Below are 288,358 nucleotides of genomic sequence, written 5' to 3' on the forward strand. Positions count from 1 at the left end.
TTCATTGATGTTTCGATTCAATAGGATTGACAATAATCATGCCTGCATGTGACAAGTGACAATTACTTTTTTACATATGGCCAAGTAGGGATAGATAGCTTTTTCCTTCTATACATGAAATCATTATTTAAAAATTCAATTTTGTGTTTACTCAGCTTATTATTAAAAGTAGTTGGATGATCTGAAACATTTAAGCATGACAAATATGCAAAAATTGAGAAGGGGCAAATACTTTTTCAGAACCTCACAGTGTTCTACAGCCCTAAAGGTCGCGGGAAGAAGAAATGTAATTTATTTACAATTTAATGTATAAATACGTTATTCTAAATGCCATGATTAATCGCTCCAATAGGTCGAAAAAAGTCTTAATGGAGCGCCGCCCCCCCCACAAGTGGCGCGTTCTGAAAACTTGGGAAATATGGAATAGTTGAGCTGTCACTATTTTAAAAAAGAGGGGATATGAAAGCTATACATACCTGTGATTCTTCCCTGACTAGATTGTAAAGTCGCAAGAGCAGGACCCACTTCTCAGTTGTATCAGTTTGTTATTGTGTGTGACTTTATATTATTTTACTGACTCTGATTGTAACAGCACTATGGAACCTGCCGGTGTTATATAAGTTAATGTAATGCTTTAACAGTAGTCTTACCGCCATGAAAGCCAACAGAATACATCCTAGATTGGACCCTTACATCCGTTGCTACTGAGATAAGAACATTTGTGAATTGTTGCCCCAGGAGTACGTTTCTGGTGGCAGCTTCACTGCTCTCCTTTAAAAGATTAGCTTTTCTCTGCTTTTATAATCGCATTCCTCTCTCAGTAACCCCCAAAGTTTCCCTTTGTTTTACTAGCAGTGGCCTGATGGAGGAAGGAGTATCGGTATCACATGCCGTCATGGCGTACACAGCATGGCCTCTGAATAAACATCACTAACAATACGTCGTTGCCTGTTACTCAGCATCAGTAGCCGGCATGCATTGCGAAGGAGATTTAGAAGGAAGTTACTCCTTAACACTTCCTCGTGGTTTTTTCAGGACAAATAGCGGGTAATTTCTCCTCTACCCAAATGGTCCTGCTCACAGCAGCCAACTCCAGCGGGGGACTTCTGTCTGTGATGAGCGGTAGTTGTTGCTTCACCTTCTGCCCCTCCACAAGGCATCCGACAGCACTACCTAAGGTCACCTCTATGGTCACCTCTATGGTTGGGTCACCCTTAGTCTTATGTAAAGGTACAAAGGTGAGTGCTTTTTAATGCTGATCATCTGCTGATATCTAATTAGGTTAAAAACAACTATTTGGGTGCGACCATGTGTAGCTTGTCAAAAGTTTTAATTTGGGGGGAAGGAATATGAAAACTGGTAAAATAATAACAAATACTAACAAAAAAACAACCAGTGAGTTATTTGCATATTTTATTTTTCTTTTTTTTATTTCCAACTGAACACATCTGGCATATATTACATCTTTGCAATAAAACATGGTTACAATAGCTTAAGGAATTGATATATCCAAAATATCTCACCATGAATTTAAGATGAAACTTGTGTTCCAGGTGTTCAATATTCTCCTATTCTAAGCTACAACTCAAAATATTGCTTACAGACTGGTGATGAATAACTTAATATTTACGGCGATTCCTCAAAAACATTTTTTCAGAATCTTTTCTTTCATTTTTTTTTTCAAATTTTAATACAAACAGCAATGTAGAAGAAACTCAGTGGTAAAATGTACTAATACAAGGTGGAGACAAATAATTAACCACATCAATAAATAATGATATGTTTTCCGGTGCAAAGTGCCAATACAAATAATCCGTTATTTCGTTTGATTTTTTTTTTTTTCCTTTATAAATAAAATGACTGCAAGTGAGTGTAAATTCTGAGAAAATTACATTCCTGTTACATGCCTCAGAGCCCTACCGACACAATATGTACATCTATGACAATTACAGTCACCAAATATACAGAGAAGAAACAAAGAATTTACCCCTGGGAGTGGCAATTGAACAGTAGAATGTGCGGGACAATATTCTGACACGGCAGTGTTAGGCCGGCAACGTGGCTGTAGGTGAGGCAGCCACAATCTCTTGATGGATTTCAAACCAATTATTTTATACTAATGCCTAAGATCAAAAAAGCAAAAGAAATAATTATTAAAATAATGAAATGTGAGCCTCTTCACCCGGTTACCTGTCTAAGGTAGAAGGGTTAGTGCCGCTCGCACAATGAAATGTAAGATTCTTCCTCTGAAAATCCAAGGGTATGTTGTCCGCACTCCATCACAGTTATAAATAAAGAGAAGCACTATAGCAAACATGTCTCTTCTGAAAGATATATGGCAAACCATGGCTTTGTATCCCTAAGTTTAGAACATTTAAGGGATTTTGCTAAGAAGGGAGATGAAAGAAAAAAGTGCAAAGCGTATTTTGGTGTAAAATGTTAAAATTATCAGCTAAACCCAAATTCAACCTTTGCAATACAAGCTGCGCCCTTCTCTTTCCCGTGATATACCTGTTCCATCACGATCTCGGGTATACAGTACGAGCACATTGTAGCCTCACAATAAAACTTAGAAACATTTTTTGTTTTTGTTCATTATACAAGGTTTTACTTTTACAAAAGTATCCCTTTTAAAGTTAAGATGTGCATCTGATGTACAAAGTATCAAACATATTTTTTTCTATTTTGTTTATTTTTTTTTCACAGCTTGAAAAGAGACTGGAAATGGGATGTAAGATTTGTGGATTAAACACCGTAACAGCTGGACACAAGGATTTGTAAAGTTAACAAGTCTATTGTTTCTTTGTAACGCATCCTTCCACCTTCTTCATAAAATAAATAATGTTGAAATAAGGTTACCAAACATCTCCAATCTCTCCTATTTTACATGGTACAAGCTTGCTTGTTAGAAGCTGGTGTTCAGTTGTGGAAAAGACACAGAAAGGAAAGTGGTTGCTGACTACAATGTACAGCTATTGCTGAGTGTAATGGAATGTACAACGGAGGTCAATGTAGGCTCTCTTCTCCATCAGAGATGACAATGCCTGTCCTCAGCACCTCTTGTGCTCTGAGCTCCAACTTGGCTTTCAGCACTTCTGTCCGCTTCAGTATCTGTTCTGGTGCTCGTAATGCCATCTGTTAAAATCTATATTGAAAGCTACAATGCTACCAGATGCCATGCCAGTAATCAGTGTCCTGAAAATACAAAAAATAGACCATGGTTAGTTCGATATATTCAAAGTTATGATCCGCAGGTACAGGAGAGTCAGAAGTTGAGCAGGTACACACTAACAATAGGGCACGTGGTTCCATATATGTTCCTCTTATGTATCAGATAAGTGTAAACATAACCTTTAAATAAATGATTTTAATTCATATACGCTTAAAGGGTATGTACACTCATGGTTACATAACATTCACAGATACCCAACTGAGATCAATAGCGGGCTGAACTGTCAACAACTTGCTGATGCCGAGAAACAGTAACCGTGTGATGACTTCACTCCTACTACTTCCCAGAAGCCACTATGTCAGCTACTATATGCATAAAGATATATCATTTCAGTCAGCATCAAGTGCTTTTCTCACAAAAGCCGCTGTTTGGTCAATAAAGGGATAGTTATCAGGAGTGGTTGAGAGAGGGTTGTGTTTTGGCTCCTTCTCTCAATTATATATTATACACATCCAACCCAAGTGAGCTTCTATTGTGGGAAGAGCATGGCTGGTTCGGGATAATGTATAGTTAAACTTTATGGTCCAGATCAGCCTTTCATAGAGAAGAAAGTTGTTAGTGTCGGTCCTTCTTAGTGATTAGTAAAGTGAGTTAAAATCTCAAACCTCCTTCAGAGCTCTACTGATTCAGGGGCACCCAACAGCCAAGTATCTGTTTTACAGAAATCATAAGACTTGAAAACAGGGGTCTATCTGAAGTAATTGGCACCCGGGGCAGGTCCTATATATGGCACCCCCTATTCCACGTTCTATTTTTCAGATTCACACTATAGCCTTGTTTATATAATAAGGCTGAATTAAATATTTGTATTGTTTGTTGGTTTATATCATTCAAAGAAGATTATCTGTATTTTTTAACTTGGCAATAAATGTTAACACCAAGAATGATTACCATCCTTAATGTGCAATAACAATATATTTCCTTATTGTCGGCCTTACCTCTGATCATGTGACAAATCCATTGCTCTAATCCCTGCGTCGCATCCAGGATATATATAGAGCTGCTTGAAATCACAGGCCTGCCATACCTCTACAACTCCATTATCTCCTCCGGTCACCAGATTCTGCCCATCGCTGCTCAGTAGGATAGCCTTCATAAAGCAAAACATATCGATCTTAATGACTTTATTAGACAAGCATGATTGTTACACTGCGCTTCACACATCTATGTACATATATATATTCATACAGCCCACAGACTACATCTGAAGTTTAATGAATGCAATAGAAGTTATTTTATGGTAAACAAGAACCCTTTGGTCCATTTTCCTGCTTAAAGGACTCAAAACGTAATTGTTCCTCAGTCTTGTCTTATATTCAGCATAGCCATATGCCTATCCCATGCACATTTAACCATTATTATGTATGGCATGTTTTATCACCCAAAGTGGACAAAATATGGTCTATTTACCTGTGGGAAGAAGTTAACATAAATATTTATTAAGATCCAACCCCATGGTTTCCTCTCACAGCTGCGTGTGATGTATTTTGTGCGCGGGTAAACCTCTATAGTAAGATCTATCATGATCACACATACCCTGGTAGAGTCGTTGATTTCCATCTGGCCCAAAAGTTTGCCATTAATGCTGAAGTTGCAAAAGCGGCCTCTCTCGTAGTATATAATACAGTGACCCTCACTGGAAACCGAAATTAGACGTGGATACAAGCAGTTGTCTGGTCCCTCCAATGCTCTGAGTAAATCTCCGGTGATCGTATGAACCAAACATGGACCTTCTGCAGAACAGAAGAATTTATGTGTTTAAATACATTGGTGAATAAGCAGGTTTGGCTCTCTTGTAGCACCTATAACCCACGTGCCACCTCACGGGCACTCTGCCCTCATTACTACATTTTTTCATCAGCAAGAATTATGAAACATAATCATAAAAAAAAAATCACATCTACTCAAGTCATGTTAACTGAAGCCAGTTTTTTTGATCCTTAGTCAACCAATCAAAGAAGCCAACCATTCACCATTTTGGTAGCCGTTCTCTGAACATCCTCCAATATCCTTCTGGGGATGGAGTCTCCAGAACTGTACACGGTAGTCTAGATGAGCTCTGACCAGAGATCTGTAAAGTGGAGCCGCCATCTTCCTGATACCAATGCCTCCATACAACCCAGCCATACAACCCAGCACCCCGCGGCACTTTTTGATGCTTTATTGCTTTGCCTGGCTGCTTTAAGATCTCCCAAGTCCCTCTCTTAGCAGTGCCCCCAATGCTATATTCTGCCTTGGGATTTTTATGTACAAAGTGCATTAATTTACATTTATCAAAATTAAACTGCATCTGCCACACTCTAAACCATTCCCCTAATTTACTTCAATCACTTGCCATTTGGCTTGTTCCACCAGGAATATTTACCCTGATGCAGACCTTGAAGACCTAGTGTAATATCACTAATAAAAATATTAAAGCGTATGCTGATCCTGAGGTACCCCACTGGTAAATATTCACAATTACCTTTTATTACAGCCTTACTGCTCTGTAGTCTTCCCTGCTATCTTTTTTTGTGAGGTCGGACCACAATTACAAACCTCCAATTTTCTGGAACTTCCCCTGCCAATGGTGATTGGTTAAATAAGTGTGCTAACTTTGAGCTCGGACGCCAATGATGAACAATCCATGGATCATACCTATTCGCCAACTACACTTTCTACTGACTTAAGACACAATGGCAAAAGTATCACTACAACTCGGGATAATAGCACATATAAATGAAAGAGCTAGCCAACCCCATACTAGAGTCTTCTTTTCAAGACCTGCATTGATTTTATGACTTCTGTTGCCACCAAATCATTATCTTCATCAAATTAGCTATTGACAAATGGCAGTGATGAGTAGAGAAGTTCCTAATTTCTTCTGTTTCCAATGAAATGAATCTGGCCCATATGTTTAGCCACAGGAGTCAATATAGTCACCGTGGCACTTGTCAGAGGCATCTTGGACACAACAAAGAGCTAAATTATTCAAAGCAAATTGTACAATATTCAGACAAGGTCACCGGCTGCACGGGACGATGTCCTACACATATTTACTACAAGAGCCGTGGACATCGCTCAGCAGCACTCCGCCTCGGCCTTTCAAAACCAAGAACACAGATGTAAAAAGGAAAAAAAACAGGGTTTAGGCTTGATTGGCTCTTTTGTTATTTCAATGAAATGTGGATTATTCACACACGGCTGCACGTAAATGAAAGTAATTTGGCATTTTAAGGAGTCACAAGGAGGGCTGTAATTTTGTCTATAGAACATCTCACATAATAATTGTTTTCAACAACAGAGTGTTCAAGATCACAATATTGAGTTCATTTTGTGTGTTACTTTTTTGATGCGCTTTCAACGTACGTACACGCACACTAACATATTACCTGCTGTTACAATTGCTCCTTCCATCATATCTTAAAATCATTCTGCGTGTTTAAAAATGTAATGTTCTATTTTGTAGAAATAGTTAATTTGAACAAAACTGTTATATTTGATAAAATAATCACAAGTACGGAAAATGTAACATTCATCCCAGGAACAAATCAGGGGAACAGAGGGGACTACAAATTGATTGACTCCATTCTCAGCATTAACGATGTATTACGAAGGGCAGTTCGTGTCCGTTTCAGTAATTAGGGCGCATTTACCTGGCGTGTCCAATGGCCAGCCTGTGTCTCACTTATATACAGAATCCTTCACTATAAAGCATTTGCTGATTATACTGATGAAGTCACGCGAAGAAACGTGTTAGAAATGCTGTGAATATTCTATATTATATACGAGTATACGAATGCTTTAAACCAAACTATTTAACAATATGAGTGAATGTCTCTTTGTTGGAACGTAACATAAAGGCGCCTTTCTCGTTATAGATTGAAAGGACATCTCAATAAGTGAATAATAATGAAGTATCCTTTTTAAATATACATTGTTAATGCCATTACACGTGAGAGCTATGCCAAACCAAAAAGAAAAGAGAAAGGTCATAACAAATGGTATCATCAAATACTGAAATATTGATAAATATATATATATATATATATATATATATATATATATATATATAACTATAAACAGGGGTGATCCCCCAACACAGACACATATACTAAAACGCAAACTCCCTCTAACACCCATTAACCTAAACAGCATACATTAAAACCCACACACGCACTCTCTTCCCTTCTCACAGGCACCACTAACTATAGACTCATCCAACACTAACACGATACAAAGACATGCACACTCACAACACCACACTCATGTAAACATATGGTGGCGCACACACTCATGCTAATATGCTGAATGAACATGCATAATCACACTACCATCATACACATGGACGTATGCTGGCACTAACACCACACAACAACATTCACAGTCATGCTAACACCACACGTAGACATGCGCACTCATGCTAACACCATAACACTGACATACATAGTCACACTAACATCTGCTGACACAAACACATAAACACTCATGCTAACACCATGCGCTGACACACACACTCATGTTAACACTTTACTGTAACACTCACCGCCATGCTAACACCATATACTAACACACACTGAAACACCATATGTTGAGAACAAGCAAATGGCAAAATCAGTCTGCTGCGGAGTCTGTTGGTCGGCACCTCGTGGAGCCGCAAAGGTCTTATAAGCAGACTAGACGTAGTAGGAATATGATGCATTGTAGAACACATATTGTAGCCCACAAACCCAAGATATTTAAAACAAACAAGATACAGTTAAACAACACAAACCTTTAGCTCCACTGATAACAAGACCCAGCTCGGCACACACGGATACGCAAACAACTTCATGGTCGTGCCCGGTGAGGACAGCTCTTGGAGCTGGGTAATCACCTAGAAAACAGATCAAAACAAATCCCTACGTTAAAATGATTCACACGCAAACATTTAATTGCCTAAAATTTGGCAAAGTGAAAAATAATGAACTTCCAGAATCTGGCCCAATATCCTTGCTATAACCATCAGTATTAGATGTATACGCACATATTAGAACAAGATTTACCATTGGTTCACTGTCTGATGTTGATACCAAACAGGCACACTAACAAAATAAGTCTGAGACTGTAAATCATCTGGATAGAACCAAAAATAACCACGTACTGCAAATACTAAATTGCAAACTAAGTCATTTCTGTGGAATAAATGGAAGAGTCAACGAGTTAAGTGTATGCTGAAAAGAAGGACAAGTGCTTTACCCCTTTCAGGGAACAGATGCCAAACACAGTAATCATTCAACATTCAGCAAGGCGCACTGTCACATTTTAAATGATAGATGTAGCAAAGGGTTAAAGGCTAAGAACAAAGACAGATTCAGGTGAGGATGTCCTATAGGGGGACAAACCTTATTGTGCAAAGCTCAGCCGATTCAGCAAAACGCTGCACAACGAAACACAGCAAAAGTTGTATGGGGACATTATTGGCGTAATAATAAATGATATTTCATAAGAGGGAGGCTGCATTTGTAGCTACAACAATGCATTCAAACTCTACAGAAAAGCAATCAAACGGTGGAGAAACAGCAAGCTATATTCTAATGGAAAAACACAAGCTTGCATTTATTTCAACAAAATAAAAAGATTTTTATTCAAGAAGTATATATATATACACATATACAGGAAACCCACACATATACACATATCTTGGAGTTCAGTAATCTGAAGCTAGAAGATAAGACCCACACCTTTGGCGGCTATCCTGTTGGAAGCGCCGTAATAAGAAATGTCAGGAGAAGTCCCCCCGATCAATGAGATTTCAGACTCTGGGGAGACAACATGAATAGCATTGATCCTTTAAAAGAACACCAGTCAAAGCTTGAACGTAATATATTGCGGAGAAAGGCCCGGGAGGATAAGCGGCGAGTCCAGCATATACTTACCTGACAAAAAATTCAATCAGCCTTCAGCACGTGCCGGAGGCGCTGCTCGTCTCTCCTTACGGCAGCTGACTGGTTCCAATTAAACTGCGCAAATTAATTTTTAGCACTTTCAAATTAGTTTCTGGAATTGTGAAAGTGTTTTTCAGACGCTTCTTTTGTTCCGTCTTCCCTTCTGCTCTACTGTGGTATCATCTGCCTGCGACGTGTAGACTCGATCATAGTCCGTGGTTTTAGCTTTCTTACCGTTTATCTTCCTTTCAACTGGAAAAATTCCTTGTGAATTAACTAACAGTAAAACGTTCATTGAAAAAAATGTTATGTGTAAGTGTGCGTCTATAGAGATATATTATATATATATATATATACTGTATATATCATTCAGTTACTTTCATTGGAGCTCCTTCCATTTAAAAATTATCATTTATGGAAGAGGATGAGATAAGTTATGTATGTAGAAATAAATGAGATATAAGGCATGTTGTTATTATTTCTTGGCAAGTCATTCCTTTGACTTTTTCTCCATCCATGCTGGATCAGGGAAACTTCCTTCAAGTAGAATTCCCTCTTTGGTTTCTGGACCGGAGACTATGTTCATGGTCTTCAGCTTCAGTATGCACCTAGTGTATTCCTTATTGCTTTCATTGCGGTCTTCTGCCTTCCCAGAATGTTGAAGGATTCCCCATGCATTTTCTGCCCCTTTACAGAGGAGATTGTAATTTTCTTATAATTTGCGTTCTCCTTTTATTAACATTGCAGGTGTTATGGGGCACATACCCACACAACTAGCAGCCGAAGGCATTCTAGTCTGGCAATATATTGTGACTGCTTGGCCGGCAGTCAGGCTCTAGGCAGCTACCAAGCTGATTCCGGCTCATTCTAATAAATACTGGATTATAAACCACCGAGGACTCGTGAGGCCAGGGCTCAGATATGATACAAGTCAACACTAAAATAAACCACAGACAAAAATAACCGGGAATGGCTGTGCAAAGGATATTTTAAGATCAAAGTGGACCTAATGTAGCCAGATTATTAAGTTCTAAACCCAAAGCAGAAAAAAGTTTTAAAGGCTAATGCATTTCATAATATTTTTTAAATCAATGTTTTTCCCGACTCCCCCGTCCTAGTGTCTCTATGTTAAGCACTGTTAATTGTGCAAATAAAACCAATCCTGCCAGTGGAGGGATCGTGGGTTATTTTGTGGACAGTGGTCTACTCTAATGTCTAAGAGAGAAGAGAGCCACCTGAAACGCAACATCTGGACCACAATCATCATAAGATCTCAACTAAGCTCCAAGCCTTCAGGTTTCCGTGTTTCCCATCAAAAAATTGCCGCCAGATCTTTAATCGGGAAAACAGGTCTGAGTGAAAGACACTGAAGGAGGCTAATCACATGCAGACACGGGGTCAGAGCAAAGAACCCGCGCTCTCAACTAAGCTTCTTACAAGACAAGTTACATTTACAGTCAATCGTTATTGATGTTGGCTTTATCTACCAAGGCCACTTAGCAGCAGCAATCCTATTAGAAAACAATTTATCTACATGTACAATTAACACGATTTCAGTCCATTTAAGAGGACAAATTGCAGCAGTCTGGCAAGAAGAAAAATAGAGCAATAGAAGACTTGCTCTTTTATGTCAATTACACAAATAATGAGCACTGTTTTTAGTGATATGATGTACTTTACAGGGGATCAGTCTATGTTAAATAGCGCTTTCTGAAGAGCTGCGCTCCCATGTTTTATGTCGATACTGGTTTGCATAATTATATGTGAAATACATTAAAATACATGTCCATGTATGTGACTGTGCGCCGATACTGATTTAACGTCACTGGGTGGGGGTTATTGCGTAGCAATAGTTGGAAACCTTCTGTTTTGGTAAATGTGCGCTCAGCCATAGACAGACAGAAGACGGGAGGAATGATTGTTATCTGCTCTTGAGTTCAGTATCTAAATAAAGAGTGGAAACTGCTCATCGAGTAGAGGTTTGCATGATAGATAATGCATATATAATTCTCTATAGGTTCAGAATTGTATTTTTATTAAATATTTATAACACATATAGGTAGCCAAGACCATCATGATGCCAATGTGTACGCAGCGCTGCATAGTTGTAGGGGGGCTTTATATAATTAAGTGCACAGGGTCATTCTCTAGCCTCAGACTCAGACTAATGGCCCCTGGTTCAATTAAATGATCCAATGGATGGTCCAAATATATTGTTATTGTTCGCACACCTTATATAGGGAAGAGTCATTTGTATTTATACTCAATCTACATATTGTGTTGTTCTGATTTCATTTTTCTTATTTCCTTATTCTTACTGTTTTATTCATTTTCTGCACAGATAGCTATAGTGAGCGACATAAAAAACATGCAACCCTCTTTTATCTGATTTTACATAGTTGCTAATTGGAGGTAGTGAAGCTGAAATGGATAATTAACTGTCTTAAAAAATATCACCTTGCCCAGTTAATTAAAGCAGCCTATATTTTTTGTTCACTTACATATACCGCATAGGATATGTTAAGACAGGTTTTGAAATCTAATCCTCTACCGAGCTTATCACGAGCATCTATTTTTATAGTCGCCCTAACGATGCTAACTAATTGGATTTAACTTACATTGTGAAACTTGCTATCATTTTTGTTTCAAGTAACATGTCCTAATTTGCTTCTGGAAGCGTTGATTCGCAGAGCCGGCGTGCCGATTGTGCAAACTAATGTTCGGTCAGCCTCACATCCACAAACCATTTGTCAAGCGCTGTCATTTCCCGGCCTAGCTAATTGAAAATGAATTATTTCCTTTTAATTCTATACAGACCAAGGGGAACGTTACACACAAATGTATACAAAGCACACGTAACATTTGTAATGCATTGTTTAACCCCTTGATGCTCAAAGAGTAACTATAGGTGAGAGTGCATTATGCGCACAGGGAACATGAAAGTGAATAGCAGATACATTATAAATAAGCCACCAACCTCTCAAATACTACCAAAGCTCTCATTACTGATGAAAGGTGCATTTATTTGCAAGGTATCCCTTTTTACTCATACACGTCTTCATCAATGCGACTTTCTGGTCAACAGAAAATGTACACATGATGCCATTATACAATATGGATTATTACATCACCAAACCTTACTACACTAGAAAAACTCACAATGTATACATTTACTAGGACATGTATTAAGACAAGCTTAGTGGAATGGGCCATTTTTCAAGCACTGTGGAATAGGATGCCACAACGATCAGTGATAATTACAATAACCGGTACTTACTGTTATTTGGGTTGTCTCCAATGATGTGGTGTCTCCCGCTCCAATACCACAGTAGTAGTGTAGCATCACGAGAGCCTGACACAATATAGCAGTCTCCACCTATGTACGACTCGGACCTTGCAAGACAGGTGACCACATCCCAGTGTCCAAAGACAATCTGGGTTAACTTTCCTACGAAAATGAACCAGAAAAGACATTTCACTACATATTATTATTATTACTACCTTTTATTTGTTAAGTCTTATCTTTTTAGAATAAACTAGATTAACATATATCTTCTATTAAACATATAGCATGGCCTGTAGCTTCACCTGTTTCTGTTGAATATACCCTGAAGCTCTTGTCCCAGAAGCCACAAATGAGAATGTAGCGGTTATCAGCGGTGACCACGAAACAATGCGCATTGATCTGAATGCTCTGATCCACAAGGTCTGTGATTTGGCGCTTGTTAACTCCAGAGTTGTTGGCTGTAGAGAAAGAACAGAAAGTGTAATATGTAATCACCTACTATACACATGATTCTACATATTACGGATATCTCTAAATATATGTTATATATACACGCGCACAAATCTGCATGTGAAAGGAATAAATCTATTTATTGACATGTGGTAGGGAAGGTCAGCTAAGGGTGCATAGCTGACAATCAACCACCATCTGCCAAACACGCCATAATCACATGCTGGGACATGTGACACTCAGTGGGCGTATGACAGGTTTAAGCGTATAGATCTCACACATGATAAAGTTATCCATAACATGTGCGACGCTGCTCAGGTTCATCCTCATTTATGTACTAAATCCCACAGAGGCCAAGCTCCTTCATATACTCATAAGTGGCGCCCCCCATTCTTTTACAGTATTTTTAAAGGATCTAGCTTTGAAGAAGCTATACAGAAGGGTGCAGAGTAATTATTCTCTCTCTCTCCCCTCTCTCACTATCATTGCTCTCCTCCTGTTTTCTCAACATCATCTCTCTCCTTACCTTTTTTCCTTCTCTGTCCTTTGATTCCCCTGGAAGGGGCGCAAGGTCAGTTCTTACAGCGTTCCGTTTCAGTGCTCCCTTGCGCATGGCTTCCGTGCTGAGCGGCAGGATATGACATCATACCCCGCTCGTTGGCATAAATCAGAAGGCATGCGGTGTGAAGGAGTACTGAAGCAGAGGTCCGTATGAACAGACCTCACACTCCCTTTATTTCGGGACAGTTAGAGGGAGAGCTACTATTTCCCCAACCTCCCTGATCCTCCAGCCACAGAAGACCCCTGATTAAGGTGCCGCCGGCACATGGCAGGATGAGGGGGTAATTCAGGAAGAAATCCATTAACACAAAATTAAAACTAATGACTAGAAGGCAATTAATAACAATAAGATACAATGTATGTGTGTTAAGTCACAGAGTCACTTTTTTATCATACGATCTACAAAACACTTCATATGCAAATGAATTACAATGTACTTTAACATGCATTCTCATAGATGGGGCTGTATCGGACGTCGTGGTGTCCTTTTAAATCAGGAACAGGAACAGGAAAGACATTTGAATTTCTGTCACAATATCCCTGAATCTGACATCTCCCCCGAGGAGTAAAAATTAAAAACAGAAATATATATAAGAATGCTTTTTAAATGTAGTTAGAAAACGATTTGTTTGCAATGTTACCGTTGAGATTAATACGCAATGATTACTGATGTATAGGACGTTATTAATACATACCAATCAATGAATCCATTTCGATGGGCAGATGGTGGGCTTGATCCAGTGAGTAACCTGGGGCTCCCCTCAGGCCTAAATACCAGGAGAGATTGTCAGAAACATTTTTCTTGGATAGAACACGTATTGCCGTATTCTCAACAGACAAGGAAACTTGCTTCATGTTATTACACATCGCTTCCTCCGTCAAAGATCATTTTGGTTTACTCATTCAAAAGTTCAACAGGATTCTTCGTCTTCAAATCTAACATTACCTCTGAATGTTTTTTCGTTACAGAAAACGTATCTTATTGCTAGTAATCTCTAGAAGTAATCGCCCGTTTACCCCAAACCTCTGGCAACTGCATGGGAATGTTACATCGGTTCAATGTACCATGATGGGGATCCGAAAAGTGAATCATAATCCTGATATTCGATTTACTACCTGGTTAAATTATTTTGGCATTGTTTCAAATGTAAATATATTCTACACAGAAGCACTGATCGCAGATAGCAAACATTCAGCTTTTCTAGTCTGCTTAGTAGACGACATAGTAGGTCCAAAGCTTTAGCTTTTTGCTCCATTTTCTTTCTGAACCCATGTTGAGGGACCTTGCCCCCGCACATGTATGTTTTAATCAAACACAGTTCAACCAACTACACAGTAAACTAGACACTAAATTCTTCTAGAAGCAACCTCCTAAATCTATTACTACGTCGTCTATGTTGTGAGAAAAAGATGGACCAAGCATTGTGAGGCGGGTGATTGAGGATCTCTTAATGAAAGTACATGTTAACAAGAAAGATGCATACCGACGTATTAGCCAAAGAGAAAATTGAGTTTTTAGCTGAAGTAGATACTTTCCATTGGGCCAACATAGAAAACACATGTAAAGTTACACAAGTTTCGATCACTTCAGAGCTCAACCTGAAGAGGCCTCAGAGGTCCTGAAAGCAAATGTACCTTTACATCTTTTTATATGTTGAAAGTACATGTAAGGATTTGTATTGACCGTAGGAGCACACTGACAAAATCTGATCGGATCTGCTCCGGCCACTGGTGGAAAGGATTCTAACTGGAATGAAAAGTTCTTCAACATAAAAACAGCAAATTGTCAGTTCTCACACGCTATGTGCACGCATGATGCTTTGTTCTAGCGATGAACCCACTTGCCTGATCTCTGTTAATTTCTTGCCTGCCTTCTGCACATAAATGTGTTTATCGCTGGATATGTATCAATATATCTCGTTTAGCACTGAGTCTGGCATACATGAGACTACAGTTTACGTAGCAACATTTATGACACGGGGACCTTGCCAACCGGTAACACGGGAGAAGCGGTTAATACATACCGACGGTATTGTGCCATCTATTTACGGCAAACAGTCTGCTGCAGGTCACAGTCACCACCGCTGGGATGGTGAGATGGGGCAGTGTGTTGGCGGCGACATGTGTAACTGGTGAATTGGATGGAAATTTCAGCACCATTATAACATCCTGCTGCATCTGATCTTTAAACATGAGCGGACTCTGCGGAAGGAAACACTGTTGAATAAAAGGAGAGGAAAAGGGGAGAAAAAGGGATACCATCGTTAGTGAACGGGTCTAAGGGAAAAGCAGGTTAGGAGCAGAGGAACGGTATAGTGCACTAGTATAACAATACTATAGCCGGGCCGGTAACCCATGGACATCTAGCTGTGCCGGAGATGACTGCAGATGATAGGAGTTATAGGTTGAAATAACTAAGACAAAGTCATCTACCCGTACTTTTTTTTTACCTTTAATACCCACAATACTGAACATTTCATTAGTAAATACCCATCCCCTGACAACTGTTCTCTTAGATACATTAACTCTAAGTTCAGAGGTAAGCCTGCAACAGACTCTCTACAACGATACCACGACCAAGTCAAATGGTAAGAGGAGAACTAGAGGTTCAGAGACACCAGCTGGAAAAAAACGGTTAACGGGACAGGGAAGAAAGCAATAAAACAAGGACTACAATTCTACCTAAAACAGGGGAAACAGAGCAGGCAACACAATCAACAAAGTTTGTACCATGGAGGAAATGACAGATTCAAAGGGCCGACGGTAGTTTTATCATTGTAAAGTCAATCTGTTTGACGAGGATTTTTTTTTTAAAAATAACAATGTTGTTCATAAAAGTTATGTATATAAACCTTAAAACTGCTGCCTTCAAAGTAGTATATACTACACACATCGTATGTGCACTGGATAGCACGTAAAAGAAATGGCAGCAGAAATTTAATATAAAAAGGTATAAAGATTGAGATTTCTTTGATGCAGAAGCCTTGAAGATTGCCAGAACCTGCTTGGCTGGGATGAGCGTAGACCACCACACATGACATTTTGACATCTACAATGATGATGATGGTGGCAGGGTGCTTTCAAATAAGGGCTTATGTTGTTCATTTTATAATAATATGTAGAATCATATCAACAAAAAGACAAAACAAAAAAAACAAAACTTTGTCGTCTTGTTGCGATGACTATTGTAGTATAGGATATTATTTTTCGGGTCACTGTCATTTGACAGGGTATCGTAAATAGAGGGTGATTGGATTTAATTTCATATTAAATATATTTGTGAAGGTTGGGCACCATTGAGGATGACAAAATACTATATAACCTGGCAGTGGGAGCATTAATTCATCCATAAACTAGAATTAACCACTGAAAATCGCTTTCCATCATAACACAAAATCATTGAAAACAGCCTATGGGGAAACCCATAGGGCACGGTATAAGAGTGAAGAACAGATCCTTTCTTCTATAAGAAATACATTTCCCAACAAGCCATTATATCTCACCAGGTGCATGGCAGAGCTTCGAGGCGGATGTGGTTCGATAAGCAACTGAGATGGCGTCTGTCCAAAAGTCTGTATCTGTGCCTCCATGGCCTGCAGGGAGAGACGAGTGATTGTCATAATCAATATGCATCAAAGAGATAGGTCAACACCACTATTTGACAAAGCAAGCGCATCCCAATTCAGCCATGAAAAACAAAAAAAAAATACTAAAAACTATAAAATAAAAAATAAAAATAAATCACGGGTGCTGTCCTCTTGGGCTGCAGACTCATCCAAGTGTTAGTATGTCTCTAGACAAGCTTTGCTCTCTCTCAAGCATGCTTCAGTTAACCGAATAACCATTGCGAGAGCCGGGTTATATGTGATTGTTAACCTGCGGTGACATGCAGTTTAAGGCTCAGATTTCTCGGCCTCTCACGGAACACACGTGTGCAGGTTAATATGTGTCCCACACACAGATACCTTCACAAAATCCCCAGTAAGAAGGAAAGTGTAGGGATCTCTTATAAAATATGCTTCAGGAATCTTGAAAATTAGAAAAATAATATTGTTAACATGATGATATACATATATATATATATATATATATATATATATATATATATGACAACTGATGAAAATAAAAATTGTTTTACAACCGAGCTCGCAACTGCATGTCGATAAATGTGTTTTTCCCCCCAAAACAATTAGCTGTTAGATCTCTTCATCATCCTGAATGTAAGTTTTAACTAGAAAAATGGCCAAAAGCAAAAAGTCAAAATAATTGGCGCACAAAATGTGAAGGAATTACCAAGGTAGAAGAGGGAAGGGGAGAAACGTTAGGACAAAAGGTCATGATCTAGAACCAGAAGGTCAGAGGTAATGTTTTACTTTACTGAGAGAAGCTAGATAAATGGAACAGCCTCTCGGAAAAGGGGATATAGACAAGACCAAATACTGACAGAGTCTCTTCATCAGGAAAATGGGCAGACTAGATGGGCCGAACTAAAAGATAGCTTGCTCTCCCTGGAGAATAACTTCCAAATATTATCTACAGAGGACCCTACAGTGCACAGGCAGGGCAGTCGCTGGCCGTCCAAGAGCTCAACAGCTTAGCCTTCAATTAATGCTAATTAAAAGATATGTCCGCTGGAGAAGTGACTTGACACAGACGTATGACCTGAAATATTTCAGAAGGGGTCTGGGAAAGGAGAGGAGGGGAAGGTATTTGAGGACAAAACCCCATCCTTCACATGAAATTAGGTTTGCCTTCAACAGAATCTTCTCAAGCAGACCAGGCAAAGAAAAAGAAACCCAACCTCATAGCATTTTTCATTCTACTGCTAGTTTCCTATCCGCCTCGAAAATATGTTAAAAGCATAAAATACACTATGTAATAACACTACCATGTTAATTTGGTGTTTACAGTGTCATTATTTTTCATGTAAACATAGGGCAGAAAATACATCACGTCGAGGAAAAAAAAATCATATTAATTGCAAAATTGAAATTATTTCTGTCAACCAGGAATAAACGTTTTTAAACAAACTATTTTGACTATTAATCAAAAGCACATTAACAGTGACCTTGCTTCTGCTATGTATAAACTTGAAACTTTTAATACACGCTTATTTTTACTTTATCTCTTCATTGCTGAGTGCTGAGTCTACAGAGAGCAGTCAATATATTTTCAATGAATATACGTTGGTATATATATATATATATATATATATATATATATATTAAACGGTTTATTATTCTTAGATAACGCACGCTACTTATAGCTGCTCACACCTTTACAACTACCTGTAAACTGAGGTTTATCAAGAGATATGCTGAAGTGCTTGACTGAAGAATACACCGGAAAGCCCTAACGGCTTGGATGTTAATCAATAAAATGAATATGGCTGCAATAATGTGACAGGATTATGATGTCCTTTCACAGCGAAGACAATTCCAAATGGTATCTAATACCCGACATAATTGATGTTTACATATTAGGGAGCGATACAGGCCTTTGTATCGAGAGTGTCCTGTCATGTTTCACGGCAGGAGAAGACAGTCATTGTAAAGTTCATTATAAAGCATGGCTCTACAAGTGCAATATGAGTTAAGCCGTCATCGTTCTCTCAGCCAGAGAGGCCGTGCTGTCAAAGTGTCAATTTTTAATCTGACGTCGGGAAGAATATTATCTGTTCCTCTGACCTCCTGATATTTTAATGCTATAATTGCTGTGCTTAGTGCTGCAGCCGCGATTCCACCTGTCAACTAGGAATGAATCAATAGCCTCCAGCGGCTCTTCACATTTTAGCATTCGCTTTGGCGTGTATGTTTCATTAAACACGGGACCGATGCTCCCTACACCTGCGCATGAAGACGTCACGGACAGGAAACGTGTCGCACAAAAATCTAGAAGATTGCATCAATTTAACAATATGTGTACTTTGGGGTGAACCGTGTACTGTATACGTGCGACAAAACAATACAATTAGGCATCTGACCCCCCCACCCCGGATATTAGTAATACTGTATTGATTTCATGTAGGACTTAACCCATCATGTTCAGTGGAAGCTTCATGTCACTCATACAATAAGACAACAGCGTGTGTCTAATACAAAACAGGTATATTATTGTATATTATTTGGATTTATTTGTGTGTGTGTGGGGTTATCATTGTTGTGATAATATCAGTAGATAGCATGTTTAATAAGTCATTGATTTATTCTGTATGCATGTGGTTTGTAAATAATATTGTTTCAGATAACCATATCTTCAGGATTGGGCTATATCTACACACAAACACGAAGGGGCAAATAAAAAGGAAATGAGTAAAACACGAGGGCAGCCAGTTTTGGGGATATGGACGCTTATGGGTGCGTGTGCCGGGAGTAAGGAGGCCGCGGCCTGGCGATGTCTGAATGACTGCTTTACATGCAGCAGATGGCAGATATCTCGGGGAATGGAGGATGCGGAGGGCTCCGCGTCTCGGCAGAACTCATCTCGCAGCTGTTGCACTTTTTTGCTTCTCACATGAGATTTAAATATTCAGCTCGCTAGTTATATGAAGACTTTGGTATATATGCTCAAAAATCAACCGAAGATAAAGAAATACGAACATTGCAAGACAAAATATAGTAACAATGTATTCACACATATACACATTTACATACATACATATTATATATATATATATATATATATATATATATACATACACACACACACACACATATATGAATATAAATAATTTATAATATTTTATCGTTTCTGCCAATTTCCCCAGTATAAATTGGTAAGACCCAAAAAGTAATTCTGTGATCCAAAGCCTGGACATTTCTTCATTCAGATCTTTACAGTTTAGAGCCAAATATGTCAGGACACTCCTATACATCCCGGAGCCTTCGGAGGTCCCTTTGGACATTTGAGGGTCTCTCCCAGAAAGTACTAGTAGAACTAGACAGAACAGCTCGGTTCAGAAATGATGCCCCTCTGATAGAATGTGTTCTTCATAACATAACCTTGCTATCTTCTGATGATGGTGAAATGTAGTGGAATTACATAGACTTGTATGAAATTGACTTGTGGATAAGCCACCCGGATTTTAGAAGTAACGGAATAAACCCTTGGTTAGCGAATGGGGGAATATGTATTTACAATGGAGTCAAACTCTATATTACTTATGAAACGTGTAAACGTGTGAAACGCAGGGGGTAACGCCATGAAATGATTCTTACCTCTCGTAACCCAGGATCAGTGACACTGTCTAAGTTCACGGAGCCTTCATACGTTAGATAGTGAAAGACATTTAGCGCGCGCACAGCTTCCGGGCCCCGCTGCTTGTAACCAAAGATGAGATCTATCCACTGATGCAGCTGACATGACACAAATTCACTTTCCAGAGCCTGAAAAGAGTGAAAAGAATAAAAATATTCACATACAGGCCATTAATCATGTGGGTTCCAGTGAGAAACATGTCTTTGGTACTAAGAAAACGGTTAATATCTGCCCAGATCTAAGCTTCTTTAAGTTAACCCTCGCATCCATCACATTTAGATTGTTACAGATAATAAAAAAAAAATCAATACATATAAATCACTCTTAATGTATTCATGGTGATATGATATACAAGAATAACAAAAACGGTGTTGATGTCGGCACAGAGATGTGGATTTAATGTATTCAGAGATTTTTTTAGTCTTTATCTAGTGGAATTTTAAAGATTCATACATGCCGGGGAAAATCGCCTGCGTTATCTAATTACGTGAAGTAGAGAGCAGGGGTCTGGGTGGCTAGAGGGGGTGGTAATTCATATTTCTTTTTTCCTGCATCAGCTTTGTATCATATATTTTTTATTTATTGATTTTTTAACACTTTGCGAACTCCACAGGCGGAGATGTTGTCTTTGAGAAGCCATAGCCAATCGTGCCTTGCTACACATACATTATTTTGTACCTAGTAAAGAATTGATTATGTGCATAGAACAAATTGGACAGTAGGGAATACATATGTATTCTACCAGAACATCAAATAATATGCACATTAAAAAGTACACACGATGTCTCCTGCTCCATACATTTAGTTTATCACATCAATCTAATGAGCACTTCAAAAGGAGGAAATGTTCGCAACCAGCGGTCATAGTCTTAGGGTCTTTGATGTCTCTACAACCATTTTCTTTGCTACGGTAGCGTTTCCTAAATTATTGGGCCCACCCCAAAGTACAGCGCTATATAAATCAATATATATATATATATATATATATATATACACACACACATGTAATACATACAAGTACTGCAGATATCTCTAGCACAGTTAATGACACCACAGAGCTGGTCGAGGTCAAGCCAGAATATAATGATTGTCAAGGACTTCTCCAAAGCTATGAAAAGTCTTTTCACTGACAAAATACCGACAAAGTCTGTCCGATTTTGTCCCTGTGATAGCAGAGCGTGAAAGATGTGGATCATGTAGCTATTTATTAGTAGTTTTAGACAAGTGCCCATCACTTAATATATTTGCTATGACAATACAGAACCCCTCACCTACCAGTCCCGATGTACATTTTATACATATGTATCTTTCAAATGTTTGGGGTCACTTAATGGGAAAACAAGGTTAGCTTTGTAGCATAATTGCAAAATGACTTTCTAATAATCAATTAGTCTTTTAAACTTAAACTTGGATCAGCGAACACAACGTGCCATCGGAACACAGGAGTGATGGTTGCTGATGGGCCTCTGTACGCCTATGAAAATATTACATTGAAAATCACCTACAATAGTGATTTACAACATTAACAACGTCCACACTGTAATTCTGATCCACTTCATGTTATTTTATTGGACAACATTTGTGTTTCTTTAAAAAAAGAAAAGGACATTTCTAAGTGACCCCAAACTTTTGAACGGTAGTGTATATTCTCATTTATATACACACACTTTTGCCTAACGTTTATATAAACATCCATTAATTGCATGTGTGCAATGTGTATCCCATTAATTACAGATAACGGAATTGTTTAATAAATTACCCATCGGCATTCTATTTCTGGCACTCCGCGCCCGTCCGCAGGGACCGAGAGGCTGAGCCAGGCTGTGGATGCACATCTGTGAGCCTCTGTTCAACTGGTAGATTATGATTGATGAACCCGGCATTAAGGTAATGTTATCAGGCACTACTTAATGCTTGTGTCCTTTGCGCGATCACTGGGGTCAGACCGTAACCACGTTAGCATTGAGGACGCGAGCTTATTAATGTTTCATGAGACGGTCTGCAGTAATCACACTGCCTTTCTATGGGTGATAAAACTGGCACAACAGTATACCCCCCCCCAATGTATAAAGTGAATGCCATATCTTACAGGCCATCAGGCTGCCGGGCTTTGCCAGAACAATTTAGTTTCAGAAATCAGACCTGCTTGAAATCATCTGAAAGTGAACATCCATATTAGTTTTCCTCCTAGCATTGGATGCCCCAAGTTATACCAAATACATCATTCAACGTTCAGTCCACATGATATTTGCTGGCATAACACTTTACCATTCTGTTGATGCGGACAAAGTCTTCAGGATTTTTTGCCCATGCGGGAAGGTCGACATCATTGACGACAACATTGTCTTCCCTCACGCCAAAATTATATCCATTGTTGTTGACGAACATCTCTGGCAGGTAGTAGAACTCAGGAATCAGCTCCTGCAACAAAACCACAAATTATCACAGAAAACGATTATTTGAAATGAAAAGTATTAAAAAATTCATTTAAAATCAGCAAATAACTGCCTTAAAAAAAAAGAAAAACATCAAAACCAGCTGTCTTGCTGTCTTGATAAGGATCAATTTTGCTGAATCAGGCTGCTATACGCGTTATATTTTACTTCTATAGTAACGAGATCCAAGCTGATGTCCCTGATCTGGTGATCTGAATCTCAGTTTATAAAAATAGAATTGGAATATGAGTGTAACGCTCCCACATTCCTTACATGGGATCTAATATGTAGCAACCCGGGGGAGCGGGATGGACTGGACATGGAGACAAAACCCATTGCTCTGCAAGAAAACTACAATCAAGCTTATGGCCGTCCCCACTATACACTGCTGTCTCTGTAAGTCAAATTGTTATGTTACATACTACTTGTTACGTCCTGTCTACCCATTGTACAGCGCTATGGAATTTGATGGCGCTATATAAACAATAAATTATATATACCGTATTGGCCCGAATATAGGCCACACTTTTTTCCCCCACTTTAAGTCTTTAAAGTGGGGGTGCGGCCTATATTCGGGGTCTAGCGCCCGACGGGCAGGCAGCGGGGTTAGGATACAGATCCCCCGCAGCGGTGCAGGGGACCTGCATCCTACTCCCCGATACGCTCAGACAGCCTCCCCTGCCGGCACTTTCCACGGGGGGGAGTACCGGCACGGGAGGTTGTCTAAGCGCATCGCACGGACGTTCACCGGCAGCGGCGATGCGCCGTTGCCGGTGAACGTGCGCACGATGCATTCTAACCCCCCCGACTTACCAGGGCAGACTCCCGGGTGTCTTGCAGGGCCGGCGGAAGACATCTACGCAATACGCGTATACAACTTCCGGTGCCGGCACTTCCGCTCAGTGCCGGTACCGGGAGTTGTATACACGATGTGCATAGATGTCCCCCTCCGGCCCCGTAAGACACCCGGGAGTCTGCTCTGGTAAGTCCAGGGGGGGGGGGACAGAGTGGCAGCATATCGCGGGGAGGACAGAGTGGCAGCGTATCTCGAGGGGGGGGGACAGAGTGGCAGCGTATCTCGGAGGGGGAGGACAGAGTGGCAGCATATCTCGGGGGGGGGGACAGTGGCAGCATGTTTTTTGGTTCTTTTTTAAAGAAAAAAACTTTTTCTTTAAAAAAGCACCAAACTTTTAGGGTGCGGCCTATATACGGGGGCGGCCTATATCCGAGCCAATACGGTATATATATATATATATATATATATATATATATATATCACCCTGGCCTTTACATTCTGGTTGGTTAGTGGAGGTGGGAACTGTAGTTTAACAATAACATGGCAAAAGGTTGCCGTCCCCCGTACAGTTAATAGCCCGGTATGTGCTGTAGGAGACAGATCGCCATAACACGTTTCTAATTTACAGGCTTGTGACAGGCCCAAGCTGTTGAGATATTAAAGCGACTTTCAAGAATGTCTCGGAGTGATAAAAGGCGACCATTAACACTATCAAAACTGTATACCTCCTGAATCAAACCTGACGTTTCATTTTAATACGTTTTGCTACAAAAGCCTACTGTTTTTATGGCGGCCATAGGAACACGAAAGCCAATGAAGGCATTTTTCATTCTCCAAACAATTTATCACGCAGGGTTTTATGGCCACCATATTTCTTTTCTTCTAAAGTTGATCCCATGGCATCTATTAACTTTGAATGAGCCTTACTATGGGTCAGTAAGTCAGCGCTGGTCATCTCTATTAACTGTATTAATTTACACTATGTCAACCTAATGACATCTTGTCACAACTACCCTTTCAAAAGACAACAAATTATATCCAGAAAGTAATATAACAATTCTGAGAGGCGTTGGGCCAGATTATGCCTCAGCAGTCGGACCTTTAAATGGAATTTTCTCTCTCTCTCTCTCTCTCTCGCTTTTTTTTTTTTTTTTTTTTTTTAAAAAGCGGGGAGCGGAGGGAAGAGAAAACCCGCAATATGACTGAACACGTTAAGGTCATTTCCGGGTGACTTGCTTCCAGAAAGGTCATTTTACTAGCAATAATTCTTTTCCTAAGCACTTCTTCTTACCAACAAAGAATTAGAATGTATTTCCACCATCTGACGTACTGTCAAGATAATTCAGGAATAAACAAGGTTTTAAAGGCTGGACTGCAACTCCCACATTTCTCAGGCAGCAGTTGCATTCATCTATGCTGGGATTTATAGCCCAAAAAGCAGCTGCTTTGTATCTTAGGGACAAATAGTACATGCGCTAAAGGAAAAGATCACTTTAAAAGTATATACACACAGGGTCTGTGAAGAGGCCTGTGGAAGCCAAGGGTCACTATAGGGCATTTACTGGTTATGCGGTTCTAGCGGCGGGCAGTTTAATGTATGAGAGAGCTAGACTGCACAAAACAGAAACATGTCAAACCCGGAGCGGCGCAAGTTCACTTCTGATTTGTTTAAATAAAAAAACATCTGAAATGACCTGGGGAAATCCGGAGGCATTTGCAGGGTTTGGCGACTGTTTCTTCATCTAAGATCTCAGCGCTAAAAAAGGTATATGGGTCAGCGTACGGCTATGCAGACAACGTAATTGTTTTTATTAAAATTCTGAATTGCCGTCGAGGCTCCTTTTCACACCGTCCCAGCGACAACAATTAAAGAAGGTCCTCCCTGTCAGCCGGCCAACTTTTAATTAACCCGCAGCTCAGTCGGACAGTATTTCCTTCTCCTTCCATATTTGCCGGTGTTCTATTTTTTATATCTTCCCATAAATGTAACTGCTCCCCTTTCTCACATTTGCATCTCTTATTCAAGCAAACTCAGCTGAGTGGGCACACTGACACCACAGGGGGTATAACCCCCACGGTCTTGCCCGCCATCCATTGGTTTCCATTGATGAGGTTACAATATATTGTGATCCTGGTGAAAGGGTAAGAAGTGGATTACTTTTGATTGGGCCATTGATTGCTATGGCGTTAAGTCTAATTTAAGAATAATCTGTACTACGATCATATTTATAATAAAAAGCAGCAATGCGTTGTTTGTCGCTATCCCTCCAATGGTTAAACCTGGCTTGCCGAGCAGCACTACTCTCTGTAATGTGCGTTCCCGCATTATATCCCCAGGCACAGCGGAGCAAAAGGCTGAAACTGGAGAGAAAAGCCCACATTTTAAATGGATCTTGTCATTAATGCTTTATTAATTGCCCCAGGCAAGGCAAGCTCGGTGCTGGGTGAGCTGTAACAATATGACACTTTAAGGTCAAATTCAATTCCTGCTGCTTTTTATGGAGTAGACCAAATATTGAGTTAACGGCAGGAAAGCACAATTTATTGGACTATTCTCCGTCACACAAACATTTGATCTAAATTAAAACAGAAATTTTAATAGAAGCAGAAAGCCTCTATCACTCAACATCAAGCATCAATTGTTTTCAGCAGCTTCCGTGATTCTTGCTGGAGTAAAAATGAATTGTGCAGATGTGACACCTCCGCCTTGGCCGGTCATCTGAATGGGTTAAATAGCAGGACAGGAGATATTGTTGTGTAAAGAATTCTCAGGGCACAAACAATAAAGCAAACCTTATATTAAAAGTTTACCTTATAGACGAGATAAAGCAAACCCTACTCAATTAACAGTAAGATGTGCACAGTAGTGATCTGAAGGGGTTTGATATCAAGTGCAGAGAACCTCGCCATTCAATGCTTAACTTGTCTTCATTGTGTCCCGTTGGGCAGAGTTGGTCGCCGACAGTGCCAATAGCGTGCTGTTGGGTCCTAACACTGGAGGAAGCAAGCGATGAGCCACAAGTTCCTGTGTATTTTGTTATTGAGTCCCTTAGGATAAGCATTGTGCGGATCTTACTATTAATGACGCTTGGCTTTATCTTGTCTATAAGGTTGATAGCTCTACTGGTACTTTGATGTCATCACAGTGGTTTGAAAGCACAAAGCATACGTTAGTACAATTTCTCCACATGCGTAGTAGCTCTACTATTGAAGACAATGGGGGGATTTGAACCAGTTTCTCGGAAGATCTTGTTATTTTGTACTTGTATATAAATACTTTTCATTCTTTCGGATTTAACGCAAGGGAAAAGTCATTATACGGGAGATTTGTTGGACTGACATTATATGTTTCAAATATTTCAAAACGAGTACACAATCTATACAACAATTTAAACAGAAATATAACAAATGAACCATTTTAAGGAGGTGGATATCAAAGAGAAAAGGAATCCTAATACATGTGCCGGACATCATGTGGTGTAAAAGTTACTTGATTTACCTGAAATCTGTGTTCTTTGGAATATACATAGAAATTATAAACTATAGACATTACATAAGTTATGGTGGGTAAAAGGTGATGGAAAACCAAAAAATAAAGGGGTACTTTCAAGGGATCCATGTATAAAGAGGATATAGAGGCAAAAGGTGATCATTGTTGACCTTATTTGCATGCGCCTACCCAGAATCCCTTGTGGTTGTGGTAGCACCATGAGATTTCTGAGGGAAAACAAGCCTTCTGGCTTGTCTGGTGTCTGTAGATGAGTCTTTAATAATACTTCTACTGCCAAACTATAGATAAATAGTATATATTACCTTCACATCTGACGTGTCTCTTTGGCAATTTCTCCATGATCTGGCAACAGCAGAAAACGTTCGGTCTGAATGGTCAAACTTGCCTTCATTGGCATTTAGGAAAAACGTGGTGAAAGGCTCCTGGAAATAACGAGCAAAAGGAGATGTAAGAAGAGGTCACAGGACAAAAATAATCACCGTAGTGTGCTGATCGTAATGTTTATTGGTTTATTAATCTTCACCATGAACGGTACAAACTCTTAATATGAATATGAGCCCCGATACCACTCGGTGAATGCTGCTCTGCAAAGAATGCACGCAGCAGCAATTCTTTTACTGTGAACACTATTGTCAGGGGGTGTCTGAGGGTAATGGGAGTTGTAGAGGTAATCCATTGATATATATATATATATATATATATATACATATATATATATACATATATCAGCTCTGTATTCAAAAACTGCAAACACACCTAAATTATTTTAAATCTGCTGTGTGCAGACACAGCGTGGATTCAGCAACAGTGGGTGGTAGATTACCGCCGGCATGGGGCCGAGATGATCTGCTTACACGTCTGTTAAATAATAAATCATATTTACTTAAACATGAACCGCCAAGACATAATTTAGATGAGATTTCCATATACTTGCAATTAAGAGTCATATGGGGAACAGGGAAAGAAAAAAAAAAAAGACGTGGTCGCTATGAGGGGGTACAGAGTCTGCATTGTACTGTTACAATGAAGCAGATCCTTCATATTCTACCAAACCTTAATGATCAAACTTCATGATGACCAGAGCCCGCCAGCATATTTTATGTATGTATATATATATATATACATAACACACACACACATATACATACACACATTAGCACCCTACTGGTAGCCACGGCTAATGACTGACTTTTTGCTAATTTGCTATTCAAAGCCCCCATAATGTTATCGAATCCTCAGTTTAAATGTATGTCCATGTTTTGAGTTCTGTATAGATTTGCACATACATATAAAGGCATTATAGTCAGCGAGCCGCAGCAGCAGTAAGGAGAGCTCTGTGTTCAAGGTGAAAACAGTTTTAATACTTATTTTTGCTAGGAAATATGCTTTATTGTAATCCCTTATAGATTTGTGTCTTTTCCTTTTTTTTTTCAATAAGAACACAAAGAACATGTAATGGCTTAAGGTTTTTTTTTTTTTTTATAAACCGGGCCTTAAGGACCTAATTACTGCAGCACACAACAAGTATATATATTACAGACTTCAAGGGGCAGGTAAAGATGGCTGCTTGATATCACAACTCCTAAGGGAAAGAACGGTAATCCTGATCTACATACGGGAAAGACACAGTTTAGATTTTTCAGCCGTCACATATTTTAGGGCAGGACATTGACATATTATTTTCTGATGTATTCCTCCTGGAAGCAGCTCCTTAATATTCTACATTGATGTGGTCATACTTAAGGTTGGAAGGTTTCTTGCGCAAATGGCATACGTGAAAGGTCCCTTCAATAAAAATGTCTCAATAAGGATTATCTTTAAGCGCTGACAAGTTAGGGTTCCCATGGTGACTGCTTAACCCCTTCAGGACCGGGATTTTGATACTAACGTGTCGCTAAAGGACCGGAGCCGTTTTTGTGTTTTTGCCATGTTTTATACATACAAATTGTACACACATTGAACCAATGGGAAAAAATTATCCCAAATATATTCATTAAGTTGTCCTGATTTGGGAACCACCCAACATGGCCAGGATTTTCATCTATTTTGACCAGTATAGGGCAAATATTGCTAGGCATGCATCGTGTTTTTGAAATGTAATTTTTTGCAAATTTGGCATGGTAGTCTAATAACTGCAATAGTTGTCACAGATACTGATTATCCCCCCAAAATTATATGTTTATGAAAAGTAGATAAGTCAAGGTGTACAACTAGGGTCATTTTGACACTTTTCAAACAGGGATTTTATCGCCAGTTGCTGCCAAATTTTGAGGTATTTTTATATTTTTTTGTTTTTTTTTGCATATGTTGCATTGTTGCTTTAGATTTTATATTATATTTTGTATAGAATATGTGCAACTGCAGAAAAAAACACCAAATTGTGTTCACCAACATCCCCCGGTTCCAACAAGGCCTCACATGCATGGTTCATGCATTTTTTGAGGAAGCTATGAGGGCAAAACTGGAACATGTGCATTTTCGTTTTCATATTTGGAATTTTCAGAAATTGGTTTCCTGGGCCCATATCCCATTTGGGACATTTTGGAAGCCCCCCACTGTAAATTACCCCATAAAAGTATATATTTATGAACAGTAGACAAGTCAAGGTGTTCAACTAGGGTAGTTTTGACAGTTTTCAGCTAGCCATTTCTTCACTGATGTCTGCCAAACTTCACAGGGAAATTATTTTACTGCTTTTTTAACGCATACATTTCAATGTTGCACTGAATTTCTTGCACACCATAAGTGCAACAGTGGAAGAAAACACCACATTTTGTTCACCAAGATCCCCTGATTCCAACAAGACCTCACATGCATGGTTCATGCATTTTTTGAGGAAGCTATGAGGGCAAAACTGGAACATGTGCATTTACATTTTTTTAAATATTTTTTTTATCAGATTACTTGTAAGTGACAGGTTTAGGCCGCTGACATCAATCAGGGAGACCGATCAATAATCAGCGACTTAAAATGTCACCGACAAGTGATCAGGTAATAATTATGATTATTTCATTTATTAATAATTTGTGTTTTTTCATAATTACCCTAGATGACCCCTCTCTCTTTGTAGAGCAGGGTCATCCGTGGGCTGCCATAATGATCCGATCACTCCTATTGGCCAGGAGCGATCTGATCAGCCCAGCCCAGCATTTGACCTGGAAGCACCCTGGACTTTCAGGTCAGTGCTGTTATTTTTTTTATTATTATTATTATTTTATTAATTTTTTTAAATTTATTTTTTAATTTTTTTTTATTATTATTATTATTATTATTATTTTTTACATTTTTTTTTTACTCTTTCAATGCTGATGCTCCATTGAAGCACAGCATTGACTGATATTTAGTCCCCACAAGCTTGTGGGGACTAATATTAACCCCTGCAATGCTGCGATGGGGGTCATACACAATCGCAGCATTGAAGGGGTTAATTGAGGAAGAGGGGGGGTAGGGGTTAACTGAGGAAGGGTGGGGGGGGTCTGGTTTCCACACTCATGTGGAGACCAAAGAACCCTGTCTCCCTGTCCCTGAAGCTGCCTCTGGCAGCTGGGACACAATCTCCAATAGACTGGAGATTGTAGGGGAGGAGTCTCTCTGATCAGTCCTACAGGACTGATCAGAGGACTTCTGGGGGGTCGTTTTTGCTGTTGCTGGTCTGCCTGGGCTTTCAGGCAGACCACCAGCAGCAGAGCCCCCTACAAAACGGGAATTAACCCCTTCAATGCCGCGATCGCGGCATTCAATGCCGCGATCGCGGTATTGAAGGGGTTAACGCTGCACTGACGCTCTCATGGAGCGATCAGGCAGCAGGGGGGTGTTGGATCAGGTCCCCACACTTGTGTGGGGACCCATTCAACACCCCCCCCCTTCCCTGAAGCTGCCTGTGGCAGCTGAAACCGCGATTGCAGATCTTTCTGCAATCGCTGTTTCTGCCTACAAAATCACTCCGTGGGAGTGATCGTAGGCTTGGGGGCGGGCTTAGACAGGCTGTGCTGTCTGCCCGGGAGTCCTGGGCAGACAGCAGCAGCAGTGCCCCCGCGATCACCGCGATTGTGGTGATGTGGGGGCGTTTTTTGGAGGAGACGTACCTGGTACGTCCCGGTCTACCGGTGACTGTTAACCAGGAAGTACCAGGTACGTCCCGGTACGGAAGGGGTTAAAAGTAAATATATATAAAAGTAATATAAACTGATCATGTATCGGGCCCTTGAGAACGATCATTTCTATTGAAACAACCAATTTGATTTTCTAGACATAATTTATGTCATTGTCACATTCTTCAGTTACAGGAGAAGGTGCCTATTCCTGACTCGCCGGATGAACACTAGAGATGAGAAGCTTATCTTGAGAATGCTTGTTTAATATTAATATAAATAACAAAGACATACTGATCCATGTTAATATGATGAACATAAATCCCTATGTGCTTTCTAATACTGATACATATCTACAGGAACCAGAGGAACATAATGGAAGGTCAAGGAACTGCATTCTTTGAGGTGTTTCAGTTGACCACTAACGGAAGAAGAAAGAATGTTACCTTCTTACATCTGTCATACGGGTTCCTGCCTCCAAGTTCATGTTCTTAAAAATGGCTTCCATATCCAAACAATTAGCATAGACATACTTTAGACACCAGTAGCTATTTGTTAATATTTTAGTGGATTCTGATGACTGGATCAGTGGCATGATAGTAATGTCAAAGATCAGGCCTTATTTTATGCAGGGCACCTTCCTATCATGCCACTGGCTATATACGAAGTCAGGAAGAGGTGTTTAATGTGCATTCTGGTAAATAATTATATTCTTAGCACAAGAACTGTAAATTACTCAAAAAAAAAGAAATCAAGGCTTTATAATTAAGCTAAACTATTTCTAATTTATTATTTTCTTCACGTGCCCTTTCAGATATCACGGCAAATGTCTTTTCCACATTGTCAGATTTTACAAGAGCCATCCCAGGCAGAGACTTGCAACCTCGCACAGCCTTGCAGTAAATTACATGCCATCACTTTTCCCGTGAATTCTTATTTATTCTGAAAATCTTTTCACACATAATTTGGAACCGTCATGCTTGGCTTGAATAAAATCTTCCCACATTTCTTCTTTCTACTCGATGTGAGCCTTTCTTAAATGTTACATTTTTATTGATTCCAACGAGCACGTTCCTGTGCATTCTTATATCCGTGTTAATATTGTGAGACGGGGACATTTCAGAGCGCACAAGAAACTGTGAACTGTAAATATATTTTTGTGGCAACAAACCTGAGACTACTTTGTTAAGACACTGCAATTTTATTTCCATACCCATAACTATATAACCGGGTAATTGAAAGGGCTAGATCTTAAGATTCTTAGGGGACTTGTACGTAGGGACTTGGAATTTTGCCTAAGGACACTTGGCTTCTAAACCTGACCCTTGTGTGCGGCTGGTTTACAATTTATGGTTCTTGTGGCAAAATATTCCAAGTGGCAGGAAAGTACACACATAACTTTTCTTAAATCAAAATGTTACCCGAAAACAAATATATCCATGTTATGGCGGGCATCGTAAATGGACAGATAAGCCGGGACTTGTTATTAGAGGTAGCAGTGATGTGGCTCCGTGATATGCTGTTTTTGGCTTATACACGGCATCAGAAATGAGTTTCACGTCTAACAGAATTTCCCCAGTGGCCCTAACAACCTATATCCCAAACAAATAAACTTTTATTATAGCACAGGGCTGTATTTTCTTAGCGAGGGTTTGGGTAAAGTTACAGGAGAATGTGAAAAGACTAGGAGCCGTGTATCTGCTCACCTTGTCAAGTAACAGGCCGGCTCATTCCACGCAAAGTTTATGTTCCGTCGCTGGGAAATGGATCCTCTTTCCCGAAATCACCGCGGCATAGCCTAGACCGTTTGAGTGACAGGTGACCTAAGGCAAGCTATATTTCCCGATGCAATCTGTTCCAATTCAAGTACGTGCGTTATACTACTCGTTTGCACATAGCTAGTCAAACTAGGAAGCTTGTAATCATTTGCTAGGGTTAATCTGTTGGTCCAGCTCTAAGATTTATTTGTCTGTTTATACGTCAATAAAGAAGATACTTATCTACTGCTAAATTCACGCCAAGGCACTCGATCCTAGTGTTTTTCCTTGAGGTCTGAGGTATGGGCTTTAAACAATGTTTTGGTGATGGTCCTCAAATACTGGTTTCATGAATGCAAGTAGACCAACTGCCTTGAGAGTGCTTCATTTTTTCCATATAATTCTACTAATGGAGTGTGAGAACGCCATTGCCAAAAGAGATCAAAACAAGGATTCTGTGATGCTCAACAGTGTTTGCAGCTCTAAAAAGCTATATAACAATATATATATATATATATATATAAAACTATATAGTGAAGCGGTCGTGCCACTCCATCTGTGGAACCTGATCGAATTTTGGGATTGGATTGATCACTAAGAATCACATTTTCATGTTCTTTTTCCCCGAACATGGCGCCAACAATTTACACATTTCGTGTAATACATAAATTGAAAGCCTATTGCAAAGATAGAACTGACATATTAGGTAAATGATCCCTTACATAGTATAATGACTTAAAAATAATGCATTTTGCTGATTTGTTGTCATTTGTTACATGTATTTATTACAATTAAACATATGATTTTAAAAGAAATTAGGACCAGTCCCCATTAGAGGGCATATTTTTGGTAATCTAATGGAATTTTACTCAAAGCACTTGAGTATATACGTTATGTATAAACGAGGATACATATAATATATAGAAAATGGCAAATTACATCTTAAATTATTCGTCAATAAGTCCATTTCAGAATGGTTTTAAGGGTATATGAAAGGGGCGTTCAGTTTAGAATATGAGAAGATGTATATTATTTCTTATTGGCTGCTATTGGACAGCACTGGCTTCAGATTACGTGGAATAAGTAAACGGGGTGGGACAAACAGCATAAAGAACAATGCGTAGTATTTATTAAAAAAGATTTTATACTTACAAGAAAGTAAACATTTGGCAAGGATCTGAAGGTTAATACAGTGTGTGTGTGTGTGTGTGTGTGTGTATGTGTGTGTGCGTGTGTGCGTGCATGTGTGTGTGCGTGTGCGTGTGTGTACAAAAATTCAACCCAGGATGAAAAGCAGAAGATGCACAATAGCTGCCTCTGCCTTAATGAATATTCTCTCAACATCCATCTAAATGGATTAATGTCAAAGCTGTATTGCATGTCCTCGCTCTGAGAAAGTTATAAAGGATTTGAGGCAACAATGCCTGGGGCAGGATAATACCGAGCGAGTCACAGCGGCAGAATGCCTAACATTAACCAAATGAGTAATAACGGCAGCCTTTCTCTGGGCTCCGGCTCGGATTTGCTGTGGGTTTTCTACATCTGAGACCTGAATACTTTGTGAAGGCTGAGAAATGCATTAAAGGATGCTATTCACTTATATATAATACTGTTACCTACGGTAAAGAAAACTATTCTGCAATTGTGCTTTCTCTGTAAATGAGTCAAATTTTGTGACGACCTCTTAAAATGGGCAGAATCATGGCTGATTGAGCAGGGCTTTGTTGTATTTTTATAACGCATACACATTTTCGTATCATTTTTGGATTTGTGCACCTGCGTTCTCATGGCTGTGAAATAAAATGACATAGGAAGCTTCATTTTAGCAGAATTGGATGTGAGAATTCTGTTTTTAAAATCACCACATTCACTAATATGTATTCATATTTGATACACACACACACACATATATATATATATATATATATATATATATATATATACATGCACCTACTCATAAGTAGTTATAACTGCACATATGTTAAAGCAGACACTATACATTTTTATAGGTAATATGCCAAATGTATAGTTTACATGTGACTGATGGCTATAGAGGAGAACATTAACATACTATTAGAATAAAGAGTCTATAGGGTCTCATGTTCTCACCACAACATGCAATGGAATGTTCCTGCCTAAGGGGTCATTCCATTGGTAACTATGGTGATAAGATCACTTTTTCAAATTTTGCACTACAATTACTGTCTATATTTTTTATTTTTGTATGTTCACGAAAAATCAACGTGGTATAAGGGAATTGTTAAAAATGGTGATGTTTGCTAGCGCAGAGGATTGTGGGAATTGTAGTTCATCATCAGCTGTAGAGCCTCAGGCTGCTTACCTGTCACAAGGAATAAGCTCAAAATGAATTTCTCACTTGTGATATTTATGCACCGGTGAGCACTGCTTAAAAAACGGTTGGCTGCTCCTGTTGTGTTTAATCGATTTTGCTAACCAATATTAGATTACAAATGCACCCGTCCAAAACAACAGTGGTTGCAGAGCATGCCTTTCTTAAAGATTATTTTAAGGTAAATAAAACATACTTATACAGTGTAACTACCCTTTAAACCGTCTTTCTACTAAAGACAGCGTTAAGATGCTATATAAATGTTCATTAAATGTTTTTGGAGCGATTGTTTATTAACTGACATTGAGCTTCCACTGAGATTTCATATAATAGCGCCATCATATTCTGCAGCGCTGCACTGTGGTAAACGGGACATAACAACCCGGGCTTACATAAAGGTGGGAAGGACCCTTCTCAAACCCGCTTATAATCCAGTAGAAGGTGGGGGTACAATACATGTGAGGGGAACGTGGAAATGTTTGAGACGGACCAGCCCCCAAATACTGTAAATATCCATAAATACTACCAGACATACTTCCAGACTGACTGAAGAGTAAGAGGGTAAGGGTGTGATGCACCAGACAGCAGGTGTGAAGATAGTCAAGGTGAGGCGGCGGTAGAGGGACATTAACCTGCCAGCGGAAGAAGTAACCAAAGGGGAAAATGGGCTCTAAGCCAAGGTAGAGATATATTGAATATTGAGAGATATTGTACATGAGCATGAGGTAAAGCACTGGACAATTCTGAGGTGGTTTAATGATGTAAGTCACGATATCAAAATAAATCCTAAATATCAATATAAACCCTATAGTGGGTTCCTCTGAAGTCCATGAAAGCTATACTATATTTGAGGGCCTCATCCTATTAAATCAGTGAAAACGTATTACAAAAACCTATGAGGTTTACAAGCATGCTGTATATATAGTGTACATTATATATATATATATATATATATATATATATATGCTGGTTGGCACTGACTATTCGGGTCTGCATGTTGTGAATGTTTTAAATGAATTTATTTATGCTGAGCTGAAAGCTGTAATACGAGGTTTGGCAGAAATTTGAAGCATTTCATATCAATTCTGCAATCGCAAAAACGTGTCGAGGGAAAGCAATGAAATTTAGTGACCAAGTTAAGGAGCTATTTCAGTCCTTTAGGAATACACCTCAAGGGTTTTTGAAATAACCAAATAATATCTCCTTAAACAATGATGTGACATATTTTACTAAATACTGACATTTTTCATTCAAAACCTTCGATGACCCGAGATAAGAGCAGGAAATCTACAACATACAACACTTCATTCTAGAACTGTATCAAATAGAGGCTTTAAAAGTCACTTAAAAATAAAATGTCCAATTCAAATAAGGGAAATCCAAAACGGCAAGCGATAAATCTGAAAATACTCACGATCCGAACAAGCCAGGAAAGCGTAAAGGTGCAGGTGGAGTAATGGGTGTTGTAGTGGTACGGGGGAGCTTGGTCATCTTCCCAAGTCTCATAGCGCTCAGCGTAAAACACGGCTCTCTTTGGATTCAATGCACCAATAGGCTGGGGAGAGACAGACATATATTCCTTCAATGTGTACACGTACATACAGCATGGACGTACATTGCCAGGATGATCAGTATCGCAGGTACAAAGTTACTAATGCTGACAAGTCCACATCAGGGTCCCATAAATTATATAATAAGCTAAAAGTACGACAGCGTGGGTATTAATTTGCAGAATATGACCGTATAGTAATTATGAAAAATTATACACAACTGCAAAATAAGACGTGTTCTGTACAAACATACAAAATATTATATATATATATATATATATATATATATATATATTATACGTATATACACTCACACACACACATATATTCTCTTCCAAAGTTCTTGCACCAAACAGTTCTCCAGCCCACATATATCTCTGTAAGCCGTGAATTATTATTTCTATTTAGGTAATGCACGCTAATCACCAGGGAGAGCCGTAACTTTCAGAAATGGTTCATTGCCACGACGAGGTCAGTGTGAGAAATAAATAAATAAAAATACAAAAAATGCGAGGCTGGGAAATAGGAGCCTCTGACTGCGCTGGTTGCTGCAGGCGTCAAATTCTCACAGCTGCCTTGGGAGAAGGTGCACCGAGACTGCCTTCAAACCAGATCAATATGTCTGCTGAAGTCTATCGCTGTAATAACACATCTAATGGAAAGTGACTTTGGCTCACACAGGATATTTTGTAAAGCGCATTTAATGATGAAAACAGCTCATGCAGAACTGCTGATGGTGTTTGGTGACACTAAGCAGCCACGCTAAACAGAGAGATTTGGAAATTTACATTTTGTGAACAAAATTAAAGCCTTCTAAAGAGTATATTCCCACACAGAAAGTCACGAGTGTGAAATTCAGGGTTATATAATAAAAAAAAGAACCAGATTCAACAAATCTAAACCAAGGCAATGCCAAGATCAAGAAGGGATCATTCTTCCTTACAGGTTCTGCCAATATAGTTAGCCAGGCTAATAAGTTATGATATAAAAATTAAACCAAAACCAACCATTTAAATACCCCACAGGAGATCAATGAGAGTCGGAGACAACATTCTGGTGGAGTTTCAGAAAAAGTTTAACAAACTCATATGGGCGTGCAGACACCCAAGTTGCCTTTAATACTTTATCTAGAAGATAAACACACCCTTTTATGGTTTAAAAAACATAGTATAAAATAAAATAAAAAAAACTTTTATTTTACTATCTGGAAGGCAGGCCGCTTCCAAATTATTAGCAACTCCATAGTTCAAGGCCCATATGTGGGGGAAAGTTAAATGCCTTTAAGACAGTATTCAAAACATTACAGAAAAGGGGATAAACCAGCTCCTTTCCACTAACAAAGTTGTGCCATTCTCAGATTTGACTGCTTGTTATAACCTTATAATCAAGCAAAGAAAGTTTCTAATTATTTGCAAATGAAAAACTTTATAGTAATAAGGATAAATAATGATAATCCCGAAATAGATTTTTTTGTCCAGGGGAATGGAAAAATACATTCGGGAAAAGAGTTTCCCGAAAGAGAAAAGTTGTAAATGTACAACCTACAATTCAAAGACAGGAGAGACAGCTCTCTGTGAATAAAGAACTGCAATGGCTTAACGCTATAAAAACAACTATATCTACTGTGCATTATAAATGTATATCTAGGTGGTACATGACACCTAGCAGAATTAAAAAGATATACTCTAATAGTGATGGAAGCATAATAAACCGATATGGACTTACAGTAACATGCAGTGGGAAAGTGTCTTTATTATGCTATCTAATCTAATAGATCAAGCTCTCCAACCAAATCCAGGATAGGTGCGTTTTCATTTAGGGTTATCTAAATATACCGTAGGTAATTGACATCGTATCCATATTCGCCTCCATCAAGGAACTGGAAGAGCAAAGAACCTCTTTGCACAGGTAGAGTTTCAAGCCTCTATGGAGAAAGGACAATACCTGGACAATATTAATAGTTTAGATTTATATTATAAAGAACGGCTGCCATGGCCTGAAAGACAAAAAATAGATACTTCTTTAATATCTGCCGAGGGAGGAGGGGAAACATTTCGGAATGGTGCGTGAATGTAAGGGCATCATTTTTTTTAATACTTTCTTTTAATTTATTATATTGAAATGTATATATTGAATGTTATCTATTTATAAGAAGCTTTATATGATCATAACTTGTAATTTAGTTTAGAAAAATAAATAAATAAATTGATACCCCACAAGAGTGAAATCTTCTCTTTCTAGCTCTCACGTATGAGGTGAGATGTTACTGCAATGGGCACAAAACACCATGTAACTACTGTAAGAAAACAAAATACTTAGTGTCCTGGCCACAAATTTCTAAAATGCTAAAACATGACAACAAACAGCCACGAGACGGCTCGCTACCGTTAGTACACTGATCAATAGAAGTAAACTGCTCCGGAGTCCCGTTCTTTTATCATAGCCTACACATCTCATGCATAGGGGTCATAGCAAATGCTTAGCACCCGCAACAAACACGATCACTTCCCCCCAAGCTCCCTTTTCTTGGATTTCAGGTAATTAGATCTTATTGCCATGGAAAAGGAGTTAGTGTCATTCCTGTCTGTCCCGATATCCCCAGGCACGACTTAAAATTCCATTATGATGGTCCCAGGAGCATTGAGAGCCGGGCAGTCTGTAAAGCTTAAACTAAAGAGGCATGGAGCCTTGCTAAGGCCATCACATACCTATGGAGAGGTAAAGCCTGTCTGAAAGATCCTTAACCGAAGCCTTAGCAGGAAGTGAGGTCATTATCCTTAACATCCTTTGTGCAGAGCAGTTATATCACAGCCAGTGAAGCATTTAGTTGCCCTGTATATCAATCCTCTCTCAGTAAACAGTGTAAGGGAAAATAAAAGCAACTGCAGATCAGATGTGCCCTCAACTGGGCAACCTACATTTCTCATGGCTCAACTGCGAATCCTATCACATGTTTCTCCTACCCTTAGAAGCACTGGTAGAGAGCGATGAACGCTTAAAACGTCTTACAAATCTTACTTCAGAAACAGACTGTCTACATTTCCATCCCCGTGACAAAGAATCTGTATTATGAGCATGAAATGAAAGCATTTTTGGCAGCGTTACATTGGTTTTGCCAGAAGTGGTCACACTCCAATTCACTCATTTGCATTATTACAGTAATAGGCCTGCAGGCGTTATCACTTCCCGTGCTTCCAGCAGAACAGTCATTTGGAACAAAATTATTCTGCTTATCTTCTGCCAATCAAACACCTCAAGTATGAGCAAATTTCATCTGTTCAGCGAGAGGGTGTGTGATGTATCATACGCCCGTCACCACGAGACTATGAACCGCAATGAACCCGTCTGCAGTCTCCTACGAAGTATAAACAACAGGAGGGCCAATATCACACCAATTCTCTTACCAGCTTTCAGACAAGTATTTGCGCTGAATTATCCATGACAAATAGCGAAGATTCTTAGAAGCTGGTGAGACTCATGCAAGTCATACAGTGGCTGAGGGCCTGGTGGCTTTTCCTGTCCATGAGGACATCTCTATCAAATTGTCTGGAGTCGGCACTCAAATTCTTTGCAAATATATTTTGTGACTTGTGCTACGTGTATCCTTCAGGTCATTATTGAGAGGACCAAGAGTATTTCATTAATTTATTAATGTGGTAGGTAACAGGTTATGTTAAGATCTTTTTCAATAGAGGAACAACTGTTCTTTGGGGGTTAAAGTCCATAAGAATCTGTTATTAGGTTTAATTGATAGTCAAAGCAACATCGCAAATGCATTAGGAGACAAATATAGTAAACATATATACATATTACACAGACATCTATTGATTATATTGTTTATAGAATTACCGTGTTAAAATACTGTTGTGAAGGTTTTTCTGTATGAAACATGCCTTTGTATCTAGATGTCTAATTAAAATAGTTTCGATAAATCTGTAATCTGGAACAAAATGTTATACTGATGAACTTTGGTCTTTTCTCAGTATATAACAAAGTTTAGGGGGTATGTGGCAGTTTGCACCCTCCACCCATGGGACGTGCGAGTTGAAGTCTGCAGGTTGTAACACTGTAATGAGGTGTAGCTAATGACTGCATGTACAATTAAACCTATCTGGCATTGCTACAGTCAGAGAAATGTAAAGTTCGGTCTTAGTTTTACTTCCATAGATCAGAAATATGTTAAATAATTTCAATAAAAAAACGAAACATCTGAAAAGCTAATAAGCCAAAGTATCTAGTCTAATCTGTTGTAGAATCCCTAACCCATTGTTTAATTTCCACCAAAGAGTGTGGTAGACCTTAAAGTCCATAAAGCATGTTCTAATAGGGGTAAGAAGACCTGCTGCTCAGGTTGGATGGCCCTGTAGAAAGCATTTTCAAATAACACCGGTTCAACTTTACATTATGCAGGGCCAGCTCAGTCCCCCTTTTGGAGGAATTGGCCAGGTATGGTCCTTCATAGTGTACAGTGAATGCGGGGAGTTGGACCCACAACTCTCCAGCCAACTCCCACTTTGGTGAATAAACCCCATAGATACCCTCTATATGAGGTATAGCCAAAGATGTGTAAAGTCTAATCTATTTGCCAGAATCACTTTTTCCGCAGCCTATGGCAGTAAGAGGCTCACGATGATCCCAGATGCCTGACCTGAGAACGCGGACTCATCTTTAACATAAGCTGTCTGTGCCAAATCTCACGGAGCGCGGATGGTCGGGTCAATTAACACATCACAAAAATTAACAGATGGGCAGCATACTTCATTCAGATGAAATACCACAGAGCTGCAATGGAGTGAGCCATGACGATTTATTAAATAAATTAAAACAGCATTTGTAACGCAGAATTTCCAAGCAGGCGTTTAGAGCCTGTATAATTAGAAACAGCATTAAACATGTATTTTCTGGTCTTATTTTCTTGCAGACATGCAAAGGTTAGCAAAATCCGAGCACATACATGTATGGTACTAGTGCTTGGTGACATGAAAAGCGTTGGAATATTAAATACGTTTGTACCAATATGCTAACAATTACCTTTGAAAGATCCCTGAAGTTTCCTGGCAGAGTTAAATCCAGCTCTTCAGATTCGTAATTTGTTAACACCCATGGAAACACCGGATACTGGTTCAAGTCATTGTAAGTTCGCCCTGAGAAATATGTATTGCACATGTTAATGAAACCAAGCACACCACATGGCATTTGATTCGTATCAAGCTTTACATATGGAAGCGTTAGCATTCAGATAAACAGCGGAGAGAAAAGAATACAATAATCAGTAAAGTGTCATATGTTATAGTTGTGCTACATATAATAGCATTCCAATTATACATTTCACATATTAATGACCAGCACAGGAAAGTGCTGCCTTGCAGTATGTAGAATGTATAAATAAGAGATTCTCTTCTGTGAGTTTCTACATCACACATACTGCAGGACAGAGCTTCACACAAGCCCATCATACACATGTGAAACATGTATGTAGGTACAGGGGGGAAAAAGGTTAATGTGATCAGTTAAATCAAGTGGCCCTGAGAGATAGAAAAGCTCGTTGTATGTCATGTGACCTTAAGCAGCCATTCCTTGGAAGCTGGTGAGCAAGATCCTGCAAGCCATACCCGTGGGGGATTTCAATAAGCGGCATTACAACGACCAAGGGCTGGACACACACTGCCCCACGTGAAGTTCACCAACGCAACGCCACCTTGGTTGTCAGTTCATCACCCACAAAATCTTTTAAAGTAGGTTCCCCCGTACAATGAATACATGCTTTACTTAGCATGAATGTAACATGTTTATATGCACTGAAGCCTAAAAGATATATATACATAATACATTGTTCTAAAATGGTTCAGCAGGTCAGACCTTTTAATCTTGCGTGTGGCATAGCTGGCATGCTAGTGAAAGGCACAGAAGATGTTTTGATGCCTGTAAAGCCATGCCCCCCCCCCTTATGTAGCCTGTCATGGATTGGAGACACCTCACTGTTATTAATTAAAACCACTGTGTGTTCCTTCGGCCAGCCAAACACACTTGTGGTATTTTCTTTTTACAGCTCTTGAGTGGAGTACACAGTGGACCCACAACCGCAATGTGCTGAAGGGCATGCAGCCACAAATGGAATGAAATGGCCCCCCATGGAGCCGAGGAAGCCGCTATGGCTCTTAGTGAATCGTATAACACCCAGTATTAATGATCTGGTTGGGGTGTTTCCTCTCTACTAGCTAAAATAAAAATCTATCCCTACAGAACGTTATCAGTCCCCAGACTGGGAGTAGATTTACAGGGCCGTCATCCAGGAGCCCCCTTCCAGATTTTTATGAGTGCTGATATGCAGCGCCCAGAACAGCAAACAGAGCTCTCCTTGTTCTACAGACCCTTAACTAAGAACAAATCATTAGCGTTAAACACAAGAATGTGAAGGTTACACAGAAAATACCCTTAAAAACAGATATCTACAATAAAATAAAGCTAAAGACTTATCGGTAGTGCTAGCCTATCAATGGCTACATGACCCTGGAAAAACGAATGCCAAGAGTCATGAATCAAAGTAGTAAGAGGGGCTTTTTACCCCACTAAACAAAGATGTGGCAGGTTCCACTGAAACAAATAGGATCAAGAACACAGGGGTCTTAATAGACCACCCACAGGGTTTGTCGAGCCAGTGCTAGCGGTCAGTATATTACATGCAAGGAGATGTGTTCAGCCAAACATCTCTAGCACGCAAAATACCTGGCGGCCAGCAAAGGGGCAAATGAATTTGGGGTATAAGACAGACAACACACCGCTATCACATGCAATAACAAAGCGGTCGTGATGGATGATCCATATGGAGTGGTATGATATACAAAATTTTAACGGAAGTAAGAATTTAAATTTAAGAAATATTTTTAGCGGATAATGGGAAATTCACTTTGCATAATTTTCCAAAACCAAATAAACGTAAATAAACATTCTTACATAAGTGGATGTGATGTAACCATAGTTATTACATAGAATATAAAACAGTAACGTTTAGGGACTACATATTACGCCAGGGATAAAGCAGGTGAGTCTCAACAGAGGTATTAACCCACATCTACCCAATCAGTGAAAAGATCATTTTTTCGCTGGGGTATTTGAGCGGGTCTTAGGTTTAAGTCACTTTAGGGGTATTAAGAGCGTCTGTAACAGACTTTTTCCTGGATTAAAACGTGAAGCTGAATATTAAATGGCAGAAGGTCGTATAACGAGCATGCAGAATGTAATGAATGTGTATGTCCAGACAATGGATGCATTGATTTTTACAAAATAAAAGGTTCCAATTCGCACACAGCTTAAAGGGGTGATTTGGTTTAAAAAAATAAAACAAATAAAAAAAAAAAAAGTTTTTAAAAAGGTGGTGTAGCTCCAGTGAACTGCCAAAAAACGCAACTGCAATTCCATGGTGATAATGTTAATGACAGGCAAATATTGTTTAATTAGATGATTGCGGCATCTGGATTAACACTCTCGGGGAGATATTCCTATGCTTGTCTGCGTCTTCACACTTTACAGACATTTTGTCATCTCTAGGTCATTAGGAAAGAATTTTTAATGATTTTTTTTTCTTTTAGACGTGAGGAGTTCTAGTTACATCTAATTACACGACAATAATAAGCCCAACGCAGACTGCAGCTAAATATACACATAATTAGAGCTCACACATCACGAGGCTCAAAAAGTGGAGAATACTAAACAGAAGATCACTTATGAACTCGCCATACAATTTATACCCAGTGCTCCGATAGAAATAACCACTGTCCCCAGGTTCTTACGGTGGAGTTCTTACGTAGCCACGTAGTTACCTTGAGTGCTTCCCTGGGACAGTACCCCCCGCCATACCCGCTCTGTGGGTATAATGAGTCTTGTAATGCCTCCTATGGAGCCTGTGCCCACCCGATGCAGCCCCCCATAGTGTAAACAGGCCAGCTGGGGACATCAGAGCAACAGGTTTTGCGGCAGAGGGACTGTCACTCCCCTGGACTTGCTACCCTAGGCTTAGTTGGTCTAGGGCAGAATACGTTGCTGCGCTTATGGAAGCATCTACCGGGGTCCTGCCTTAACTGGTTCACCAACTCCAACCTCTCTTGGTTTTGTTTGCTCAGTGGAAGCCATTATCACCGCCATGACATTGCAATGACACGCTAAGACAAACAGGAGAGTTATGTGATCTCGCGCTCCACCTTGTTAAAGCCAGGACACGGGGTGTGCAGAGGGCCGATCGTCACGGCACGTCTCGATCCCTCTAGTTATGCCGTTAGCTCTGTCTGTGCAGCGGCTGAAGAGCACCCGTCAGAACGTGTCCCGTTACAACAAGGCCACAAGGGTATACAAAACATGAGAGATGTATAGGTACAAGTGTATAATGTATAGCCATGTTCTAAAGCATTTTACACATGAACTATTTTTTTTTATCCGTGTGGAAAATAGGCAAACTTAGTTGTAAATTTAGAATGTGTTTTTGCTCAGTGAACATTTCTATAATAAACAGATCATTGATTGTTTTCCCGAGGATATTTTTATAGCAATTGTGCTATTTTTTGCTTTTTTGGTTTGATCCTAAAAAACACAACGTTCAAGTGGAGTTGCTAAACATCCGACATCTTCCACTATAATAAAAAGTTATAATTCATGACTGCAATAACCAATTCCCTCATCAGTTCAACATATTATTTCACAACACATGATAAATATTTATGAATAGACATACTGAGTCAACTTTATGTTGCAACGAGAGTTCCTTTGTCTTATTGACAACGATCAGATTTCAATCTGTAAAGGGCTGTCGCCGACGCAGCTGAAGATGATGAGGAAGGAGCTGGAACATGGTTACCTGATCACGCCAAGCTTCGGGTGACATGTGTACTAGGCAGGGATAGTGTTGTTATTCTGCTGTCTGGTTGCTGTTGTTGAGAATGACGAAGTAGTAAAATTACATTTTCCCATTATTATTTCCAGACAGCCTTCTGCCAATGGTTTGTTGCCTCTAATAAAGCTTCAGACAAAGCTGTCAGCAGAGGGAATGGCAGGAGAGTGAGGAGCGGCCTCTGCAGCACTGAGCGCAAGGCTCTGCGATGGGCCGCGCGCTCCCTTATCAAATTTAACGCCTCCGAATCTATCACAGAGCTGCAGCGGCTCCCGGAGGGATACGTGTGCTTCATCAAGTCACCCAACTCGAGATTCTGACAAGCGTAAACATATTAGAAAGGAGTCTGAAGAGCCAGAAGCCTCACCTGCTATGGTATTAAGGAACATCAGGTATTCAAAGTTGGAGATCTCGCGGCGCTGCCAGCGCTGCGTCATGTTGGAAGATTTAAACAGCTGCCTCGGCGTGGCCAGAGATATTCTCCTATACAGGATTAAATATTAAATATTATTTACGGGACGTATAAAATACAAAGCAAAAATCACATGAGGATCGTTCTTCAGATACCAATAAAATAAGGCAATCGAGGGCAGCTCATATTTGAACTTATTAAAAATGTTTTACACACCAAAATATTGCACCTTGCTGATAATCTAATTAGCAAAATTATACAATAGACAAGACATTCTATAAGATCACTACATGATACATGCCAGCGCCGCTAATGACATCACTAGCCCCTGTGAATAAATGGCTGATTGACTGCTAGCCCTTCCGCTATCTGAACCGAATCCATAAATTACTAGCTGCTTGTCACGAACGTCTTTACATAGAAACCAGATTTATCAGACAGGCAGTCTTACAGAGATACGCGCTGCCGAAATTAATGGCGACTCTCCGTTAAAAATAAACAGAAGCGACTTTAATGATCGTGGCCGATCTACCTCCTTGTGCTATAAAGTCAGAAAATGCCTCTTTCCGGTGAATTATTAGACAAGCCTTTTGCGGCTAATTCTGATCAGACTAGCATATTACCTTACTAAGGGGCTGTCACTACTTTCACCTTTAACGGAATTGACTATGACTATCCATAGCTGTGCATTCTGCCTGTCAGTCTGAACCAAGCGACAACAATCAGACACCTAACGTTACTAAAGGAAAGATTAACAGTAACATTAAAAAATATTACCGATATAGAAGGAGAAGATGCCGCCTGTCAATTTACTATCTATAAGTCACAGATAAGTTAATAGGGAAGAATAATCATGTAGAGTCATCTAGAAATATATAGATGTTGAGATATATATATATATATATATATATATATATATATGTATTACATATACATACACAGACAGACAGAGGGAAGTAGATTCTTATAACATATGATCTGGAAAGGACATTCCCCAAAGAGCAGACGGAGTGACAGTGAAAAGCCGACTTGCTGCAGAGCACATCTTCCTTGGGAACACGGAATACATGGAGGATTAGGATAGCACAAAAAGCATACCTTGCTTGCGGCAAGCCATAACTGGTACCAACTCCAACCCGAGGCAAGCTGTAGACTACCTTTTTGACCGTGGCTTGGTCAGGAAAATTGAACATAACCGAGGCTGTGGCAAAAAAAGAGGAAAAAGAGCATTAAACCAATGCCATAAACTCATAAAGTCTTTACACCTGTTAAATATGCCATCCGGCACGGATAAACATACAACCGGCATGTTTACTGAAATGAGTACACTAGTGTCGATCACAGCGTGTCCTACTGTAAAGGGTACCCACACATACCACACTGGGAGACTAGTTCACAGGAGCATTTGGGTACTGATATTAAGAGTGAAGTCTCTAAATATTGAGTACTACATTGTATAGATCAAATGTAAAGGCTTAAAGAACACTTATGTCACCAACATAAAAGAGAAGGATAAAAGGACCAAATCTGGACACGTAAGGACCAGATGAGTGAAGTCTCTTTGCAGTTGCACGTCTACTTTTAGAGTCACTAGAAAAATGCATTCTGGGTCCTTAATTTTAATGACGACCCAATGTCCATTTTTCCCCCCATTCATCCCAGTAATTAAAAAACAGGTGTTCTAGACTGCAGAGTCTGGAACAGTAACAAGTTCCCAGCATAAAATCATCAGGTGATAAATAATCAAATACATAAATAATATTAAAATAGCTGAATTGACACTCACTGCGATTCGCCATAAACACCTCCAAAGCGGTATTTTGCAAGAGATAGCGTCTGGAGAAGACAGCGCGAATCTCGCTGAACATCCATTTTCCATGTAGGCCTTCTGAGTACGCGAGTACCTAAGTAAAAAAGAAAAATAGAGAGAGCGAGAGATTTAGACTGTGTACGGTTCTTATAAAAGCATTAATGCGGGAGGAAAAAAACCCAAAACACGTGGCTGAATTCATTATGTTCACTTAATATAGGAGATTAATTAGAAAAGGTTAGATCTGAGGATCAGCTGCTTCAGACTACACAAGGAACCTATGGGAAATACAAAACGAAGACAATCTGTATGATTGAATGGCCCCCGAGGACGACGCTTGTCAGGCGTGTTTGAATAAAGTTTTTTAAAATCATTCCGGCCATTGTACCTTTTCCTGTCGCTTTCTGCAGACATTAATTAAAAACCAATGCCTCACACGCTGGGAAATTAAAAGACGGGTATAGATCGAGATTCTATAACGTTCAAAATAAAGGAGCTTTAACCACAACTCTTAAGCTTCCTCACACCCAGGGTTAGAACATCGGCTTTGGGATGTGTTCTGATCATTCAGTTGTGGTATTCATATTACGCTGTATAGGCGACAATGTAGTGTTATATTCTATAATGTAATGTTTGTAAGGCAAACACCAAGGCTGATTTACTAAATGTACCAAGTCCCTGGATTTTCGGTTGGATTATATTCCCATCTTGCTCACTAATATTCCATGGGTGGAAAGGTCTGACGAGTTGGCATGCACCCGTCAATCTCTAGCTGGGTTGGAGGATATCTGATATCAGCACTGGGAAAAGGCATTGAGTATCGAAGAAAGCGGTCTGTGTAAGGTGTTCGTAGTACGTTCTATTAAAAACTATAATCTAAAAGGAAATGCCACATAGCCGTATCCAAATAATTACCACCTTATAGAAATCCCACCCCATTTATTGGGCCCTCAACAAACATTGTTACAATGAGGAAAGCCTGGTTTATGCCTGAAGAAAGCAACAGTAGACTGTTCCCACCGCACGTAACTAGCATGTAGGAACCCAGGCAGGTGACCAGAAAATTATCTATGAAACAAATAGAAAATGTGTCCTCCTCCTCTCCAACGCCATAAAGGAACTCCCAAGGCGATCTCTACACCGAGCTCCAGGTAAGCAGCTGACGGCAGTCCTCTCAGGGAGAATAGAGAGATCACCTCTACTACATCCACCGATGGCTGGCAGCGGGAATACAGTATTAAAGTAACGAGGTGTAACAAAGGTATTAAGCATCCTTTAACTATGATGTTTAACAGTTGATGAGGAGATGGGATATGTCCATCAAACACTCTCGCTAAGAAACACGATGCAAATAAACCACCAGGTTCTACAGTTTTATGGGTTGTTTTTTTTTACTTTTAAAGCTGTGTTTCAGAGCTGTGTGTTTAGCAGAGGCAGAATCATTGATATCCAGGATCTCCTTTTCCCAAGGAATATATAAATGTCAATGTTTCTGGTGCTCCTAGGTCTGTTTGGGGTGCAGGGCTAACACGCAAAGCCACCAGTCCCTGCGTGAAGAAAGTGGCGTGTAATGAGGCCATAGTCCCGTGTTTGTCGAGGTGCACTAACAGAAAGCAGATGGTAATTTCATGGCGCGTGTTACGCTTTATTAAGGCAAAGGCAAGAAATTTGGTGGCTGATGAGGCTGCATAGTCAATCAAGTTCAACCTAAACAAACAATATCACAAAGACACAGACAGATGCCTTACAAAGTGACCTTCTTATACCTATCCAAACAATATATATCCACAATATACACACATTATCTATATATATATAACCAGGAAAAGTTCATTTTTTGGCAAAAGCATTAAAGTATCCTACATTTATTAGGAAAAACACGATGGTATCTTAGTCCTTGTTGGAAAATCCAATTTAATATAAGAGCCATAATGTGACCCTTGGTTTATATTCAAAGTCTTTTCTCTCATGTTACACCAAATATTAAATCGTATCCCTAAATGCACACAATGAGGGGTTTTCATGGATCTTAATTGTACGTTTACATAGTTACATGTTTTTATTTTCTAGGATCAGTAATGCAAACTAAAACTAAGGACATAATCCGTATTAAAAACGAACAAATAAATCGCAAAACACCTTCAGGGGCTATTAGCCACACAATCCGTTAAGAGAACTGGTTAAACCCCATTCCATGTTGTAAATTACCACGGAGAGAGAGCAGAATTCTCAGCTGTTATGGTTCTGCTGACTGTAAGACAGGAGAAAGAAATCTGTACGCCGAGAACTCGTTAGAAAACAATTTAAAGCCAGAGTTTCCCCGGGCTATCGACGGCTGTTTCCCCCCAGAAATCATACGGTGGTCTTCCATTCTGAAATGAAAAACTTTATATTCACCAGAAAATTGCACAGCTCATAACTCAATGCCCTGCGCCTGCCTCCTAGACAGTAATGAAAGGGGTATGTTTAATCACCTATGCCCTTTCGTAATTAAACTGCAATTATCTCTCGGAGGACTCAAACAGACGCAGCGGCGGCTTTCAGGCAGCAGAGCCGGCCAATTCAAAATGCATTAACCACAAAAATCTGTATTAAGTGCTTTTCAGGAACCAGAACACAGGAATATTACCCATTTTATAACTTCACAGCTTTGGTTTTATTGTTAGTTTTAAATGACTATAGCAGGGCTTTAATTATTGGCTCTAACAAAAGACACGTGAAGCAGGGCAGCCGTGACAATATGTACCCAACGGTCAGATTCAGCCTCTCCATAAAATAAAAAGCCTTAGAAATGGTGTTTCGTGATGGTTTGGTTTATTCAATTAAAGAGGGCTTTGCCGAGGCTGAATTACAAAAACGTATGTGATAACCCAACACCTGTAGCTGTAAGGGGTTTATTCACTACACAGTAAAGGGTTTATTCACTAAAGGCAGAGTTGGGGTTTTGGCTCCTGCGTCCATTATTCGGGGCCTACACTGTGTTGAGGATATTAATGAGATAAAATAGGCCAAACATCTGACAACTGGTAGGTCGTCCAAGAAAAGAAGGGCTGAAATGGGCCCTGCGTTATGTAGACTTCAATGTGTAAAGAAACTTTAAAGAAATCTCACTGATTTCAGTATACATTATACAGGGCTGGACAAGTTTTTCATGCGGCAGAAGCCCGTTGGGGTTGGACCATCAAACTGTATAGGAGCTGAAACACAAGCATTTTAGCGATATGAATCAAGTACACATTACATTGGGCCGACCTCGGTGAGTTTCTCCTGCTATAAGTGCCGAGCTGCACCAATCAATATAATTGATGGAAAAAAAATTACGTTTTTCTACTCTAAACCACCCAAGTTTCTTTAGAATTGTGTCGCACGGCTAGTCTGCAGCGTCCCGGGTATATGTGAAATTAAAAATAAACTTTTTGGCTGTAACTCATCGCAGAATAAAACTGGTCTTCTGAAATAATTTGCATGACGGCTCTAGGAACACATCAGAGAAAAGCGGATGCCTGGAAAAAGAAAACGTAGTGTAAAGGGATGAGCAAAACGTACTTCGGGGAGGGCTGAGCCTGATGCTCAGGCTTATTTAAAGCAGTAGAGAGGCAGGGAGCGGTTCCTCTAATTTCTCTCTGGAATCGCGCTCCTCCAGCCTTCTGCAGTACATCAAAGTCTCTAGAGTTCAATTAAAATTGGATTACATTGAAATGCTCCAACCATGGGACCGGGATTCGCTAACACTTTCCCCCAGTAATGCTCCAGATGACAGGTACCCATCCCAACTTAAACCGTTGCCATGGAGACCATGGTCTAACGCAGAGGCATCTAATAACACAAAGGCAAGGTACAGAGGATTTCTGTGAATGAAGGAATTAACGTCACCATCATGCATGACCAGGGTTCCTTTAAAAAATAATAATAATAATACAAATAAAGTACTCCTTTTTACTGTTATTATTGAAGAAGTTACAGAAGAACATTCTTAATGAATATTCTAGTCCCGCCTGCCGTAGGATCTCCGAACGCTGCGGGTAATAGGGAGTAATTAGAAACAACAAGGATATGTATCAGTATCCGTCACAGTATTTTACTGTATATTTTTAGTTTAAGTAAAAGGTTGGCCAGTCCTGACAATATAGACCACGGCCGCCAGGGAATTGCTCCTCATATCCGACGTAGCATCGGTACGATATATATATATATATATCTATATATATATAGCATATCCCTGTATAATACGGCACGTAAAAGGATTTACGGGATTTAAATGAATGATTCTAATGATATATAAATAGTTTCCGGCACTACAAATACACACACAAAACACCGGCAAATTATGATTGAGTCAATAAGTCGGTGACAGAACGCACAATGCTTTGTATCCATCATGGCTATTTAACATTACCGTCGTTAACAAACGCGGACGAGCATCGTGCTTAACGCGCGCTGCTGTAACGCGAAGACTCCATTTACACAACGCCGAAGACCTTTTAATTGCGTAAATGATGTGGAAAGGATTCCTCCGAGGTACACTGCTATTAGCATTAATGGCCGAGGATTTACTTTCACTGCTGTTTATGAATAGAACGGTTTGAACCGCGGCTATCAGATTACCTTTAAAAAGCAACGGCTTGGCACCTGTAACAGCCGAGAAGCTGGGGATCGTTTCAGTGAATACGCGCTTATATTAATAATGCATTTCCACAATCTTTTTAGTTACAGTATTTGGTATTTAAAAATCACAGGGGAGCCGTCCCAAGAGGATGCCGCACTCCTTAACCCTTTCAGCGCAGGTGTCAAAACGTGCATCGCACTTCAATAACGACGATAGAACGTGAACAACGGGAAATATTAATTGGCGGAAACACGGCCATTATGCTATTACAATGATACCCAAGTACAAAAAGGATTGGGATGGTAATATAATGTGCCGGGTACAAATACGCCACTGCTCCTATCGCCATACTTGACAAGCGCATAGTTGAGTTTGTGCCCCAGGAAGATCATACCCCTATACCCAAATAATGACTCAGACACTTTACTTGGGTGCAAAATATTTTGTCCACAGCTTTATTAACATATATACAATATTTAGAGGTCATTGTCAACCCAGCCACCCCGGTTAACATTATTAACAGTTTACATCTTATTAACACTGACAATGACCTCACATAACCAATAAATTAACCATATAATGGCACCAACACATACCAGGTGCCTCCACATTAACATATTAACATATTGACCACAATAGGGATGTACCGAGACACCCCTACCAGACCGTTTAACCAAATTATAATTATGTAGGGGCATACCGAGACACCCCTACACCACCGATTTAACCAAATTACCACTGCAGGGGCATACCGAGATACCCCCACACCACCAATTTAACCACACACCAATGCAGGGGCATACCGAGACACCCCTACACCACCCCAGGTTCTGAGCCACAGGCCAGCTCGAAACCTACACCAATAACTTGAACCAAGTCAAATTATTAACCAAAAACATAACAAAACGCCGTATTAGGCAATAATCCCCAACTAACCCCGCCGCTGTGACAAAACGGGGTAATCACCCCCCACAACCCACCTCAAAGGGAGGGAGGGTGGGACAACCAGGATTTGGATAAGCAGTTAAGTGACAGTTACAAAATGGTTGCCACTTATATACCCTCTTAATAACCCCACCCATAACAACTCTAAGCCAATTAAATTAAAATCCTTCCTTTTTGCACACCACCTAGCTCTGTCAAGGCCCACTCCGCCTAAGCTGCGCTGCTCCATGGGCTTCAATACTAATTATCTTCTAGAAAGGGACAGACCGGTTACTGGAACATAGATCTGGGGTTGGCTGGATATAAACTCCTCAATGGGGGGGGGAGTTGGTGCTCTGCAGACCAGAGGCCGGATCCAGACCCTCCATGCTAATCCACGCAGGTAAGGGGCACTTACGATAACTCCCATCACTCCTGTATACAATTTCACCTAATCATAAAGCCTTAAGAACAAGGTGGAAAATAGCAGCTTCCAACACGAGCTGTCCGCGTGACGGTAACAGAAGCAGATTGAAATGAATTTGTAACCGTGCAGATGCTGGTTATTAAAGCTGTACGTTCTCTGGGTAAATGTCACCCAATTAAAGCATGTAGGACTGTGGCTCGCATCTATTCACTAAGTGCATTATTTCAGAAGTATAGAAGAAGTATATAGAATATCTGGAGCCATTGTAATTACGTAGGCATATATCTCTTCTATAAGCACAAAATACCCCGGTTTCTTTATAGTATGGAAAGCGGAACTAGTTTTAATCACGGATGGCTAAACCAGATAGATATGGAGCTGTGTAAAGGTCACCAGCATAAAGCAAGGTTATCAGAATGCGCGTGATTTGAGCGCAGAGGTACGCAGCTTGCGGCGAGCGCGTCTTTCCGCTCTCTAAAGCAGAGACACCTCGTGGATTGTGACTGCAACCTGACAAAGCGCGCCAAACGGGAGGAAAAAGCACGTGCAGGAGAGAGGAAAACAAAGAGGTAAACGAGTGCACCGATCACAATTTGTCAAACAAGGGCCTTTCTCAAAAAAATAAATAAAAACACACACAAAAAAAACCCAAGAAGGGCTCGGTGCAGCTGCACAGAATTATGGGCTTCATTTTTTAAGCGATATATATATATTTTTAGCCCAGCTGTAGAAAAGCTATCTAATGAACCTGTCTGTGGCTGCTGTCCTCATCCTGTCAGAAGTGTCACGAAATGACAAGCGCAGGGGACAGGCTGCCGCCAGTCACAGACAGGCCTGCCAGCTGGGGAGTTCAACCCCAATCTAATCACGCCACCAGAAAAGAACTTTCACGCTTCCACAATGACAGCACGGGCTCGAGGCAGAGCGGGGAGGAAAAAAAAAAAGAGAAAAGATGGGAACAATGCTTTTTGTTTCAATTACATACCTATTCACACAGTAATTAAATGGCATCGCTGCCGCGGATAAATGCGGCTTTCTAATGATATCAGCAGGGAAGTAGAAAAACATAGTATTGTGTTAACTCCTAGGAGAATAATAATAATAATAAAACTAGCTATACAAAAAGAAAATTAATGTAATGTAAAATAAACATTGTGATGAAATGATAATATCTTCATAAGAAAGTAAAAAGTAGACTTGTGCATTCGTCTTCGGGCGAACATGAAAACGAGCACGAAGAGGCCGTTTTTTTGTTCGTTCCGAAGGAACGTAGAACAGAATACAGTGCCGGCAAACCGTAGGCGAAGACGAAGACTCACAATCACGAAGAATCGAAGATTCTTCGTGATCGTCTTCGTTTTTGCCGCGCAACCGCCAAAATTTCAAACAGGAGTGAGCTGATCCTCGTCTGTCCAATCAGCTCACTCTTGTGACGTAACGCTAAGGGTCTCGTCCAATGCCTGTGCTGCTGTTTTTTGAATTCTGAAGGCGCCTTTATAAGACCAGAGCTTGCCTGAGAGATCCATTCATTTTTCGCTGTGACTGCTTTGGCAACACTGCTGTGCTGCATCCGAGCGTTACAGAGAGAGATTGTTCTGTTCTGTGTGAGACTGGTAAGCCTTTCTCACAGTGTACTTCATCCTCACTTCAGTGCTACTTAATATAATTAATTTAATAATAATAATTTGATTAATTTAATTTTTTTAAAATTAATTTGTCATCAACTTTAGTGTAAGTGCTGTTGAGTTGACAGTGCACCCAGTGCCTCAGTGGCACTGGGGTGCCCTTGCCCTGGGCTGGCACTAGTGCCTATTGCCTGTCCTGCTTAAATAAATTAAATAGAATTTATAAATTACAATTTAATAGAATCTATAATTTAATAGTTCATTATAATATTATATATATATATATATTTGTCAGTCATATATATATATATACTATAGTATACTAGTGTAGAGTGTACTGTAGACATTCATCTACTAGTGTCTAATTTAAAATCAGTAATATTAATTAATATAATTAATAATTGAATTCATTATAAAATATATATATTTGTCAGTTATAGTTAGTAATAGTATACTAGTGTAGAGTGTACTGTAGACATTCAGAACATCTACTAGTGTCTAATCTAAAATCAGTAATATCAATAATTCTCTAATTCTTTCTTATCTTAATAGTTAATTAAATTAGCTATAAATAAAAGTAATAATATTAATTAATTACTACTAGCGTATAGTTCAGCTAATCTTATTAGTACTGGTGCTGCAGCTCTATAGTTTGTGCTTTGTTTTAGCAACAGTAAGAGACCAAGTCAATTTTTCTTAATTAATCTTTCATTTTATTTCATTTGTTTTGCTCACCTCAGTCCATCAGTGAAGTGAACTTGTTGGGCTAGTGAGTGCAGCCGCATAAGTGCTGTGTTTTTTTTTGATCAGCAAGCAGTGACGTTAACTGTTTTGCAAAGATTTTCTCATTTATTTTACATTTTATTTCAATTTTATTAAAAGTACCCTTAGTGTTTTGCTCACCTCAGTCCATCAGTGAAGTGAACTTGTTGGGCTAGTGAGTGCAGCAAGCAGTGAAGATAACTGTTTTGCTGTGACATTTTATTTTATTTCTAATTCTTTTCAAGAAAAATTGACTGTGACGAGCTGTACTAAGCAAAGCTTCAAGCTACTAGCTGTAGTACTAAAATAATTCTAATCTTCTTTAATCTTAATCTATAATATATTATAAATAATAATATTCTAATTCATAATCTATAATATAAGTAATTCTAATTCTAAATTCTAATTCATAATCTATATTCTTCTATCTATAATACATAATATATAAGTAAATTAGTTCTAATCTATTAATATTATATAACTTAATATTAATTAATAAATCATATACTGAATCTGATTTAACCTCACTTTAGCTTAGTGGGTTTGAGAGCGTCTGCCTAGAGGTAGACTTATAGTAAGGAAATATAGCTTTAGGCTAGCATAGTAGTAGGCTAAGCTCTTAGGCCCGTGTAAATTCAAATTAAAAATAAAATACTGCTAGTTATTAAATAGTTAATCTTGAGTTAATAATTTAAATAGCTTTAGGATTTTGGCAGATTGCACACAGCACAGTGCAGTAGTGCATAGTTTTACTTTTTAAGCAGTAGCACTGAAGAGAACTTCCTCTAATTTTTTTGTCTTTAATTCGTTTTTCCTTTTTTTTATTTTTATTTTTTTATTTTTTTTTTTATAGTTTTTTAAACACTACACTACACTACACTACACTACACTACACTACACACACAACACAAAATTTGAAATGGATCCTCCTTTTGGGACTAAGGAGGGACAAGCTCCATCTACCACCACCACCACCAGCACCACCACCAGCACCACCACCAGTTCTAAGATGCAGCCTTTGCGTCAGTCTAGTCGGCCAAGTAGGCCAAGCTCTCGCTTATCATTTGGGGAAGCATTGCTTGAAGGATCATCAAGTAAAGGAAAGGCACCAAAAGCAGGCAGTAGTAGTGCGGCTAGGCCCACAAGCTCTATGGTTTTTTACGGAAAGCCTAAAGCACCAGAAGCACGTTCAAAGTTAAAGGGTAGCACAAGTAGTACCAGCCCAGTGACTAAAAAGAAGTGCCTTTTGCCCCAAGCAGCATCTTCCCCATCCACCAGCAGCATGCAAGGTACCAAGCAGAGCCAAATTAGCAGCAAGACTCAGAGGGGTCCCAAACCAAAGCGATCTCATTCCTTTGTAGGGAAAACCACCACCACCACCCCCACCTCTACCGCCTCTACCACCACTAGTGCTGCGCCTACTGTTCCCACTGGTACCGCCACGCCATGTCCTCCTAGTACCTCTAGCAAGCCACCAAGTCCTTACAAAATTTTTGTAAAGACAGTTAGAGAGAGGGCTACACATAGTGGAACTCCACCTAGCGAGGTAGCAGAGGAGCCTGAGACTGAGAGGCCAAGTGCAGAGTCTATTCTTCCTGCTCGCACTACTACTAGTCACGAGTCTCACGACGATATCAGTCTTAGCTCCAGCCTAGCAGGAATTCCATTCGATCTGGCTAATGAAGAGCTAGACTATGAGCCAGAGGAAGTAGAGGAGATGAGTGGTCAGGAATCAGATTCCTCAGGGAGCAGTGTCCAAATGACTAGTGCACAATTTTCCCCTGAGCCTCCACCTTCTCCGCTACGATCATCACCATCACCACCACCAGCAGCAGCAGCAAAACCTAGCAAATCTAAAGCAATTAGCAGTCCCACTATGGCCAGTACTGTTACCACCAGTCCCACCACCACTAGTTCTGCCTCTGTTGATCCACCCCGAGCAGTAAGAGCAGCACCCAAGGCACACTCCAAGGCTATGCGCGCCCCAATTTGGGAGCACTTTGAAAATGTTGAAGAAGGGCGCTATGGAAAGTGCAAACATTGTGGGAAGCTAATAAGCAGAGGGAAAGTGTCTGGCCATTTTACCAGTGCTAGCATGAAGCATCACCTCAGCACTCAACACAACGCTGTGCTATTGGGGAAAGATGCAGAGGTAAAACTTAGTGCAGGCAGCATAGCTGGTGGCCGTGGAAAAACCCCAACAGCTTCTTCTTCTGAGCCAATAGCAGCAGCAGCAGCAGCAGCAACTAGTGCTGGCAGCCAGAGACCAAGGCAGGTTGGAGCACTGCATGTCCAGCCCACCCTGGAACAATTTGTGGCATTCCAATCCAAAAGGTCAATGCCCAAACAGCAGGCCAATAAAGTAACGCGACTGATTGGTCAGTTCATTGCTGTTGGAGGGGCATCCTTCTCTATGATCGAAGGGGAGCCTTTCAAACAATTGATGGCGGCTGTGGCTCCACAATATACAGTTCCGTCACGTTCCACTTTCAGCAGGAACATTGTCCCCTCATTGTATCGGTCCTGTGTTGCAGCAGTGAAAGAGGAGCTTTCCAAGGCTGCTGGTCAGTCTGTTCATTTCACTACAGATTTGTGGAGTGCACCTAGCGGCCAGCATGCCTTTCTTTCTTTGACAGCACACTGGTGGCAGCCCGGTGTGTCTAAGGAAGCTGCTGCAGCAGGCTACCGATCTTTCCTTCTCCATGCAGAAGTGATGGATGAAAAGCACACTTCCCAAAACATTCTGCATGCGATGAGGAAAATGTTTAGCCTTTGGGTGGGAGCAGAGGCGGGCACCAATGTTGAAGTTGGTTTTGTGGTAACTGACGGAGGTGCCAATATGGTGAAAGCGCTGCGAGATGGTCATATTGTTGGTGTGCGCTGTGCAGCCCACATCATCCATCTTGTAGTGAAGGCAGCAATGTCAGAAGGAACTAATGTGGCAGCAGTAGTTCTGTCCCGCTGCAGAAAGATCGCTGGGCACTTTCACCATAGTGTTAAGGCTAGCCAACTTTTGAGGGAAGAGCAAGAGAGGTCAGGTCTTCCCGTACACTGCCTACGTCAGGATGTCAGTACACGGTGGAACTCCACGTTAGACATGCTAGAGAGGATTTTGGAGCAGCAGAGGGCAATCCATAATCTTGCCTCAGAGCACAATATTGGGATTACCTCTCCATTGAATAGGGAGGATTGGACAGTGATCGCCCAGCTAGTGGCAGTCCTTAAACCATTCAGGGATGCCACAGAAAATTTAAGCTCAAACACTGCCAGTCTGGCCCAGGTAATCCCAGTGTTCTCCCATCTAGGCAGCAAGATGGATGTGTTCCTTGGAAACCGTGAGGCTGTTCAAGGTGGCACTCTACATCCTGACGTAGCAGCCATAGTCAGGAAGCTGAAGGATCTGCTAAAAGTACACCTTCGCAAGCGAATGGAAGAGAGTCCCGAAATGATGCTAGCGTGCCTTTGTGATCCAAGAATTAAGGGAAAGCTAGCTTTGAAATTCAATGTTCTCAGTAGCTACCGGGAGCAATTGGTCAACAAGGTGCGTGACTGGCAGCGTAAAATGGGAATGCTGTCCGAGGAGGGTGAGGTGCAGGAGGAGGAAGAGATGATGTGGTCTGCTACCCCTAGCAGCAGCATCAGCAGCAGTGCCACAAGCAGCACAACACAGCTGAGTGGAGCAGCTGCGTTTTGGGAAGAGGCACTTGGCAGTATAGTTGGACCATCTGACAGAGCTAGCAGCAGAAAGGAGAGTAGTGCTGCTGAAATGGTCAAACTTTACCTCTGTGAAGTTCCTTCTGCTCCTAATGTTGATCCTCTTAGCTACTGGGATGAAAAGAAGAGTGTGTGGCCTGCACTCTCATGGGTTGCGCAGCAGCTTCTATCATGTCCGCCAACCACTGTTCAAAGTGAGCGCGTGTTTTCTATGACTGGAAACATACTGAGTCCACAGCGCTCACGCATGGCACCTCATCTGATGGAGCAGATTGCCTTTCTTAAATTCAATCTGCCCAAATTGGGTTACCCAGCTCTTAGCTTGGAAAGTTAAATTTTTTCTCTCTAATGTTTAAGGTAGTTTCTCCCCCTGGTTGCACTTGCTGCGGTGTGGCAATGCCTGCTACCTCCGCTGGTGTAGCCAATTTACGCTAGGGCCTAGTGTCTGAGCTCTGTAAGTCCGCTCCCAAACGCCTAGGACTGACAGTCTTTGGATGCTTTGCCCTGGGGTGAAACAGGTGAGTGGGTCGTCAATTGCCCACTCATTCACCTTTTTCCGTTTCCAACGCTGCTGCTGGTGGTGGTGCCAGTATCTTTTGCCAGTTCGCTTCCTGGCTGAAATCATGCCTCAGATGTCCCTAATGGAAAGGGTAGTTTCTCCCCCCTGGTTGCACTTGCTGCGGTGTGGCAACGCCTGCTACCTCCGCCGGTGTAGCTAGCTTATGCTAGGGCCTTGTGTCTGAGTTCTGTAGGTCTGCTCCCAAACGCCAAGGACTGACAGTGCTTGGATGCTTTGCCCTGGGGTGAAACAGGTGAGCGGGTCGTCAATTGCCCACTCATTCGCCTTTCCCAATTCTGCTGCTGCTGGTGGTGGTGCCAGTGTCTCTCTTCAATGCCAGTTCGCTTCCTGGCTAGTGTCATGCCTCGAATGTCCCTGATGGTAAGGGTAGTTTCTCCCCCCTGGTTGCACTTGCTGCGGTGTGGCAACGCCTGCTACCTCCGCCGGTGTAGCCAGCTTACGCTAGGGCCTTGTGTCTGAGTTCTGTAGGTCTGCTCCCAAACGCCAAGGACTGACAGTGCTTGGATGCTTTGCCCTGGGGTGAAACAGGTGAGCGGGTCGTCAATTGCCCACTCATTTGCCTTTCCCAATTCTGCTGCTGCTGGTGGTGGTGCCAGTGTCTCTCTTCAATGCCAGTTCGCTTCCTGGCTAGTGTCATGCCTCGAATGTCCCTGATGGTGAGGGTAGTTTCTCCCCCCTGGTTGCACTTGCTGCGGTGTGGCAACGCCTGCTACCTCCGCCAATGTAGCCAGCTTACGCTAGGGCCTTGTGTCTGAGCTCTGGAAGTCCGCTCCCAAACGCCAAGGACTGACAGTGTTTGGATGCTTTGCCCTGGGGTGAAACAGGTGAGCGGGTCGTCAATTGCCCACTCATTTGCCTTTTCCAATGCTGCTGCTGCTGCTGCTGCTGCTGCTGCTGCTGCTGGTGGTGCCAGCATCTCTTCTCTGCCAGTTCGCTTCCTGGCTAGTGTCATGCCTTAATTGTCCCTTATGGTAAGGGCAGTTTCTCCCCCCTGGTTGCACTTGCTGCGGTGTGGCAACGCCTGCTACCTCCGCCAATGTAGCCAGCTTACGCTAGGGCCTTGTGTCTGAGCTCTGGAAGTCCGCTCCCAAACGCCAAGGACTGACAGTGTTTGGATGCTTTGCCCTGGGGTGAAACAGGTGAGTGGGTCGCCAATTGCCCACTCATTTGCCTTTTCCAATGCTGCTGCTGCTGCTGCTGCTGCTGGTGGTGCCAGCATCTCTTCTCTGCCAGTTCGCTTCCTGGCTAGTGTCATGCCTTAATTGTCCCTTATGGTAAGGGCAGTTTCTCCCCCCTGGTTGCACTTGCTGCGGTGTGGCAACGCCTGCTACCTCCGCCAATGTAGCCAGCTTACGCTAGGGCCTTGTGTCTGAGCTCTGGAAGTCCGCTCCCAAACGCCAAGGACTGACAGTGTTTGGATGCTTTGCCCTGGGGTGAAACAGGTGAGTGGGTCGCCAATTGCCCACTCATTTGCCTTTTCCAATGCTGCTGCTGCTGCTGCTGCTGCTGGTGGTGCCAGCATCTCTTCTCTGCCAGTTCGCTTCCTGGCTAGTGTCATGCCTTAATTGTCCCTTATGGTAAGGGCAGTTTCTCCCCCCTGGTTGCACTTGCTGCGGTGTGGCAACGCCTGCTACCTCCGCCAATGTAGCCAGCTTACGCTAGGGCCTTGTGTCTGAGCTCTGGAAGTCCGCTCCCAAACGCCAAGGACTGACAGTGTTTGGATGCTTTGCCCTGGGGTGAAACAGGTGAGTGGGTCGCCAATTGCCCACTCATTCGCCTTTTCAATGCTGCTGCTGGTGGTGGTGCCAGCATCTCTTCTCTGCCAGTTCGCTTCCTGGCTAGAGTCATGCCCAAAATGTCCCTAATTGTAAGGGCAGTTTCTCCCCCCTGGCTGCCTCTGTCTGCGGTGTGGCAACGCCTGCTACCTCCGCCGGAGTGGCCAGCTTACGCTAGGGCCTTGTGTCTGAGCTCTGGAAGTCTGCTGCCAAACGTCTAAGACTGACAGTGTTTGGGTGCTTTGCCCTGGGGTGAAACAGGTGAGTGGGTCGCCAATTGCCCACTCATTCGCCTTTCCCATTTTTCAATGCTGCTGCTGGTGGTGGTGGTGGTGCCAGCATCTCTTCTCTGCCAGTTCGCTTCCTGGCTAGAGTCATGCCCAAAATGTCCCTAGTGGTAAGGGCAGTTTCTCCCCTCTGGCTGCGTCTGTTTGCGGTGTGGCAACGCCTGCTACCTCCGCCGGAGTGGCCAGCTTACGCTAGGGCCTTGTGTCTGAGCTCTGGAAGTCTGCTGCCAAACGTCTAAGACTGACAGTGTTTGGGTGCTTTGCCCTGGGGTGAAACAGGTGAGTGGGTCGCCAATTGCCCACTCATTCGCCTTTCCCAATTCTGCTGCTGCTGCTGCTGCTGGTGGTGCCAGTGTCTCTTCGATGCCAGTTCGCTTCCTGGCTAGTGTCATGAATCAAATGTCCCTAATGGTAAGGGCAGTTTCTCCCCCCTGGCTGCCTCTGTCTGCGGTGTGGCAACGCCTGCTACCTCCGCCGGAGTGGCCAGCTTACGCTAGGGCCTAGTGTCTGAGCTCTGGAAGTCTGCTGCCAAACGTCTAAGACTGACAGTGTTTGGGTGCTTTGCCCTGGGGTGAAACAGGTGAGTGGGTCGCCAATTGCCCACTCATTCGCCTTTCCAATTTTTCAATGCTGCTGGTGGTGGTGGTGGTGGTGGTGGTGGTGCCAGCATCTCTTCTCTGCCAGTTCGCTTCCTGGCTAGAGTCATGCCCAAAATGTCCCTAATTGTAAGGGCAGTTTCTCCCCCCTGGCTGCCTCTGTCTGCGGTGTGGCAACGCCTGCTACCTCCGCCGGAGTGGCCAGCTTACGCTAGGGCCTTGTGTCTGAGCTCTGGAAGTCTGCTGCCAAACGTCTAAGACTGACAGTGTTTGGGTGCTTTGCCCTGGGGTGAAACAGGTGAGTGGGTCGCCAATTGCCCACTCATTCGCCTTTCCCAATTCTGCTGCTGGTGGTGGTGCCAGTGTCTCTTCTCTGCCAGTTCGCTTCCTGGCTAGTGTCATGAATCAAATGTCCCTAATGGTAAGGGCAGTTTCTCCCCCCTGGCTGCCTCTGTCTGCGGTGTGGCAACGCCTGCTACCTCCGCCGGAGTGGCCAGCTTACGCTAGGGCCTTGTGTCTGAGCTCTGGAAGTCTGCTGCCAAACGTTTAAGACTGACAGTGTTTGGGTGCTTTGCCCTGGGGTGAAACAGGTGAGTGGGTCGCCAATTGCCCACTCATTCGCCTTTCCCAATTCTGCTGCTGCTGCTGCTGCTGGTGGTGCCAGTGTCTCTTCTCTGCCAGTTCGCTTCCTGGCTAGTGTCATGAATCAAATGTCCCTAATGGTAAGGGCAGTTTCTCCCCCCTGGCTGCCTCTGTCTGCGGTGTGGCAACGCCTGCTACCTCCGCCGGAGTGGCCAGCTTACGCTAGGGCCTTGTGTCTGAGCTCTGGAAGTCTGCTGCCAAACGTTTAAGACTGACAGTGTTTGGGTGCTTTGCCCTGGGGTGAAACAGGTGAGTGGGTCGCCAATTGCCCACTCATTCGCCTTTCCCAATTCTGCTGCTGCTGCTGCTGCTGGTGGTGCCAGTGTCTCTTCGATGCCAGTTCGCTTCCTGGCTAGTGTCATGAATCAAATGTCCCTAATGGTAAGGGCAGTTTCTCCCCCCTGGCTGCCTCTGTCTGCGGTGTGGCAACGCCTGCTACCTCCGCCGGAGTGGCCAGCTTACGCTAGGGCCTTGTGTCTGAGCTCTGGAAGTCTGCTGCCAAACGTTTAAGACTGACAGTGTTTGGGTGCTTTGCCCTGGGGTGAAACAGGTGAGTGGGTCGCCAATTGCCCACTCATTCGCCTTTCCCAATTCTGCTGCTGCTGCTGCTGCTGGTGGTGCCAGTGTCTCTTCGATGCCAGTTCGCTTCCTGGCTAGTGTCATGAATCAAATGTCCCTAATGGTAAGGGCAGTTTCTCCCCCCTGGCTGCCTCTGTCTGCGGTGTGGCAACGCCTGCTACCTCCGCCGGAGTGGCCAGCTTACGCTAGGGCCTTGTGTCTGAGCTCTGGAAGTCTGCTGCCAAACGTCTAAGACTGACAGTGTTTGGGTGCTTTGCCCTGGGGTGAAACAGGTGAGCGGGTCGCCAATTGCCCACTCATTCGCCTTTCCCAATTCTGCTGCTGGTGGTGGTGCCAGTGTCTCTTCGATGCCAGTTCGCTTCCTGGCTAGTGTCATGAATCAAATGTCCCTAATGGTAAGGGCAGTTTCTCCCCCCTGGCTGCCTCTGTCTGCGGTGTGGCAACGCCTGCTACCTCCGCCGGAGTGGCCAGCTTACGCTAGGGCCTTGTGTCTGAGCTCTGGAAGTCTGCTGCCAAACGTCTAAGACTGACAGTGTTTGGGTGCTTTGCCCTGGGGTGAAACAGGTGAGTGGGTCGCCAATTGCCCACTCATTCGCCTTTTCAATGCTGCTGCTGGTGGTGGTGCCAGCATCTCTTCTCTGCCAGTTCGCTTCCTGGCTAGAGTCATGCCCAAAATGTCCCTAATGGTAAGGGCAGTTTCTCCCCCCTGGCTGCCTCTGTTTGCGGTGTGGCAACGCCTGCTACCTCCGCCGGAGTGGCCAGCTTACGCTAGGGCCTTGTGTCTGAGCTCTGGAAGTCTGCTGCCAAACGTCTAAGACTGACAGTGTTTGGGTGCTTTGCCCTGGGGTGAAACAGGTGAGCGGGTCGCCAATTGCCCACTCATTTGCCTTTCCCATTTCCTTTTCCATTTCATTATTTTCCTTCTGATACACAACCAACCAAACATAACACACACAATAACACATATAACACATATAACACACAGTGACATCACACATAACACACATACACACACACTTACAATGCACAAAACACAAGGACCTTTTCCTTGTTATTTGCCCTGGCCTTCACTCACTAATAGCATTACATTAACACTATAACTCACACTTCACCCTATAACATTTTTCCATCCACATACCTGCCAACAGACCCAACTTTTTCAGGGACAGTCCTGCTTTTTTCCAGTCCTGTCCCATCTAATTTAGCTAAACTAGGTATGCAAAATGCAAATACACATAGGTAGGTATAGCTCGGTAGGTAACGCTACTATAAACATTTAATAAATATAATCAAGTACTAAATAATAAATCTAACTTTAAAATACATTTAAATAAACCCCTATTTTTTTTTAAAAAAAAACATTAAAATTAAATTATTATTATTTAGACATAATCCATCTTTAACCAAACCAGTGCACTGCTACTAATCTTAAACATAACCGTACATTAACCCTAAGCTATTTTTTAGTTCTTGTCCAACATTTTTCCATCAGCATACCTGCCAACACACCCAAGATTTTGGTGGACAGTCCTGCTATTTTCCAGTCCTGTCCAATAAGTAAGTTGGGTTGTTGCAAAGTATGCCATTGTAAATAGGTAGCAAATGTTAGGCATGTAAAGTGGTCCAAAATCAATTTAAAAATGTAAAATATTCCCTATTCTTTTATTAAACATCTATGGACAGTACACCTCGGTATGTGTGTGCAACTCTATTGGTCGTTTCGGCAGGGGGCTCGCCTGCCATCAACGAATGAAGTGCATTCTGCAGTTCTGCAATTCACTCGTTGATGCCAGACCAGCCCCCTGCCGAAACGACCAATAGAGCTGCACACACGTACCTTCACGGCAGCTGCTGCTGCTGTGATGTGTTATTAACCCCGTATTAACCCCTGCTAGGCAACCAGGAGGAAAACGAAGATTAAACGAGCACGAAGAATGTCCGCGAATATTCGCCCGAAGAGAAGACAGGAACGGGCGAATATTCGCGGAATACGAAGATTTTTTTTCCCCCGAAGACGAGCACGAAGACGAACACGAAGAGCCCCCTGGTGCCCAAGTCTAGTAAAAAGAACATGATGATTTATCAGAGCGAAGATTGTGTCCAAGAACAAAACGCGGCATAGTTTTGTCGAGTTAGAAGATAATGGGAAGCGCAGAACAAAGGAGCATTTTTTCTCCATTGATTCCCAGGAAATGAACTGCAGGGAAAAGAGCAATTAGCCCGTCCGGGGTGGGTGTTTAAACAGCCCAATTAGCGGGGTATGTTCGACCCGAGATAAAAACTGCTACAAGCCAAGACTCCTCAGATTAAGTTCTGTTACACACGAGGAAGGACCTGTAAAACTCGTGGTCGTCAGTCTGATGGAAGGCGGTATATAACAAGCTACCAACCTTACAGTGCGAGCTTGTTTTCATATTTGTCAGCTGCTTTACATTGAGATGTGCTTCCCGCCAACACAGCATTTCTTTATTATTATTATTATCTTTTATTTATATAGCGCCAACAGTTTATGCAGCGTTTAATACAATACATATATTCAAGGGGTATGACAAGAGGAGAATTGACAGACTAAGACAAACCGATACATTAGGTGGAGGGAGCCCGGCTTGCAAGCTTACAATCTTCCGGGTTAGATATGAGAATGAAGGCATCCCATCGCTTGACTTGGGGCTGTAATCAAGCACTGCATAGATGTAGGTTCCATGCTCATATCGGCTGAGGAGGACACTTGGATCTCTGGTGGAGTGGCTGAGGAGCACACTTGGATCTCTGGTGGAGTGGCAGAGGAGGACACTGATGAGGCCTCTACAAGGAGCAGAGCTACCCATTGTGAACCTACTTACAACCCAGATTACTTTAGGATAGGCAGCCCTACATAACAGAGGTAACCAGATGCAGGGAAAGGAAGCATTTGCAGTACATAGAAAGTGATATTTATTCTCCATACTAAAGAGACAGCAGCACATTCAGTAACAAACAGCTCCGGCATCATTTCAGTTGTTTCATTTACCCAGAACGCAAACAAAGCACTAGCCCCGTGATCTCAATTTTCACTTTGTCGAGACTTTTCTCCTCTTTGTCAGCCGTGTGACCTTGCTTCAGCTACAGCCTGGTCTGGTAATGAAGCATGTTCCATGCACCCATCGTGTACAATTTGCTTCATCGCATGCTAGCAATAATTTACAAGATGACTCCGGTCTGACAGATTGGACTCTAGTTCTGAACAAGCTTTACAGTTATTGCTGTCTTTCATACATTGCAAGCTGAATAAAATAGGAAGAAGGATCCCCGGCTGGCATCCCTCTGGGAGATTAAACATAAGGTAGGTAAACGTAAGGACAATGTTAGATGTTAAACACCGAGTCCAACGTATGGTGTAAAAATAAAGGTAAAGCCTATCCTTGGTTTGATTGCTCTGCAGGACTCGACAAAGGTAAATACCAGTAGGTTTATGTCCATAGGTGTTGGGAACTCAATTAATGTTACCTAGGTGTCAGTGAGCAATGTAGCAGAACCCGGGTAAATGTAAGAAATAATATTTATTTGGTGGTCACAGGGTCTGAGGGATAGATAGATAGATAGATAGATAGATAGATAGATAGATAGATAGATAGATAGATAGATAGATAGATAGATAGATAGATAGAAGTTCAATTGGGTTTACCTTTCACTCATGGTTTTATGATAACAGAACAGCAGTATTTTACGCATTTTCTACTCATTTTTAAAACCTCTGATAAGCCAGAGTAGCCTCTGCTCCATGTAACACATGCTTCCTCCTGTTTCTAGGAAATCATCTGCTCTACAGTATTTAGCAATTAATCTGCCTTAGATCAGTATTTAATGGACGACGGGTGAAGTATCTTTTCAGACATAATGGAAGGAAAACAGACCCCACTCAAGTAATATTGGATTATCAGATAAACACACAACCATATTTCAAGGGCTTAGACAGAAGCTCTCAAGTGCTCTCTGGTAAGTATGGCTAATGGCTGGTTTTACAGTGTTTAACGGCAGAAACAGACACTACGAGAACACTGATTTATCAGAAACACTGATTTATCAGAAACGTGAATCCTACCACTACAGCCTAAAATGAATGATGAGTGTAAATTGCACGCACAAGCCTAATGCCGAGGGTTTTGAGATGGAATTGGGGTAATGGATATGTGTCTTCATAGCTCCACTAAACTTAAACATAGTTGGCAAAAAGAAGCCAACATTAGGTTTTCAAGGCTCCATACACCGAGTCCTTTAGTTAGAAGTTACGAACTGCCTGCTTGCAGACAACTCCGATTGCATAGATTACATCCGATGGCTGCAGGGTCCCTTTTGAGATGTCATCGGCCACTTTAATGCATGGTCAGCTTAAGCAGCCAATCAGCGGCAAGAACGGTCTTATCGTGGAGGAGCACAGCTGCCGGTACAAGACAATCTCTTGTGTCGGGTAAGAACTTTTAAATTTAATTTTGTAAGAATACATGTTAAAGTACTCACAGGGGGAGTATATTAATCTGCATTCTTCTATATTAAGGGAATCAGGGGCATTAGACTGTCCCTTTAGCTAGATCCACTCTACTTTCTGTGGACCAGAAGAAGCGATCCTCACTGCTGGAGCAACGAGACCCATTTGCCCCATCGGCCCCTGGTCTCGCACACTGACCTCAGGACAGCTGCAGAAAAGGAGGTGATCGCTTTGTTTTCCTCAACAGGTAACAACGTTAACTTTGGCTTCTATCGGAGATCTAAAGGTTATTTTAAAAGTTTGCTGGTTCCTTAATAACTGTGCAATTTCTGAAACTTAATTACTTAATTACAGAGCTGAGACAAAAGCTTTCCGACGCACTGAATCCAAACGTTAGAGTTAAATTTTACTTAAAGCGACACTCCGGCCATCATATGCACTTTAACACAGATGAGATAAGCCGACTTCCTGGTGTGTGTGTCTTTTTGTAGCGTCCGCGTTGTCTCGTCATACGCCGTGCTCTCCCTGGAGCAGAGAGCATTCAGTGATGCAACAATGTCATTAGTAAAGCCATAAACCAAATTATCCTGCTTTAATACAGATGGCATCTCTGAATGGAGCATATTCAATCTGTCTCTAAAATTAGATCAAAAAGGAAGTACAATGTACACTGTCAGCCTGGTCCAGCATACGGCTAATCTAGCGCCAAGTGATTTCATGTATGGGGGTTGTGAAGGACAAGGAGTGTTCTGATACATGGTGACATCTAACTGCCTGACTACAACCCCAAAAGTATTGCCCTGTCTCCCAGGGAAGAGGGGATGATGGGAATTGTAGCTGCTCCAGTTCCACTATCTGTTTGAAGCATTTCCAAAGTCCCATGATAAGCACATAATCAGGCGTCTATATAATCATATATATAAAGCCACATATAGTAATGAATGTTAAACGTCAGCGACAAAGAACATGACAGATAAAAGCCCTGTAAAGCTTATCTAATTTGCCCATTTTTCTACTTTTCTAAACTTGGTTCTTTGCTGTGCTTTGTGTTCAGAACAGCGGCATACTTTAACCATATCAAACCCTACCACCTCTGGTGGAAGGCTATTCCACTTAGCCACTACTTTCTAACCTAAAGATTTTATAGCCTGATTTGGTGTTAAATTCCTCACCCTACAGAATATCGCATCCAGGTTGCTATTTTAGCGCAGGAGTGTCATTTGGAACCAGTTATTATAGAAAGGGCATTAGGAGTACTTGGGAAAGATGATGAACTGCTTCTTTGTACAGGTTCTGACGCAATCAAGTCTTCATTGAGCCATTTCGGGGTAATATATTAAAAGGGGATGATACGTGCCCTCTTGTTTTATTGCCCTTCTTCCCTGGTGAATTAAAATGCAGAAGTGGAGCGATTTTGTTTTGACGGAAAGGGACAGGGGAATTTCAGGACCCCGTCTTACAAAAAGCTGATGAGGGATGAGCGGTGCAGCCGTCCCTCAATTAATCTTGTCTTCCTACCGTTGCCTCTGCCTTCCTTCCACACCAAGGTAATAATGACACCCTCATCCATTATCCTTTTATCCCTGTTATTCACGTGAAATTGCTTAATAATATGTTACAGATTTGTCTTCTTGCGCATAATTCTTCCTGTCATTTGCACTATATCATCCGGCAAACATACAGCCCACTTTTGCTGGCCACGCTTTGAAGATTATTGTCGGTGACATCTTGAGGATGCGTCTGGAATCCGAAGCATCATTTTCCTTGCGAAGGGGAATTACACTGACTTATCTGTCATTGCCAAAAGCACAACAAGCAATCCGGTGTTAAAGCACAGGTAAAACGGGCTTTATCAGGCAGCCAGAACACAGCGCTCTTGTAAATGTATGCTAATGTGTAATAACCCACTTAAAAAGAAAGTCATTCACACTTCGGTGGCTTGGTAATCAGAATTACACCATGGTAGGTAATTTGTAGCTGCTTGTAATCACTCCACTTCTTTCTTATAAGGACTAATCGAGCTTAAGTACCTTGTAACAGGTTTTATGTTTGAGTATGTGTGGATCAAAGTTAAGTAAAAAGGGGTTTGTTGAGGTTTTGTGTTTGGTCTCGTGCCATATGGCATTCGGAACGATGATGTAGGACAAAAACAACCCTTGTTACTGGGATGGGCCAGTATAACAATCCTTCGGGTCCAACATCTGGGCCGCAGCCCCAGCTGGGAGGAAGACAATGTTCTAGATCAAAAAATACATCTTATGAACTACTACATGCTGGATATTGCTATTGTCCGGCCAAATGTACCATATATGAAAAGCGATCAAGCTGGCGGATTATAAATGCAGGGTATAGTCCAGCAATAACCAGCGGGTTTCATGTCAAAAAAGAAAAATAATGTAAAAAGGCAGCTAGTTCCTCGCATTTATTTTCCTGTTACTACTATCCCTCCAGGCACTAAAACTACCGCTATGAGAAACGTGATTATTAGCGCTCATGCCATAATCCACACAACACATAATGACTGTCAACGTTCATGCGCAGTGTGCTCTATTGCAATCAGACGTCACTAAGGCTGTTCCTGTGCCAGCCGAGTCAGCTTGAGCTCGGCTCATTAAAAGATGCACTATGGCCACCAGACCCCTCGCCCCGATCGGGGTGGCATTCCGGAGGGACCCTGGCTATCCAGCTTGCATGCCAGATCTGACAGCACATGACAAGCCGGTCGGCGTGCAGTAATTTGACTAATTATACAGGATTAGAGCATATTAATGCAAGCTGTTTTCTCCGGAGTTAATGACCTGCTGACTGGGTTCTGTAGGCCCCGCTTGGTCTGTAGACAGAGGGGAAGGATGGGGGGGGGGGGAAAAGTGCTTTCTAAGCTCTCGTCGTTTCACATCAGCAAATGAGTATATCAAACTAGCGAGCAGCAAAATCCAAGCGACATTTCGTCTGCTCTAAAGCAACGCAGACGGCTTTAACTTTCCACCTCAAGGGTTCCTTTGATGAAAAATTAAAATACCTACAGTGTTATCAGCACAAAAACGAGAAGAAGCAGCGTTCCCCAACATACACTTATTTAGAGGCTAAAGGAATAAGGCTGCATATTACCTGGACATTAAAGTAGACGGACGATTAAATGTAAATATTACTCTATACTTTGTTCTGATGTATAAACTAAAAAATGTATAAGAATGTGTAAGGGTGACAGGAGTAGTACTTTTTTGTGAACGGTGTCTGCCCGTGCTGCCGAATGTGCTGAATTTTCGTCAAGACTCCTCATTACAAGGGTGGGTGACCCTATTTTAATAGAAAATGTGTTGTATTTTGTCATTTGCTGCACAGAGGGACAGGTGAAACACGAGCGAGAATATTTAATATAGTTCAAAAGATTAAGGAATTAAGCAAAAACCTAAAAATTAATCTACATCGTTAATTTATTATTATCCCAATGCAGCTTCATACACAAGACCAGGCTTTCTACAGCTGAGGTCAAATGTGTCATTATCTGGAATATTTCCAGTCGCTGAATATTATAATTATAAATGTGGATTTATATTAAAATAATATATATATATATATATATATTTAAAGTCATGCTAAGTCTAGTAGTTTATGTTTTTAATTGGACTTCCACATTTCAGCCTTTTTTTTTAGGCTATTCTGGCAACATTCTGCCAATATGCAATAAAGCAACGGTACAATTTGGAAGACCGGGGAGATTTCTACTACTACAGTATTCTTCAGAACTCCAGGAGAAGAATGAGGAGATGTCCTACATGTGCCAGCCCGTTACATACACTACGCGTGTTCTCACTTTTTGTACGCTAACCCTAAACATTAAAACTGCTTTGAAAACCCTAGAATACGTGGCTCTTTCATTACCGTCTTCTTAACAGGAACTTTACAAGCATTCAAATAAAACAAAAAGTGAATATAGAAATAAAATGAATTAGCTAAATGTGTTCTTATCTTCTGATGAGCAAACCAATGGCTTTTTTTACTTTTAGCATTGAAGAAATAATAAAAAAAATGCTTTCATTAATGCTTGAAAAACAGTAAAACCCTGATCTGGCATAACTATAGGGGGTAATGATTAAGAAGAAGAGGTAACAGAAAAATGAAGCACAATAACCAGCTTATAGTACTGACTCCATTAAACATTTAGCTGATCGCTCGAGTGAAAGGACACAAGCTGAAAAAAAACGTGCGTCTAAGAGTTTCAAACAATCTGCAGAAGTCACATCAAATTAATACTGAGGACCATTTAGAGCCTTTATACTGAAAAGCTTTTGAAAAAAAGGATTAAACTATGAAAACTCGCATGACGCTAAAGTACGCATTATGGGGTTTACAAAGGGTAAGGAACAATGAACGCGTTATTTAAAAAAAATAAATCTACTTTATCTGGAGTAGCACAAAGCCGCTGCAGACGATGCGTTACAGGCTCATAACCATTATTACACCTACATGAGAAACGTTACAGCAACCAACATAACCCTAAAGAACATGATCATTATCATATACAAATGATGGATTCATTTCCTGACGGATACAACGCATAGATGTCCAGATGTGATGTCATAGCCTACGTACCTTTCTCTGACACAGGAAAGACTTATTGAGCTAAAGAATTAGCGTTGTTTATCTTAATAAGAAAAGCAGATACTGTCTTATTCAGCTAACAGAAAATGGAATCTGTAGTTGAGGTTTTTAATGGGCCAGCATAAAAGTTACAGAATTAGATGGAAGACAACTGTGCCTTCAAGGACCAAAGCAAAGTATCCATGTAATGTTAAATGTCGTGCTTATGAGACGTAGTAAGAGAATGACTGAATTCTGTCATATAAGGGTAACAGCCATCAAGATTTTGACCACTGATGTCTTATCCAAAACATGAAGGTGGTATCTGCACGGGCAAGGACGAGCCGAGGATAGACCATCCAGACAATCACAATATCACAAGAGAACGGCAGCGACACAATAGCGACATATCCACATTACAATTAGAATAAGTCATTAAAGCAGACTGAAAATCTCTGTGCATTTTGGTGGGGGTGAATATTGTACGAACACAGAGTATAGTAGGTGAGTTTTTGGCAGGGGGTGGGGGCAAATCTATTTCTATGGTAAGACTAAAAGGTTCTAGGTACGTTTCTTTTATTTTCAGAACGCATAATTCTATAACAGCAAATAATGTGGAAGGTGTAAGCTATAGAAACGGTTTTCTTTCTCGTAGCATGGGGCAGCTTCCATCAGCACATACATATAAAGGAAGATATAGCTGTATAGGCTGTATACCCGTTTACCGAGTGAAGATTTAACAAGCCCAATTTTTGTGTGAAAGTTGAAGCAGTGTGAACAATAATTGCATGAACCTAACCAGTTGTCATCTCATCAAAAATAATGAATGCTCAGGAGGCTCCTCACGGTATATATTCTGAGCTGTATGGTTTGGAATTAGAAGACTAAGGGTGGAGAAATGTTAGTTGCGGCTAATGCCTGTAAAAGCAAACCATGATCAAGCAGCTGATTGTATAAGACAACACGCCAAAGAGTGCACACGCAATAGCCCTGTTGGGCTTCTAAACATCCAGAGCTGGTTCCGTAAAACATAACCAGATTTTAGCAGTGGTTCCTGCCAAAGTAATCTAGTTTAAACAATGTACTTTCGATCAAGAGGAATCCCGGGTATCCGAACGCCAGTCTTTTGTGATAACATTATACAGAAAGAAATAAACCACTACAATTTGCCATTAGAACATTCAAACTGCATAGCTCTATATCAACACACCAAACTGAGTGCGTCAGACTGCTTTAGATCAACAAAGGCCTACCTTCTCTCTATCAGAAGGATAACATAGATGTGTACAAACCTCTGGGTGGGCAGATACTAAATAAATGCTAAAAAATACATATTTTCCTGACCATAAAAGATGGTTCCTGTGCACAATATAAATTAATTCAAAATGGCGGACAATGGAAACATTGGATTTGACAGCATATAGGAGCCATTTTCAGCGTTTACCTATGGTAGGACCTCAAAGCATACCTGGTTCTTGACCTATGGCTAAGTCATACATCATAGATTACTTGCTATATCAACCTGATCACTTATCTCACTCTCTTACTAAGCTAGCACTTTAATTATATCTAAACATCCCCAACCTACCAACAGCAAACATCAACATTCCTAACCAAAGCTTTATACCTAAAAGGGAAACTATAGCATAAACAGAAAATACATTAAAACTACAAAAAAAATCATATTACTATATTGTATTTGTACACTCTATAAAGAAAAATTATAGATGTTATTTAAAAATCCACTACAGAAGCACATAAAAAAATCATTTTTTTATTATTTAAATCGCGTATGTTAGTAACTCTTGAGTGTTGGGTATATGGGAGAAACAAAAATCAGAATTTCTAGTTTATATGTGGGATTCATTTACATTACAATGGTAAGTGTGTATATACCACATATATATTTATATCACGCATACATTATATCACACCATGACACAGATAGAAGTGCAAAAATCTCATTAAAAGTGATTTTCAGAAGTTCTAATTGGCAGCGGAAATCTAGAATACACAGATCACATTGAGGATGAGGGGTGGCTCATAAAAGCAGACAGGTGTAAAACACACTGTAATTACAGAGGCTCAAATTAGTTCGTAGCCCCGAGGCTAGAAAGAGATCAGCACCCAGACAAAAGAGAATCGCAAATAAGGAGAGCAAACAAAAAATGACCTGAATGTGTAAATTAGCAAGAAAAATAAGAGAGAAAAGCCTCTTTCCTATTATTCCCCGCATGCGAGCACAGCAGCTGAGCATGATCAAGAGGGCTTGGAGGACAGGCGATGCATCGCGGTCCTGAAGCAGAGTGGCAGCCTCACTCTCTCCAGTCACTCACTCATTATGCGCTGAAGTGCTCCTGTGAAGTGCCTCTTACACTTGACCTATCATATTACTTCTTCTGTAAACACATAATCCCTTCTTGTTAGGTGGTGTCAACACTGGCATTCATTCAGGATTGTAGTCCTTTTTGTGCTTAGACACTTTAGAAACGCTGCCAAAACACTGTCACTTCAATGGAGCAACGTGAATTTCACGCAGGTAAATAGATCTGATGATTCTGCACACAAAAGGCTGCATGTATAACACAAGCGTATCTGGAGAATATCCGCATCCACGTAAAGTTCCATCCCAAATAACTTCAGGGATGAAATGAATGTTCCGGACCAGTGTTGGGTAAAACTTGGTCCCCCTGACCCAGTGTCTGCCTTCGCATGCTGAAACAAGCGAGTACCACGAGGCAGGGATCACAATTTGTACTTAAAAGAACCCTTTTTTAGATGGCACAAAGACAAGAACATTACTTAAAGCAGTAACCTAATCTAATAACTCGCTATTTAACACAATTATTATTCTTAAACCTGAACAAAAGGTAGTAACAGTATTTGCTGGGTGGGGGGGGATTTAGTGGGTCAACCTTACTGAACAACAGCCTTCAGTTTTAGCCTCAGATGCCTACTATGTTGTGCCCTCAACAAACGCCCATCCTCTGTTATTCTTAATTCTTCTGTCAAGAACCGCTGCTCTGGTTTATGGAACCAGGTCCCTCAAACGATGGGCGCTTCACATCCCCATTTATATTACACGATGCTCGTTACCTGCTGAATTGTATGCCGGCTGCTTTTAGTTACTATATAATACTAGCGGAAGGCATTAAAAAGGAACCATATTTAGTAAAAGACATGTGCTAATGCTACGGGGCACGTCCATCGGAAGCTCCGGCTATTCTCTGATATCCCGAGACACTTGGGAGATGTTCACAAGTTCAGTCCTCCACTTGATTGTGTACAGCCTTTCGCCTCCAGCTGGGCTTAGAGCCGCCAGAAGCCAACAAGTGTCCATTTCTTCTCTCCATACGAGGTGCGGATCATATATACAACAATAAAGAGGCACTAAGCTCCATTACCTAGCGCTTTAAAGACACAATGTGGCCGGGATTTAACAGCCTGTACAAAAAAACTCTCGACAAGGATTTCTGTATCCAATTTCTTCTTGTTTCATTAGATTAGTTAAGTATATATACCCTTCCATCATCACAGCATTTAGACAGATTTAAGGGATTTCATTAACTATACGGGGGACGTTTATATAAAAGGAGGAGAGTTGTTAGAACAAGAGGTCATGATCTAAAACTAGCTTGTAAGGAACTTCGATATAATTTAAGGATGTTTTACTTTAGCAAGAGGGTGGTAGATAAAAGGAACAGCCTCCAAGCAGAAGTGGTAGTGGCTAATACAGTAAGCAAACGTAAACACGCACGGGATAGACATATCTAGTGTGAGTCTAAGATGAGATCAAGGAATTATTTGAGTATTTACATGAGGAAAAATGGGACATCAAAAATGTATATTTTGTCACTGATCTTAGAATGCGTGACATAAAAACCCCAGAAAATATGCTCTTATTCGGTAAAGTAAATGAAATAAGTTCTTATAATTTTGTTGGAAGGAGGTGAGTGTTTTCAGTTTCTGTAATTTATAGTGGCATTTATATAAATTAATTCCAGGTGAAATGGTATTACTACACATTCACATGGAGCAGACGACTAGGCGATATATATATATATATATATATATATATAGCTAAGGAAAGTAGAGAAATGAGCTTGATATGTCCAAAGTGGTTATCTTCAAGAACTGTTGAGATAACAATCCTCCCCCTTCTTAGAATAAAAACAATTACAATCGTGGTCAATAAAAATATAAAAATAAAAAACGAATATATATAAAAATGCAATAAGAATATTAAAAAAATATCTACTCCAATTTCAGCTATATCTGGATTTCCCAGCATTCTAATTAAAATGTCTTAAGCGCTGCCCATGTGTAGAGATGCTTACACAGATTTATTTCTTAAAGCTAGCCAATTTTACAAATAACTAAAAAGAATAATATTTCTAATGGCACGCTGCAATTCATAATAAATAAAATATGTACTAAGTAATGCATTATGCTTTGGATTCACTATTTTTAAAGCAAATAAAGAAAAGCTGGAATAATCTAAATCCTATTTTTTTTAAATAAAATAAAACATTATTAGAATCAAGGATTTTTTTTATTTTATCTAGTTTAAACATACGTAGAGAAAAAATTAATTAGGAAAGCTGAAAAAGGGAAAACCGTTTAGGCGTGTGTTAAGTGGTCGGCGTCAAATGATAACGGGGAGCATGTTTAAAAGAAATCTCTAATGTCCCAGGCTTCATTAGTTATTATTATCCAGGAAATATGCTTAACAGAATGTACACATGTCAGCTGGAAGTGACAGACAATGGTCTGGACAACTTATAAACTCCTCTGTACTCAGACCGAGTCCATAAAACGAGTGCCTAGCACATTTGGATTCATACGGTAACACCTCCCTAATGCATAAATCACCAGATGACACAGATGGGGCGACACTGAACATGAAAAGGGATTCTTTTGTGCACGTTCTGGACTTAATTTGATAGCCGTAAAGGCAAAATGCAGAATATTCTATAGAAAGCACAGGCAAACTGCAGAGCCTGGAAATATAGGTTTCTTAAATTAACCTTTTGTATTATTATGCGCAGTTTAAGGCAACTTTCAAATGTATAGAAATTACCAATAATTCATTTCGGTCTGTAAATGCCAAAATAAACGAATATACCCTTAGTATAGTATAGTACAGACATTTCTACAAATACACAGAATTTCCTTTGATCTAACTTGCTAATATCTGGGAATAGTAAATATTTGTATAGAAAATACTATAAAATAAAAATACTATAAAATAATACTATAAAAATATGTATTAAGCTGTAAGCAGAATTATTCAATGCTTAAAAGTAGCAAAAAAATTGATCTTTTTATTGAACGAGTGCTGGTGTGTTGAAACCATCCAGGTTGATAATTTCATTGTGACATGAGTTTAAAAAGGTTAAATTACTATCTGAAGGAAGGTAATCTGGCAGACTTTGCCAGCAGCCTGCAAGCACTACGATTTGCATCCAGAGGGACATTTGTCATCATTAGCCGAGCGCTGACAGCTGCAACCACTGTGTCCCGTCCTAAAAAGTAGCAACCGAACGGCTTCTGCATTTAGGTCCCTATTGTTGCAACGGTGCAGCGAAAATAGTGTTTCATATTAGGATGCGGGAGCGAGGAATTAACCCCTGCACGGCTGAGAATAACCGTAAGCTTGTGAGCAGCCTCCTCTTTTTCCCGGATGTACCAGCTTGTCTTAGTCTGTAAATTTTGTTTTTTTTCACACTTTTTAAATGTACGGACTGTAAGAAGCGCTGCGTAAATTGCTGTAGTTATATAAATAAAAGTTAATAACAGTAACGTTTGCATAACCCTGTCTACTAAGAAAAAAGGTTAGAAATTCAGTTTATTCAGGATAATATAATAATTGACATATAATGCTAAAGCTGCTTCAAAGAGGCTTTCAAAAAATAAGATAGTATAAAATATTTTTTTAAGATAAATAATAAATAATAATAATAATAATGATAATAAAACAGAAAAGTGGTAAATGTTTTCTGTATCCATCAATTTATTTTTTCCTGTTTTTTTTTTCTAAAAAAACTAAACATTTTGTTTTCCTTACTATAAAACACAGATTACCCATTTCTTCTTGATGAAAACACTAGTTGTGATGTGTAATTTTGGCCGGATTGTAAAATAAAACTAATTGTTGTGTTAATGTGCAATCTATGTAAATGAAGCGGGCTCGTTTATCAGAAATGCTGACAAGCATTCCATATTGCACGAGAAAAATGAAAATGCCGCAAGAAAAGGAGCAATTCATTATTTTTAGGTGTTTTATTTCACAATCTTGGGGCAACGCAAAATTAACCATCCCAGACTAAAATAAATAAAAATGGATTTCGTTTTCTGGTAAACACATATGGCTTTTCACTGCTAAGCTGAGCAGCACGAGCTCTACAGATGCCTGTGGCTAAACTGTGCTCCGGCAGATGCATGCCGGGGAGAACCGTGCTAATGCGTGTAGTGAGCAGAAACAAAATCTCAGGAAACATGGATGTAGTCATAGATTGAAATACACACACAAACGTTTTATATTTACATATATATATATACATACACACATCCATCCTCTAGAGTGTAAAAGCTGATGAGCAGGGCCTTCTTTATCTAATCGTCTGTTAATTCTTTTTTTATGACACCCTTCCACTGTGTCTATTGTAAAGTGTATATAATAATAATAATAATAATAGATATTATATATATTTAAAATATGAAATATATTAAATAATAATTAAAGATAATGGGAACTCATGGGTTTTGTAGAACAGATATTTTTTGGTGGGTTTCAGTGTAATACGCGCACGCACGCACGCACGCACGCACGCAGCAGGTAGTTGGTTGTAATTTGCAAACGCTGGGGTGACTTTTTCCTTCCACGTTCTTTAAATAATTTTATATATTTTTGCAATAAGTTAAAAAATACGTGAAAGATACAAGTCCCTTAAAAGCCAGATTAGAGCCAAACTAGTAAATGTATAAAAATTTACAAATTGCTCAGATTATCGAAAGAAACTCAAACGGGATTAAACTAGACTCTTGCATTGGATTTAGGAGTATGATTACTTAGTAGATAATAGATCCAATCTGCTTTCATTGAGGGCTTGTGTTTCCCTACAAACATTTTACAGTTTACTTTCCCGAGCGTTTCCACGTGTTACATACACTTGTCATAGGAAGAATAATGTTTAAAGGAGAACAAACGCTTGCCACATTCCCAAATTTGCCATGTGCACCAACGAAATCCATGATACAGTAACAGATGTGGGCATATTCCGCATGTATAGTGCTCTTTATGGAAAAACAGAACGTAAAAATGCTTTAATCTTCCCATTATTACAATGCAATGGCAGTGATAAAAAACTAATTTCACAATACGGTTATAGCTAACATACATTTTTAAAGTGAATTTATGTAAAATAGCATTAAAAGGCACACGTCATTTATTGTAACATAACATGGGCCATACTAAGCTAAACGGATTGCAGCTCTCACTCTTCAGCATTTCTCCAAACTCCCCCCCATGCTAAAATCCTCTTTCCTCATTGTTTTCGTGATGGTGGAAATTGACCTTTTCTGCCCCCATCTCCGAAAATTGTTTCCTTTCCTAGCTGGTGAATGCAGTTCCCCTCAATATGAACACTGCTGCCATTACTGGCTTTTACTAGAAATGTTTAGCAGCAACTTACCAGTTAACCTCATAGATCACAGCAATCCATAACACACACACACACACACACACACACACACATTTATATATATATATATATATATATATATATATATATATATATATATATATATATAAACAGCTCATAAATATAGGTATAAAGCAATACATTATATAAAAATGGGGATTGTTTTATATTAATCATTAAAAAAATAATATTTTTTAAAATATATAATTTTTAAATATATACTGATCAAGTATGGCAAGGATTCCTCCACAGGTCTATAACCAGCTAATTACAGCAATTCATTTTTCAATCTGGAAAAGGCAATAGGTTCCATAGTTTGTTTTTTGTATGATTTTATTATTAAAATGAGGACGGATCAGCTCCTATCATTTCATTTTAGTTTTGTGTCCTATAAGATTCGCACTGAGTGTATCTGCTACACAAACACAATATGCAAAAGGGCCCGGGAGCCATTCCTTGCCATTTGTTTTCTATTTTATAAAATGACTTCCGATGACATTTGTGGAGCTATAATGGAGGAGTTGCCAGGCAACAAAGGAAAATCGGCTCCAGGCGTTTGAATTACGGAGTTTAAATTTTGCAGGCAACTTCTCACGATGACAAACACTTAAAAAAAAAATTACAAAAAAACCAAAACTATAGAAAGTGGAGAGACCCCTGACAAAAAAAATGTGAGAATGCAATATGCTATACCCTCTAAAACTCTCTCTCTCTCTCTCTCTATAGATTATATACACATTTCTAATATTTTAGGGTTATATAAAAAGGAAAACAAAATAGGTATCCTTATGTAAATATGTGTTTCTTATATTACCAAATGTACAACAATTGTGCCTGTTTATATATATATATATATATATATATATATATATATATATATATATATATTAGCTTACAAATATTTAGCTTACAAATACACGTCTCTATATATTATAAATCCATAGAGCATCGTTAGTAGGACAGGGTGCCGTGTGTGGAGGTTAAGTGTAAAGTGTTAGCATTAGCATGGAGACTTTGTAACATTATTTCCAGCGACACGTTACACACAAACACACAAACACACACAGCAGCGACGACACGTTACACACAGCAGTGATATGGTTAGTGTATACAGGGGAGGGTATTCAGGAATTCTTTACACATAAAGATAATGGTTGGCAGATGCTTTTTTCAGAAATGAAGGGGGGGGCAGGAAAGTTAGAAGATTCTGAGGAAACGTTAACAGGCAGTAAAGGATTTCTCTGGATCTTAATAAATGAGGCTTAAATGTAACAGTTTTGTTATCTGTGGCATAATATAAATGACAAAGTTAAGGGCCGACAGTGACGCGCAGGCGGCTAACAGACGAGTCTAAACCGCGCAGCCTGTCACACTTCCCGGAAACAGCCTATAGGACCAGGTCTGGGATGACACGATTGACAGAGGCGGGAGCGCGCAATGCTCGGGCGCGGCGACGCATGGGTTAAGAGTTGCTAGGATACGCAGTGTAGGGTGCCGTGCGGGCGGCCGGGAAGCAGGTGTGTTGGAGGTTAGCCGGGTACCGCTATGGCTGCATCACCCCATGGCTGGCCACGCACCGGGTTTCCTCCCTCCCAGTGAGGGCAGACAAGCGGGTGTACAGGGCCTCCTTCATCCCGGTCTAGCACAATGCCGATTACAGTACGAATGCCAGCCATGTAATACGATTAGCGGGAGCGCGCAAACCAAGTACCCCGGCTGCAGCAGCGCGTACCAGTCGCCGTTCGGCTGGATGCCGGGGAGTCTGGTGTCGGTCTAGCTAGAGCCCCCGGGTCCCCACACAAGGACACCGCTCAGTCTGTCCCCGCCTCGCAGCAACATATTTAGGGCACGAAACTGACAGTCTGGCGGTTCCACCAAAACAACCATCACACAGCAGCGGTGCAACGGCATTACCGACAGGGCCCGGCCGCAACACAGTAGGGTGCAGACCGATAGACATATATTATATAAACATTATATATAAGCGGCGGAGTGTAAATCGGGAACTCGGCGTCTGTATATATAAATACAATTATAAATATAAGCGTCACTATACATTTATTTATATATAAATATATCTAAGCCGCGAAACCTCCGCCTATTACATTAAAGCAAAATACCGAACACAACGAAATTCACACAAAGCCCCGGGGTGACCCGGACGCGCCACCGAAGGTGAAAGAAGTCGGCTGATGCTCCACAGACTGTCCCGGATAAACGGCAGGTGTGACGGCGGGCAGTGTCTCTGGAGACGGTGGACAGATTGCCGGTGATGTAAACCCCGCAATCCGCATATCACAACAATACCCACGCGCGTCCCGATCCCGCTAACAAACAGCAGCTGTCGGAAGTGCCATCCTGTGAGACTGCCGCACTATCACCCGATACACCTGACTCACTCGCCTTCCACTCAACTACAGCTTTAAACCGCGCGTGGAAATGACACACAACGGGACGCGGGGATTATGACTGCTTACTGCATAACACGCACGGAGAAGCGCAAAAGTCTCTTTATTCCATTACTCTATGCCCAGTAGGCACCAAATACTACAACATATCGAATGTGTAATAATATAATATATACCTACATGCAGCATCTATACATATCTATTTACACACACAGTATATAACTACATATATCTACATACACACACAGTATATAACTACATATATCTACATACACACAGTATATAATTACATATATCTACACACACACACAGTATATAACTACATATATCTATATACACACAGTATATAACATATATATCTATATACACACACAGTATTATATATATACACTCAAACATATCTCTATATAAATATACACACAGTATATAATTACATATATCTGCACACACACAGTATATAACTACATATATCTATATACACACAGTATATAACACATATATCTATATACACACACAGTATTATATATATACACTCAAACATATCTCTATATAAATATACACACAGTATATAATTACATAAATCTGCACACACACAGTATATAACTACATATATCTATATACACACAGTATATAACACATATATCTATATACACACACAGTATTATATATATACACTCAAACATATCTCTATATAAATATACACACAGTATATAATTACATAAATCTGCACACACACAGTATATAACTACATATATCTATATACACACACAGTATATAATTACATATATCTACACACACAGTATAAACCTACATATATCTATATACACACAGTATATAACTACACATATCTATATACACACAGTATATAACACATATATCTATATACACACACAGTACTATATATATATATATATACATATATACAAACATATTTCTCTCTCTATTTATATACACGGTATATAATTGCATATCTATATATATAAATATATACACACATCTATACGTACATAAACACACACAGTATATAACTACATATAGCCAATAATAATTACACACTATATAACTACTACTGTGTGTGTGTGTGTGTATATATATATATATATATATTTATATATATATATGTATATGTATGTGTGTATATATATCTGTGCACGTTTTATGTGGGTAATAGATTCGCGGTGACCGGCCCCGGGCAGTGTTCTATAGAACGCAGTCTGTGCTGACGGGTGACAGGCGGTGACGGGTGTCTCTCTCACACTTTCTGTGCGTTTAAATCCCCCGCGCCTCCGTACTGTCCCTGCCCCGAGAGCAGCACCCACAGGGTTAAAGGGGTTCAGGCCACGCTCTTGTCTCGGTGCCCCAGCCGTCACCTTCACCGGGTGCCCCCGCTCGGAGGGGGGGGGGTGATGTGGCTCGCACAAGAAGGCGGAGACTCGCCTAGTGGCGATTGGCCGCCTGGCTGGCCCTCCCTTTATAATTCCCACTCGTGAGCATGTATGGGGCTTTAGTACACAGTCTCAGCAGCCTCCACGCACACGGTGCGCAGTGATGAGCCATCCCAAGGCCGGGGCGCACACCAAGCGGCACAATTAGCGGCACAGCGCAGGGACTGTGACAGGCCTGCCCCTTAACCCCTGTGGCGGCCCCCATCCTCATGCCATCCGCAGGGTCAGTGTGAGGACGGGCATCCCCGGCTCCACCAAGCCCTCCGCCCGCTTCATTCTCCCCGGGAGTCCCTTCCTTCTCTTTAAAGTTGGCTCCTCTCCCAGCAGCCGCCTTGGATCCCTCGGCTTATTGCGAGACTCCGGTGTACAACCCGGATCTCTGCCCCAACATGATCGCGGCCCAGGCCAAGCTGGTCTACCACCTCAACAAGTACTACAACGAGAAGTGCCAGGCCAGGAAGGCGGCCATCGCCAAGACCATCCGCGAGGTGTGCAAAGTGGTGTCCGATGTGCTCAAGGAGGTGGAGGTGCAGGAGCCCCGCTTCATCAGCTCCCTCAACGAGATGGATAACCGCTACGAGGGGCTGGAGGTCATCTCGCCCACCGAGTTCGAGGTGGTCCTCTATCTCAACCAGATGGGGGTCTTTAACTTTGTGGATGACGGCTCCCTGCCGGGCTGCGCGGTGCTGAAGCTGAGTGACGGCCGGAAGAGGAGCATGTCCCTCTGGGTGGAGTTTATCACCGCCTCGGGCTACCTGTCAGCCCGCAAGATCAGGTCCAGGTTCCAGACCCTGGTGGCCCAGGCCGTGGACAAGTGCAGTTACCGGGACGTGGTGAAGATGGTGGCCGACACCAGCGAGGTGAAGCTGAGGATCAGGGACCGGTACGTGGTGCAGATCACTCCAGCCTTCAAGTGCACCGGCATCTGGCCCCGCAGCGCTGCCCACTGGCCCCTGCCGCACATCCCCTGGCCGGGGCCCAACAGGGTGGCAGAGGTCAAGGCCGAGGGCTTCAACCTGCTGTCCAAGGAGTGTCACACCCTGGCCGGGAAGCAGAGCTCGGCGGAGAGCGACGCCTGGGTGCTGCAGTTTGCGGAGGCCGAGAACAGGCTGCAGCTCGGCGGGTGCAGGAAGAAGTGCCTCTCCCTCCTCAAAACGCTGCGGGACCGACACCTGGAGCTGCCCGGCCAGCCCCTCAACAACTACCACATGAAGACCCTGGTGTCCTACGAGTGCGAAAAACACCCCCGGGAGTCTGACTGGGACGAGTCCTGCCTGGGAGACCGGCTCAACGGCATCCTGCTGCAGCTCATCTCCTGCCTCCAGTGCCGCCGGTGCCCGCACTACTTCCTGCCCAACCTGGACCTCTTCCAGGGCAAGCCCCACTCCGCCCTGGAGAACGCGGCCAAGCAGACCTGGAGGCTGGCACGGGAGATCCTCACCAACCCCAAGAGCCTGGAGAAGCTCTAAAGCCCCGCCGCTCACGGACACTCACCTGCTCGCCCGGAGCACCTGGATACAATGCCGCCGCCACATACCGACAAGGAGTACAAGCCGCGCGTTATGGCAGTGACACTTAACCCCTTCGCGGACAGGCAGGCATACACAAGCTACTTAACAAGCGCTAAGCCTTGTAAGGCCCAGCTGGCGGCGAATGGGTTAAAACAATGATCGCCAATACGAATAATAATAATAACGAGGCTTACGAACTGGATCCGAACAAATGGGACTAACGGAGCCGAGAGAGACAATTCACAATTAAAACGGCAACTTTGGAGGATACAATTTACTGAAGTTGCTTTCGATTATTTACAATCGAAAACAAAATGAAGGCTGAATAGGATTTTTCTATTCTGAATTTAAATTAGGAAAAACACCCACAAGCTTTGCTACCCTCGGTCTTTAACGGAGGACACCGTTTTTTTTTATCGGTAACGAGTTAGTTATTCGTTCACCGAATCCTATAAAAAAAATAAAGGAAAATGAATCCAATTTGCATTTTTTTCCTCCTTATTTGCGGATCTTCGAGTTGTCCGGTTGGGGATTATCGCATCAGTATTTATTCCGGTTTATAACCGGGATCCGAACAAATAATGTACATTTCATGTATGAGAATATTGTGACTCGGTGTGTTTGAAATAAATTGTGGATCTTAATGTTTTGTGATTTCCATTTCCTTCTCGGATCGACAGGACACTTTCTGCTATGAAGACATTTCGTTCTCTGTTATTATTTTCGGGACCGAACTGCGAAGTTTACATTTTATTTTGACCAGAATGCTTGTTTTATTCGTAACATTCCAGAAATATACTTGAAATGTTATTTAAATATATTCAAATGAAATTTGAATTTCGCTTATACTATGGCGCTTCGATATTCGAATTCTATATTTGAAAAGAAATGCACTTGAAATACACTGGATAATTACTTTTGTGATTTAGAATTGTTGCTGATTTAATTTAAAAAATCCAAAATAATAAATGCCATGAAAATATTCTTCCTCTACGTGTTTGATTTTTGAGGACATTTCCCTAAATTATTGGAACATTTATCCTTTCTATTTTGCTGTGTAATTCTGCTTACTTTATTTATTATTATTAACCCCAAAATGATGGGAAATCTATACTACAATTTACTGGTTAAAGACCCTCAACAACTGTCAGTCTTTGAAATGGTAATTCATGGGATCTAACAGCACCTTCAAGAGAAATTTGCTTTTAAAGATTTAGGATTAGAATAGCCTCTAGAAATCAACAAATTTAGCACACCTAATTTATTTCAGATTAATCTAAAGTGCAATAAACTGTGTTTATATTATAAAATGGATTCTAGAATACATATAAATATATATATATCTCGAATTCAGTCATTATTTAGGACTAGGAAGAATAATCCCCCCAAATTATTATAAACATATAAATATATTTTACAGTATTGTTTTTTTTTGACCCATCACAAATTGATGGGAGTATACTGATTATATTATTATTATAATTATTGTATTAACTAATTTATTTCGAGGGTAATACAACATGCAATAAAATTATAATAAATAAATATATATAACAATTATTCATTCATGATTGAGGACTATATATTTTATATATATAGTAATTAAATTAAATTAAATTAAATTAACCATTTACTTGATAGGCATGGATTTTTATTTTTCATGATCTTTTTGTTTTCAAATAAATAAATGTAATTTATGTATTAAATTTAGTAAACCCAAATTAATCGGCAGAGAAATTACACAAGAAAACGGAAAGTGAAGAGTAATTCCCAGTAAGAAAATCTGTAATGAAAAATAAAACTACTTCCTAGTCTTTCAAGGAAACTAAAATTAAGATTCTGTAATCATTTTTAAAAACTCGACTGAAATAATTTATTTTATATTCGTATTTTTCTTTTTTCCGGTCTATTAAATAAATTAGATCAATCATATAAAAACAAAAAAAAAACTAAAATATAAATCCGCATGAAATCTTTCAAAACGGATATTTTTTGCCCACATTTTGTAATAAAAACAAGCTAATCCTGTTCTTGTTTAAATTATGTTTAATATAATAAGGCGCAGGAGACCAACCGGAGTAGAAGAAATGAAAGAGTCGGTCAACTAACATAAACCGGTTAACGTTATAGACACGGCTGCATTTACCGGAGCATCAGAGATCGGATTATGACATTCATGTAACGATCTAATTAATACAATATTATACATGTATCTATCTATATATGTATATATTTCTCTCTCTCTCTTTCTCTATATATACATATCTATATAATAACTCTGCTTCTGCTCACTGCCTGCGATGTCCCCTATAGGTTTATGTATAGATCCCGTTAGTAATACATGTGTTTGCGATCTGGGAACTCATTAGCGGACCTTTTGCCGGTCCGTCTGATCTTTCAATCAATGCGGATCGTTACCCGACACCCACCCAGCGCTCCACCGGTTACTCACTTTGGGGTCGATCTTTTTGAAGCCGGGGTCGTCCTCGTCCACCTCAAAGTAGATCTCGGTGGTGGTGATGGACAGGGTGCCTTTAGCCACCACAATCGGCGCGATGAGCTGAGCGGGGGTGCTGAGGACAACCGGACCTGGAACACAGAGAGAGACATCCAGTGACCAGAGAGACAGCAGGGGGTCCGGAGGGCCGCCAGTGACAGACAGCGTACCCGGGGAGACCCCAAACAAACACACACCGACAGCACTCCCTCTCTCACCGCCACAAACGGCTTTATTACAGCAGAAAGCGACTCAAAACCTTAATCGGCTGCATCGTTCTGTGTGTACCCGACCGGGCTGCAACCGCACACGGTCCCGGTATACGCGGCTCGCACGGCAACGGGCTTTCACTCCCACGTTATCATATGCCTGTAACCCCGGTACTGCAGAATACGGATCACGCAGCTGTGCGGCCGTTTCCCGGCACACCGGATCCCGTGTGCAAATAAACGGCGAATACACTATATAACCAGATAGCATACAACGTATATTACACAGGTAAAATATATCGCGTGATTTTATTTATATTTTTTTGTATATAATAACGTTATATGATATACCGGGACCTCAGCGGTTCCAGATTACATGTAAGAGGGCCAATAAATAGGGGACTCGGGCACTCAGAACCACTATAGCGAACGGCTGGGAACTCATTCTAACACCTCGAAACAGCGCGCATTAGAGAAGATTGGCAGGCAGAGAAAGGGTTAAGAGGAACGGGGCTGCTGCGCCCCCCCCCGTGACCCCAGTCAGCTGATGCTAATCACGTGCGCACCCAGACTGAGCTGCCGCCGAGCCGGGCCAGCGGGGGCCGTGGGCAGCTCCTCACCAGCGCCGGCTCTTTAACGCCTTCGGGGCTGGCAGATCCTTCACTGTACTGTCTGACCATTAGGAGAGATCATAGGATAAACAATCAGAGCATGTAACGCCCTGCATGCTACCCATCCATGAACACTGTATAATATAAATATACATACATATATATATATATACACATAGGCATGTATATAACACACACTCACACAGATTGTGCGTAGGGCCCTCGTCCTTCTTTGTACCAGTTTGCTATAATGGTGATTTTAAATTATTTTACTGATTCTGTTGTAACAGCTCTACTGAATCTACTGGTGCTATAAAAGTAAATGTAATACACACACATGTACAATAAATGTATATATATAATTATATACACATACATATAGTGTACTAACTTACTATTTCTAATGAAGGCAAACCAAATAACTTGTCGTTCCTTTACATTAAGCATGAAATAGTAACATATATAACACACATTATTGAATTATGCTTGTTTTGGAAGCTTCCAAAACAGACTGGATGGGAGGGAAATTCTATTCCCACCGGCACTCAGCAGGTTAATTTCTTTAACATAAGGGAGCTTTTTATTATTATTATTATTATTATTATTTCTTTAGGTATAATGTAACGCACGGGGGCCCTAGGCCCAGGTGTGATGTCAGATGGCATTGTCATTCCCCCTCCACGGCGCGTCTGGGGAGGGAAGTCTCTTTGTTGCGAAGGAAAAAGGAGCAGCAGAAGCCCCAGAGAGAATGTGAAGCTAATCCACTCCAGCCATAGAGAGCGGATTATGCTGTAATCCCCTGCGGGAGACGCTCCGCGCCGCTCACAGCACATATTAAAATGTTTACATAAAGTCCAATCCAAATACTGAGCGTTTTCCATGTTACCAACTTAAATGATTTCCTCTTAACGGGAAGCCGCGGCACATCGTGTTTTCCTTAGTGATACGGGGCAGCGGGCGCGGGGAAACGTATAAGCAGAAATCATGTTTAAGGAGCGTTAGCCACCCGGCTCATGTCACAACATAAAGAGGCAAACTAAGAAGTATCCCGGGCGAGGAAAGCATATGATGGATGTAAAGGCGTTGGAACAAAGATAAGGGCTGGAAGCAGGTAATAAACCGGTCCGATTACCCGACTTAAACGGCAACCACCACACCAGCACGTGACATCGAAACAGACAGGCCTCGCAGAATAAATGATCCCCGGTGGATTATCAGGGCGTCTCGTTGGGATGAATAAGAAATAAAATTCCGTTACCTGATCCTGATTAAGACAGCGGTGGCCAAATCGATCTTACATTTGTGTTTGAAGACCACTTGGCAATATGGGTGCCAATAATCCAAGACCAACAATAGAGGGTGGTCATTCTGTATATCATTTAATATTAAAAGGGGCTCATCTACACATTCCATAAGAGTTATCCAATCAAATGCAGGCACGAGGTGAACCAGAGTCACAAATAACTGAACTTCACAGGGACCAATACATTAGGAGAGAGACTGTGTATAGAGGAGCATCCTTCGTATTGTGTTTCTATATGAAGAGGCTGTTCATTATATGTTAAAGAGAAACTATTAGCAGAAGACCTCCAATAGCTGCTTTTAGTAAGATGGAAACCAATGAGCTCGACCTCCAACGTTAACATGTACAAAACGCTTTTCCTGCCCATTTCCAGATGTAAATCAAATTCAGATATAAGCGTGTTATTTCTATGAAAATACTTACCTCTTGGGTTCGTTCTGTAATCTAGCGATTGATAAGAAATCATACATCATTTCCGAAGCACAGAATAAAACACCCCATTTATGATGGTTTTAGGTGAAGGCTTTCTTACGATACATCATGTTTCTTCTCCATGATACATAATGTTTAAATGTTGCAGGCCAACAAGTAAATGTATCTGCACAATAACGAAATCCCATCTTCCTGTATGTTGGGGGGGAACTACTCAAAAGAAAGGGCATGGAGCTGAGGGGAGACAAACCGCTCTTCCATATAATGTAGGAGAGCATGTCATAAAATGCTGGTGATGGGGAAGTATTGGAGCATCTTAAATGAGTCAACTGCTGCCCATTAACATTCTGCCACCATTCACACTTGGTTTTGCACGAGACTATCACGCTGGTTGATTTTGAGGTACATAACATTATATCAATGATGTGAAACCCACACAGGACTTCCAAGACGCGCCATAATATCGTTTATCATTATTTAGGAAAAGCTCCCACACGAGCCGCCAACCAGGTCACAATAAAGGTATATTTAGCGGTCACTTCTGCAACTGTGTCAGGCTGTCCTGTCAGCTCTTTAAAACTTTCACCTTTAGTTTGTTATTGATCTATACAGCACCCTGGTCCTCCCCAGTTTCATTTGAAGTTGGGAATTTACTGCTGGGCTCTGCTTGTCATAGACAGTGCTGCACCGCGCAGAAGTCCTCTACGCCGAGTCCCAACTCCTTACTGTCAACCCCGGCTACTGGAGAGCCAACGCTTCATATAATATCCAACCCTACTAGCTTCAAACAGGGAGCAGATCTTACATGTGGTTCTTGCCCCAAAACCGCCACTGTTTTAGGGGAAAGGGATGAGAAAAAGTGTGTGTGTGTGTGTGTGTGTGTGTGTGTGTGTGTGTGTGTGTGTGTCGGGGGGGGCTGTTCATGCCTCGGGTTCCATTTGTTCTAAGCCATGGAAAAATAGCTCAACTTGCTAATTAACAAATACAATGCTATGTAAACATTAAGGAGACAACTGTTTAAGCAAAAATATAGTTTCCCAATGGGAATCATCGCGCTCTTATGGTTAGCGCTATACAAGGATTATTAAACTGATTAAAACACTCAGTGGGAATGAGCTATTAGTACAAAAAGTTAAGACATAAATAGGAAAAAATACTAAAGTCTGGGTAATTATATTTCCCGCTGGGAGTGAAATCCTCATTGTGCTACCAACAAATTTTGTTTAAAAATAGAAATGGATTAACCTTAAGACTTCCTCGATTGGGATTTAGCGACGCTCCTTCTGCTTAGTGATATTCCTAATCGATAACACTTTAAAGGGTACAAGTTTGTGCGTTAATTCTGAAACACATCTTACAGTGACGCTCCTTTACATTTCTATGTTCTTATTGCTTTTAATATAAGAAATAAGCCGACCGTCCTGCTGCACGCCGCTCGGAACGCTCCCGGTTATATAACGCCGAGGCTTTCTGAGCTTGCTCATATCTTCCGCTCCAGATATCATGGCGTGCTTTGTGTCTAATGCTCTTAAGGGTCAGCGTAACTAGCACATAATAAATCATGCGGTGTCCTTTCCAATGCCTATTTTATTTATTACAATCCAGCGCATCTCTGAGCCTAAACATCTAGTGAGGGAAATGGGTGCAGAATATAACAAGTACATTAAAAAATCATTATTTAAAGGGTATTATTATGAACTTACTGGATATCTGAAAGAAAGCTTCAGTAAATGCCCAAGAGTCTTTATCAATGACTGGAAAGATAGCGGTTGCATGTGCACCGTGTTAAATGGTATGGTCCATGGGGACCGCTGTGCACTTCTCCTCATGTACCATTACTGTCCTACGTAAAGCACACAAATGCAGTTCCCATGTTCCTTGAAATAACAATAACTGGAAAGGCCGCTAAGAAGCGGGAAACCTGTGCCCAGCATTAGTCTTTAGCATCTATAGAAAGATATTTTATGAGAGTGTTTGCCTAAAGTGCAAAATGAGTCTGCTTCTCATCAGATCCAATGTTTTACAGTAAAGGCCGTTATAATACACCCCTAGCGAAGCAAATTAGTTAATACTTGTGATATTCAGAGGGATATTAAGCTGGGCCTTGGTCAAGAAACCAGTCCCCATTGCCTGCCATTAATTGACAGGGGACGTTGTTCTAAGTGCAGGGAAAGGGTGACCACCAGAAGGAATTGTTTTGTGTGCTTGCATTGGCCCACAAGACACTTTAGGCTCCATTGAGGTTAGTCCTCCCCACGTTGAAATCTCTCCTGTCAGAGTGATCCATTCCCCAGTCAGCCCTTGCCTGGGAGAGCCGAACCTTCAAAGCGACTATAAGCTGATATTCATGTGAGACTATGAGGAAAGGTTTCGGACCCTCTGGAAACACAGCAAATGGTGACATCACTAGGGGGCAGACTAGTTCTTAATCCATAGACTATTGTGAAGTGAGCGCTAGGATTTATGATTTATGCTGGATTCGCATAAAACATTCCAAAGTCTGAACGTTTTCACAAAAAAAAACAGACAGGACACACAAAATATTTGATGACATAATTTTGAGTAAAGCATGTTATGTTGAGCTAAAATAAGAATGATTTGGTAAATCTGGGAAATTCTAGGTATCAAAAATAAACGTTAGTGAATTTTACCTGAGGTATTAGGTTGAAAACAGGGTTAAAAGCCAAACTAAACAAAATATACAAATGTACAGCTAACTATGTGATTGGAGGTTTCAGAGTTTAAATACTAATATCGGGGACAACATTGTGAAACTTGCCTCTTGATGTGAATAGCCTTGGAACCCAAGGGACTAAAACTGAAATAGAAATATTTAACAATTAAATGATTTCATTGAAAAAAAACACCCACATATTTTTGCATCAAAAAGGAACTGTTACATCCAAAATAAAAAGGTGACTAACTGGCACTGAAGCCACTCGTCTCGTGTCATTTGTATTAAATGGTTAATTTATTTGGAGTCCTACAGCTCTGGGACAAAACCAGGACATTTCATGAAGATTTCTCTCACTTTCTATGACCCCTCAATGGAGACTGCCATCCTAGTAGGACGTCCTACCTCATATCATGAAGAGATCGAGTACATTGTATTATAATCTGTCTCCCTTCTTTCAAAGCAGTAGATATGAGGATGGCCAATCTTTAGTATGCACGTTTATTAACCTACAGATATAGGATTTGTATGCATTTCACTGAACTCATTAGTTATTGGGCTCTATCCCGAGCAGGAGTCTGAGCAAAGAATGCTTATTAAAGTACTTTATTAAAGTTAAAGGAAAAAAAAATATCTTCAAGAGAAGCTGGAGGTCTAGAGCTGCAGAGAAACACCAGTTCCATGGTCTGACTTTTCATGCCACTGATCAGAGGCAAGCAAACGCAGGACTAGAGAGTCTGGAAAGAGGTTAGACCAAGTCCACTAACAAAAGAATGGATGCAACAAACCGCATGTTCAAAATACACCCTGCAGAAACACCCCCCTCATGTAATCGTCAAGCTGTGGAGGACTTCTTCTCCTGGTCACCCAGGCCCTGATGGAGAATCTTTAATGTCTGTCTCCTGAAAAGTGCTTATAGCGTAACAGTAGAATACTATACATTGTGGTTTAATACGTAAGATGTGTTATGGAATCACTTGGCTGTTTCTGTATACCGCATTGTTTAATCAGTGAGCTTTCTTCTCATCTCATGTACTTAACTATGCATTATGCAGGGCTAGCTCACCTTTTAACTTTTGGCCTTTTACAGTTTGCAAGCTAAACCGGCACCTCTTGCAAACTTACACTTTATTGAAACATACTATATATATACACAATGCTGTAGATGGCTGGCGAGGAAAACGTGTCCGTTAAGAACTTTCTGCAGTAATCCACTGTAATAGTCAATGTGCGGAATGCATCTTTTCTCAGACTGTTCTCTCTGTAAAAGCCGTTTTTGGCCCAATCTGGATGTGCATGCAGGTAATAGCAGAGCAGGGATCCTTTAGGCTTAGCTGATTATATACAATAGACATGTGTGCGATGATTCTGATGGGAAATACAGAGGTTTGAGGGGGTGGGGCTGCTACTAGTCACCTAGGTCCTAATGGTTATAAACAGTTATGCTCTTGGTGGTCTTACAGAAGGTTTGGACACAAACACATTTCTCGCCTTGGCTACATTCTAGATTCTCCTTGTAAAACCTCTGTCCTGATGCACACTGAACACCCGTTAGTACAATATTTTACCTTTATGCTGTCTTTGGTAACGATCATTGGTTTGTCTGTTCTGATATGTTTCGTCACAAGGGACTATTTTATAAAGCGGATTGACTCCATGGACCACCATGTAACTCTCTGCCATTTTTAATGGCCATAAAACAAAACATACTTATTTAATAAAAAGCTAAAAGTTCTAGTTGTCAAAGCCTTCTTGATCACACTTATGTATGTATGTATGTAAACACAACTTCACTTCACTCTAAAACCACATGTCCATGTATGACACCAAGATAAACCTCTGATGTCACATCAGCTCACAGTTTAGTAGATAAACCCTTTAGGTCTGAAGACATTGTAAAATTGTCTAGAACCCATATGATTAGCATTCTAACATGCGTGAATATGCTTTTAACAAAAATAAGCATGATCCATGTGTTTAGTGTAACCCTTAGTGTAAGGTTAAGCGCTTGGCATACTCTTGCTCTACTATACATGAATATACAACTGAATCCAGCCCTGTGTACAAATGTCTCAAATGTATCTTATTCCGGGGTTACGGGTTATAACGACTCTCAGCATCCAGTAGATAAGTTTCATTTTCGGCCACATAAACATTGTCCATTCCATTTAATCTACTTGTCAACACATTTAAACAAACAAACAAGATATACCTGCAAGGTTGTCTATTTCCTTTTCTTGCAGCAGACTCACGGCATCATCATCTCCTTCCAACATTAGCTCAGTCTCCGCGTTCTGATTCACGGAAGCCTGGCTTCGGAAAGTCTTCTTTGATTTCATGACATCTTCATCTGTGCCTGATACAAACAAGAAGAAGCCCGCTGAGTGTTAGTGTGCATGTCACAAAACACACACTTACCGCAGTGCATACGACTAATCGCGGTATTCTCCATCACCCGGTGACGCACACACACCCTCTCTCTAATCTGGCATCTCACCCGGTGTATAATGTCATTCTGTATACATGTTTTTGGACCTCTTGAGATGGTAACGTATAATAGCTCTTGATTTTACGTATGAATTTTTCAATTTAAGCTTGTCATACATGTAAATAAATTCTGATCGTGATTTAGTATGTCATCCCATTCACATCACATACATGACGTATGAGTGACTGCAGACATGCCAGATCATACTACGATGTTGTTGTTTTGGCAGCAGTCCACACTGGCTTTAATTGGTTTAATATGCGCGAGGTTTTGTCATGTTACAGGATTATGATGGCCAATCGATGATGTACGGATAATGTTGACCTCCCAGGCTAGCCGTTTACACCCGCAATAAACCGCGCAGAGGGTCAGCCTCGTTTACACCGAGGGCGACCCAGTAACCGGGGAAGGCAACGAGCAGCTTTGTGACGGACACTTCAGTAAACGCACAACAAATCTGTGCAAGAACACAGTATCATGATACAGACGCGTTGCCTGTCTGCTTAGTAACGTGTACGTGATGATACTATTCAAGCAGCTGCTTGGCTTCCATGAGATGATGGAAGGGAGACACCGATCCAAGTCTGAAGCAGGTTTATTGTATTACTGCATCCCTATACTGTATATCTGAGACAGATGTACAAATATTATAGCATGTTTATTAACATGTGTATGAGGAATACATTTCTCCAGCCCTGTTGTGGATTCAATGACGTGTGTGATTATATTATATATATATATATATATATATATATATATATATATATATATATATATATATAACCTCGTTTGAGCAGGGCCCTCTTCACCTGTCTAATTGTCATGTCCTGTTTACCCACTGTACAGCACTATGGAATATGATGGCGCTATATAACTCAAATAATAATAAATGATAGTATGACACATACATACACAAGGAGTATGTATATGAAATAAGGACATGACAGTATACAAATATCTAGCTATTTCCCCCTACTGCCTGGTGCTTGGGAGTCAGTAACGGCCTCCCTTTTCCGGTGTCGTTGTCCACGTTACGTCCATTCGTTGGATCACACGCAGTCTCTCTCTGTGACAGTCATTTAGACAGCAAACACTCACACAAAGAAGCCGGCTGTGTTGTTGAGAAATGAAACAAACATTTATCTAACTAAACGTTTTGAATGGAGGATGTTTTATGAATGAACGCTGCATTAATCAATATAACAAGCAGGGGGAGGGGAGCCAGGTCTCCCACGGCTGTCTCATTAAATGGCTGGTAAATACTGCCCTTCCACAAAACGACTAACACTCCACAAATCAAAACGCCGGAGCGGAGGGAGCCTTCAGAGAGCTTCGGTTATGATACAAACTGATCCTAAACGTAAAGCACATTACGCCACACGTTAACCTTGGCTTCATTCATAAATAATAGTATCGCGTTATATAATGTAACAATGAAAGATAGAAAAGAACAGGATCCCTACACACCGCCCCAATAAATACAAAAACTTGCATCTATGTACGTGTGTGTATAACTCTATATATATATATATATCTATATATAGATATATATATATATATATATATATATATCTATCTATATATAGATATATATATATATATAGATATAGATATATATATATATAGATATATATAGGTCTGGAACATACAGATTTTTACATTTTTTTTCTCAATCATTCTTCTCTTCAAACTGTGTATAAAGAAGATCTGACATCTTGGATTTAGGGAGTGGGGTTTATTAGCATGGGCTGCAGGCACTGGTGGGATACTTATTTATACCTTAAACGCCTTCAAAGCAAAAAACATTTGACATAAACATAAGTAACTCTATACAATGGTTGAGTAGGGTTTTTTTCCTTTCAATGTTCTCGCACAGGAAAAAGATAATTCTTCAGCAAAGCAGATTTCGAATTCTGTCCGGTGCTATTATTGCTAATGAGTCTGCAGAAAAAGACAGTGATTTCATAGACGTCAACTTTGGTAACAGTGGAGAAACAAGGTCCTGTTTTGTCCGTGGAAGTCTAACATGAGTCATCCATCTTCATTAATTCATATTACGCCGTATGAACTTCTTGGCAGGGAAACCATCGCGTATCCCAACCTAAAGAAACTATTTCAAACAGTGCAGACATAATTTGAGCAAGCTGCAAGTTAATCACCACATAATGTCATAGCATAGTCCCGCAGCAGCAGATGGAGGGGACAGGAGACCTTCTGATGGGGGGGGGGAAAGACTAAAATTAGCCGGTTATTTTTCTTGAAATTTTTTGTTCATTTAACCCTTTTTCCCTACTAGGCCAATTTAGTAACGGTCATAATAATATGAAATTCAAAGAGATCCAGTGTCCTTATGCTAGCAGAATTCCGTGGGACTGCATATAAGGAATGGGAAGCTAATATTCTAAGAAAAAAATAATATATATATATATATAGTTATTGATTCCAAAGAAGTCTATACAAGCTCACGGACTGCTTCTGGCAGCTAGCTTTATCTTCTCTGTGCCTGGCTAAAGTAATTGTAATGCATTCAGGGAAAGAAGCGACATACCCCAGTAAGAATTTCCTTAAGAAATTCAGGTCAATTAAGATGGCACCCGGATTCTATAACGTCAAAACAGATGAAAGGAAAAGCATAACGTGTCATTATTTACACTCCGAGCATCCTTCCCTACCAGCTAAAATATTTGTTTTGTAGTGCGTATTTATAAAATGCCTTTATGAGCCGTGCTAAAGGCAGGCTAGATGCCTTCAAAACCCTGAGCAAACCAGCTCCCTACCACTGAATGGGTAAAACAAAAGCATAAAACAACAAGATCGCCCAAACGAGAATGACAGAACGCGTCCCACTTGACAAATGGAAGCCATTGAGGTTTGATTTGATTCTGCGTCTTGCTGAATAACAGATAAGGCAATTTATGCCGAGCGCCTGCTGGCTTTCATCTTTGGAAGAGGCTGGCAGAATGGAAAGTGAACCTCATCAGAGTGTTACCTAAATGTACTGACAGGAAATCCCAATGTTTCCAAACATCTGGAAATCTATTTCCAGGAGCCTTTTTTATTTTTCACGATATGGCGGGTGTGTTTCATGTTGTGTATTGAAGGTTTCGCCATGGAATACGGTATCGCCGACCACTTAAAAAATAAGAGCCAATAATTCACTCGAGGCACAAGGATGTTCTTTATGACACAAGTTCATAAAAAAGACACCTCTGCCCGGAGCTTTCAGTGATGTGTTTGTTCATACTCCACTCTTTGAGAAGCATTTTAGCATAATCTATAAAACACAACTGAATCTGTTATAATGGTTTTGACGACATGCTCTGCAGGATAAGATCTCCTTGATGACATTAATGTACAATAATCTTATAAACACAGCTCTGCGAGCGTGCAACGGACACAGGTTCAACCAGGTCACATTTCATGTATCTCCAAAATGGCAATGTGGTGGTTCAGATCTCCGTCTGCTTTAATCTACTCCATATGTAACGAGTATATCGCAAATCAGACGGTGGTTAGTCATGCACTAGGTCATGGGATATCAGAGTTTGCAGAAATTCATAAACAAGACCGGCTCCTAGACACATCAACAGGAATATTTTTTATAGAAAACCTTGGGCAGACTAAAAAAGGGGTATCTGCTTTCAAAAATATTTCTGTCTATCTTACAAGCAGCTGACAGCAAAGAAATAAATCTTTAGCAATAGGGTAATTTTTCTTACAAGCATCCTGAAAGGCCTGCTCCTCCTAGAAATACGACTTCAGAATGATTAATCGCCTATATACATTTCAATGGATAAATTATGTTTATATTATAAAATAAGAATACACAAGAAGTTCAGAAAACTCCAGTGGTGTTCATGCTGGGGAAGGGGGCAACCGCTGCCTGTGCCACTCATCATGGGGGTGCCAACACCGGCACACAGAGGTCCCAAGTCTCCCAGAAATCCCCTCTCTCTAAAAGTCTCCCTAAATTCTCCGCCAACCATTTCTCTGCCCATGTCTCCTTTCCTGCAGTTCTGCTTCTTTTGTCTTCTTTCGTCATCCACTTCTCTCCAGTATCAGCTCCACTGACCTTCCGCAAAAGGGCAGAGCCATGGGGTGCACCACATGGACAGCCTCTCCTACGCGTCTCCAATTTGTGTGCAGAGCCCCTGCCCTTTTGAGGAAGCGCTTCATGAGGCCTGGTCAACAGAGTGGATACCAGGGAGAAGTGGACGAAGAAAGAAGACAGAAGAATAAGAAAAAAAAAAGAAGCGGAGCAGCAGGAAAGGGTACAGGGATACAGAAGTGGTTGGTGGAGAAGGTAGGGAGACATTGAGCGACTGAGAAAGTGAAAGCGTGAATGTGTGTATGAGAGCATGAGTGAGAGAGAGTGTTCTTACATTTTAAAGTGTGAGGCAGGGGGTGCCAAATACTCTAAGTACAACACTGATTACTTAAACAAGGAAGCCATATTCTTAACTGTTCTTAAAATAAATAATTATTGATTCTACAAAACAAGCGTAGAATCACATAATGCGTTTATCATATTTTTACAGATTACACAGAGAAAGTGCGGCAGGTAACGTGGGACTGTAAAGGATTTATTAGCAAAATGTTCAATTGTAGATTTTTACTTATAAATCATTTTCTGGAATAATATAATTTGAAAAATACTAGTGTACATTTTTTAGTGTAAAAAATGTTTAATAACGTAATGTTCATTCATTTATTTAAATGCAAGCTTTTCTTTAAATGCATGTCTTTATAACACAATAATCTAAAGGGCCGCTAGGCTCTACTAGTAGTACATTTTGTTTAGCTTTGTTTGTTACATACAAGCTGCAGTGGAAAAGCTAAACTGTATTTGGCCAAACAATCCCAGAAGACATTGCTAGTGATCTCAGCAACCACGACTGATTATGCTTTTGCTTGCACATTTGAGTCTAACTGCTGTAAGGGAATCGGTAATACTTCATGGTCTTACTAGTGTGCGATACGATTAGGACCAGCAAGAATAAAGCACTCGTTAATAAAAATATGGACAAACAAAATCAAGAGCCATCGCAGGAAAGGACGTGAAGGACACATCCAAGATACATCAAAACCGAATCAATAGAAACAAGTTTTTCATTTCATGCTTGCCTAGCTCAGGAGGACAGGCGATATAGTTTGATTATCAGCACAGGGGCCGAGTATATAAAGCACTTTAAAATGTTGCATGTCTGCAGCTTTCAGTTCTGGGTGGGACATGGACGTTATTTTGGGTAACAAGCTATGTATAGCAAACCAAACAGCACGCAGTTAAATCTGCTTTGACCCCCAAATCAATATATATGTATGTATGTATATGTGTGTGTGTGTGTGTGTGTGCACGCACACATATACACACAAGCCACCTTTTTGTGCTTCAGATAATGTAGTGTAACGTTCATGTTACTGATACCGTCTGTGTTTGCAATGTGACATGTAAGTATAGTGCTAAGTATATTTTTGGGTTTTTTGGGGGTGTATAATGCATTGTTAGGGATACTCCTGGCAATGCCTGTACCCCATACTATACCAACAGGATGCCTATAAACATCCATACTGATGCAGGGGCAGACTGGCTGTGCGTAGGAGGATTTATTCTCCAAGGTCATATAGCAATAAGCAGGGATCTATCCACGCGGTGAGGCTTTGCTCTCCCTCCAGCTGATTAGCTCTGTCATTCTTGCACTGTGTTTCTGTTAGGCTGAAGCTGCCCGCATCACCACACCGACTTCAACTAATGCCTTTAATCGCAGACGAAGAGGAGACTGCTGGGGCTTCCAGCATTCACATTCCTTTATTCACAGGCTAAGTGATATCCGACAATCGAGTAGGAAAACAAACGGATAAAATGCTTTATTGGTCACCCAACAGGGTTTTGCATGAAATGAAATATAATAACTCCACACATGGGCACTTTATGTTTTGTTTTTATGTTGTGTATCTTACTGTAAGACGATCTGTAATAACTTCCCACCATCTGGAAAGGCACTGTGTGGGATAGGTTAGCTGCTTTGGAAAAGTGAATTTAATAATAATAATGTAAAAAATAGGTCTTGGATTTTAAAAGAAGCCCACTGCAAAAATAATACAATTGTGTGTATGTACATATACACAGACAGACACACACAGTTGCGTGTGTACTTTATGCATGCTAAAAGAAATGTGTTTGAAATTAATAAGAATTAATCACCACGTTGCAAAAAACTCTTTGCCGCTAGCGCTTTTATTAATCACATTCCAGCACCAGCCGCTGAAAGTGCATCAAACTGCACCAAATCCTTTTCACATGACGAGCTCATAAATTATTCAACTCATTAGTATCACCAGGAGGAACAGAAATCGCATCCGCGCAAAAGGACAGATTTAAACACGGACTTCAAGTTTCACAAAGTGAACTCCGTGCCCAGGACAGGGCAAACATGCGCCCAATACTAACTTTTTATAAAGTGGCAAACATTTAATAATAATAACAATAGTAATAAAAATAGTAATAATAGTAATAATAATAAAAAAAATGGTGACCTACACTAAAAATAACATATCCTTTTCTTTTATAACCAGCATTTTATAGGCCGTTAAAATTAACCTCTTATAAGTGAAAGGCTCGATTAACTAAATTAAAGCACACAACTTGGGGACAAACAGGACAAGACTACTAACCGTATTCAATGGCGGATTTTAGCCGAGCGTCTGAATGAGTCGATCCAAATGCATTCCGCACAAAACGCCTGCGCCTTCGGAGGTCGTCCTCCCAGTAATCTAACCTCCAGAAGTCATGGAGTTGGCTGCAAAAAAAGAATAAATAAAAAAAGAATGGTTAGGATTCACCTATCTGTTACCATAATGTCACTTAAGCATCATGTATGTACGATACATGACAGGTGTGTTTCCGGGTGTTTCCCAGCCACATATCTTTATCAGAGAGATCTGACGGCAGCGCTTTGGGCAGCGAGTCCTCCATATTGAGGCGTTAAAGTGCATTAAGTCTCATGCTGTTAAAAGCACATTTACTAACGTAGCATCAAATTCCAAGTAGTAATGGCGGAGCTGGGCCTCTGTTACGGTGGCTTTAACAAGGCCTGTAAATCAACATGCCAACCTTACTATGAACACTTCGCCTTTTAATGACACCCCGCCTGAATTTAAAAACATAACATACGACGTACTTGAATATGGATGAAGGTCTATTGAAATAACACACTGAAATATTCATTGGCGTGATTCCTTTCTGCCCCCCAGCATCCCAGGGAAATTGCTATTTTATTATTAATAAGACTGAACTAGATTGGCAAAACACTCCGGCATGTGGTAATGGTCACGGTGAATTATTAGCCCGGCTCCGGTGCCCGTACCGTTACCATGCCGCGATTAGCAGGTTACAAAGCTTTTGTTTCCATTGGCGGATCAGATATTAAACACTATGTGACCAGCTTGCAGATCGCATTATGTGCCCATTAACACGAAAGAAAAACGCGTGCGAGGCCTGCAGCTTTTATCGTGGATTAAATTCTAATGAGAAATCAAAGCCATGTTATACAGGAGCATCCAGAACAAACGATATGAAAAAGCCCAACGATATTTTCCCTATAAATACTGCTATATGAATAATGAAGTCATCATGATGGCACAAGGCATACATAAACATAACTTACAAGGATGCACTTGATTTTAGGAGTAGTAAAAACGTATTTGAAACAATGTTTTCTTCCATTTACATCACAAAAAAAATAAAATATATATTTTTCTCTGTTTCATTTTTTTCATTTAGTAAATAGAAGAAAACATTGTTTAAAATAATTATATATATATATTATATATATAAATGTTAATTCATGTAAACTATGTGAACAATTGTTTGTTAATAAAAGCTATGATTAAGAAAAATATTTTGTTTTTATTTCCTTTTTTTTCAACCTGCACCCCCAGTTATGCACATCTGCCCCCAGGCTTGCCACTCTGCCCCAGAAATGCCTTATACCCCCTATATGCCACTGTGCCCCATGATATGCCTTTTAACCCTCTAAATGCCACTGTGCCCCATGATACACCTTTTAACCCTCTAAATACCACTGTGCCCCATGATATGCCTTTTTGCCCCCCTATGTGCCACCCTGCCTCCAGAATTGCCTTATACCCCTATATGCCACTCTGGCAGTTAGGGGGTTAAAAGGCATATTATGGGGCAGAGTGGCATATAGGGAGGTATAAGGCATTTCTGGAGGCAGAGTGGCTTATAGAGGGTTAAAAGGCATTTCTGGAGGTAGAGTGGCATTAAGGGGGTTTAAAGGCATTTCACAGAGCACTCTGCCTCCAGAAATGCCTTATGCCCGGACTAAGCACCGGGGACTCAGAAGCACCGGTAAGTTGGGGGGGGGGGAGGGCATAACACAGGAGGATCCAGGTCACCTGCATCGCTGCGGGGGATCTGGATCTTAGTCTCATAGACCTAGTTGAGGTCTGATTATAAAACGACCCCGATTATAAGACGAGGGATATTTTTCAGAGCTGGAAAAAACCTTGTCTTATATTCGAGCAAATACAATATATATATAGATATATATATATATAGATATATATATATATATATCTATATCTATATCTACATATACACACACACATATATATGTCTCTTATTTACATGTTGCTTTTTACAATAGCAAAAGATATATAACAAAAGTAGAATAGACAGACTAAGACAAACTGACCCGTTGGGTAAAGAGGACCATGCTCGGAGGCTTACAATCTAGAGGGGACAGGGTGTAGAACAACAAAGCATTGAGTAAAAGGCAGCGGTAGTGGCACAAGGCGAGTGTGGGATGTGCAGTACGTTGAGGTTTTGCCCTTAATGCACATTTCTGGCACAGAAACGGTTAACAACAACCCCGTTCTATACTGAAAGCACTAATGGTGCCATAAAGCAGGATGGCGAATCTTGGCTCTAACGTTACCGGGTCATTAGCAGGCAGCGTCCGTCATGGCAAGGCACTATATCAAAGCCCGGCGCAGACGGTGTGGTCTCATTGTGTCTGCGTCTCTCCGGTAACACTTCGAGAGTAATCTACATCACCAATCATCCCACCGCCAGCCCCTAGTACTGTATTAATCCCCCTCATCAGTTAGACTCTGGTTTCTCCAACATTAGTGGAAACCCCTGCGGAATGAAACGCTTTACTCGCAGCTGACAGATAAAAGAGCCGCGATACTTAAAGTGCATTTCGAAAATAGATCTAATTGCAATTCCCAAAATGTACAGTTTAAACCCGAGACGCTGCTGCTATCATCACAGGTGCTGATACGGCAAATGTGTTCCCACGGAACGGAGCTCCACTCATTATTCAGGCTTCTTCGTTTCGTGGTAAGAGAGTTCTAGTTTTCAGAAAGGTCGGTTTTGGGTCTGTGTTGTATTTCATCGAGAAACCAGAACCATCTGCACAGAATATGGGGCGGAATCCCTAACGGTTTGAACCCAGGCAGACCTTAGGCCAGTATTTATGTGTTGGCCTATCATTTCAGGAAACGTCAGCTAGTCAAAGGCCGCCAGATCCAGAGGAGAGCGCCCAACGCATTCATTATTCCGAAGGATCGCTCTTCACACAGCGAGTATAACATCGGACCGGTAATGGACAGTACACAACCCCAATATATACACTGACAACTATTCCAGCTATTCCACGGACAGACCCAGTCACATAATATAGCGATCAAATCCACACGAGACAGGCACAGCTACAAACAGTCCTGAATCTGCTAGGACAGTCTCAACAGCCAGACTTGTGTCCGCTGCTGTTAAAAATGTAATGTAACTGTGCATGTTTGAAAAGAGAAGGCACATTTTGTGTGCCATGAGATAACGCTCATGTTTCATATGCACCTATGTCATGGAATAGGCAGGAACTCTATTGCTACGAGTATTCCTTACCGGAAACTTTAGAAAGAACTATTTTCTCTTCAATTAACAGCCGCAACATGGAAATTCAGAGAGACGGCTAGAATTGTGTGTGTGTGTGTGTGTGTGTATACATACATATACACTCTCTCGCTAAATGTTTTTTGGTAATTTACAAAACATATCCCTACCAGCCAGATACTAAACATAAATATAATTTTTTCCTTGTTCAGAATGGTATGCATGAACCTCTTGGCTATTAATATTTTCCATAGCTGAATATTTTCAAAATATCAGGCTCATATATATTAAAAATAAGACGGAATGCCTTGCATGGTTTCTGAAAGTCTGCTCAGTAAAGAAATACCAAGTCTAAACAACATCACATTGGTTCATATCAGAAAAACATTCAGGTCTATAAACAGCATGCGTTGAGCCATATAAACCAGGACCCCTGGAAGACCAATTACACAGATTTATAGCCAACGCTAGACTCCCAGCCCCATATACCAAGAGCTTAATCAACTTCATATTTCCTGTGTGAAGCTGGATATTTTTAACTATTATAACCATCGACACAGGAACATGAGAGACATCAGAGGTCATGGCTCATAATTCAGCCATCCTAATTTCTGGGTCTCGACCTTAAACAGAAGTTCTTTTTAATCCAGTATAATTTTTCACTTTGCAACAATTTATAACAAAAAAAAAAACTCCTTGACTTCGAACACATCTAAAAATAAATGGAGTCATATTAATTGCAGGTGGTGAGACAATCCGAACGCTGCGCAGACACCCAGAGATGTTCGAGGCACACTAGCCATTACCGCAGAGCGGGCTCTCAAAGGACGGGCGGAGGAACAAAGGGTGGCCAGGTCAGATAAAGTACAGTTTTGTGAACAGTATCTGTGTTCATTACCAGAAGTTAGCAGGCTGTAACACGGAATTTAATCTGAGATCTCCACGTGTCCCATCATGACATTTTATAGTCTCATTGTTATGGGGTAACCGGTTTCATAAATCAGGTAACTGCATATTTACATCAGGCAACCAACTGGTGGAAGAAGAAAGAGTCCAATGTTTTGTAAAGTGAAAGTAGCTTTTCTCGTATGCCTACAAGAAGTGATGTTCTGACGTTACTTTGGCAGATTTATTATGTCATGGGGTATTCCACTGATGGAACATGAAGTGTCCTCCTCTCTCTCTCTGCATGCATGGTGTCTGATCTTAGAAAGGGACACTCCAGCCATATTACGCACTATAAAGCAAGTGTTAGCTGTGTGGTCAATTTACATTTTGGGTTATCCCTCTTGCAAATGCATGGGGGGCCTACAGAATCCTCCAAAATTTGTCTTGTTCTCCACCCCCAGTTATATTCCATGCAGGAGATGCGTTTGACATCGGCTGAAGCAGAGGTGCGGATGTGTTGGCCGTCCTAGAGACCGAGGACTTTTAAAGAAGGCAGAATCCACATCTTTAACTCTTTAGCAGCGGTTAGCACTTGCGCTGCACATGTTCCATGGTGGTAACCAGAATGTAAACAGGAAGTCCTGCAGTTACAATCTGTTCCTACAGGTCAACCACCCTTTCATCTGAACAGAATGGGATCAAGCCTGCCAGCAATATTTGGCCTGGAGGAGGGCGATATGTTTATAGAAGAGGCAGAAATAAGCAGCGGGTATAATTTTACACACATTAGTGAACACAGAAGACTCTCCAACGCAGGTGCAACTGGTATCTGGTGAAATATGAAGTCCTTGCAGAAATAGTTGAATTCTCTACACAGTAGTTTGTCTCGTGATCTCATGAGCACACAGAATAACTGGTAAAAATCAAGCAATCCCACAGGGGCCAGGCAATCGGAAAACTGGCTTATGTCAGACTGAGGATGTCATGAGAGTACGGGTTCTGATAGAACGAAGCCCTTCCCTGCTAAAGAATGTACGGTCTGCGAGTCAGATGGTGCTTTCTAACCCACTACGCTATTTAGATCAACAAACGCAAACCCAAACGAAGACGCACATTTCCCTCCATCCCGCCCATGTGCCCTGACCAGAAACATTTATTCATACAGCGTTCAGACAGACAAAGCAGATCCCCTTTGAGCCCCAAACCCCTCTGTCCCTCTTTCCTCCCTTGATGTCCAACTTCTAGGACCTCGAATGTTTGCAGCCGACTATGGGGGTACCAGCCGAAAAACAAAACACAATTTAAAATATATAATGTATCGACTCCCTCACAGCCACAACCCCCAAAACAACGATATCCCGTTCTGGCCATTTACGGTGTTTAAAGCTTTTAAGGCACAGAAGGGCCGGTGACAGGTCAGACCTTCTAGATCTTAATCTAGATTGTAAACTCGTCTGAGCTGGGCCCTCCTCACCTGTTGTCTCTGTAAGTCAATTTGTTATGTTCCATACTACTTGTTATGTCCTGTCTACCCACTGTACAGCGCTACGGAATTTGAAGGCGCTATATAAAACAATAAATAATAATAATATACATCTGTATAGGGGGTTAGCCTGGCACTTATAGTATGCATATGCTATATATGTTACATAGCACAATATGTTTTCACTTATTTTAAATGCAAAAAGCACAATTTCGGTCTACTCGGATAACACGCCAGAATATATCCATAATATAGTAAGTATGGGAAACCGCAGGACTAAATGCACTGTGGAATACAACTTTGCATTATCACTTTTTTTTTATCCCACCGGTAGAAAACATCAATTTCTGTTTTTGTGCAAAATCCAATAAACCTCTATTATAATCCTTTTAAAAGTTCCATTCTAAGTATTCTCCAGGAACAGACTAATCTCTGGATAATTGTTATAAATGCCTATAATCAGGACAGGAACCATTTCAAATACGGAGGGACTGTTTTCAATCAGACTGGTTGTAGTATGCTGACCTTTTGAGCCTTCGGCTATAATTAAACCCTCTGGCGAATTTATGCAGTAAAACACACAACATGATTTAGCCAATAAACTTGAATTGCAAAATAATATTAGTCGGAAGGCATATTGGCTTTGCGTCTACTTTAATTCAAACGCGTAGAATTAGAAAAGAAAAGGTTAATACATTCTAGGAGTATGTTGGCCACCAAGAACTTTTAGATCCCCTTTTTTTGATCTATGGATCACAGTACTTTATTTTCCCTGAAAACTAGTAGAACACAAGATAAACACACAAAAACTTGATTTTGCTTCAGCATAAGCAAACAATCGTTTCCAGAGATCATTTAGGTAACGGCAGGCTGATAGAATTACGGGAAATGACTATATATAATCAGAATGGCTTTCATCTGTGCTGCGTTAGAACAAAAACTGATTTGAACTCAGCTGCGAACAGCACAGATCCAGCTGCGGCCTATGGAAGGGAGTGCACACCCAAGCTACATCGCACAAAAGCCGGCCAAACACACATAAAAGAGGGGAAAAAAATCAAAGGAAAAAAAAATTACAAAAATTCATTTAGATTTATGAAAACATAATGCAGCTTGAGTAAAAAAAAAAAAAAAAAAAAAAGCAAATGAAGCAAACAAAATAACGTGAAACAATATATTTGGGATTAACCATTTAACGGTTAATGCATGACTGGTGCTGGAGTTCATACGCCTGTGGCAATGGGCCTGATTGAAACACCTGAATTCAATAATTCCCAATACTTTTGTCCATATAGTGTGTGTGTGTGTATGTGTGTATGAGTGTGTGTATGAGTGTGTGTATGAGTGAGTGAGTGTGTGTATGTTTATGAGTGTGTGTGTGTGTATGAGTGAGTGAGTGAGTGTGTGTATGAGTGAGTGAGCGAGTGTGTGTATGAGTGAGTGAGTGAGTGAGTGAGTGTATGAGTGAGTGAGTGAGTGTATGAGTGAGTGAGTGTGTGTATGAGTGAGTGAGTGTGTGTATGAGTGAGTGAGTGTGTGTATGTGTGTGTATGTATGTGTGTGTATGTATGTATGTGTGTGTATGTACGGTATGTATGTATGTGTGTATGTACGTGTGTATACTTTCAGTATATAACTATTAATAGATAAAAAAAACACGTGCAAGTCCATGAGCTCCACAAGTGTCAAAAGGCAATGGATTTAAATGAGAAAATAATAACGCTGTACGATACATGCACAGAATTATTAAAGCAAAACAAACACATCAGACATAAAATATAATGCCCTGCAGTCAGAACGACCTGGAATCCCCAAATGTGTGGACAGGAAACCTACGACAGCCCAGCGAAAGGCACAGATCCAACCACACGAAAAAATGCATTTATTTGGCTAAGGATAATCGTTGAAGTTGACCTTTCCCCAAACCTTTCTCAGCTGTGTTAAAATTATCTATAACCGTTGCCAGATTTTCTTTAAATAACACCGACTAACCAAAAAAGGCAGAACCCAGGGATCGTATCACACTACTGACTAGTAAATACCCCGATGTTTTCAGCAACATGCCATAAGCGTTCACAGACCAGGTGACGTAATGCCGGACTCAGAGAGCTGGAAAGCCAAACGTTCGAGGTCTGCGCTGGAGGAATCATCTGTCCTTAAACACGCAGAGAATAGTACAACACAGGATTGCATGAGACAATGACAGATTGAGATAATCCAGCCAACCGCCTCAATATTATTACCCTTTTTTAGTTTATCCAGTAATCAAGCTTCCACTGCTACCTGCCACATCCATGCCTTTAGAATTAGGCAGCCCAAGCCAAAGAATCATTAGCATTTATCCATTTTAACTACAACTGATGTGCCTCTTTTCACGGAGCTCAGAATGTTTGCTGGGTACGAGCGTATAGGGGTCACGCAGCCCTAAAACCACAACCCTAACACAAGTGCCCTTCTGGCCATTCTGACCGGTGCGCAAGAGGCGGCAGACGTCCCGGCAGAAACAGTAGAGGTTAATACAGGAAGGGATTTAGCATGAATAGGATGGGGCGATGGGCTTATCCTCAAATAAGGAAAACAGGGGAGAATTGATGGGCCAAAAGGTTCTTATGTGACAGCCACGTCTGTTTTTGTATTATGATCCCGGCTACATTGCTGGGCATATCAGAAAGAGACTCCACCATCATACAAACACAGAAATGGAGGGGCAGAAGAGGCCTTCAAATATTTAGGGTACTGTTCTCCTTATCCATCACTTTAAGATCATGATACCTGCACCGACTACATTATTGTTTTTATGTGTATCCCAGGGTACCAAATTATTGGTATTTATACAACACTTACATGCACATATATGCTGATCAAGTGCTTACTTTGTTTTCCAATTAAAAGGATATTTAGAGTCTATGCGGCTGTATAAGCGGGCACATTACCCCACAAGAACAAAGCCACACCAAACATTATCTCCAGATACTTTGATTCTTTCACACAATGAAACGTGAAAGGCTACAATGTGTATTTTAGATTTTGTAATCTGGCACGAGACTTGCCTCTATCATGGGACTGATTAGGCCTGTAAATCATGGCCCTCGGATACAGATGATTAGAGTACCCTCCTGTCGGTAAAGGGAAAAAGGTACGGGAAGATTATTTCACCAGAAAGTAATTATACCCGGCCTGAGTGTTACCATTTATCATGGCTGAAAGATGACACTCACTACTAGCCAAGGGAAGCTGCTCCTCACGTGGCTCCGTACGGATCAATAGGCCGCACATTTCCTTGAGCAAAAAGTAATTATACAACGGCAAACTTCCCAATCAATACGCAGTCACAGCGAATGTGCAGGCGCGAAGGGGGCGCTCCGTCAGCTGTCACCGACTATCACTCCAATCGCCGACAGTGGGTTTCTGTAAATTGGGAATCCAGTTTTTGAGATCCCACGCCAGCGCTTAAAGGGTTAAATGACTCCTAAACACTACAATCTGGATAACGCATTCAAATGAATCACTTTGGTGCGCAGGTGAATTTTTACCGGCACAATAACGAATTTACAGTATGGAGAGAAAAATATAACATGGAAAATAGCGTTCTAGACGAACACAATATATACAACATATATACATTAGATATAATATAGAAAACATAAGACAGTAGTTAGATAAGTGGCAGTAGGCACCGAGTATTAGGAATCGCCTAGAACTATATATTATTACAGTATTAAAATACTATAAACGCTGGAGCGTATTGCATTATACCATCACTCCCACAGCGTTAACCAGTTCACATTAATCTTTATTGTTTTCCAATATATTTATATATTTGCTTGGAACAGAAGCTGCTTTCGAGACGGTAACTCAATTTCAGCGAGAAAGCCATTGTGATAGGTCAGTAACGGTGAAAGGTTAAAGAAAAATCGCTATGTTACTGGAGGGAAAAAAAACCCTGACATCCAATTTTCAGGCTGATTTATCAGTGGAAAGCTAAAATTGATATGGGGCATTACTGGCTAACAGGCAACAGAAGAATACTGTTACAAAGCCCTTGGTTTTGATTTAGCCGCGCGGATCAATACAAACCTATACTGTTTCAATTTTACAGATATTGATTTTTTGATATAACCATGTGCAGGGGCATTTATCATCCACCATACAGAAATGACTCTGCGTCTTTCATAAGCTCTTCTATATTTTTATTTACAATAGTGGATACGGCCAACAAACACTGTGTTATTATTTTAGGGGTGTAGACATATGCGTCCAACACACCAAACTGGGGGGCCACCAGGGTCCCGACCGATGTTCTAGGCAAGTATTCTGGCTCTTTAACGGACGAGGCCGGCTGCGGAGTCACCGTCACTGCAAATGAGCTCTGCAGTGCGGATATGGACATATAGTACGGTATGCACTATATCGATACAGTACTATAACGTCCAGCTGAATTGGGATAATTCCAATGACATCATCACTCTGTTAGAACCCAAAGATCAATAATTAGTTGCCGGCAATGTTAAATAATTATGTTATCAGAGAAGCAGAGAACATTTAAGGTGTTCAGTTGACCTTACTACTGGGATCAGCAGCTGCCAAGGGTGCCTGTAACCTTTTATATGCCAAGCCCCAGGCACTGAACAAGTTAAAATACACATTAACCTTTGGTGCCATGTGTCACTGAAAGCAATTCTATGGCATTTGGAAAGGTTAATCTAATTTCTTCAGTTTAGGTGATCAACGTGAAAGTGAGAACTGGAGTGGGTTTAGAAGAACCGCTCTTCATGCTTCCACCTGTGTCGCTAGTATTTTAGGTTCTGCCGATAGAGATCAGACAGCTTTGTTCCCATTCGATGAATGATGTTTATTTTTGGTCTGAGTTTGCCCACCTTGGCTTTTTTTTCTATTACAAACACTAGTTGAGGGGAAAGTCTCTGATTCTGTAAGAGGGAACCCTAAAGGTTTATCAGTCATCTAGCGTGTGCGGAATCTCATGCTGGTGGTAGAGGTGCCGGGGGGTCTTTACATTTCCGTAACATAGGATGGGTTTGGCCCCTCCAATCAATCCCTCGACTCCTAGATTTGTAGCTATGTACGCCGTACATGGTGGCTTTCCATCTGCTCTAATATAAAGTGATCCTACACATTGTGTGGTGCAGATGTAAGATTATGTGACTATAGACCGCTGGCATAAATATAAGTGGATCCTTCAAATTGTTTTGGTTTATTTTTGGACTCCATGCTGGTTGCTTATTGCTGGTCTGTCACACACCAACCTAGTTCTCATGCCCTATTCTTGCTTCTGATTTGGTGCTTCCCGCAGTGGCCTCGCTGTGTGAGAATTCCCGGCTGGCATGTATGTGGAGCCACCAATGTGCAGCCAGCATGGAGTCATTAGCAAAGCCTATTGTGTCCCGCACCACACAAATGCATACACAACCAGCACGGGGTGCATTTTACATGAGACATTTACCACTGTCACTAAAATGACACAGACTAATGGGTCTTGATGTGTAATAAATTGCCCTATTAATCCCTATATGTTCTCCAAACACTGCAGGCCTGTCTGTGTTATACGATAGGAACCTCATAATGCAAACTACATTAATGTTCCGGGGAGCGAAAAAAATAGATTAAGCCCTTCACAGCTGGCCTGGAAACATAAGGCAGCTCCAACGCAGACACGCATCAAGAGACTAGCCACCTTCACATGGTTTACAATGCATACAATTAACAGATGGCCGTGTGATAAAGGTATGGTGCCACTTCTACCAAACGTTACCATAAACTGCATGCGAGATACACTGTAAGTGCTGCCAGTGGGTACCACTATTTGGTTATAGATGCTGTATTTGGTAGTTGTTGGTATCCAACGTACCTATGGGAACATTTCGCAGAGCTTTACAACACTAATACCAATCGGTGCTTGGGCTGGTAGGACTCCAATGCGGTCTTCACCGAGGAAATGTGCATTGAATGGCCTAGCTACGCCATTCAATTTGTAAAGGCAGATGTGATTTCAGAGCTGGAAAATCTAACATCAAATTATGTTTCCAGTTAAGATGCAACAGCTCCCCATTAAACAGTTTCATGCACATAAATGGTGATTCCAGAGAGCCCCTTGTATAAGAAATACTCAGCAGGGGTCCAAGGTTCATTCAATAAATTAGCCTGAAGCGTCCTTCCAGGAATACACACAGCCTGCAGAATACAGTCACAGTCACTGCATTGTTCAATAATGCACATCCATGAATGATCAGCACCGATCACCTGTAAAATTGCTTTGTGTGTTTTTTGGCTCGGGTCAGTCCATACCCTACTTTCTTGCATTCAGAATGCCAAACAGGACCCTGGGCTGTCAGGTTCCTACAGAATAAGGGGCTTTATACAAGATCATACATTATCCACTAGAACTTTGCTAATTTACTTATTTTTAATACATTCATATGGACTAAATTACATATGTGTAAAGTTAAATATGATTTTTCAAGGTAATTCGTCACAGAATCCATAACCTTTAAAGGAATGTTTCTTGGAGTTTAGCGGTCTGGAAACAGAGGCCTGTAAACCCAGCAAGCTTCTGCTGCAAGAAGAGGTTTGTTGGCCCTTAAATCAGTGAGATTCTGTCAAAGTCTCCTCGCTTATTATATTATGTATTACACATACGCAGGGCTCACTCAGCCCTTCTTGCTGGAGAAACTTGCCAATGTTGCCTTTCGTAAGGCATAGTGAAGTGACCCTTTTTGTAGATCCTTGACCACAAATGGTGGCTGAACACTGAGAGACCAGCAGACACCTGGAACTACTTTGTAAAATGGATTTTCACACCCCACCACCCCTTGTTACATGGCATATTTCCATAGGTCGATTCTACACTTCTTATTTACCTATTTTATGTTTTTCATTTTTTATGCTCCCTCTCCCATCACACCTCTAAATTCACATAAGAATATTAAGAATTTGGGTACCTCTGAGAGATGGCGCCCCACGCTCCATGCTTATTGGTCAATATGTTGAGAATTTTCTGCTTGAGCTGATTAGCGGTGACGTGGTCTCTGTGTTTGGCAGCACTGATAAGATGATCACACATCTTCTCCTCTTCTCTCCTGTCGGCTGCATACTGCGCACATTGAGACTTAAAAACAAAAACAAATAAGCCAATTATAATCGAGATAACATTGTTTAAAATGACTTGCATAGCTTGCAGCGTACAGAAAGGAGATAGCCGCGTTCAGATTTTTGCTACCAGTTAATAAGCTCACTCATACTCACTGGCAAAAATGGAATAGAAAATATAATAGACATCCGACATTTCTAATCTGTTTTTGAAAAATACATTATATACTGCAACTCCTTGCGTAAAAAAAACAGATACCCAGCATTTGCATTCAATTGGATCATTTTAAGTGGTATCTGATCACCCCAAAGGGGTAGCAGGATAGTTTTTACAGATATTTTTTATTTAAGTAATGGAATAATGAAGGGTTAATATAGTTTACAAATAGACAATCTTGCTAAGGCAAATAAGCAATTAGTATAATGGTCTACCATGGTGATGATGGGTAATATCTCATCCTATAATTGGACAGTAAGATTAAATTATCATTGTGAAGAATGAACACATGAATATTAATGACTGGAATGGGGGGGTAGAGTGATATAGCTCAAAGGCGGCTGATGGAATAAGGATTGTTACGCAGAGGGGCCAAAGACTACCTGGTGAAATGGAATACAGGCAGAAAGACAACATGTTTTTGTATGCCGGAGCATCGCCTTCCAGAGCTTGGACATTTTATCCACATATAAAAGACCCACACTGTCCCTTTGGCACACCAGGGTAATGCCCGGTGGGCTGCTGGCCAATATCACCATACACTCGCCCAATCTGCCACTCCAGCTGATGGCTATGGCCGGCCACACGCTATGTGAGCATATGGGCCACACTCACATAAACAGGGGGACGCTGGCCTTAAAATGCCAGGGCTGCCCTGTCATCCCAAATCAGTTCTGTACATAATTCTCCATTTCAATTAATACACTTAAGTGTTTCGTATGCCAATAAAACTAGAGATAGACATGCGTGCTTAAATAAACACAAAATGTAAGCAAAACATGATTCTAAGATAACCACTCCTGATGAAAATATCACTGGCCTATTCACTTTACAGAGGTTTGCACAAAAGTTAGGAGCTAGATCTAAAAATCTAGGAGCCATGGCTAGCTAGCTCCTGGGATTCATCAAGCCCTACATTGTTACTTGCCAAATGCGTTCTGCTGCGTCTTACTGGGCCACATGGCTAGAATTACCCCCAATGATGAATAGAGACAGCCACAGGTAATCATTAATGTAATTATGCATTATCTACGACCAGTTCAGCCTTTCTCGCAGGAGAAGCTCACTGGGGTTTGCCATTGATGATGCAAAGTGTTATAAGAGAATGGAAAAAGTCCCACTCCCCAGAAAAACTTTAGTTTAGCAACACGCAATTCTTTGGTTTTATAATAACAATTTAGGATTGTAGTTTTGTTTTTGGGGTTCATTGAGCAAAATCCATCTTATTGTCTTATATAATGAGGACTCCTCAATCATTTATTCTTCACAAATATTTTTATGGTTAAAAAAACGGTCTATTAAAACATCTGAAGCAATGTGTGTGTTATTGTTAAGAAAGGAGAATATAGCATTAATAGAACCAAGAACATCTAAAATGAACACAATAAATTCACTAATGTCAATCTGTGAAGTGTTATCGGTGCTCTAAAAATAAATACAAAAAAGGTTTAAAAATCTTTTCTGGATTTCATACTTTTCTGGTAGGTCAAGGAGCAGAAGAGCCAGTACATCAAACCGCAGGCTTAGCCGAGCTGTCTGGTGGAGATAAGGAGCTCATCTAATCTGCCGCGTGCCCCGTACTCCCCCCCAGCTGGAGGGCACCTTTATACAAAATCCTGACACAGTTCTACATTTTATTTTGTGCTTTAATCCAATCTCATTTATATCAAGTGGCTGCTACGCTACACATACAAGACTCGAGACATAAAAGAGAATACACGCACATTATATTTATACCTATGGATGTACACATGCATGCAAACTGGCAGCTGTCTGATGCCAACATTAAAATGGGATTAAGATCTGTATAAATTGTTAATATGCCTGAGTGTGAGCAGAGGCTAAACATTTTGGAGTGAGTGATATCTATCTGTCCCTATCTGGTGTATCACGGTAAGGAGCTGATGAATAAGTCCATCATAGCACAGACATGTATACTATAGCACTGAATAAGAACCAGGCAGCTGCGGTTACCGGTTCCACCACTGATCTACAAACATTCTGAGTGTTCAAGATGACGCTTCCTTTCACCCAAATTCCTTTGCATCTCTTTCATACGCGCTCAGAATGTTTGCCGGGTATCAGCGCTCTACAGCTTCAAAATCACAACAACGTGAAAAGACGCCGTGCAAAGTGTGTGTTTATATTATACTTTGTAAATAAATAATCCTAAAGATTTAGGTGAATAGAGAAGTATAGATGGCAGTCACACAACAAGAACCAGTACACATTGCTAATCATGTCGCATTTAAATAATACCGTCTATTTGAATTCATAAAGACACATACAATTGAATTGTGATGTTTCTTTACTTCTTTTAGTGGTATACACATCTCTACTTACACACACACATAACACATACATACACACACACAACACATACATACAAAGGGGTCTATTTATGGATATGAACATCTACATTATACCCGATTCGTGTCACATTTCCAAACACATACTTTACAAATGTTCTGAAATAAAGACACACAGACCTTCTGCAAACACTTAATGATACCACCTGCTCCCGATGAAGTCATTTTTCCATGCTGCAAACACGTTCATTCATTCAATAAAAGGAAGCAAATACTGAACGGGTTCCTTGTGCTTGACATTAACCATGGGTCTTCACAACAGCTTGAACCCAGCTACAAGCACGCTCCCCTGGCTAAAATACAGACGGCTTGTGTATGAAGTTACAGGGGAAGCGACGACTGACGGAAAACAGAAGAGCAACGTCACTTACCTCAAACTCTGCGTGTTTGTGCACATCCTCTGCCCGCTGTCTGTTTAAAATAAACTCGGCCTCATTGGCAACACGCACGATGTGGTCCTTCATAGCATGGCACAATAATCTGCGAGAGAAAGGGGCAAACCAGAGACAATCCATGAACCCCGATATCCCAGAGACAGCGGTAAACACGGCCGCGTACAACCAAAACGACAAAAGAAACGGCATTATGATCTTTCTCCAGATAAATTGTATTTTCTTCAACACTGGGAATTCTGTTACTCTGCTCTCACTTGGGAACCAGAGGAAAATGTTTGTGTTTATTTCATGCTGGAACAATGTACTAATATATAGTATAAAATATAATCTTATCATATTTATATTATATATATATATATATATATATATATATATATATATATATATATATATATATATATATATATATATATATATATATATAAAATCATATTTTATGCAAATATACGCATAGAAATGCAGAATGTTACAAACAAAAACCAAACATTTAGGCATCTACAATCCTATAGATAACATGCGAATTCCTAAGCACGGATAACATTTAATTACGTCAATAAATAGCACGTTACTAAGAGAAATCAGTTCGCTTATCGCCATAGAGGTAACCCCTTCACCACAAGGTATGTAAAACATTAGTTTAAAAAAGGGGTTAAAAAAAAGAATTTGCAACATTATCTGATGAATTTGAGAATGAAATGCTGGGGTCTCAGCCATGAAGGTACAGCCATTATATGCAATTTTACATCTCATTAACCTTGCTTTGTTTTAATTATACCAATCCTTTGTTGTAATATTTTAAACGACCTAGTTTATAATTTCAGGCTGTCCTTGGGAGCACTTTCATTTAAGAGCTCATTCATCAACTGTTTATGTCCCGTTAATTGTTGACAAGAGCACAATTATATACCCCGGCTATGATTGATGAACCGCATTCACAAGTGCAGTAGCTGGGAAGAATAAATATTTATAACTATTTCCCCTCTTCAGATTCCAATCGGAATCCCCAGAAGGGTTTAGGGTAACACAATGCAACTGGCAAGGAGAGCGTTCAGCCCGAATGCTAGCTGGAGAACCAGGCTTCCATGTTATTTACCCCCAGAAACAAGCTTTACAACATATGGAGGAAGTTCGTGAACATTTATTTCGTTAACAAAAGGGCTGACCTATAAAGTTCCACTTTAAATATTAAGAAGGCATACCAACGGCATCTAAGCGGACTAGTTCTAGTTGAGAATCATTTCCGTTTTCCCTAATTACATTACCTTCTGAAAAATGTCTTGGGGAAAATATTTTAAGAAAAATTTAACGAAAGTTTAGGAAACCTTAGCTTGAGTAGAATATATATATATATATATATATATATATATATATATATATAACTCTGGATTGCTATATATATATTAATACAATATAAATAGTATATATTCTTCTCTGAATAGGATGTGATAGTGTTCATTTAAAGTACCCCAACACCAAATAAATATCTTCTATATTAAACATAATTTTTTTTTTTACTGAAATATCGGTCATTTATTGTGACCCTGACACGCTGGAAACGGCATAGTTTGTGCTCGCAGAGCTCGTGCTCTGAAGCTATTCGCGCGGTCCTCTGTAGCAGCACCCTGGACAGCACCTTCCTGCTCACTCTCCCCGGGAGCGCTGGCTGCCTCTGGAACTGCCGCCCAAAGCAGATGGAGCAGCAGATGGATTTACAGATTGCTTTCCCTGGATCCTCAGCAGGAAACAACCTTATTACTAAAATGGTGGCCAAATCCAGGACAAACACCATAAACCTTTAATATCTCTGCATGTAACTTAATTCTAAAATTCCAAAAAGCAGACAATTCCATAGCGGAGATCCAAAACAGTCACCTACAGAGGACTCTACCTCTGATGGCTACACAGGACGATGCGGCCCATTTTACTGCAGGGATGTAGCAATCATCATTACTAACGCAACCTACTTTAAAAACTTATATTTTAAAGTGATCCAGACATTGGGAGACAAATCCATATTACTGTGCTTACACAATGTATTGCAAATACTTAAATCAAAAGGAGCAGAAAAATAATTAGGTATAACATTTGCCCAATATCTAGTCACGTATAAGGTTATGTATAATGACAAGCACACATTTTGGTACTGATAGCAAGGAAATTGATCTTAATTCACATTTTAACAACAGTTTAGCGAGCGCACCGTACAGCCCAGAATGCCTGCTTGTGTTTCATTTCAGTGTGAGATATGCATCTAAAAGTTTCAGGTCTCTATGACATGCACGGTTACTGGTACGTCTAATTAAAAGTTATGAAACAAGTTACCTTCCTTCGTTGATGAGCTCAATAAACGCAAGTCCGGCATTCTTCTGGATGGAATTTTGCCATTCCTAGTGGGAGAACAACACAGCGATATGAGGAGCGATGCAGGACCAGCAATCAAGTAACACAAAATCAAAAGTGAACAAGTCACCATAGAATGAAAGAAAAGATGCTTATCATTACCATACTACACTAGAATAGACATTTATTCATCACATGTATAAATGTTTTCATCTCATGTTCGTGAAGATTGCAGGGCAACAACTTTTGTACTGAAAGTGTTTTTAATCTTTGCTTCTTTATGTTCCAAAGGAAAAGGTGTGCGTGTGTGTGTCTGCGTGTGTCTGCGTGCGTCTGTCTGCGTGTGTGTGTGTGTGTGTCTGCCTGCGTGTGTGGACCACCATCACTGATGCTTGAAGTGGGCTACACTTCAGTGTTCCTAGGTACAATGCATAGCTGTGAATAGCAATTTGTATAATCATTCCTAAACATGTATTATCTGTAATATCATTTAATACCATTGCTGAAAACATAGACTGGGACTAACTAACAGCAGTAGGACTGACTGCCCAGCTGTCGATATAATACAAGATGGCAACGTCTAGAATGAAACCTACACATTCCTACCATGCAGTTTAGAGTCAACTTAATATACTTTGAAAGCAGAAGACATTTTAATACGGAACAGAAACGCGAACACATGAGTTACAATTAGTTCAAATAAAAAAAAATAATGAATATGATGGATAATTTATGCAAATAAATCTACAGCTGGAATGTTTTGTTGATTTATTTTTATATATATTCATGGTTCAGCTATAATGAACATAAACAAGGCTTTTTTAAGTAAGAGAAAGGCATGGGATTTATCACAGTTGAATTAACAAACATCTGAATGGTAACTGGAAGGCAAGATCGGTGAAAGTAATCATCTGTCACTACTGCTTACTTAACACTTTGTTAAACATTTCCTAAAAGAAAAGAGTGTAGGAAACTGTAAAGTAAACACTTTTGTAAATACCAAAAAGTCTGGTGAAAAAAAAGTCTGGTTGTAGACGAATGAAAATTTGGAAGGTTACAAAGCTCTTTTTTTTTTGCAGGACAAAACATATAAAGACACATTACTACGCTAAGGCTTCCAAGGCATCCCAAATCTATGCAAGAGACTGTTTTCCTCTTTCACTGGATATTGAAGCTTTCAGCCATCATTGTATTTAAAATGGGTTAAAGCGCATGAATATATGAGGTGAGAATGTAGCCTGGTTTAAGAATGAGTTCCGAGATACTATACTCAGCTGTATGCAATACATATAGTTATTCTCAGTACCCTTGTTGTGGGTCTTTGTGATACATCACCTACCCGTGTATTAAATGGATATTAGCTGGCACAGAAGTGGTTATATATGTTTTTGTATGTCAAAGAAAGACCATAGTAAGGACCTGGTCTCCCAAAAAGACCGTTCATATCTGTGTTTTTAAGACAATATTCTACTATTAGACACTAAACAATATCAAACAAACCAGCTGCCCTTGTGTGTCTTTAAAGTTTCTGCCCTATTACCCCTTACAGACAGCACAGCTTCTAGATCAACACAGACGCTAGTTTGCCCGGCTTCGATAACTTAATCGCAAAAATGATAATATGGTTATATGGATCACTGGTATGGATTGTGAATCTATTAAAACCACTGGATATAGGTAATCTAAGCGTGTACTGTACATACCGGTAACCAGCCATGATCAGACACAAGTCACACATGTTACATACACCTAATCTATAACATCAGCAACTAATATTCCAGTTAATAAACCAACCAAACACTAACACAACCAGAGCCCGTATCAAATGAAATCAAACTCCATGCATTCATAGCGATAAAATCTCAGCCGTTATAGCGGGGCACAACCGGCCCACTTCATGTCATAATACACGTTTCTTCGTATGTCTGATCTACCTGGGTTTAGTATGCAGATAAATCAATAGAAGATATTCAAACACTGATAAGCAGGGAATTTCAGAGAAAACCCTCTAAAACTAAACACATATTTTCACACATGCAAAGCCCTGAAAACCTGTCGCTATATCTGTAGAACTTATCAATAAAAAAAAGAACTTATAATGAAATCCATTGAATATTAACGGTACGACTTAGAAAGCAGAAACTTTAGCGTTTGTTGATCAGACGATATACAGGGAGTAAAACGAGTTAAACAGCTTCATGTTTTATATGAATAATACACAGAAATCACACGATATGAAATCACTGATTTTATCAGGGCCGAGGGTATCACGCTTTTTCTATTTTTCATGTTGTGGCAAACCAGGCCATCAGGAGAAATAATACTAATGGTTCCTGTGCTCCGTGTATTAACCCAAACTCTCCTGGTAAAGGACCAGTCTGCATTGAATGGCGAGTTTTCTGGAGACGCCATAAACGTTGGACACAACATTCCCTTCCACATCGTAACATTCCTTTTTTATCGTTGATAGTGAGAAGCAGCTTTGATAACCAATCATTACAGCTCCAAAAGGGGTTAAGAAGTATACACCAAAGCCTGGAAACAATTATAAATAATTACAGTATCTGAGAGAAGACAGTTTTTTCTTTATTTTCTTCAGAATAGATCTGCAAATCATCAAAGAGGAGAAACCGTGAAACGATCCCCTACACAACTTGTTTTGAAAATCTACCACTAAAGACATTATCAAAGCCGTGACAGAGGCTACAAAGAACAAAGGCAGGCCTCGCCAACAATAATACATCTTTATTTAACACCCCAAGGGCCGAAGGTACATTCAGTGCCCGGCGAGCAGAACAGAGCCGCGGCCCCGGCCGGCACCCAACAGGTTAAACGGAAAGAAACCTTATCCGAACCTGATTGCAGAGCCTTAAGTCAATATGATATCCATTACTTGAAGTCATTTGATTTTAGAGCAACATATGGAAAAAATAAGAGGAAAATCAACAAAAAATCATTTTTACTTAATGCTTCGCAGCACATGCTGAAGAAACGCTTTGCACATCATCAGGACGGACTTTCCGAATAAAAACATCGTTTTTACTTTCAAAGAATGCGCTGACACAAGGAGGGGAACCCGGGCCGTAGTTAAACCGACGGATTGCTGCTCCGCGCAAACAATCTGAAACACATAAATAACCGAAATATATTTTTCGGTGACCTTTCAGTCCTTCGGGAAAAGTCGTCTTGATTATGTACCTTTTAGAAGCTAAGAGGCTGTCCATGTGAACTGAATTATCTCTGACATGTACCTTCAGACGCTGGTAATCGGATAGTTCATGTAAATTTAGACCATACCTCGGATACGAGCCCCTGGCAAGCTTACATTTTTTCAGGAGCTACGATAAGGGAAACAGAAAATCTGACATTTTTGCTAATCTACAGTCGTTAACATGGAATTTCCAACGTAAAGAGCAGAAAAGTATCTAATTTGCTGTAGTAAATGAAAGAAAAACAAACCCCGCATTTCCCTTCCTTTTAAATGTATATAGTAACCTAATGCCTAGATTAGAAAAAAGAGAGAGAGAGAAGGAAGGAGAACAGAATACGGTTATCCATCAACTCCCGCGTCTGCACCGAGCCATGGGAAATTCAGTGAAAGCAAATAATATTTTAATGTCTAATGTCTTCTGTCAGTGGAAACGATGGGATCTAGGCACAGAGAAATACGAGCTGCTTTGGTATTGTTTGTCTTCAGAAACCACAGAAGGGATCGGTATATTGGTATATGTTCTAAGCCTGCTCTAAGCTGTGAATAGTCATAATCCTCACCCCACCGCCAACCCAAACGTGGACTTTGTTCTCATTTTCTTTTAAACCAATGCGTCGAGGTCACATTTACCTCCCGACAGCCATTTTTATCATAATGTCTCTACCCATATACCATGTGCCAATTCTACCCCCCCCCGCATTAACAGCTTTACTTAGTACCCTTCCTTAGTATAGAGGCAATTATTTAACTCATTCTCCTCTTCCTCCTTAACCTCTCTCTCCTCCTCTTCTGTCATTTTCTCTCCTAATTTACCACTCTTGCCCCGCCTGATTCAGGGAAAAAATAATACCCCCAATATATTTGAAGCAACATACATATTTCCACCATATTTTCTAATATTTCAGATGATTAAGTAGATATATATATATATATATATATATATATATATATATATTTCACACTCAATGATTGGAGCTGAGTAGGAGCGTCTAATAAATTATCCTCAGTTGCACTGGAGTTGGAGCACCTGAAAACTATGAGTTTTCCTTCTGGTTTGAGTCCCCATTTGCGTGAATAAAAAGGTAAATCAGAAATGCAATTTGTCCTCTAAGTTGCCATAAGCTTCTCATGGGCTAAGCATATTTTTGGAGCTAAGCGCAGACTTATTGGAAACTGTTACTCAGTCTCAGATCCCGGTGAGTTTCCCATATAAGTGAGTGTAACGTAGCCATGGGTTACGACCTTTACTCGTCAGGGTTAAGTGGATAACCAAAGACTCGCCATTTTAATACCCCACCCTGAAAGAAGTAAAAGTGGGTCTTTAATCTTATGTTCTAGCGCCTCTAATAAATGTTGTTTTGGGGAATAATATTCTATACTATGAATTCCATGTAACTCCAAACAAAGCTTTAGACAGATGTAGAATATTCTTAGTTCTAATACCGATTACCAAGCTGTTATTGTCTACAGAAAATCCTTCTTGATTTATATAGAAAATGGTGAACCTAGAAACTCTTGGGGGGAGGTCATATATAAAAGAGCAGAATTCAGTGCAGGTATCAAGCTCCACACAGGCACTAGTCTGCGTGAAAATATTAATAGCGGGGCAGGAATGGACAGCTCGGGGGATAGAAGGAGAGCGGATGGACATTACAGTAACATGAGAACAGTTTGCAATGAATATTCATACTTTCTACACTCATGGCACAGACTTCACGAGTTTCTCACATGACAAGTAAGGTCGTTCGAGAGATGAGGACCTTCTGCGTTATATTATACTGGGACTAAGTCTATGGTCCCGGATAAAGGTGATCAAACATTAAGGACAAATGCATGTACATTGTTAGTGTAAGTACGTGTATATATATATATATATATATATATATATATATATATATACACACACACGTATGTGAAATAAAGATATAGATATGTTTTTGTTTTAACTAGTATAAACGAGGATTTCTCGTTGATATAAATCCAGTTGTGGATGGACACATAACATGTACACGGATTGGATTTATGGTGAACGCATGCTCAAACACATAGACATTCACTTTTAAAGTGCATGCGCTCAGTGATTTTCCAAATGAAATATAATAACCATAATCCAACTCATATCTCCATTTTTAATTGGATTTAGAGTCATTTTAAAGGTAAGATTTGGACTTATATGTCAATAACATTTTACCCTTGCAGGACCCGTGGTTAAAATAGTGTCGGATAGCCGTCTGATTTCAGCAGCTACGTATAGTTAGATATCCGATATGCACAAGACCGAAATTTTGAAAAACAAAACCATTCGAATGTTTTCTTGTACCTTCCACACAAGTGATTATGGAGACCCATTAGCTGCATTTGGTACATAAGGTTCTGCTAAATGCTGTTAGGAAAGCACTGTGATACGGCTTAAATTTCTCACTCTACCCCTCAATCAATACAAGAGGCAACGTTTCATCTCTGGGGCCACTAATGGCAGGAATTGCTGGAGCCAGCAAATGAGTAACGCTAGACCTCTGATTAGATGATGAGGCCATCAAAAACCTCATGTTACACTGAGCTTTATTCGAGTGAACTGCACAAAGCCAAAGGTGAAGGAAGCAATGTAACATTTTCCTTCTTAAACAAGAACCTAAAAAAATGGACATGTCATGAAGCTCAAAGACCACATGGAAGAAACTCCCTTGGATCCAGGACTTTACGATTAAACTACTGATCCTCAATGTTTCAGCCAAGAGATGGTCTGAAGTCAGAACCCCGCTGAGGAACCTTTCCAACGAGACATTTTTCCTTAACAAGCCTAACCGTTATTATCTGGACTAAAATGAAGTGAAATCACGTACTTATGGGCGAAGCGGAGTAATGGCAATCTACAGGTATACAAACGGCAGGTAAGTACAAGCGTAATTCAGCTATGTATTGTAAATAACTCTAATCACAAAAAGGTTTATATTGGTAGACGAGGTATATATATATATATATAGTAAGATAAATTTTAGGGGATTTATTCAGACAGTAAAAATGAATGTCACCGTGTAAAAAACATTGCACACAAGAGACAATGTGTACATTATATGTGTGTGAATCAAGGTATTGAAGATTATTCTGATCTCTGATAGGGATGAAGAAGAGCATTTTTTATTATTCCTTTACAAGGTCAATTTAAGAAGCTACCAAACACATTAACTTATTTGTAAAGGCAAATGATGAAATCCAGGCTGGAAGGGGTGCCACTTCTGTTATGTGTATGACATGCAGTGATTCAGGCTATACTACAATCTGCGCCTTGTCAGCACGTCGGCCCCAGAGCTCACAATCTTTAGCGTAAAGAACGAGAGGAATTGGTACAAGCCAGGACTTTGTATATGAAAGACTAGGATCGCAAGTAGTTTCCAGACAGCGGTCATTCTCTCTTATCCACCAAATAATTAAAATAACGATAATAGCCCATAATGCTTATAGTTCTGCAGCATTTAGTTTTCAAGTAATAAGTTTTAGAAGCAGAAAAAAGTAATACTATTCACAGTCAAAAACTACTACTGCTACAAAAAAAAGCTATAATGATCCCCCAAAAGTGCCAAGTACAGCCATGAATTGTAAGGAGGAGATCAGGCACCTTCTGTACTGATGAAGAGCAGTAACATGGTAAACTGAACGTACCCTAATATAAAGCTGTTTCTATATGACTACGGTAACACTAAATGTGACCTTTTGTTTTTTTAAGCACCAAATATATTTTGTAGCGGACACACGCTCTGGAGATTTCCAGATAAACGAGACAGAGGTAGAACTGGACTATGCCCATAACATTTGTGAGACAACTATGCAAATTAATTTTACCTATATTATTTAATATAAAATATATAAAGCACCGCTGGTAATGTATTAAATACCACATTCAGAAAAAAAACTCCCATCTCCGACACTCACCGGGGCACCAAGGTTGGAATAGTAACACAACCCAATGAACGTTTAGATTAGTTGATGATCTATATAAATATATATATTATACATACATAAATATATAGACACACAAAGAAAGAAAAGGGTGAAGAATTTTATATATATATATATATATATATATATATAATGTAAATGTTGCATATTTCAATGAATATTTAGAAGGCAGAATTATTGAAATGGTAACAAACATATCAAAATGTATTCTTAGACAGGCATTTCATTCTTATATTTTTAAATAAAATAAGGTACCTGCGAGCAAAGCAGCATTACCAGCTCCACCACCGATGTACTGGACTTCATGCAAACAAGGCCTGTGGGGGGAGGGGAAACACAGATTAGTGGAGCTCATGACTGCGTTTATAATGTACTGCAGAAAACAACTAAAACTTCAAAGAAATATTACATTCAAATAATAAATGGAAAACAGGTAAATATGACACGGTTTAGTTACAAATGGCAGGGGCAAAAATAAAAAGGTTGGCGTTTTCCAGACAAAAATAATTGACTAAATATTCTAATGTCACTATAAACAAATATTTTTAGAATATAAAACCACAAGATAACAAGATTCCCTTATGGCAAATTAAAAAAAATGTAAATAATACTAAATAAAGACTATATAGACAGTCTACATACGGATATTTTCATAATAAATTCCAACCCGATTCCTTAGTGTATTTACTTTCATTTATTTTTTAGTTTAGTTTTCTTTCCTTCCCTCCAAATAATAATCCAAGATGTTGATTAAATGAAAACATTCACAGGCTGTACTATGCCAGGTTCATACATATTTTCTAGGTTTGGTGATGTTTTTCTAGGTTTTTATTACCTGAAACATTCTTTTTTTTTAATTTTTAAAACATATTGAATTTATATCAGAGCTTTTGGCTTGTAAATAGTTCTAGAAATGAATGTATCAGTTGAAAACTAAGGTGCTTCGATTTCATTCAGTAATATGTGACTTAATGACCCCTTTTTAGTGTCTCTCGCTTCAAGGAAAGGCACATTTTAAATTCACAACAAATATTATTATTATTATTTTTACTGTTAGACATTTATGGTTGTTTTACTGATTGAAATGCCAGCAAAAAATCATTTCTAACATTAGACTAGCAGTCAATTAGTGTTAAGTAAAATGAAACGTGTAACATCTCTTTTTCAAAAATATATTCATAATTTTGGAGTTGCAATACACTACAGAATGATTTATGTCTACATATTAATTTATGTACAATGGAGATTACTTCAATGCGTACAATGGAGATTATTTTATATAATATATATACACACACATATCTATATCTACCGTATATCTATATACATACATACACACATACATATCTATATCTACCGTATATCTATATACACACACATACATCCATCAAAGTTTCAGAGAGTATAAATCTAATGGTCTTATTACATTTTCAGAAACATTTTAATAGCTTCAGAAATATTTCCGCCTCTCAGAGAGTTTATTTAATGCATTATGTAGTGGGTATATATGTATATCTCTGCATTAAACAATACATATATAATACGCTGCCCCTATACAGTTACATACAGTTTATACCAAAAAATATGTTAGGAGCATTAAAGACCGGGAAATAGATGCCAAATCCTGCTTTTTATGTATTTTAAATAGTAAGAAAGCGTATGCTCTATTGATTTGTGAGACATTTTCCAGTAGATATATATATATATATATATATCTATATATATATATATATATATAGATATATATATATATATCTATATCTATATATATATATATATATATATATATATAGATATAGATATATATAGTATTTAGGTAAAACAATAGCGAAAGCTATTTTGCTGTCAAAGGAGCAGGCTTCCAATGGCACTAAACTATTAGTATATCCTCGTTTTCAGAATGATACGGACAGGATCGTAAATGTACCTTTCTGCTATATGTGTATTAGCTACAAATATATAAATATAGCTATTTAAGATCACATTTACTGAATAAGTCCCTGGCTTCTTTCATGATTTCTGAGTTATCAAATGGAACCGATCTCTTAAATAAAGCAATACGACCAGCAGTCGCCTGCTATTCATGTCCCCAAAAGTCTGGTCTTTACTGCGATTTACTCCGTGCCACCGTGCAGGTAAACAGCAGCACGTCACAAGTATACAAGTCCGTATGAGCACGTTCCGTGTGTGAACAGCTTTGATGTCATAGAAAATATAGGTACGCTATTCCCGTTATGTTTGCGGAGATTTTACATTTTATGTATTGCTTCCAATTAGACCCGTGATCACACTGCGCACGCATTAAACTATTCTATATATGACGGCTCCCTGCAGCCATCAAGATAGTGTTTAACGTCTGAAGATTTAATATATTTATTTTACTTTCACAATCAGTAATGTCTGTGATCATTCCGGATATCCTCAGCAGCGGGCTTTAAGGAGAGCTCCGCTCGTGCCATAACCCCAGACGTACCAACCGCTGCCCTACAACATTACATCTATAAACCTACACATGTGATCCTACGATTGATAAAGGTAAGCAGCCAATAAAATACAGAATCATTAAATGCCTACATTAACAGATTTCCATCCTATTGAGATCACCGAAAACCATTTCCAGACCACGATGGCTTCAAATGTTCAGAATGACTGAGGTCACCAAGTGTCTGACCTCCGCTAGTCTGGGAAAACTGATGTATGGCTGGCAATTATGTTGAAAGGCTGGTTTTTTATGTCTTTTTGGTTTCCTTTTTCTTTTTTTCTTCTTCAGTTGAACGCTAATTATTAGCCTTTTCCGTAGCTGTGGCTTACCAACGGCGAAACAAAGGCAGAAAACATCAGTTCCAGTTTCCGATTGTATCGGGCTGGCCAATATCTCAGATACATGGAATTGTCTACTTATCCTTATATCTAGAAATGCATGAGTTTAACTTGACCTTCCATGTCCTCGGAGGCTTAAAGGGTACTTTTCCTATGGTGTTTAAGGGGTTAAAAAGCAGAGCGCTCTATGAAATAGGAGCACGGGTTTTGATCTGTTGTGTTTTATTGCTACAATATGTGTAGGAGTCTCGCAGGATACCACAGTCACTCCGTCTGGTCTTTATCAAAGTTTCTCTACAGGTTTTTCTCCGAATGATTTCCCATCGCACCAACTCAAAAATCTTTTCACAACTGGAACCAATTGGAAGGCAAACACAGAACGTTAAATTGTAATGTTTTGTTTGCTTGGATTAATTTGGAAAAAGAAACTTTAAAATTGGTCTAATTTGTGAAGCCTCCAATTGCCTTCAGTGACGGGGAAACAAAGCAGATCGTAGAGCCGGCTGCACAACGCCTGCCATGGAGGGCTGCAAACAGGCCAGGAATTCAGGGTATCCCTGTCTGAAAAACAGTCATTTAAGGTATTTATTTAGTTTTTTTTTTTTTTTTTTTAATTGGGATGTCTGTGCTCGGGCTGGGATACCCAAAAATGGCGGCCTGTTTGGAGCCCTCAAGGACTGGAGTGTTGCAGCCATACGGTATGTTGTTCAGTTATTCCCAGGAAAAAGCACGTCGGATCTGCATAGGCTGTGTAAAAATTATCATCCCTACAATCTACCATTTTGGGGCTCCCATCATAGAAAGCTTTTTGATCCTCTCCACCAAGCTGGTTATGCTACGGCTGACACAGCGGGAAGGGAGGACATGGCATTCATTTTCATTATTATTTACCAACAGCGATGCCGGTTTCCTTTTTACTTTTTATCGTCGTAATTATTTTTATGGATAATTTAATAAAAGTTACGTTTTATTAATTCTCTTCCTTGTTAGTACAGCCTGACGATCAGACAACACCAGCAATTATATATATTTTAAAAAAGCTTATACAGTAAAATTACTAGTAACTCTAAATTATTCCTCCGGCTCTATCCCTATCCTGTATTAATTAATCTTTAATGCGGTGGTTTTTAAACAGTTCAGTTGTTCTAAGGACACTTTTCTGATTTTATTGCAGGCCTCTGTGTTCTTTCATGTATCAAGATTAACGTCACCCCTTATGGTTTGAGGGTTCATTTCATTTTTGGAACATGCAGGACTGAGAAGGCAGAAAGCAAGTTAACTATATATATATATATATATATATATATATATATATATATATATATATATACGGTATATATATTGAACTATTTAAAAACATGTTTCAACTAAAATGCTGGATGGTTTGCAGAAAAAAAAAAGACCAATATATATCAATGTAAAGAGACAGGGAAGATATGATATATTTAACTACATAAAGCGAGTTAACAGTACAGGAGCGAAGTTTATCGCAAAGAGAAATATTAGAACAAGAGGTCATAAAAATCAAAAGATCAGAGTATCAGTCTTTACTTTACCCAGCAGAAGTGATAGAGGCTAATAGATTAAGATGTATGCCAGTTCCATATATGTTTAAATTCCCTAACTGTGAGACAAGGTAAAGAACCAAGTCTTTACATCAGTAAATAATGTAAATTAGTAATTAATAAGTAAATTATCCTTCATCAAAATATATATTTCTACAAACAGACATTATACATGCTTTATAACAAAATAATAATAATAAAAATATATATATATATATATATACATACAAACAGTATATACCAGTATATATTTGTTATAAAGCATTTGCAATGTCTGTGTTTAGAGGCACAGATTATATATTCTATTTCTTCCTTTAAATCCAAGAACATGGCAGACGACAAACCATTTGTATAGTTTTATTCCTCGTAGACATCCAGCGACCTCCTGTTATCCTCAAATTAAATAGACAATTAATGCACAGCAAATAATATTTCCAATTTCCCAACAGGGACGGGGTTCACATTTTTGACATAGCCTCCACAACTTTTTTTTTTTTTATTATTTCTGGGGCCAAATAATACTTCTACGGAAATAAAATGTGAAACGTATAGGCACAAAATAAATTTGACATCAGGTCTCCAAGTGATATATATTTTCAGAAAACCTGATTATTATGCCACGTTGTCAATTAAGAATTCAGTATTTAGCTTAAATGAAAAGCAGATATTCTGACAAATTACATGCAGCATAAGTGTTTTATGTTGCAATACATCTTTCTTTCTAGACATAATATGATGGGAGCTTAGGGAAGGGACTGGTATTTACAATGAGAAAAAACCCCAATGACATTTCTTCATAAATCACTTTAAAAATGTTTCTTAAGAAAAAAAATCACTTTAATACAATAAGGCGAACTATTGTATTTCAAAAAGGAAAATTGTTTGACATTCATCTGTGCAAAAAAGAAACATGAATAAGTGGGATCCTAACAGAAACGCTTTGATATTTTAACCTCGCATTATCGTATCAGAAGCAAAGACTTGTACAGAATAGCGGCAGAATAATGCCGGCTGAGATTTTACACGCCGTCACCGTCACACACGCTAATTCAAGTTCTTGCGGGTTTCTACATTTTACAAAAAGAACAGTAATAAGCCTAATTATTTATATAAAAAAAAAAAGCTTTGATAGTAACACCATACGATATATGGGATACACTTTTTAATTACAATTTAAAGTGAAATAAAAGGCTCTTATCACTTTCCCACAGCAAACTATAGCGTTACTATGAGTAAGCCCCCCGACCTTTTCATTACAGTTAGGAAGATGCCGGGTTCATAGGATAAGCAAGGCCGGGACCGTGAAGCAAGAATGACATTAATGATGCCTGATGAGGGTTATTTCACCTTTAATGGCACTGGGCTGACACATTCAGATACTTAGACAGAAAAGTATTACTCCGATTAAAGAAAAGTTACTCGTATCTCTACCACGGGTTAGCCATCCCAGCCCACACTATACATCCACTAGTCCAGCATATACAGGGACTCAACCCTACTAATGACGCTGTAAACGGGACTGTAACATTTTAATAGACAGACATGCCGTTAGCCGTTGGTCCAAGAAACACGCTACACGGATCTGCTAGAATTAGAGGCGACCCCAGATATGCTGTGCGTTTGTTGGGGAACTCGTCTTTCAATATTCATCTTTCTTTGCGTTTCAAGGAAGCACTCTCAAGTTTTTGTTTTCTTAACATAGCGAGGAAGTTGATAGGACTCCAAAAGCGGGTCGCTGGGAAGCGGGTGATTAATTCAGTAACGGCTGGGACCATTTATTTTTCTAATGTATGATCTAGTGTCAGAGTAACAATAGAATTTATTACAAAGTATAAAGCATGTCATATTTATTCAGTCCTTTGAATCAAAACGGGACAGAGAAAGTCATGCTATCATACATACTTCAGTAAAATGCTTCATCATACATTCAGATGTTTTAAATTATGCTGTAAAACGGCACGAGGGCTGATTGTTAACCAGCTTTTCCTTATCTTTGGTTGTTCGGACCCAAAAACATACAGAATGTGCTCTGCGCTTTTACAGTATCTTTGGAGGCTTGGGTTGGGATGTCTCACACTAAAAGCCACTTTATCTTCTCAACTCATTCTCAGAGATCCACTGAATGTTTCAGATTATATCATTCAGCTTTTTGAATGAATGAATGAATAATGAATGAATCATGAATGAGGCAGTCCTGCCTGGCCTACCATACGTCCTCCTACATTGAAACTTTTCTTTAATAATCAACCAGTTAAATTATTAGAGTTCGTGGAATAATAAAATTTAGCTTTTTAACACGTAATGATTTTTAAAGTTCTATATTCCTGGCTCTCCTGCTGAGTGTTCCTCACCCCTCGCGAGACCCATAAATGCTTCGGTCTTCAGTCTCTCCCACCTGACGCACCAAAAACAGCGATTTTACTCAAGTACAATGCGTATTACATCATTGGAACCTGGATGAACCTTTCTGGACCAGGGCTGTTATATGTGGAATAGACAAACTATTCTGTTACCAACACAACTTAATTAGAAAAATACGTTTTAAAAGAAACTGCACCCTTGGGACTATTTCACAGTATATGCTATGCAACTGGAAGAAACGTACCCCCCCCCCCCAAAAAAAAAAGAACCTCACAGCTTTAACCAGAGTCTGCAAAATGATAACCCTTAAGTAATGAACATTATTCTTACAAAAAATGCATGATATTTTTATAAGTGCAAATATTTGTAGAAAATGTCAGGTTAGAATTGTGAGACCATTAGCTTAACCAGGACAAGGAATTTCTATGTTATAAAATATAATTAAAATATATAATAATAAAAATTATTTTGTTTAAGTAGAGAAGACAATTTATTTTTGCCACAATAATCCTCTTTTGTTAGGTGCCTGATTTTAACGTTCAACTTTATATCCTAAAAGAAAATCTTCCTTTGTTAAAAGATACTTTCTTGTCATATAAAGCATGCTTTCACAACTGGTTATTTTACGTGTTGCTACAGATAAATGAGGCACTGTTATTACATGTGTAAGGTACGTTTTTAATAATGTGCCTATAAAACTTAGGGCTCATGAGATAATACACACTGCCCCAGGACACCGCTTCTTGAATCACGTCATGCGACGGGGAGGGACAGAGATAAAGTAATTAGCGATCTGAACCCGCGATGCATTAAGATCTCAGGTCGCCGATTCTGCAAAACTATTCTTAAAATGATAAAGTAACAAAGAACAATGAAGTTACAAAGGTTACTAAAAAAGAACTTGAACTGTTGGAGATAACCTAAAGTGAAAACACGAAGCTCAAACCAGGGCAAACAAATCCATTTTATTCATTTCAGCTTTGTTTAGAAACAAGCCGCAAAGGAAATGTATTTCTCCAAATGAAACCTAATAAGTGTTACAAACGTGACGAACAATACCTTCAATTAAGAGCTCTTGTCCATGACTCCCAAGCAGCGTCCGAGACAGGAACGGGGCAAAATCAACAAAGATTTCACGCAGGAGGGGAGCCACCTTTTCCAAAGCTCGTTCTAGCTTGGCTGTGATGCTGAAGATGAACAGAAAAAAAAGAGAGATTTCCCATTAATTAATCCATTTCCCATTAGTCTTTGCTGTTTCACCTTCTAGTAATTACAAATAGAACTAACTTTTTAACGAGTGCATACTGAACACATCATAAATAATCATTCTTTACATTTCTAGTATCAGGTTTTACTAATGGAGTATGGGTGGTCATTTTATTTTCCAACTGGATCAAAAGATCGTCTGACTTCCATGTTTACCGTTTAGGAAATCATGCCCCGTACCCGTCAGATCAGCTCGGAAGTAGACCATGGGGTAAAGAAATACTATCGAGCTCAGTGAGTAAGAGGCTGAAAAGCATTTACTGAAGTGTTAAATATTAATTTCTACCCATCACATACTTGTCAATAGTGTTTTATGAAGAAGAATGCTTATAGCTTCCAAACATGCGCTGGATTTACACACGCGCGCACACACGCGCGCACACACACGCATCTCTCTGTAGGAGAACGCACAATGACCCACTTCTTCCTCGCTATTTTGAATGTTAAGCAAAATGTTAACAGAGGAGCAGACGGCTGACGTGGGGACAAGTGATGAGAGTTGGTCTGGGTCCCCCTAATTGTAATGTAGGCCAAGGCAGTGTGATTTATCAAGTCTGTCCACTTTACAGAGATGGACCGGTCCCCATATTTCATTTTATTGTTCAATTAAAACAGTAGCTGCAAATATTCACTTGTCATCTGCTTGGTGATAATTGGTAGTTGGTTAACATGCATTCAACTGTTACCATAAAACCTCAATTTTGCACAAAAGCTACGCAGCCACCAGATGAGGTCACTCGCTGACTAGAGTCATTACTCGGTGATCAGTTATCAATATATTGGGATAAATGCTGCTAAAAATAAAATACCATAAAATAAAAAAAAAATCAGATCGCTTGTGACACACTTAGGCCACCGATCAGATAATCAGATATGTAATAAAAATACTAATAAAATAAGTTTTGGTTAATAAAGTGGTTTTTAGCTTATTACTTGGATGAGGCCCCTCTCTTCGACTCTCACCGACGGGAGGGGGACATCTACTGCCGAGTCTGACAGCATTTGACCTGGAGGCACCGAAGGTTCTTAACAGTGTTTTTATTTGATTTTAAGTTAAAACTACCCTCCTATAACCATGTGTGGTGTAAATATAACCAGATAATCTTATTTTCTGTGCCACTTACCATATTTTACAGTTAGAACATCGTGATACCCATGAATGGGGTTTGCGTTTAAGCAATGAGGAATGGTACAGGGCCTATAAAGCTCTATAGTATTTGAATGTAGATCGCATTTAAATTGGGATTTATTTCCACGTTCCTCTTACAGGCACCATTATACCGCTATGAATACAGTACGGACGGACTGATGAGTGGAAGCAAGACGGAGTGTTGGCCAGATGGAGCGTATTAATTACATGCCTAGGTAAACAGGTGAGCCTTGAGTGTGCCTGTAAAGATTTTCGGTGAGGGGCTGTCAGACAGCACGAGGCATGGACAGGATTTATTATTTATAGCCTGCAGATGTCCTTAAGTTTTTGGCATCAGCAATAACACACTTTTAATTACGTTACAAGATGTTAACAGCATTTAGTGAATACTAGTCTGGCTGGTTTGTTCATGAGCTAAGTTTAACCTCTAGGATGCCAAACAGGCAGAATATACCCAGAACCTGAAAAAACACACACAGGAGTTGAGGACAGCACACAAGCAGCGCTTGCATTAGACTTCTGCTAGGGATGTAGTAGTTACAGGACATTCAAATGTGGTACAACATCTTGGCGACGTGGCTAGAAAAACATGGCAGAAAGCAGAGGTATGGCCTTCAGAATCAGGTAATGTTTATTAAGGTTAATGTAATGATGGCGGCCTCCCTTCATGAGTAGAGTCTCCCATGTCTAGACATCCAGCTAGGCATTTACCATGGGCAAATACATAAAAGATCCGAAGGACTTACAGGGAGCCTAACTGTGCGCCAATTACTTGTAATTCCACATCCAGACACGTTGGCTGGGTAATACACAGTGGATTGGCAATGGTTTGCTTTAGCAATGGGCCACATAGCTTGACTTGTCTCCCTTGATGACGGCCATCCGGGTATATCTGCATCCAGTGCAGATCTTGTACAGTTTTAGTCATAAGGGTAGCTGCACGTTCCACTTCATGCATTCATCTTTCATTCATCAGTTTTAATTCATTCAATTCATCCAATTATTACCTCATGTTCTCAGCAGAGTCCTCTGGCATGGGGGCCACCGTCTGCACTGCAGGGAGATTTTTGCTTGTAGCACCATTTACAAAACTAGATGATGACGAGGAAGAGGAGGAAGCAGAATCAACAGCACCTGTATCGGAGACAGACAATTGTATTAAAACATGAGCGGCAAGTATTCAAGTGTCACTGTTATTCTTACTACTACGAAGTCATGACATTTACTTTGTCTATTGTGAGTGTCTTCCTACTGTTATCCCCTTTTACTATGTGTTATATTAGGATCTATTCACTAAAGGTAGAGTGTGCAGGTGAGTTGTCGTCTCCATCATAAAAGGTCCAAACCCCAGCGAGCTTCCGCAGCAGGAAGAGCTGGCCTGGCCCGGCGTATCAGTGAGATCTGTGCAAGGTCTTCTCACCCGCTAAAATTATACATTATACAGGGCAGCTCTGGACTTCGTGCTGGAGAAACTTGCTAATTCTTAATGCAAACGTGAATAACTATGTAAATAAAACATATCGGGAATGATCTGTGGCGTTAAGCATTCAATGCTACATTTAACATAAAGTAATATCCCAGCTCTTCTGCCCTCAATTGATTCTAATTATATATATATATATATATATATATATATATATATATATATATATATATATATATATATATACACACACATATATATATATATATATATATATATATATATATACATACATATACATACATACATACACACACACATACATACTTATGCTAGATGTAGTTTTAAGTTCTTTTGTCTATTAGCGAGTTAAAGAGAAGGTAGCCAGGCTAAGTTTCCACTTATCGAGATATGAATCAGCACATCTGATCCTCGTGTTTCATTGTAACATTGTAAATTCCACTTTTAAACTGTTTTCACGTTTACCACTTCAATCTTTAAAAAACAGCTCTGTTTTACTGTCCTGTAGAGACTGTAAAAGCAGCATTTAGAGCACATACACTCAGACCTGCTAAACCATAAAGCTTTTAACGCAACAGCATCCATTATGGCATAAGAACACATACACATCCAGACTGTGGTGAGTAACTGCAGGCTTTAAAACAAAAAGGCTTCAGAACAACGAAATTCATTTCTTAAAACACTTCTCACGCCTAAAAGCTGTTTACAGGTCAAACTCAGTAATATCGGATCCTTTGAGGTTTACCCGAAATCCTGTTTGACCTTCTATTTTGCTATGGATCGAGTAAAGACATAATCACTTCTAAAGAGAATCCCATTATATTATTGCTAATCTTTTGTTAAATGGCTGATTGCTGTTGGTAAATGGTTGGCGCTATATAAAAGATAATAATAATAATAATAATAGATTCAGGCAGCACCTGTAAAAGGTGGCTTAGAATATAAAGAACTTCGGGGTAGGAAACTGATAAGATAATCCGATCCCTAGAACCCTCAAATTCAAATCTCAGATCCATGAGGTCAAGCCGGGCACACTCCTGAACCGAGTAAAGTACAGGCTGCGTGTGAGTGCTTGCTCAAAGATCAGTGATGAAAATGTCCGGGTAAAGATCAAGTTTAAAAACAACTTGGGGCATTTCAATGAATAATAGAGGCAATTGTTTTTATACATTTTATTGTCAATACATGTTATCTATGAGACATACGTAACCAAACCAGTCCACTTCTACTTACCGCTTCCTTCACTTATTGTATATTAACGTGCCATACTCAAATTTGGAGTAAGCGTCAGTGGCATGGTGTCATCAGATCAGTCATTCAAATGTAACACCCGTAGAGGAAGGGTTAAACAATACATTAACAAAGCTAATTAAAAAAAGGAGCGAAATACCTGTTGTATTGATCATACTTTTAGGAGTTGCTCCAGGAGCAGCAAATATATTTGGTGTGGTGCTGGGTGTTAGACCCCCGCCACTGGTGGTCCCAACTGTGTTTACAGCTAAGCTCCCGGGAGGTGGCTTTTTCACAGGTACCACCACACTCCTGCAAAAAGAAAAGAAAGGAGATCACTACACAATGCCAAATAATATTATCAGACCTGAATAAACATTTCTCATTACCGGGCAGAAGAACAAAGACCATAGAAATGTAATGTTTTATTCATTTTTATTCATTTCACAATTGTATCTATATGCTTCAAGCTGAAATATCTCGACCCTATTGTTAAGAGACACTCCTGTCATGTAGATGTATTGTTTAGATTATTTATTATACACACATATACAGTGATGTGAAACAGATCATCCAACCAACTTTAATATTAGACAAAGATAAGCAGAGTAAACACAAAAAATATTTTTTTTAATTATGATTTTATGTATAGAAGGGAAAAAAGGATCAAATCCTACCTGATTCTACGTGAAAAAGTAATTGCTCCCTAAAATACTAAACCAACCAATTAACCAGATTTAACTGAAAATTGTGTTGAAGTTCACTAGACACTTTGCTGCCAGTTGCAGTGAATCTTAACATCAATTAAACAGAACTTGTCTTGCAGAGTGAAGCAGGCTAGAGTCTCAAAAAGCAACAACGGTTTAAAAAAATTCAACAACAGATGAGCGTCACTGACATGTATTACACTAGAAAGGGTTACAAAGCCATTTCCAAGGCTCTGGGACTCTCAGCAAACCACAGCGAGAGCCATTATCTACAACTGGAGAAATCATGGAACTGTGAAGAGGCTTTCCAGCAGTGGCCGGTCTTCCAAAATTCCTCCGAGAGAACATCGCATCATCCAGGAGGTCACAAAAGAACTGCAGGCCTCAGCCGCTTCACGTAAGGTCAGTGTTAACAAGTCCACAATAAGAAAGAGAGTGCAAAATGGCATCAATGGGCGAGTTACAAGGTGAAAAACACTGCTGACCAAAAAAAAAAACAAAAAAAACTTGTCTTCATGGAATTCATGAATTCTGCTCTCTATCATTAAACACTGGAAGAAATTTTCCTGCCACGAGTTCATGACCTAAATCTCAAGCACAATTGGGTTATCCACCAGGACGGTGATCCAAAGAACACAAGCAAGTCCACATATGAATGACTCCAATAAAACCAAAACCAAGGTAGTAAAAAAAAATAAAAAATGAAAAAATGGCCAGATGTTGCAAGCATTTGATTGCAGTTCTTGCTGCCAACAATGGCACAACCAGTTATGTTCAGGGGGCAATAACTTTTTCATATAGGTGATATAGGTTTTGATTAACTCTAACATTAATAAATTAAATGATCACTTAATCACAGTATTTTGTGTTATTGTCTAATTAGATTAGTTGGATGATCTGAAACATTAAGGTGCAACAAATAAGCAAAAATAGAAGAACTCAGAAAGGGGCAAATACTTCACAGGGCTGTATATAGCGGACAGCATGAAAGGCATGAGCACGCCGTACATATTTGTATGCACTACGGGCTCCAAGAATGATAAGTCATGTCATTACGTGTCAAAACTAAAACTCACCTTCAAACAGCTCAAGAAACGCTCACTAAAATGTAATAAATGAATGACCCGATAACCCAGGAAGCCGGTCTGAGGCAGAACTAAAGATGTCTGTGCTATGCTTTATCCTGTAATTATAGATACCTCTGAACAGATGAGGCAGGGGGGCCGTGAAATATTGAAGACTAATTGAAAAGCACAGTTGTCCCCACTTGTGGTGAAAGGGGTCTCTGAAAAGCTACGCAAGGTTTGGGAGTTTGAAGGGAAATTTTTGATGTTGTCACTCTCAATCTAGTGAATGGCTGACAGACAATCAAAGCCGTCTGGCAAGCTGGCAGCTCATTTTGTTGGCAGGTGGCAAACAATTAGACACACCAATTTGTGCCTCCTGATGACATTAAAGCATGAAACTAAGTTGTATGCAGGGCCTAGTGATTTGTGTGAAAGCATTTCAAAAATAATACTCTTTGCCGTGGCAACTCATTTCAGACTGCCACCTTCCATTATGGCTTTGAGCGCTGAAGACGACAGGCCTCAGGAACGTACAGAGCAAGGGCCGCTTCTGTTCAATCCGTCATCAGCGCCCCTCGAGACCTCAATCCCCTCCTTTCATCAATATCACCTCATCATTTACATTCGATAGCACTCGGCCTGCTGCATACATTAAAGACACTCGAGTGCCTTTTGTTGCAGTGTATTAGCCTACTTTGTATCTCTACATTGTCGTTTCATTCTTGCCTTCTCACCAGAACAGCCCATCTAACTGCGAGGCCACGGTGCATTCCGGCGGCTCTCACTCCGCATTCGAGTTTTTCCACCCCAACCTGGATAAACGTGCAGATAATGAAAGCCTTGTGTGCCGCTGTGCCCACCGATACACTAAGAGGCCTTCTCAGCCGCAAACAAGGAATTCAAATCACCTAAGGAGAACCATCACCATCTTTCTTTCTTACTAGTGCCAGATTAAAATATATGTTTCCATAAATATTGTGGGGTTTTCATAGCCATAAAGGATCCGCTCAGGGGGGTGCTTGAGCTGGGATAGTCACTAAAGATGATGACTGCCTGCAATGGCGGCCTCCAGGTCTGTAGGTAAAAGGACCTTTTTGGAAGAAAAACATGATAAAACCCTGTTTTTGTCATTGCTAAGCTACATTATTGTATACAGCACTGTATTTTATGGTCAAAGAGAAACATTTTCTTCCATGTCACTCTCACTTTTAAAGATGCAATAGAAACGGGAAGTGACTAAACAACCAACGTTAAGTATAGGATGAGATTTTTTTTGTTTCCTTCACAAACATAAATTGACATTTTTGGAAATGGCACGATTGAACTGTAGTGTAAGCAATTAAAATGTTACATGTAAAATTACATGAAATTATATAAATTATTTTCCCTGACGCATTACACAAATTTTAACGACCAGCTTCTCTTAAGACAGACACGGAAACATGAAATAACCCGTAGCAGAATGTACAACACACAAAGATTGCGCATGTGTACATGCGTCAAAAACGTGGATGCAGCATTTAAATTCATAATAAACAGAGCTTGAGAACACACGAGTTTTGTGAATATAACTTTTTGGTGGTGCTGATTCGGTGGCTGCATATTAAAATATTCTAAAACTTTGGCCAGAGGGGGGTTGGGGTCGTCAGGGTTGAACAGTTGGAGGGGGGTATTAAATTAGCAATTTAACAGAATAAACCCAAGCCCCTAGTTTTTTTAACATACATCAACAAGAACATGGAAGCGTTATTTCATGGAAGTAAAACACAAACATTTGCAGTGAAACACAGGTAAGATAAAGATAAAAATCAGCTATGAAAGGTTGTAAAGCTGAATAAAGGACGGTTAAACATTTATTTACAGCAGAGTCTTACCTGTCAAAAGAATGGAACTGCATGGGAAGAACCGCCTGGGCCTCCCTCTTTAATACGGGGTCTGGGTAAGGGACAGGGTCAGGGCCGGCCTCTGCTATTTCAAACGGGGCAGCCACGAGACTTTTCAGGATCTCTTTTACATTGATGCCTTTGCTTTGGCTGATGCTAGATATGGATGAGGCTGGCTTCAGCATTTCACTGGGGCTGTCTGTTAAACTCTCCTGCGATTTCTTCACATCAGACGACAGGGTAGACAAGAGCTCACCCATGACATCTGGGCTGGAACTGGTATCTAGATCAGTTCCATTTAAGATGCTACTAATGTGTTCTTCTCCAATACCAGAGTCTGTGTGAGGGATGGAGCTCTCCAGGTGCAGCTCCTCGATCGGTGTTGGAGTTTCTTTCTCTTTGATGTCGGAGAACAAGGCAGGTGTATCTAATGCAAACAAAAGCATTGTGAAGAAGACTCACCAGAATTATATCAAGAAAAAGCATTTAATAACACTATGTTCTGTGAATATGCAGGCACAATTAAATTTATCACAAGCTTCTAACCTCTCAAGCCTCACAGGTATCTCAAGCCCTGCCCCTGCACCATGTGGAATCTATAATTGAGTATCTGACTCCCTACTGTGTGTTAATAGATCACCCACATTGTAGGGCAGCACTTTATATGTGTCGGTCTGCAGTAGATAAAGAAGGCTGATGTGGTCACCTGTAGGTTTGTCATAGCGCTACAAAGTGATGTGGCTGGAGTGTGACATCCCACCACTACATCAACGCCTCATTCTGCCTTAAGAGCACACGACGAAACACTGTCCATAACATGCCTTAACTGTCACAGAGGTAGAAGTGATACAATCTGTGAACTTCCCATCTCCATAAACATGCGCGAATGTACAATACATGGCATACATATTTTAGAAAACAGAATAGAAAAAAGTAGCTCGCTGCAATCAGTTTATGGAGCTAATATCCAACTTTGTAAGAGAGAAAATAAAAACCAGCTTTGATGTAAGAGCTCCTGACAAGCTCTCACGCACGGGGAAAGCGCCTTCCCACAGGACACGGCCATCACTCGGCAGCCTCGCTTTATAGAGGCACCGAGCTCCGGGCAGACAAAGGAATGAAGAATGGAAGCACTTTGGGCTGCGTTAGTTTTACAGGGCGATCTACGAAGACACAAACTAAAAAGACAGGGGGACTCGAGGGATATGCTTCTAGTGTGCGAGCGCTCAAACCTTTCAATCTCTGAAAGCATCGCTTGCCTTTGCAGGCGGGAGCCATTTACCTGGTAAAGGTTTCACAAAATGTTTTCTTACGGGCGCTGCTCACACCAAGAAACACAGAATAAGCAACAACAAGCTCGACAGGAAAGGCTTTTAATGGGAAAGACAATCCGAAATTATTTTAACGAGAAAGAAATTGGAATCAGTTCATCATTACAAGAGCTCTGGGGCAATGCGCTGAACTTATTTATGCTATTGGGGTTTATTCTCTAAAGCAAGAGTTGTGGTTTCAACTCCCTCACTTCACTATTCCTTAATAAAGGGCAAAACTGTCAAGTTTATCCAGCATAAAGGGCTGAGGATCGTGTGAAAAAAATCTGGCTGATTTAAATATATATTATACAGGGCCAGTCCTTTTTTGGCAGCAGAACATCACTGTGGTTGGGCCTTAATAATTTATATATAATTATGTATATATGTAAAGTCAAGAAATGGAAGCACGACTATGCTGCAGACTCTTGCTTTGCTGAATAAATTACGGCATTTAAACTAATTGGAGTAGCGGTGTTTCTACACTCATGGTGAGGAGACAACGATATAAGGCCGTCATCTGTTTGGCTCCAACAAACTTCACATTGACAAACAAGAACAAGACTACTGGACCCTGCCTAATCAGCTCATCAGAATGCAAGCAATCTCGTTAACATACATATTTCCCAACTAAGCTATCTCTATTACTAGGGCCATCTTAACCGTGTAATACTCACAAGGAAAAGCCTACCTAATGAAAGACCTGTGACCACTTCCAAGAAGAATACATATCAGTTTTTCACAAAGCATAAAAAGCGGTCCCAGCAATCAGCACCAACATTCTACAGGTTGCTATGGCGATTGTTTTTATCATCTTTTACTTACATAGCGCCAACAATTTACACAGCACTTCTTCAGAATTGACAGATTAAAACAAAGTGATACATTAAGTAGAGAGGGCCCTGCTCATAAACTTACATCTAGTGGGAATTGGTATGAAGAAAGCGGAGAGGTAGGGTAGGGTTGTATTAAAGGCAGGTAGGTCCCATCTACAGGGATGGTATGCTTCTCTGATGAAGGGGGTTTCGAGATTTATCTGGGTTTGGTCTGGGTAATGGGTCTGATGCCATATCAACCTCTACCTAAAGCAGAATGGCTCTTTTAATCCTACTTAGCATCATTCTCCTATTATCCCTTAGTGATCACTGCATTCTACTACCAGTCCTAGAAGGTGGTTGCAATGTACTTCTCATACCCAACACGCCGTTAGTGCTGGATATACTCTATTCATGGGGGCAGCAGGAATTTAAAGCACGTGATCAGGTGGCAAGTTGGCGGCTGTCACAAAAACCACAATAACTACCCAATAACTAATCCTAGTGCAGGTGATTAGCACACTTACTGCTCACCACTTTTCCAAAGAAAAGGTAACTTAACCACTGTGCTGCTTTATAGTTAGCACACACATTTTATATATATATATACATACATACATACATACATATATATACATACACACACACACACACACACACTGCATAAAAGTCACGATTTCCCCATACCTGTACTTGTAGGTGAATTAATTTCTTGTCTGATGTTCCTTGCAGCTTGGTTTGCAGAACGTGCGGTCTCTCGCTGAGGCTCTAATATATCACGGTATTTTGAGACCATTAGAACAGATATGAAGTAAACGACGGCCAATGCTAAAAACTGAGCCTGTTTGCTGTCATCCTGAAAGGAAAGAAATGTAAACATAGTATCAGTGCCTACTGTGGAATATGGCTTACACGAGTATGAGATACGGAAAATGTCTCCATTCTTCACGTGATTTTCATCACTTTATTTCTGGCACAGTGTATGCAACACAAAACTAATCAACAGCTGTACGGTGAAAAAAATTCAAGCTTTCACAAGAATTAAACCTGACATTAATCGGCATGAAATACGCTAGTATGTTACCACCGTATGGCAGCGGTCGCCATATTCATAATAAAATATTTCACTTTACCTGTTTTTTTATGTTTCAAGCATTTTGGAAGTTAAACTAAAATACTTAATATTTTTTCTTCACTAAAATAAAACCCAGGAAGCTTTAAAATACGTTTTATGAGCACGCAGGCTGGTTGCAAAAAAGGTTATATCATCATCATCATAGAAGGGCACACGTCCCAAGCCTCCATGTTTATCCAGGGCAAAATCACTCTGTCCCTCTTTCCTCCCCTAATGATCCTTTAGAGAGGATGGATATTCTCATATATCTCATCTACAGAAAACACTTTTGGACACAAATGGGTAAAAATATTCCATATCCAGACAGATAAAGCATAGTACTTTTTATGTGAGATGGAGGAAACAATCATATTTCCAGAACTATTCTATTAGGGTTTTAAGATTCTGTAGAAGGACTGCTTTATTGAAATAGTATCACAGCTCTTCCTAATAAGTACAATTTCGTTTTCCTTTTAAGACATATTCCCAGCCCTGCAAGCTCTCCTCCTGTCGTCTGGTTCCTGTCTTTGGCAATTCTGCGGGGTCTCATTAAAACTACCTCCACCAGCCTGGCAGGAAAGGGGTCTGGAAGCAATTGGTGACTTCACCTTAGAGAGTAACACAATTAGAGCATTCCCCAACTTGGCTGCATTCTGCGCATTGCTCTCATTATCAGACGGATACACGCTGTACAGAAAACCCTCCTATGCATGAAATATCTCACACATTCACAAATTACCGGTATATCTCATCTCTAAGAGTTTTACTCTGCAGACATTTTGTTACTTTTTTAAAGCCATGCAAGATGTTCACAGCTCTATGGTACATATTCCCTAACAACATAATCATATAATAGTGAAAGTTTACCAAGAGGGTGGTTGATTTTACTCGAATAGAAGACTAGGTTATTTTCAGAGCAAATGGTCTGAAAAATACCCTTCGTCTTATATTCAAGGTTGTCTTAAAATCCAACCTCAAATAGAAGTCCGATTATAAGACTAAGATCCAGATCCCCCGCAGCGCTGCAGGGACCCGGATCCACCTCTCTGGCAGCCAGTAAACGTCTGTGCAATGCCCATAGACAACCCCCACTGCTGCCTGCACTTCCACTGGAGCTTCTATAACGGAGCGCCGGCGTCACATGACCTTCCAGGGCTCAGTTATAGAAGCCCCGGCGGAAGTGGCAGGCAGCAGCAGAGGCTGTCTAGGCGCATCGCACAGATGTCCACTGACTGCCCCACTAGACACCAGGGAGTCTGAAGCATGGGGGAAAAGTCTAGGGATGCACTGGTAAGTCGTGGGAGGGCAGGTTGGCAAATAAAAGGAAATCAAAACATGAAATGCATTTTTCTCAATTGTAGTTTTTATTAAATATCTAAAAATAGTTTACATGTGAATATTTACTAGTATAGCTTTTTCACTATTGGGTAGTCTTAAATTCAGGCTCTTTTAAAAAAAATATAATATTCACATTTTGGGGGGCTCATAATAATCAAGCACATATGGTAAATGGGAAAGCCCCCAGCGGAAGAGGTAGAGAGGCTAATACAGTGAGGGAATTCTATCCTGCTCCATAAGAAACCCAAAGAATATATACGTGTCACCTGAAAAAGGTGCAGTATTGGAGCAGCATAACGTTGCATACACGTATGTCGGCATCTGTAAGGCACAGGGAAAATGATGTGCAGGCATGAGCCCTGGGGCAGTAAATGCTTGGGTAAATATTTAGCCCCTTAGGCTTATAACTTGCCTTGTATACAGTTAGTTCCTGGGTATAGTTTCAGGTCTAAAGCCGAGCCTGACAGAGCACATTAATCACGAAGTACATTCATTAAAGGTATGTGCACTGTTCCAAATGAGTGATATTTACTCGCTGAGCTTTTTCTCGATATGACTTTATTCTACTAATACTGAGTTAAGTTCTGTAACTTCTTATTTTTCTGGATTATATATATCTATCTATATCTATATATATCTCAGAATTTAATTTACAAAAAAATCTGAAATTGTGTGTCCAAGAGAAAGGAAAGCACATTCAGTGGGCAGAGCAAAGCCACCATGCGCTCATACAGTTCTACAGCGCCCTCTACAGGCCACGGGATAAATTGCAACCACTTCACAATCGCACATAGAGCTGTCTTCTTCTCTGTGAGCAGAATAGAAAGCAGAGTCTAGCCAAGGCAGCAGACAGACAACATGTCACAGATGAACAAGGATACACAAAGTGTAAATGTTTATGTTAACATCATGCTTTTTTGCAAAGCTTGAACACGACAGATATTTTTCTGTGTGTCTATCTTTATTTCTTGGTAGAATTTCTTTTGTTTAGTTTAGATTGCTTGTTGTTTATTTGTACATTATTTAGCATGGATCTGTATGAAGTGCACCCGTTTAGAAGGACAATGTAATTTGCAATGTAGTTTTCAATATGCAAATGAAATAAAATTTCTGAACTTTACAGTTTATACAAAAAAGCCAAACAGGTGTAAACGAATTGCACGGAACAGGAAGATGGCATAGATTTTTTGTCTAACACTACTAAATCCTAATAAGATCCCCAAAACAGTATTTTTATTGTAAAGTAAGTACTTTCAGGAACCTCACAGAAAATTCTGAACTGTGAGTATTAATTCAGATGGAGGAAATTAAGACCTTTTAACTCAACCTTAAACATGGGAATACGTATACCGTTTATTTAATGTAAAAGTAATTAATAAAACGGGAATAAATGGCTGGTCACTACTAATCCCCTCCTGCCCCCCTTGCTACAGTACAGTGACCTCTTGTCTTACTAAGAAGCATACATTTAGCTCCCCTAGTGGAAGAACAAGGTAAGAGCATGGCAAATACCATGCCGTTGGTTATATTATTAACACTGGAGTTTTAAGCTGTATACAGGGCCGGCCCTACAATGGAGCCGACTGGGGCCCCAGGCGGCATTTTAAACTTCGCCCCAGGCGGCGTTAAGTCTTCGGCCGGCCCTGGCTGTATATGCCATCTTGGAAAACCTTGGAGACAAATTAGTCTAAGTGATCATGTGATTTTTTTTTTTTTTTTTTACCATGACCATAACAGCAAGGAATAAACTGAATGCATATTTAATGCTTACCTGAACCCCCCTGTTGATGTATAGACAAATAATTACCCTGCAGTATAAGGTTCACCTGACATAATATGTGATCGAAGCTGTTAAACAGGGAAAGGTTAACTAAATAGCAAAACCACGCAAATACTTACCACGTCGCGGAAAACCACTGCTCGCAGACGATTGATATCAACATCCTGAAGAAGTCGATCAGGATCCTTAATTGGTGAAAGATTACTGGGAACGCTCTCCACAGGAGTCTGGAAATTAATGTAGACCAAAATATTATTAAAGTTCCTTAAGCACGCGGATCTTTGAACAGATTTCGCAGGTCACCCGGCAAGCCGCATCAAACCGACGGAAAGGTTAGCGTGAATGGTTTTCATTATGAGTTACGTCAGCCTTAGTCCTCATACAGATCTCTACTCTATACATAATTATGAATATTTTAATATTCCGGGCCAAGTATTATGTGTTTAATATTGTCAAAATCAATATTAGGCTAATGTGATTAAGACGGAATGGCTTGAATTGTCATGACCTAAGCACTTTAGCATAATGGAATCTTAATGATGATTGGCTGATTGCCTCTTCCCACCTGGCTTGAGTTTTAATCTGCGGGTGTTTGAAAAGTCACGTCATTACCGCAGTGTTTTTCTAGGAATTAATGTTATCTTTTACTGGTGTTTAAAAGCTGTAGCCCTGCAAATTGAATCAGTCACAGTAAAGCTACATGTAATTCCATTTTGTTAACCTCTGACAATACACCTCTCATCCATGCTCTCATCAAACCACTCATCGCTGAACCACCTTGCCTGAGCCTGAGCCTTGCGTCTGAATACAAACGAACAATACCAAAAAACTAAAAATCGGAACCTATCGTTTACGTGTAAAAGTAAAAGCAGAGCAAAGCAGAGACTTCTGTGCCCCAGCTCGTGTCTTACCTTTGCTGCACCCGAAGCAGATATGTTCTGGAGGGTGTCCTGGACCTTACTGCTGGACATGGAAGGCTTGGTCCCCCTCTCCCTCTGTCGCTGTCGACACTCTAAGCAGTTTCTGACAGCTACACAGCAAACTAAAAAAAGTTTAATCAAAATCGGTTTACACAGGTTTACTAACATCAATCGCATAGAGTAACATTAATAGTCGTAACTAGCGGTGACCAAATAAGCTAAGCATAAGACCATTCAAAGCATAGATCCTTTAATGTCTCCATACGAACAGTCCAGGCATCAGTTCAGGAACCGACACAAAGCCACAAAGTATAGTAGTTCATGGAAAACCCAACCTGATTGTCATACAAAGCAATTTATTCAATCAGAAAAAACCCAAATCCGACAAACTACCATGCCTATCGTGCCCGCTGCATACTGGGTGCCACCGATAATCTATTGACCCAGATTATCGACACACATCACGTACTAATAAAGTGATTTCCTAAAAAACAAAGGTACAAAACACCAGTTCATCCAAGACTGGGCTAAAAGTTTTTCTCACAACTGTCATCCCCATTTAAGTGGAATATTCATAACAGATGTAGCATAACTGAAAATCACCACTTTGATGGATGTCTGATGAGATTTAACTTGAATCCCAGAAAATAGTCCAAATATTAGTTCAGTCTCTACTTTATCTTCTCCCCAAAAATACGTAACAACCATATTAAGAGTAGCAGACATATTCTAGGTATTGGTCCATATACTCTTCTTATAAATGTGGCGATATACATGGTGTTCTGACAACATTTATAATGTGATATTATTTAATGCTTACATTAGAAAAACCCACAGCCCTCCACTGCAAACCACTAATTAGAAGGATTATCTGTGTTCATGGACCTTCCTCAACCTCCTTTCAAGATGACCACTAAACTAAAGAACACCGCTAACTACCGGCCAAAAGCGAATGAAGGGCTTCAAGACTTCATTGCCACCTTAGGGATGAGCTAGGTCAACAGTTTCCAACTGAAGCAGATTTCTCACAGAGGTTTCTAGAAACTTCTTGCATGATCCGAGCGCAGCTCATATAGTGAACAGCTTCTAATACTGTAAAAAGCTTTATTCTTATTCTTAATTGATCTAGACACTTTCTCCACTTATGGAAGTCGGTAACATGGAGATCTGTAGTGAATCCACAACCCAACCTTTGAGGAAGCCACATGCCCAATCCGGCGTCCACTTACCAAGCCTCAGACACTGTCGCATTAGTCCACCAGAAGACATGTTCTTCTCTGCTTCAATTTCACTGAAATTTAGGGAGCTGGCAAAAACCAGGACGTCCACCATGGCCATTAGACGTCCCAGGAAAGTGACTGCAGTCTCCGAAGACATTCCTTGCGTCACTTCAATATTCTCTAACTCGGTCTTAAAAGAAAAGAAAGAACAGAAACAAAGTTACAAGAAATATGACAATGCTTTCAATAAACTGAAATGGCAATGTTATGTTCGGCACAGAAAAGCTCTCTGCACTTGGCTATGAAGTCGAGAACATAGCTGGAGGCTGAAGACAGAACTCATTAATGCAACATCAAATATGCACACATACATATTTTATGCCGAGTTTTAATGAGCAGACAAACGAGGTGAGTTAATGCAAACACCCATACATAAATGGACTGTATAGAAGAGATCAAGTTTTACTTTGTTAACCCTTTAACCTGCTCAAGAGTGAACAACCCTCTGGTATCCAAAAGTGTAAAAAACATGCAAGTCAGGCAGATGTAAGACACTGAACACACCAACTAATCAAACCAAGTGAACACACGGGAACACAAGGATTAGGGTTAGTGGACTGTAAAAGTATAATAATGATCCGTGACCAACAGCGGTCTGATAAAGCTCAGTCATTAGTCAACCTAGGTTAGAAAGTATGGTAGCCGTTTTAACAGCAGCGTGACCCCCGTGATGGGAATATCTAACTGGCAACTAGTTCATCCATCCTCTCGTTTGTATGAGAAACCGGCTCTCCTCATTCACATTCACTACAGGCAGGTGGCGGACCCAAAATCCACGCTGTAGTAACACATTACTTTCCTGCATGATGTCTATTTTACTGTAAAGCTTTATTGGGACAGAAAGTCAAACTCCAATAATGTGATTATAGTAACAATGGAGGCCTCCATGTTCTACAGCCACAGCTAACCTTTTTATTATTATTATTATCTTCAAAAATTGCTTATTTTATGTGAATCATTTTGTCAAACTACCACCCATCTGTCCGTCTCAACATCTAGCCTTCGGTGAGCTGGTACTAGCCCTGTGCCTAACTGATTACACGCGTAAAAAGTACATGTTCTTCGTGTAGCAACTCGAAGATAAAGCATTGTGTGCATGCCGTATTACAACTAATGTTTAAAACAAAAATAGAACAATGTACGTGTATTAAAATGGAATATTCCTCTTAAGGCACAGCATGAAAAAATAAAAGTGAAGCAAAAAGGGGCATAATTACATATAATTACACAAAATGACTTGCTGAAACAAATTTGATATTCTGGGGGTCACCATTATAGGGAACACTCAGTGTGTTGTTTGCTTTATGGCAGTAAGTCATTACAACCTTTCACCCTGGAACACTATTAAATATTAAATACCTTAAAGTGTCCAGGTACCGAGGAAGGGGCTCGGTACGTTTGTCTACGCAAGCATACGGAAAATATGCAGCTTTCGACAATATCGCGTCTATTTCAATCTTCCATTATTATGAAACAGAAACCTACACAATACCGTTAAATGCTCACATGACATGATAATGAATGATAAAGGAATATGATGGCAGCCCTTCATAATGTAAAACGAATGGGGCTTCATTTCAGAACTATTGACTCCAGTTTAAACTCGGGGTAACTGGATGCATTGCATGGCAGAAGTTGCTGAATTGATCCACTGCTAAGCAATATAAAGGTTTATCCAGCTCCCAAGAGCTGAAAATCCATTACTAAAAATCTCTGCAACAGCGTTTACCAAGCACGTAACGCCCTAGTCGAGTCCCCCTGAATCAGCGGGGCTGCTGGAAGACTAATTATTATTATTATTTATTGTTTTATATAGCTCTATCAAATTCCGTAGCGCTGGTGACTCTCTTGGGTTGCAAACTTATTCCAAGTACACTTTTAGCCACACAGATTATCCCAAGAAACTAAATGCATGTTGGCTTTACCTGTCCTATCCAGGGTCGGCCCGACAATGGAGCCGAGTGGGGCAACCGCTCCAGGCGCCACTTTGCCGCCCCGAGCCCCTTTTTTTTTTTTTTTAAAGCAAAAGAGAGAGAAAGGGGCTGTCAGTACCCGCTCGGCGCCCCCCTCTCTCTCCTCTGCGGCGAGTCTCCCTGTTCGGTCTCGGTGCCGGCTGGTAATGCTGAGCATTACCAGTCGGCACTGAGACCGAACAGGGAGACTCGCCGCAGGACTGCTGAAAGGTAAGTACAAGGGGGGGGGGGGATTTTAAAATTCGCCCCAGGCGGCATTTCGCCTTGGGCCAGCCCTGGTCCTATCACAATATGGACCTGTGAAAGCTATGTAAAAGCATTAGTCCAGCTACCGCAGAACTACATGATGCTTGGCCGGGTAAGGTCTATGGCTTGCTTGGCCGGGTAAGGATTATGGCGTGTTTGGCCGAGTAAGGTCTATAGCAGGGGTGTCCAACCTGCAGCCCTCCAGCTGCTGCAGGACTACATCGCCCATAATGCTCTTTCAGCTAAGGAGCTGGCTGAGGAGTACGGGAGATGTAGTCCTGCAGCAGCTGGAGGGCCGCAGGTTGGACACCCCTGGTCTACGGCTTGCTCGGCCGAGTAAGCTCTATGGCTTGCTCGGCCGAGTAAGGTCTATGGCTTGCTCGGCCGAGTAAGGTCTATGGCTTGCTCGGCCGAGTAAGGTCTATGGCTTGCTTGGCCGAGTATCATAGAAATTATCATTCCGTACCGGTTTGCCACCCTATCTGTATACAGACTGAGCTGAATCTCATTTACATTTTGTCTGCTGTAAAACATCTGCAGAGCTGCTGGTGGGCCAGATACATAAAAAAAGAAGCTTGAGTGGCATTTCCCTCTGTTCCACCCTTATCAGGTTGGTTTGGGGAGCGCCAGTAACTCAGATGGTAGCGCCTTTCTGGGAGACTCAGGACTCAGCATCATGTAACATGCACCGGATGCTCTCAATGAATGGCTATGGATGTAAGATGCTCCATATAAACCAATACATCACAGAATGGGATTAAGTACATTTAAGGCATCTTTCACTTTTTTAATTGAGTTTTTTTTCTCAACAGACAGAGTGGGCATGCTTGAAGGAAAATGTTATAGCAGAGATTAAAACAGACAACAGTATGCAGGAAAAGAATAAATAATAAAAATTAAAAAACGGAAACTTACATCAGATATACTAACCTTAGAACCCTGGACATGAAATAGACAAACAGACAACAGATCACAACAATACAAGAAAAAGAAAAGTATTAACATCAAAAGAAAAAATGCAAGAAATACACAAACATTTAAGATATGTTCGCTTAAAGCAGACAAACCATGCTTATCTCAAGCTCATGAAACTAATGCTTGTCCTGAATTAAATACTGAATGGTTCTTGATGAGTTTGGACTGTGTTTAACCCACCTGCATGATTCCTTATTAAAGGGAACGTTCTTAAATATATTGCTCAATCTTAAAAACAGCATATTTACTTTATTAAAGCTCTGTGATTAAAATCAAACACGTATGTTACTGCAAGGGAATACTAATGACCCAACGTTCATCAAGCTTTCCATACATTCTCAATTACCGGTATTTTTAGAATGATTATAGATTAGAAATAAAAACTGTAATCTCTGAAGTGACCAGTAGAGGGAAACATTGTACTTACAGTCGGGGATGTGGCGGCAGACAACAAAGGCAGGATTCCTCCGCAAGCTATAATGATATTGTCAACCATCTGGGAAATCAGGTGGATGGTGTTGTGGACGAAAATGATGTTTTCATTGCTATTGACAAAGTCCATGACAGACTTGGTAGAATGGCTGGAGAGTAAAGAAGATGGGGGTGTGAAGAAGTTATTCTCTGGTGTTCTAAACAACGTTACTTTTTGTATTAGAAGGGCCTATGTTGTATCGAATACATGCATGAGACAAGCATGGACTTCTCCAAGTAACGGCGGCCCCTTTCTATCCCTGGCCTGGGTATCTCTATACACTCATTTACATCCGAGATGCTCCTCAATACTGCAACTACTGGAGCTCCCAAATCTTTCAAACAATAACAGATAATAATAATAATAGGGTTCATCAGGAAACCGCTCACCATCTAGGAATCACACCATTTCTGTTAAAGCAGGATTTTAAAACTGGAGAATACAGGCTGGATCTTCTGTGGTTTTAGCGTTTGTCACCCATAAACATGCTAGCCTTTTCTGAATAGTAGCAGACCTCGTGTCCGGCTAGTAAGTGCACTGTTAGAGCCCATCGTGTTGTTTAAAAGCAGTGCTGGGAGGGTGATAGTATGCTTGGTGCCTGAAGATAGACTCCCTGGCTAGAACCCCACCATCTAGACTTGATTCAAAGAGATTACAACAATAAGAGAAATCAGATTGTATTTACCTTCTCCAGACATGCACATCTGTCTCCAGGGCAAACAACAAGTCTGTCAGAAGTCGCTGATGCATTGGGGACCACTTGAATTCAGGGATCCGGAACATTGTGGTGCGAGGTCCAGGACTAAATTGGCGGCGCTGCTCCTCAGTCATTGGCGCCCCTCGGAATCCCAAGTCAACCCGCAGGTCACGCTCCTGCTGACTGATTGACCTTCCCTGGGCGGCCTGAATTAGTAGTAACAGTTCAGTTGGAAATCTGGGACAGTTCACCGCATTTACATTTCTACATAAACCATTAACAGCCCAGATGGCTGCTCAGCTACGGCAAGCTTTTCAGAAGAAAACACAGAATGTATAACAAGTTTGGAGTATTAGGTCTAAGGTGATACCTTTAATTTGACCAACAAAGAAAACGTCACATGAGATTTAGGGGCATCAGTGGGCTCTTCTGCACATCTGAATATGAGACTTCTGAGGTCCAACATCATCTTCTATATTGGCCCAAGAAAATGTAAGATCTCAGACTAAAGACCTGACCTGGACCAATATAGCTATAAACATTTTCCTTATTATGACAAGCGTGTAACATGTCACAAAGTAAACACGGCACACAGGGAATAGGGGCTGCACCGCAAGTACCACAAATATCATACTAAAAAATAAATGATTAATAAGAAGCCACATCAACATCACATGACTTTCTCCAAATAGGACCGGACAATGACATATACCATATTAGAGGGAAATTACGATGGGTGGGGTGCAGGCAATAAATGGGTTTAACTGAACCCCAACACTGGGTACCGGGGGCTCACGTTGCACATTTAAATGGTTGCCACTGCATAATAGGAAAGATGGGTTAAACAGCTCTGCTCTGGGAGAACAAACCTGGTATCTCAGTGAACAGAGACTGAATGGTGTGAACTACTAGAAATTAAAAAGTGTAGGCGAAGAAAATATGCAGCATGCAAGTATGTGGCAGCAGCAGGAAAACTGCCAGAGTGTTTAAGCGGACTGCTTTATAACTAACTGAGCCTGGAGAGCCAGGGAGAAGGGACTGCCGAGATAAACGCGGAGAGGAGGCGCCGGCAGAAGCCTCTTGTCCAAACTTCTAAGCTTCACGATAGCGGAGTTTAAGGCTCCTACAAACACGGACGTTAGACAGTCTGTTACTGCAGCTTAAAAGTCTATGTTCAGGAGGCCTAATGCTGCTCCCGTACCGTTTGACGGCAGACCCTGGAACGCTCTTTACGTGTCAAGGTCTTACAGACAAATTCCTGTAAGAGATTGCTCTAAATAACACATATTCATGTATATTCTACATCCAAAGAGGAGCACAGAACAAAATACTTGTTTGGGGATATTTTTACTTTTTGCAGAACTATCAAAACATAAAACACAAGTTACAGTCCTAGGGCAGCGATGTCAGGACTGGAAGGGCCACACTATGTTTTCAGGAAGGAGCCCTGCCAGCTAAACAGCTACTTCCATTCAGTATTTTGGGCATCTCATGCATCTATGAAGACAAGGACAGCAACTCAATGGGGTTGAGGCCACATGCAGCACAACAACCCCGTGCCACCAGCCATAGGGGCCACTGCTTCTCACCGCTCCTGTCTTGCCGTTACTCCCCTCGCTAAGGCGGGAAAGAGCACCTTTACCCCACGGGCTACTTAAACTAGTTGTGCTTACTATCTACTGTCCTCTTTATGATTTCAATCAGGTTTACACACAAGTGCACAAGCAGGAATAGGGTATTGTTCTATCCAGGTATATGAAACTCTAACCTCCAAAAATACAAAAGGTTTATTTGGAAGAAAGTCAAGGATTTGCTTGTCTGTTATGATGAAGGTTTAAGTCAGGTGTGAGAAAACATGCTTGCCTTTATTGACCCATCATAGAGACCCCAGTGCACTCTGTATTAGGATATTACAAACTACCATGCCCCAGAGCTTTACAAAGAAACAAGAGCCATCAACGAAAGCACTCGCTGGTTCTACCCTAGCTGAGGAAATGTAAACGGGTAGGTAGGGGCAGGAATAAAGCTATCCTGAATCTAAGATGAGACCAAGGACTGATTAAGGTTGGAGTCTTTATGTCAGGAAAACGGGCAGACTAGACGCGCCAAATTATCTGCCGTCAAGTTCGACATGGAATTGAACCAAGTGTTATGATGCTTCTGGACCCAGTATCAATCCAAACACAAGCATTATACACATGTCATTTCCAGAAACTTTCTATTCTTTTCTTTCAGTAAATTGTTGGCATGTGCGAGCATCTCACAGCTTTACAGGAACAGAACGGTGAGCATTTGAAACTGCGGGAAATACAAGTATATGTCAAGTGATTTCATTTCAACAACATGTTCTGGTCCTTCCTGCTTTAATTTCATACAATAAATAGAACACCTAAATAGGCTGTGGTGCCTAGCAATGCCTCCATATGTAATATATGGCATGTATCATAAGGTACAACAATCCTTTCTTCTGTATGTAAACAGGTACATAAGTCACACTAAAGTACGATGCCAATACAGATGCAAAATCACTTCTGTGCCCCGTCAATGGGCTTTCTGTGCAGTCACCCTGGTAAATGTGTTATAGATGGGACTGTTCTGTGTGCGTTACGTCCAATACATATATCACTGGGCGTTTTGATTGAGAAACTTAGAATTTGATGGCAGATACCATTCAGATTTAGAGACCGAAACCTTAATCAGCCCTTCATTCATGTTTAAATTCTCTCAGTTCATTAAGCTCTACTATTTCTGTTTTGTTCTAACATTTCTCCTCATTTGAAATAAGGACTTACTTTGTTAAACCCATTTAAGCATTTCTACCTATCTAAGGTTTCTATCACCTCTCCCCTCCCTCTTCATTCTTCCAAGAAATAAATATTGAGATCCCTGATCATTTTTTCCTGCAAATTATTCAGCATTGTCGTCGCCCACCTTTAAACGATCTCCAATGTCAGTATTGTTCTGGGGATGGGGTCTCTAGAACTGTACGCAATACTCACAGAGATCTGTAAAGTGGAGCCGCCGCCATCTTCCTGCTATTCATGCCTCCAACCATACAACCCAGCACCCCACGGCACTTTATTGCAGTGTATTGATTTAGCTTGGCCCTTGTATGAAATGTTGTCTGGCCCCCGTTGTAACTGTGGTAAAACGTAAAATACCCCTACACACAAACAGCTGCCATACTAGACGCAAGATGATTGCCAAACAAGAATAATTCATGTTATATCCGAGCATTTGGATTTGGCATTCTGAAAATCACGCATGAGAGAGGAGGTAGAACTGTATTTAGAGGTGACTCCGGGGTGACTAAAAGTAACTAATGCATTTAAAAGACTCACACTTCTGAATCAATAGGGCAGACTCGGATAACACGCCACATTCAATTTGTTGCCTAGCAACAAGCATCGCTCTTAAACCGCGTGAAAAGCAACAGGGGCTTGGAAATTCCGGCTCCGTGATGGACAAATTATATAAGTGCTACAGAGCACTAAAACATTATCCTTTTCATCATCTTACTATTTTGAACACTACTTGTCTAAAAAAAAATCTATATGATTAAGTGCATGTCCAGAACACTCCGCTCAGATGAAATCTGTCCTCCCCGGCAGAGGAAACTTTTCTAGTTTTTAAATGAAACGGCAGGGAATTAAAATTGTTCTTTAAAGCTATAACTGCGGGGCTATCCGAAACAGTATAATAAACAGTCTGTAACACCTAAACATCTAATGGCGGATGTCCGTCCTTATGTTACGGGACACCGCTTGGTGGGGGGGTGAATTAGTTAGAGAATTAGGAAATTACCCCATGATTTAACACATAGAAAAATCCGTAAAGGGACACTCCAGCCATTATATACCCTTTATATTTAATAGTGACATGGCCCCTTTAAATTCTGTTCAAATCCCCATGTACATGCGTAGAAAACTGCTCCCATTCATTCAATGGTCAATCCCTCACTTAAATGGTTTCAGGTCTCCATTTACTAATTAACTAAAAAAAGAATGATATTTAGAGTTGTTGGGAACCCTCCTGTAATAGTGGAATTAATCCCTCGCTCACTTTAACAATAAACAAAGGGGTTTAGTCAATCTCTTTTTATACAAAAAAGTAGCAATAATCAAATTAATCATCCCCTTTTACTCTTAGAAACTAGGATATAATTTCCGCCAATGCTAATCACATACACGTATTGACACACAGCCGTCTTGCCTTCCATTTTATACCACATCATGCAAGCAGGTCAGTGACATCCGATTGATTTTTATTATTACATGTACCCTTAACCTGTATTAAGTTCTCGAGAACATGCTACACATGTAAACAATGAACACGATAATCCTATATTCCATGCCAACGGTAACATGGTCATTAATCTTCTGGTTGGGCCTAATTCCCGTATTAGGTGGATAGATTTCATCCCATGGTTGGTCGAACCCAGTCCTACATTACAGTTATTTTTACAATAAAACAGATCGGCAGCTGTTAGCATTAGGGACAAGACTGTGCTATTTCCACGCCTCTTGGGACAAAAAGGTGCAGCGAGGGACTATCCTGCTACGGCTGGGTTTGTCTGTAAAGAGTAATCACGGGTTCCTGATGCCTGGAGCCATTTATACGAAGATAACCAGTGTAAGGAAGTGAGCCCGAGAGCCACGATGCAATTAACAACATTAACCTATTCCTCAGAGGTCCCGACTACATGAATGAAAACAAATAAAAAGGGAATTAAAAAATAAAAGTAAAACAATAATCAAAGAGAAAAGATTACTTCCAGCAGCGTATCATTTAGCAGACATGTAAACTCACTTGTGTTGTAGTAGCCGTAGTCTGGATCTTCTTGATCTCCTTTCCCAGTTCTCTGCCATCATCAGACCTCTCCGTGTCAGACACAGTGCTACTTGCATCCATATTTGCAATAGCTTTATTTCCGGAAGACTCTATTTCGAGAGTCGTGGTAGTCATCTGGGCATACTCTAGTCCTTTTGAAGAGGAGGCTAACTCCCTGTCAGAGATACCGCTCAGGCTATCAGCTGTCGTATGTATCTTGAAATCTTTTTCCCCCATTACACCAGATGCACAGGTGAGGTCCAAGCTCCCGGTCATGTGCGCAAGCAGACCAAGGTCATCATTAACACCGATGTGTACATGGGAATCCTGGACGTTTGCGATGGTAATGTGATTACCACCAGTCAGTTCGGGTAAAAGTTTGTCGTCTGAATGTGTCATCTTATCAAAAAGAAATGAGGTATTATTTGGTGTGGTTTGGTCTTTCTCATCAGCTAGTGTTATTAGAGGACCATCCTTCTCTTCATTTTCTTTGATAATTCCAACACTGTCATGAACATTGTTTTGGAGCTTTTCAACAGCCGCACTGTAGACATTATCCAACAATGACTCTACCTCAACAAGAGCGCCGTTTTCTCCGCTCACTAGCGTTTCAGGAGATAAGTCCAAGTCATCAAGCTTTACTTCTGTGGCTTCTACCTTTTCTGCCTTGATGTCAACCAGAAGGTCATGAACTTCTACGCGCACCCCTCCAGTCGGCCGATCTGAACTCGTCAGAGCATCATCAGATATTTTGGTGGCTATCAGCAAATCTCTAGTGTCTGCATTAACAGGATAATCCGTTTCACTTTCTGGACTCTGACTCTGTGACAGGTCTTCTATATCCCGGATTTCTAGACCCCCTTTAGCAGCGGCTGCCTGAGACGAAAGGCCTGATATAGTGCTAACATTACCTTTCTTCCCCTTCTTGATGTTTTCTTCTTCTTGTCTTTGATATTCCTCATACATTTTTGCCAAGTATTCCTTGTGCGCCTCATAAGTGACCTTGAAAAATGTAAACATAGTATGTTATGATAAACATCCGAGGACTGTTAAAGCCACCATACAATTGCAATGAATTAGCATATAACATTTCTGTAACAGCAAAACGGACTATGGCACTATTAAAACTACACTTATGGCTGATAAAGACAACACCTGGCGTAGCCGGAGAGACGTATTAAGCACACAATTCTATTTTCAGGTGCCATATAACAAAACATTTTTAAAGTAACAGTGACGGACAGACAGATGCAGTCAGCCAGACACACGATCCATTTGTTTTTGTAGTGATAAGAGGCAATTCGGTTCGCCCCACTTAAGAAAATGGGGATGATGATCAAAACACTCTAAATTATGGTCTCTATAAAGCGAAACAGAGATAATTACATGCTAAAAGCTGCTACCCAACTCTTGTCCAAAATTTGAAGGTATTATGTACTTAGAATTAATTCCTTCCTCGCTTTAATAACGGTATACTCGAGATGCCCGTTTTCTTTCCGAGGAAGGGGATAAACAAATTAAGAGAGTCATCCAGGCAATTATTGGTACACAAAGACACAGCCCGCTGAAAGCAAAGTCACCAGGATGCCATCAAACAAGATCTGAACTGAAAGATCTGTACAGGCAGACATCATTTTAGTGGCGCTAACAGAGATTCCACAAACCACTCCAACAAAATGAGCAAATTACTGTGTTTTTACCCATGTTTATGGTGAATAAAAGCAACTGACTTCCAGTAGAAGTGGCAGAGGAGGAAAACTAAGCAAATTGTTAATAGAACAGGTTGGCAGACTAGATGGACCTTCTACTAATGACAATATGCGCGTGTATCCAATATATATATATATAGAGAGAGAGAGAGATTATATAAAAGCTCAGGTCGGAATGTTTAAACGTTCCTAATACTGATCTGTACACATGCTGAGAACACTAGTAAAGTCTGGATCTAAGTCTCGTCAGTACTTTTATTTTTGTCCGTAGAGGAGGAGATAATCTGCGTGAACATCCGTTTCATTCACTTTCATTAGTATTGAGCACACTGTGGTGTAGCACCTTCTCGTTGATGGCTACCACTGACTCAGACAGGGCTACAGTTTGCACAAACAATTATTACATCTGAAATTATCAATAACAAAAATTATTGTGCTCCCCAATCCTCAAATATTAAGCCAGTATCACAACCTCATGCTGACGAGCCCCACAAAGGACGAAACAGCTGTCCATGAGTGGTGATCTGGCTACTGCACCTCTTCCCGAGTTTCGTCTAAAGGCTGTCCTGTACAGCGGGCAATCACTTTCAAGGGATCCATGTATAAAGTGGATATAGAGGCCAAATGTGATCATTGTTGACCTTATTTGCATGCACCTACCCAGAACCCCCTGTGGTTGTGGCAGCACCATGAGATTTCTGAGGGAAAAACATGCCTTCTGGCTTGCCTGGTGTTTGTAGATGAGTGTTTAATAACGCTTCTACTACCATCTGAAATTATCAGGAGAGATCCCTGGGGTTTATCCATTAAAGACATTTCAGCCTGCCTGATATTCTCAAGGGCAAATCCACGCAAGTTCCTCCTGAAAGAACGCATGAGCTTCTCCTACCACATGTTTCACGAATGGCGGCTGGGGTTTACCAAATATAACGTATAAAGAGTCGAACGTTGAGTGAATATACCCCTTTGTAAAGGGATCACAAATGAGGTAACCACTGGAATTTTGCATTACCCATGAAGGTCGCCATCTTATACACAGATGTAATGACCGCCATATTTGTTTTTGCCTGTTGATTTGTTCTCATTTGCAAGCGATATGCAGATAGGATAGGGGCATGCAGTGTCGATAGTGGGGAGGCACAATGTGCAGGGAGTACTTTAAGCCAATGTGCTCTACCAGCTGCTCTTGCAAATAAGTAGCACATGTTTGCCATCAGATAGGCACTGCGCATGCACGGCTGTATTTATAAGCAAAATGGCATAACACAAGGACATTGGTGATATTTTGTAGAATTGTACCAACCAACTTAGGGCAGACAGAAAGAAATTCCTAAAAAATCTAAAATACAAGCGCGTATGCATTTCTTATATTACCACTGACGTGACAGACGCGCTCCGAGAGAATAATAATAATTGCACAGATGGTGGGTGGCAAATTAATGACATATAACAGAAACATTACATATTTACGTGAGGCAGATAGCCAATGTGATAGGATTTGGTAACTGAGGAAAAGCATACCTTTGCCCTTTTAAAGGGGAAGTCCCAAAAAAGTGATTTTCACATTAATTATATAATCCAGCACTGTATACAGTAATGTATGTTATCATTGAGAAAAAGCTACTTAGTTAGTGTGTCCGACTGAGTGCTTAAGACTGAGCTATTCTATTGTTGGCTTATATGCAGTTGCCAACAAAAAATAAATACATTATGCAAAAACTACAACTGTATTAAAAACCGCTGATACAAATACCAAAAAGAATTATATGCGTTGCCCTTTAGACTAGTAGGTGACACACAGAATGCATATACCCTGCCTCCTCACATTACTCTTTCCACAAGATGGCACCAAATGGCTGGATTTTATTTATTTTTTTAAAAAAGCGTAAATTACCTTGGAATGAGCTATGGAGAGGGTGTCAACCCAGACTCTCCAGCCACCCCATTCATACTTTATCGCATGATACAGAAGTATTCGGAAAATGTTGTAGACCATCTCAGTGATCTTCTGTTCCTCAGAGTTCTTAGGGTTGATATACCCAAGAGAAAACATCCAGTCCTGCCACACAGAACACTGGAGAAGACATCTGACAAGCACAAGACATTTCAATTATTGACTGTATATTAAAGGAAGTAAAGTACATTGAAATGTAAATTAAAAGAGAACCCAATCTTGGGAAAAGCCCACAGTGAGTTTTTCTAGAACAGAAATAACTTGATCCCAGTAAGTAATATGCTAAGTGTTATATTGAACAGGGGGCATGCAAGCCATGGGGAGCAAAGTCAGGTGACCAAAGTGCCAATTAAACTCAAAGCGTAATGATTTATACAACCTTATGAAACTTGTTACACGCCATGCGTCTTCTTTATTGCTTTATATACAGCAGGTCAGGGGCTATGCTTACACGACATTCAAAGGCTTATGGCAGCATTACTAGCTGGAGAACTGTATTCATTTTTCTCTTTTTAAACCCAAATAATCCCATCTCTTGTGTAATGGGCTTACTGGTTTCAGAGAACCAGCTGGATAGAGGCTGGAGGAAGAAAAGGACTATACCCAAGCGTGTGGGTCTAATTGTCCCTAGCTTAAAATGACAAATGAGGGGAGGGGTGACGGTGAATGCCAGTCATTCGCTTGTGGTTTATTCGGTAAATATATTTTTCCTTTTGTGTAATATACACGGATTTTCCTGCGTTATTTCCCCTCTTTTGTAATTGAGTACTTTGTGGGGGAAAAAAAGGCAGTGAGTGTAAAATAACGTCTAAATTCAAGGAAGGTTTGATTGGAATTCTGTTCCGTAATCAGATGAAGACTAGTAGGTTTTAGCATATTACTATCACAGAGGGTTTAACATTCAGATTTTAAGTTTGAAACACAAAATACACTGAAAATAATAATTTATTAAGATGCTATAGATGAACATATTAATTATTAAGATGCTATCATGGGGGGGGGGGACACAAAATGTTCCTAGAAGAAAAACAAAGCTCAGAATATAATAATAATAATATACTATCCATATAAAAATTATAGATGGTGCAGTGTATTACTTACCGTCTATTCTCTCGGCTGTTACTGAAAAGTTTTATCATATCGGACAGAAACAGGCGCCGTACTTCCATTAATTCGGAACTTGGAGAGGAATTTTTAAGCAGAGTTGCAACGACCTTCAAAATCACTATAAAAAAAATAAAGGCATTTAATTAAAAAGACGTGCAAACAGAGCGAGAAAGATGGTATTTTAGAAACCAAAACAGCTGCTAATGAGTATCCAACTTTAATTATTCCACTAAAGATGCCGTTTCTGGTTTCCAGCTGCACAGAACTTATACTTACTTTGTAACTAAATGCATTAGAAATGCCATTCATACTATTCTTAAATGCCTAAACCATCCCCACAAATCATTAATAATGAAAATACTGCCTTATTCATATTTTTCAGGGAAAGCTTAATTTGTCATGTGGCACAAAAGCAGGTCCTAATAGGTTGTTGCCATAGAAACAGAAAAAGGTTCTTTTTATTTCATGAAGCCCGATTCTGATTAAAAAATAAAGAGACACAGGATGAGTATATTTGCATAACATGCAGCACTTTGTATCTAGAGGAACAGAGCAACTTGTTCTGGTTGCTTCTTTTGTGTCATTTTAACTTCTTGTAATTGGTAAGGGGCTCAGGAACAACAGGGGGCTTGATTATAGTAAATATTTTACTGCAATACGTAGACATTCAGCACTATGTTATATGACACAAAATACCCTTTAATGTAACAGATCCCGTTTAAAGTCAGGGCTGTGTTAACAGGTTTTTCCTTCATTGTGTGCGACGGGTTTACTAGATGCCCTAGCATGCAGAGGGATGTAGATCTGGCAAAGGGACAATATAGTCGTATGTCTCATCCCACGTGGTCACCATATGCCTTCTACCTGCAAACCTAGAATTCTTACTTGGATTCTGAATTTTCACCGTCGAGTCGGGCTCCGGGTGAGGTTTGTGAACAACCTGGGTACACACCTGCTCTGTTAAAATCTGGAACGCAAAAGAGAAATATTCCGGATTAGCAATTAGTTATTCCATGGTCATTGTCCGCTACACAGGGCCTTGTTAAACCAAAGGATCAGTGATTAATCCACATCCCACGGCATAAGTATATCTAACGCTTCATTCATTAAAGGGGGAGTTGCAGAATTCTCCTGCCTGTTGGCCAGTAGAAAGCACTCAATGTATGTCAAGGGGTTGCCCACAAATTGGCCTTATAGTACTCATGTCTCGAGTGCCCCCATTTTGCTTTTAGGATGCTTTAGGACAGGCATGTCCAAACTTTTTTTTCGAAGAGTGCCAGATTTGATGAAGTGAACATGTGCGAGGGCCGACCATTTTGCCTGACATTCTTTGAACCATTAAAATGAAATGCAAATTAACTATTTTATGCAGGTGTTAAATCACTCTGCCTTTAATATCAAAAAAACAGATCTATATTTGGGCAACTTATCTGGGGGGCCTTATCAGTCCGGAACGCGGGCTGCAATTGGCCCTCGGCCTAAAGCAGGCATGTCCAACTCGCCACCCATTTACTGGTAATCCAGCCAGAAGAATGGTAATCCTTCTAAAGAATTTAAGGGATGGCGCAGATGAATACTGCAGATCTGTGTACAATGTTGGGCAGTTTGTGTGTCTATCCCTTTTAGTTGTGTGGAAGGATGTGTATCTCCCTTGCCATGCGCTATTCACCGTTCTGTGATAACTCTTTTGGTCCCAAGTAGAAGTAATAAATCCATATACACCGAGTAACCCCCAACTGGCTTAAAGGTACTTCCCAGCCAATAACTCCAGCTCCGCACATTTGGGGCTGGAATTTGGAATGGGATTCCTTAAGATCACAAAATGAATGCGCCTTCGTCAATAATGCATGTCATTTGCCCCTGTCTGTATTTGCAGATACCAACAGCGGGGATTAGTGAACGGTGCATCTGTCACTTCTCAGCTGCTGGGGGGGGGATAATGCTGAGGCACTGGCAGTGAACCCCCCCCCCGTAGCTCTCTGTTGGAATGCGGTCCCATAGTGACTCAAAGCGGGTGCTTTTTAATCATCATTTAACGGAAGCTAGGAATATTTTCATTGCATACTTTAGAAAAGTGGAACGGAAGTTAGCTTCAAGTAACGCCAGCGCAGGTATGAATTAGCATAAGATGAAGGATTTGTTTGTCTTCATCTGGATCAATGGGAAATGACAGGCCTTTCTCAGTGTGGTGTTGTACTAAAAACTTTGTGTGCAAAGAACGCTAGGAATGAAATAAAAGCCAGCAAACCACAGCCAAGGTTTACCTCCAGGCGTGGCAAACGGCCACATGGACACTTAGGGGCTTCGTCTAGGGGGCCGGAATCTAACAGAATTCCTTTATGTCATCTATCGCTAGAATAACATCTACAAGTATACGGTCTCTTATTTCCAGAATTTTCCTACACACATTCTGGGGCTCTAAAACACCATGATAATACACAATCTGTAGACATTCTAGAAAAAAGGGACACCAAGAGACATTTGGGTCTCAAAACCTACAAGCCGAATAAACCTGTTCACTTTTACCGGATACAAAACCTGGCATTGGCGTTAAAAAGATGCCTTTCATTCTATAACACTAATGCCTCACAGAGAAAACTTGTGAAGCCTCAAAGACGAGGTTATTTCTGATGAATAATATGCAGCTTAGGAGAACACAAGCCGTACAAGAGCCCTGACACAGCAGTTATTATATTATCTTCTAATACATAGCATTCTGACATAGCGGGGGAAGGGCACTTTTTTTTGGGGGGGTTGTCTTTTACAACAGGGAAAAAATATGGTCATCTTATGTTGGCCAACAAACCTCATTACATTCAACTAACCCGAGGCTGACTAAAGGCCGCTGTATTTGTTCACAGATTCATCTTGGTTTTGGACCAATGCCACAAGGCTTTTCCAACTAGTACACAAGAACTTGTTACACAGTGTCATACAAGCATTAGTAGAGCTGGGCAGCATACAGAACGTTTGGGGTTGGACAGTATTAACGGTTGGACCTCATCCGACCCTTAGGATTGCTACTGCAGAGCAATCCAAAAGAATTCCCTCAATGTCCAACTATCATCTACACGATTGTTTAGGATCTTGAGCATGTGGCACCTTACTTTACACTGGCGGGTACATTCAAAGAACGCCTTATGCTTCTCTGACATTAAGAAGCTCTTCTCTAGAGAACATGTCCCCACAGAGCCACTAACACAGCGAGTATTCAGGAGACAATCAATGCTATTAATGCTATGTAAAGAACAACTGATTTGATGTATATATGCTTACACCTAGAGACCCGAACCTCTCTCTTCAGCCTTTTGCACAGAACCAGCTTTGAAAGCCTTATTTCCATTATAAGAGGTTCGATGCTGGACTTCCCCCTATAGGACTCTGAACGTTACCGATACCGGACAACCTCTAGCAAGCGATGGACATACAATGATATATGTTAGCACTTAATACATCATCTAGAACGGTTTACTCCAGCAGGTTACATACATGCATATGCTTTTCATAGGTGTAAAAAGCTATGCGAGGGGGATCTGGAAAGCCGTTTGATACAAAAGATCATCCTCAAAAGGCAAAGAAAACATTCATTTTTTCCCAGAGACGCTGAATGCTAGCTCAGCACTTTCTCTTGCTGCTTTTCTATCGGTTTCATTTGCACAGGGTGAGCTACGCTGATGGGATTATTGAGTTTATTCTCCCAGATTCCTCACCATATCTGCCCCAAACAAAAATTTGATCCCTTGCACTTTTTGACTGAACCAACCTCTTTGTACCATAAACGTGGACTACAGCGAGGAGACGTGCAGGGTTGGGTGGAATATCATGTATTCAGCCCCCATAAAATTACCTATGACAGTGTTATTTTTTAACCTGCACTTTATTGTAAACTTAAAACGAAAACTCAAGGTATTTGAAGTTGATCTAAATACACAGTGTCAGAGAATGAAAGTAATTCCAAACCACAGACAGAAAATACATTTTATAACCCAACAACTAAATTTGCTTCAGTCTGGGATCGGCGTGAAATAACAGCAAGCTCACCAAAGAAACCTGAACAACGAAAGGCAGACGACGCATGATCGGAGCCAAAGTGAACACAAGCAATCAAAACCCATGTAATGTATTGTTTACAACAGGGCTGTATCCTCTGTATCCTGTATCTTACTTTCCAATGGATCATTAAAATGAGTTTCTGTATCATGTGATGCACTCGGATGCCAGATGTAATATTAACGTATGGAATATCCATCTGCTACAGACTAATGTTTTTATTTGGGGGAAAGAGGGTTGAGCCTAAGAACGCATCATGATGACCTCCAGATCTGCAATATCCTTTTCACAGAGCAGTCTGCACCTGTTTTCTAGACTCCCCTAAGTCATGGCAAATGTTTGGCACCAGATGGCTATCACTGTATAAATATAGACCTCAAGTCGTGTCCTCGGACACACGCATTGGAAAGCCACGTGACTTCCATATGTCAGACCTGTATCCAGTTTCAGTACCTCGTAGAGCGTGTTATACGTTGTAACCGACACGGTATTCGTATGTAGCATCAACCTCTCTCCGAGCAGAGTGAAGAGGCTGTGGGTATGCATGATCTCAACTTTCCTCCTGCAAGAACGGGAAGAATGTTAGCCCAGAAAAACAGAGGACTGTTATTACAGGAACAGCTGTACCCAACAACGGAAAATATGGAGCACTTAAACATATAAATGTATCAATATCTCAACAATAGCATCCAAATAGTGGATATTATATAAGTGACAAGAGAAAGAGCCGTGTGATACGTTACTATAACATGGTTAGTGTAAACCACTACAGTGCATCTCGGATGTGTGGACACCATGTTGACGCATGGACAGTTTTGCTGACTCTATTGAATCTATAGGTCTATTCACTTAAGTTTATTTTCAATTGAAAATGTTTCAAAAACTCAGGCAGAAGCACAAATTCTGGACTTCGAGACATAAATATGCAGCAAATGTGAATCCTGGCATGTAGAGCCCCAGAGAAATTACATACTGCAGATAACCGCGGAGTCAGGGTGGTTATTTATATACAGCAGAGGCATTTGTCTTCCTTACCGTAAGCAGACTGAATCTGTGGCTTACGGCCATTCCCAGATTTACACGCTTGGGTCAGGGGTATATGTGTTACATATATGTATATGTGTTACAAGTAGCAGACACGTGCAAATTTGGTAGAGCATGTATCGAAGTGTAAGGAGTCACACAGTGCCGTACTGTGTTTCCTGATCAGCTCGTAAAATATGAATTGATTTATATAGTGCTTTCATATTCTACGGTTCTATAAAAAGGGTAAACAGGACACACGTTCTATATCACATAACAATTTGGACTCAAACAAGCTTACGACATTATGTGTATGTACATATATATTGTTTGCACAGGCTAGAAGTGGGATTCAATTAAACCATAATCTGCACCACAATGAGATCTGGAATGTAACATTGTAACTATATATGTAGTATGTAGTGTTTGATAGTATTTTCAGAGAATTGGGTACAAACAGAAAACATGTAACATTATGTGTGCAATGCTGAGTCTGCATCATTTTAATGAAACTTACTTGTGACCCAAATGTTTTAGGAAATAGCCCAGGACCTTCAGTGCTTGAACACGGATACTTTCACTTTTAGACGCCAGTAACTTGTAGATAACCCTGAAGAGACAACAAAAGTTGATCAAGCTACAACTGTATCACGGGAATCCATAAAGGGAGACCTCTGGCTCTCCAAAATCAAGCAACATCTTCCTACACGGCCCAAATAATAGCTTTTATTTGTGTTTTAAAATAAGAAAAGGTGAAATGTACATAGTTCTTGAATACAAAAGCTATTGAATACATGTAAACATGCATAGGGATTGGCATATGGCTATCCTGACCCTAAAGACAAGACTGAGGACAGACCAAGTCTGCCATTGAATTCCATGAATAGCTGATGTAGTTTATTTTTCTCATATCTCTTGCATACTCTTAGGAACACTTCATACATCATATCGCCAAAATCCATATTTACTCCATGTATGATCTGTATACCAACTCATTCTTTGTACCCTATAATAAGAATCTGAACGTTTTGTCGTTTTCTTATCTCTCCGTGTATGCTGCTCCCAGGAAGACACGACACGACAAATTCAAAGACTAAATCTTTAGTGTTAACTTATACTAAAGACAATATCAAAATTCAACCTCTGTCGTTGCTGTATTTTATAGGTCAGTAAATATGATCAACTGGTTTTAGATCTGGCAGCTAGTATGAGCAGCCATCCTGAATAGATGTGAAAGGGATGTGTCTGGTTCTTCCCTAGTGGAAGGGATTATTAGTTATGCAGGTTCTTCCCCAAGAGAAGTGCACACATTTACCGATGCTAAAACATGCACCGGATTGCGTTTATATTCAGGATATTTTAGACGTCTCACCGTATTCCATTTCTCTGATCGAATGCAGGTATCATTGAAGCGGGATGTTCGGACATTAGCGCCACCAACAGCTGCAGGACATCATGGATATTCTCATCCTGTAAATCACAGAAAGCCAGTCTCCATTACATGCACCCTATTTACAAACGGGGCTTCCTAGTGTTTACTCGGCACAACCTCTCACTAACACAACAAACACTATTCCATTGTGTGTTTTATAGACTACATTTACAGCTGTGCTCTTCCTGCATATTATATAGCAGCATTTTATAAACTCATATATACCCATAAAGGACTCAAATGGCATTTGTATTTCGCTGGCAGCTTAAAAAACATTAGTAATTTGTTTTTTTTTTAAAAATGAAACTATAAAATAAAGAAAGTCAATAAAACTGATAAAAGAGGGGCTTCTGAATAAAACATAAAAATATTCCCTGCTCTGGGTTTTAATTGTTCTAAATTAGCTATGAGGTCTCTTAACACCTTAGGAGATAATAAAATGATATTGGTATGACTATAACAGAAAAATGTACAACCCGGTCAGAGCCGATGTAATTATCGCTGTAATGGATTCTAGCCGGTCAGAGAGCACGTCCCAGCTCACCGATACACGACGTGCGAAGCGCCAGCACTTACCCGTCACTAGTATTACCGCTAGCGAGCTTGCACGTCGACTGCATTTGCTCCAATTACGTTTCAAACGGACTGACTTACTAACCATCTCGGGGAAAATATTGACTTTATTGGGAGTATGTGGTTAATCATGAATAACTAAATACTCAGCCATAGCACAAGCTAGTTGTAGCGAGACAAAATCAATGTTAGCTGAGATTATTATTACTTTTATCTTTTATTTATATAGCGACAACAATCTACGCAGCGCTTAACACAATACATATATTCAAGGGGTATGACAAGACGAGAATTGACAGACTAAGAAGATCTCGTGGGGTTTCACAAATGTTTATTGCTTTTTCTAGAGAACGCTGTTTTTGGTTTGCCTTGGGCTCTTGGTTGGCGCTTCAAACTTCCAAGCAGAAAGTAGTGCAGGATCTACCATCGCTATGGGCTTTTCAATTTCTGTTTGCTTTTATTCTGGGTAATATGAGGACGAAGAAGCTCTCCCACATTGATTGCTTTACAGCGTGCTGCAAATTCTCCCAGCTACATACGGTCTCCGGGTAAGGAAACTCTAGCGGAGGCTACCTGCGAGTTACCTGCACAATCTGCCTCTTATTAAACGTTCCCCATGGTGGACGTTCTCAAGCAAATGCCGTGTGAAAACACTGTTTTATTCCAAAATACAGAGCTTTCCGTTCTGCTGCTAACAGCCTCCATTTTAATATTTTCAGAAAAAATAAAATGAAGAACAGCCATACCTCATGCATGGTTAGCAAGTAGTTCAATATGCTCTGGAGCTCATCCTCTTTGACACCTCGGTCCTGGCACAACAAACAGATGTATACATTTTAGGAAAAATACATATAAAATAATGTATATTTCTTACTATACCACCTGCTCCATAATATTTAACAGACATCACAACATGACATAATCCAGATGTCGCCTTCAGGATAATAAACATTCTGCACTCTAGGTAATGGCTCTTCTGTATATTTCTCTGGTTAGGGCTCTAGATCAGAGGTGTCGGCCATATTGGTCCTACAGATCCCCATAATGATCTGCTCTCCAGATGCTGATCTGGCCAAGCATTTAGGAGTTATAGCTCAGAAACCGCGTTCTAGAACGCCGTAGCTTTACATTTCGGTGCTGTCCATCTGAACGCGCGGCTCCTGTTCCAGCGGCAGGCAGCTCCCAGGCTTGTAAACAAAGCCGTCAAAATTAGGAAAATATTTCAAAGGGGAATATTGATTGCATTTAAATTAGGCGGCTAGCGCTCTGAAATAAATCTGCTTTGGTGGTTTATTGCATTGCTTTACTGAAAATTGCATGAATAAAAATCGGACTCGCCCAGACTGTGATATACGCCATATTAAAACACAAATACTAAAAAAAAATTGTTTTAATTTGAACGGACACAAAATCGAGGGCGGGCTACAAAGAATATTAATGTTCACGTTTAAAACAATGTTTTCCTAGGAGAGAAAACAGCCTCTCTCTCACCTGTAAAAGAAGGTAGCATTCAATAAATGAAGGTAAACCTCCTTTTTAACTGTATTTTTATAAGATGGCGTAAACATTCATTATCATGAATTATCCGGGGTAAGAATAGCCAGAAAGGTCTGTTGCTGTCACAGACCGGTACATGTCAGCCGCTGAAGTCATCAGTCTGTCACACAGGAACATTCATACATTTTTATTGCCATCATTATTTCATTAAGGGGATTTCGCCAACGTGGTTTTTCCAGGAAGAAGCGATTTACCTTAAGAATCAGTTGCTTCAGAAATAGCAGCATAAACGCTCGTAATGAAATTATTTCCTTCTGAGAGGGACGGGATCCATCTGGAAAGAAATGAATGTGATTTTTAATGCTTCGGCAAAGCGATTATGGGAACATGCAGCGTAAACACGTATCCTAATAATAAAGGACCTTTTTATTACGCCGTTGCTCATTGTGTACGGCATCTCAGAATGACATAGTCAGGCTTTTTAAAACACTGTACACGCTCAGCAATACTTTGTGATGGCGGCGCACTTCCTTGTAGGCGGGTTGCCCATTACCACAGTGACATGAATACAAAACATGTTAGTTATCCATTGTTTTCCTTCATGGAGTAATATTTAGGTTATAGAACGTTCTACTGGTCAGTGATGTTAGGAGCTGACGCTGGACCATACATTTAGCAGGGAAGCCAAGAAGATCAACAAAGAAATACCGTATTCCAGACCAACAAGACGCTACTTGAATGAGTTAAAATCGTTAATGTGTTTACGTGTACACGTGTAGGTGTTTTTGCACATAAATGTATGGCTCCCAAAGACACTCTTCCCAAGAGTGCTGGTTTTTGCCCGAAAGCCCCGGTAGCTCCCCTACTGCTCGGCTTATGCAGGCGGCGGGGATCAGGGGCCAGTTGGAGAGATCCTCAAAGCCCCCGTGACTGTCCGAGGGAGATGTAGAAGCAATGGAGACCTATGCTTCCATTCTAGCTCCCTGGCCACCTCTCAACACTCCTTAGGTGGCTCTTCCTGTAAGGTGGGCAATCACTCCCCACCGGCACGCACATTACTCTGCCACTTGCCGTAATCCCCTATACACAGATTTCTGGGTTTGAGGGGCGCGATTCTGTTATTCTGCACCCTTGCAGCTGTGCACCGGGAGCAAACTTTCAGACACATTAGTGGGTTCAGGATCACATCCAGCTGTGACCGTTCCATGCCACCGGCACGCTAGCCACAACACCAGATCACACAATTTATTAAAATTTCTCTTAAACAACCGGTTATGTCAAGTGAAAATCAAAATGACAGATGCTTTAATGTGGAGCCACCTGAAATGTCACGCACTATAGCAGAAGCCTGGGAATAAAACATTCCACTAACGTATCTTCCATTTCCATCAAATATATCTCACTATATCATTAACATAAGATTCTTGGCCAGGGGTCACTTCTCTAGCTGGTGATTAAACGCCCAGCCTGGGAGCGGCTGATGTTAACAGGTAGATCGGTGTCACAACAATATACACCAGTAGATGTGTGTCATGTCATGGTATAGAAACAATCATTAGGAATGGGGCTTTTCGGAATGCATGGACCTCTCCCACTTATTAAATAAATCCAAAGGTACACGGAGAATGCGTTCTGTTTGCTGAAGAATCAGATTGACAGATTGTGGTGCAGGCTGCGTGTATCAGTGATTATTCTTCATTATGTGCGTATGGAGGCTGCTGGCTGCTTCCACATTCACAACACTGCTGATATTTGACTTTATTTCACGCTGATGGGTTTTGTACAATTGGTTCCATCACCTCCTCTGGAGAGCAGAATGCGATCATACACCGTGCTCCAATCTGTTTTGGGATGACTAAAAGGGGAACTTTCTATGATCCTATTCTGTAAAGCTAAACCATGGCTGTATTTTCATTTAAGGAAACTATGGTGTTTCATACATAACGACCTCTGCTTTCTGCTGATTGCCCTCACCTCCCATTAAATATCTTTATAATCTGAAAAGGGGGGGGTGTGAACACAGAAAATAGAGCCAGGCTTTACAAATAGATTTCTGCGGATCCCCCCATATACATTCCCCATACCATCAAGCTCAGCCAAACACATCTCTCTTCACCAGTGAACGCTACCTGCGATGGTCTAATGTGCAGAAAGTGTTCCCATGACTTCAATCAGAGAGCTTTCCTGCCACTGATTCGCCGCTTCAAGTAGCCAATCAGTGGCAAGAACCATCAGACCACAGAGGAGGAGGAGGACAGCTGCAGCTACCACACCAAGTGCCCCCCCATTCTGAATGCATGCATATGAAGAGTATTTTAAGAGGTATTCTTTAGAGGGGGTGTCGGGGACATTAAACTGCCTTTCCATTCCCTAAATATTACATAGAAAGCTAGTAATTGGCCAGACATGTCTGAGCACTGCCATCCAGCCATACCCCTAGCCGCACTTAGAAGAAAGTTGTCGCTGTGACCATTTGGGATGTTGGGAGGCAGGGTAACTTAATAATAACGCAGGAACCCAAGCTGCTGTCTGCACAGTATTACCCGACACTGACCGATACATACACACAGCTAAAGCTGCATCACTAAAGAAGTCAAAATTAATTGTCCTTACATCCTCAGAAATGTATTCAAAAACATTCTCTCAGCCACAAGGGTCTCCAAATGTTACGTTTGGCGCGTGAGATCGGATAAATTCGGATCAGCACGCCAAAATTGTTATTTGCAGAGATCACCGTGCTGTCTAACATCAATAACATATTTTCAAAAATTCACAGTAAATCCTTAGATACACAAACAGCGTGAAATATTAAGGTGATCGTTTGTCAACACTAAAAAAAAATAGCCTCCAGGAGAGAATGCAACGACTTCTTTTTTTTTTCATAGTATTTTTTTTTAAAAAAAGCACACAAAATACTAGACATAGCCGAGAATTACATGCAGTGTAACAACTGCTTCGAGAGCCAAGATCCGCAGAAACAATAACAGGTAGTCAAAATAATAACACAAATATTAGCAGGTCAAAGCACGGACCCCGTCACAGCTTTCACAAGATTGGTGCACTTTGGGCGGTTGTTTCTAATATTTTGGGGAAAATCATATATAAGCCAACTCCACACACAGGAGAAAAATCGGCACATCAAACCTAAGCTCAAAGACTGAACGTCACAACGCTGAGGTCAGGGGGTATTTCGGGCTTCAATTGAGCATCATGTACCCGGGGAGAGCGCCCACAAAGCTCCTAATAATTATAAATTAACACAAGAGTTTAGACCATGCCGATACCGCCGTACATGGGGTGTGTTTCTTATGCTAAATTCTGTTTGTCTTCTGGTGTACGTATTTTTGTTCAGTACTTTGTCTGTATAAAGTATATATTTGTCACTTTGGGTTGTAGGCTGTGGTAATTAGACATTTTTGGTTTAACTATGGCTAAATTTAAAGTATTTTTTGCATCCAATAATTTGGGATTCAAAGCAGACAACAACTTTACATTTTGATGGGAAGGGGTAAAAATCCCGATTGAACTATGTTTTATGCACGTATCAGGGTTGGCCCTTTATAACACATCGTACAATTGGAGGGTAGAGTGTTTTTGAAGGGACAGTATAATGTCCCCATCTCCCCAAAGTAGAATGTATGTATTAAAGTTTGTACTTTTAGTAATTGAATATGCATTCATTAAATATTTAGGGAGAAAGACATTACCCTTCGAAGAAGGCACCATAACATCAACAGGTCAATTTTTTGACTGCTTTTAGCTGCTTAAAATCCATACGCATGTGTTTAAGGGTTTCATCAGGCCCCCTAGCACGGGTGCTAACTGGCGTGACATTATAACATATATACGGTGGCAACAAGGACTTGTGTCTGGCCCAACATATCTCCCGCAAGAGCTGGTTCAGGGAAGGAGGCAAATGCATATTACATGAGCAGATCTGGTATTACAACAGAAAAACATAGATACTGTTCTACTAACGTCACCATAGTTTCTTTCCATACATTGAATGTATTGTTATGGATCCATACACTACTCACCGAGGCCTTTTGGATTAATCCCGCTGCTGTCTGCTGGGTTCACAACCCAGTAGTAATATTTCAGAGTATGCATTAGCTGTAATACTGTGCCCACCCTGCGGATGGTGGTGTAGATGGTAGCTGTGCCGATAAACTCAGCCGATAAATAGGTGTACAAGGAAAGCTGAACCTGTAACAGGCGGAACACAGACCATGGTTATTCTTCGACATCGCAGTAAAGACGAAGAAGAAAATGAGCGACTCTACAGATGATGCCGCCATAAACGAGAAGCACAGAATGTTTTTAACGTACACAACTTAATATTTACTCTCTCTGACTGCCAGGATCAGGGCGAACGGACAATTTCTCAAGGACACAGAATACAGAGCAAATTAACATTTTCCGAGAAGCCCCTACTTGAATGCAGGTGGCCCAGAAAAGATATATATCGGAATCCCGAGCAGTTCTTTTAAACCGTAGTCAGTATTAGAGCAGCACAGACTATGGGCTGTGACTTTGAGCATCTATTCTCCATGTCATTGAGCCCGTCCCCGTCACATTACCTTCGCCGGAGTGTGTATCCAGATAGCAGGGTTGAAAAGGATATGATCACACAGCTGCTTCAGTAAAGGTGCTCCATGAGACAAGCCATCCAAGTACTTTGCAAACGACAGAAACTGCTCCAGAACGGCTCTGGTTATATGAACCCTTGAGGACTGAAATAGAAAAAAACAAATAAGTAAATCTTAATTTGAAAGAAATACCGTAGAACACTCGTATCCTTCGGAGAAACAGAGGAAAATAGAAGAAACACTCGGCGCATCTGGTCTGCCTAGGACCTTAATCAAACCTTGGTCTAGCCTTAGATTCAGAATACCTTTATATGCCTAGACCACGCAAGTTTAAATTCCCCCACTATATTAGCCTCTACCATTTCTGCTGGGAAGCTGTTCTTATCTACCATCATCTTGGGAAAGAAATACTCCCTTACATTACAACTACACTCTGGCCCTTTAGATTGTGACCCCTTTTTTATCCTTCCTTTTCCCTCCTTTATCTTGTGTGCTTTATGAAATCCCTCCAAGCTATCCATAGTGAGATCCCAGCGCACATCCCAAAGACACGCGATCCCCGGCCAAATAGCGCCTCGTGAAACCACGTATCTCCCCAGCGGAGCTGCTAATGCATCGCTACGAGAACGTGTAACTAGCAGCGCTGTGTATCTGGACGGCATTTTTGATGCTCTAATATTTCTCCGATTCGGCGAACGCTCTGAACATCCTCCCGGCTCACTGTGACCCTCTTTTTCCTTCTGACCCTCCAAGTAATCACAATCAGTCTTGATTTTTTCTCTTTCCAAAGGACCTTCTGGTCTGCACGGCTCCGACACACGCAAGAATATTCCTTACGATCCGTTTAACCGACTACCGCCTGTAACCAAGTCCCAATGACACGAAGCACCCGAAACCAACCACGGAGCTACATTAAAACACGCAGGGGAGAGGTCTGCAATACAGAGGCCTCTCTCCACAATTATATATATATAATGATATTTATATACATATATACACACACACACATACAGTGCATAATGCACATACAAACATGCACACACATGCTTATGAAACATATATTATAAAGTAAGCAGCGAGTGGCGCCCATTGCCACCAGGCGCCCTTTGGCTATTGAGGGATTGTTAAACCACTCCTGGTGCAATTTAAAGCATACTCCCTGACATTAAAAGGTTAATATGTCCAGGGAGGAGACCCAGCACTTAAAGCTCCTCATCTCTGAAACACCCTGTGATGACACCATTTTTTAAGTCACATTAGTTCACTTGATTGTGATAAAAACTGATCATTAGAAACAGGGCAGACCCAATATCCCTAAAAACGTACGTTCCTTTCTTATTTAATGGAGATAGCCCATACACAAAGCTTTTATCAGTAAAAAAAATGATTAAACCGTTCATCCAAAACACTTTTTTGACACAACGCAAATCAAACATGAAAATGCTGCCCGGGATGTAAACTGTACAGATCCAAACGATGCTTGCGAATGAATGTCATGAAAAGGAAATCTGCTGTGGTGAGCGTGTCGTGCCAACACCTATCGGCACGCCGTGGCAGAAAGCAGGACCGTACCTTTTCCAAGAGGTAGCCGATGACTAGAAAGCCTTTTCCACCAAGCATCTGCTCCTGCATGGCCACGGAACTCTTCAAAAGCTCCAACAGGAAAGCCAGGAGAGTAGCGCTGGAGATAAAACACACACAACACACGGACTTTGAGGCGCAGAACACAAGACACGGTTGGTCAGACCAGTCTCTGGACCAGAACACAACTCATGCTATGGATGGGCGATGAGCCGTGGTCCGATTACTTATAACGCACACCCCTAGCTCCTGGAGTAAGACTGCTCCCGGGTAATTTTACTGGAATTAACTCATTCGCCGCCAAGGCATTGGGGACAGGGGTAGGTTTTTTTTATATTTTATTACCCAAATGCAAAGCTATTTTGAGGGTTGGGTAATGTACCTATTGAGGGTGATGGGTATAATTAATCAATAAAAGAAGTATACTCACACCATACTCATTCATCAAAATACTACAGGTATTATTTAGAGACTATTGCCCTTCCATTCCGTGTTAGCCCCCCCCCACATTAAGCTGTGGAGGCCTGCAGCGACTGCCATTACTAATGTCACGATAGTGGGAGCACACATGTGTACTTACTGTATCCGACCCCATGTCTGGGGGGAACATAATTGGTTAGGTTGGCACCTAATTGGTTGCCGCTGCCTAAGATTCACATGGCTTTTAATTTGGTTCTGAGCTGACCCCTAATATAAAAAGAGTTAAATCCAACTAATCTATCAATGTTGGCTTCCACTAAGCTACAGCACCAAGACCGGGTTAACCTGGAGCTTAAAAAGACAATAGTTACATTCACAGATGTTATCCTTGATTAACTTGCTTATCAAATCTGTATGTTAACTCTTTCTTAGTTATTTTTGCTCCATTTCAATAATGTGATTCCTGAAAACACTATTTTCTGCATCAAAAAAAATCAAAATCTTCACTTCAGGTTTTATACCCGTAAATCAACATAATGGATTTGCCTTTGTATGCTATGACGTCCCTTATTAATCAATATTAATATAGAATTGTATATGATCATGTAATATATACAAGAGACAGAGGACCGTGTATAGAAGAAAATTATATTGAAACAACAAATCCTCACCAGACGGTGGTTTCCACTTGACTGTCATTCAATTGCCGATTGTCCAGCTGCGCGAAGAGTGGGAAAAGAACCTGGATTCCACCGATGGAGTGAATGGCGCTGTGTATAGAGTGCGTTACTATAGCCTTTACATCCTAAAAAAAAAAAAGAATGGGCCACTAGCCGTTAATATGATTAATAGAATATGGGATCACATTATATGGTATGTATGGTATAGCATCACGACAAATTTAGGGGTCACAACACGGTGGCACAGGACCCATTACCAAGACATAGTGTGCCCTTCAAGATGTAATCTTCACAACCTGCATGGTGACAAAAATCTAAATATCTGCAACCAATGAAAAACGTGCATTATTGGCATTTCAGGCAGAGACGTTACATTGGCTAAAATCCATTCTTGTTTAGTGGTTTTAATAAACAGACTAATTACAGTGTGGAGATTTGTGGCTGGCAATTTATAGATACAAACACAAATCCAAAATCTTAGATTAACGATAGAAAATTTCCTTTGTTCAGCTTCTAGCTTTTTACAGAAAAAAAAAAAAAGAAAAAAATCTGAAAGTGTGTATACATTTCACAAAAGGGTATTAGAGAAATTAGCGATGAATGATTAATTAGCCTTTGTCACTTTCGGAATGAGCTTAACATTTCTTTAAATGCCGTTCTCTTTATAAAATGTGGCAGGAGCTACCATGGAATTTTAATCTGTTAATCAAAGTGTTCAGGAATGTTAGGAAGCGGAGCTACGGCTGAACCGTTCATATTTGTAGATATTTATCGGCCGTAGATGCTCAGTCACCTGTACAGTAAAAGGAATTTCTACCTAAAAAAGAATTACTCAAAAGATGACTCCTCCAGCTCTTTAAAATCATACGTGTGTGTATGTGACCAAAGAGAAATCCATTCCGGATATTATACGTTAATACAAGTAATTCACTTAACCCATGCTGGACAAGTTTAACGGTTACAAGACAGACAAGAAATATTAGGAGTCAGTATACATTTTAAACCATGATCACACAGAGACAAGAGTAAATTCCAAAAGATCGAGATGCTGGTTATACGGTTTTGGGAGTCATGGCTGGATACAACTACATAGAAGACTGATTTATATCTAAAACTTATTTAAAAAAAAAAAAATATTGGGATTTATTCACTAATGAACTTATAAAGGCTCATCCCTGTGAACTGCATAAGGAGCCTGGCTGGCCCTCTACAATGTATAGTTAAATCAGCGAGAAGTCTCCTCGTGCATTGGATTATGAATTACATATAGGACCATTCTAGCTGGAGAAACCGGTTGCTTTTGGTCCTTCATAATGTATGGGGAATGGAAGAGATAAAATCCCAACTCTCCTGACAGCTCTCCCTTTGGGATATAGACTCCATACATCTGTTCAACTTACTCTCTTCTACTCTTTACAGTAAAGCCAGCCGCTTAATGCGGTAAATAAATAACGGTAAAACATAAAAGACTAGAGGACTAATCACGCGTTTTTCTGTAGAAGAGCACTAACACAGCCACGCATTGGTAAAAATAGGGGTTCAAACACATAAACTTGACGGGTGGTCAAACCATTAATAGGAATATTCTTTCTTATACCCAATAATGCCTCTCCAAGTCCCAGAGGGGTTTTCATCAAATATCATGGATCATTAACACGTCAAAATGTATGACAAAATAGATCAGAGGAGTACCTGAAGCATTAAAGCATGCGGAGAATGGACAAAAATGGAGGAATTTTCCTTTGGCGACGATTCAAGGCAGAGCTGAGCATCAGTGGCCTTTGCATTATAAGTAAATGCTATACTGCTTGCCAGCTTCCCATCATACAAAACCTGTTTGTGGTGCTCGGCAAGGTGGATATCGCTCTCAGACTTAAACTTGAAAGTACTCTGTAGGAGAGAAGAAAACATTAAAACATAATTATCAACGACACTGCAATGACTGAGCCTGACAAATATAATCCCATAACAGAGTGCTAGACAAGAATTAGGCTAGTATTACACAACACCAGGCCTGCATTTGGCAATGTTGGGTTTCCATGAGACTGGTTTTAAGATGGACAACTGATGTAGGCAAGCTGGCAAATGCAAAGTACAAACCAAGCCAAAGCCTGGCTGAGAGTGTGGGGCAGACACATAACCCAAGTGTCTCGATGCCAGGTGGACGGTCTTTAGCTTGGTGTTATGGTGGGGGTATGTGGAAGCCGTACTATCAAGTACAGGCTTGGAAGACATATATTGCCATCAAATGACACTAAGATCTCTGCTGCCTCCTTTTGGCCTCCATGATGCGGGAAGCTCATTAGCATCCAGGCCCACTGGAGACGTGAGCTACTGTCATGCCAACGGTTCCACTTCTATATATTTTATTATATTAAATATATATCACATACAGACACACACACACAGCTGTTACAGTCACCGTAATGCAAATGGCTCATGTAATGTATGAGAGAATCAACATAGGGAGAAAATCCTATGAGAAATGAAATTGGTTAAACGGCACATTAGACATGAACTTCTGAAGGCGGTTCGCATACACGTAAGCCCCTGTATTAGCAAATACCACTGGTTTTAATGGAAGCGGCTCGGAGGAGCGCATGTCACATGGCTCATTAAACTTGCTGCGTTGAGCTACCAGCGTGGACTAAAATCTATGAACGATGGTGACATCCTACTTTCACTGGAAATCCAGTCCCCGTTAGTAAACTTTTGTTTCGTGTCCAGAGGTAATGCTTAATTGTAGCAATAATATATTGCCAGCCATGACAGCGACGTGTTTCATAGCAAGCGTGTCAAACCGTCTGAGCATGAACGGATAAGAGAGCTCCGTAAAACACGCTGTCATTTCCATCCGACATGCTGGTTTCAAATGCTGCAGACAAGTTGACAGCTTCCGAGACAATGAAAGGGCTTCGTACTGTATTTGCCAGGACTTTACACACTGGGATAAATGAAGAGCTACAGGAAAATGTGTTCTGCTTTAGATCACTAACAGCCGCTGGAGCCACTTCCATGTGAGGCAAGTCAAGGCCAGTCATTTGGTTCTCCTGGACCTAACATAAGGCCAAGGACTAGGACTAGGAAACGCACTAAAGGGCTCGTATTTACTGGTGTGGTGATGCTTTGCTTCCTATGTTGGGGGCTTTGCTTGGAGGGGTTTTTGATTACTTGAGAAAAACGTCCATCTGCAAATAAGTTTCCACCAAGTCCATATGCCAAATGCATGGCAGGCGTCTTCTGCGCAAGGAGATCAACAACCTCATTAAGTGATAGAGACAGCCCTACCGCACAGACATTTATATACACCGAACAAAGTAAAAAGTAACTAAATGCAACTTTTAGTAACTTTATCCCCAAAATAAAAACACAAACCATGCACCACCCGGTAGAAAGACGTATCTGCTAGGGCACTGCATACAGCCGACGTGGTTGAGGCTATTACAGCGAGTGAATTTAAACATGAACGGGATACGGATATCATGGACGGAAGACAAGGCCGCAGTAGAAATAAAAAAAATAAAATAAAAAAAAGAAGGATTGGTCCAAAACCTGATGGAAATGGTAAATCAGCATTTACAATACGGTAGTTAACATCCGCAAGCAACGGCAATGCAGTTTTAATGGTATATGTGCAGCATTTAATAATAAACAAAACCTATGAATCCCTGCAATGGAGTATTGTATTAGAAAATGCTGCGTGATCAATCACGTTTTGGTTTGATGAACTGGATTTTTTGCCGGTTTTGGCATAAGCTACCGTATATTTAGCACAAAAAAAAAAGACATTTCAAACCCCTTCCCCTTTTAACTTTCGCCAAGTGAACCAAGAATGTCATATTTAATCACGTTAAGAATTCCGTTCCGTGGATTTTGCCGGCTGATTCATTCTCTGTATGTTCAGTCAACCAAGTACAGATAATGAATTGATTCATTGCTAAGGGGGTCTCTGCGTCGGGCTGGACCGGAGAATAGTGGATAGCGAGGCGACGTGACGCCGTTTCCAGATAAATACATTCTAGAACCAACTGGGGAAAATCGGCTAAAATGATTTTGGCGAGGGTACCCACAGTCCGTGGGTATTTAAACTACAACCAGCTCACAGGAGCCAAAATTTAAATTATTCTAATGAAATCTGGCGGCTCCAAGATGATGGGGGCTCTACACAAACATTATAAATGGAAACCACTACACAGAACGTAAGGATGGCAATACTAATGATCAGGAGATTTGGAAGAAATACTTGTTTTGGTTGAGGTTTCTATAATTGGGCTAATCCCAGGCAAGAAACATATACACTGTATGAAAGCGGCCAGAACACGTTCGGCCCCCACACTGCCATGTTTTAACTGCCTTGGAGCGGAGTTTTAAACATGAGCTGGTGCTAATTTTAATTTGTTTTAATCTTAATTAAAAAAAACATCTCTTATGAGGTTGCTGGCCCTTTCTGTGTCGAGTTCTTTACTTTTCTTACTCTCTTTGTTACAATTAGTTTAAACCGGCACATCTAATCACAGCAACCTAATTGCTCGTTTTCTAGCTATTAGATAAATGTTTACCGAAGCGTGTGAATGTCAGCCTGCAGAAACGCCTTGCAGACAATATTTATCAAATGGTGGCAATTGTGCGCGGCAGAAGCTTATCCCGCCTATGTTATCATACGTATCATACATAATCATACTTAATGCTTAAGTCCTTTTATTAAACTCTAACTTTACTTACCTGGCGCTTTTACATGAATAATCACCTTCCATGACCTCTGTCCTCTCAAGACTCTTTCCCCACGACCTGGAAGCCTTGAGGAGCTCAGAACCCTGAAGCAATGAGGTTATATGCAAAGTAGCACACAACGCCATGAAGGAACACCTCAAATTGAAGCCTTTTTTGGCAAATACGTGGCTTCATGCAAGGGGCGTCTGATGTTATCAGAAGAAGTCACTACCCACGGTCTGGGTGGGAGAGGCGATTTATCGCTGTGAAGAATGAAGAAACGACGATCTGTGCCCCCGAGGAAAAAAGGAACCAAAGACACCAACGGAAAACTTCAGATCAGCTTTCCAGCACACTGCTTCACCCAACATTAGCAAAGCACCCGACGCTAGCAAAGCACCCGACGCTAGCAAAGCACCTGACGCTAGCGAAGCACCCGACGCTAGCGAAGCACCCCGACACTAGGTACCCTACTGACTACACAAAACTGTGCAGTTCCCCTTATAAACCAAGAAAACACTTGCCCTTGGCATGGAACATCAAACGGTGTAAAAAAAAACCCTTATGCTATTGCTTAATAACATTGTTGCCTTTACCTATGTCACCAATTTTAAAAGTTATTACCAGAGGGTACATATCCTAAGACTCAATTATTGTGTGTTCTGCAGAAGGCTTCAACCAATGCCAGCATGCGCATGCTATAGAAATATTATGGCTAGATAGCTGGCATTAATGTGTGAAATATAAGACAGTTTCCTTAACCATTGATGCCTGACATGACTCTACCTGCTTAATTGGCACAGGCAGCCACTGCTGGAGTATTATTTTATAAATAAGATGACTACTCGATTATTTTTGTGTATTACTCTCTTATTCTGTCTTTGTATCTAGAAGCACATTGTTCTTTTGTCTCCAAAAGTAAATATGGCTTCATTGTTCATTAAAGATAAGTTTAGAAGATATGTCTACTTGTGACGCCAAGAATTCCATATATCTGAAGTCCCAACTTCTGTACACAATACCACACACATACCAGGGCTTCATACCTATTAAAGCTGGGAGGTCCTTTACAAATCTGTATAGGACAGAGTATAATATTGTGTTTGCTATATATGTATGGATCAATATACCCAATTACGCACAGTTATATTTCCACATGTACCCCCGAATGCACCAAATTCTGTGCCAGTGCAGAGAATACGGAGGGCACGCAGCCTCCTCCTCAGCCACGTCAGTAGTGTGCATACATATTCTATTTTATGTTGTCTATTTTATCGAGTATAACTCTGATAGTTTGCCAATGTATTTATTTTACTCATTGTACACCATGAGTGCTTACTTTCTTTTAGGAGTGATGTTGATGTAACATCCCCCTGCATACACATCTGTACGTACGTGGCACACCCTACCACATACTGTAGCTTGGACCACCAAACAAGTGTGTCTTGGGCCATCTTAATGAAAGGGGGAGTACATTTTACTATTTAAAAATCATATCAACTCTACAATTGAACCGACATTAAATTCCACCAATATCTCAAGACAAAACCTTTGTACATCAAAGTCACAGACACAAAGAATAAAATACAAGCAGTGCATTATATACACACTGAAATCAATGATCAGTCAATGACTAACAGAACAGATTTAAGGCCTATATTTAGAGTTAATGAAATTTCTGAGAAATTGTCCCAGCCCGGTATGTTAGCTAAATATCAGTACAAACACAATATGATTAAACCTAATAATACTAGATGGAGGGATTCAAACAGAGACAATGGCGGCTACCATTCACGCCCCACAGAGCAAAGAATAACCCACCGCCAAAGTTCATCTGCTATTTACTTTATGAAATGTACTGCATCAGAAGCAGGAGAGTAACATTAAATATATTTATATTGGATGTATTCACCAAAAGAGGAGTTTGCAGTACATTTAATCTCCCTAATCTATAACTACACACTATGAAAAGCCTCGTCTCAGCTGGCCCTGCATGATGTATAGTCAAATCCTTCAGCGTAGGGGATGAAGTCTACCCATACTAACTTTAGATTGTGCAGGGCTATCTCAGCCCTTCATCTAGAAGGAGGTCCCCGGGCACTTATAGTGCTTAGTGATATCATGGAGATGAAACGTTTGCTAAACGCCAGGTTAGTGAATACACCCCAGTGATAATTCATAGCAAAAAGTAATCGCGCTACTCTTTTCCCATATTTCTGAGAAGCATGTTTATGGAGAAATAGATTATATAAATGATAATTGATTCTGTAACGGCACCAAAACATACTTCCTATCAGTCATGGTGCAAATAACCGATAATATCTTTGTTTATAGGATAAGACATGAGAGGTAGGAAACATTCACACTGTTCTTTACCTTATAACCTGGTCCAAGCTGATGAATCGCAAATATCTGGGCCGGGTTGAGAGCTTCGATGAACACATAAACAGCCCCGAGCTGACCGCAGAACACTCTGTTTGCATCGGCTGTTTCAGACGATCCAAGAAAGCATTTGTCATAACTCTGTAAAGTTTGAGAATAAACATTACGATTTTATACGCTGCAAGGACGGTTCTTAACCAGATCTTCTAAATAGAATCTTTAGCATTCCAAGAACCATTCATGATTCCCGGATGGAGGATACACTTACATCGTTGGTGTTGACGTGCCACGCCATGTCACCATAGGACACCAGCTGGCCATTCACATAGCAGCGAATTTCACTGTTCCGCCAACGGTTATAGATGTGAACAATGCTGATCATGTACCACTAGAAACAAAAATCACAAGTTATTTAAATACAACGTATCCTCGCGCTTGGGAATTACTATGTTCATTCCAATACTGCGAACTGATCTGAGCCTTACATTTACAAATAAAATGCATTTTGCAATAAAAAGTGGAATGCAGAACCATAACATTGGTAGGATTTCTTCTTTAAATGAGCCCAAACAAGCTGTACTATTAAGTGTTTAGAATTAAACAAATGCCCTTATGTCTCAATGAATGTAAAATACCAGTTTATACCTCAGTACAGATCATATTTTGTAAATATTCTGAATATTATTTAACTCCAGAATTCCATAGTCGCCCAATCAAATTCGCTCATTCACCTAAAGCTGCTGTTCCAACTGATCTGTTTCCAACAAATAATTGGAAGTAAAAAGTGCCTCATTCATATTTATTTCCAGGAACATTTAATTGTCACAGGACACAAAAGCAGGCACTGATCGGCTGCAATCACAGACGCCTTTAAGAGCTCTCGCAATGGCTAGAAGACAAAATTTTATTTTCACCCCATTTCATGTGCCGGAGGGAACATCACTCGTGTTCTATGGGCAAACATTTCTTGGTGTTGGTTGGGAAAAAAGGTTTACAGCAACCTGCCTCGGTAGGTCCTGATGAACAGCAATGAGGTCTCTTTTACCAGCGGTAAAATCGGAAGGGGCTTACCTTGCGCGGCTGGAAATCGTACTTTACACAGTGCTGGAAACCTTTTCCTTTAGATTTCAGGGAAGTCACGATCAAACAGTTACCAACGAAGTGAGCTGAATAACCAACACCTTTACTTGTGCGGAAACTGATAGGGGGAAGAAAAGGACATTTTTTTCAGTCAAGGCAGACATGCCATTTACCCGAACTCTACATATCACAGAGCAGTAAATAAACACAGTATAATTATAAAAGACAGCTTGGAGTTGGCCTGCTGAGCGGGGCTGATCATTAACATTAATACGAAATGAGTGGAACCCAACAACAGAAACGCAACACAACTGGATTCTTGTGCAAGGGGTTAAACGTAGAGCCAAACCAGAGCAGCCAACAGACTATGTCTGATGATTGCTTCTCCTAAAGCAATTTGCCCCAGATTTCTTCTTTTATACCATGGCCTAATGTCTTTGACAAACACATAGAAAGGTTACTTTTACCCTGTGCTAAACCCGAAACAATCCATGTAACTGTTATATATACATACATACATACAAACACATACACACACATAAAACTATATATACACACACACATTATTCAGTGGAATCTGATGGCGCTATTTAGACATTATATACACACACACACACCTGTATATATGCTTATAAGAATCTTCAGGTGTACAATAAAAAAAAAAATGAATGTGTACCCGATGTGAGGCATTTTGCACAACATAACAAAACTGAGAAGAATACAATTAGAAGGAGCAGCAACTCACCATCTGATTTCACAGAGACTCGGGGCACTAAGTAGGATTTACAACATGAATAAAAAGCACAAGACTGATCTGATGCTTGACTACAGCGCCATACAACACCCTCCCCATCTTTCGCTTGGGACCGTTTCCCCTAAATCTTCTTCCATGTGTTTATTACGCAAAGAAACCGTGTAAAACTAGATTCTGTCAGCAGCTATATAGACAATATACAATAGCTACACAGATGTTAAGAAAAAATAAAAACATGCCATTGGGATGCAAACAGAGGTGTAAATTCACACTATGCCGGCGGTGGCAAGCTGTGAACCGCGGGTGTGCAGCCTATTTACTGGAAGTCTAAAGCTCATAGTATCATCTAGACCTGCTTCAGATTCTTAGACAACCTCTCTGCGTCTCATACGACTGAAAAACAAAACCACAAACCCATCACCATGGAACTAGACATTCAACGGTGTGATGCTTACAGCAGCTTCAGTCACAGCCTGGGGCAAATACTACTACATATACTATTATATATATACACACACACACACACGTACATACATATATACACACAGTCACATTACTCACCAATAGAGGTAAGGCTTATCCTTGTCGACGTTAATATTGTTTAACGGATCCATGCGAAACCACGTATTTAGAGTGAAACCATTTTGGTAAGGCCACTTAGCAATGGGAGGCAACGCAATAGCCTGCAATCAGGAAAAGAAAAAGAAGTATTTACATAGCAGGTTCATCCACTGGAGAGCATGCGGGTTCCTCTGAGCGGCAACAATTACATTTACTGCGTTATTGTGTGTGTGTGTGTGTTTATATACACACATATACATACATATATACACACACATACATACACATCTATTGCTTTTTATGTTTTTTTTGGGGGGGTGTTTGCAAGATAATTTCTAGAAAGTAAGAGGTGATACTGCCCCTGTGTCATTAATGCAAAGCAGAAACCTTACACCACCATACTTCTAATATAACTTTATATTCTAAGGTCCTCGAAGCATGTTGGTTGCTTTCATGGCAGCACCGGCCAACTCAATGAAACATCCATAACAGATGCGGTTTTATTAGAGGAGAAGGAAACACATAGGCTTTTGGTAAACCACACGTTGAATGATGTTAAGCCACCAGAATTCTAATTCCCCACAACCGGAAGACGGTCCGTTGCCTTCTATTACCATATTGTATTGAAGACAAAATTCCCGTCCCTCTGCTCAGTGAATCTGTCAGCCTGAGTGAAAATCCACGGTTCTTTTATAATCTAACCTCTTCTGAAGTGACAAAAGACTATACTCCAGCTCAGCTGTTAATGTATGGTGAAAAGCAGGGACTGCCTGGGGATTAAGATCGTCCCGAGCACTTTAAGGTCATCCGGAAGTATAAGCGGTCACCGGCTGGATACACACGGCCGCACACCATGCTCTTCAAGAGCACACACCAAATGATCTGTCCCACGAGTGGTACATGGAAGGCGATATTTCCCCAAAACAAGTGCTAAAATGAGGATTTATGATATGATTTCTGTCCACCTCTTCCCACGCAGCATGATTTCAAGCCGCCAATGAGTGGCGCAAATCATCTGGAGGAGCAAGTGTTATTTTCCTTCTTTAAAAATTTTTTTTTTTTTAAATTAAAGAATGTATATCTTTAGGCGATGTAACCTGGGACATTAAACTACCTCTTTAATAGCACTTTTAATAAAAATATAACATTTAAGGACACAACCAGAAAAAAGAAATCCATGTACATAGGACTAAATTAAAAAAACATCTAAAAATTGCTTCACACAACTTACAGCAGCGCTCCGTCCTGGGAAGTTGAAAAACGTGTCAGGTCCGTGTCTCTGTGGCATTTGATTGAGGACTGATAACAGTTTAACCGCATGTCTTGGCTGCCAAAACAGGGAGAATGGAAAATGCAGAATGAAACCATTGATGAGAAGAAAAAAAAAAAAAGGTTAATGAATATTTAATACAAAACCTGCAACACAAGGCTAGACTAAGAGGCATTCAATCAACATAACAATCATTTAATTTTACAAGCCTCCAGAGATAAATGTTAACCTAGAGCTGTAACATGTAGACAAGACACTGGCCATTGGCGAGCACGGCTTACCCAGATGCCGTTCTCTCCCCGCAGCATGCTGAACAGGAGCTTCAGCTCCTTGACGGTGATACTGTAGCTGGCCAGGACCCCCAGCATGTCAACCAGGAGATCTGTAACGGAGGGGGGGGGAAAGCATGTCAGGGTATTTTCTTAAAGGGTTACAAGAGTGATCAAAGCATTGATTGTGCAGTAAAATAAACATCATACAAAACAAATTTGAGGGGGGACAACCGCTACATAGCCTGTACAAGACCGAGTCCTCACTTGAGAGCATCTCCAGATTAGTGGCATTGCAGAGGGAAACTCTCCATCATCATATCAGTCTGATCCTGCCCCAAGGGAAGTCCAGAATCCAAGGGAACCAACAGCGCCAGCCGTATGTTTCATGGGCCTCACCAGTGGGGTCCAGCTGGTATCCCTCTAGACGCGTTGTGATATGTTAATGGAGATATTTCCTCTGTAATGGCACAAGGGACCTAAAACTTGAGATGCTCCACACGGTGGGACTGGCTATTAAACTGATGTCCATTCTTGGCAAGCATCTCAATCTTGTTTTGTACGGAAGGCAATCTAAAATTTGATTCGGGGTTAATTCGCTGTAAAAATGTGTACTGATCACATGCCACTATTTTTTATATCATTATTCTTCAGTGCCTATGGATCAGCAGTTCAGGGGATTTTTGAGCATCATGATAAAATTAAAATGATTTTAAAGTTTTTCATGGTGTTCAACAGTGAAAAGCTGCAGGATAAAAGATGTAGTAAGGCTTTGCCAGGGACATAAGAATGGAAATGCCAACCGATTGAGACGTTCTTAGGAGTTATAGACCTAGAACGGTGTGCAAATGGTTATACTACTTGTAGTAAATCCCTAAGGACAATATGGAAAGCCCCAGCAGTCAGAAGGCACATATATTCTGGTCAGTCAATGACGTTTGGTCTTAGATTCTTAAATCAGAAATGTAATTATATTTCAAGTTTTCTTATTCCTAGATTCTTGTTGAATAATTCAGCAAACTCTCCACAGATCTTCATGCGACTCCACTGGGTAGAAAGGTAATAATCAGAATACAGAGGAAAAGGTGAAGCGGGGGTCTCCCTGGGGTTTTGATTTATACATTTGTACATACATTCGGAATATGTCTACGGTTACCAATGGTGAAGAAGGACATTGAAGACACAGTGTACGGATCAGTCTGTGTTGCAATACTTCTCCGGGTTAAACATGACCCCTTCCGATTAGAGGACTTCATAATGCTGTGTCTACCCCGTCAACATGTACAGCGTTCAATAATAACCGGAATTAGCGAGCTCGCTTTCTACCTGCATCATACAAATCCATTTAATAAAAAGGGCTACACTGCGTGCCGCTACAATGTTTCTTAACCAAAAGATGCAGACCAGACAATTGAAAGCTCAGTAATGGTAAGTAGGTTACAGATCATCCACAGACATCCTACCCAAATAGTGTGCTTAGAAGTAAAACACTTCAGTAAGGGACATTATAATATAATATTAATAATATGCATTATGGAGGACCCATCCAGAATGGGGGTGCATGTATTAATTATATTGGTACAACTACAAGTGAAGCTCACTGGGGTCTGGACTCTTTATGATGCATTGTTCTTAGTTAAAGAACAATATACGGTATTTTCAAGTCTCTAAAAAACAAGTTGTTCTAACAAAAGCTAGCAACTGCATTTATCCAAAGAGAGAAACGGCCAACTGGTCCCCTGGTTCCCAGGGGGAAAAAGCTTTATGAAAAGACCAGAATCCAGGTCCTGCATTATCATAAAATTCAGGCACTAGGCAATACCTGTTTTGTGACAACTGGAGCAATTAATCCCTAGGGACAGATCTACTCAGTGAAGTTGAAAATGAAAAGGTAACTCGGCTGCACGTAATCTTCATCCCATCTAGTTTGAAAGCTCAGGTTTCCCATGTGCTCCACACAACCACCGTCTAGTGACTGCTAAGAAAGGATCCAGAGCAATTGCTTGGCCATTAGTGGGTTAATTTACAGCCTCCTAAGAGGTCCGACTGGGTCACCTTTTCTGGCAATTCGCTAAACACACATTTGTCATGCTTACCATTATAACCTGATGCAGGATTTGTATCAATTCAACTTAAAATATCAAGGAGGCAGTCAAGATGACTCTCGAATATTGGAGATCTATTAAATCTGTGTTTATTTACATATGTCTAATGCTCCGGCATGCTCGTTCTCCCCACCTTTTGTTCCGGTGTACCGAAACCTTCTGTTCCAGAGTATTTAACTTCTTAAGGATAACGGGCGGTCCCTAAACCCATTGAAAACAATGCATTTGAGCCCGTACATGTACAGGCTTTGTCATTAAGGGGTTAAAGACATAATGTCACCAATTAATTGTAACTCCCATCACTGTATCTGACCATAGTGCGCCTCTGTGGGATACATTAACGGTTCATGAGCTAAATAGTTAAAGGTCAGCAATCCGCTCGGGTACCTGCAATCATGTCATCTACAGAACTCATCTTCAACAGCACTTGCTCAATGAGGCCGACTTCTGTGCTGGTCTGCAGGTTACGGACACTCTTCCGTAGGATGGCTGTAAACATGCTCCATATTTCCGCCTGGCACGTGATGTCACAGTGTTCCAGAAGCTCCGACATGCAGGTTATGCTTTCTGCATCTTGAATAATAAAGTTCATTTCCAGATCAAACTCTCCACCAACCAACTGGAAAAGAAAAAAAAAAAAAAAAAGAAGATGTTGCGTATTAAAATACATCCGCATTTATGCGTAACAAATAGCTACTGAGTCCTATCTACAGCAAAAAACCAATATAAAACCAAAAGGAAGCAAACGGCGGGCAGCCATAAACTACAATTCCCATCATCCCCGGGACGTTGATCTGTAGCACGCCGGATCAGGTACTGCAGCAAACTCAGGGTTAGTTTGTCACAATCTACGCAGATTGCCTTAACAGCGCTTTGTTATCGATTTTAAGAACCTTGGGTCACTTGGACATGGCTCAAAGGAGAAACCTCTTTGTGTACAAATTAATTCTCCTAAAAGCTTTACAAGCAACCTAACGCACAAGATAATTGCAGTGGGGGAATTCGGCGAGCTAACCAATTAGTGTTGCAGACCGCCAGAGGAGCTCACCGCGAGGACCCAGCCATGCATTTCAGTACCGAGACTCCAAGCCTTTTCCAAGCGGCAAATACACAAATTACAGAGCTAAACGGTTAAAGTTGTGAGATCCAATTAATTGCCTGATTGAAATGCACGCCTAAACTGCGCTGATGGCATTAATACAGAAACAATGAATTAATACCAATATTGTGATTTCTTTTTTAAAGATATAATTAAGCTTCTTAATTCATTGACGCTGTGATTATAACTTGCCCTCGCTGTGCCTCTGCTTCAGATAGCAGATCGATGTGAAAGAATACCGGTGAATCTCTTACATTCCTAAAAAATGAAGGGCAGAGTGCTAGAATGCAGCATTCATTCTCCCGGATGCTTTCTATTAGCTTCCTATCTGTAAGCTCTTTTGATATCTTGCGTAGAACTACAAGATGTAGATTAGACATTAAAAAGGTATACATTTTACTGTTTTAGCTCATTTTGTTTGAAAACTGTACAATTCAGTACCTCTACCAGTTTCAAAGATAACACAATGTACTGCAACGAAGCCCTCCTAAGAACCTTGCTCAACTGAACGTGATATTTTTTCATAACAAAATGTGAAAATGAAATTATCTGAAAAGGTTTGATCCTGGAGAAACTTAACCCAGCACACGTACTACGACGAGTACAAACCTCTGAGACTATGAAATCACATCATCTGAGTCTCACTGTTAACTCAACCATACAAGCAGGGCCCTGTGCAAACAACTGGAAGGAGCTCACTCAAGCATGATGTCATACACCAGCACTCAGCACTGTACCCGCACACACCATGACGGGGCACTGAAACACGCTCCAGCCACAGGAATTAAGAAAGGTAAAAGATAGAGAGGGGGGTAATAAGAGGAGAGAGGGGGGTAATAAGAGAGATGGGGAGAAAAGGGAGAGATAGAGAGAGGGGGAGCTACAAAAACATTCGCTACACTGCAAGCTGCCCACTAAAATCCTGTTACAGTCTGCAGTAAACTCAACAACATGACTTCCAGAACCAAAAACACACACAGGTTGTGTATATACCGTATATATTTTTTTTATTTCTGTCAATAGACATATACTGAGCGCGCTTAATATCTATTGTATAGTTTGCGCCATTGTTGACCCCACACAATATATATATATATACACACACACACACGTCACACAGACACACACACACACACACACACACACACACACACACACACACACAGTCTCAAATAAGAGCAGCAAGGAGTAAGAAGAAAGGACGGTACAATGCACTCCATTCCTCATATAAAGTATTTGCTCTGTATAAACATTCCCAGCCACTGTCCTGGACTTGTTTAGAAAACGATATCTATTTAATGCCCTCTATACCTCATCCGGCCAAAGTCAAGACTATTCCCGGGGTCAATCCAACCGAGGAAGCCGTTTCACTATCTACTGAGAATGGATTTTTTATATATGATAACATGTGATGAATTTACGGGGGGAGGGGGGGCAGAAGCTTTAATGTTGATTTTATTGGGTTTTCTCACCATAATGAGCGGAAGGGTACCATCAGCAGGCCACGATGACAAGACCACTTGCACCATAATCATCGGTTAATGTTAGAGGTTGCCCGATCCTCCTTGTAGTGGCCCAGATTCAAAATAACATTTCCGCGAGTACCGTCACTCCCATGCAAGCAGATAATGCAGCACGCAAGCGGTTACCTATCGCTCAACACTAATTTACAGTAAAAAGCAGCAAGAGATTTACGCTAAGTAGCGAGCAGCAGATGCTCCGGGAGGGAGCGGAGTAACAACATATGCATTAGAATAGTAATTATCGCAGAGACCCCAAGGAACTCGCCACACTGGAAGTTTCTGAGTTTGTGTCAATATGATTTCCCCAGTGTGCCTAAACACAGGGTGCATCGCAGCCACTGCAAACATGAACGCTAATAGAGTGCACGTGCCTTACGCATAAGCCATATCCGCAGACAGGCTTCTGGGCGAGCAGACGGCACCCAATACTTCATGAGCCGGCGCCGGAGCCCACTGGGGGGGCGAGCAGCACATACAGGGAGACGTGTTCAGCCGAATACCTGCCGCCTGGCATTTAGCTGGGGAACGGCGCAAATACAGGCGGGGAGTTCCAAAAGATTAATGTATATGATGGCTGCATGGTTCCTTTAACATGCTAAGCGAAGTGTCCCTTCGGTGTAGGGGACACCATAAGCAAATGTCTACTTAAACGTCTTTGCGTTTTTAGTACAAACAGAGAAAATAAGGAAACAGATGTCGTGGTTTAAGGTGTGTTTCTTTTACGGCTATGCTTGCGTACATTATGTGATACGGGATTCACACAAAAAACATAACATTATCATTTGCGTCTGCAGGTTGATCAGCCGTTAGGCAGCAGGAGCCTCTTAATGAAAGTGAATGGATCGTGAGTTACAGATAGAGCGTTTGTGCAGGTAGTGGAAGAAATGGCTGGAAATCTAGCGCAGGTAGCCAGGAGCAAGAAATGTCCTTTCCACTCAGAGGGTTACATCAGCACTGAATCATGTCAAAGATGCACCGGAGTTCACTACAAAACCTTTCAAGTCCACTCTTCTGGATTCATATAAATTGGAGGAGGTACGCTTGGACTCCCAATGACCCAGAGATGACCAACGACGCAGGAGATAAAAGCCTGAGCAAAATGCGGAGAGGCTTAGCCGTACACGCACACGCTATGTGGGACTATTAAATAAATTACATGTAATATCCCCAAAAATAGAAACATGTCAAAAATTCACTTGACATGGCTGGTTTATTTACTAAACAGACTGAGCCTCCCAGCCATACACCACCTTGCAGAGTTTACCTATACGAAACCCCCAGCAAGACACCTAAACCCTGTCTTATTCTTGTTCACTGCACCAGGGGCCCATAAAAGCTTCCACCAATTCATATGGACACGAAGGCCCCACCAGCCTGTCCATAACAGACCAAGGTGCATCTGAGCATGGTTGCCACTTTAATAAGAATTATTTAAATTCACAGCCATAGTTTTTATAGTACCTGATAAACTATTATATGCAGCCGGTTATATATTATATTATAAATGCCCTCATTATGTATATGAATCGCTGCTTATTTCATATACAAGAATTAAACTTGCAGCCAGAGTACAAACTCTTCAAAATGGAATAAAAAATTTAAAAAAGTAAAATTACCATTTAAAACTTAATATCAACAGAAAGGCGAAAGAGAAAAAATGTCGGTGCGCTAAGCTAGTCACAGGCTCAAATAATACAAATGTATAATACGAGGCCTACCAAACAGGTGTAAGCATGCTGCAAGAAACAGTGTATTGGCTGTACAATGTAAACAAGAAACAAAAACTGTCTGCGCTTCTTACCCTAATAAAGTTGGCAACAAATATATTAACATAATATAAATGAGAGGTTTTGGTTATATGAATTGGCCAAAGCATAATTAAGCTCACCCGCCACGTCAAGGCACGTGCCTTGACGTGGCGGGTGAGCTTAATTATGCTTTGGCCAATTCATATAAACCTCTCATTTATATTATGTTTATATATTTGTTGCCAACTTTATTAGGGTAAGAAGCGCAGACAGTTTTTGTTTTTTGTATACATTGTACAGCCAATACACTGTTTCTTGCAGCATGCTTACACCTGTTTGGTAGGCCTCATATTACACATTTGTATTATTTGAGCCTGTGACTAGCTTAGCGCACCGACATTTTTTCTCTTTTCCCTGTTTGCACATATTTGAGGTTGTTGGCTCCTCATCAGTCTGGTTGCAGCTTGCTGTCCAGGGGTTAATAGGGAGGAGGTTTAATTGCATCTCCCCCAACACATTAATAAGGTTTTGGTAGCAGTATAAACTGCTTTGTGTGCCCACTATGTAGGAGGTGATAGTAGGTTCTCACCCTATTGAGAGTGTGCCTTGACGTGGCGGGTTATCAACAGAAAGGCACAAGGAAGATAATAAGACCGGTCTTGTAGAGATATCTCTCCCTCATTACCGGGTGTTCCATGAGGCAGTGAATAACGTTCACAAATCAGTTGGCAGCAGTTTGCCATCTGCTCCGACAAGCAGGGAATTTCATATACATCATCTTCCTTACATGCTTCCTTATGCATTAAAATAATGATCACCCCCCATACCCCCTGCAGGAGATATCTTCTTACACCCCATGTTGTACACTGCTCAAAATAATAAAGGGAACACTTAAACAACACAATGTAACTTGAAGTCAATCACACTTCTGTGAAATCACACTGTCCACTCAGGAAGCAACATTGATGGACAACCAATTTCACATGCTGTTGTGCAAATGGAACAGACAACAGGTGGAAATTATAGGCAATTAGCAAGATACCCCCAATAAAGCAATATTTCTGCAGGTGGTGACCACAGACCACTTCTCAGTTCCTATGCTTCCTGGCTGATGTTTTGGTCACTTTTGAATGCTGCCGGTGCTTTCACTCTAGTGGTAGCATGAGACGGAGTCTACAACCCACACAAGTGGATCAGGTAATGCAGCTCATCCAGGATGGCACATCAATGCGAGCTGTGGCAAGGTGGTTTGCGGTGTCTGTCAGCGTAGTGTCCAGAGCATGGAGGCGCTACCAGGAGACAGGCCAGTACATCAGGAGACGTGGAGGAGGCCGTAGGAGGGCAACAACCCAGCAGCAGGACCGCTACCTCCGCCATTGTGAAAGGAGGAGCACTGCCAGAGCCCTGCAAAATGATCCCCAGCAGGCCACAAATGTGCATGTGTCCACTCAAACGGTCAGAAACAGACTCCATGAGGGTGGTATGAGGGCCCGACGTCCACAGGTGGGGGTTGTGCTTACAGCCCAACACCGTGCAGGACGTTTGGCATTTGCCAGAGAACACCAGGATTGGCATATCAGCCACTGGCGCCCTGTGCTCTTCACAGATGAAAGCAGGTTCACACTGAGCACATGTGACAGACGTGACAGAGTCTGGAGACGCCGTGGAGAACGTTCTGCTGCCTGCAACATCCTCCAGCATGACCGGTTTGGCGGCGGGTCAGTAATGGTGTGGGGTGGCATTTCTTTGGGGGGCCGCACAGCCCTCCATGTGCTTGCCAGAGGTAGCCTGACTGCCATTAGGTACCGAGATGAGATCCTCAGACCCCTTGTGAGACCATATGCTGGTGCGGTTGGCCCTGGGTTCCTCCTAATGCAAGACAATGATAGACCTCATGTGGCTGGAGTGTGTCAGCAGTTCCTGCAAAAGGAAGGCATTGATGCTATGGACTGGCCTGCCCGTTCCCCAGACCTGAATCCGATTGAGCACATCTGGGACATCATGTTTCACTCCATCCACCAACACCACGTTGCACCACAGACTGTCCAGGAGTTGGCGGATGCTTTAGTCCAGGTCTGGGAGGACATCCCTCAGGAGACCATCCGCAACCTCATCAGGACCATGCCCAGGCGTTGTAGGGAGGTCATACGGGCACGTGGAGGCCACACACACACACACACACACACACACTACTGAGCCTCATTGTGACTTGTTTTAAGGACATTACATCAAAGTTGGATCAGCCTGTAGTGTGGTTTTCCATGATTTTGAGTGTGACTCCATATCCAGACCTCCATGGGTTGATAAATTTGATTTCCATTGATAATTTTTGTGTGATTTTGTTGTCAGCACATTCAACTATGTAAAGACGAAAGTATGTCATACGATTAGTTCATTCATTCAGATCTAGGATACGTAATCTTAGTGTTCCCTTTAATTTTTGGAGCAGTGTATTTAGTCTGCATGTCCCCGTTTCCATTCCTACACTTTTAAACAAACATCCATCACAAAGTTTTAAGATGAAGCTGGGCAATCTATATGTATAGCGAGGAGATCTCTTTAAAGGCTTACTCGGAAGAGAAGCAGCTCCAGGCAGCCACCTCTGGGAAGTTGGCAGGTATGCTTATATACATTATCCAGGAGCAGTCATCTTATCTCCCTTTTCTCAGAAATTCAATGTTTATTCTTCCGCTTTTGTTAGTGACCGGCTTTGGTGGAAGCCATCTGGAAGTGGGATGTGTATTGAGAAATGTTGCCAAGTTTTGCCACAAAGTTTACCCCTTAATATCTGCAAAATGTATTGATAAAATCCTTCAATGGACGGTTAAACGCCTACCTTCTTTTACATTTAACAGTGTTTTCAAAATTGACAATGCAAATAGTTTGTTTTTTTTTAAAATATACTTTTGCCCCAAAAGCGTGTGTGTGGGCAGAAAGGGGCTACAGGGGTGTCTATTGCCATATATCATTTGACAGTTTGAGGTGGCCAGTAAAGCAACATACACGCTGGTCCGGCGGTCAGCAAATTATTTTAGACCGGGTTATATTAAACCGGGCTCATGCTTGGCAGGTGAGAGATGATAGGGGTCTAGGGGGCAGCTCTCGATGGTACTGCAGTGAAAGAAAATATATATATATATATATATATATTTACACACACACAGACACATATATACAGATCAAGGAAGGACAGATGAACACGGTACATATACTACAGCCATGAACATGCAAATTGATTTCACTCCATCATCATGGCTTTGTGGTTCCTAAAGGCCAGCTCTTATGTATGTGTACACGCGTGTGTGGGGACACATGTATTGACACGTTAAGAATTTTAAGTTAGCACTTTGTGAATCAGACAGCCCCTTCCTCCCGACTTTCAATAATTCTGCGTATTCTATATAAAATGTACTATTTTTTTTATACTGCGTACAGCTGCAGTCTTCCGCTGTAAACATTAACGCTGCTATATATGCTGTAATGTTACTATTATCATCGAGCCGCAGGCCGGCCGCTCTCCCTGACCCGGAGTGAAGCCGTGGTTGTTGATAATTGCGGGCAAGCCAAGCGCTGCTTACACAAGACCTTACAGGCCGCGTTATTGCGTTGATATTTGTTGGTGGAGTAAATGCTACAGTATTTATGTAAAGTTAAGTTTAAAAGTATCCACTTAACACTAGCACCTTCCAAAACCAATAATAACCCCCGCCAATTCATTCATTATAAATAAATTATAAAATGCAATAAGGAAACCGATGTAAAATGTGATAGTGAGAACCGGTGCGCGCTCGCAGACCAGCAGCAGAGAATGAGCTTTTCCATACGCTCGCCGACAGCAAAGCCTCTGTAACACAGCGTGCCTATACAGATGGTTATATATGTTATATATATCACCATCGTATTCTGCAGCAGTGTTCAGTAAGAATAATTGGTTTATGTTCGGAAGGGTAACCTTTATAATGTGAATGTTCCGCAGTGTGGCCAGTTAGAGACCCGTGTCTTTCGTTAGACACGTTAGGGACATTTCCAGAGCATAATAAGACACCTTAAAATACACGACACAATGTGCTTGCAAGTTAATGTAACTCTACATCTTACTATATGTTGTGTTAGGGCCAAGAAGTGGTCTATTTTAAGCCTCCTTAACGGATACATGCATTTTCCTCCCTATAAATATTTGGTAAATCCGAAATGATATATCAGACGTTATTGTTCCCATCCCTATAATTTCCTTTCTTGTTTGTCCTGAACAATACTAGTTTCCTGTAACTGGTTTATCTCAAAATCCTCTGTTTCCTCATCCGTCCTTCCAAATAAATCCCCATCTCGCAGCAAGAACACGTTCTAGGCTCGCACTGTAGAACAAACGAGCGCTTGTTCCGTGCCTGGAGCATGTAGACCGAGTAGCCGAGTCACCTGTCTGCGCTGCGGCAACACGCAACGCCTCGTTACTAGAAGCGGTACGGTACGACCGAAAGGTCACGGACATGGAAAATTAAACACGCCGGCTGCCGAAATGCCAGAACCCATCTACAGACATAAAACACGGGGTAAAGAGCTGAGAGGGAGCCAAAATATATAGTGCAGGAGTGACACTCACACCGTGTTTAAACACAAGGTTGGATTAGTAGCAAGTTTTATACAAGGTACAAGCTACGAAACGCAAAGCCCACCTCCCTCATCTTTTGTTCGGGTTATAAACGGTACGAATTGGCATGCGATGCACTACGGAATATGGTGGTGCTATATAAATGAATGAATAAGAGTGATCTCACAGCCTGTGCTCCATCGAGGCCGCGGCTCTGCAGGAAGCTTTCAGTATAACACAGCGATGTGAATCAGCGGAACAGAGTTAAACAGCAATGCAGAATCCATTTACTATACCCGTCGCCCACGCCAGGAGGACACACGCATACGCACCGCTCGCTCATACAGAAAAATACCACAAAATATGCGTTAAAACGGAATCAGAGGTAAACACGGACTTCTAAAGGGCTACATAGGGTGAGACACGCAGACCGGAGATCTGTAGGCAAATACTGAACAACATTTCCTTCTGCAACGTCGCTTCATTCACTCACATCTAGCCTGTTTATCTCAGATGTCTAATTCTTTGTAATTTATTATTGGAAACCGTTCTATATATTCCTGATGGTTCAGTGTAGAGAAGCTAAAACAGGATCACTTCTCCCTCATTTAATTCCCCACAACCCCATATTTCTCTCCCTTACACACCCACAGACTTTAACTCAAAGCAGCAGATATGCAAACAGAAATCGAGCTTTGCTTCCAGCGTATACGTGTGTGTATGCGCGTGTGTATGCGCGCGTGTATGCGTGTGAGTGTATGCGCGTGTGTATGCGTGTGAGTGTATATATCTTTTAAGCATTTCCTTTGTAAATGAAAAGCAAGCTATGCTTGAAGTTCAAAAGTGTAAAATTTTCATGATCCCAATGAGAGCTAAAATCTATTACTACATGTTACTTATAGATTGTGTAATAAAATGCTCAGTCTAGTTCTATTCAGCAAATTTCACCAAGCAATGGCCATTTACAAATTGAGCAAAAAACGTCCAAGTCAGCACTCTCTCGTTTGGGTTGCTTTTATGAGATTTCCGAGCTAGTAGCAGAGTTCTATAATCGAGTTGAACTCATTCAAGCAGCCTTAGTGGAATGAATTAACTTTATAATAATCCATATGAACTTCTTGGAAACGGAAATGACTTAATCTTGAAATGTGCTCAGAATAATTAAATCAGCAGGACATAGCGAAGACGAAGAGTCTGGTGGCTCTGTGATAGATACACAACTCTCAGAAATGACATTATAAAGGGACCTTTGGGTGACCTTCAACTAAAAATAAAAAACTTTACTGGTGGACAAGGAGGTCTTCAGTTGGTGGTCCAGGCTGCTCATAGAGGCTTATACTCTCAACAAGGATGTTCCTCTAAGACTAGTAGACATTAAACTTCTGTAATAGGTGGACTACAAGGAGACAAGCAGTGTGCAAATGGCGGGACAATTTAACTCATCAAATCAGAACGAGTAAATAGATGGTTGGAATAAAAAAAAAAAATCAGTACGTGATCTTCAAGTCCTACAGCAAAAATGTTGAATAAATGTATTTTGAGTGATACAGAAATGCCTGATTATAATTAACATTTATGTAATAATTCTTGCCAACCAAGAAGAAGCACCAAGAACACCGCTGAATTAAGAATGTACAGTGGAAGGCGTTCACGGTTTTATTTAGGCTCATATGGAACGCAATGACTTTTCAATCAGATACAGAGAGTCTCTGCGTCCCCAGACGAAGATGCCGGCACCTCCAATAACCAAACGCACACATCCAAGTGATAAATAGACTTATGAGAACATTTCATTAACATAGTATCAAAGGCACTCAACCCGCAAAAATCAATTTGTTTCAGAAAGAACTGCAGCGTATGCGCTTAAAAGCAGATGCTGCGCGATCAATATGTTTAACCAAACACACAAGCCCAGTTTGAGAATGCGGACAGTTAAGGACATTTTATTTTATTGTGCAAAACAAACAACTTTCCTGTTGGTGGATCAGACAGGGTGTTTACCTGTACAAACACAGGAGATATATCCACATCCTTAAAACTCTGGGTCTCATAAACATATACATCTTACGGGGCCTTCTTTAGGAACCAGTTGCTATAATGAACCAAGTCACGTCTCCAATTTCTACACTGAACGGTTACAACTTAAAAATTAGCGGCTCGTTTCCTGCACAAAAATAGAAGAAAAGAAGAATATGGCAGAGAATTCTGAGTGGGCAAACTTGGAGGAAAGAAGAGACGGGGGATATAATAATGCAACATATTCTGTTCTCATTATTATCTCAAAGGAGGAGAAATGTTAGAATAAGAGGTCATGGTCTAAAACTGCAGGGCCAGAGGAGTGGAACAGCTTCCCAGCAGATATGGTAAATGTTAACACAGCGAGGGAATTTAAACACGCGTGGGATCGGCAGAAAGCTATCCTGAATAAAAGAAAAGACCGGGACCGATGACGTTTTGAGGTTTTCTCAGCAGGACTAGATGGGCTGAACGGTTGGTTATCCGCTGCCGGGTGATGCGTGTCACGTTGTGATTGGGATGTCTAACGTTTATCTCTTTATCTGGATATACTTGTCGCAGTCGGTAGCATAACATTCCCTGATACCTACCTGTGTAAACAGGGGCTGCCACTAAACCTCCATCACTTGACATCTACCTCTCAATGGTGAGCCTCAACGGATGGACAGATACCCGCGTATAGCGAGTGCTTGTACAAGGACCTGCCGACGCTCTATGCACAAATGATATGTTCCTTGGCTCAGATATATTTTTTACAAACACACTCCTAGATGTTCTAAATTGTTGGCCACTTCTGTGTCTATTAAGCCAATTGTTTTATTAGTAAAATGCTTGTTTTGCATAGCGCCATCATATTCCACAGCGCTGTACAATGGGAGTAACCATTCTCCCACAATTACCCAAACTGCGTTTTTCAGCAGATAATGAATGTAAAGATATTCAGTGTTTTAATAAGAGAGAGATTCGTCCTCTAAACAGTGTTTAGTGTTAGTGTTACTTGAACAGCTAATTTTAGCGTTAGATTTTTTTTTAACCATAAGAAAATACATAAATAATTCAGGCCACGGATAGGACCATACAACAGAGTATAGATCAAATGGTATATCCTGTAAAAGCTACCAGTTATTAAAACAGATAAGTCACAAGGCATTACTGTAGCCATGGAAGGCATATTTATCATCCTATCACGATGTTATTCCGCTTGAAAGTAACAGTAAGTACCGCGGAGGCTCTCGGATATAAAAACAGGTTACCTACTCTTGCGCTAAGCTGTCAGCCACTTCTTTCAAGAGCTGTGAAACTCATCCATCTGGGTGATAGAATCTACGAATATAATGAGGCTTTTTTTTTTTTGCAAGTTTTGGCAAATGGAAACAAGACAATTATGTATAGAAAATAAAAAAAGTACCACTTAAAAGAAACAGTGCTGTGTTAAAATACTGCTGCCCCCCACCACCATTATATATATATCATATATATTACATTTTCCTAGGAAGAAAATATGAAAAAGACCGTTTTATTAAAGATGGAACGGCATCTTTAATGGAATGAATTCTGCAAAGTAAGAAAGTGCACCAGGTTACCTCTCATGTGCTCACACACACACATATATATATACATACACATAAACATACATACACACACACACTTAGGGATAATTGTGAAAACATCCCTGATTTTGGTTTAAATTGATAGCTTCTCCATTACAAGTGTTAATCAGAAATTTCCATAAAATGCCCTTTTTAATAAAAAAAAAAAAAAAAGTAGTATGAATAATGCGGAAAGAGTTAATATTTGCACTCCACAGGAATAAAGGAGTGTTGTTTAAAAGCCCAAACAACGGCTCTCTCTGTCTTCTTATTGCAGGAGGAAATGGTAACGGCGGCGTTGAAATCCATTTTGGATGCTTGGCATTAGCATTAGGGCATTATGTCATTTAATAGGATTAATGAGACGTTGGGCATTACGGCGTCCATGTTTTCCTTTGTGAGCGGCTTACTGCAGATCACATGAAAACGCTTTCACGCAACGCACGGAAACATTCTCGCAAAAACATTTAAAGGGACACTTCTACGCCGTAGCCCATCGAGTGGGTGCGTATGCCCCGTCCTCCTAACACCGGTCCGCAGCCTGCTAGGGCTCTCCTGCCGGCACCGGTGATTTCCAGATATGTGGCTGCGTGGAAGCGGAGATCGGCGGCAGTCTGGGTCACCGATATCATCATCTGATCCATGTCCTGTCCTGACTTTCTTTTCCTACCCCCCCCTTACACTAGCTGTCTCAATAACTTAACAGCAGGTGAGAGATAACAATGGAGAGGAAGATAAACCATTCTCCACGGTTGTACTTCGTAAGCGATAAAGTGACGGCTCCAACTTTGATAAAGGTCAACATATCAAGCGCTGATGCTCAAAATGAGATTCACAATCAGATTGCTGTGGTTTAGTGCAGAGACATCCAAACATTGTGGCTCGTAACACAAACCCAAGCCTTCGATTTTATGGTCAGTGGCTTACAGAAGACATCAGCTATACAGACAACAAACAAACACATCCACAGGCCAGAGCGCTTCAAGACAGACGAGGACTTTATTACGCATTTGGCCATTGTAAAGCCAGCACATGGCATTCCACCATAGTCACTGGTAATGAAACGGTTAAAATAACTAGCGCTACGGAATCTGATGGCGCTATATAAAACAATAAATAATAATTAATAATAAACTGTAAACTAATAAGTAAGACCATAAAGTGAGCAGCGGCCACTGACACGTATCAGGGAACATCATGCATGGGGAATAGCGAGAAGTGCTCCATGTCACCATGAAACGCGCTGGCGGAAGGGAGAAGCGGAAGGGAAAAACGCTCCTTTAGGCTACAAATGAAACTTATAAATTCTGGTTCTCAGATGCACTTAATTCAGAGATTGTATTAAGCGAAATTCCCTTTTTTATAACTAAGGGAAATAATGAATATTTAGAGAATGAGAAACGTGCCAGAAATGTACTCTGCAAAAAATCTATATATATATATATATATTTTTTTTTAAAGAAAAATATGAAAATATTAAAAGTAGCATCACAAAAAAACAAAAAAAAAACCACAGAGTGATAGTTGTATCAAAAAATATAATGGGTTAAAACAGCTAGGACCACCATAATACCCCAGCCACCTATTTATTGTAACAAATACCAAGATAATTGGCAATAATTGTAACACCAGAATAACTCGCAAGTGTGACGTATCAGTAGCTAAACACCGTATGCCTACGATACACTACAATAAGTTGAGCCGGAGTCATGGAACCTGTCTGCTTGCCGTTTGGTCCGTTGCTAATTAAGGAAATAATTACTAAAAATAATCACAAATTAAACTACAACCATCCTCAACGGATCAAATGAAAAAGATGGGGATCGTATCCTAGGGATGAGGATAAGAAGGAAGCCGTCAGACAAGACAGCGAGAGGTCCGTTTCCTTGCATTCATTGAAGATCAGCGCAGGTCAGAGAATCACCCCCCGTGCTTCCGGCTACATCAATGGCTGCCGGAGTGAGAATAGAATGCTTTAACCTCAAGTTAAACAAATGTTACACAGTATTATTATACACGTGTACTGAACTAACCTTCCTGTACCGGGCATCTCCGGGGCATGCAGGGTTCGACACTGCTGGGATCATGTATAAGACTCTCAACTGGTGCATTCGCTCACGGTGTCTTATGGTACATATATATCCCTGCTTGAACGCAGGTGCCTCAATTAAGTATTTATAAGTAATGACATGTCAAGATTTCTACCATGACCAGTGTTAGAACCATTTGGGCAGCACATCTGACGAGTAACGTAGAACCTATTAAAGGGTTAATATTTAAAGAAATCCCAGGTTGTAAGTAAACAGTCAAGGATAAGAAGGCTTTGCAAAGTACATGGGCCTAAAATATTCTAAAAGCTTTCAGAGCCAATAAAAGTACGCATCCACACACGCATTTAAACGTTCCATGCGCTATACTGATCCCCGTGCGGTAAACGTTTACATTCATAACGCATTATCGCGCGCTAGGCCAAACGCCATCTCTGAGAACGCTAAAGCTGCAACAGAGCATTATCTATCCGAGCTCTTATCTATAATAAAAGCACAGGAGAAAGATATATTGCTATTTCTGCGGAAACCGAATCAATTGGAATCTGGAACAAAACACCCAAGAAAAACGTGAACAAAATCAATATTTCAAGTAATTGGAACAGCACCTTTCAGCCATTTAACATAAAAAGCTATTGTCAACGGGGCCCCTCTAACAGCCCAGTTCATTAATTGTTAACCAGTTAGATCAGACTCGCGAGCAGATGGCGAGTCCCACAGCAGATGATGAATTCTCCAGTAGACTGTAGAGGCGCACACTGCGGCACACCGGGGGGCGCGAGCACAAAGCCTGCGGCCCCCGAGTCACACAAACCTGCACAATGCCTCTTGACATGACAAAGCACACCGTCGCTGGGCGGCATTCACGCACACACACTTGCATTCTCTCGCTTCTTAGTCTCCTGCTGTGTGGGGTTTATTCACAGAAGGGTGAGCTGTGAGGAGAGTTACAGCTTCAACTCCCTAACCTCACTACTCATTATGAAGGGCCAACATTGGCTTCTCCTGTAAGAAGGGCTGAGCCAGGCCAGTATAATGTATAATTCAATGGGTGAGCAATACTGATTTAACCTATACATGATACAGGGCCAGACAAGCTCTTCCCGCAGCAGAAGCTCCCGCGGTTGGTTTTCATGATGTGTAGTGAGAAGCAGATACCACAACTATCCTGCAAACTCTCAGTTTAGTGAATAGCTCCCATTGAGCAGCTTAGCCTTTTAATTCAGAGACAACCTGCTCTAAGAGGCCAGAGAACATTTAATAAAGTGCATTGTGTCTTTAATCACGGTCATTATCTTTATGGTAAAATTGTTTCATAAATAATGATCCCTATAAAGGCTTTCTATATTTAAAGAGAAGCCCGCACGACATCCTTAAAACATCTATAGTTTGTGCTTTTTTATTCTGCTTTTATTTGGTTATTTCATTTAAAAGCGTGGACACATAGCCAGACCATCCACCAGTGGGTGAGTAATAAGGAGTTTGTCACAATACACAAACTGGGTGGTTACATACTGTATATGTGTGCGTGTATCTGCATATTTATACACACACACACACACACAATATATATAAACCCACACACATTGGGAACTGTGGAGAACAAGTATTACCTAATTTTCTCTCGCGGCTCTTCACCATCCCTTACAAAGTCTGCCTGAACCAGCAACTTTATAGGACAGAGATAACCCAATGGGGGTAATCGTGTATAATGGAGAGAGGACGCTATGTGTATACCATGGGGCAGCCATCCCAAGTTGGGTTCCAGGTGTGCCCTCTCATTAACATGGTGAGGCAGAATCGTGTGGGTAGCAGTGACACTAAACTCAATGATCACGACTACGTTGCACGTTCAGATGAGAAATATAATAGCAGTCAGCCTTTTAGACAAAATGTTGATGATTGCAGTAAGCTATAACTCTTGCGTAGAATCAATGTCTGTGTGCATTGTACAGTGATTGCCAAAATGTAACACAACCTACTCTCAGGGCTCCATCACAAGATTCATTTTCCACAAAATCTAATTGTCATGGATTTGTTTGCACCGGTATACATAAAAAGGGAAAAACAACAACGGATTCTAAAACCAACCGGTGCGGTCAACGCAGTTTAATGCTGGGGTAGGATACTGCGAGGGGCAATAGTAGCCCCCCCAACGGTCGGAATTCTTCTTGCGATAACTTTGTAGGTGGACGCCGAGTGAGGTCACATAAGGGCACTTTACGCAGCAGCTGGTTTTAGTAAAAACTATATTACGGATTCATTTTCCTTTCTACGTGATGGCCTGTTCACATGTTTCACATGTTTCATGATAAAAACGTGGCTCCCAATGAAGTTTATATAATTAACACAATATGCAATCACCTATCGTCACTTATGTCTCCCTCGATCTACTAGATGCAAATTTAAGATACAGCTCACATTCTGCTTATATTTATAACAAAATACAAAAATACATTTCTTTTATATTCGTTTGTTATCAATAGACCAACGAATAAGAACATACAGGTACAAAAACCTATCAGACATATTAAAAATTCCCCTGCTGCGACCATAGCCTTAATTATAGTTAAATAACGTCACCAAGATTTATATTTAATATTGTTTATTGTATAGTTTGCCATCAACATTTCTAGTTTAGACAGTCTATCAGTCTAACCTGCCTTGGTGTATTTGGTCTATCCATAGGCTCCAGAAATGATATCTATTTTGGTTCCAGATTGATTGGGATAAAATTCCTTTTTCCATCTGGAGTTGATAAATCAGTTGGGTTTTAACTTTATTCCAGCTAATCCCTTCAGAGGTCTTCCAGTTTCTTGCAATTTCTATTTTAATAGATAGTAATAAATGTAAGAGAAATCAAAGATCTTTATTATTTGAATTAGAGGGATTTAAATGTAATAGTGCCAGATCTGAAGTCAATCTCCATTCGGAACCAAAAATCCCTTCTAAACGGAAGGAAATCCTTTTCCAAAATCTATAGATAGGGGAGCAACTCCACCAGATATGGAGCTCATCTCCTCTCGATGCCCCACACCTCCAGCAATTTGGAATATTGTTTTTATACATTTTTGTTAGAATTGTTGGTCTTCTGTACCACCTGTTCATATATTCCCAACTCTTAAGTAGTTGTAAAAGAACTGGATTGTTTGTGGTTTTTATAAATTCTTTAGATTTTCTTCTGGGGATCCAAAAAAGAGATTGAAGATCTCTAACTGGAATATCTTTACATTCCAAGTCATACCAGGTTTTGTGAACGGCCTTTTCATTTAAGGTCAATAGAATCTTTGATAATTGGCATACCCAGGCCGCCATTTTGTCTATTTTTAGCTAATAACTGAGAATTTAGCCTTGGTCTTTTAAAAACCCAAATAAATCTTAAAAATGCATTTTGAATTAAATCTGCCCAAGCTGTAGATATCATAAATGGCATCATCCTAAAGATGTAGATACATTTTAGTAAGATGTACATTTTGACTGCGTTCAATCTGCCCATCCAAGAAATATATAAAGCTCGCCATTTTTTAAAAGATTGATTAATTTCTTTTATTAATGGAAAAATATTAATTTACATCCAGTCCAATGGATTTGCTGCAATTTTTAAGCCTAAATAATTTAATGATTATTTTTTTATCCACGAAAAGCCAAATTTTTCGATTTGTAATTTTTGTGAATGTTCCAAAAATAGAGGGAGTATCACTGACTTTGAAACATTCAACTTATAATTAGCTAATAGGCTATATCGATCAATCAAAATCATGAGATTTCTCAGCGAGTCAACAAGGTTCCGCATCGTCAGGAGGATATCATCGGCATATAATTGAATTTTGTGAGTACCCTTTGTAACGCAGCCTGAAATCCCTCTACTTAGTCACAGGATATATTACATATAATATATTATATATTGCAACCAACTTTATCCAGCCATCACGTGGCATGCAAAGAAATGTGGGTGCGGGGCTTGTCGGCAAGCTAGCTCTATAGCATCACACCGTTAACACTCATTATAAACCGAATTATTGCTGAATAACTGTCCCCACTACAGAAGTCACCTAACTCTCCGCAGACCTGAATCACAACGTAAATACCTCTTGACATCTTCTTAGCTTTGATCAAACTTCCCTATACAGAACTAACCAAGTTCTTGCCTACAGCGGAGACTGTATTCTTAATAAGTCATTTTCTATGGAGTAATTATCCATCCTAACGCATGACTGATCTTAGACTGCACACTGCAGAAGAACACCATGTCATGCAACTACAAGCCACATCGCTCTGACAAAGCCGCGCATGAATGCCAGACGCTAGCACTGATGGCAACAACATTGTGTCACCAAATGCAAACACTACGCGGCAAAGAAGAGGAGAAAATAAAAGACAACAATAACTCGGAGAGTGCAACGTCAAAAAAGGAGGAGAAACCAGGGAGAATGGGTTAAGGGGAGTTAATACATGCAGCACCATCATAACAAAAACCCAATAAAGATTTCCAGTTTAGCAAATGGCAAATTTTTCATCCAATAAACCCTCCGCCTCTCACTAACGCTATGAGGTTCCTCATCTTGCTCACCCATCCAGTCCCAATGCTTTGCCACCTTGTAGCCGTCTTAAAGCAATGGACCCAAGTGCAAGGATGTCTAGTTCTGGACAATCAACATGGCAGCCTGTTTAGGTTATTGTGCTGGGGGGGCAAGGTAAAGGAGTTTCGCAACACCATAGAGAGGTCCACAAACAGACAGCAAGAACAGGGAGTCTGGGGGTGACTGTTCCTTTAAAACTCACACTCCTGCTTTGGACTAACAATCCTAACCGCTGAGCAACTAAAACACATGCAAAGCTTCTAAAGCATTATACGAACGGTGTACAAGTAACGTAGATTACACAGGGCTTCAGCCCCGTCCACAGATCGCGCAAGCCAGAGAACATCTCAGAACACCTTATCGGCTAAAATAAGCTTTATTATATTGGATTTTTACACTACATTTTTAAATGTATTCTTTATACCCACAGCCAACAAATGAATTACTTTGAATGGTTTTATGTGTTGCTAAATGTCACAAAGATTATCACGCAGAAATCTAAAGTTTGGAGATAAAAAAGAAAAATGTGTTTTACTGAAAATATCCATTTAAAACGCGGATGAAAAAAAATATCAGATGGGACTGATAAGTGCGGATACATCAATCAACGTAGCCTCCAGGTAAATTAGAAAAAAACGTTATGAAAGACAATCGGGAGTTTTGGGAATATACATATCTCTTTGAAGCCTGTGCAGTGATATTCAAGGCAGAAGATCTTCATAATCTTTGGAAACATTAAAGCGTTATTCAATTCAGACACCACAGCCAATATGCAGAATCGGAAGGGTGATGTACACCCACAGGGAATACAAACATAACTGGGAATACATAAGTGGACATAAGATACCCCAACGTTAAAAGTGACGGTAGAACTCAAGAGGACGTACTTTACAGAGTAGAGCCTTAAGTGAAAGTCCTTCAGCGTCTGGCCAAATGTAAAGCATTGTTTGGTTCTTGTTGGCATACATCCTGGTTCTTGTATTGTCTATCTCTGCTGCTTTACCTGGTTTTTATTAATTACTCAACCTGGTAGACCAGGGTTTAACAAGCCCAGGTACGAGGTTGCTACAGTAATAGGGCATCTACAGTTCCATGTGCTGTACACAGGGCCGGCCCTATCATGGAGCCGAGTGGGGCAATTGCTCCAGGCGGCACTTTTGAAGCCCTTATTTTTTTCTTTTTTAAGTGGAAGAGAGAGAGGGCCCCTCTCTCTCTCCTCTGCGAGCCCTCTAGCTCGGTCTCGGTGCCGGCTTGTAATGTTGAGCGCAGGAAGATGACGTCATTACAAGCATTACAAGCCGGCACCGAGACCGAGCAGGGAGACTCGCCGCAGGACTGCTGAACAAAGGGGGGGGGTAGATAATAGGGAGGGAGGGAGAGGAAGGGTAGATAATGGGGGGGCCAGCAGAGGAAGGGTAGATAATGGGTGGGGGGGCGGCATTTTAAACTTCGCCCCAGGCAGCATTATGTCTTGGGCCGACCCTGACTGTACACATTAACCAGCCCTTTATAGCGTCCAGCAGGCACTTCCACACCGAGCTGGTCTTTCCATCCTATGAGCCACCAGAAGGTAGGTGCTCCAATGGGTCACACGTGGCTGCAAAGGGTCACATGTGGCTCCACAGCGGCAACATGGCACCTCTCATCACCCGAGAATACCATCCCCACAGTGAAGCATGGTGGTGGCAGCATCATGCTCTGGGGGGATGTTTTTCATCAGTAGGGACAGGGAAACTGGTCAGGATTGGAGGAATGATGGATGGAGCTAAATACAGGGACATTCACGCAGGGAACATCGTTTCAGTCTTCCAGCAGGACAATGACCCAAAGCATACTGCTAAAGCAACACTTGAGTGGTTTAAAGGGAAACATTTAAATCTCTTGGAATGGCCTAGTGAAACCCAGACCTCAATCCAATTGAGAATTTGTGGCATTAAAGATGATACCAGCAGAAAGACATCCAACTTAAATAAGCTGGAGAAGTTTTACCTTCAAGAATGGACAAAAATCCCAGTGGCTAGATGTGCTAAGCTCATAGAGACGTACCCAAAGAGACTTGCAGAGGTAACGTCTGCAAAAGGTGGCTCTAGAAAGTATAGTATTTGTGGAGGGAGAATAGTTATACACACTCAAGTTTTCTGGGGGTTTTTTTGTCTTTATTTCTCATATGTTTCACAATAAAAATATTTTTCATCTATAAAGTGGTTGGCATGTTCTGAAAATCGAATGATACAAAGCCCCCCCCCCAAAAAAAATCCCTTTTAACATTTTTGTAATGCAACAAAATAAAAAAAAATGCCAAGGGGGGTAAATACTTTTAGAAGGCACTGTAATAATAGAGAGGTTAGAGAAATCGAGATAACAAGGCTGCGTAAAATGGATTTTCTTAAGCAAATCCATTCTTGGCAATGAAAACCAGTAAACAAAGTTTATTGCTACAACACGGGGAATTTAAGCATTAAATGAAACCGCGTCAGCGCTCATCTGCAGCACTAAAAACAAAAAAGGTCCAAAAACAGATTCTTTATGGCAATGCTAATGAAGTCTGTCCCTCCATAGATTTTCATTAATGTCAGGCTGGGTAACTAAGACTAAGACATTCTGTTGGTTACCCCAGACAGTATAACAAGTAGTCAGGGTGTTTTTCTGGTAAAGTGGGCTAAGATAACAGAACTAAAAAAAAAAAAAAAAAAAACCATACAAAAGTTTGGCTGCCAGAAAACATTATGTGAAACTGCTATTTTTGAAAATTTACTTAATCTGATACAAACAACTACATAATGGTGGGCATTTTCCTTTAAGATCCCATATATATATAAATATATGTGTGTGTGTGCACCAATCACTGGCAGCAGGGGGAGGAGCTTGTGCCACGCATTATTCTGGTGCTTTATCAGTAACACCTAATAATCACCTCGCCATTAGTGACCGAGACAAATTAAACGACAGCCATTTAATAAAACGCTCCAGTAGCAAACCATTTCCAGACACGATGTTAACCAACTGAAAAAGGCCCAAAAAAAAAAAATGGGGAAAAAAATCAATCATAGAATTTAAAAGATATCCTAAGGAGATCTACTTCAATTTAAGTAAAGCATCCAATATATGCCAAGCGCAGTCTGCGTAGAGAACCCAGCAGCAGCTTTACAGAGGAAAGGGGACATGAAATGTGCCGAGCTCCGGGATACTAATTAGTAAGTAGCAGATGTAAGGGTTTGCATTCTAATTGAGCTTGGTCTGGAGATCTTTACCAGCATGTCTAACGATGAGATATATCACTGGATAACATTGCTGTTCTTCTTTAAAGTTGCTATGGTACTGTGACACCTATCAAACGCAGTAATTATTGCCAGCTTTTCCACCTGCTTCTACGGTCAGCTGCGCTCAAGTCACGCTTATTAAGCACAGACAAAGGGCCCGTGCTATCCCAGAACCCTCCATGTTTCCTTGCTCGGTGAATGTTCCAAATGACCTTGCTGTAACGAAGCTAGAGGTACAATGATGGCTTTTGCGTAGTGCCAGCTGGCGGTCTCCTCGCACTGTTCGTATAAATCCCTCGCACCTCTTAGTGAAAAAGCCAAGTGATTTCCGAGAGGAGGTCTGCCCGAGCCGTGTAGCTCATGGAACCGTTTGCATGTCAAGCAGAAAGCTTTATTAGACTAAAAAGATAAATGTTTATCTTGGCAAGCGTTTTCCTGAAAGAAGGAAAGGCCAAGCGGCATTTAGCAGTCACACATTAGTAATAATGTCAGTGTGTAATAATAAAGCCAACCAGAAATGTGCTTGTGTTTCCTGCAAAGACTTTTACTTCGCTCAGCTCCACCACTTGTTGTCCTGGTCTCTGTCATGGTTATGTATGTGGATTTACGCGCATGCTTCAAAAACATTCACCCCTAGCATCCGGTTTGGGATTTCACCCAGCAGAGCCATGTCGTGCCACAAATTAGACTGAGGGGTCTTGGTGATCAAAAGGAGAAGAAAAGCAGGGGCCACCAAACACAGAGGCCCTCAGCAGATATAGGAAGGCTGGCAACATAATTTTTGTTATTTTTAGTATATAATCATGCAGAACATGTAAGCAGGAAGTTAAGATGCTCCCACGGTATTGAATCCAGGAAGATGACTGCATTGAATAATTTAGGTGTTTATACCTCTAAAAGCAGATTTGGGAAATATAACATACCTGCTTTATTTATTTTCTGTCTACATTACATTTATTTATAAAGCGCCGGCAGATTCTGCAGCGCTGTCACAGTCAGTAGAACAATTTAGAACAGTGGTCCTCAACCTTCCTAATGCCATGACCCTTTATTACAGTTCCTCATGTTGTGGTGACCCCCAACCATAAAATTATGTAATTATATATTGTGAAATATATGTTTTCCGATGGTCTTAGGAGACCCCTGTGAAAGGGTCGTTCGACCCCCAAAGGGGTCGCAACCCACAGGTTGAGAACCACTGATTTAGAAACACATACAATAACAAAGTCCTCTTGCGAGCTTACAATCTAGTCGGTGGTTGAGGGGGAAGTGAGACAATAGGAGAGGAAGGCTTGGATGAGTTGGTCTGGTTCCGATGATGTGTTGAAGCTGTTGATTGTTCAGATGGTTTGATTATGATGATGGTTGGGAGTACTGGGAAGGAATGTTGTTCGCTTCCCTGAACAGGTGGGTTTTCAGAGAGGTTTTGAAAGTTGCGTACAAGGCAGAAAGTCTGACGGAACGGGGAAGGGAATTCCACAGGAGGGGAGTGGGAAGAGGTAATAACAATAGAAGATAGCCGCAGGTCGTGAGAGGAGCGAAGAGGGTGGGTAGGGGTGTATTTGGATAGAGATGTAAGGGGGTGCAGAGTTGTTGAGGGCTCTATAGGCCAGGGTTAGAAGTTTAAATTTGATTCTGAAGGGTATGGGGAGCCAATGAAGTGATTGGCATAGCGGGGCAGCGGATGTATAGCCTGCAGTTGTGTCACACTAGAACACTTATGGCGTTAATCTCCTCGCTGTCACAGCAGCAGATATAGCTTCCTTAATGTTTCTACATTGATTTGATGCGTGTCAAACTATTAAGAAATAAATAGGCTTTACCAAGATCAATAAAACTGCAAATCAATAGTAAAGCAGATATTACTACAAAATACGCAGTCATTTGCTGACACATGATGCGCATCCATAGACTTGATCAGAAGTGTCCTCCCTACTAAAGAAGAACATTAATAAATTGATTTGAATGCGTAGATGTTCACAATACACCTTCTAAAACGGCAACGATCTACCAGGCATGTTCATACGTTATGAGCATGTGTACATTGAGGGTATACGAGATACCGGGCCTGTATGGCACCGCTCGCTTCAAAGTATATGTATAATAGGAGATGATGCGTTTATTGTTCCATGACTCATTCTCACCAACTACTGAATGGCGGACATTAAAAAAAGGCAGCTGTTTAAATAGAAGTTGTTTTATCATGTAATCCCTTGGAGACCATTTATTAAGCTGTAACTACTATAGGTCTAACCACAACAGACCTAGCCACAGACAAATGGCTAATCGAACAAGAAAAACCACTCATGTTAACACGAGAATGGCTCCACAAGATTCCGATGTGCAATCTTCTAGTCTGCGATAACATCGTGGCTCAGAAACACCAGGTTGAGTTGGTTAGTAATAATACAAGACAAGACCAGGCGTGGAGACAATAGGGGGCTATATACTGTGGTTCTAGACAAGTCTTTTTTTAGGGGCACTCCGGCCATCTTATGTCGAGACCCCCCCGACACAAATGCGCGGAAAACATTCCCATTGAACTGATAGAGGTGCTTTCCTGCCACTGATTGGCTGCTTAAAACAGCCAACGATGGTGCAAATACAGGACTACAGCGTGGGATGGAGTACCCCAGCTCTGGAGCTGCGACTTCTCCGTAAGATAAGTCTTTTTACAGGGGAATGCATATTAAAGTATGTTAATACGCATTCTTTGTGTGTGTACATTCGAAGCGTGTGCAAAGAAAGCTCAGGTGCGCACTAATCTGCCGTTTGTCACACACAGCTAAACAAAGCGTCTCCTGCATAATGTTGCAGAAATAACGCTGCAGTGGCGTTTGAATGTGGAAACGCTCAATGGCCAGTGACTGTGTTGCCAAACTAAGCAATTATACGTTACAGGGCTGGCAGAGCACAATATGTATCCAGTTTTCTGGGTCTGTAACAAACGTGTCAAGGTTACACCTGCTGGCGGCAGATCTCTCTCTCGTCAACTCTCATGAAGAGCAGCCAAAGAACGGCTGAGAGTGCTGCATATTCAATGGGATACTGTTACATACAAATGAAACTATTTATTGTTTTATATAGCGCCACCCTATTCCGTAACGCTGTAAGATGGGTAGTCCGGACATAAGTAGTATATAACAATTTGACTTACAGAAACAGCAGGCGAGGAGGGCCCTGCTCATATCAGCTTACAATAGAGTTATGGTGTATCACACAACAGATAAGTGTCGTTGTTAGGGATGGACCAGCCACACTAAGTAATATGGGAAGAAAGGCGTTAAGGTTGTAGTCATCCTTATAAATTGGGTCTTGAGGGATTTATTTGAAGGGAGAGCAGCTAAGACAGAATTACAATATTCGAGGCAGGAGATAATGAGGGCATGGACAGGAGCCTTAGTGGCACGCTGTGTTAGGAAGGGGCAGAGGCAGGCAGGCAGGCAATGTTTTTAACATGGAGACGGCAGTTTTTAGCGACAGACTGAATGTGGGGTGTGAACGAAAGGTCGGGGTCAAGGGTGACACCAGAGCAGAGAGCATGAGGAGACGGGAAGATGATAGCACCATTAACATTAAGGGAGACTGATGAGGGAACGTTATCATTGGAGGAAGGGAGAGATTGAGAAGTAGTCAACATGCACATGCTTACGACAGTAAAGCATGCGCAGGGACACTAATGCACATCAGCGGTCATGGGCTGTGATAAGAAAACACCCGGCACAGAGTAAGGCTTGCACTCGCTATACGGGCCGACTGGTTCTTATATGACATCAAATTCAGCGCTTCTATAAGCAGAGAACTAAAATGCACAGAGCACAGGGTATGGTAACAAGAGATTGCACAGCGGTTTCTTTTAAAAGCTGTTAATTTGCTGATAACCATTTAATGACCCTGTATGAAATTAAAAACAGGAGTAAAATCCAAGCCCCACTCAGCACAGTGCTGGTTCGGGTCTGAAAGCTGGTTTTCTATGGATCTTCTCAGCATTGTCTAAGCTGTGGCATCCGGAAGAAGAACGTGCCTCTATAACAAATCAGCCTTCGCTTTCTTCCACTATACAATAATACTGTAGGGTGAGAAAGGCCTGTGGAATTGGTCACTGGTGATATTCACAGAGTGATTAATGACTGGGCCAGTAACAGGATGGAGCTGCACAGAGAACAGAGACAGTGAAATACATTCATGACTAGCGTGAATGTCTGTTTTGCATTTCAGAACGTGAACGCTAATACACTGCTTCTAGTGCAATGAGGGGCAGCGTCTGAATTCTAGAGTCTTTCCAGTTCAGTCCATTGTAATATGCCGCACAACCGTCCAGATAAAGATATAGAGATATGCAGCTCCGATATCTGAATCCTTAATAAAACCGGAATTCACAACGGTCACCTCAAGCTCACAAACATTCTATTCTGCTATTTAAAAAGTAATTCTAATCATGGAAAATGTTTTACTCATTTATCATTCCTGCTGGGAACACTTAATTGTCATGTGACACAAAAATCAGACTCCAATAGGTGGTTGCCATAGAACCATTTCCAGCCTTATATTCACTTTAATATGATAGCTCCCTAATCCCTTTACATTTTTGTGTGGCCCCTTTTGCATTTGCCTCTTTACCCTTCTGAACACATCTCCTGCTGTCTGTGTCTAGGAAAAGGGGGTCTAAAGAGATTCATTTCAACCGGAGCCATTACTTTCCACGGATTTGGTGGGTTAAGCAGCCAATCAGTGGTGTGGAAACTGGACCATTGAGGAGGAGTCGTGCATCTGCTGGTCTTGAAAATGCTTTCATTTTTTTTTTTTTTTTTGAAGGTTTAATGAATGCATACTAAAGTCCTTAAAAAGCACCTTGGTATGCGTTCTTGTTTGGGGAGGCTGTATGGAGCATTAGATGTCCCTGTAAAGCTTCAGAGGAAGAAAAAAAATGACTGATGTGGAACAGCACCTTTAAGTGAAAAAAGCTGACTATAATCAGACCCCCCTCCCCCCGAAAAACACAATATTAACCCTTTTAGGTGCTGGTAGGTTGTGTAACCCATGTGCTTTAAAAAAGGTATATAAATGTTTACACTTAAATGGAAGAAATATCAGTTTTCTAAAGGGCTCCAACAGCTGAGAATTTCACCGGAGGTTAATTGCTTGCACTTAAATGTTGCTTCCCGTTATCTGCTTTGATTGCTCTTTCTTGTCCCCATCTCCCAACTCGTTTGCAGAGGGGCAGCTCGTTGTGACTTTATTGTCAGCCTCCCGCTCACAGGGCTGAGAGGAAGAGGATGTTTCGTTACTAGTGAAATAATCCCTAGAGGCAGCCGGCACATTCTGGTTCCTTAGACACAGCAAATGACACTGAACATGCAGCCTCTGGAGGCCTGGATCTAGAAAGATCAATGTGAAACAAAGGATATGCAGGGGAAAACAAGGAAGCCAAAATTAGAACAGTTTTGAAGCAATCCCCTTTTTTCAGATATTCACCAAAATAAAACTATATCCTTTACTTATGAATCATTTGGGTTAATCCATTAAGAATCATTCATAGGCTGAATGCTTCTGGCTAATTAATTAAATTATTATTTTTTTAGGACACGGCAAGGATCTGTCGTCATCTCCAAAATATCAGCAAAACCCTTAAGTCTTCCTGCTTAAATTTGCGCTCAAATTGTATTGTATTTGGGAACAACGGTGTGCAATCTGTATTATTTTTGTGAGAGTTACTATCCTTTTATATTAGATAACCTCAGCAGACATGTGACTAATATACACCGACCAGCCATAACATTATGACCACCTGCCTAATATTGTGTAGGCCCCCTTTTGCCACCAAAACAGCCCTGACCCATAAAAGGCATGGACTCTACTAGACCTCTGAAGGTGTGCTGTGGTATCTGGCACCAATACGTTAGCAGCAGATCCTTTAAGTCCTGTAAATTGCGAGGTGGAGCCTCCATGGACGCATCCTGGTGCCATATGTTCTACAGGTAAGCAACGCACCCGCACCCAGCCATCCACGTGATGTATCAGACCAGGCCACCTTCTTCCATTGCTCTGTGGTCCAGTTCTAATGCTCACGTGCCCATTGTAGGCACTTTCAGCAGTGGCTATACAGCCCCATACATGTGGTCAAATCCAACATGGGCAAGCCTTCGCCCCCACGTGCATCAATGAGCCTCAGGCCGCCCATAACCCTGTCACCGGTTCACGGCTTTTCCTTCCTCGGACCACTTTTGATAGGTACCGAACACTGCAGACCGGGAACACCCCACAAGAGCTGTGGTTTTGGAGATGCTCTGACCCAGTCCTCTAGCCATCATAATTTGTCCCTTGTCAAAGTCGCTCAGTTCCTTACGCTTGCCCATTTTTCCTGCTAACACATCAACTTTGAGGACGAAATGTTCACTTTCTGCCTAATATATCCCACCCACTGACAGGTGCCATGATAAGAAGATTATCAGTTTTATTCACTTCACCTGTCAGTGGTCATAATGTTATGGCTGATCAGTGTATGCCAGAGCCTGATTTGACTCTGTAATGTCAGTTAAATTATACAAGAACTTTTATAAACTTCTCTGCATTATTGTACTTCAGACAGACTTGCAAACTTGGCCAATTTCACCTACACACATCCGCTTTCTTGATTTCACACAATGTTACATAAATCTGGCTACTTCATTATAGCAACGCTGAGAACACTGCGCAAGCTTTATAGAGCAGCCACACTATAATTACATTATTCCATAGAGCATTACAAATCGATCACGTGCATTCTACAGTTATATATATTTCTTTAACTTAGATATTAACATCCTCAGTACTTTCTCCTATTTATCTGAACAGAGTTCAGGAAGTCTAATTATTGTTTGCATGAAGTGCAGAGGCAGGTCAAATAACCACTGGTAAATATCAAATTAGCCTCGGTGAACACCGCCACTGACGAGCATCAATGGAGATAACTTCAGAGTCAGACTGCGATGTACTGGGGCGGTAGTTACATCCAGCTGCTTAGGTGTACAACCCCACACCTGGACCATATGGCTGCTCAATACTGATCAGCGAAACCCTGCAAAGACCCTCTATATCAACACATTAATAACATGGACTCGCCAATAAAGAGGCTATAAACCTACTGTATTAAATTAGTAACAAGACTGCTAGGTAGGGAAAATAAGCTTTAGGCAGGTGCAAATAAATGCACTAAAATAAGAAGGCTTTCAAAAAGACAGGTCAATAATTTATTTTTATAATTTAACAAAACATAAATTGAGTTAACAAAAGAAAAAAAGATTTGAATGAAAGCAATATTTGGTGTGAAACCAAAACAGCATCAATTCGTCTACATACACCTACACAAAGCCAGGGATTTAGTAGGCATATAGTTTGGTATACTTGATTAACAATACACCTAACAGGTGCTAATGAACATCACTTTAATATTTAGGCTGAAACAGAATAACTCCCTGAAACAGAGAGAGCTGTGTAGGAAGATTAAGAACTAGGCAAAGAACATACAAACTCACAACAAGGTGAGGTTGCTGAAGACAGTTTAAATTCAAAAGTCATACACCATGCCAAGACTGAGCACAGGAACAAGACACAGGGTAGTTATACTGCATCAGCATGGTCTCTCCCAAATGTCAAGGCAGACAAGGGTTTCCAGATGTTCTGCCCAAGCTCTTTTTAAAAGAACACAAAAACTGGCAATGTTGAGGACCATAGACCCGGTGATCAGCCAAGGAATCATGGAATCTGCAGCAGATGAAAGACACGTCATGCTTACTTTCCTGCGCTATCGGAAGGTGTTCAGCTGTGCCATAGGCTTGGCGTTGACAGAAAACAGTGGAACCATGCTACGCCAATCTACTGTGCAGAGAAGTCTGCTCAGAACAGGCATGCATGGCAGTTAAAAAGCCATACCTCCGCCATAGAAACTACACTATTTAAATAAAATAAAAAAAAATAAAAAAAAAATTTGCAAAGTCCTAATTGTTATGTTCCCCTTTTTATGTAAAATAAACCTCAAGCACATTCTAGGCATTTTCTGAATTGCTTAACCATAATTGACCCAACCACTTCCATTATAATGTTTTCTAGGTATCTAGAAACAAACACTTTTGCAGATCCGCAAAATAAAAAAAAATAAAAAAAACAAGAATTAAAAATATGACAAACAACATGTAGGAAATCACTGGGAACCATATGAGGTAACGGGAGGAAGAATCTGGATAACACGTTGATTATTGGAGATTTTAATTACCCGGACATAAATTGGGATAGAGGGGGACTAGTAGTTCTGTAAGGGGATTGAGGTTTTTGAACCTGTTAAATAACACCTTCATGACACAACTGGTACAAGCACCAACTAGAAAGGATGCTTGTCTGGATCTGGTGATAACAAACAATGTTGATCTGGTGTCTAACAATCAAGTGGGGGAGCACTTGGGTAATAGTGATCACAATATGGTGTCTTTTGCACACAGGGAATACTAAAACATAATTTTAAAAATGGTTAAATTTCAATAAGATAAGGGCAGCTTTACAACATATTGACTGGCATAAACTCTTTAGTGGTAAAAATACAGGAAAAATTGAGTATCTTCAAACAAATATTACAAAGGTACACTTCTCAGTATGTACCATTGGGTAATAAATATAAAAAAACAGACCTAAACCAATGTGGCTTAGTGGGGAAATAAACCAAGAAATTAATAAGAAAAGGGCTTTTAAATCAAACAAATCAGAGGCATCCTACATAAGATATAAGGAAGCCAATAATGCATGCAAGAAGGTGATTAGATGGGCTAAACTAGAACATGAGAGAGGGATAGCCAAAGAGAGCAACACCAACATGAAAAAATCTTTAAGTACATAAATTCTATAAAAAAAAAAAAAAAAGGAAAGTGTAGGTACACTAAAAACACAGATTAGTGCGTTAGTCAACGAGGACCAGGAAAAAGCAGAAACTTTAAATAACTATTTTTCCTCAGTATATATTAAGGGGGAACCTATGGCAATGGTAATGCAAATGACTACTGCAAAAAACTTGCAGACAAACTGTGATTGGATGGCTCAGGACAAGGTGCTGCAGCAACTAAAGAAAGTTAATGTCAACAAAGCTCTGGGCCTGACGGTATTCACCCACGAGTACTTAAGGAGCGGAGTCAGGAAATAAGTGAACCTTTCGGGATTCTTTTCTTTCAGGAATTGTACCAGAGGATTGGAGGAAGGCAGATGTGGTTCCTATATTCAAAAAGGGTTCAAACTCTGTGCCCGGAAATTATAGACCTGTGAGCCTAACTTCCGTTGCTGGGAAAGTATTTGAAGGGCTATTAAGGAATAATTTTCAGGAATTCATTGGGAAGAACAGTATTATTAGCAAAAATCAGCATGGTTTTATGAAACATAGGTCCTGTCAAACTAATTTAATTGCATTCTACGAAGAAGTAAGTAGAAGTGTCGATCAGGGTGTTGCAGTGGATGTAATCTACTTGGATTTTGCCAAGGCGTTTGATACGGTTCCACACAATAGGTTAGTATTCAAACTGAAAGAAATTGGTCTAGATGCAAATTCCTGTTCTTGGGTAGAACATTGGCTCAGAGATCGAGTACAGAGAGATGTTATAAATGGTAAATTATCAAGCTGGACAAAAGTGGTAAGTGGTGTCCCTCAGGGTTCTGTTCTGGGACCAATTTTATTCAACATATTTATAAATGACCTTGAAATAGGCGTTGAAAGTCATGTTTCCGTGTTTGCAGGTGACACTAAACTCGTTAAAGTAATACAATGTGAGCAGGATATTACTTTGTTGCATTGGGATTTAGGCTGGGGGACCGGGCACACAAATGGCAGATGAAATTTAATGTAGATAAATGCAAAGTTATGCACTTCAGGGTAAGGAACACTGGGTTGAATCAGCTTAATACTAGAGAGAGAAAAAATGATATATATTCTTATCTCTGTTCCTTTAAGGCACCCTTCCTTTGTGGAATAGCATCCCATGTCATTCCAAGTCCTCAGGCACGATAAGTATTGCTAAGGCTGCGCAGGATTACAAAGGCGAAGCTTCATCTTTTGGTATACCTACTTGCAATTTCCTACTCTATGCAATGGAGAAATGGCTGCTGTAACAATTGCTACTTCTCATATTAATTTTAATTTAATACAAGACGGTCACATGGCTGCTACAAATCCCACAAATAAATACTATTAAAAATATGAGGTTAGACGTTGAAAAGGCTTCCAGGTTACCAGGGAAACCGCTACATTTCTATTATAAATACTTCAGTTCTTCATTCCGAAGCATAATAAACAATTACTGAAACCTGTAAGAAGAACTCGTGCAGAATTGATAAGAATGTCTTAGCGATTCTAAAACAGAACATTATATGATTGCTACCGCCATTAACCCTTACGCCAAGGAGCCGTGATTGTAAAATCTGCAAACACACACAGCCCAATCAGTACTAAAATCATTGCAGTTAATTAAATAGAGTACAGTTTGAAACAATGGAGTCTTCTGTAGGAGAATACATCATTTATTAAGTCTGCCTTGATCTTACTAAATCAGTAAAATCAGGACTACTGGCATTTACATGGGTTTGGCCTTTTAGAAATCACTGCATGTGTTAACACAAATGATTTACCTGGATATATACACGTCCTTATTAGTAAGACAACTAAGGCAGAACAGTTACAATTATTTGATATATTAAAAGAAGAAAACATATGTAAAAACTATCCAGATATGAAACCTTATATTGTACTGGTTCATATCCCTTTCTCAACATGAAGATTGTATTAATCATTAATATTTTTAATATCTATTCAAAAACATTTAAATACCTCCTGCAGTAGTGTGTTACTCTGATCCGCTACACACTTGAATGTGTGTATGGCATCCTTCTAATCCAGCCATCTAATCCCAAAACTCAAATTTTGCTGGAGAATCCTGCCAGTGCTGGCACATTATAAATCAATAGTGAAAGAGCGAAACTCTCCCTTTAGTGAAAATCCCCACTATCAAACAGGTCATGCGGTAAAACAAGACTATAAATAACATGCTTTGGTATCCATCCCAAAAAACAAGAGGCTAAATAAACCCCTCATATTCCTATAACTACTCTTTATTCCATACCAGTTTTTCAATCATTAACCTAAAACTGAAGGGATATCAGCAAAATCCTTGAATAAGATGTGTGCAACTGATGTGCAGATTCATGTTCTCACAGCATATTCAGTTGTGTGAGAAAGAAAGTACACCCTCTTTGAATTATATTGCTTTACATTTCATGACATAACAAGAACCATCTGTTCCTCAGCAGGTCTAAAAGTTGGGTAAATACAACCTCAGATGAACAACAACGCGTTAGGGCTGCAACTAACGATTATTTTAATAATCGATTAATCGGCCGATTATTTTTTCGATTAATCGATTAATCGGATAAAAAAAACAATATGCAAATTTTTCGTTTATTTAAAAGAATTTAATGAACTGGATGTTAAAAAACAACTTAAAATTTACATTAACATTCTTATTTTGTTATGATGTAATAAAAAACAATATTTTCAAAGTACAAGAACCCAAACACAATATTTATGAAACAAAATAACCCCAAACATTCTGAAAAGAGGTGGACTATTACTGTTCAAGAAACTTTGCCCCAGCACTTTGCACTTTGCACCCAGCACTTTGCACCCAGCACTTTGCACCCAGCACTTTGCCCCAGCCCTGGCACTTTGCATCCAGCACTTTGCACCCAGCATTCAGCACTTTGCACCAGCACTTTGCACTTTGCACCCAGCCCTGGCACTTTGCACCCAGCACTTTGCACCCAGCCCTGGCACTTTGCACCCAGCACTGGCACTTTGCACCCAGCACTTTGCACTGTGCCCCTGCACCCAGTCTCTAACTCTGCCCTGCACCCAGCCCTGCCCCCACATTCTGCCCTGCCCCCACACTCACACTCTGCCCTGCACCCACTCTGCCCTGCACCCACACTCACACCCTGCCCTGCATCCCCACCCCCACTCTGCCCTGCACCCAGTCTCCCACTCTGCTCTGCACCCACACTCACACCCTGCATCCCCACCCCCACTCTGCCCTGCACCCAGTCTCCTGCCCTGCACCCCCCACCCCCACTCTGCCCTGCACCCCCACCCCCACTCTGCCCTGCACCCCCACCCCCACTCTGCCCTGCACCCACACTCACGAACCGCTCTGTGCGAATGGAGCCACTCGCACAGAGCGAACCGCTCTGTGCGAATGGAGCCACTCGCACAGAGCGAACCGCTCTGTGCGAATGGAGCCACTCGCACAGAGCGAACCGCTCTGTGCGAATGGAGCCACTCGCACAGAGCGAACCGCTCTGTGCGAATGGAGCCACTCGCACAGAGCGAACCGCTCTGTGCGAATGGAGCCACTCGCACAGAGCGAACCGCTCTGTGCGAATGGAGCCACTCGCACAGAGCGAACCGCTCTGTGCGAATGGAGCCACTCGCACAGAGCGAACCGCTCTGTGCGAATGGAGCCACTCGCACAGAGCGAACCGCTCTGTGCGAATGGAGCCACTCGCACAAAGCGAACCGCTCTGTGCGAGTGGAGCCACTCGCACAGAGCGAACCGCTCTGTGCGAGTGGCTCCATTCGCACAGAGCGATTCGCTCTGTGCGATCCGTGCACATAGACATGAAGAATACTTACCTCCGGAACGCGTCACATCCGTCACGTAGCTAAAAGAAGGCGGAGACTGCAGAGCGTGTAGCAGAAGCGGGGAACGCTCGCGGAGGTAAGTAAAAGGAGCCGAGTGCTCCAACAACGAATTGATCACTCGATTAATCGATAACGGAAATCGTTATCGATGATTTCCGTTATCGATTATTATCGATTTTATCGATTCGTTGTTTCAGCTCTACAACGCGTGACATATTACACCGTGTCATGATTTAACATAAAAAGCCAAAATGGAGAAGCGATGCGTGTGTAAAACCCTTTCACCCAGTTCACCCTTATTGCTTCCATAGGAATTAAGATGCACTGCTAATCAAATGCCCTTGATTTATTGATCATCAACAAGTGTGACAAAGTTTTGGCAGTTTGCTGGTCTGAAGCATTCAGGTGTGCATTAACACAATCATCAATGATCTTGGAGAAGGAATTGTTCGAAAGGGTTATAAGGACGTTTCCAAAAAAAAGTCCATCATTCTACAGCAAGTAAGATTAATCATAAGTGGAAAACAGTTGCCAATCTTCCCAGGAGTGGACTTCCCAGCAAATTCACCCCAAGGTCAGATCGTGCAATGCTCAGAGAAATTTAAAAAAAAACAAGAGTTACATCTCACAGCATATCATCACAAACACCTCATACCAACTTGTTTTGCAGCCACAGGGCCTGGGAACCTTGCAGTCATTGAGTCAACCACGAACCCCTCTGTATACCAAAGTCTTCTAGAGTCAAATGTGAGGCCATTTGTCCAACAGCTAAAGCTTGGTCAAAATTGGGTCATGTAACAGGAAAATGATCCCAAGCACACCAGCAAATCTACGATGGAATGGCTGAAAAAGAAAAGAATCAGGGTGTTGCAATAGCCCAGTCCTGACCTCAACCCGATTGAAATGCTGTGGCAGGACCTTAAGAGAGCTGTGCATAAACAAATGACAGCAAAATTTCTCCACAATGATGTGAGAGACCGATAAAGTCCTGCAGAAAATGAATACTCCAAGTTATTGCTGCTAAAAGTGGTTCTACAATCTTTTTAATCATAAGGTTTACTTAGTTTTTCACACATGGCTTCCCCACTTTGGCTTTATTTTTGTTGAATAAATAATGACATGATGTAATATGTCATGCGCTGTTCATCTGTGGTTGTATTTACTTGTTTTTTTAGACCTGCTAAGGAACAGATGTGCTGATATGTAAAACCATAGAATTCAAAGAATGTGTACTTTTTTCACACAACTGTATATTCAGCTCTTCCTATGCAACATACTGACACAGAATCTGTCAGCGGAGGAAACTGGACAGCTGGTTATTTGCAGCTTCTTCATTAGTAGAACAATATGAATAATAGGAAGCTTCCACGAGAGCCACACTTAATTAAGGCTACATCTGAAAATCTGAAGTGTAAGAGGCATATGCAGATAGAAAGATAAAAGCCCTCTCCACAGAATCAAGGGATTGCCACTAGATCTCTTCACAAACACACATTGATGCCATTGTTTCACAGAACAGAAAATCAAACCTTGCAAGGTACCAATAATCTTAAGGAGTTGTGGTTCAACTCCTTCTCGTTACTATAAATTACGAAGGGGCAACACTGGTAAGCTTCTCTCGCAAGAAGGGCTGAGCTTAGCCGAGTCCATACTATTCAATGTATAAGGACATTTTATGAAGATCTCACCGATTTAACTATACAATATACAGGACCAGACAAGCCCTTGTTGTAGCATAAGCTCATAATGAGTTGCAATCAAGTTGAGATCACAACTCCCCAATTCTCTAGCCTACTGCCATTTTAGTGCGTAAACACCCCAAAATGTTCCTTCATCCACAATGAGTGGCATTAAGGCATCACCAGACCACCACACAATGCCCACAGCATACCCTTATGGCAACCGCATTACTTAATTTTTAATGTCTGGCACATACAACTGCCAACATTTCCTATAATCAGGATACCTACCCGGACGTTTGTCAGGACTACCACTGCAAATTTGACTACTGACAGCCATTTATAGGACCTTTCACCTATGCATCAATTAAATACCAGTTTCATTAAGACTCCCAATACAGCAGAGAGCCTAAGTGTATTTCTTTTGTCAGATGGACCAATCTTTTTACATTGTCCTTTTAATCCAGAGGCACATATACCCTAGAGGCACCATAAAATAACAGTGACCATCATAACCATTGGCTATGGGATTTACACGGTAATTCCTCCTCATTAAGTAAAGATAGGGATTACCCACCCAAATCGCTCTTTGGATCAAAAATCCACTTATTAAAACCTCTGTTTGAGACATTAAGTTGAAAAGTAAAGGGATATTTTATATTAGAAAAGCAGAGTTCACTGGCTTTTGGAGAAAAAAACCTGTGCAGCTACTTTCTTGCCCTGGATTTAGCGGCCTTCTAAAGCTGTCAGAATCCTGCCACAGGGCAGGAATAACTCAATAGGGAGGTATAATAATGCACGAGCTGATAGCAGGAGCACTCATGGCATTTTGTAATTACATAGATGTAATAATTTATTAATAAGCTTATCCTCTTTGCCACCCCAGGCTGTCCACCCAGCTAATGACAGAGCACGGCTACGTTCAATCCGGAACCAATCTGCATCGGAAAGAGAACCAGCAGTGTGTGCCAACGCCAGGGAGGTGAGAACCGCATTACAATGTGATATGCGGCAAGCAAATAGAAAGTAAGGAGAAAAGCATTTTTCCCAAGATTTCATTAATTGTAGTAGAATGAGTTTACCAAGCCCCCTGTTTTCTCTTTAAAGCCCTCCATATGTTGCATGGTTATACGTGCCTGGTGAGGAACCAGGGTTTGCTTTATCATCGAAAGCACACATCTACTCGGGCCAAGTTTACAGAGTTGTTAAACTATTGCACTACAAATAAGTGTGATCATTTTTATAGATAACCCACAGCCAGATAAGACATGAGCCAATATGTAATGTGTGAGAATCTTGCCAAAATAACTCACAATTGGCAAATGCACCAAACTACAGGCTGTGTGTTATCCTATTTAAACAGAACACAAAAAACACAAATACAAAGTCCTCATATACTGTGTCTGCAGGCAGCGCCAAACATATGAACGCATCACCACTTTCTATACGGAAGGTGCAACGGGGATTCATAAGCCTTTCATTGTTTCATGCCGATAAAAACTCTATAATATGGGCCAACGTTTACAAAGTGTTTCCTCTCCTGAGAACAGTCTGTCAAAAACCCTTAGCAACTGCGCAGACACGGACATAGCGAATGCAAGAGACAGAAGCTTAGTCTAGTGGGCTCCATTATTGGCCTGCTACCCAGGACCGGGTCCTTGTGGGCTACGGGTCTCAGTTGGCCCCATTGTGAGAATGGGAGGGGGGCCCCCAAGATTTCTGATGGTTACCCTGAGGACCTGTACAGGGCTGTAACTTCCGTGGGGTAAGAGGGGCAGTTGTGCCAAATGCTGAAAGGTGATCTGGATCATTGCTCTTTGAAATACAGAAGCTTCAACTACATAAACTAGAAACGTCAGTCGTCTCTAGAATTGTGTTGGCTTCAAAATGTAACATTTTTTAACGCTGTACAATTTGAACAAAGAATACAATAAACATAAGACAAAGTGAAAACCTTAGAGCACTGCCTGCAAGTTTATAATCTAGCATTGCATGCCTCCCAACATTTTAAATCGCAAAAGAGGGGGACTTGTGGTTAGTTTAGAAGAAAAAAAAATAATGAGAAGAATGAAGAATAAAAGAGGTGAAATGCAGAAAGCATGCTTCAGCTCGTCTGTATGATCAACGGGATATGCAGGTAGGCAGCTGCTAGTAAAGAGTACGTTCCCGGAGAAGCTACACCTTCCATTAATTACCATGAACATTTAGGTCAGTCTAACTGGGCCATCACAGTACTAAGACGATGGGGCTGGCATGTAGACTATCAATGGCTAACAAACCCTAAAGACCAGCAGCTTTCTGACGTAAGCCAAGTAAGAAAAGAAAGTCGTTAAGTGTCAACAATTATTCAGTTTTATACTTTTGTACTCAAACATCCGTAAACGTATCGCTAAACTCCCAACTACCTAAGAAGACCAAAAATCACAAAGTTTGAGCCTTTCACAGCCGGAAGGGTATTCCCTCCCATCAGATTCTGTGGGGTTTTTGTGTACATTTCTATCTCATGACAAAAAGGCAGACCGAGAGGTCAGGGATGAACGCATGGGATGTGATTTTATGGTGTGGCTCGGCATTGGCAATCTCACATATGACTGGTGAATAAAGAAATACCAACAGAGGAGGTCCAGCGTATCCTTTCCTTCATTAAATGTCAGTGATGTGTTGATTAATACAAATCAAAGTAAAATAGTAGTAAAATAAAGTACCACTCAGCTACCATATATATCAAAGTGTATAGGACGGCTGGATAGTCCCTTTAAAAACCTGGACAACAGCGGCCTAGTGCGCCAGGCTTATTAATGTCCTTCTCCATCCCTCTCCAAGATGTTGCCCGTGAAACAAAACGGGAGGCAGGTGTCTTCACACTGTGGGTTAGAGTATCATCGGTAAAAAGAAACCATAGCTAACAGAAAGACAGACGGACACTGTCAAGAGTTAAGAGAAAATAATGCAGAGGAATACTTTATGTTGCTCCATATACCTCGATTGCTCTGAAATTATTGTTTTGTTTGTAGAGTACAATTTGAATTGTTTGGCAGGTGCTACACAATACGCATTAGAGGCATTTGTCATCATATTTCACTGAAACTGCTGATATAATAGCAAAACACAGCAAGAACATGTCCCTCCGTTGTTCTCTATTTGTTATCCACCAAAAATCGTTAATGAAGTGACAATTTGTTCTCCAATTTCATTAAGGTTTAGATTAAATATTAGCAGCCGCTAAGAAAGAGGAGGGGGCAGATTTTTTTTAAGCACCAAAATCATGTAGTAAAGCAGTTTTAAAAACTGATGAAGAAATGTTAAAATACCCAACAGCACGGTCTGGAAAGGATTTCCAGAACAGAAGTGAGTTTGGATTAGTGTAGCGAGCGGCGCTGTATGTGCAAGGCACCGGATTCCAGATACCGCACTCAGGTTTCATCGCTGTGGCAGACATAGCAGGGGCCAGAAATATCCAGCTTCCCCCCCCCCTTCCAGCTCTCAGCTTTTGTGACCCAACTGCAGGAGGTCGGAAAAGCTGCCAGCCAGCTTGTTCATTCACCCGGGCCAGCACAGTACAACGATCCTCTGCAGGTAGCCACAGCCTACATCAGCCCCACCGCCACACAACAGGTCCATCAGCGAGCAAGTAGCCGCATCGTCGCCCGGCTCTCACGCTGAAGGCCTAATTGCATTTCAGATACACAGTACAAGGCACTATATCGGAACATAAACAAGTAAAAGAGGAAGAGAGATGAATATTCTGGTTTAATACGTAAAATGTTTACCGCTAGACTACGTGTAAGAGGACAGGAACAGTCAAGGTTATGAAGGTCGTCCGTGCACATATTCCCTAATCCCATTCTCCAGCACCGCATTAGCAAGAGACAGTTTGTATTGGTACAGAGAGCGTTCATGCAGATAATAGCACTGTATTACAGAGGCAATAATACTTAAACGTGAGTCTAGATGAGCACAGTTGGGGAAGGATTAAATATGTATGGAAAACGTTTACTCATCTGCATCTTTTTCTTGTAAACATAATTATAGTTACATTGTTCTCTCAGCACCAAGATATCAAATGAGAAACCCTGTTTGTTCTGAAATACGTTAGTTAACGTATTGGCCATCTGATAATATGAAAAAATTTTATTTAAGCAAAAAAGGTGTGTGTATATATATATATATATATATATATATATATATATATATATATATATAAATATGACTTATTACCAGCCGGGCCCCACAACTCACTACAAGCAGGTAAGGTTCCTATTACATGAGAGAGTATGCAGGAGAGTTGAGTTTCGGCTTCTTGAGTTCACCATACAATATAAAGAGCCAATCCCAGTGAGCTTCTGCTGCAGGCACAGTTGGCTGGACCTGGATAATGTATAGTGAAATCAGAAAGATCAAAGTCACCTTGCACATTGAGTGATGCATTATACAGGGCCGGCTCAGTCCCTCTTGCAGGAAAAATCTACAAGTGTTGGCCCTTCATAATGAATAGTGCAATGAGGGAGTTAAACTCTCGTTCGGTGTATGCTGTTGCTAAATAGGCCAGTGACAAGGGAGATCTCTGATCTTGCACCAAGCCGACAGAATCCATACACTGCTTTAAGTCATGCAGTGACGGGATATGACATCATTTATCACGGCACTCTGCAGCAAGGATGGCGGTTGTGGAGGGGGTGGCTGAGGGTGCTGCCTTGGGTCAGGCCTAGGGCAGCACCGAAAGGTAAATACGTCACTGGGATTACATACGGAGCACTTTAATACAGATTTTCTTTAGAGAGGTGTCGGGATTATAGATTGTCCCTTTAAACTAGTTCCGTAGCCATTGCTGCTAACCGACTGCCGTGGTGCCCGCTTTCAGCAGCTGCTAATCACAGATCACGTTTAATCCGAGCGTCTGAAATGCTGCTGGAGAACACATCTTTAAGTACATCTTAGCAGAGGAGTCTGCAGGATTCCTGCTGCCGCCGAGGATATTAGGGTGCCCGAGGCAGCTTGTAACGCAGCGAGGAGACGCTGAAATATAGGATTGCTACTGGAATCCAATCCCTCTGCTATGAAGTTCCTTGGCAATACACTTTAAAAAGAGTACATCTAAAGCCATCTGCAAGAGCAGGATTTCTCAAGCTATTAACCCCTTTGTTGCCAGCTCAGTGTGTAACGCTTGGCACAGCCCTTTGGCACGCAAATATTTCCTATGTGTTTACAGAAGGACGGGTGCCAAAGGTGCTCCGCAGATGGTTCATTTGAATGAACAGACTTCCTGCTATATGCACCCGTTGGAATCATCCGATTAAAAGCAACCATCTGACGCAAGGCATTTATTCCCAAAATACCTACTAAGTGTCCAGATCAGCAACCGTACAGAGATGACCTCTAACCTTCCAATTTCCGGTTGTATATTGGTGAATGATGAATGATGAAATAAAGAAGCAGCACAGAAGAAGGAGTTCGGGGGCCAAAATAGTTGCTTATATGGAAACACTGTACGTGGATAAAACTGCCCGGTGCGTTACCTGCATCATCCTCAAACCCCCAAGGCTCCTTTACCATACATATCACACATTGTATATTAATCGTATATATACATATCTCTATATATAATCACTATAGGGATCAAAGAGAGAAATACAGTAAAAATGAAAAGTAATACGTTTTTTTTTTTTGTCCAGGTAGAACACTTAGGGCTATCTATTTATTAGCGGTTCTGCTCCAATTAATAACACTGTACACACTAGGTTGGGAACCGTAGAATTTTATTATTAAACAGAAACATTTAATATAAGTGTAGTAACTGCAGGGCATCTGGAAACCCCTCACCCTACTAAGTTCTTAACTTTAAGAGAAGCATTCTCTCAACATCATACATTCTTTACTCAAACTATAAATATTGCAAGATATTTAAAAACATGCCAAATTTAAGGCTTGATTGAAAGCTAAAAGGAGTTTCCTTTCTTCACTACATGTTATGAAATTAGGAGAAGCATATATCGTTTCCACCTAATATGATCTGTGCAGAGAACATGTTAATCGGCTTGAAAATGAGAATGCCTAGAATAATATAGGAGTTTCCAACCATAATTTGTTAAATCAGAGGGAGCTCAGAGAGCAGACCTGAACTTTACAAGAAAGCATCAGTAAAAGGGCCGCGGGGGGCTGGGTTGTATGGTTGGATCTCTGGTCAGAGCTCATCTAGAGTCTCGCGTACAGTTCTAGAGACCCCATCCCCAGAAGGATTCCAACATTGGAGAGAGTTTAAAGGAGGGCGACTTTCTTATAAATACATGCGTTCTCTGCTTGAAAATATGATTAACAAACACCAAAGGTTGCCTCTAGACACTAAAGTCGTATGTATATGGTGGCACTTGTAGCCTTTACCCAACAACAACATAATATCCATTTCACAAACATTTGGTTAAAAAAGAAAAAAAAACTCTCCGTCATATGGATAGACAGTTGTTATTTGTGTTACCCCTGCGAAGTCACCCATCTGGTATTAAATAATTGAAACATACAATGTATTTTATAGTGATTATAGGTAATTTTCCCATTTTTAGAGACTGCAACATCTCAGCCCATTTACTCCTACTCTAAAAACCTCTAACCTTATTTTATTCTTGGTCTTGCTTTAGATTCAGGGTAGCCCTATGATTATCATTACACATTATATATCTATATATATCTATATCTATATCTATATATATAGAGGGAGAGAGATATATAGATATATATATATATAGTACAAACTGGTACAAAAGGACAAGGCGACCCTGCTCTTGTGAGCTTACAATCTAGTCGGTGGTTGATGGGTGAGTGAAACAGAGAAGACCTTATCCCATACAAGTTTCAATCCCCCCCCCCCCGTATAAACACTGCCACCTCTGTAGTATTCGTAACGTTTTAGGGTATATTACAGATCTCTAGTAAAAGTTTGAATCAAAAAAGAGAGAGACAAAACGCTTAAGGAATTCTGCCGAACGCTAATCTGTTCTCCAAGCAAAGACGGGGATGACTTTGGAGCCAAGAGTTGTCACCAAATAAATTCATTTATTTTCTTACGTCATCGTGTAGCAGCCCGTTACCCAGAATGCACTGCTGCTGCAGCTGCTCTCCAAGCGGCACCCGGCTGATTAGCTTCCTGCTGATAAGAGCATCATGTCCCTCATTCCACACACAATGCACATTCAGAAAATAGGAGATACCTTCGCGGGCAAGAAGGGAACAATGCATGGATTCTACAGGAGCCACAAATGATTCATTGTGATTATTCTTACGCTTACACGGCTCCAAAAGAACAGTCAGCCTTCCACGTGAATGTGAAGAATGTAAAATATTAATAGCGGCCATGCACCGCATATTGATAAAGGGACATTATATATATTATATAGAATATATATAGAGAGAGAGAGAATATATTATAGTAAAGCAAACAGCGTCTACAAGCAACGCTCGGAACCTTGTGCAAATATTTTCACCTTGGCACCTTAGCAAGGTAATCACAGATTCAGAAGGTATTATGCACCCAGTAAGACATATTAAAATAATCCACTCCTCTCCTCCGTGCCGCAGCAGCACCTCCTTGTTTCCTGCACTCGGTCAAATGCAAATATACCAGCAGAACATCAGCACATCCAGGGAGGAGGAGGAGGAGGACGTGTGAAATAAGGGAGACCGGATTCTGGAAGCCAAAACTTTACAAGAACAGCATTATGCGTGTGATAAATCGCAGCAATGAGACGTTTCCAAGGCCTGGCCGGAAGGGTATTACTATATACACTGGAAAAAGATGGACCCGGCTCAACACCAATACCCATGGACGGCATTCTCTTTAGATTCAGTATTCTGTGTGATATTCTTTATTATGTACTCAAATCACAAAGGCACTGCTCCCGTCACTAAGCTTCCCTGTTGCCTTTAGGTTCCAACAAGCAGCAACCTATTCAAAAGAAGCCACTATATTCTATAGAGACAGGTGGGGGAGGGGAGCTGGGTCATGGAGGCTCAAAGGAACAGTGCTTCACATTTTGAGACGGGGTAAAGGCAGGAGCGAATGCAAATCGTTTTCTGCATATAGATCTATAAACGCATTGAGCCCCCGGGCACCGAAAGTGGCTTCTGTGAATACCTTTATCATCGAGAACCAAAAGATTATTCATATCTCCAAGCGACTTTAATGTACAGGTTATAGAACATACATTTTTATATAGCACCATCATATTCCACAGCACTGAACAATTACATACAAAGCCTGGACAAGGCAGACAACACGTGCCCTTCAACATAATCCAATCTGCGATTCAAAGAGATGTGTAGGAGGCCTGTTTATAGGTATATATTCTATAAGAAGAACGGCCACATAACAAAGGGCAGAGTTCTCAGAATACTATAGAAATGCCGGCCCGCGGATGCCAGCCATGCAGCCGGCCCGCGGATACCAGCCATGCAGCCGGCCCGCGGATACCAGCCATGCAGCCGGCCCCCTTTCTATATACACATTTTGGATAATGCAAGTGAGAAGCCAGCAGAATATAGGGGCGATTCATAGCATTCAACAGCATCACATATGCAGATATAGCAGAATCAGGCCTATCTGCTCTTAGCGCTTCCCTGGAAACCTTCATAAAGCATCATCACGTGTATGTATAGGTGCAATGCCCCCCATGTACAGGTGCGATACCCCCCTCCTCCCTATATATAGGTGCAATACACCAAAATGCACATCACAGCCTTAGGTGCTCTAACAGGATCTGCAGGAATCACTATGGCCAAGGTACAAAGCCACTTCATTCACAAGACAAGGCATGATATAAGTGACCCTCCGGGGTCATCACACGCAGCCCCTCATCACACACATTAACCCTTTCACAGACAAAGGACTCCTTTATGGCACCATAAAGCCCTGTTGCGATCTGATGTTCGCCTTCCGAACACCCCGTTATACGGAGCAGACACGTACATTAATAACTATGAATGCAGTACGGCAGCCCGTGCCAACACCGTAACCACAGCATACGGCCAATCACACCAAACGCTGCTCTGGGAATACTGCTTTTTAACCCCTTTGCTGCCCTCTGGCTCTGCTCGGTATGATGTGCAGAAATGCCGGAGCGGCAGCTGGAATAAGCGGGGATGCTGTATTGTTCACACCGATCACCATCAGCACCAGCAGTGACAGCGCGCGCCCTCACCGTACGCGGGGGTCCTCTGTAGCCATATGTAACACGGGGGTCATTAGTGCATTTAACCCTTTCCCACCCAAACGGAACGTGATGAGTAATCTAACAAAACGAGGGCTCTCTGCTCGGTATGTCTGCAGCACCCCTAGAGGGTCTGGTGGGCTATCTTGGGGGTCTCCTCCTTACCAGGTTGAGCACGGTCTCCACGATGTCCCTGTTGCTGACCTCCCCGACCTGAATGAGCCCGATAAGGACGGCGAATTTCATCCTGATGTTGCGTATGGGTACGGACGGGTTGATGACCCCGCCGGGCAGCACCATGGAGCCCGTGCCCGCTGAGACTCCGGGGGGCTCCGGGCACACGGCCCCAGCCAGCGGCTTGTCACTGGCCATCACTTCCCCCCCTCACAGCCACCCGATGCGATGGCTGCCGTCACCTAGCGCCGGGATAAAGTCCTGAGGATAACGACTGCGATCCAGGGAGGGCTGAGTCACCCGCCGGGCCCCGAAACAACACCCGACAAAAATACTGCTCAGTCACAATGAGGACTTAAACTAGTCCTGGTGATGAAATATGAGGAGGAGGCCGCTTTCACTGGCTGCTCCCCGTTTTCCGGGATTCTTCACACACCGAGCCCCCCTCCATCACCCTCCAGAGACCACCTGCCTGACACCGGCTCATGCACCACAAGCCCAGCGGGATGCAAGCCACGGAAGCTGGCGAAGCACCGGTGACAGGCGGCGGGATATGCCGGTTGGAGTAAGAGGTGTCACCAAATAACGGAGCGAATGGTCCTGCAGCGGCTGCAGCTGGCGTTGTTGTGATGAGAGCAGTCACCGCTTACTCCTCCGCCATGTTGACGCCCCCTGCCTGCGGTAGGATGCACTGCGCCTGCGCCACAGGCTCCAGGGGGCGGCGCCTAGCCCGCCTAGCGACCACTGGGATGGACAGGTGTGCAGGTGTATGGGGCATGGAGAGCCGATGAGAAGCGTCCCCCTGCGCGCAGGGGCTGACTAACGCCTTAACCCATAAGCACTAAGCGCAGAGAATCACACTGTACCCAGCAGCATCCTGCACGCGGGGACCCGTCGAATCCTTAGGCCATGGGGTAACCAGGTCGGCCATTTTTATTGACCAATACAAGTGCTGCCCTTCAGCATGTGTGATGTATGAACTCATAGAAGGAAACACTTATTCATACATGTAACATACTGTTATCTGCCTGCTTGAAGCAATGGCTTTATTCAATATAAATGCAGAAAGAGAGATTGAACCAATCGGTCCTTACCATGGAGGGCCTCAACAAGCATTGTGGTTTCACTAATTTCACCGTATCCACCAAAAATGTTCACGTCACAGACGCTTTTATATATATATATAATAAAAATAATGTATGAACCCGTTGGGTATCATGTATCATTTGTCCATTTTCATCTGTTGTACCTAAGGTGGGTCTCTACCTAATGTTTTTGCTAAGGGCCCCTGGAAACCTAGAGCCTACACTGGTGATGTGTTTTTTTTCTGGCTGACTACTTTAGCTTTATACTACGGCTGGCGAATTCATGATTTGTAGTATGTAGAGATACCTCTAGGTAGCAAAATACAGTATATTATCTCCATTATAAATCCCCATTATCTCTCAACACATACATTTCCTAGCTAAGCATCGACCAAATGATCTTGAGTTTTAAAGTGGTCCTATCACCATAGCAACCAATCAAATGGTCCAGTCAGCTGGAACATGCCATTGGGTTGCAATTGTCAAGATGTTACCATGTGTGAGCAGCTATAAACAAATGTATGTGTAATTGTGTGAGTGTGTTAGCGTGTGTGAGTACTAGCGTGAGTAAGGGTGTGTCTTAGAGTGAGCATGTAAATGTGTGTTCTAGTACATATGTTAGCTAACAGGGGGAACGTAGACTCAAGGGGCTAGGGCCACTTGTCTTTTTCTGCCATTCGAGCAAAAGATGCCAGTCCTCCACGGCTTAATCAGTTACTGTCCCTCTACACACTCCACTTTTACATACGCTGTCTGAACCAGTGAACAATAATTGACAAGGTGAAAATAGTAGAGCAGTAAGTTAATGCATTTCTTATTTTAATCTGTAAACACTATTCGTTTTTTTTTAGGGCACTGAACTGTAAAATGTAGGATTTAGGAGAAATGTCAGATTTACTTAAAGTTGAACTCTCAGATATGACTTCATTCACAGATTATGCAGGCTGTTCTGCTTGGATAATTTACTTAATATATTTTGTATCTGTTTTCATTACCAGGTTTGTAACCCACAGGATACCTTAAGAAATGTACTACAAAAGAAAGTAATAGATCGAGTGTATTAATAGTATAGTTTACTTTAAATACTTTGACAGCAAAAGCAATGCTGATCATAGTAAACTTTTACCTAGCACAGTATAAATTAATAAATAATAATCTACCAATTTTGCCAGAACCTGTTTATATAGGTCTTTACCTGCCTCGTTCCAAGATTAACAACAGGCAGGCTCATTCCCTGCACCTCAGAAGACTGGATAAGGACACACCAAAGTGAAAAGTCTGCCTTGATAGATTATTATCCCGGAACACAGTAAATCTAAACAATGGGTCATTTGTAAACAGCAATGTATAGACACAAAATTGGTTATATATATATATATATATATATATATATATATATATAACCAAAGAAAAATGGGCACTCACGGGTCTTTGTAGTAAAGTGCATTAAACACTAGTTTATTTCAATCGAGCATCAGAATGGGGAAGAAAAGTGGATTTAAGTGACTGAACGTGGCGTGGTTGTTGGTGCCAGATGGGCTGGTTTGAGTGTTTCAGAAACCACTGATCTACTGGGATTTTCACGCACAAGCATATCTAGGGTTTAGAGAGAATGGTCCCAAAAAGGGAAAATATCCAGTGAGCGGCAGTTCTGTGGACGAAAATGCCTTGTTGGTGTCAGAGGGGAATGGGCAGACTGGTTCGAGATGACAGAAAGGTAACAGTAACTCAAATAACCACTCATTACAACCAAGGTATGCAGAATACCATCTCTGAACGCACAACACGTCGAACCTTGAAGCAGATGGGCTACAGCAGCAGAAGATCACACCGTGCGCCACTCCTGTCAACTAAGAACAGGAAACTGGGGCTACAATTCGCACAGACTCACCAAAATTGGACAATGGAAGACTAGAACAACGTTGCCTGGTCTGATGAGTCTCGATTCCAGCTGCGATATTCAGATAGCAGGGTCAGACTTTGACGTAAACAACATGAAAACATGGATCCCTCCTCTCTTGTATCAACGGTTCAGGCTGGTGGTGTAATGGTGTCGGGGACGTTTTCTTGACACATTTTGGGGCCCTTAGTACCAATTGGCCATTGTTTTAACGTGACAGCCTGAGTATTGTTGCTGACCATGTCAATCCCTTTATAACCACAGTGTACCCATCTTCTGATGGCTGCTTCCAGCAGGATAATGCACCATGTCACAAAGCTCACATCATCTCAAACTGGTTTCTTGAACACAACAATGAGTTCGCTGTACTCCAATGGCCTCCACAGTCACCAGATCTGTAACATACAGTAAGCATCTCTCTCCCTTTAAGGGAAGAGGACTCTGGACAGGAACAGGAAGTGGGGGATTGGCTTGCTGGGAGCTGGGACATGGAAGGAGGAATATGGTGATGTTAAGAAACAAAATAAAGAAAGTTGCTGTTAAAAGTCATCTCTGAGTGTCTGCAGTTTATGACAATATTACAAGATCTAAATCCAGGGGAGGGCTGGCAGCCTAAGGCCTGGGGGGCAAGTCTAGTCAACTGGCCCATTGCACCATCATAGCGGCTGCGAGCGACATTGAAAGCGGCCGTCGTGCGGCAGTCACTCCACCAGCGCCTAATGAAATTAAAGTGGCCGGCGTGCAGGCACCGCATGCCTCAGCTCTTCATCACACCACTTTTAAGACGTGGGAAGAGGAGCTGAGGCATGGCCATTGGGTCTGACAGCCGCATGATGCAGGGTCGTACCTAGAGTATTTGGCACCTGTGGCAGACCCTGTATGTGGCAACCCACACACACACACACTTTAAAACTGCATAGTTTCTATGGTTAGGCAAACATTGACAGGGGTACAGCATAACTGTTATCATTATATACTTAGGGATTACGCAGCACCACCGTCAATGTGTGCCTATACATTGAGCCAGACACTGACAACCCCTATCACTATATACTAAGCCAAACATTGATGTGGTGTAGGCTTACCACTTTAGTGACTGGCATAGTATATAGTAGGGATGCACCGAAATGAAAATTCTGTACTGAAACTGAAAATTCAGCATTCACTTGGCCAAAACTGAAAAAAAAACAAAAAAAAAAACTTTAAAATACTTTATTAAAAGTAACACAAAAAATAAAACAAAAAAATCAACAACAATATTAACATTATATATATATATATATATATATATATACACACATACACATATATATAACAACAATCACAATCCTATCATGCCCAGGTTCTAGCATGTGCTGGCTGACTTAGCATGATAGGAGTGTGATTGCTGTTTGCAATTATATATATATATATATATATATATATATATATATATTAATACTAAATTATTCTGTCCAATAAAAGTGTTAACACACCGAAGTTGGACCAAAAAATAATTTATAACAGCAATCACACTCCTATCATGCCTAGGCAGCCACTACATGCTGGAATCTGGGCATGAAAGGAATGTGATTACGGACTCCCTATGCCAAGCTATCCCCCAACACTTACACATCCATGCTATCTGAAACCCTCACTCACAAACATTCAGCATAACACCCATCACTCTCACACACTTACATTCAGCATAACACCCATCACTCTCACACACTTACATTAGGCATAACACCCATCACTCTCACACACTTACATTCAGCATAACACCCATCACGCTCACACACTTACATTCAGCATAACACCCATCACTCTCACACACTTACATTCAGCATAACACCCATCACTCTCACACACTTACATTTAGCATAACACCCATCACTCTCACACACTTACATTTAGCATAACACCCATCACTCTCACACACTTACATTTAGCATAACACCCATCACTCTCACACACTTACATTCAGCATAACACCCATCACTCTCACACACTTACATTCAGCATAACACCCATCACTCTCACACACTTACATTCAGCATAACACCCATCACTCTCACACACTTACATTCAGCATAACACCCATCACTCTCACACACTTACATTCAGCATAACACCCATCACTCTCACACACTTACATTCAGCATAACACCCATCACTCTCACACACTTACATTTAGCATAACACCCATCACTCTCACACACTTACATTTAGCATAACACCCATCACTCTCACACACTTACATTCAGCATAACACCCATCACTCTCACACACTTACATTCAGCATAACACCCATCACTCTCACACACTTACATTTAGCATAACACCCATCACTCTCACACACTTACATTCAGCATAACACCCATCACTCTCACACACTTACATTCAGCATAACACCCATCACTCTCACACACTTACATTCAGCATAACACCCATCACTCTAACACACTTACATTCAGCATAACACCCATCACTCTCACACACTTACATTCAGCATAACACCCATCACTCTCACACACTTACTAATCCACTCTCTCCTACCTTTTCTTCTTTCACTCTCACTTTTCCTCTTCCTCCTCTTCTTCTACTTCTTCTTCCTCTTCTTCTTCCTGTCCTTCCGGTGTACTGAGCGCGAAAGACGGTGGGCGTGGCTTCAGTGTTGTGCGCCGGGATTTGACATCAAGTCCCGGCGCACAGTTGCCGCGCGCACCGTTTCTGAAGGCGTGCCGGCATGGTGGCAGCCCTCAGATGAGCGGCAGCCGGGGCGGACCGCCTCCCCCCCCCCCGCCAGGTACGCATGACGGCCGCATTCAATCCTGCTCGCGGCCGCTTAGTTTTTTACTTTGCGGCCGCAGCCGCATTGAATGCCTGTCTGCCGGTCGTCCGTCCGGCCCACCGGCCCGGATTTAGGGCGGCCTGGGGGGCAATTGCCCCCCGGCCCAGCCCGCCCCTGCCAATAGAGCACCTTTGGGATGTAGTGGAATGGGAGATTCGCATCATTGATGTGCAGCTGACTGCGTGATGCCATCATGTGCATATGGACCAAAATATCTGAGGAATGTTTCTAGCACCTTGTGAAAAGTATGCCATGATGGAATGATGGATGAAGGCAAAAGGGGGTCCAACCCGGTACAAGCAAGGTGTACCTGATAAAGTGGCCAGTAAGTGTATGTGTATATATTAGGGCTGCAACAACTAATCGATAAAATCGATAATAATCGATAATGAAATTCGTTGCCAAAAAATTCGTTGAAAAATACCCCTCATTATATAATCCGTTTGAGTGACTCACAGCAGCAGCTCCTACTTACCGGTCCCTCCCTGTAATCACTGTGACAACTGGCCCCGCCCCTTCCTTCTCCCAGAAGGCCAGAACCACATGGCTGTGACACTCATCTAACTGGAAGTATAAAATTAATATTTGGGCTACTGAAAGTTAGGGGAGGTGGGGGTTAATTTAGGGGCAGTTATGGTTAATGGGGTGTTTAGGGTTAATTTAGGGGCAGCTATGGTTAATGGGGTGTTTAGGGTTAATTTAGGAGCAGCTGTGGTTAATGGGGTGTTTGGGGTTAATTTGAGGCAGTTGTGGTTAATGGTGTTTTTAGGGTTAATTTAGGGGCTGTTGTGGTTGACAGGGTCTTTAGGGTTAATTTAGGGGATGCTGTGGTTAATGGAGTGTTTAGGGTTAATTTAGGGGCAGTTATGGTTAATGAGGTGTTTAGGGTTAATTTAGGGTAGTTGTTTTGATGGGGTATTTAGAGTTAATTTAGGGGTAGTTATGGACTGAGAGTTAATTTGATTAATAAAGTTAACTTAAGGTGCAGTTAGAGATAAAGGGGGGCAGACTAAAGGGAATCTAAATCCTGGGGGCAGTGAAGATTAACCCAGTACTTATTTATAAAAGTATGGTGTCAGTGTGCTGTGAACGCGTCTGTGACTCTATGAGGGGACTATGAGATATCTGGGGGTATACGGCATATCTGGGGAGGACAGAATGACATATCTGGGGGTATAAGGCATATACATTATATAAGGCATATGTGGGGAGGGCAGTGTGGCATGTCTGGTGAGGACGGAGTGGTGTATCAGGGTGTATAAGGCATATCTGGGGCCACAGTGGCATATCTGGGGGTAGAGTGGAGTGGCATATGTGGGGAGGGCAGCGTGGCATATCTGGGGATAGAGTAGAGTGGAGTGGCATATGTGGGGAGGGCAGCGTGGCATGTCTGGGAGGCAGTGTGGCATTTCTGGGGAGGATGGAGTGGTGTATCAGGGGGTATAAGGCGTATCAGGCACAATGGCATATGTGGGGGTGGAGTGGTATATGTGGGAGGCAGCATGGAGTGGCATATGTGGGAGGCAGCGTGGAGTGGTATATGTGGGAGGCAGCGTGGAGTGGTATATGTGGGAGGCAGCGTGGAGTGGTATATGTGGGAGGCAGCGTGGAGTGGTATATGTGGGAGGCAGCGTGGAGTGGCATATGTGGGAGGCAGCGTGGAGTGGCATATGTGGGAGGCAGCGTGGAATGGTATATGTGGGAGGCAGCGTGGAGTGGTATATGTGGGAGGCAGCGTGGAGTGGTATATGTGGGAGGCAGCGTGGAGTGGCACATGTGGGAGGCAGTGTGGCATATGTGGGAGGCAGCGTGGAGTGGCATATGTGGGAGGCAGCATGGAGTGGTATACGTGGGAGGCAGCGTGGAATGGTATATGTGGGAGGCAGCGTGGAGTGGTATATGTGGGAGGCAGCGTGGAGTGGTATATGTGGGAGGCAGCATGGAGTGGTATATGTGGGAGGCAGCGTGGAGTGGTATATGTGGGAGGCAGCGTGGAGTGGTATATGTGGGAGGCAGCGTGGAGTGGTATATGTGGGAGGCAGCATGGAGTGGTATATGTGGGAGGCAGCGTGGCATATGTGGGAGGCACCGTGGCATGTCTGGGAGGCAGCATGGCAAGCCTGGGCTCAAATGTGCCTCAATTGGGGGGGCTGGTTGGGAAATAAAGACAAGAAATGCATTTTATCAAAGTTTTTTTTATTCTGCTGTTTGTATGTAACATCATTTGTTTATAACATTATTTTAAATAAATGAAAAATTTACATTCATTTTTTTTATCCGATTAATCGACAAAATAATCGGTCAACTAATCGATTATGAAAATAATCATTAGTTGCAGCCCTAGTATATATATATATATATGTATATATTTATTTATTATGTATGTAAAATCATAATCATGTCCTTTGACAAATTCTTTTTGCATATTGGTGTTTACATTATACTCTACTTATATTCTACTTTATTAAGCTTAAATATGCCCTAAAACTTCACTCAGACCTGCAGTTGTCTTTCTAGTGGGGGAAATTGGAAAGAAACAAACTAGTAGGGATATACTGAGCCTATGAAGTTCACAATCAATAGAAGCAATACGTTGTGTCTCTATTTACATTTACAGAAAGCTGAGACAGTAGTCACTAAAAACACAATTTAAGGAAATGCACCTTCTCTTGGGGTATGACAAACAGGGTCAGTGACAATCTCACTAGCAAATATACTAATTCCGTGCACGCACACCAACATATCCCAACGCAGACATACAAACACTAACATATCTGAGGACACACACATTAACATACCCAGACACACAAATACGCACGCTAACAGACACATGCTAACATATCTAGACACACAGCAACAGACATAGACAAAGATATACTGTACCATGAGATCCAGTATATTATGTTTTTATGCTCACGTAGCATATGGGTGCGAATATCCAGCTGTTGCCCGCAAACTGCAGCACCTGATCTGCCACTCATGTGGTGGCAACTTTGGTGTAAAAAAACATTAGGGCTGCTTTCAATGAACACAATATTCCAAATCAGAAGTTAGGCATCACCAGAGGTGACACAATAGTAGGCTGTAAAGAAATCTGCCAAAACTTTTCATTATTAACATTTATAAAGTGACCCTCAATTATCCCCATAGTTACAGGAAATATGCTAAATGAGGTTACACATTACCTAAAGTCCCAATACAAATAAGTCCCAAATTACATTGAAATTAATTGCATGTTACCTCTAACTTCATTGAAATCAATAAAATTAATTAATTATTAATTGACCCCTGTAGCGTAGATGGAAGTAGCAGCATAGCCTAGCCTCGAACGGGGGTTAATGACTCTGACCCAAGAATAATTAATAGTTTTCCTAATGTCACAAATTTAAATAATGTTTTACTTCAAGGGTTTGTTGTAGACAGTTTATTGTACCACAGAGAATATTGCACCTGGCAGCTCAAAAATTAAGATAATGAACCCAAGCCTGTGTCATTAATACAACTAATATCGACTAAAATATCACCTGCTGACCTCTTAATCAAAAACCATTCTCTGATGATATACTGTTTTAGAGACACCCCTGTCACGCATGTCCAGCACCAACCATAGAGCCACGGTTTAATAAGCCTTGGGGTTCAGAATGTTTCATGATATGTTTTACAAAATCTGTCAATTTATGAGCATTCTGCAAGTAAAAAAAAATGGCGATATCTGTATCAGGGAACACCATTTGCACATTCTGTAGAGGGACAAAATGAACATCAGCTCTGGGTCTGGTCTTCAGAATGTGCAAATGGTGTTCCCTGATACAGATATCTTCATAGATCACAACCTAGTACAGCAACAGAAGGGGCAACATTAATACTATGTGAATCATGATTGAACCAGATCATAAAGAGGGACTGTTTCAGCAGGTATTGAGGAAAATAAATGTGCTCAGAAAAATAAATACAATTTTAATTAAAGGTTCTGTTCCACTTAGTGGACCTTTTAAAATACCCCAAGATGAGTGCTGCATCATGTACAGAGACGTCACAGAAACCTGTCATTTAGTTTAATGCTCCTTGACACTTAAACATTGTTTAAATGTTTATTGAAATAATAGAGTTGCCTAGAATCAGAGTCCTGTCATTCCTCCAAAGTCCATCTCTTTGTTTTGCATCCCAGCAGTCTGACTGCATACAGCAACTTCCACCTGCCATTTCATGCTTGTGCACATGAAACAGCAAACCCCACTTCTACATACCCTAATATAATGTGACGTGACTGATTTATAATGTGAGACAGGTGTAACAGGAGTCATAGGTGTGATTGAGTGAGGTGTTTTGTGTGATTGATGTGATGGGAGTGATGTGTGACGGGTGGGGTGTGCCCTCTGGTATACAGTAGGTGTGATTGAGTGAGGTGTTTTGTGTGAGAGGTGTGATTGGAGTGATGTGTGTTAGGTGTGAGGGAGTGAGGTGTTTTGTGTGACAGGTCTCTTTAAACTAGAAGACCTTGAAAAATGAATACGTTTATACCACAGAAGCACCTAATGATATCAAATATCTAGGAAGCTTGAGAAAAAATGTCTATGGGGAACAGCACATTTAAACAATTCAATTTACAAATAGGTTTTCTGCTGTGATACATATTATCGTAACTTTTTAGGAAACAGCGATTTGGGTCTCAAAGAGGGAGATCTGGGAGATGTGAAGTGATGGCTTGATGTTGGTTTGCTCTTCATAGAAATAGCTGTACTATCACTACTGTAAAAGACCAGGCAAGGCCAAGGAAAATGATCAGTAACTTGTTGAGAGATTATATAAGGTATATTTTCAGTATGATATTAAAATGTTAGAGGTTGTCCCAGTTAAATGCCTGTAACGATCTGTTCGGATGATACATGTTTTATCGTACATAGGCACAGTGTGACATTAGTGGAATGCAGCAACTTCAAAAGGACATCTGCAGAGAAAAATAAATTTAGTATTATTTACTTGTCAGATAAATGCATTTGAACTTGCATGCCATGCATAATGTTTTCACGGTAGCTTGATACAAATAAGATTTTTTTACAGTGCTAGCAATGTTACTTTTAGTTCAAATAGCAACATACTATTTGTCAGCAGAGAAGAGTTATTATCCATCTAGTCTTGCCATGTTTTCTGCCTGCTGTAAAATGTCAAACCTTCCTTGTGATGTAAAACTTACATTGTATCTAAACAGATATACAGTGCAGCGTTATGAGGTCACCAAGAAAGGAAAGATTTTGTGCTTCGTTTGTAGGTGTTAGTAAAATAATATTGCCCTGATTTATGTGGTATGTCCCCAGAGCAAAAATTACCTTGATGACTATGATATTGGTGCACTAATAGAAGAGAGGAGTGAAGTAGCACCACCCTCAACCATGTATGCCTCACCCATTTTATCATAACCTAGAGGCACCTGAAATTACTCTTTTCAATGGACTCCACTCCAAAACTGCTGCTGCCAACTGCTGCTTCACAAAACTGACAGGTGGATGTGGTGTAGACCTTCCCGCATATGTTTCCAGTTACTTTGTCCACTTGCAGTCCTGCACTGAATTCTTGCTAAGCATCCTGCATGGGACATTCCAGGTACCTAAATATATGGGCCTAACCATGGGCCTAGAGTGGACCAGGTGGTTGCTCAGTCAAGGACCAATGGTCTGACACTGGAAGGGCCCCAGACCTAGACATTACCGGGCAATATTTTTTTTCAAAATAGAGGGCCAACAGCATATTGTTCTGAACGGGCCCTGATGGTGTAGGTCCAACCCTGCAAGAGGTCAAGCACTTTGTTGTGAGACGAGGTGATAAAAGTTCAGGAGAGACAACTTAGGCTGAACAGTCTGCAGGTTATTTGGCAAAAGGGAGCAGATAAATGGGTGGCACACTATTGTTAATGGTTCTTCAGGCTAGGTCCCGGAGCTTGAAATCTAATCTGAAGGGTATGTAGAGCCAGCAAAGGGACTGGCATTTGAAAGCAGCAGATGAGTTAGGTAGGGGATTCTGGTTGAGTGTCATTACACAGTTGAAGGCTAATTAACCCCTTTGTGACAAAGGCTGATTTTATTTTTTGTACCCTTCGTGACAAAGGCTGTTTTAACATTTCTGCGCTGCTCATGTTTAGCTGTAATTTTCTTCTTTCTCGTTTACTGAACCCACACAAGTTATATTTTTTTTCAGGATAAGAAAGCCTTTCTTTAGATGTCATTGTTTTGATTGTATCATATCATTTACCATTGAAAAATATAAAATATAAGGAAAAATTTAGAAAAAAATGACTTTTTCTGACTTTTACTTGAAAAATCTTTTTTTTAAAAAAGCTATAAAAGCTAATGAAAAAACCTGCTACATATATTTTACTGTTTGTCCTGAGTTTATAAATACCCAATGTTTTTATGTTTTTCTGCTTTTTTCTGCACGCAAGTAGGGTTTTGCTATTTCAAAACCATTTTTTCCATATCTGGTAATTCTTCCCCCCATGTGCCATTTCGGGTATCTTTGAAGCCGGTCAATACAATTTACCCCATCAAACCATACATTTTTGAAGACTAGACACCCCAGGGTATTTCAGATGTTAATATTTTAACTCTTTCCATGCACTAATTCTACCGCCAGTCTTTGTCAAACTTTGCAGTAGTTATTGTTTTGCATTTTTTTCCACACACATTTTAATCATGTATGAATTTATAGCTTCTGGTATATGTCACTGTCACACAACACCCAAACATGTGTTTAGCAACAACCCCCGAGTACAGTGATACCCCCCATGCATGAGTTTGCCTGGCTGTTTTGGGGCAAAAGGGCCCCATTTGAGGCATGCACATTTTTCAATGTTGAACTTTATTTGGTGATCCTGTGCCCATGCCCTATTTGGTACATCTTTGAGCCGGGCCAATTCAGTGTGCCCAATAAAACCATATATTTTTGAAAACTAGACTAGGGTATTTCAAATGCTGGTATTTTAACTCTTTCAATGCAGTAGTATTTTTTGTGTGTATTTTTCCCACACACGTTGTACTTTATGTATGAATTTATCACTGTCATACAACACCCCAATATGTGTTCAGCAACCGCTCCTGAGTACTGTGATACCACCCTTGCATGGGTTTGTCGGTTGGTTGGGGACGTGTGCATTTTTCAAATTGGAAATAAGACATATGGCCATCCTTTCCTCAATGTTTTTCTTTTTCATTTATTTTACTAAACACATGGTGATTAGAAAGCTGGGCTCCATTGACTTGCATGGTTGAATGCAGTACCTGTATTAAACCTGCAAGTGCAGCCAGATTCTCAGGAGGGTTTGGAGAGACCCTCCTGAGAACTCTTTTCAACTCCATTATTTTATGAAAGGACCCACCGCCATCTTGGGAGTGGCAAAATCATTTGCAGTGGCGGTTGTGACTGCAGGGACTGTCAGGGGGGACCTCGCACTGACGTCACGGGGAACTCCCACCGATGTCACGGGTCCGCCGCATCCCGCAAAGGTAGGCTCCGGGTAGTCAGAGCCCAGAAGTTCCCAGGTATGCCACTATTCGGAGCGGACACGGCGCGTCCTGGGGTGGGAGTTAAGTGTTGCTGAATGCCTCGTGATCGACACCATTTAAAACAGGCGTCCACAGCCATACAGTGTATGGCAGATGTTGGTGCCGTGGGGAGGGGCCAGGCATGGCCCCTGATGCCGATCTCTGTGTTGCTGAATGCCTCGACATCGAGCCATTACAGCAACACGATTTGGGCGCAGAAAGTGAACATAGATCGCTTTCTTCACCCGTTTAAAGCCATGACGGTCCTGGCACGTCAATTGTCACTAAATGGAAGTTAGTGCATGATGTGTCATGTACCGGCAATTGTCATTAAGGGGTTAACAGCCTGTCAGGGTTACTCACCTGTCTGGTAACTTCTCCTTAGTTACCATGGCTACTCTCCTTTGGACCAGTTCATTATCCAGCCCACAGCCAACCCCTTCTGGCTATTTAAAAAGCCAAGGTTCATTTACTCCTTGCCCTCGTGTTGTTTCTGGCTGCAAGTACATAATCCTGTCTTCCTGATTTCCCGAGCGTGACTCCTGACTCCTGGCTTGTTCCTGACATCGCTGATTTCCATATTCCTGACCCTGGTTGTCTGAATTCCCATCTTGGATCATGACCCGGCTTGTAAATAATTTCCATTAATAAAGTGTTATAGATATTGAACATTAGGAAGTAGAATGCCATCCAGAAAGAGGACAAGACGATGTATTTAGTTTGGTGTGTCATCAGAGAGAAGAGCTATAGTCAAAGAATCTATTCTACAAAATCCCCCATATGCATTTATCTCTTTCACTGCCCTTTAGCTACTTGGGTTGCAAAAGATGTGTTTGACTGAACACACAACATTGCATTATGAGCGCCTGTCTTACAGAGTGTAGGGTATGCGGGGTTTGGAGCGTAGCGCAGTGAGGCACCAGATGTGCAATAGAGGCAAACAGGCAATATCAGGAATATCAGCAAGTTTATTCCACAGAATAGGAAAAGGCATAAACTGTACCGTGTAGCAATCCTGAGGTCAAGGGCAGGTGATGTATAGCAAAGTCCATTAAACAAGCCAAGATCAAGGGTAGGAGAGGTATATCAAAGTCCATAAACAAGCCGAGGTCAAAAGTCCAGTAAATCCAATAATGGGGTATCAGCATACAAGTGTAGCACGGGTGTCAGCAAAACAGGTAGGTAGAGACTTGAACAATCAAGTAATGAGACCTAGAAGCTGTGGGTTTAAATAGCCCTCTAGAAGTCAGCTCCTCCCCAACAATAACAGAGACCCCTCCCCTCCTCGGTATGTACAATGGAGTAGTGACTGTCAATCACTACTCGTCCCGCCTCTGACCAGGAGTAAATCATTACTGGAGGCGCTGACCACGCCTCCCCGCCATCCCTCCACGTGTGGCGTTTCTCCCGTGCGGTATCCGCCGCACTGGAGTCCGGGGATGCGGCCTGTCGTAGGCCGTAGTAAGCCGCGACCGCGTGGCTCGCGGTCGCGTACAACGGAGCCGCGTGGTACGCGGACGAAGTCCCGGGCGTCCCGCGACCCCACCATCGGGGGAAAACCTGTGCCGTCGACGGGGGAGTGAGGTAGGACCCTGACAGGACCCCCCCCGTATACGCGACCTCCGGGGGCGTTCTGGAGATGGTTTGCCAGGGTGTGTCATATGAAACGTACGCACCTTGGCGGGGGCGTGCACATGTGTTGCAGGTTCCCAAGTACGTTCCTCGGGATTGTATCCTTTCCAACTCACTAAGTATTCTAGCCTTCCGTACCTTATGCGTGAGTCCAGGATGCTGTCTACCTCGTATTCCTCCGACCCCTGCACAGTGATTGGGGGTGGAGGAGTCTGTGGACTTCTACGATAGGGATCAGGAATCCATCGTTTGAGGAGCGACACATGAAAAGTAGGGTGTATGCGCCAAGTAGCGGGGAGTTCCAGACGGACTGCTGTCGGACCATACACCGCCGTAATGGTAAAAGGACCTAAAAATTTAGGGTTGAGTTTTTTTGCGGGTCCTGGGAGTTTAATGTGTGAGGATGAAAGCCACACCTTATCACCCACTTGGTATGTCGGTGCTGGTTTTCTCCTTTTATCTGCATGTCGTTTGTAGTCCTGTTGCGCCTTCCGAAGATGACGTTGTAAGGTAAGAAATCCCTGCTGAAGAAGTTGGAGGCGATCCGTGACTGGAGGAACGATAGAGGAACGAGGTAAGTTAACATGAAACATCGGATCGTAGCCATAGTTGGCTTTGAATGGTGACATCCTGATGGAACTGTGTATTTGGTTGTTATAGGCGAATTCTGCCAAAGGCAACATAGGATACCAATCGTCTTGGTGATGGGATATGTAACAACGGAGGTATTGTTCTAGGACTCGATTAACCCTTTCGGTCTGCCCGTTGGTTTGTGGGTGGTAGGCCGAGGACAACAATCGTTGGAGTTGGAGACCGTGGCAAAAGGCGGACCAAAATCTGGAAGTGAATTGAACCCCTCTATCGGATAAAATGGAACGAGGGACTCCATGCAGACGAAAAATGTGAGTTATAAACAGATCAGCTGTTTCAGTAGCTGTAGGTAAGTGGCGGACAGGAACAAAATGGGCCATCTTCGTGAGACGATCAACTACAACCATGATGGTGTTGTGTTGGTGTGACGAGGGTAGGTCTACTATAAAGTCCACTGTAATGTCTTCCCATGGCCTAGTGGGTATTGCTAAAGGTTGTAGCAGGCCAGCGGGTCTTGTCGTTGGATCTTTTGCCCTGGCACAGGTGTCACAGGACCGAACATAAGTGAGGACATCTTGCTTCATCTTAGGCCACCAGAAGTTTCTGTTCAGCAAAGAAAAGGTTTTTAGTACGCCTCCATGACCAGCCAAAGGATGATCATGGGCTGCCTGTAACACGTCGGTTCTGACTGGAGGAGGAACATAGACCAGGTTGTCCTTGAACAGAAGTCCCTTTTCGGAATGCAGAGGGATATTATCAATTACAGGAGAGAGAGAGCTGCTATGTGTTTGCAGGTCTTGGAGGAGAGTGGTCTGTAGGGAAAGAAAATGGCCTGACGAAAGAATGGTGTCTTCTTCACTCTTGTTCGATTCGCGATCCTCATGTAGACGTGACAAGGCATCTGCTTTCCCGTTGCGAGTACCAGGACGGTAGGTTATATGTAACTGGAATCGGGTGAAGAAGAGTGCCCAACGAGCCTGTTTGGGACACAGTCTTCGTGCTGTACGGAGGTACTCCAAGTTGCGATGATCCGTAAAAACTGTTATAGGGTGTTGGGCTCCTTCTAGCAAGTGGCGCCACTCCTCCAGGGCCATTTTAATGGCAAGCAATTCTCGATCCCCGACCGAATAGTTGCACTCTGCAGGACTGAGTCTTTTGGAGTAGAAGGAGACGGGGTGTAGTGTTTCCTTTTCCCCGTGTCTTTGGGATAGTACCGCACCTACAGCAGTCCCGGAGGCATCTACCTCCAAATAATATGTTTTCTCTGGATCAGGTAGTACCAGGACGGGGGCATTAGTGAATCTTTGTTTTAGGAGTTCGAACGCTTGTTGAGCTTGTTGAGTCCAGTGGAACGGTGTTTGTTTTTTAGTCAGTTGAGTTATGGGTTGAATTATCCGTGAAAAACCGTTGATGAATCGTCTGTAAAAGTTGGCGAACCCCACAAACCTTTGGACAGCTTTAACGGAGGTAGGAGTTGGCCATTGTAGAATGGCTTCAATCTTTTTTGGATCCATCTCGATCTGATCAGGGGTGATGATGAATCCAAGATATTCGATCTTGGTCGTCTCGAACGTGCATTTCTCCAGTTTTGCATAGAGATGGTTCTCTTGTAAACGTGTGAGAACCTGAGCCACCTGTTTCCTGTGTTCCTGGAGGGATGATGAATACACGAGTATGTCGTCAAGGTAAATGATAACACATGTATCCAATAAGTCTCTGAATATGTCATGCAAAAAGTGTTGAAACGTGGCGGGGGCGTTACAGAGTCCAAATGGCATGACTCTGTACTCGAAGTGACCGTAGCGTGTGCGGAAGGCCGTCTTCCACTCATCACCTTTTCTCATCCGTACAAGGTTATACGCTCCTAATAAATCAATTTTGCTATAAATTTTTGCCCCACGAAGTCTGTCCATTAATTCGGGTATCAGAGGAAGCGGATATTTGTTTTTGATGGTTATTTTATTCAGTTCGCGGTAGTCCACACAAGGTCTCACACCACCATCTTTTTTCCCAACGAAAAAGATACCAGCCCCGGCAGGGGAAGTAGAGTGCCTGATAAACCCCTTGCGTAGATTATCCTCCACATAGTCTTTTAACACCTTCAGTTCTGGTTCAGCTAAAGGGAATATCCTGCCGAATGGGATTGCCGCACCAGGTAACAAGTCTATGGGGCAGTCATATGCCCTGTGGGGTGGCAGTTGTTCGGCTTCCTTTTTGTCAAACACATTTGTGAAGGACCGATAAGGAGCGGGTATTTCTGGGGTGGAAACGGCAGAAAAAATGGTGTGTACATATTCCATGCGTGAAGAAGGACGGCAGTATTTCATACAAAAGTCTGATGAAAAGGTCACTTCACCTGTGGCCCAATTAATGTGGGGATTATGGGTGCGAAGCCAGGGTAGTCCCAAAATGACAGGGAACATAGGTGATTGTACCAGATTGAAACAAAGGTGTTCTTGATGTCCGGTCCCGACCGTGATGGAGATGGGTTTAGTTTCTTTGGTGACTGGTCCTGATTGGATGGGACTCCCATCCACGAGGCGAATAGTTAATGGGTGCTTTTTGGTTTGCGTAGGAATGTGCAAGGCTTGAGCCAGGGAGATATCCAGGAAGCTCTCACTTGCTCCAGAGTCTATAAAAGCATTATGGCGAATCCTTTTTCCTCCCCACTGTAATGAAACAGGGAGAGACAGGTGAGTGGTCAGTTTTCCTAGGAACACAGCAGATATGCAAGGAGATAGAGGCGGGGTCGGCTTACCTCTGGAGGCTGGTACTGAGCAGGTGTAAGCAGTATGACCCGGGCCACCGCAATAGAGGCATAGGTTGGCACTCCTCCTCCTTTCTTTCTCAGCGGGTGTTAAAGGACCACGAGCGAGTCCAATCTGCATGGGTTCCACTGTGTTATCAGGAGCCGGAGCGTTGGTGGAGGTAACAGATGGAGTATAACGAGGAGAAGGAACTGCTGTATTGGAGCGTTCTAGGCGTCGTTCACGGAGTCGGCGGTCCACCTGAGTGACCAGGTGAATCAAGTCTTCCATGGTTTCTGGTACACCAACTCTTGCTAATTCGTCCTTCAGGTGCTCTGACAGGCCCAGGCGAAACTGGTTAACGAGAGCTGGTTCATTCCATTGAGTCTCTAAAGCTACTCCTCGAAAATCAGATATATAGTCCTCAACTGGCCTCCTTCCTTGTTTTAAGGACCTTAATGTGGTTTCAGCTGTGGAGGTTCTGTGGGGGTCATCATAAAGCGAATTCAAAGCCTGACGAAAATCATTCCAATCATGAAGAGACGGGTGGTTCACCTGTAGCAGATGATGAGCCCAGGTCATAGGGGCTCCCGTGAGTAGGGAGATAACAGTCCTCACTTTAATAAAGTCAGTAGCATATGTTCTTGGTTTGAGAACAAACAGTAACTCACATGACGTGATGAAGGTTCTATACTTAGAGCGGTCTCCTGAGAAGCGTTCGGGTAAAGATACTTGGGGTTCAGGTGCTTGAACAGCCATGGCTTCTACCACAGGAGGGACGACAGCGGGTAGGGGTGCAGGTGCCTCTGCAGGTGGTCCTGCTTGTAAGGCTCGCACTTCTGCCCTTAGTGTCTGTTGGTTCTCTTGCATTCCTTGCACGGTATGAGCCAAAAAGAAGTTTGGAAACCACGTGTCAACCCGTATGAAGTGAATAAAAAATCAATACTTCCCTTAAATATGATCGGACTTTACAGCAGCAACCCTATAAACATCCTCCACGGAATGTTTGAAATATGGAACAAGCAAGACTTCTGTCAAGGGGCGCTTGAAATTCACGATCTCGTGTAGCTCGATAGAAACAGATAAAAAATAAAATATAGTGTAGTACAGTAACGCTATTATGGAAGCCCAGGGCTATACTTCAATGGTTACACTCACAATGTGTATGACCTTTAAAGCCTCCAGAGTCAACTCCTTGGTGTGTGTGTCAATCCATCCATATCATGAAACATATAAAACAGAAATCTACCATAGGGTGATATCTTTCTATATAGATGTACACGCAATGGTGGGATGCACTCACATTTAAGCAGATGTCTCGGGCTTATCTGTTGTATATCCTGGAGTTGTGCTGATGTTGGCTGCAGCTCTGGATCTGGATCCTGATGAACTTCAAGGTCTTTGGATCTTAGTGAGATGAATCCTCTGGGTTCCAATGGCAGTGTTGAAAAAACTTTTTAAAGTGCAGGTGCAAGTAATGATTCAAATCTGGTAGTGCTCGATGGACAATAGGTATTCAGTGTGTGTTATGTGCAATTCATGATTACTGGAAAGATAATGTATAAAGCATGATTGAAAAGGATATATAAGTAAGTAAATAATTTATTTTGGGACTATTCCCTTAGATGCTAAAAGAATGATTACAACTCCTCAGTACAAAAAATAAATAAATGTGCTAAAAAAGTGAATCTTTAACCCCTTAATGACAATTGCCGGTCCTGGCACGGCACGGAAAAGCATGTGCTTTACGACAATTGACGTGCCAGGACCGGCACGTCTTTAAACGGGTGCAGAAAGCGATCTACTATCGCTTTCTGCACCCAAAAAGCGTTGCTGAATGCCTCGACCTCGAGGCATTCAGCAACGCCGCGATCGGCACGAAGGGGCCATCTCTGGCCCCTCCACGGGGCGTCAACATCCGCCATACTTTGTATGGCGGCGGACGCCCGTTTTAAAAGCGTTTAGGAGGCGATCGACGATCGCCTCCTAAACTTAAATGGTGTCGCTGGAATGCCTCGATCAGGAGGCATCCAGCGACACCAAACACTAACCTTTTGATGGGCTGTGACCGCTCCGGAGAGCGGTCACAGCCGCAGCTGCCGGCAATCTTCGCCATCAAGGAAGATGGCCGCCGTCCTGTAACAGGAACCACAAATTTTAAAAGTTTGCTAGATGGTCCAGACCATCTAGAGAACTTTGGCTCCACTTGCAGGTTGAATACAGGTACTGCATTCACCATGCAAGTCAATGGAGCCCAGCTTTCTAATCACAGTGTGATTAGTAAAAATAAATTAAAAAATAAAATAAAATTAATAATAATTAGAAAAAAATAGTAAAAAAACAGTAAAATGTAAAAATCATTTCCCACTGATGTCACTATCAGGGGAACCTCCAAGTTGAAAAAAAATGTTACTTTTTTTTAAAAAAAAAATAATAATAATAAAAAAAATATATATATTAAAAATATATTTTTGTGAGCAAGTCCTAAAATTAGCATATTAGCTTAAAACAATTCTCGCATGGAAAGAGTTAAAATACTGGCATATTAAATGCCCGTGGGGTGTCTACTTTTAAAAAATGTATGATTTGATGGGGTAAATTGAATGGGCCAGGTTCAACAACGTCCCAATTAACACGGGGGGAAGGATGGCCACACATCTAATTTCCAATTAGAAAAATGCACACGTACCAAATGTGGCCTTTTAGTTCCCCCAAAAAATGACACACCCATGCATGTGGGGTATCACTGCACTCAGGAGATGTTGCTGAACACATTATGGGGTGTCGTGTGAAAGCGGCATATACCAGGAGCTGTAAATTCATACATAAAGTAGGTGTGTGTGGGAAAAATACACACACAAAAATATTACTGCAAACTTTGAAAAAATGCTGGTGGTAAAATGTGTGCATGCAAAGAGTTAAATACCAGCATTTAAAATACCCTGTGGTGTCTAGTTTTGAAAAATATATGGTTTTGTTGGGCACACTGAAATGGCCCGGCTCAAAGATGTACCAAATAGGGCATGGGCAGTGGATCCCAAATGCCAAAGTTCAACATTGAAAAAAGCGCATGCCCCAAATGTGGCCCTTTTGCCCCAAAACAGCCAGGCAAAATCATTCATGTGAGGTATCGCTGTACTCAGGAGATGTTGCTGAACACATATTGGGGTGTTTTGTGATAGTGACATATACGAGAACATTTTAATTCATACCTGAATTAAAATGTGTGTGGAAAACCAAATGCAAACAAATGACTACCACAAAGTTTGACAAAGACTGGTGGTAGATATGGTGCATGGAAAGAGTTAAAATACTAGCATTTGAAATACCCTGGGGTGTCTAGTTTTCAAAAATATATGGGTTTATTGGGCACACTGAAATGGCCCGGCTCAAAGATGTACCAAATAGGGCATGGGCAGTGGATCCCCAAATGCCAAAGTTCAACATTGAAAAGTGCGCATGCCCCAAATGTGGCCCTTTTGCCCCCAAACAGCCAGGCAAAATCATTCATGTGGGGTATCGCTGCGCTCAGGAGATGTTGCTGAACACATATTGGGGTGTTTTGTGATAGTGACATAAACGAGAACATTTTAATTCATACCTGAAGTAAAATGTGTATGACAAAACAAATGCAAAAAAATGACTACCATAAAGTTTGACAAAGACTGGTGGTAGATATGGTGCATGGAAAGAGTTAAAATACTAGCATTTGGAATACCCTGGGCTGTCTAGTTTTCAAAAATATATGACTTGATGGGGTAAATTGCATTGGCCGGCTTCAAAGATACCCGAAATGGCACATGGGGGGAAGAATTACCAGATTTGGAAAAAATGGCTTTGAAATAGCAAAACGCTACCTGTACTTATTGCCCCATAATGGGTAGAAAAAAGCAAAAAAACATAAAAACATTGGGTATTTCTAAACTCAGGACAAATAGTAGAATCTATTTAGCAGGTTTTTTCATTACCTTTTATAGATGAGTAAAAGATTTTTCAACTAAAAGTTAGAAACAGTCATTTTTTTCTAAATTTTTCACCATATTTTATAATTTTTTTAATAGTAAATAATATGATACAATCAAAACAATGTCATCTAAAGAAAGCCCTTCTTGTCCTGAAAAAAACAATATCTAATGTGTGTGGGTTCAGTAAACGGGAAAGAAGAAAATTACACCTAAACACAAGCAGCGCAGAAATGTTAAAAAGGCCATTGTCACAAAGGGTACAAAAAGTAAAATCAGCCTTTGTCTCGAAGGGGTTAAAAAGTCAAGTAAAAATCCATAAAAACGATTAAAAATAGATATGAAATCAAATGTCCTGTAAGTATAAAGGTCCTCTACGCGTTTCGCCAATATCTCGTGGCTTCCTCAGGAGGTATGTGCGTCTGTCCGTGAAGTCCTTCTTTATATGCTCCCCCGGATAGCACGTTCGTAGAATTTTAGTTCCGTGCGTCTACTCGGAACCCGGAGATCGAGGATGTCGCGTCATCATGCGTCTCATCGTGTCTCCTATGTCTGGTGCAGTTCGAATTCACATCTTTCTCCTCTATACTCCAAGGGATCGGATCGTCCTCCCAGGTCTCTTCTAGCCTACCCCGGAGGATTATGTGTTCGGGGGGGGGGGGATAAGGGTGAACAATAAACAAAACAAAATAAATATGCAACAAATGTATGGTGTGTTTAATGGGAATTGGTCAAGAATCGGGCTCATCATTACTATGGCAGAGAGAAGGGGGGGGGGGAAACGGGCATAAACGCAAATGATATACGCTAGTGTAGCTGAGTCCACAATAGAATGAAGGGGAGGAAAAACAGATATATATATACACAGGGGACGGGGGGTGGGAAAATACATAAAGAGGGGAAGGGGGGAAATACATGACAATAGGGGGGGAAAATAGATGAATGGGGAGGAAAAACAGATATATATATACATAGGGGACGGGGGGTGAGAAAAAACATAAAGAGGGGAAAGGGGGAAATACATGAAGAGGGGAGGGGGGAGATAATGGATAACAAAAAAAAAAAAAAAAAAAAAAAACCACGTGAGTGTGAAGTGTAGTATGGAGTTAAATAAAAGATAATATATCGATTTCTAAATTTAAACCCCCCTTTTTAAAAGTTTTTAGTTTAAAAATCCACTCTGTCTCTCTTTTAGACAGGTATTCCACGTGATTTCCCCCTCTCCAGTATGGAGAAACCCAATCAATACCAATAATTTTAAACGTATCTAAAGAAAATTTAGAACATGAGTTACAATGTTTCGGCACACTATGTTTCATGTTTTTGTTCCTTATATTCCCTAGATGTTCTAAAATACGTTCTTTAAGAGGTCTAATGGTTCTTCCAACATATTGCAGACCACAGGTGCATTCTAGAAGATATACAACGTTTTTAGAGTTACAATTAATGAAGTGTTTGATGTCATATTTAATGCCCGTATTATTGCCTATGAAACTGTTAGTCTTTTTAGGTAGATGTATACACATTTTACAGTGTCCACAGGGAAAAAAACCAGTGGGTCTGGACCCTAAAAAGTTATCCGTGTTATGTGGTTTATTGATTTTAGGTAGTACACTCGGGGCTAGAATAGTCTTTAAGGTATCCGCTTTTTTGTAGATGACCTGTGGTTTGTCTGGTATTAATTGTCCTAGAACACTGTCACTTTTCAAGATGTGCCAATGATTTTCTATTATTCTTTTTATTTGATGTGCCTGTGAATTATACCTCGTAAAGAAGGAGAAACTAAAATCTTTCTTTTCTATGGTATCTTTATTCTTTTTCCCTTCTAATAGCTCATTTCTGTCCATCTGCTTAACCTGCTGAAGGCTGCTCTGTAACCTCTCAGTGGGGTAATTTTTTTCCCGAAATCTCTGTGTAATATCGTTAGCTTTTTGAAGGAAATCTTCCTGTTTAGAACAATTTCGCTTGATCCTCATGAATTGGCCCTTGGGTATGTTGTTTAGCCATAGCGGGTGATGGCAACTGGTGTATTCTATATAGCCGTTTCTATCGGTGGGTTTCATGAAATTTCTTGAACAGATGACGTTGTTCTCAGTGAATAATTCTACGTCAAGAAATTCTATATGTGTATGTTGTATATTAGAAGTGAATTGGAGGTTGTAATTGTTATTATTGATATATGTTATAAATGTATTTAGCTGTTCTAGAGTCCCTCCCCATATAATAAGAATGTCGTCTATGAACCTTTTCCACAGCACCAGGTTTGCACCGTGGGGGTTGTTATTCCAGATAAACTGGTTTTCCCACTCAGCTACAAACAAGTTAGCGTAGCTGGGTGCAAACCTGGTGCCCATTGCTGTGCCACATAGTTGGAGATAAAAGTCATTTTCAAACCAAAAATAATTGAATTTTAATATAAAATCTATACATTCTAAAATAAAATCTTTTTGAGTCGGGTGCATTTCTTTGTCACGTGTTAAGACATTATTGATTGCTTGTATGCCCTGTTGATGTTCTATTACTGTATATAGAGAAGATACATCCAGTGTTGCCCATATCCAACCTTGGGACCACTGGATGTCTTTAAGTATATTCAGTAGATGTGGGGTGTCTTTCAGGAAAGCAGGAGTTTGGGCTACATATTTTTGTAAAAAATAATCAACATATTCCGAGGTGTTGCAGGTGAGGGAGTCAAGTCCACTAATGATTGGTCTCCCTGGGGGTTCTTTTAAATTTTTATGTACTTTGGGGAGAAAGTAAAAGACTGCTATTTTAGGGTGTTCCTTTTTTAGATACTCAAACTCTTGTTTCGAAAGGACCCCTTCCATTAAGCCCTTATTGAGTATTTTATACAATTGTGTACTAAACTCTTTAGTCGGGTCTCCTTTTAGCTTTTTATAAGTGTTCTTATCTCCCAAAATTCTATTAGCCTCTTTAATGTAATATGTGCGATTCATGATGACCGTTGCTCCCCCTTTATCTGCTTGTTTTACTACTAACTCATGTTTATTTTTCAATGCTTTTAGTGCTAGTCTCTCTCTCTGGTTTAAATTTGAGGATTTTTTATTTCCTTTTAAGTTCTCCAGATCCCTTAGGACCAAGTCTGTAAATACCTCTAGGTGCTCGCTCTTCTCGCTCTGTGGGTAAAATTTTGATTTGGGTTTAAGTGATGTGTGTGAAAAGGATTCAAGGGGGGTGTGGTCTTTCCTCTGCATATCTCCTTGTTTAGAGTTGTCGTTTTTGTTGAAGAATCTTTTTATCATTAATTTTCTAAGGTATCTTTGGGCATCCATGAAGAGATCAAAATGGTTGGGGCCTTTTGTAGGTGCAAATTTGAGTCCTTTTCTTAATAGTCTGATTTCGTCTTGTGTGAGTTCTGCAGTAGAGATGTTAATAATCCCTCCCTCTTCTGGTGTTAGATCTTTAGTGAGGTTTATCTTCTTTCTTCCTCCTCTTTGTCCCCTAGTTGTTTTTGGAATCTTCCCCTTTTCCACGGGTTCTGTTCTATGGGGATGAGTCGATTTCTTAGTTCCCGTGTTTCCCGTGTTTCCTTCCTGGGTGGTGAATCCTTCCTTTTTGTACCCCCTTTTCGGGATGGCTCCCTGTCTAAAAAATCTTCCTTATTTAAGTCCGTATTTACCGGTTTAGGTCTGGGTGGTTCTCTTGTTTCATCCCTATATGTGGAAAAGTTCCGTTGCCAAGAGGGAGAACGTGTTCTATAATCTCCATTGTGTGGTCTTATGTGATAAGAAGAGCTATGTGAATTAGGTCTGTGGGGTGTTTCGTGATCTTCATTATGTGATCTTGTGAAATAGGAGGAGCTTTGTGGGTTGAAACTCACTTCTCTATTGTGAAAGTGTCTTCTAGTGTGGGATCTTGATCTAAAGCCCATGTGTCCTTGTCTAGATGAATTAGGATGATTTCTATAACTATAAATATTCTGGGTCTGTGGTACTTTGTGTATTCCCTTTTCCATCTCCAATTTGTCTCTAAAGAATTTTCTCTTTTTGTTCTCAATGATTTCTCCCTCTAATCTATTAATTTTAGTTTCAATAGTTTTATGTTTAGAGTTAATTGTTGATGGATCTGTTTGAACACTAATTTCTTCCTCTATGGTCTGTATGTCTTCTTCAATTTTACCCAAATGCTCTTTCTGTTGAGCTACTATGAGTTTCATCAGATTGAATGAACACTCATCCAAAATATTGTCCCATTCCCGCATAAAGTCTTGATTGTCAAGACCAAAAGCTGGGGTCTTATTAATCCGTAATCCCCTAGGTATAGTTTTGGTTTTTATATATTGATCTAAGAAAGTAATTTCCCACCACCTTTTAATTTCCTTTTCCATTAATCTTTCTAATTTGATAAACAGAAAACTATTGGATTCTTGATACACTGGTGTTTGTGTAAAAATGGTATCCAGTTTTTTTGTTCTTTCCTCTCTCCATGTGGAGAAGGAGTGAGATGAATATGCCATTTAAATCGTGTATATAGTGTGTTTCTGTGACTGTGGTTCCGTGTGGAGTAAATCAAAATATGTGAACAAAAAGAAGTTTGGAAACCACGTGTCAACCCGTATGAAGTGAATAAAAAATCAATACTTCCCTTAAATATGATCGGACTTTACAGCAGCAACCCTATAAACATCCTCCACGGAATGTTTGAAATATGGAACAAGCAAGACTTCTGTCAAGGGGCGCTTGAAATTCACGATCTCGTGTAGCTCGATAGAAACAGATAAAAAATAAAATATAGTGTAGTACAGTAACGCTATTATGGAAGCCCAGGGCTATACTTCAATGGTTACACTCACAATGTGTATGACCTTTAAAGCCTCCAGAGTCAACTCCTTGGTGTGTGTGTCAATCCATCCATATCATGAAACATATAAAACAGAAATCTACCATAGGGTGATATCTTTCTATATAGATGTACACGCAATGGTGGGATGCACTCACATTTAAGCAGATGTCTCGGGCTTATCTGTTGTATATCCTGGAGTTGTGCTGATGTTGGCTGCAGCTCTGGATCTGGATCCTGATGAACTTCAAGGTCTTTGGATCTTAGTGAGATGAATCCTCTGGGTTCCAATGGCAGTGTTGAAAAAACTTTTTAAAGTGCAGGTGCAAGTAATGATTCAAATCTGGTAGTGCTCGATGGACAATAGGTATTCAGTGTGTGTTATGTGCAATTCATGATTACTGGAAAGATAATGTATAAAGCATGATTGAAAAGGATATATAAGTAAGTAAATAATTTATTTTGGGACTATTCCCTTAGATGCTAAAAGAATGATTACAACTCCTCAGTACAAAAAATAAATAAATGTGCTAAAAAAGTGAATCTTTAAAAAGTCAAGTAAAAATCCATAAAAACGATTAAAAATAGATATGAAATCAAATGTCCTGTAAGTATAAAGGTCCTCTACGCGTTTCGCCAATATCTCGTGGCTTCCTCAGGAGGTATGTGCGTCTGTCCGTGAAGTCCTTCTTTATATGCTCCCCCGGATAGCACGTTCGTAGAATTTTAGTTCCGTGCGTCTACTCGGAACCCGGAGATCAAGGATGTCGCGTCATCATGCGTCTCATCGTGTCTCCTATGTCTGGTGCAGTTCGAATTCACATCTTTCTCCTCTATACTCCAAGGGATCGGATCGTCCTCCCAGGTCTCTTCTAGCCTACCCCGGAGGATTATGTGTTCGGGGGGGGGGGGGATAAGGGTGAACAATAAACAAAACAAAATAAATATGCAACAAATGTATGGTGTGTTTAATGGGAATTGGTCAAGAATCGGGCTCATCATTACTATGGCAGAGAGAAGGGGGGGGGAAAACGGGCATAAACGCAAATGATATACGCTAGTGTAGCTGAGTCCACAATAGAATGAAGGGGAGGAAAAACAGATATATATATACACAGGGGACGGGGGGTGGGAAAATACATAAAGAGGGGAAGGGGGGAAATACATGACAATAGGGGGGGAAAATAGATGAATGGGGAGGAAAAACAGATATATATATACATAGGGGACGGGGGGTGAGAAAAAACATAAAGAGGGGAAAGGGGGAAATACATGAAGAGGGGAGGGGGGAGATAATGGATAACAAAAAAAAAAAAAAAAAAAAAAAAAAAAAAACCACGTGAGTGTGAAGTGTAGTATGGAGTTAAATAAAAGATAATATATCGATTTCTAAATTTAAACCCCCCTTTTTAAATTTTATTTTAGAATGTATAGATTTTATATTAAAATTCAATTATTTTTGGTTTGAAAATGACTTTTATCTCCAACTATGTGGCACAGCAATGGGCACCAGGTTTGCACCCAGCTACGCTAACTTGTTTGTAGCTGAGTGGGAAAACCAGTTTATCTGGAATAACAACCCCCACGGTGCAAACCTGGTGCTGTGGAAAAGGTTCATAGACGACATTCTTATTATATGGGGAGGGACTCTAGAACAGCTAAATACATTTATAACATATATCAATAATAACAATTACAACCTCCAATTCACTTCTAATATACAACATACACATATAGAATTTCTTGACGTAGAATTATTCACTGAGAACAACGTCATCTGTTCAAGAAATTTCATGAAACCCACCGATAGAAACGGCTATATAGAATACACCAGTTGCCATCACCCGCTATGGCTAAACAACATACCCAAGGGCCAATTCATGAGGATCAAGCGAAATTGTTCTAAACAGGAAGATTTCCTTCAAAAAGCTAACGATATTACACAGAGATTTCGGGAAAAAAATTACCCCACTGAGAGGTTACAGAGCAGCCTTCAGCAGGTTAAGCAGATGGACAGAAATGAGCTATTAGAAGGGAAAAAGAATAAAGATACCATAGAAAAGAAAGATTTTAGTTTCTCCTTCTTTACGAGGTATAATTCACAGGCACATCAAATAAAAAGAATAATAGAAAATCATTGGCACATCTTGAAAAGTGACAGTGTTCTAGGACAATTAATACCAGACAAACCACAGGTCATCTACAAAAAAGCGGATACCTTAAAGACTATTCTAGCCCCGAGTGTACTACCTAAAATCAATAAACCACATAACACGGATAACTTTTTAGGGTCCAGACCCACTGGTTTTTTTCCCTGTGGACACTGTAAAATGTGTATACATCTACCTAAAAAGACTAACAGTTTCATAGGCAATAATACGGGCATTAAATATGACATCAAACACTTCATTAATTGTAACTCTAAAAACGTTGTATATCTTCTAGAATGCACCTGTGGTCTGCAATATGTTGGAAGAACCATTAGACCTCTTAAAGAACGTATTTTAGAACATCTAGGGAATATAAGGAACAAAAACATGAAACATAGTGTGCCGAAACATTGTAACTCATGTTCTAAATTTTCTTTAGATACGTTTAAAATTATTGGTATTGATTGGGTTTCTCCATACTGGAGAGGGGGAAATCACGTGGAATACCTGTCTAAAAGAGAGACAGAGTGGATTTTTAAACTAAAAACTTTTAAAAAGGGGGGTTTAAATTTAGAAATCGATATATTATCTTTTATTTAACTCCATACTACACTTCACACTCACGTGGTTTTTTTTTTTTTTTTTTTTTTTTTTTTTTTTTTGTTATCCATTATCTCCCCCCTCCCCTCTTCATGTATTTCCCCCTTTCCCCTCTTTATGTTTTTTCTCACCCCCCGTCCCCTATGTATATATATATCTGTTTTTCCTCCCCATTCATCTGTTTTCCCCCCCTATTGTCATGTATTTCCCCCCTTCCCCTCTTTATGTATTTTCCCACCCCCCGTCCCCTGTGTATATATATATCTGTTTTTCCTCCCCTTCATTCTATTGTGGACTCAGCTACACTAGCGTATATCATTTGCGTTTATGCCCGTTTTCCCCCCCCCCTTCTCTCTGCCATAGTAATGATGAGCCCGATTCTTGACCAATTCCCATTAAACACACCATACATTTGTTGCATATTTATTTTGTTTTGTTTATTGTTCACCCTTATCCCCCCCCCCCCGAACACATAATCCTCCGGGGTAGGCTAGAAGAGACCTGGGAGGACGATCCGATCCCTTGGAGTATAGAGGAGAAAGATGTGAATTCGAACTGCACCAGACATAGGAGACACGATGAGACGCATGATGACGCGACATCCTCGATCTCCGGGTTCCGAGTAGACGCACGGAACTAAAATTCTACGAACGTGCTATCCGGGGGAGCATATAAAGAAGGACTTCACGGACAGACGCACATACCTCCTGAGGAAGCCACGAGATATTGGCGAAACGCGTAGAGGACCTTTATACTTACAGGACATTTGATTTCATATCTATTTTTAATCGTTTTTATGGATTTTTACTTGACTTTTTAAAGATTCACTTTTTTAGCACATTTATTTATTTTTTGTACTGAGGAGTTGTAATCATTCTTTTAGCATCTAAGGGAATAGTCCCAAAATAAATTATTTACTTACTTATATATCCTTTTCAATCATGCTTTATACATTATCTTTCCAGTAATCATGAATTGCACATAACACACACTGAATACCTATTGTCCATCGAGCACTACCAGATTTGAATCATTACTTGCACCTGCACTTTAAAAAGTTTTTTCAACACTGCCATTGGAACCCAGAGGATTCATCTCACTAAGATCCAAAGACCTTGAAGTTCATCAGGATCCAGATCCAGAGCTGCAGCCAACATCAGCACAACTCCAGGATATACAACAGATAAGCCCGAGACATCTGCTTAAATGTGAGTGCATCCCACCATTGCGTGTACATCTATATAGAAAGATATCACCCTATGGTAGATTTCTGTTTTATATGTTTCATGATATGGATGGATTGACACACACACCAAGGAGTTGACTCTGGAGGCTTTAAAGGTCATACACATTGTGAGTGTAACCATTGAAGTATAGCCCTGGGCTTCCATAATAGCGTTACTGTACTACACTATATTTTATTTTTTATCTGTTTCTATCGAGCTACACGAGATCGTGAATTTCAAGCGCCCCTTGACAGAAGTCTTGCTTGTTCCATATTTCAAACATTCCGTGGAGGATGTTTATAGGGTTGCTGCTGTAAAGTCCGATCATATTTAAGGGAAGTATTGATTTTTTATTCACTTCATACGGGTTGACACGTGGTTTCCAAACTTCTTTTTGTTCACATATTTTGATTTACTCCACACGGAACCACAGTCACAGAAACACACTATATACACGATTTAAATGGCATATTCATCTCACTCCTTCTCCACATGGAGAGAGGAAAGAACAAAAAAACTGGATACCATTTTTACACAAACACCAGTGTATCAAGAATCCAATAGTTTTCTGTTTATCAAATTAGAAAGATTAATGGAAAAGGAAATTAAAAGGTGGTGGGAAATTACTTTCTTAGATCAATATATAAAAACCAAAACTATACCTAGGGGATTACGGATTAATAAGACCCCAGCTTTTGGTCTTGACAATCAAGACTTTATGCGGGAATGGGACAATATTTTGGATGAGTGTTCATTCAATCTGATGAAACTCATAGTAGCTCAACAGAAAGAGCATTTGGGTAAAATTGAAGAAGACATACAGACCATAGAGGAAGAAATTAGTGTTCAAACAGATCCATCAACAATTAACTCTAAACATAAAACTATTGAAACTAAAATTAATAGATTAGAGGGAGAAATCATTGAGAACAAAAAGAGAAAATTCTTTAGAGACAAATTGGAGATGGAAAAGGGAATACACAAAGTACCACAGACCCAGAATATTTATAGTTATAGAAATCATCCTAATTCATCTAGACAAGGACACATGGGCTTTAGATCAAGATCCCACACTAGAAGACACTTTCACAATAGAGAAGTGAGTTTCAACCCACAAAGCTCCTCCTATTTCACAAGATCACATAATGAAGATCACGAAACACCCCACAGACCTAATTCACATAGCTCTTCTTATCACATAAGACCACACAATGGAGATTATAGAACACGTTCTCCCTCTTGGCAACGGAACTTTTCCACATATAGGGATGAAACAAGAGAACCACCCAGACCTAAACCGGTAAATACGGACTTAAATAAGGAAGATTTTTTAGACAGGGAGCCATCCCGAAAAGGGGGTACAAAAAGGAAGGATTCACCACCCAGGAAGGAAACACGGGAAACACGGGAACTAAGAAATCGACTCATCCCCATAGAACAGAACCCGTGGAAAAGGGGAAGATTCCAAAAACAACTAGGGGACAAAGAGGAGGAAGAAAGAAGATAAACCTCACTAAAGATCTAACACCAGAAGAGGGAGGGATTATTAACATCTCTACTGCAGAACTCACACAAGACGAAATCAGACTATTAAGAAAAGGACTCAAATTTGCACCTACAAAAGGCCCCAACCATTTTGATCTCTTCATGGATGCCCAAAGATACCTTAGAAAATTAATGATAAAAAGATTCTTCAACAAAAACGACAACTCTAAACAAGGAGATATGCAGAGGAAAGACCACACCCCCCTTGAATCCTTTTCACACACATCACTTAAACCCAAATCAAAATTTTACCCACAGAGCGAGAAGAGCGAGCACCTAGAGGTATTTACAGACTTGGTCCTAAGGGATCTGGAGAACTTAAAAGGAAATAAAAAATCCTCAAATTTAAACCAGAGAGAGAGACTAGCACTAAAAGCATTGAAAAATAAACATGAGTTAGTAGTAAAACAAGCAGATAAAGGGGGAGCAACGGTCATCATGAATCGCACATATTACATTAAAGAGGCTAATAGAATTTTGGGAGATAAGAACACTTATAAAAAGCTAAAAGGAGACCCGACTAAAGAGTTTAGTACACAATTGTATAAAATACTCAATAAGGGCTTAATGGAAGGGGTCCTTTCGAAACAAGAGTTTGAGTATCTAAAAAAGGAACACCCTAAAATAGCAGTCTTTTACTTTCTCCCCAAAGTACATAAAAATTTAAAAGAACCCCCAGGGAGACCAATCATTAGTGGACTTGACTCCCTCACCTGCAACACCTCGGAATATGTTGATTATTTTTTACAAAAATATGTAGCCCAAACTCCTGCTTTCCTGAAAGACACCCCACATCTACTGAATATACTTAAAGACATCCAGTGGTCCCAAGGTTGGATATGGGCAACACTGGATGTATCTTCTCTATATACAGTAATAGAACATCAACAGGGCATACAAGCAATCAATAATGTCTTAACACGTGACAAAGAAATGCACCCGACTCAAAAAGATTTTATTTTAGAATGTATAGATTTTATATTAAAATTCAATTATTTTTGGTTTGAAAATGACTTTTATCTCCAACTATGTGGCACAGCAATGGGCACCAGGTTTGCACCCAGCTACGCTAACTTGTTTGTAGCTGAGTGGGAAAACCAGTTTATCTGGAATAACAACCCCCACGGTGCAAACCTGGTGCTGTGGAAAAGGTTCATAGACGACATTCTTATTATATGGGGAGGGACTCTAGAACAGCTAAATACATTTATAACATATATCAATAATAACAATTACAACCTCCAATTCACTTCTAATATACAACATACACATATAGAATTTCTTGACGTAGAATTATTCACTGAGAACAACGTCATCTGTTCAAGAAATTTCATGAAACCCACCGATAGAAACGGCTATATAGAATACACCAGTTGCCATCACCCGCTATGGCTAAACAACATACCCAAGGGCCAATTCATGAGGATCAAGCGAAATTGTTCTAAACAGGAAGATTTCCTTCAAAAAGCTAACGATATTACACAGAGATTTCGGGAAAAAAATTACCCCACTGAGAGGTTACAGAGCAGCCTTCAGCAGGTTAAGCAGATGGACAGAAATGAGCTATTAGAAGGGAAAAAGAATAAAGATACCATAGAAAAGAAAGATTTCAGTTTCTCCTTCTTTACGAGGTATAATTCACAGGCACATCAAATAAAAAGAATAATAGAAAATCATTGGCACATCTTGAAAAGTGACAGTGTTCTAGGACAATTAATACCAGACAAACCACAGGTCATCTACAAAAAAGCGGATACCTTAAAGACTATTCTAGCCCCGAGTGTACTACCTAAAATCAATAAACCACATAACACGGATAACTTTTTAGGGTCCAGACCCACTGGTTTTTTTCCCTGTGGACACTGTAAAATGTGTATACATCTACCTAAAAAGACTAACAGTTTCATAGGCAATAATACGGGCATTAAATATGACATCAAACACTTCATTAATTGTAACTCTAAAAACGTTGTATATCTTCTAGAATGCACCTGTGGTCTGCAATATGTTGGAAGAACCATTAGACCTCTTAAAGAACGTATTTTAGAACATCTAGGGAATATAAGGAACAAAAACATGAAACATAGTGTGCCGAAACATTGTAACTCATGTTCTAAATTTTCTTTAGATACGTTTAAAATTATTGGTATTGATTGGGTTTCTCCATACTGGAGAGGGGGAAATCACGTGGAATACCTGTCTAAAAGAGAGACAGAGTGGATTTTTAAACTAAAAACTTTTAAAAAGGGGGGTTTAAATTTAGAAATCGATATATTATCTTTTATTTAACTCCATACTACACTTCACACTCACGTGGTTTTTTTTTTTTTTTTTTTTTGTTATCCATTATCTCCCCCCTCCCCTCTTCATGTATTTCCCCCTTTCCCCTCTTTATGTTTTTTCTCACCCCCCGTCCCCTATGTATATATATATCTGTTTTTCCTCCCCATTCATCTATTTTCCCCCCCTATTGTCATGTATTTCCCCCCTTCCCCTCTTTATGTATTTTCCCACCCCCCGTCCCCTGTGTATATATATATCTGTTTTTCCTCCCCTTCATTCTATTGTGGACTCAGCTACACTAGCGTATATCATTTGCGTTTATGCCCGTTTTCCCCCCCCCCCTTCTCTCTGCCATAGTAATGATGAGCCCGATTCTTGACCAATTCCCATTAAACACACCATACATTTGTTGCATATTTATTTTGTTTTGTTTATTGTTCACCCTTATCCCCCCCCCCCCGAACACATAATCCTCCGGGGTAGGCTAGAAGAGACCTGGGAGGACGATCCGATCCCTTGGAGTATAGAGGAGAAAGATGTGAATTCGAACTGCACCAGACATAGGAGACACGATGAGACGCATGATGACGCGACATCCTCGATCTCCGGGTTCCGAGTAGACGCACGGAACTAAAATTCTACGAACGTGCTATCCGGGGGAGCATATAAAGAAGGACTTCACGGACAGACGCACATACCTCCTGAGGAAGCCACGAGATATTGGCGAAACGCGTAGAGGACCTTTATACTTACAGGACATTTGATTTCATATCTATTTTTAATCGTTTTTATGGATTTTTACTTGACTTTTTAAAGATTCACTTTTTTAGCACATTTATTTATTTTTTGTACTGAGGAGTTGTAATCATTCTTTTAGCATCTAAGGGAATAGTCCCAAAATAAATTATTTACTTACTTATATATCCTTTTCAATCATGCTTTATACATTATCTTTCCAGTAATCATGAATTGCACATAACACACACTGAATACCTATTGTCCATCGAGCACTACCAGATTTGAATCATTACTTGCACCTGCACTTTAAAAAGTTTTTTCAACACTGCCATTGGAACCCAGAGGATTCATCTCACTAAGATCCAAAGACCTTGAAGTTCATCAGGATCCAGATCCAGAGCTGCAGCCAACATCAGCACAACTCCAGGATATACAACAGATAAGCCCGAGACATCTGCTTAAATGTGAGTGCATCCCACCATTGCGTGTACATCTATATAGAAAGATATCACCCTATGGTAGATTTCTGTTTTATATGTTTCATGATATGGATGGATTGACACACACACCAAGGAGTTGACTCTGGAGGCTTTAAAGGTCATACACATTGTGAGTGTAACCATTGAAGTATAGCCCTGGGCTTCCATAATAGCGTTACTGTACTACACTATATTTTATTTTTTATCTGTTTCTATCGAGCTACACGAGATCGTGAATTTCAAGCGCCCCTTGACAGAAGTCTTGCTTGTTCCATATTTCAAACATTCCGTGGAGGATGTTTATAGGGTTGCTGCTGTAAAGTCCGATCATATTTAAGGGAAGTATTGATTTTTTATTCACTTCATACGGGTTGACACGTGGTTTCCAAACTTCTTTTTGTTCACATATTTTGATTTACTCCACACGGAACCACAGTCACAGAAACACACTATATACACGATTTAAATGGCATATTCATCTCACTCCTTCTCCACATGGAGAGAGGAAAGAACAAAAAAACTGGATACCATTTTTACACAAACACCAGTGTATCAAGAATCCAATAGTTTTCTGTTTATCAAATTAGAAAGATTAATGGAAAAGGAAATTAAAAGGTGGTGGGAAATTACTTTCTTAGATCAATATATAAAAACCAAAACTATACCTAGGGGATTACGGATTAATAAGACCCCAGCTTTTGGTCTTGACAATCAAGACTTTATGCGGGAATGGGACAATATTTTGGATGAGTGTTCATTCAATCTGATGAAACTCATAGTAGCTCAACAGAAAGAGCATTTGGGTAAAATTGAAGAAGACATACAGACCATAGAGGAAGAAATTAGTGTTCAAACAGATCCATCAACAATTAACTCTAAACATAAAACTATTGAAACTAAAATTAATAGATTAGAGGGAGAAATCATTGAGAACAAAAAGAGAAAATTCTTTAGAGACAAATTGGAGATGGAAAAGGGAATACACAAAGTACCACAGACCCAGAATATTTATAGTTATAGAAATCATCCTAATTCATCTAGACAAGGACACATGGGCTTTAGATCAAGATCCCACACTAGAAGACACTTTCACAATAGAGAAGTGAGTTTCAACCCACAAAGCTCCTCCTATTTCACAAGATCACATAATGAAGATCACGAAACACCCCACAGACCTAATTCACATAGCTCTTCTTATCACATAAGACCACACAATGGAGATTATAGAACACGTTCTCCCTCTTGGCAACGGAACTTTTCCACATATAGGGATGAAACAAGAGAACCACCCAGACCTAAACCGGTAAATACGGACTTAAATAAGGAAGATTTTTTAGACAGGGAGCCATCCCGAAAAGGGGGTACAAAAAGGAAGGATTCACCACCCAGGAAGGAAACACGGGAAACACGGGAACTAAGAAATCGACTCATCCCCATAGAACAGAACCCGTGGAAAAGGGGAAGATTCCAAAAACAACTAGGGGACAAAGAGGAGGAAGAAAGAAGATAAACCTCACTAAAGATCTAACACCAGAAGAGGGAGGGATTATTAACATCTCTACTGCAGAACTCACACAAGACGAAATCAGACTATTAAGAAAAGGACTCAAATTTGCACCTACAAAAGGCCCCAACCATTTTGATCTCTTCATGGATGCCCAAAGATACCTTAGAAAATTAATGATAAAAAGATTCTTCAACAAAAACGACAACTCTAAACAAGGAGATATGCAGAGGAAAGACCACACCCCCCTTGAATCCTTTTCACACACATCACTTAAACCCAAATCAAAATTTTACCCACAGAGCGAGAAGAGCGAGCACCTAGAGGTATTTACAGACTTGGTCCTAAGGGATCTGGAGAACTTAAAAGGAAATAAAAAATCCTCAAATTTAAACCAGAGAGAGAGACTAGCACTAAAAGCATTGAAAAATAAACATGAGTTAGTAGTAAAACAAGCAGATAAAGGGGGAGCAACGGTCATCATGAATCGCACATATTACATTAAAGAGGCTAATAGAATTTTGGGAGATAAGAACACTTATAAAAAGCTAAAAGGAGACCCGACTAAAGAGTTTAGTACACAATTGTATAAAATACTCAATAAGGGCTTAATGGAAGGGGTCCTTTCGAAACAAGAGTTTGAGTATCTAAAAAAGGAACACCCTAAAATAGCAGTCTTTTACTTTCTCCCCAAAGTACATAAAAATTTAAAAGAACCCCCAGGGAGACCAATCATTAGTGGACTTGACTCCCTCACCTGCAACACCTCGGAATATGTTGATTATTTTTTACAAAAATATGTAGCCCAAACTCCTGCTTTCCTGAAAGACACCCCACATCTACTGAATATACTTAAAGACATCCAGTGGTCCCAAGGTTGGATATGGGCAACACTGGATGTATCTTCTCTATATACAGTAATAGAACATCAACAGGGCATACAAGCAATCAATAATGTCTTAACACGTGACAAAGAAATGCACCCGACTCAAAAAGATTTTATTTTAGAATGTATAGATTTTATATTAAAATTCAATTATTTTTGGTTTGAAAATGACTTTTATCTCCAACTATGTGGCACAGCAATGGGCACCAGGTTTGCACCCAGCTACGCTAACTTGTTTGTAGCTGAGTGGGAAAACCAGTTTATCTGGAATAACAACCCCCACGGTGCAAACCTGGTGCTGTGGAAAAGGTTCATAGACGACATTCTTATTATATGGGGAGGGACTCTAGAACAGCTAAATACATTTATAACATATATCAATAATAACAATTACAACCTCCAATTCACTTCTAATATACAACATACACATATAGAATTTCTTGACGTAGAATTATTCACTGAGAACAACGTCATCTGTTCAAGAAATTTCATGAAACCCACCGATAGAAACGGCTATATAGAATACACCAGTTGCCATCACCCGCTATGGCTAAACAACATACCCAAGGGCCAATTCATGAGGATCAAGCGAAATTGTTCTAAACAGGAAGATTTCCTTCAAAAAGCTAACGATATTACACAGAGATTTCGGGAAAAAAATTACCCCACTGAGAGGTTACAGAGCAGCCTTCAGCAGGTTAAGCAGATGGACAGAAATGAGCTATTAGAAGGGAAAAAGAATAAAGATACCATAGAAAAGAAAGATTTTAGTTTCTCCTTCTTTACGAGGTATAATTCACAGGCACATCAAATAAAAAGAATAATAGAAAATCATTGGCACATCTTGAAAAGTGACAGTGTTCTAGGACAATTAATACCAGACAAACCACAGGTCATCTACAAAAAAGCGGATACCTTAAAGACTATTCTAGCCCCGAGTGTACTACCTAAAATCAATAAACCACATAACACGGATAACTTTTTAGGGTCCAGACCCACTGGTTTTTTTCCCTGTGGACACTGTAAAATGTGTATACATCTACCTAAAAAGACTAACAGTTTCATAGGCAATAATACGGGCATTAAATATGACATCAAACACTTCATTAATTGTAACTCTAAAAACGTTGTATATCTTCTAGAATGCACCTGTGGTCTGCAATATGTTGGAAGAACCATTAGACCTCTTAAAGAACGTATTTTAGAACATCTAGGGAATATAAGGAACAAAAACATGAAACATAGTGTGCCGAAACATTGTAACTCATGTTCTAAATTTTCTTTAGATACGTTTAAAATTATTGGTATTGATTGGGTTTCTCCATACTGGAGAGGGGGAAATCACGTGGAATACCTGTCTAAAAGAGAGACAGAGTGGATTTTTAAACTAAAAACTTTTAAAAAGGGGGGTTTAAATTTAGAAATCGATATATTATCTTTTATTTAACTCCATACTACACTTCACACTCACGTGGTTTTTTTTTTTTTTTTTTTTTTTTTTTTTTTTTTTTTTGTTATCCATTATCTCCCCCCTCCCCTCTTCATGTATTTCCCCCTTTCCCCTCTTTATGTTTTTTCTCACCCCCCGTCCCCTATGTATATATATATCTGTTTTTCCTCCCCATTCATCTATTTTCCCCCCCTATTGTCATGTATTTCCCCCCTTCCCCTCTTTATGTATTTTCCCACCCCCCGTCCCCTGTGTATATATATATCTGTTTTTCCTCCCCTTCATTCTATTGTGGACTCAGCTACACTAGCGTATATCATTTGCGTTTATGCCCGTTTCCCCCCCCCCCCTTCTCTCTGCCATAGTAATGATGAGCCCGATTCTTGACCAATTCCCATTAAACACACCATACATTTGTTGCATATTTATTTTGTTTTGTTTATTGTTCACCCTTATCCCCCCCCCCCCGAACACATAATCCTCCGGGGTAGGCTAGAAGAGACCTGGGAGGACGATCCGATCCCTTGGAGTATAGAGGAGAAAGATGTGAATTCGAACTGCACCAGACATAGGAGACACGATGAGACGCATGATGACGCGACATCCTCGATCTCCGGGTTCCGAGTAGACGCACGGAACTAAAATTCTACGAACGTGCTATCCGGGGGAGCATATAAAGAAGGACTTCACGGACAGACGCACATACCTCCTGAGGAAGCCACGAGATATTGGCGAAACGCGTAGAGGACCTTTATACTTACAGGACATTTGATTTCATATCTATTTTTAATCGTTTTTATGGATTTTTACTTGACTTTTTAAAGATTCACTTTTTTAGCACATTTATTTATTTTTTGTACTGAGGAGTTGTAATCATTCTTTTAGCATCTAAGGGAATAGTCCCAAAATAAATTATTTACTTACTTATATATCCTTTTCAATCATGCTTTATACATTATCTTTCCAGTAATCATGAATTGCACATAACACACACTGAATACCTATTGTCCATCGAGCACTACCAGATTTGAATCATTACTTGCACCTGCACTTTAAAAAGTTTTTTCAACACTGCCATTGGAACCCAGAGGATTCATCTCACTAAGATCCAAAGACCTTGAAGTTCATCAGGATCCAGATCCAGAGCTGCAGCCAACATCAGCACAACTCCAGGATATACAACAGATAAGCCCGAGACATCTGCTTAAATGTGAGTGCATCCCACCATTGCGTGTACATCTATATAGAAAGATATCACCCTATGGTAGATTTCTGTTTTATATGTTTCATGATATGGATGGATTGACACACACACCAAGGAGTTGACTCTGGAGGCTTTAAAGGTCATACACATTGTGAGTGTAACCATTGAAGTATAGCCCTGGGCTTCCATAATAGCGTTACTGTACTACACTATATTTTATTTTTTATCTGTTTCTATCGAGCTACACGAGATCGTGAATTTCAAGCGCCCCTTGACAGAAGTCTTGCTTGTACGGTATGAGCCAAGGCAGCTATCTGTTGGGTGAGGGTGAGTATGGCATCAGTGACTCCTGCAGGCTCCATATTGACTTGATTGTTTTGTAGGGTATGCGGGGTTTGGAGCGTAGCGCAGTGAGGCACCAGATGTGCAATAGAGGCAAACAGGCAATATCAGGAATATCAGCAAGTTTATTCCACAGAATAGGAAAAGGCATAAACTGTACCGTGTAGCAATCCTGAGGTCAAGGGCAGGTGATGTATAGCAAAGTCCATTAAACAAGCCAAGATCAAGGGTAGGAGAGGTATATCAAAGTCCATAAACAAGCCGAGGTCAAAAGTCCAGTAAATCCAATAAAGGGGTATCAGCATACAAGTGTAGCACGGGTGTCAGCAAAACAGGTAGGTAGAGACTTGAACAATCAAGTAATGAGACCTAGAAGCTGTGGGTTTAAATAGCCCTCTAGAAGTCAGCTCCTCCCCAACAATAACAGAGACCCCTCCCCTCCTCGGTATGTACAATGGAGTAGTGACTGTCAATCACTACTCGTCCCGCCCCTGACCAGGAGTAAATCATTATTGGAGGCGCTGACCACGCCTCCCCGCCATCCCTCCACGTGTGGCGTTTCTCCCGTGCGGTATCCGCCGCACTGGAGTCCGGGGATGCGGCCTGTCGTAGGCCGTAATAAGCCGCGACCGCGTGGCTCGCGGTCGCGTACAACGGAGCCGCGTGGTACGCGGACGAAGTCCCGGGCGTCCCGCGACCCCACCATCGGGGGAAAACCTGTGCCGTCGACGGGGGAGTGAGGTAGGACCCTGACACAGAGTGAGCCGGAGTGGGTCTCAGTGGGTCAGTTCTCATTGGGCCAGGCCTTTTTTTAAGAAGTAGGACTGGCCCCAGGCCAGCCCATCCCAAATAAACCGTAATGAAGCTAGAACTTGCAAGGAATTAATTCTGAGAAAGCCTTTTCACTTTCAACAGTACTAAGAATGGTATTTCTCATTATGGATTTAATAATAACATGTACCGTATTTTCCAGCGTATAAGACGACTTTTTAACCTGTGAAAATCTAATCAAAAGTCGGGGGTCGTCTTATACGCCGGGTACTGAAACTTACCGAGCCGGACTGGAGAATTACGAATCTCTAGGGGAGGGGCGAGCGGAGAAGCCGCCTCCCCTGGGCTGGTCTTCAGGGCTGCGCCGAGGTAGGTGCAAGATCGTGATCTCCCCAACTAGCCCTGATCAGCGGGCGCCCGATGAGCAGGGCTGGTTGGGGAGATCACGACCTCCCTCTAACTAGCCCAACATTAGGGAGCTCGAGGTCTGGCACACGTGTGTGCGTGTGTGTGTAAAGGCAGGGGTGTGTGGTGAGGGCAGTGTATAAATGTGTATGTATGGACAGGCGTATGTTAGTATGTGTAGATATATGTGTATATATATATATATATAAATATGTGTGTGTGTAAGGGCAGTGTATGTATGTATATGTCTGTGTATGGGCAGTGTATGTGTATGGACAGGTGTGTGTAAGGGCAGTGTATGTGTATATGTGTGTTTGTAAGCTGGTGTGTACGTGTATATGTGTGTGTAAAGGAAGGGGTGTGTGAGGGCAGTGTATGTCTATACATGTGTGTGTGGACAGGCATATGTTAGGGAGAGCTGACCCACCCAATCCAAGCAGGCTTTGTATACAACAACCAGCCAATCACCGGTAAGGTACATCGCTTGCCGTGATTGGCTGGTTGTTGTATACTGGGTAGAGGGGTAGTCTTATACGGCGAGTATAGCCCAAACTCTATATTTTAACTGGAAAAGTTGGGGGTCGTCTTATACGCCCAGTCGTCTTATATGCCGGAAAATACAGTACTTCGTTTAGCGAGAACTTGCAGACTAAAAAGATTAGAAAGGTTACATGTAAGCAACACAGAGTTTATTTTGCCAGCTGTAGCTGTGATGGATCTCCAGAAAATACCTTTGGTTTAGATTAAACAATATTAATATAAAAGCCCATAACAATCTTTATATTTTGAGTTTATTATTTGCCAGTTACTTACTGTTTTCTTCAGTTACTGTGCTTCATGTTTTAGGTTACCGAATTACAAATAATATTTTCCAGTTAAAACATGTTCAATGATGGAACACAACTAGACTGTGAAAAATGAAGAATAAAAGGAAAAAAGCCAATTTTCTGTAGAAAGGTCACTGGGTTTCAGTACGGACCTTGTAACAATGACTTGACATTTTACTGGTATCACATTTTCACTTCATAATGAAATGTTAAATACGCTCACATATCTCATTCACCCTTTGATTTGAATTAAACGAGAAATTTTGTACTGTTCTACACAAACTTTGAAATAATCCAACGAGACAACATAATTATGCCTCAATTTCTCAGCATGCACATATAATACGGTTGAAGAACTATACAATTACAAGCAGAGGAAATGTCTTGAAAGTTCTGCTATTTTTATTCTAAAATTAAAGCTAGCAACACGCAAATGGCTCAACCACAAAAACTTTTATGGCGTAGAGCTTCCTACTGTAAAGAAGGCTTTTATATGACAAGTTATGCGTTTTTGGAAGTATTTGGGTTGAGAGGGAGAGCTGTCACATATGATATTATTATTGTTATTATTATTACTACTACTACTACTACTGCTACGTAAAATACAACCACATTCATATTTCCAACTATGACATCTATAAATTACATATCCCGGCATTACAAGCTAATTTTCCTAGACGTCTCATGATCCCTTAGTGAAGACTGCATTAGAATTTTACTCTCATGCCAAGTAGGAAGTTGTTTGATCTTTGCTTGCATTGTATGTGTATAAGCATTTAGTGCCACAGACTATACATAACTATGCACTTTTCTCTTCCCTTCCTTCTTTATTTGTTCCTCTTCCCCTCTCTGCCTTCCCTCTTCTCTCTCTCTCTTTCTGCTGTCTACTTGTATGGATAAAAAACCATCTGGTAGCAAGATAACACCATGAAGCAGCCCCGCTTTCAAACAACATAATCTGACAACCCTCTTTTTGCTACACACTATATTTTTGGCCATAGCTTTGGTGCAAATTCCTGAGATTCAAAAACACAATGGCAGCTCTCGCTAGAAATATACTAAAGTGAAAAAGAGAAAAAAATTAGTATCGCTGTCAGAACAGGGCCAGTGTTTACTCAGAAGAGCAAGTATAATGCATCTATTATGTCAAGTAAGCACCTTACTTCATAACTAGTTATGAAGAGAGACTGAAAAAGTTAAAATTATATACACTAGTAAAATGGCGTCTTGGACCAGATATGATAACGTTATATAAATATATGCAGGACCAATATAAAGAGCTCTTCAGTGACCTGTTCATTAACAGAAATGTACAAAGAACAAGAGGTCACCCTCTGAGACTGGAAGAGGGGAGATTTCATAGACGACAAAGGAAGGGATTCTTTACAGTAAGGACAGTAAAGGTATGGAATTCACTGCCAAGGGAGGTGGTATTATCAAATACATTAGATACCGTCAAGACGGGTCTGGATATTGTTTTAGAAAGGCTTGACATACAGGGCTATAATCAGAATTAATATTTTAGAGCTTCTTGATCCAAGGAGAAATCCGATTGCCTCTTGGAGTCAAGAAGGATTTTTTTTCCTCTCTGATGGCAGAATTCAAAGAAGCTTAACCCCTTCCGTACCGGGACGTACCTGGTACTTCCTGGTTAACAGTCACCGGTAGACCGGGACGTACCAGGTACGTCTCCTCCAAAAAACGCCCCCACATCACCACAATCGCGGTGATCGCGGGGTCGCTGCTGCTGCTGTCTGCCCAGGACTCCTGGGCAGACAGCACAGCCTGTCTAAGCCCGCCCCCAAGCCTACGATCACTCCCACTGAGTGATTTTGTAGGCAGAAACAGCGATTGCAGAAAGATCTGCAATCGCGGTTTCAGCTGTCACAGGCAGCTTCAGGGAAGGGGGGGGTGTTGAATGGGTCCCCATACAAGTGTGGGGACCTGATCTAACACCCCCCTGCTGCCTGATCGCTCCATGAGAGCGTCAGTGCAGCGTTAACCCCTTCAATACCGCGATCGCGGCATTGAATGCCGCGATCGCGGCATTGAAGGGGTTAATTCCCGTTTTGTAGGGGGCTCTGCTGCTGGTGGTCTGCCTGAAAGCCCAGGCAGACCAGCAACAGCAAAAACGACCCCCCAGAGATTCCTCCCCTACAATCTCCAGTCTATTGGAGATTGTGTCCCAGCTGCCAGAGGCAGCTTCAGGGACAGGGAGACAGGGTTCTTTGGTCTCCACATGAGTGTGGAGACCAGACCCCCCCTCTTCCTCAATTAACCCCTTCAATGCTGCGATTGTGTATGACCCCCATCGCAGCATTGCAGGGGTTAATATTAGTCCCCACAAGCTTGTGGGGACTAAATATCAGTCAATGCTGTGCTTCAATGGAGCATCAGCATTGAAAGAGTTAAAAAAAATGTAAATAATAATAATAATAATAATAATAAAAAAATTTAAAAAAAATTTTTAAAAAAAATAATAAAATAATAATAATAAAAAAAAAAATAACAGCACTGACCTGAAAGTCCAGGGTGCTTCCAGGTCAAATGCTGGGCTGGGCTGATCAGATCGCTCCTGGCCAATAGGAGTGATCGGATCATTATGGCAGCCCATGGATGACCCTGCTCTACAAAGAGAGAGGGGTCATCTAGGGTAAT

The 288,358-nt window shown here is 40.9% G+C and overlaps 2 protein-coding genes and 1 long non-coding RNA gene across 4 annotated transcripts; 2 read left to right on the top strand and 1 right to left on the bottom strand.

Annotated features, from left to right (window-relative positions):
- Window positions 1-1,396: 1,396 nt before the first annotated feature.
- Window positions 1,397-242,949, bottom strand: NBEA (neurobeachin). 2 transcript variants are annotated; one of them, XM_053456345.1, is made up of 58 exons: window positions 242,197-242,949; window positions 196,389-196,620; window positions 193,909-194,009; window positions 193,589-193,684; window positions 192,358-192,479; window positions 191,034-191,160; window positions 190,231-190,350; window positions 189,957-190,103; window positions 184,563-184,760; window positions 182,862-182,995; window positions 181,762-181,870; window positions 180,181-180,333; window positions 179,638-179,806; window positions 175,855-175,934; window positions 174,850-174,912; window positions 173,471-173,568; window positions 172,616-172,708; window positions 171,529-171,637; window positions 167,911-167,992; window positions 167,020-167,143; window positions 165,859-166,051; window positions 162,235-163,257; window positions 157,414-157,631; window positions 156,684-156,837; window positions 156,197-156,220; window positions 153,012-153,192; window positions 151,774-151,892; window positions 150,982-151,089; window positions 147,318-147,486; window positions 144,497-144,932; window positions 141,009-141,160; window positions 139,182-139,308; window positions 136,818-136,945; window positions 129,268-129,329; window positions 121,827-121,891; window positions 119,481-119,589; window positions 116,376-116,542; window positions 103,802-103,926; window positions 96,854-96,997; window positions 89,368-89,504; window positions 48,262-48,379; window positions 47,574-47,676; window positions 46,431-46,546; window positions 42,214-42,326; window positions 37,047-37,187; window positions 27,737-27,856; window positions 22,961-23,113; window positions 20,653-20,820; window positions 17,401-17,463; window positions 16,939-17,028; window positions 15,460-15,652; window positions 14,131-14,202; window positions 12,727-12,882; window positions 12,416-12,586; window positions 7,986-8,087; window positions 4,769-4,965; window positions 4,171-4,322; window positions 1,397-3,195 (listed from the first exon to the last, which is right to left on the bottom strand). In XM_053456345.1, exons 1-58 carry the CDS (start codon window positions 242,401-242,403, stop codon window positions 3,105-3,107), a joined length of 8,724 nt encoding a protein of 2,907 aa, XP_053312320.1. In that variant the 5' UTR covers window positions 242,404-242,949; the 3' UTR covers window positions 1,397-3,104. The 2 variants fall into 2 exon arrangements, with proteins under 2 accessions (XP_053312320.1, XP_053312321.1); XM_053456346.1 differs by lacking the exon at window positions 17,401-17,463 and having other exon boundaries at window positions 151,774-151,904; window positions 242,197-242,948.
- Window positions 85,373-87,897, top strand: MAB21L1 (mab-21 like 1). Its single transcript, XM_053456356.1, has one exon. It carries the CDS (start codon window positions 85,794-85,796, stop codon window positions 86,871-86,873), a length of 1,080 nt encoding a protein of 359 aa, XP_053312331.1. The 5' UTR covers window positions 85,373-85,793; the 3' UTR covers window positions 86,874-87,897.
- Window positions 127,407-139,350, top strand: LOC128474092 (uncharacterized). Its single transcript, XR_008346310.1, has 3 exons — window positions 127,407-127,946; window positions 138,294-138,397; window positions 139,195-139,350. It is a non-coding gene; the product is annotated as an uncharacterized LOC128474092 (long non-coding RNA).
- Window positions 242,950-288,358: the final 45,409 nt, after the last annotated feature.

Source organism: Spea bombifrons, chromosome 2, assembly GCF_027358695.1.
Source record: "Spea bombifrons isolate aSpeBom1 chromosome 2, aSpeBom1.2.pri, whole genome shotgun sequence".
Taxonomy (NCBI): domain Eukaryota; kingdom Metazoa; phylum Chordata; class Amphibia; order Anura; family Pelobatidae; genus Spea; species Spea bombifrons.

What these genes read in the sequence shown, in the direction of transcription:
- MAB21L1 (XM_053456356.1), top strand. Translation starts at nt 85,794, where the DNA reads ATGATCGCGGCCCAGGCCAAGCTGGTCTACCACCTCAACAAGTACTAC.
- NBEA (XM_053456345.1), bottom strand. Translation starts at nt 242,403, where the DNA reads ATGGCCAGTGACAAGCCGCTGGCTGGGGCCGTGTGCCCGGAGCCCCCC. An exon ending in GATCAGAGAAATGGAATACG is followed by an intron (nt 172,709 to 173,470) that starts GTGAGACGTCTA and finishes TTGTCTCTTCAG; the next exon opens with GGTTATCTACAAGTTACTGG. An exon ending in AAAATCCGCCATTGAATACG is followed by an intron (nt 96,998 to 103,801) that starts GTTAGTAGTCTT and finishes TGTTTGTATCAG; the next exon opens with GCACAGATGAAGATGTCATG.